This window comes from Hyaena hyaena, unplaced genomic scaffold (genome assembly GCF_003009895.1).
Source record: "Hyaena hyaena isolate Hyena2069 unplaced genomic scaffold, ASM300989v1 scaffold_973, whole genome shotgun sequence".
NCBI classification, from domain to species: domain Eukaryota; kingdom Metazoa; phylum Chordata; class Mammalia; order Carnivora; family Hyaenidae; genus Hyaena; species Hyaena hyaena.
The window spans coordinates 362,101-628,192 of NW_024081601.1; the positions used below are offsets into that span (position 1 = coordinate 362,101).

Genomic DNA, 266,092 nt, shown 5'->3' on the forward strand with positions numbered 1-266,092 from the left:
ATTTACTATGAAATGAAGTGGACCTCTGACAACACCCTGAAGTTTGAATTGTTTATTATTATTATTATATTTTCTTCTACATTAGGGCTAGCTCCTGTGTAACTGTGCCTGCAGGGAAAGAGATACTGCTCAAGCAGGTATTGTTATTATTTGGGGTTATAATATATCGCCTTTATGGGTTGTTTTGCATTTCTCTCCCAGATATAATAGCCATATAAGTTTGAAATATTTTTTAGAAGCTCCTATTTGCTATACATGGTAAAAGAAAGAATTTTACTTGCACTGGTCACTCTATTATATTTGTGGTCACATTTACCCAGCAACTTTATTGGAAGTTTGGCTTAGTTTACTGATATTTTCTCTTAATGATTTAGATGAGAATAATGGTGAGCATTAAATATGGCAGGAAGGATGGTTTGCCCTTACTGAGAGGAGTGTGAAATTCTGTTGCATTTCTGTCTGATGTTTCCTTACCTGCTATAGCATAGAAGAATGCATACCAGACTAAAAGTGCAACAGGCCTGAGAATCACGAGATGGTTCTGACCCCGGTTTTCCTACTACCTTGCCCATGAGCATAGTCATCTCACTTCTTCACATTTAAGACTGTCTAGAACATAAATTAAGGGATCAGCTGTTTCTAAAGCTTTTCTCAGAAATAAAAAAAAATATTGGGGCATCCTGGTAGCTCAGTTGGTTAAGCATCTGACTCTTGGTTTTGGCTCAGGTTATGATCTCACAGTTCATGAGTTTAGACTCGCATTGGGGTCTGTGCTGACAGTGTGAAACTTGCTTAGGATTCTCTCTCTCTTCCCCTCTCTCTCTGCCCCTCCCCTACTCATGCTGTGTCTCTCTCTCTCTGTCTCTCTCTCTCTCTCATATAAATAAACTTTAAAAAAAAAGTTTAAAAAATAAACTCTAAAAAAAGAAATAAAAATATTGCCTAGCAGTGTCAAACATTTAAATTGTGACAGATCCTTGCTTGGGAAAATGAATGTATGATTAAAAGGTTATCGGTTAAATAACTTTGACTATGATTTTCCATATCTCTGAAAGACAGAATCCTGTGTGAAAACATAAGTAAGATGAATCTGGCATAAATGTGTGAATCATAGCTCTGTCCATCAGAATCGTTTTTACATGAGATAGTTGAACTGAGTTGCCATCACCCAAAGTCAAGCCACCTGTCATTAGTTTGCTGATGGAGTGAAATATAGTGTACTAGGTGAAAATAAAGGGAATATAAACATTTGGAAAATAGATATTAAATATCACTGTAACTGGGCCACGGGGTGCCCAGATATTTACAGATGTTATTCATGTATTTCTGTGAGGATGTTGTTGGATCAGTTTAACATTTAAATTGATTGAGCAGAGAGGCACCTAGGTGGCTCAATAGCTAAGTGTCTTACTCTTGATTTTGGCTCAGGTCATGAGCCTATGGTCATCGAATTGAGCCCTGCATTGGACTGTGCACACACAGTGCAAAGCCTTCTTGGATTCTCTCTCTCCTTTCTCTCTGGCCTTCCTAGTTGCACACACTTTCTCAAAATAAATAAATAAACATTAACTTGATTGAGTATATTGCCCGCCCCTATGATGTAGGTGGGCTGCACCCAATCTATTATCTGAATAGAATAAAAAGATTGACCTCTCTCCAACTAAGAGAACATTCAGGCCTGACTGCCTTCAAAGTGGAACACCAGTTTTTTCCTGCCTTCAGACTCAAACTGAAACATTGTCTCTTTCAATGTCTTGAGTCAGCTCTTCAGTCTGGAATTACACAATGTGCTATATTGCTTCTCAGATCTTGTACTCAAGACTAGAATTCTGTCACTGGCTCTCCTAAGTGTCCAGTTTACTGATTCATTCTGCAGATGTTGGGACTTGACAGACATAATCATGTGAGTCAATTCCTTATAATAAATCTCTATTCTAATATATTCCATATTTTAGAATAATTATGCATATTATATATGCATATATGTATGTGTATATTGTATGTGTACGTATATTTAGATCCCATTGGTTCTGTTTCTCTGGAGAATCCTAATATAATGTTTGAAGATCATATACACAGATAAAAAAGAAGACCTTCATATATTTTCAAAACTCCTCTAGGGTCTTAAGCACAAAAAGGACAGTGAATTGGTACTATTGATTGTGGTTTTCCCTTGATTCCTCATGAGAAATTTTAGGCTTGCCCGATTTCTTCATAACCCAGAGATCGAATATCTAAGAAAGATAGCAAATTAGTCTTTTACACAGGCAATGTTGAGCCATTGTGTAGTCACTTTTCAGCTTAGCTATTGTGTTATGACAAAAGGACAATGCAGATTGATTATGCCATTATTCTTCATTGTGTGCCTTCAAGCTGAATGGCAATTTGGTACAACTCTGCAGCTTGTCTGTAGAGTTTAGTATCTGTTATGTGGTCTTACTGGGAAACACAACTGTGCATGTGAATGAAACTGAGTCAGAGGATGTGAGTGGGAATATGTTTGTCGCTTCACTTTTAGAAATCCTGGAAGGTATCCTAAATTTATTGACTCTTCTCTGCCTTTTTCTGAAAGATATGAATAAATCAAGATAGGGGATTAAGGGATAAGGAAAGAGTAGTCAGAAAAAAAGATATTTTGCTACCTCTACTACAAAAAAAAAGTTGTGGAGTCTTTTTTAAATTGTTGAATAAATAACACTGAACTATTCTTCATTGCTTCTATACAGGAGGCTGAAAGGGCTGCAGTGTGAAAGGGAACAGGTTGTAGTACAGTAATACCCTACATTCATTGCAAAGATCTTCTCAAATTACTATCAGTCGAACCCCTAACTTTTTTGAAGACGAAAAAGTCATATTTTATCATGTTAAATTGGTGGCTCTAGAGTATAATCTAATCAGCAAATCACATCAACTAGAGGTTGTAGGTTTTACATCAAGAATGAAATTCTGAATACCTGTAATGTTTTGCTGTCACAACATTGACACACAACAGTAGGGAATGAGCTCCTGACTTTAAATACAGAAGTAGTTAGTCTGGCATACTGATCTTTTACAAGGGGATCCTAAACCACTGATGAATTAGAGAAAAGAATTAACCCTTGTAAAACAGACAGACACATATTTATTAAAATTTCAGGACTGTTATGCACCAAGGACTAACCACAACTATAGCAGCAGCAGTACATGCAGTAGAATGAGAAAAGCAGTGGAAAGTCATGGGTCCTCAGCACAAACTCTAGTTCCCCTAGTGTGAAGCAGTCACATCTAGAATAGCTCCTGCACGTGGCCAAGAGAGTGGTAACAAAAAAAAAGTGGTAACAGCCCTTGGGCAGCTGGTGCACTTTGGAAAACATGCTGTGACACTGTCACCAGGAATTCAGTAAGTAAGGAATTCACTGGAAAATGTGGATGCACACAATTAAATGTAAAGGAGCAGATTCAGCCCGAGAGCAAGGTGCAAACCTGGAACTAATGACCATTTAGGTTAAAACACTGGACATAATGGCCAGTGTTACACAGGCCTCGTGGTATGGCTCATCAGCGGTGGCAGATGCTGGCACAGGATCCCATACACCCAGTCAGTAAAATCCCAATGCTTCTGAGACTGGGCTCTCAGTGCTCCTGAGCTCCTCTATTTTATTTCAGGACATCATGCATGGTCCCATTTTATAATCTGGATTTCTGAAACTCCTTTCCTGTCCAGCTTGTTAAAGAAGCAGTTAGGTATTTGCTAAAATCTTCTCAAAAATCAGTGAAAGTATGTTCACATGGTTGCAAGGTATCACCACACAAATTATTCATCACAAAAGGGAAAACTCAGATGTCATTCATGTAAATAATAGTGACACAATTTTACATAGTCTTACAAGCGCTAAGACAATCAGCACACTGAATTCTTATCATCATCTATGTGTCTTCTTACTAAAAGGTTTAAAATTGAATTTAAACATGAGAAAACAGTTAGACAAATACAGATTGCTAAATATCTTACAGTTGTTCTAAGTGATCGGACAAATCTAGAACGTAGGATATCCTACATTGTAATTGGCCAAGACTTTTCAAAAATATCTATGTCATGAAAGAAAATAAAAAGTGGAAGAATTCTTGCAGATTAAGCGAACATAAAGAGACATGAAAGTCAGGTAAAATGCATAAACTTACTGACCAGGATGGAAGAAAACAAAAGCTATAAAGGTATTTGGGGGGATGATTGGATATATTTGACTGTAGAAATTAGAAAATGATTTGAACAATGTTAAATTTATGGACTGTGAAACTAAGTAATATGAAAAGACCCAGAGGCAGTGCATGCAGAAGACCACCATGAGAGTGAAGACCTTAATGGCCACAGACTTTTCTCATGTGAGAGCACTCTGATCAGTCTCTGCTATTGTTAGAATAGTTTCTCTTGCCACCATGTAAAGGGATCATCTGGGTGCAGTTTTCTCCTCCAAAGAGAGAAGGACCAGATTCAGGCTATTTAGACCCTGCAGCTTACACAATTTTGAGAGCCCTTGTAAGCATAAGGATACAAAACTATGAACACAAACTTAGGTAAAATATTAAATATTTACTTAAGGGTCCTGAGTGTCTCGGTCAGTTAAGCATCTGACTCTTGATTTCGGTTCAGGTAATGATCTCAGGGTTCGTGAGTTCAAGCCCCGAGTCAGGCTCTGCACTGACAGTGTGGAGCCTGCTTGGAATTCTCTCTCTCCTTCGCTTTCCCCCTCCCTGCTCACTCTCTCTTTTAAAGCAAATAAATTTAAAAAAAATAATATTTATGTAGAATGAGAAACAAAATCTTTAAATTACAAACTAAAATAAAATATGCCCATTTTCTTAACTTTATTTCCTTGAAATGGAAGACGAAAGAAAATTTTTCATAAGTGCTGTAAGGAACAACACCTAAGAGAGGGAGGGCTGCAGGAAGAGAGGGAGACGGTCTAGAGTGTGGTTCAGCTCTAACAGAGGCCACAGCGGGCACCACCAGGAGCTCTGGAACTGGTGTGCTCTTTCAGCATTGAAAAATGCCCATTGCCCATGTCCAGCAAGGGGCAGAGAAGACAGGCCTTTGTACCCTACTGGTTTTGAATATTGGATGCCCCTTGGACAGGGCAGCTCCCTTCAGACACAGCAATTCTAGGAGATGCTGCATCTGTGAGGAATCAGCAACGACTAACCCCAGCAGCGGGAAATAGGAGAGCTTTCATTCCTAAAGAGGGATCTGGGGATTGTACCTCCATATAGTCTACAACCCAAAACAATGCAAAATTCAGAGCGGAAACCAAAAAAAAAAAAGAAAAAAAAATATATATATATAATTAATTGTCTAGATTTTGTAATACAATATCTTCCATTATTTTTAGGTTACACAATGTTTGATTTTTTTCTTTATTTGCCAACAATGTGTAATCCTTTTTTTTCCCCTTAGAAGAAGAAAATAAATTTGTCTTACTATTAGGACGGCTGTTCAACATTATAGCTTCACTACTTAAATATTTTTTTTATAATTTGGAAACTTATTTGAGAATTTGGAGACATCTATCAAGTTTCTTTCATATATAAACTTAAAGATTACAGATCTTCAGAAATCAAGATGTCTTGGACAATGACTAGGATTAAATGGTGTTTTTAATAATGATGCTTACTCATCAGTCAGTATTCAAATACTACTTTTAGTGAGGGTTATGAATTTTTTAAAATATTGATTTATTTTGAGAGAGAGAGACAGTGTGAGTGGGGAGGGGCAGAGAGAGAGAGAGAGAGAGAGAGAATCCCCAGCAGGCTCCATGCTGGCAGCACAAAACCTGACATGGGACAAAACTGTGAGATCACAGCTGAGTGGAAGCCAAGAGTCAGATGCTTAACTGACTGAGCCACCCAGGTGAACTGAGGGTTATGAATTTTATGTTGGGCCCTATACCTGCATTCAGAACACAAAGGAATAGGCACAGTCATGGTAGGAATATTCTGGAAATGATTTTGACACTGTGATAAGCAATAACTATAGATGGAAAGGACTGCAAAGCACAACTATAGCCATCTCACTAAACACAAATTAAATTTACCTTAATTCCATCTCCATAATGCCTGTGGTTACTCAGAGGTGGCCCATGCAGAGGGGTTGGTGCAAGTGATGGCTCCAAAGCTGAAACCTCATTAGTTTCAAGGTAAATTGGCTTCCACCCCAGGCTCATAACTTTCTGAGATCTCTGTCTCTTCATTATTCCTCCACCCCATGATGTCCGCCACTGCCCTCACAATCAGCCTACACAATAAACTACCAAAGTGCAACAAAACCTTGTCATTACAAATTTAGTAATGATAAATGAAATATGAGGATGTAATGCTTCCCAGATTCCTATGACCCTAGCTAAGGCATTACACAGATTCCATTAGGTACTTCCTTGGCCATTTGCCCAGCCCCTCTTATAAATCCAAGTTCCTTTCATGTGCCCTTTTCATTTAGGTCACAATTACACTTTCCCTCCAGGGCTATTGTTATTTCTCTGGATTCAGCTCTTATCTAAGAAAGCACAGCGTATTCTGCCTATCTCGTTTCTCTCTAAGTTCCTCTGGGATTTCCAGTGAAATTGTTTTCTCAGAGTCACCTGAACTCTCACTCCATACCATCTTCTTGCTACACTTGTGGCAGAATTCTCCAAACTACCTGTTCTACCTTTCAGGGTACACCGAATCTACTGCTGGACCCCCTTCAGTGTTACCTGCATACACACATGATCTTTCTCTTTAGTCAGTTTTCCTAAAAGTCCCAAACACTTTTAGAACTTAGGTCTCTAATATCCATTAAATACAAATTTAATAAAACTCAAGAATCAGTCACCAAGATTCCAAGGGGGAATCAAAAGTTGCTAAAAACAAAGAAATCTGACTGTATATGCTTTTAAGTTTTTGTTGATATCACTTTTAGAATTACAGTTAAAATCATAAATTAATAAATTTAATAAATTACATCTCTGATAGTAGAGAATAAAAAAATGACTTTATTCAAGATTCATCAAACTTGAATTCTATATCAGACACTTAATATAATGACAGTTTCAGTGGTGATGTTTACCAGGGTGCAGGTGTTTGATGCATTTCTTTTGCTCACTTATAGTAGGATCTTATATGACTTTTTTTAATGTTTATTTTTGAGAAAGAGAGACAGAGTGTGAGCAGCAGAAGAGTAGAGGCAGAGGGAGATACAGATTCTAAAGCAGGCTCCAGGCTCTGAGCTGTCAGCACAGAGCCTGACACGAGGCTCAAACCCATGAACCATGAGATCATGACCTTAGCTGAAGTCAGATGCTTAATCGACTGAGCCATCCATATGCCCCGGCAAGTTTTTAACATATCTTTCCTTTTGAGTCAACAAATATGGTTAGGACAATATATATATTATTATAATTTTATTGAAGTTTATTTATTTTGAGAGTTGGGGAGGTAGGGAGAGAGAGAGGGAGAGAAAGAATCTCAAGCAGGCTCTGCAGTGTCAGCACAGAGCCTGACATGGGGCTCAAACTCACGAACCTCAAGATCATGACCTGAGCCAAAATCAAGAGTTGGATCTTTAACCGACTGAGCCACCCAGGGGACCCTAGGGTGAGACTGTTAATGGACAAGGTTAATTGATTCATTTCTTCCTCTTATTGTATTCTCTTTGGTTGCTTATTTCTTACATAATTCCATTTCACAGCCTTCTCACATCCCTCAAATGTAAGCATCAGAAAACTGGATATAAGTTGTTTTCAATGAAGGGCCTTTAGACCTGAAATTTCTTTCCTGCTGTGACAAAGTGAGGTCTCCCATTTTGCCCAGCTTTCTTAAGGGTACATCCAATGACTATACTTTTTATTTGGCCACCAGATACAAGTATGCAACTGAAAGAATAAAGTTTTATAAAAATGTGTTTTATGCTATTTTAATCAGAATTGTAATTTTCTGGATTAATTTTAACCTTAAGACTGTTATGCTGGGTCAATTTTTGGGAGAGATGAAAATCTGAAAATCAAAAAAATGTATAATCTGGTCATCTTGCTATTTTGAATCCTTCCATCACGTATCAGCATCATTGGTATAAGATATTTCTTCAGCCCTGTGTTTTATTTTTTTTATTGGTGATAGGTACTTTATTTTATTATTAAAGTTTTAATTAATTTAAAATTAATTTAATTATAGTTAAAGTACAGTCTAAATTAGTTTCATGTGTACAATATAGTGATTTTCATCCCTGTACTTAAAGAAAAAGTTCTCAATCATATATTTGGAGGGGAGAGGTTGGTTTAGCAAGTTTAATACTATATTCATATAAAAGACTGTTAGAATTGTAGTTGCTGCAATGATAAGCCCTATAGCAAACTGAAAAGTCCTTCAAAAGTCAAGTAACTTAGGTACTAAGTTACTAAGTTAATCAATTAATAATTAATTAAAGTCAGGTGATTTCTGTTTCCTCTATTCTCTCTTTACCTTACCCCAGATCTCCATATGGTGACAACTAAGCTGCTGCATTTAAAATCCTTAGATAATCCCAGGGGCGCCTGGGTGGCTTAGTCAGTTAAGCGTCCGACTTTCGCTTAGGTCATGATCTTGCGGTTCGTGGGTTCGAGCCCCGAGTCGGGCTCTGTGCTGACAGCCAGCTCAGAGCCTGGAGCCTGTTTCAGAGTCTGTGACTCCCTCTCTCTCTGACCCTCCCCTGCTCGCGCTGTCTCTCTCTCTCTCCTAGAAATAAATAAAACATTAAAAAAAAAATCCTTAGATAATCCCAAGTGGCAGGAAAATTGCTATTAGGCTATGTTTACCCAGGGGGAGGAGAAGAGAGAGAAGAGGGAACTGCTAGACCCAGTGCCTCTCACTGACTAAGATTCATCAAGGGCAAGACATTCAGTGGACACCAGGGTTTACTCTGTCTCTTTCTCAGAATTCAGTCTACTGAGCCTTCTATCTCTTAGCTTCAGAGGGAAAGTAGAGTCTTCCTTTTGAGAGCTTTGCAGTTAAAAGGTTACTTTATGGAGAGGCTATTGAGTAGGAGATTTTAGTTTTAAAGGCAGAAAAAAGTGTGTCTTTGTTCATTAGTATCTTTAATATTGGATCACTTTTCCTTGTAACGAGTTTACATGATTTGGCTAATGGTAGGCTGGTAATTTGTGCCAACTGGCCTTCTTCCCCAGTAGAATACCTTTCTCTTTCCAGCAAAACATCCTAATAAGTAGTGTTTATAGATTTCTATAGTATAAATACTCCAACTGTGGCTGATTTAGAGCTATCATGTGATACTGCAAATGAGTTAGGAAGAGGTGGACACAGTCAGCTCTTCCCTGGCAATGTAAGTTATAGACAGGTTTAGCCCTTGAGGAGAAAGAATAGATGCCCTGTAGATCTTCCTACAGCTTAGACCAGAGGAATCTTTCTACTATGTAGTCTTGTGATGCTAATTGAGTCTTTTACTATAGACATCTTATTAGAAATTGACATCCTTACAAGCAAAGGAAATGAACATTCTAATAAGTTAAACCATGAGTTTCAGTTAAATCACTTCATGAATGTGTCTATTTAGTAGTCTTTTCAAATTCTCATTGTGGTTCTATAGAAAGAATGTATTGTTTATTTGAAAGCGGAGATCTGTTTGTTATGATTTGGGAAAAGTTTCACTGCCACGTGAGAAGATGCATTCCAAAAGAAGGTATTTCTTTTCTTCCTTCCCAATTTCTTCAACTGTTTCACTAAATGTATTAGTTAATTATAGTCACCTAGCTTAAAGCTTTATGTCATAGACCAAAAGAGATGGAAGAGATGATGAGGCAATGTTCAGTGAAATTTCAAAAATCCTACAACTATTATATCTCTATTTTGTTTTATTCATGACCACCATAATATATTGTTCTGCCTAGTAATTTCACAGAGGTGTTAAATGACTTCCCTCAAATCACACAATATTGTTAAAGATTAGGGATAGAACACAGATCTTTGGACTTCCATCTTAGGTTGCCTGTCCTTCTTAACACTTTCTTTTTAAAATATTGAAATAAAATTTTAAGTTTCTGTATATTTCAGTGCTTTATAAACTGAACTTCTCTAATTTACCTGGAGCCTTAAGTCACTACTGGATTTTGGGCCTATCTACTATGTCACTGCCTATTAGAAATTTTACACTAATTTTGGTGTGGCATTTAGCTAGATGATTATAAAGCACATCAAGGAATATGGTAGATGTAATTTGCTTTCATTAAGAAGAAAACCAAAAGCATTTTTTTCTTATTAAAATGAAAATAAATATTATAGTTATGTGTATATGGTCAATTCCTTTCTTTCCAGACTTTTAAGCACTATTGCTTTCATATTTAGCAATTTCTACTAATGATTAGGGTAGCAAAAATCAATAGATTAGCTGTATTTGATTTACCTTTATTTTTGCAAGTATCCTGATAGGCTTCATGGCTTGGGTGATTACAAACTTTAAAAATTACTCAATAGCTTCTAATGATGTCTTTAGTGCTATTATAATCAACACAATCATATCGTTGGTGACTTTAATTTTAGGGTTGCTATTTCACAATTTCTTAGATTACTTTACAAAAAATAGTTGTAAATTTCTAGCAGAGTGTTTTGAAAATAATATTAAAAATTTGAAAAACAAAAATCACTGCTAAAGTCATATCATAATTACAATATTTGATTCTCAAAACTATATTTATATATTTTCCAAAGATTTGAGTTTCTCTTTCTTCCTTTCTGTTTCTGTATCTCTTTCTTTCTCTCTCTCTCACTCTCTCAATCATGAAACAGATATCAGATTATAAAAGATGTTGAAATCTTAAGTTTTTTATGGCATTAAATAATATTTTAGTGATTATAAAGATTTGAGAGTATATTATAAATTCTTTTCCCTTTTCTAGTTTTTGTTTCTTCTTTCCAATTCTAAGACACGCTTCCTCAGGCATTATTTCCATGGCATATGTGTCCAAAGAATTTTCTTTTCTGAATTGTGACAATTAAAATATAGCTAAAGCAAAGACCATTTTAGCATGACATCTGGACATCATAGTACTTTTCAGAAGAGTGCTCTTTGATATGTAATGCTCATGTCCAGTAGAAAAGACTTTGAGTCTATTAATAGCAACACCTTATATATCATAGTACATTTACATTTTCCAGTGAGCTTCATATCCTGTATTAAGAAATTTAAGATAGAGAAAATAAATATTTTTGAGAATATTTTATAAGGACACTGAGTAAAAAAAGTTAAAACTGAACTATAGAAAACGACAAGGAATCCCAAAAATAACTAGGCAAAAAGGTACAAACTCTTAGCTAAATGCGTGAATACATTTTTAGAATTTTTAGGGTATTTAAAATATTTTTATTTCAATTTTTAATTTTTTAAATTTGAGTATAGTTGATACACAGTGTTACATTAGTTTCAGGTGTGCAATATAGTGATCCAGCTTTTTATACATTATGCTCTGTTCTCAACAAGTGTAGTTATCATCTGTCACCGTACAACTCTATTACAATATCATTGACTATATTTCCTGTGTTGTGCTTTTTACACCTGTGACTTATCATTGCATAACTGGGAGCCTAGATCTCCCATCCCTTTTAGTCATTTTGCCCATACTCTTACCCTGGCTCCCTTCTGGCAACCATTTGTACCCCATATTTACAGGTCTCATTCTGCTTTTTGTTTGTTAGTTTATTCATTTGTTTTGTTTGTGAGAGTCCACATGCAATGTGAAATCATATGATATTTGTCTTTCTTGGTCTGACTTACTTCACTTAGCATAATACCCTCCATGTCCATCCATGTTGTCACAATTGGCAGAATCCTTTTTTATGGTTGCATTCTATTTGTGTGTGTGTGTGTTTGTGTGCTCATGCGCGTGTGTGCATTTGTGTGTATGTGTGTGTGTGTGTGTACTATTTGTTACTTATCCATTCACCTATTGATGATACTTAAGTTGCTTTGTATCTTGGTTCTTGTAAATAATGCCATAATAAACATAGGGGCATATATATCTTTTTGATTTAGTATTTTTATTTTCTTTGGGTAAATACCCAGTAGTAGAATTATAGATCTATGATATTTCTATTTTTAATTTTGGAGGAAGCATCAATACTCTTTTCCACAGTGGCTATAATGTTTTACTAACAGCACCCAAGGATTCCTTTTCCTCCACATCATCACCATCATTTGTTATTTCTTGTCTTACTGATTTTAGCCATTCTGACAGGTATAAAGTGTCATGGTTTTGATTTGCATTTCCTTGATGGTTAGGAATGTTGAGCTTCTTTTCATGTGTCTGTTGGCCATCTGTATGTCTTCTTTGGAAAAAATGTCTATTCAGGTCCTGTGCCTATATTTTAAATAGGATTGTTTGGCTTTTTGGTGATGAGTTGTATAATTTCTTTATGTGTTTTGGATACTAACCCCTTATCAGATGTATCATTTTAAAATCTCTTCTTCAGGGCTTCAAAAAAGCCCTCTTCTTTTGTTGATAATTTTCCTCACTGTTTCTTTTTGTCTTGATGTAGCCCCAATAGTTTGTTTTTGCTTATGTTTCCTTTGCCTTAGATATATCTAGATATATCTAGGAAAATGTTATATGGACAATGTCAGAGAAATGATTGCCTAGACTCTTCTAGAATTTTTATGGCTTGCAGTCTTATATTTAGGTCTTCAATCTAGAAGTTGGTAGTGTTTCTATACAGTAATAATGAAGCAGCAGAGAGAATAAGACAACAATTCCATTTATAATTGCACTAGAAAGAAAAAAGAAAGTACCTCTGAATAAACTTAACTAAGGAGGCAAAAGACTTGTAGAAGACTCTGAAAACTATAAACTTTATGAAAGAAACTGAAGGTGACATAAAGAGATAGGAAGATATTTCATGTTCATGAACTGGAAGAATTAATATTGTTAAAATGTCCATACTACCCAAAGCAATCTACAGGTTTAATGATATTCCTATCAAAATATCAACAGTATTTTTCATAAAACTAGAAGAAACAATCCTAAAATGTGTATGAAGCTACAGAAAACAATTTGAATAGCCAAAGCAATCTTGAGAAAGAAAAACACAGTTGTAGGTATCAAAATTCCAGATTTTAGGGTATACTACAAAGCTAAGTAATCAAAACAATATGATATTGGGCACAAAAATAAACATATAGTTCAATGGAACAAAATAGAAATCCCAGAAACAAACCCATGCTTATATGGCCAAATAATCTATGACAAAGGAGGCAAAAATTCACAAAGGGCAAAATTTATTCTCTTCAATAAATTGTGTTGGGAAAGCTGGACAGACAACTATATGCAAAAGCCACATACAGCTGGACCACTTTCTCATACCATACACAAAAATAAACTCGAAACAACATTTAAAATGTTTAAATCACTATTCTATTGATTTCCTTAGATAAAATCTATATTTGTAAGATTGATTTTAAATTGTATTGAAGGAGTCATCTGTGAAAATACTGGAGTAAGACACTCTGAAAGTTGTCTCTTCTGTGAAAGTAATGTGGAAACTGGCAAAATTGTGAGAATCATTTTTGTTTTCAGAAATTTGGTTATTTACTGAAAGTTTATTTTTTGAACTCTATTCTGTTTCTTTGAACTTTCTTTCCTGAGCTGGTAGCCTACAGTTTAGTTATTGTAGTGCCAAGGGTACATTTTAGTTAACTAGATTGGCATATCTCACTTTTATTATTATTATTTTCCAAATGTTTTTGGATTTTTATCATCATGACTTCATATTTATTTTGGTCTTTCATACCCTTCTGGAATGGTTTATGACATTTTCATATAGTTTTTCATATTTCTTATTAAGTTTACTATTTTGTATATTCTGTTATGTAAAAGGAGATTCCTTCCTTTTATTAAATTGTACATTTGTTATTTGTAATATATGGAAAACTCTTATTTGCTTATTTACTTTATTGACCTATCACATGTAGATTATGTATCTTTTTTCTTGACTTTCTATTTAGGTAAACATATCACCTGACAATATTTATTTTTATTTTATCCTGTTTAAATTTCATAGTTTCCATTTCCTTTTCTTTTTTAAAAATTTTTTTAATGTTTTACTTATTTCTGAGAGAGCGAGAGGGTCTCGCTCAGCATGAGCAGGGAAGGGACAGAGAGAGAGGGAGATACAGAATCCGAAGCAGGCGCCAGGCTCTGAGCGAGCTGTCAGCACACAGCGGACGCAAGGCTCGAACCCACAAACTGAGATCATGACCTGAGCCAAGGTCGGACGCTTAACCGACTAGCCACCCAGGCGCCCCTTCATCTCCTTTTCTCATGTTACCATCCTAGATAATAAAATCCTAATAACTGTAGGAACTGAATAATTCTTATTTTATGCATTTGATGCTATTTACTCACAGGATGATAAAATGGAATAATTTTTTGCATATCACAGAAAACATCTGACACAGTCCTTTAAATTGAAATATGTAAGAATAGGGAATGGAAAAATAAGGCAACTTACTTAAATTTACATAGTTCATTAATGACATAACTTTTATTAGAATTCTCCCTTTGGCTTTCATTCCAGCTCTTTAGTCCTCTAGCCTGCTTTTCTTCACAGGACAAAATGCTGTTAGTCGAAATACTGTTATTTAGTTGACACTCTACTCAGGCCTGCCAGGAAATAGGTGAAGCCTCTCTTTCCACTACCAAACTGGATGCTCTTTAGGGTTAGAAGAAATAAATGAATAAATCAAGATGGCATACTCTTCTCTCTGACCTGGTAGTCAGTACATGTATTTATTCATTATGCATACAAGGCTATATACATAGTCTTTAGTTCAGATTTTCAGAAGCATGTAAAATTATTAGAGCAAGACTCTTTTTCTAGCAGATTTTAAATAAAAAGCTTAAATTAAAATTATTTTGATTTTCATTAGTATAGTTTTTGGGGGAGTCTGGGTTGGTCAATATGACATCACCTATACTTTCAAGGAAACAGGTTAATTGCTTGCAAGAATTCTTTTTTTGAAGATGTATCTTATATTTGAAATTCCAAAGACAATATTCTGCCTGCACCTGTGTGAATATTTTGTCAGAATTAATTTAGAATATGTAATTGTATGGATGTTGACTAATTATTGCAAAACCCACTGGAGCTACCAGAGAGTTAAATAAGTTTTTCTAGTACATAAGGATGGCTGCTCTGGTAGGTCAGGTTTCATTAAACTAATGATGTTAATCACATGAAGGATGTTAGGTAAATTTGAGTGATATTTCCACATTATGGACCATGATTCAAACATCATCCCACATCATCAAATCCACATTTCACTGTGGCAGAAAACATGAATTGCAAGCTACTCAGCAATTCTTTCAGTACAATTTTGCAACCTGATGGGACCCAGCAGTCAAGGTAGCTATGTGTTTATTTAACTGAGTGTCTTTATTGAAAGGGCTTATTCTCATGGTCATGATTCACTGGTGTAAACAAACTCTAATAAAGACAACTATAGTCTATTTGTTCCCCATATCAGAGACCATGTTAGTGTCTATTAGGGTGGAGTTGAGAAGCACAGACAGAAGAGTGATGAGTATCAGTCTTTTCTGTTTTTCTTCATGTATATCATTTTCTAATCAGTTAAGCCAGAATAATTGTGATGCTGCCTCACTGACTAAATTCCATGGCAATAGAGACATTTTTTACATATGCCATTCATGACTCTGTCACCATGACTCTTCCTATAGTCTGTCAGGTAAGAAGCAAGTGCTCATATTACACAACTTCCAAAAAAAGCCAGAAAACAGTATTGTCATGAGTGTTAGGCTGGGATATAGTCCCAAAACCATGTCTTTATAGAAAATTTTCCCTTTATATCTCTAAAAGAAATAGTGACAGAAGAAAAACCAGGCTATCAAGAATTTGTGCTTTCCCCAGATCAGTACATGATGCCTGACCTCTGTGTAGAACATATGGGATATAGAATGATTTGTTTTGCCTACCTAAACCATGTCAGCCTTTGTGATTTATACAAAAACATGTCTTTTTGGCACATTGCAAGACCCTTAAGAGAGGCTTGGAAACATGGACTCAAGAAGATTGTCACTGAGACTCACTTATATTCTTTCTAGATTCTAAATTTATGATTCTATAAAAGCTGTGTAAAGTTCCAAGAGTAAAAGAAGGCCAAAGAGAAACCAGACAAGAGTCGTTATTATAGAAAATATTTTAGTTCTCTGTATAAGCAATTAAAAATAATTTGCTTGTCCTTGTGATTGTTTCTCCAAGAGTTATATCATCCATAAATTTTGGCCTGCGTTCTTACCTATCCCATCACCCCTTCAGTGGAATTTAGTAACAGGAACTAGACCTTGAGAATGGAATACGTCAGTGGCTTGACTATGGCAGTAAAATTTAACAGTGACCAAATTCCCAAGAATAAGCCAGAGAGGCTGGCTACTTCAAGGCAGATAAATTACTAAGGAATTCCTACTCTTTCTTTGCTCAGTTCTTCATATATTTCTTTTTAGCAACATTCTTTTTAGCAACATTTCTTTTTAGCAACATTCATCCATAAAATGCTATAAAAAAAGTGTTATTTCCTCTGGAGGAGTAGGGAAAAATATTTCTTAGCCTTTTCCACTTTTCTTTTTTTTTTTTTTTTATGTTTTTATTTCTAGGAGAGAGAGAGAGAGACAGCATGAGCAGGGGAGGGTCAGAGAGAGAGGGAGTCACAGACTGAAACAGGCTCCAGGCTCTGAGCGGGCAGTCAGCACAGAGCCCAACGCGGGGCCCGAACCCACGAACCGCGAGATCATGACCTAAGCGAAAGTCGGACGCTTAACCGACTAAGCCACCCAGGCGCCCCAACCTTTTCCACTTTTCATGTGCATAACCACAAAGACATTTATGTAGCTTTCTACACATCCTAAACCTAGATGAACTGTTAAGAATAGAAAACCATGGGGTACCTGGGTGGCTTACTTGTTTAAGAGTCCAACTCTTGGTTTCAGTTCAGGTCACGATCTCACCGTTTTGTGAATTTGAGCCCTACATCATGCTATGTACTGGCAACATGGAGCCTGCTTAGAATTCTCACTCTCTCTCCCTTTCTTTCTGCCTCTCTCCCATTCTTGCTGTCTCTTTCTCTCTCAAAGAAATAAACTTAAAAAAAAAAAAAAAGAATAGAAGATCACTGTAAGACCACAGTGATAATCATGCTCTTTTAGGAGTGTTGTTTTTGATGAATAAGTTTTATTTGGTATCATTTTATCAATGTTTACTTCCCTTCTATCTGCCTATAAATATTTCTTCAATCATACTTCAAACTTCTATTGTGATTGTAATGGCCAACTACAACTAGGCTAATTTTTATTACAGTGCTATAAAATTAGGTGAAATTTTGCTGCCTATAGGAAATACAGTGAATTAGCGTAATGAAATGCACATCTGGATGTTAAAGCTCAATTAAAAAGTACCAATTTCTTAAAAATATACTTTATTCATATTTTCGCATTTTACCAAGTAAAATAAGGACAAAGGGTCATTTCTTTATCCCACCTCCTAAGGATACCACTAGAAGACATATCTTCAATTAACCTTCTCTATTAAGCACCTCACAGTTATACATTTCTTCCTCTTCTCACTTCTGTTCTTCTCAGGCACAGACTCATAGTATTTTGACCAGTCAACAATATGAGATTTACTAATTATTCACCTATTTAATTTTATAGCTAGGACGCTTTAAGGTTAAAGAAGGTTAATCTTAGTTTCCAGAAATTTAGATCTGTTTTTCTCATTGTTTTATTGTTTTTGCCCACACAGTCCCAGGCATATAGATGATCCTCAATTAATATTTGCGAAATGAATAAGGAAATGAATAAAGATATGTTAAGTAAAGACATTGGAAGAAGGCAAAATTTCCTGGCTTTTTTGCTCTAAATTTAAATAGGATCTGTGAGCCAGAGGTTGTTATTCATAAAAAGCATTGCTGCCAATATTCTGGATGTTAGAACTTCTGTCAGTGCTGTGTCTTTCTCAGCATTATTACCTGATAACCTTAATGATTTTCCCTGGGAAGACATCTTTTAGCACCATTGAATTGTACTATATAAAATGCAAAGATTGTCATTGATTAGAATAATTATTATCTATTAAAAGCATTAGGTCAGCTAGACCTGTAGAAAGAAACCCTGCTCTGCTTTTATTCACACCAGGTTAGTAATCATGGTACATTATTTGATATTAAATGGATTTTTTAGGTTTCTCCAAAATTATTGCCCATTGAATACTTATACAGGTACCTATTTAGCACACATCATATGTCAGAACAATTCTTGTCTGATATAAATTTAAGTATTATGGAACAGTTTTTATTACAACTGTACTAGTTGCAATAGAGTTTTCTCAAACTTATTGAGTAATGTTCATTTTCTCAGTTCAGTCGAAGACATGAGGACAAAAGCCAAAAGTATTCTTCAAAGTTCCAAACCTAAGATAAGACCATGAGAGAGTAATGGCGATAAAATGCAATCTTTGGGAAGGTTTATATCCATTGGACCATTTTGCATACACACATTTAACTGCCTTTTGGGTGTTTATTTAGGATGGTGACACAAATAGCACTCAACCTCTGAAAAGTTTGCTAATTCCAGGTCTCTAGTTACCCTATTAATTTGTCATTTTAACCTTAAAGACATTTAAGCTAATGTCTTTAGCTATTTTACAGAATTCACAAGACTACAGTATTGGAAGCTAAGAGGGAAGAAACCTCTCTACTGACTGTACAGAAAAGCTTATCTCTCACTAGCCCTGCATCTGTGGATCAGTAGGTCCTAGTCTACTTTCTATCAGTGCAGGATGTGAAATCTGAGAGACAAACTTCTGCTGTTTCAGAAGTTTATAGCAGTACTTTATATTGAAGTCTAAGAGAGACCATTTATGTTCATGTATGTTATGGATAGAAGGCTGCCACGAATGGCTTCCCTAGCATTACGCAATACACAACTTACACCATCCTACAAAGCAGTCATGCATCCAATCTACTCTGTCCTTTACTTCAAAGATATTTGTTTCTTATGAAGATAACAGTCATTCAAAAAGTATGGTCCTTTATGTTCTATGTTCACAATTATAGATAAAGTGAGCTCTGCATTTCTGTACTTAGATCAGCTAGCTCAGATACAAACTTTTTTTGTGCACAGCTTTTTGATGCAAGTGAGAAGCATCTCATTTCCATTTTCACCTTTCCCTAAGTCTCTTATTTATGGAAACTTAAAAATTAATTTATGGACTTTCAAAAAAAACTAGACCAAGACCTAAAATCTAGCTGGACAACTCTGTATGGTGACATGAGTGTTAATGACAGAAATTTCTTTATTTTTTCCTTAGTTTATTGTCAAGTTGGTTTACATGTAACACCCAGTGCTCATCCCAACAAGTGCCCTCCTCCATTCCCATCATTCCCCTTCCCTTCTCCCCCACCTCATCAGCCCTCAATTTGTTCTCAGCATTGAAGAGTCTCTCATGGTTTGCCTCCCTCCCTCTCCTGAACTATTTTCCCCCTTCTTCTCCTGCATCGTCCTCCGTTAACTTCCTCCTAAGCCACCTATGTGTGCAAACATATGGTATGTGTCCTTTCTGCCTGACTTGTTTCACTCAGCATAACACCATCTAGTTCTATCCATTTTGCTACAAATGGCCAGATTTCATTCTTTCTCATTGCCATGTAGTATTCTATTGTATAAATATGCAGCTTCTTGATCCATTCATCAGTTGATGGACACTTAGGTTCTTTCCATGTTTCGGCTATTGTTGAGAGTGCTGCTATGAACACTGGGGTACATGTGCCCCTATGCATCAGCACTCCTGTATCCCCTGGGTAAATTCCAGCAGTGCTACTGCTGGGTCATAGGGGAGTTCTATTGTTAATTTTTTGAGAAGCCTCCATACTGTTTTCCAGAGGGTTTGCACCAGCTTACATTCCCACCAACAGTGTATGAGGGTGCCCATTTATCCACATCCTCTCCAGTGTCTAGAGTCCTCTTATTTATTCATTTTAGCCACTCTGACTGGCGTGAGGTGGTATCTCAGTGTGATTTTGATTTGTATTTCCCTGAGCATCGTTTCATGTGTCTGTTGGCCATCTGGATGTCCTCTTTGGAGAAGTGTCTGTTCATGTCTTCTGCCCATTTCTTCACTGGATTATTTGCTTTTTGGGTGTGGAGTTTGATGAGTTCCTTATAGATATTGGATACTAGCCCTTTATCTGATATGCCATTTGCAACTATCTTTTCCCATTCCGTTGGTTGCTTATTAGTTTTATGGATTGTTTCCTTTGTTGTGCAGAAGCTTCATATCTTGATGAGGTCCCAGTAGTTCATTTTTGCTCTTGACTCCCTTGCCTTTGGGGATGTGTATGACAGAAATTTCAAGGAAGATAATTGCTTCACTTATTACACACTTTTAAAATTAGTTTGTAAATGTTTGTCTGCCACAAGACTGAAGTACTAAGTAGTTAGGAACTCTGTCTCTTTTGCTCACCATATCCCTAAAATTTCTCACAAAGAACTTGCTTAAAATGTATTTGAATAATTTTTTAAAAAATACTTTAAAGATACATAAGTTGTAAGTAAAACAATATTAATCCTTTAGCAGAACATGTAGTAAGTCATGACATCTAGAACCTGAAAACGTACTGACATCATTAAATTTAAAAAGATGAAAAGAAATTCACTTTTGTTGTGTACTTTCCTTTTGCATAGATCATGCAATTATTTTTACAACTATATTAAAGAGTCACTCTCTCTCTATGGGGCGCCTGGGTGGCTTAGTCGGTTAAGCGTCCGACTTTCGCTTAGGTCATGATCTCGCGGTTCGAGCCCCGCGTCGGGCTCTGTGCTGACTGCCAGCTCGGAGCCTGGAGCCTGTTTCAGTCTGTGACTCCCTCTCTCTCTGACCCTCCTCTGCTCACGCTGTCTCTCTCTCTCCTAGAAATAAAAAAAAAAAAAAAGAGTCACTCTCATTGGAGCATCATTAAAATCTCTGACTATTGTTTTGGGTTTGTCTCATTTTCCTTATAGTTCTATCATTTTTGATTCATGTATTTAAAAGTTCTTTTGTTAGTTGCATAATTATTTAGAATTATTTCATTCTCTTGATGGATGACTCCTTTATCATTATGACTTTTTTCATTCCTTGAGTTATCTTTTGCTCTAAAATCTACTTTTTTTTTGTAATATTAATGTAGCCACTTTAGCCTTCTTTTTATTTAGTGTTAGCATGTTATATCTTTTTCCACTCCTTTTAATCTATTTGCATCTTTAGATTTAAAGAATGTTTCTAATAGGCAGCATAGAATTAGCTCTTGTTTTTGTATACACATGGACAATCTCTAATGTTTAATTGAGTTAGGTCATTTATATTTAGTATGATAATTGATAAAAATTGGCTAAAGTTTATCATCTTTCAATCTGTTTTCTCTTGGTCCCATTTTTTCCATTTTTATGTTATTCCTATTTTTTGCCTTCATTTGCATTTTTTATGATTCCGTTTTATCCTTTTGTTGGCTATTTATTTTTATTACTATTATTTGTTAACTCCTTTTTAGTGGTTGCTTTAGGGTTCATAGTATACACATTTGTGATAGCCTGCCTTCATCTACATTTCATCTATACTTCATCTAATGAAATTATACCAATTTAACTACACTTAAAGAGATTTATAATAATAACCTTCACTTCTCCCATTCTCACCTTTGTGTATTTTTTGTCATAATTTTACAGTATAGTATAAAGTCCCTAATATACCATTATTATTATTATTATTATTATTTAGTAAATTATCCATTAAAGCTATTTAAATAATAGTAACAATTTCTCACATATTTACACTTCCTAGACCCCTTCATTCCTTGGGTTGATCCATATTTTTGACCTGGTATCATTTTCCTTCTGCTTAAGGACATTCCTTAATATTTATTTTGATGCAAGTTTTTAAGAATTAATTCTTTCTGCTCTCTCATGTCTAGCAAATGCCCTATTTGATTTTTGTTTTGAAAAGTAATTGCAAGGACACCTGGGTGGCTCAGTTGGGTAAGCATCCAATTCCTGGTTTCTGTTCAGTTCGTGATTTCACAGTTTTGTGGGTTCAAGCCACACATCAGGCTCTGTACTGGCAGCAGAACCTGCTTGGGATTGTCTCTCTCTCCCTCTCTCTGCCCCTCTCCTACTCATGCTGTCTCTGTCTCTCTTAAAATAAATAAATAAACTTTTTAAAAAAAAAGAAAAGTAATTGCAGTGAGTATAGAAATGTAGGTTAATAGGTTTGTTTGTCTTTTCCTTTAGTACTTTGAAGATGTTCTACTGTCTTCTGGTTTTTATTGCTTTTAAGAAGAAATTTGTTAATGTTCTTATATTTTTCTTCTCTTTGTAGTGTATCTTTTTTCCTGGGTTCTGTAAAGACTTTCCATTTATCTCTTTGAGAAATTTGATTACTATTTTACTTTTCTATTGTGACTCTAACAGATTACAACCAACTTAGTGATTAAGGAAACATGATTTTATTGTCTTACAGTTTTATAGGTCAGTATTCAGCACAGATCTCATTGGACTAAATCACAGAGTTGACAGATAGTATCCCTCTCTAGGAGAAAATCCATTTCTTGTTCATTCATGTTGTTGGCATAATTCAATAAGTGGAGGTGTAGACCAAGGTCCCCACTTTTCTGATGGCTATAAATTGAGGGCTGTTTTCAGCATCTAGAGGCCACCACATTCTTTGATTCATGGCCTTCTTTATTTTTGTATTTCTTTAAATATTCCTGAGCTTTGTTCTGGGACATCATTAAACAGCTGGTAATAATTTGGTTTTTTCAGGTTTTGCTTTAAAATTTGTTTAGGCCAGACCAAAAAATGTTTAATATGGTTTAATCATTCTAATATTGAGGCATAATATTTCTGGACATGCTACTCAATGCTCTATAAATTATGTGTGTTTATTCTGGCTAGTGGGAGTAGGCACTATTCCCAGCTCTATGTGAGCTCAGGCAGTATTACTTCTCATCCTTTTTGTGAATGTTTCCTCAATCTTAGGTAATTTTGTAATATGCATTTGTTAATAATACTCTGCTGAATATTCAAGGACAGCCTTCAGAAGGCAAATGGAGCTCTCTGTTTATATAGTGTTTTCCTGTCCAGTACTCCAACATGTGAATTCTAGCCACTCTGGTTTCCCCTAGACCTTCAGTTCTGCTTCCTTAACTGGGAGTGCACTGGGTTTCAGCTGGTACCCTCTCCCTGTGGTTTTTGCTCATAAACTCTAAGCACTAAGCTGGAAAATTATAAGATCTCTCTCATTTGTTTCCTCTGTCCATTGTATAGAACATCATTATTTCATACATTTTGTCCAGGTTTTTTATTGCTAAAGACAGAAGAATCAATCAGTGTTCACTTACTTCTCCTTTGTTACAGAAATCTTCATCAGAATCTGTTTAGAACTGCTGATAACAACTGAAAGGCTAAAGTATCATGTCCTTACTTTTTGACTTGAATAATTTATTTTCATTTTATTATTTTATTTTAAATCCTCTTGTCCCAGTCATTTTTTAAAAAGAGAGGAGAAACCCTGCTAAAGAAATAGAATATGTGCATGAGGAAAAAAAATCATACTTCAGTAGCAAAGAAGACACAAAATCTCAATCTGACACAATGCTGAGTGACTGTATCTATGGTGGATGTAGTTGGACATAGTACTAACAATAATAATCTGAGATAGCACAAAAAGTTTCAATTATAGTCAGTACCCTCTTTTTAGAAAATTGAAAATATGAGATAATGTAATGTGTTTTTTGAAGATTTTAAAATAAGAATGACTAAATAAAGGCTTATTTTACTGTTCTTATCATGATAGTATATGCTTCACTTACCTGAAGAGTTTTTCTGTGGACTGAGTCATTCTGTGTGATGCAGTGGCAGTAAAATTATGCCTGGTCTCTTCTGAGGCACCAGCAGCCTCTCCATTTGTATCTATGAAGCAGATATTCCCCTTTGGTCTTTCACTGACATACACAAGACAACTTTAGTGGCTTATATTTTACTCATCATTTTGGCATATTATTCTTTAATCAGGGCTTCTGACCACAGGACCCCAGGCGGGATGTGCAACATGTTCCTTCAGAAAATAAATAAGAAAACTTGCCTAAAAGGAATGTCATGCTGTGATCACTCATTCCTCAATCAGCACACACCAGAATCTCTTTTACAATGCCCAATAATTAGTATGGTTAAATTACTTTCTCAAGGCCATACATCAATTTAGGGGAATATTATAATTGCCTCTCAGATTGTCCAAGAACTCTAATAATAAAAAGTGACTGTGGAAGTAATTTGTAGTCCTCATTAAAAAAAGAGCTGTACAGAAACAAATTTAGAGGTACAGATGCAAACAAAGAATCTTATTTTCTTTTTCCAAAAATTCTAATTTGGCAGTGAAAAGTGTCAATCTTGTTTTCCAATCTTTTCCATCACTCCAGTGAAGAAGTATACTGTGAAGAACAAAAGTTCATGTAAAATGTTCTACCAGGCCAGTAAGAGGTGGACTTTTATTCTTTGAGGTTAAATTGAGATTAAAACAATTAGTCATCAGAATTGAACTTAAATGATACCAAAAATTGAGATATTAAGCAGAATTATCCTACCCATAGGAAACCGCTCTGACTGCAAATGGCATCATCTTTACTTTAGGTTCATTTTTTATCTTTAGTTCATTGCCATGTAATAAACCAGAAATGAACGTATGCTAATTAACTTCACTATTTGAAGCATACATGAAATATGCAAAGGTTGTCACTGCCATGTCACTTGTTCACCCATCTATTTTCAGTAGCTGGAATAAGTATACTTGTTTTATCATGTTCTTAGACATTGTTTATTCTTCATCAGAACCATATTATATGGTGAAATTATTTTAAGTAATTAGAGAAGATCATTTAACCCATGTGTGTCACAGAAAAAAAAAACACAAAACACAATAACCAACAGTTAACAAAGAACTATTCTCCTTATAGTAGAGGGGAGATGATTAATTAGAAAAGAGTATTAATGAAATCATCCAGCTAAGCCCCTGGTGAGAAGTTTTAAAGAAGGTGGATTCACAGCTTAAATATATTGTCCTGAACTGGAGCAATTATAAGCAATTAGATAGAAAAAGAAATAATTGAAATCTAAGATCAAACAATAGTCTTTTTATGATGCTGCAAAGTATACACCCAGAAATGTTAACTACAACAGTGATAATAGTATGAATCTGGCATTAAATTATACTAGTTGCTAATATTTCTCATCTCTTAAAAGATTTGTGGCAACACATATTGGGGCCATTTTTCTCTCTTTGAAATTGCCTTTATGCTTAGCCAGTGAATAAATGAGGCTGAAAATTAATTCACATAGCATTTTAACCAGTAGTCAGTAATTTCTGTTCTGCAAGCAAGAAACAGCCCAATGCACTTAGGAATGATTTCTCCAGAAGCCACTCTTGTAGCTGCCACCTGGAGGGAAGAAACCCATTTCATTGTCATACCTTTTCACCAGATGAAACTCATGTTTTTATTAAGATGCCAGTATCTAAGCTATGTTTTATTCAGCGTAGAGGTCATTTGTCTTTTATTTCTTGACCAAACTGCATGTGAACCTCTTCCAATATTTAAGGATCTTTTCACTTTATGGCTCTTGTTAGTGAGCAGACTTCTTTATGAAATAGAAAAGGTCAAATGCTTTCTTGGCCCTCTTACCAGCTCGGGCAGGAGACTGGTTTTACCCATCAAGTGCACCCAGCCCGAACGTTCAAGGCCTTCCATGAACTGTAGTGTTTGTAGTGGTAGTAATTGAAAGGTGAAAGGAGTAACCAGAGCAAACTTCAGGGTCTAGTGTGTCTCATTAGTAGAGATATACCTGGCATATCAGTTTTGTGGTATGATTTTTGTCATTGTTCTTTGTTCTCTCATCCCTCCTCAAACAAAATAAAACTCTCCAGTTCATTGTAACACTCTCTTTCCAAAAGAACCTTCTTGTATTCCACCAGATTAGTCTGGTGAAAAGAACCTGGCCTTTGCTGGCAGATACACAGGTTCTGACTTCATCCTGCTCAGCTCCCTAAATTATATTATTAGGCTCTAGTCAATCTGAGGCCAACTTTTCTGTTTGGAAAACTGGATTACTATGCATATCAGATGAATGAACATGTGTAAAACACCTAGCATATTTCAGGATAATTTACTGAGATATTAATTGCTATTTTGTTTTTTATTGCAGTTAAAGAATTAAAATAAACTGGCAATAATATTTTGTTCTCGGAAATTTCTCCCCTCTCAATTTCTGTGATGTTATCAAGGCCTCTGTGCTTTTTCATCTAAAAACAGTTCAGGCTAAGAGATTACCTAAAGTTATTTCCCAACTGCTTTAGAGACATAGGAAAAATCATTAGAGATAATATTGTCAATTATATATGGATTAGGTGTTATCCTAAGCATTTTTCATTTAGCAGATCATAATTTTTTACCTAAGTTATTAAATATATCTTATTTTTGTTCATTTAACAAATAAAGAAAATGATACTGAGATGCTGAGATTTATCCACAGTTACTCAGCAGTAATAGTCAAGGTTTTAACCCAGCAATTTGACGTGAGATTCCACATATCCACCATGTTGTATTGATTTCTGTATATTTTTTTTTTTTGGTACTAGAATGGCATTTATTTATTCAACATTCCACAAATATTTATTAGGCACCTTGCATGAGTCTTACACTGTCTTTGGACCTTGAAATACATCAGTGAGCTAAACAACAATGTTTTCTGCCCAGGAGAACTTACATTTTATTTTATTTTATTTTAATTTTTTTAATATTTTATTTATTTCTGAGAGAGAGAGAGAGAGACAGCATGAACAGGAGAGGGTCAGAGAGAGAGGGATACACAGAATCTGAAACAGGCTTCAGGCTCTGAGCTAGCTGTCAGCACAGAGCCCGACGTGGGGCTTGAACCCACAAACTGTAAGATCGTGACCTGAGCCAAAGTCTTTCAACCAACTTAGCCACCCAGGTGCCCCAGAACTTACATTTTAGTAGCTGGAGGCAGACAGTGAGTAATAAACAAACATACATAATAACTAAGCAAATTACATAATGTTTTAGAGGTTATTAGGTACTACACAAAAGTAGGTTAGTAGTGAGTACCATTAAGGATATGTATCACCTTGAAATAGTGTGTTCAAAAGAACTCACTAGAAGATGAGATCTGACCAAAGATTACCAGGAGAGAGAAAATTTGCCATACCTAAAGCAAAGGGCACAAGGTGATACACCTACAAAGAAGCCAATGTGGCTGGAAAAAAAATACAAGAGCAGGTGAGACGATCACAGAACTTAGTAAACACAGAGAGATAATGCATAGCTATACAGGTCAGCTTACACACTTTGGTATATTTCTGCAAGTGAAGCTAGGAGTCTTCAAAAATAGATGCAGAGGACCGACATAACGTTACATAATTTCACATTGTTGAGCAACTATTACTACCTTCCATCTCTGGAACTTTAGTCATCTTCCCAAACTGAAACTGTGTCCATTAAACAAGAACTGCGCATTCTCTTCTTCCTTCCAGCCCCTGACAATCACCATTCTACTTTCTGTCTCCATAAATTTGACTATTATATGTATGTCATGTAAGAGAAATCACACAATATTTGTGTTTTGTGACTGGTTAATTTCACTCAGCATAAGTTTTCAAGGTTCATCTGTATTGTAACATGTAATAGAATTTCCTTATTTTAAAGCTGAATAATAATGTTGCTTAACACTTTATTTTATTTTTGTTTTTTATTTTTAAAAAAATTTTAATAGTATATTGTCATGTTGGTTTCCATATAACACCCAGTGATCATCCCCACAAGTGCCCTCTTCCATGCTCATCACCCCTTTCCCCTCCCCCCCACCCCCATCAGTCCTCAGTTTGTTCTCAGCATTCAAGAGCCTCTCATGGTTTGCCTCTCTCACTCTCCCCCACTATTTTCCCCCCTTCTTCTCCCCCATGGTCTTCTGTTAAGTTCCTCCTAATCCTCCTATACGAGCAAACTATCCTAAAATTGTATAGAACCGCAAAAGACCCTGAATAACCAAAGTAATATTGAAGAAGAAAACGAAAATGGGAGGCATCACCATCCCAGACTTTAGCCTCTACTACAAAGCTATCATCATCAAGACAGTACGGTATTGGCACAAAAACAGACACATAGACCAATGGAATAGAATTGAGAACTCAGAATTGGACCCAAAAGTGTACAGCCAACTAATCTTTGACAAAGTAGAAAAGAGTATCCAATGGAAAAAAGACAGCCTCTTTAATAGATGGTACTGGGAGAACTAGACAGCAACATGCAGAAGAATGAAACTAGATCATTTTCTCACACCATACACAAAAATAAACTCAAAATGGATAAAGGACCTGAACGTGAGACAGGAAACCATCAAAACCCTAGAGGAGAAAGCAGGAAACAACCTCCTTGACCTCAACTGCAGCAATTTCTTACTCAGCACACACCCAAAGGCAAGGGAGTCAAGAGCAAAAATGAACTACTGGGACCTCATCAAGATATGAAGCTTCTGCACAACAAAGGAAACAATCCATAAAACTAATAGGCAACCAACGGAATGGGAAAAGATAGTTGCAAATGACATATCAGATAAAGGGGTATTATCCAATATCTATAAGGAACTCATCAAACTCCACACCCGAGAAACAAATAATCCAGTGAAGAAATGGGCAGAAGATATGAACAGACACTTTTCCAGAGAGGACATCCAGATGGCCAACAGACACATGAAATGATGCTCAGCGTCCCTCATCTTCAGGGAAATACAAATCAAAACCACACTGAGATACCACCTCATGCCAGTCAGAGTGGCTAAAATGAACAAATCAGGAGACTCTAGATGTTGATGAGGATGTGGAGAAACGGGCACCCTCCTACACTGTTGGTGGGAATGTAAACTGGTACAGCCCCTCTGGAAAACAGTGTGGAGGTTCCTCAAAAAATTAACAATAGACTGCTAGGAATTTACCTAAGGGATACAGGAGTGCTGATGATTTCTGTAGTTTTAAAAAATATGTCAACATTTGGGATGCTAAAAAAGTGGTCCTGAGAGGAAAGATTATACAATCTAAACCTACCTCCAGAAGCAATAAAAATCTCAAACAACCTAGTATTACCCCTAAAGCAGCTAGAAAAAGAAGAACAACACAACCTAACCATCAAAATGAAGGACATAATAAAGATTGTAGTAGAAATAAATAATATAGAAACAAACAAAAAACAAACAACATCAGCACAAACCAATAGAACAGACTGATGAAGCCTGAAGTTGGTTCTTTGAAAATATCTACAAAATGGATAAACTTCTAGCAAGACGAAGGAGGGAGGGAGGGAGGGAGGGAGGGAGGGAGGGAAGGAAGGAAGGAAGGAAGGAAGGAAGGAAGGAAGGAAGGAAGGACCCAAATAAAATCACAAATGAAAGAACACATAGCAAGCAACAGTATTGAAATTCAAAATGTTATAACAGAATATTATGAAAACCTATATACCAACAAATTGGACAATTTAGAAGAAATGGATAAATTCCTAGAAACATATAAACTACCAAAACTAAAGCAGGAATAAATAGAAAATTTGATCAGACCAATTACCAGCAATGAAATTGAATAGCTAATCATAAATTTCCCAGAAGACAAAAGCCCAGGACAAGATAGGGTCACAGGCAAATTCTACCAAACCTTTAAAGAAGAGTTAATACCTATTATTTTCAAATCGTTTAAAAAAAATAGAAGGAAAACTTCCAAACTCATTCTATGAGGGAAGTATCACCCTGATATCAAAACCACAGAAAGATGCCATGGGAGAAAGAAAGAAAGAGAGAGAGGGAGGGAGGGAGGAAGGAAAAGATACAAACCATTTCAATGGATACAGAAAAAGCATTTGACAAAGTATATTTATTTATGATAAACCCTCTGCAAAGTAGATCTAGAGGGAACATACCTCAACATAATAAAAGCCTTATATGAAAAACCCCCAACCAACATCATACTCAATGGTGAAAAACTGAAAGCTGTCCCCCTAAGGTTAGGACCAAGACAAGGATGTCCGTTGTCACCAATTTTATTCAACATAGTAGTGAAAGTTATAGCCACAGCAATTAGAAACATAAATAAATAAAAGACATCCAAATTTGTAATGAAGAAGTAAAACTTCCACTATTGGCAGATGACATGATACTCTATGTAGAAAACCCTGAAGAATCCACAAAAATACTTTCAAAACTGTTAAATTCGGGTAAGTCAGAGGATACAAAATCATTGTACACAAATCTGCTGCATTCCTATAATAAAGAAGCACAGGAAGTGAAATTAAGAAAACAATCCTATTTACAATTGCACCAAAAATAATAAAATTGCTAGGAATAAATTTAACCAAAGAGACTTGTAGTCTGAAAACTATAAAACACCGATGAAAGAAATTAAAGACAATGAAATGGAAAGACATTCCATGCCCATGGGTTGGAAGAACAAATATTGTTAAAATGTATGTAGTACCCAAAGCAACCTGTAGATATCATGCAATTCCTATCAAAATATCAACAGCTTTTGTCTCAGAACTAGAACAATCAATACTAAAATTTATATGGAACCACAAAAGACTATTGCTTTGAATAGCCAAGCCAATCTTGAAAAACAAAACTGGAGGTATCACAATTCCAGTGCTGTCAGCATGGAGTGGAGCCCAGCACAGTGCCCCATCTGGGGCTTGAACTCACAAACCATGGTATCATGACCTGAAACAAAACCAAGAGTTGGATGCTTAACCGACTAAGCCACTCAGGTACCTGAAGAAATAATGTTCTTATATCTTAGACTTCTGTAATGCCCAGGTGTTCTTACATTCAGGAAATAACAATGCCAAATTCTCAGCAATGAAGATTCATAGTAAAGTCTTTTGTTATGCCTTGAGACCTGTGCTCATTATACCTTAGCAGGATTTGTTTGGCTCCGTTATGAAATTGGATAAAAGAAGGAAGTTAGAGCACTTGTGTGGTAAATGGCTGCCCAGTTGTAGATGGCAACCTATATATCCATATAAGTTTTGAAATATATTTGCAATTGATGTAACATCTGTGTCCATAGCTAGGAAACCCATAATAGTAGCATGGAGAGCCCCACAATTAGACATGCAGCAAAACAAAAATGGAGAAAGGATGGTGCAAGCAAATGAGGAGCTACAAACAGTAGCCAGCCTGGTGATGGAAAGGATTTCCACATTACAGAGGACACATTTGTATTGTTTCACTCATTTAAGCATGGCTCAGCATGTGGCTGACTGCTGTGAAATCTGTAACTTAGTTTTCAGAATGTCCTTGAGTGTCGTATTATTTAGTTTATTCAGTAGTGGAAGTAATTATGTTGTAAAAGCATACGCTAAAATAGTTTATCAAGATGTTACTACATATGAACCAGAGTCAAAATTTTAAGGCAATTAAAATAAATGGTGGTTTCACTCTTATATTTAATATGTTCCTGGATGCCTGGATGGCTCAGTCAGTTGAGCATCTGACTCTTGATTTCAGCTCAGGTCAGGTCACAATCCCAGGGACGTGGGATCGAGCACCGTGTCAGACTTCATGGTGAGCGTGGAGCCTGCTTGAGATTCTCTCCCTCTCTGCCTCTATTCCTCTACCCACTCATACTCTCATATTCTCTCTTTCTCTTAAATAATAATAATAATAATAATAATAATAATATGTTCCTAATGTTTTCCTTTCAGTATATCTTACCTTTAAAAAAATATGGACATCTTGTGTAATAAACATTCATAATTAACTCTAGGACACAAATAATTCCAACAGACCCCCCCCATCTTTCTTTTTGTGCCACTAAGCACTTATACTCTTATATGAGTCATAAAATTTAGAGGTTGACTTAGATGTTACCTAAAAGGAAAGTAGAAAATATTAATTCAGTTAAAGTTAGTGTTTTGGATATTGATATTTTTAGAAAAGCTATTGTAAATTAACCTAAGTGTGTTCTGACATCATTATTAAGCCAAATTTAAAAGAAACATAATTGATGATAATAAAGTTTTGACATCATTCAACTCTCCCTATTGTCACTATTTAACTTGTGAGTGCTTGGGCTAACTATATAACTTCTCTTAGCCTTAGTTTCCTGGAAAAAAAATGGTGAAATTTTAACTACCTCACAGGAATTTTATAAGAATTAAGTGATGTGATTTACTGTAGAACATCACTTATCTGACTTTATTGTGACAGGTAGATTATTGGTTCGTTAAAAATGGGTTAAATTAGGAATGTATAGTATTCCAAATGCCCTGGAAATTGATCAATATGATTAACACAGCAAATGGAGAGCAATGTGTACTTCTTGTATTTATCTCCATGGAGGTCAGTCAAGAGAGCTTCTTCTATATAAGAAAACGCCTGACTCAGAGCCTAGAACTTAACATATATTTGTCCTCTCTTCTTTTCTCTCACTGGAAATTCAGTGGAATCATTTAGAAGTCCAAAGAGCAACTGTTTTCTTGTGATTGTTTCAAAGGAAATATTTTTCCTGACTTAAAAAATACATACTTATAATAATAAGTAGCAAATAGAATTTAGCTTTAAAAGGCAAACAAAACTTGGACCTGGGTGGGTCAGTCATTTAAGCCTCTGACTCTTGATTTTGGCTCAGAGCCTGCTTGGGATTCTCTCTCCTCCTCTCTCTTTGCCCCCCACCCCCATCCCACTCATACATGCATTCTCTCTCTCTCAAAATAAATTTAAAAAGTATAAAAAATAATAAAAAGAAAACAAAACTCATAGTTTGATAACATGTTCGACAGACCATATAGATCCATATCAGAAAAAAATAGACTCCTATCTCATATCTTTTTACCTCTAGGATATGGAATAACTTATTGATGAAACTATATAATTATAAAGAAAATTACATTTTAAGAAAAAATAACACATTTTATTTCATTAAAGTTGAAATTTATGTCCAGTAGTAGAAGACATTCTTCCACTGTAAATCAGAAAATCACTTTGGAGAATGCTTTGGCAAGATGTAGTAAAGTTCAGCATGTGTGTCTCCTATGACCCAGGAATTCCACATCACAACACACACCTTGGAGAAATTACTGAACAAGACACATCTTCAAGGATGTACTCTAAGTGGTAGACTGCAACACAATGTACAGTGGTAAAAAAATTTAGAAATATCTAACCAACAAATTTTAATGGGTATATTTCATGAAATGGAATATAATACACATCATATAATTAACAAATTATTGTTTGTCATATTGCTCTAGGTGATTTACAGACATTGGCACATTAATCCTTATCATAAGCCTGTGAAATAAAAGCTGTTAAATATTGCCATTTGTGAGAGGGAAATGAGATCCAATGAGGTTAAGTACCTTACCCAGGGTAGCACACACTAGTAAGTATTGACACTAGAATTCTAATCTAGTTTGGTGTAATAGTCTTTAATATTAAGCACTTTGCTTTTTGGCTTCTTCAATCTTGAATGAACTAAAGGCCCATGATTAAAGTCCATATATGTCAAAACCATAACGTTGAATGGGAAGTTCATGATGAGAATAATAAATTCAATTTGATACCAAGCATTGAATCATTAAAAGCTAGCAAAAATATTATGTATTGTTAATATGTATATATAAAGGTATTTAATTTATTTAAAATAATGCAAAAAATAAAATCAGGTTCAGAATAGGGATGACGTGTAGGTAAGAAAGAGAAAAGGGAATAAAATAAAGGAGGCTTTGTTTCCCTTCTCTTTCTTCCCCCCATTCTGTGTGTTCATCCGTTTTGTTCTTAAATTCCGCTGAATTCTACTTTGAAAACCAATATTGCACTGTATATTAACAAACTGAAATTTAAATTTAAAAAAAAAAATGAAGCATACTCCAGGGTTAAACAGTAGTTTACCTACAAAAGCAAAATAGATCCAAAACCAATATGTAGTAGCATATTCAATAGGGTAAAGCTGAGTTGTGGATACAAAGTTGTTTATTGTAGTATGTTTTAAATTATTTTAAGTATATAGTACTAATATACATGTATATATTTTTTTCTACCAGAGAACATTAATCTTTTTATCAGAATTTTCTGTTGTGTTTTTACAAATACACAAATCCACACTTTCTAGACACACACACATTGCACACACACACGCGTGCGCACATACATACAAACCAGTATGTAACTGACTTTAGAAAATTTAATGGTATGTTGTGCAGTTTGTTCCAAAGTCAAAAGTACAAGTGTGTAGCATGAGTTTAAGTATTTGCATTGAATGCTCTTATATACTACAATCACTTTTTGACAGGCAGTATGTTATTTCATATTTTTTCACTGTGATAGGCAATGTTCCAATGCATATGATTTCATAGGCATCAGAATGAGTTCAAAAAAATTTTTAACAAAAGGATAAGGTTCACAGATACATTTTGTTATTGAGTACAAGGGTTGAAACAAATGCTATGTTTTAATTTTTTTCCCAACTATGTTGGCAAAAGGTAAAAGGAACCAAATAACATCTAAATAAAACGTTTCTTACTTTTATAATATTATTGGTGTTGTGGAAAGGAGAAGAGTCAGGTCTTGTAAGATTGTTTAAAGTAGTTATTACACTGTTACTGCAATACACAGTGTTCTTACAGATGCAATTCCTTGGGGATATATGTATACACACATGCATTATATATATTTTTAATGTTTTATTTATTTTTGAGAGAGAGACAGAGTGAGGGGGTGGGGAGGGAGAGAGAGAGGGAGACACAGAATCACAAGCAGGCTCCTAGTTCTGACATGTCAGCACAGAGCCCAATGCAGGGCTTATACCCAGGAACTGTGAGATCATGGCCTGATCTGAAGTCAGACGCTTAACTGTTTGGGCCACCCAGGTTCTCCATACATTCTATATCTTTTTAAAATATCTCTAAAGAATTTAAAGCACATTCAGACTTTGGAATTAATTCTCACAACATAATCATTTGAGCTGGTTCCATGATGACCTGGGTCCTTATTGTCCCTCTCACTTATATGGCAGTGCAGGTTAGGTGTACTTTTGGAAATGGAAAGAAAATGTGCTTTCCTCTTTCTTGAAGGAAATCTTGATCCATATCTTTCTTGAAGAAGATGGTATTGGAGAAGGCCTCAGTAGGGATACTGCTTCTTTTAACCTATAATTCATCTGTGAACTACATGAACCAACTTAGACAAATCATCTCCAAATTTATTCCAATTAAATGTTTTAGTCTAGTCACTGAACTCACCTTTTTTTTTTTTTACCTTCTTTTGTTCACTTGCATTTCACATCAAAAATTGGCCAAGGAAACCAGTCAGTACAGGATTTTACCCCGTTGAGAATATCACTGTAAAATTATAAAAAGTGCCCATGTACACTGCTTAGAATCAGTGGTCTGTATTCTAATGAAAGCTCCTGAGGTCTTCACAGAATGGTTGTCCTCTTTACTCCTTTGCTACTCATTGTCTTTCAAACTTTTGAGCACTTACTGGGACCCACCAATCTTACTTAGTTGACCAAGTAACCAACTCTTTATGGATAAAGATTTCCTAGTTCTGCTCTCTTTCAGGGAAGGTAATTTTATATCTTTTCTCCCCCTTTCTACACTCTAGGTCTTCCTCCTGAAAGCTTTTTCTTATTTTAATCTGTTTTCTGATATTCCAATCCTATGTATTTTCTTATTTTGACATTTCCTTGGGAGTGCTGGCCTCACTTTTTTGTGGTTTTGCATATCTAGACATTCAGAGATGAAAACTATAAACATTAGATCACTCTCAGGGAGGAAAAGTGCACATGATAAAACTTGCAATTTTATATCTTTACACCTTTGCTGAAACACTTTACCTCTCAAGTCTGATTCTGCCTCTATTCCTGCCAAAACTAATTATGATTCACATTCTGTTTGAAATGCATTTTTCATTTGTGTGCTTTTTGAGATCTTTTCTTCTAGATTCAGAAGTGATCATCTCTCCTTACCTTAAGTGAGTTCATATTTATGGAGCACATATTATATGTGAATATTTTGTTAGATACATTACACACCATCTCATTTTTCTTTCATTAACATCCGAGTTAATGGATTTCAATCCTTTCAAATGCCTTCTTTTATAACAAATGTTTTATTACCTCTTCACCATTCTGAAATTTAATTCTCAGAAAAAGCAACATGCTTATGTACCTAATTTCAAAAAAAAAAGGATGTAATTTTATCTTGGTAAAAATAAATTTAAATAAATATATACAATGACATATATTTTAATATGTAGATGCTTAGGCATGACCACAATAGATGGCTTGGTTAAAGTGGTCAGATTCTTTCACCTTTTTAGAGAAATAAGGATCAGAAACCATTCTGTATATGAGCTAAAGGAAAACTAAAGAGATATTATTAGAAGGCAATACAAAAATAAGTGTTAAGATAAATATTCAGAGACAAGATATTAGTGTATGCTAAGAAACAAGATATAATCAAAGGGTAAACAAAACAAGACAAACTACAAACTGAAAGGATGATATAATCTCACAAAACTTCATAAAACTGTCCTTTAATTTTGGCATTTTTTGTCTGGTTTTTCTTTTTTACTTCATTTGGAAAACAAAAATCTTGACAGAAGAGGCAGAAAATTTAATTTATGTACAGCAGAACAGAAAACAGTATTCACATAACAATAGTTGAATTTTTCATACTATAGGCTGCTTTACACAGGGTATTAACGTGTGGGTCTCTATCTCTCTGTTTCTTTTTTAATGAAACAGACACAAATACAATCTGATGTAAGTGTATGATTTGGGCTGCTCAAATACTATATTGCCCTAGGGGTTGTTATTTTTGAAATGATGAACCATTCCTGGTAAACTTCAGGAAATAAAAGTACAGTCTTTCCTTGACTTGCATATTAAAATAGAAAATTCAATATAAAAACCAAATCTGGGCAAAGGTACTTGGTGTATATATGTAAACAAACATTTAGGCTGTTATAATTGTAAACAGAGTTTTACACTACATTTCCAGGCAAACATTTAAAAATATGTAGAGACGTAGAATCTGCTTCACACTGAAAAGACATGGACAGCACCCACCTCCTCTCAAATGCTAGCAGTGCCTAGCACTTGAGGCAATTGTTGTTAATATTTGCAATGTCCAGGCCTTGCTTACTAACTAGAATACAAATTTAGAGCTATGCTAGTTTTTAATTATCTTTGTATGCCCTAAAAGCCTCTAGCATAATATCTTGCATGGAATAGGGGATATAAAAATAATTTTCCAATTAACTGACTTAGACTGTAATTAATCTCTTCATTGGGTATCTTGATACATTGGAAAAGAGGGTTTAAGTAAGTCGAACAAATGCTTATGACATAACCCTATTTCAATTGTAGACCCCTAGTCCTATCCTAAATTGATAAACGATCAGATCATGTTAACTCTCTGCTAATAGTATAAAGTGTGAGACACCAAAGATATTTCAAAAAATTTACCTTCTCTCCAGATAGTGTGACAAAATGGAATGTTTCCAATATATTTGATCAATCCCAAGAAAGCAAAAAAGCATATATCTGCCAAACGTTCCAGCCAAGTAGGACCCTCCTTGATCTAGTGGTGTGTATATTTTTTGTTCGTAAACCTTTGGTAGCCCCCCTCCCATTTTGCTTCTGAATTAGAAATGCAGTTACACTAGTTCTTAGATGATTGTATTTTCTATAATTCAGGACCATTAATATTTTTAGAAAGCTCTATGCATTTGTTTTTTATTAGAAGCGACTCTATGAGCTATTTATTTTAATTTATTTTAATATGTATTTATTTTTGAGAGACAGAGAGACACAGGGCACAAGAAGGGGAGGAGCAGAGAGAGAGAGAGAGAGAGAGAGAGAGAGAGTCTGAAGCAGGCTCCAGGCTCTGAGCTGTCAGCACAGAGCCTGATGTGGGGCTCAAACCCTATGATCATGACCTGAGCAGAAGTCAGACATTCAACCAACTGAGTCACACAGGCACTCTTCTAAGAGCTATTTATGCTGGTGGTGGGACAACATGTAAGATTAGTAGAAATGGAATTAGTAGGGAATGAAGTCATGGCTGAAGAATGAGGAGGCAAGGGCTTCTCTTGTTTCTACAGATACACACAAGTGATTTTCAATCCACTAGACTGTGGTATTGCTGAGACATTGACAAAAACACTGCTACAGATTTTTTCCTGAGGTTCCTGTGGTAACTGTTGCTTAGTTTACTCTCCAATGTGGGCTGGAACATGTTAACGAGAGTCATGTTTTTTCTTTCCAGCATTTGACCAAATAAGTACCGCTTGACTCTGCCCTCTCTCCCTCTAAGTACACTAACATTATGTCACCAATCTGTAATTGTGGGCACGATGACTAGCATTTTCTTTTTACTCTTTTTCTCAAATTTAAGTTACCATCATGGACTCCACAAAGCATATCCTGTCGAGATGTTTAAGCATTTGCAGTAGTTTTCATTTGAAATGTGCAGGAGATTTATAGGTTTTCATTAATGTGAATGTTTCATCTGAGTGAAAACTGTGTTCAAACAAGTACTCCTTTGGATGTGATTTTCAGATCTTGTTCATACATGGTTGATTTCAGGGCAGAGTAAGGCAAAGATTATTTCTGCCTAAGTACATATATTTCATATAAGTGAAGGCGGGACTCTTGAAGCACTAACACATTTTCTAAAATCTAGACATACTACTTTTTTTGTTTTTGTGCAAGTAGTAATTGGTAGACTAAAAATGATGGAGAACTATTCAGTCATCTTTCTTCCTTCTGGCTTGGCACTCACTGTAGTAGCTAATGAGTGCAATGGTGAGAATTTATCTGTCATCTTGTGGCTACTGGGGCTACTTGGCATCAGTTCTCATAGATACCTAGTTGTTGTTGCAGTTCTGTCTCCAGGGCCAAATGGGATCTCAGCAGCTCATTTAGAGACAATATTAGTCCAGTGAAGTACTTTTATGGCATTTGGATCAGTTTGGCTTGACAGATTATAAATTCATTTTATTTCTGGATATGATATCAGTTACTAATGTTCCTGATGCTGAAGGTTAGAAGCCATGGTAATGAAGAAACCTAATGTATTTTTAGCTCTCATAAAAAAATCATATGTTCTGTTTGCAGCCAGTGTGAATTGGGACTCTTAAAGTTGCAAGTTCAAAAATATGTTCCCAACCTGTCTTAAGCACAGAGGAAACATACTGCTTTATATAACAAAAAAGTCCAAAGAATGAATTGGGTCTCATCTGAAGATTAAAACTGGGACTGTGGATGATATGAGGATCCAGAAACACTTCAGGAAGCCATTTTGTATTCTCAGGAGTCAGAAATTCCAAACTCCTCTTGTTTTCCAGTTCCATATAGTGAAACCATGGGATCTGTGGATAGAACTGGAAAAGACCCATGTGAGAAGCTCTCATTCTATTTACTGTCCCTTCAGAAGATCCCTAGGATCCAGGGTCTCCAGGGCCATCCCAAAGTTTAAGCCTTAGACAGGAGCTTCTCTGTGGCTTTGCCCCATTTGTGGAAATAGCATAAGCCTTGAGATAAGTCACTATAACTAAGAAGCAAGATACTCATAGGAAATAAATAAATAAATAAATAAATAAATAAATAAATATCACTAAGACTAACATAAGGAATATTCTTTTCATATAACTCTGGATCAATAAAAAGTTATATGGTTTTACAGATATTATTCTTGTAGGAATAGCTAACAGTAGGGCATGGCAACCATATATCATGGAACTGAGATATTATATGAATAATTTTTGTTTAATTCAGAAAGAACATGAAGGGTGCGGAATTCACTCCTGATGACTCTAGAATTCTTGCTGAAGGTGCACACAGAGGCAGCTATAGGCTATAAGAGAAGAGTCCCCAACAGCCAATTACCTATCATTTATGACCAATCTAACAACTAGGAGCTTAGCATCTAGACATATCATGAGAATGGTTTTGAAACTTGCCATGGTGTTTAAGAGAATCAGCTTAGGGAAATGTATTGTGGAGCAAAATTTTAGGCCTATTTCTTTTCTACATCAAAAATCCTACAGATTAATCTATCACACTAATTGATCAAGTACTGAAGATTACATAGGAATTAAATTTTACTCTAAGAATATAGACAACTAATAAAATTACTTTGGCAATAATAAGATATGAAAGGATATTTTAAATCCAATAATTTGAACCCAAGAGCTATTGATTATTTTTTCTTCATTAAAAATTCAAAAAAAAATCATATTTTTTTCTTCTGATGTAGGATTTTTATTTTGAACACTGTATTGTTTCATACTAAACAAGCTATCTGAGCTCAAGATGGACATTATTTTCAACTCTGTAGGAAGTCATAGTTGCCAAGCAAAGATTTCAAACTGGCAAGTCAATTAGGAGTACAGAAGCCCTGCTTTGAGGCAAATTTCCATGCTGACTCAGAGCAGCATGTCAGTGGCTCCTCTCTGCTGGCAAGGTATATGACCTTACCAAATTTACATTTTCTTTTCAGAAAAATAAAAGAGTACTGAAGAATTTTATAACTCACTTTCAGAATATAATTGTGGCCTTATCGGTCAAAATAGAACTAAAATTTAAAAGCTGGATTAAATTTTTAAATAATAATCACTTGGATGTTGCTTCACAATTATTTTCTACTAAGTGTGTTTTATATATTAGAAATAAAGAGTATTTCTTCACCTGGGTAAGCAGATTAAACATACTGTCTAATATGTTGGAAATAGTCATTTCAACTTTCTCTTATTTAACCAGAGAGAAAAATCAGTATGTGTTTAAGAGTCATGGATCTTCAGCCCACAGTTACCTCCAGCCTAGGGCTGTTGCTGTCTAGCTTGTATTAGCAATAGAAGAGTAGATTTTGGTAGGGGGACTGCATTTTTTACTCTTCAAAATTTTGGTAGGTAATTAAAGAATACATTTTTGGGAAAAAATTTATTATGGTACATCTCATGTTTTTAAAGTTTATTATTTTGAGATAGGGAGAGAGCTTGCACGCACATGAAAGAGAGCAGGGGAGGGACAGAGAGAGACAGAGAAACGTAGGAAGAGAGAATTCCTATGCTGTCACTGTAGAGCCCTACAAGGGGCTCAAACTCACAACCTGTGAGATCATGACCTGAGCCAAAATCTTAACCGACTGAGCTACTCAGACACCCCTATGGTATATCTCATTTTAAGCACTTGTTCCCAGACCTATCAAGTCAAATTTTAAGGTGTATTTATATATAACAGGAGTGTATTTTTTTTCAAAGAATGCTTATAGTAAATTATTTGGTTAGCAAAGAATCCTTTAGTAATATGTACTTCAGTTTGCTTCTATTGTTCATATTCATAAGGAAAAGAAAAATAATTAAAAACACCAATGTAAGGAGTATGTGTTTCTGAAAAAACATAAGAGCAACAATAGTAGAGATTTCAAAAAAAGAAGTCTAGTTGATCTCATAGATACTGGAACCAAAAACCTTCAGGAATGGCGATAGTGCAGATGTGGCTGCTCTTTATGCCTCTTTCACTGTGTGTTTGTTTTTCCTCTTGTATCTTCTTATCTCCTCTCATGAAGGCCCTTTCTAATCTGCATGAACTCTGCCTCATAGCTTCTTATTACTCACAACTTTTGTTTCCCATGAGACCTCAGAGCTCCAACTCTAGCTCATTTGTATCCTTCCATTCTCAATTCCAACAAACTGTGTACCTCAAGTCAAGACAGAATCTGATGATGCTTTTCAGCTTTTCATCTTCTGTAGCCTATGGGTTTGCTGCTTTAGGGCAAGAGGCCCACCCTAAGACCAATCAGCTGTACAAGGCATGTTATATATATATATATATATATATATAAATATATATAATAAAATAGTTTTATATATATATATATATATATATATATATATATAACAAAATGGATCTAATTAAGAACTATCCTTTCAGCATCTCCTGAGTGTGAAACAGATAACCTTAAAAGGGAACTCTGTGAGAGTCATTCTGAGATATTCAGAAGCTTGGCTTATCTGGTAAAATTTGTATCATTCTCTTAACTTTATTTGTTTCTATTTTTCATAAAATATGGATTTTTAGGTTTGCATATGTGTATGAGAGAGACACAGACATAGTTGACATTGTGGTTACTTCTGAAGCTTCTATTTCCCTTCAATCATCCTAAGGAAGCCAGTCATGTGATTTGAATGACTTTAACCTCATCTTCATTTCCAGTGGTAGACCTGTTCCAACCCATCAGCCTAACTACTTGTTAGTAGTAATTGGTAATCTGAGATTTGAGACCTAAGACATTTAGTATTTCAATTTTCTTGGGTAAGTAAATAACCTCATTGAACCAATCAAAATAAAGCCTGAGACCATTGTCTGATCTTCAGGAAGGTTGAGGTTCTTACTCTTCCTGCTTGGTATGATTGATGAAGATGTGGTGTCTGAAGCTTGATCAAAGAATAGGCCATCAGTTACCATGAGGTGAGTCAATTTTATGATGGAATGCATACCGCTTAAGTTTGAGCCTCTGAATTACAGCTCACAGCATATTTCTCTAAATGTTTCAGTTCTATGAGCTGATATATTTCCTTTAATATTTCACTAAATTATTTAAAGTGGAAGAAGATTACCAACTAATAGAGCCTAGTGTATTTTTCTTAGGTAAAATTTTATTGAATGAGAATCTTAGATTTTTAGTTAACTACTCTAAATAAAATAGTTTCATGTAGTTAATATCTAGTAAACTGTATTTCCTGGAAGAGTAAAGGTGAGTGAGAAGGGAACCCAGGAAAGTTGGGAAAACAGTAAGACAGGTGAGAAAATAAAGTCAGTTCACATGAGTTCTGTGCAGTCTGGGACAGAGTGTAACTGTCATAGAAGAGAGATTTTTTTTTTTACCCTGTGATATAATGGATTCTTTATTAGCTATTATAATTTGAGGGGATTTATTATGTGTTGCCTTTTTACTTTTAATTCCTTTTGAATCTGTTCTGCTTGTTCCAGCTTAACTATCATGAACCTGTGGAAAGTTTGTCGAAAAGCTGGCTTTTTAAATCCTCTTAGAGTGGAATGTTCTCTCCCTGTCACAGCTCAAAGTCAGAATTGCTAGAGAGGGTAGTGGTAGTGCAGTGAGGTCCCCAGACTTTGGGCTCCTAATCGGATCCTGAGTAGAACTGTAGGCTGATGTGATGTGAACTGTGAGAGAATGAGCTGGACTGAGACATGGGTATGAGCACTGAGCAAGGACAGGGAGCATACTTTGGGGAGATGACCAAAGCAGAGGCCAAGAAGATTATTATGTGGGTGGCTTACACCTCTGCATGACTGGAGCAACTCCAAGGCAGTAACTGCTTCCGTGCTTGCAAAACTGGAGAGGGGAGTGCCACTTAGGAAGAAACTCTTCATCCAGGAGCTGTAAGGTCAGGAAACACACTCTTGGAGAAGGTAGAGCTTTCTGGGAACCATACTATATATTAAAACTAGAGGAAACTTAGCAATATCACCCATTGTGTGTCTCTTGGAATAGTATTCCTTTGATATATTAATAGATGTGTAATGAAAGGAGAGTTTGGAGGGAATTTTCTGATTCCTGATTTCTAATTTCTGATTACTCAGAAAAGAATTTTCAAAACAATTTAAGACATTTATTTACTGCCAGGATACTCAGGGTCTCATTGATATGCTCTGTGAATCTACTGATTTAGTGTACACTCTTTCTATATTTCTTAGATCCCTCTCCTTTCTTCTTTCTTTCTTTCTTTCTTTCTTTCTTTCTTTCTTTCTTTCTTTCTTTCTTTCTTTCTTCTTTCTTTCTTTCTCAAAATCATTTCTTGGCTGTAGAGCTCATGGTATATATTTTAGAATATTATTTGAATTTAATACAGAATGTTACAGACAAGGAAACTGAGGCCTACACAGATAACTCAGCTCAATTGGCCTTCATCAAAGTGTGAATAAGTGGCTCTGTTAAAATTCTAATCTATACTCCCAAGCTCTATTTTCTGTCTGTTCTATGATAATTTCCCTCTTCTATAAGACCTTATATGCATTGTTTTTCATTTCTTTTAAGAAATATTCCCTCTCATTCATGTTGCCTGGTGAATTTTTAAATGTAATTGTAAACTGTTAATCATGCAGACATTCTTCAACTTTCTAAGTGATGGGCCCAAGTCAGTGGATGCTTGATCCCTTGAAAACCATGTCACTTTGTTTTTGTGTGTGTCACAGAAACCTCTAACACAGTGGTTATAAACGCTTTATAAGGATTTAAAAGGATAACATCTTCACTAAATACACTGAATATTATATAAACAGGAGTTTGTGAAGACATCTATTGTATAGGATTTCTCACTAAAATGGAAGTATCTATATTTATATATGTTAGCCATTGTTAGGAAGAAGTGTTAGTTGGGACTTGAAAATTGGTTTCTTACATAAGACTGATTCAACTTTCATATTTTTCTAAATATCATCTTGACTATAGAAAAAATATTGGAATTATGTGAGCAGACTGCCTTATATTGCATTTTTAGGAAAGAGTTGTGTAAAACATTCCATATATGTTGTATAGCTATATATCTTCTTATCTTTTGGAAACACTTAAAGTGAGCTCATGGTGCACTGGAAGATTAGAATCTCAGATTATATCTTAGTAAATATTGCAAAATCCATTTCAAATAGTTGAGTAGGTTTTCATAGTTCAGTGAAGTGTGAGGCAAAAATGATGGAATATATAGGAAAAGTTGTTTAGTCAGTCAGTAGGAGAATATAAGAACTTGTCATTTTTTCATCCAAAATTATAAACTGTAATTCAAAAAAACCAATTAAATGGAAACTAAGGAAAATGCCAAGCCTGATTTTTAGTAGGAGTATTTTTTATAATTGGTTGAATGTAGAATAACAGTGCCAAATTCTAATAAAATCTTGACATATTATAAAGTATTAAGACACACATAGAATCAAATTTGACTAGGTAAACTCTTGTATTGTATATGATAAGGGAAAACAAGTGATTCGAGTAAATGGTGGATAATGGTTGTGAATTATTAGATCACAGTAGACCAGAATCAGAGAAGTTGTTTCATTATAGGTTTATCTAAAACAATGTAATCTTTCTGTAGGACTGACAAAGGCAGTCTAATACCAGATTACCCTGTTTCATTGTAGAGACTAGACATCAACATTCAGCATGTTAACCTCAGCTCATAAGCAAAGGTTGTTGTAAACACAGTTTGGCCACTAGGACCATGAAAGATGGGACATGGTTTGAGGAAGAGGGAATCAAATATGGTCTCACCAAAGTAGAACAAGAAACCTTAATATTCTACTAGGTCTTGATAATCAAAGGGAAAGGTGAAGAGGTGAGGAGAAATCTGGAATTCACACCAAAGACTGTCTCATTGAGGTGACATAGTTTTACTTCTGAGAATCTTGGAGAAAGGTAACTGGATGGAGACTTGTCCATGGTGCTTCCTCTCCACTCTCTGTGAGCTGCAGGAAACTCTCCAGCCTCTCTCACTTGGAACCTTCAGCCATCCATTTTATAAGGCTTTGCTGCCAGCATTTAATACTTCCATATTCAAGGCTTTTAAAAGCATACTTAAAACAGTTTCCAATCAAGATCTGTAAAATGATCATTTTTATTTGGACTCAGAGAATTAAATGAGTACACTTTTCCCACTGCAGAATCATGCTCTGTTCTAAATACCTTAATGCCTTCCTTGTGTCATCCACTAGATGGACATACCCCTTAACCCATTATAGAAAAATTTCTGTAGAAAGAGAGCAAGGAATAATGATGGCCCCCTTATTAACAAACTCTCATCTGTAATATGCTGCATCAAAGGCAGGTTCACTGTGAAGTTACTGGTGCTCAAGTTTCAGGTCCCTACCTTAGATAAGCCCCTTCATAGATTCTGGAAGGAGCCTTTGCAAAGTGTTCACATGATCATATGCTTATGGAGTATTTGTAAAAGTAATATACTTTCTCTTAAACAGCCTCCATATAATCTTGAACTGTCCCTTACCGCTTCTCTGATATGCTAAGAAAACTTGACTTTTCGTAATGTATATATCTGATCTAATCTTAGTCATTGGGTAACAGTTTTGTTTTGTTGGTTCTGTTTTATTTTGAGTTTCTAAACTGCAGTATCTCAGTATCTTCTGTACCCTCTGATATTTGCATCTCCTTTTCTGATAACTTTTTTGCTCTTGTCTCTTTTGAGTATATATTCCATTTTCACTGTCCTGTTCCCAACTCCAACAATTCTACACTCCAAGATAGAAATCTTTTTTCTCCCTGGTATATTAGGTAGTATACTTGACCTTGTGGTGTGTTGTAAGGAAAAGAGAACAATAGACTCTGTGTGCTATCTCTTCTGTTTTGTTAGTTTCCATTTCATTGTTTTAGCTGGGCTAGAGCTAGAAAGCATATAAATTGGTGTGTGTGTGTGTGTGTGTGTGTGTGTTTAAACCCAGTCAGGGCCTGATTGTTCTTTTTTTGACTTTGTTTTTATGTTTCAAATTTTCATTTAATTTCTAGTTAGTTAAAACATAGTGTAATATTAGTTTAGTGATTTATCACACATTTAACAGTGCTCATCACAACAAGTGCCCTTCTTAATGGCTCACCATCCATCTAGCCTATCTCCTGCCCACGTCCTTCTAGCAACTCTCAGTTTGTTCTCTATAGTTAAGAGTCTGTTTTATGGTTTACCTCACTCTCTCCTTTTTTTCTTTCCTTTTTTTTTTTTTTTTTTTTAATGTTTTATTTATTTCTGAGAGAGAGAGACAGCGTGAGCAGGGGAGGGTCAGAGAGAGAGGGAATCACAGACTGAAACAGGCTCCAGGCTCCGAGCTGGCAGTCAGCACAGAGCCCGACGCGGGGCTCGAACCCACGAACCGCGAGATCATGACCCAAGCGAAAGTCGGACGCTTAACCGACTAAGCCACCCAGGCGCCCCACTTTTTTTTCTTTCCTATGTTCGTCTGTTTGGTTCTTAAATTCCACATATGAGTGAAATCATATGGTATATGGTATTTGTCTTTCTCTGACTGACTTACTTTGCTTAACATAATACACTCTAACTCCATCCACATCATTGCAAGTGGTGAGATTTCAATCTTTTTGATAGCTGGTAATATTCCATTGCATGGGCGCGTGCGCGTGCGCGCGTGCGCACACACACACACACACACACACACACACACACACATATACCAAATCTTCTTTATTCTTTCCTGAATTGATGGATATTTGGGCTCTTTCCATAATTTGGCTATTGTTGATAATGTTTCAGTAAACTTCAAGGTGCATGTGCCCCTTTAAATCAGTATTTTTGTATCCTTTGGCTACATACTTAGTAGTACAATTACTGGGTGGTAGTTCTTGTTTCACTTATTATCAGTGTTCCAGAGCTTGGTGTGTATAAGCAACATTATCTATATGATTCTTATATATATATATTTTTTTAACCTAGCTTCTGTAGGTTGACCCTTGTTACGTGATTACATAGTGAATCTTAACTTTCAACTTAGTTCTCACTTATTTGTCTCCTATAGGACATGCAAAAATTTCTAATTACATTCACCATAGCATGTGGGAGCAAAAGGGGGGCTGAATATTTTAATCAAGGCTCCTCCTCCAACTTTCTGCTGGACATTGGAACGCTGTAGCTGTCACTCTCCACAATACCAAATGAGATTGAGGCCCAGCCCTCTTGGCTTTTGACTTTTCTGTCACCATACCTAATACTGCTATTATAGGATTTTGCCATCCATGGGTATTTAGACTACATAAATGTTCCCAATTCTCTATACCTTCATGTATTCATGTCCATTGCAATGTAAATTTGCTGTTTGCCAAGAGGAGATAGAGTCTATTTCTCCACTCTGAATTTGGGCTGGTCCAGTGATTTACTTTGACCAATAGAATGTTGTGGCAGAAGTGATGCTGTGCAAATTCCCAAGCCTAGGCTTTAAGAGGTGTTTCATAGTTTAGTTCTATCTGTTTAGTCTTCTTCCTTCACCATGATAGCAAGTTTGAGATAAAATGCTGAATGATGAAAAGTCATGTGGAGCAAAAGTGATTTATAGCAGTCAAGATCACCCTGTATCAACAGCCACTAAAGACCTCCTTGCTAACTGCAGACACATATGCATGAGCAACTCAGATCAGCATAACTGCATATTCAACCCATAAAATCATAATAATAATTTGTAAGCGACCTAAGTTTTGGTATGGTTTGTTATTCAACAATAACAAACTGATAGGTCGTTTCCTGAATCATTTTCCTTATTCTCATGAAACTAAAATCTTTTATTAAATTTTATTTCCTCTACAGAATATCTTGAGTTTTCTATACCTGTAGATGGGTTTGATGTTAATATTTGGTGTGCTGATGCTGGAACTTTGTTTTTACTGAAAATTTGTAGCATTTGGAAGCCCATTTAATCCTTTTTACAAATTCTTCCTTTAAACATTTTTTTCTCTAAGATCTCAAAAACTACTCTTTGAAATTAAAGCAGAACAATGAATGATCCATTTGTGCCAGTTGAACCTGTCTTCTCTTTCAGGGAATTTATGGCATTCATAGATTGTGTGGTGAGCCACAGGCAATCTGATTTATAACACATGAAAGAATAATTGATAATCTTTGAGTATGATTATTTCTGTTACATATTTATTCAGGATTGTATTAAAATAAATTACTAACTCCAAGTATAGCCAATACTGAGTAAAATTTTTGCAAAGTTTGTAGTTTAATGGCCAATAATAACGTCATATGTACGAAGCTTTCTATATGTACAGATACTCTGGTCAACATAGCTCGTTTAGATACTTTAAAAAACTCTATAAAGATCAAGACACATATTATGATCTCAGCTTCTCTGGCTTCCAATATTTTATTCTTTGCGTTATGAGGAAAAATGAAGTAGAAGAGACAAAATGCACATATGTAGATATAAAATAAGGTAGAATGTGCTAAAGTATATAGAAAGGTAAATATAGTGCTGCTGTAATTTTAGGGAGAAAGACATTACTTTTGGCTGACAGATCAGAAGTGGCATTTGAACTGGGATTTACAGAAAAGGAGATTAGTTCAGGAATACAACAATGAATCAAAATCATAGACATCTATTCATGTAACATACTATACTGATAATAATGGATTTTTTAAATAAACGAGTTTTTAACAAAAAAATGAGCATTTCCTGGTAGTGCTATGGGTTGTAGGGTAATTCTATTTTTAAAGTTTTTGAGGAACCTCTACACTGTTTTCCAGAGTGGCTACACCAGTAAGTATTCCCACCAACAGTGTAAGAGGGTTTCCCTTTCTCCACATCCTCACCAACATCTGTTGTTTCCTGAGTTGTTAATTTTACCCACTCTGATCTGTGTGAAGTGGTTTCTCATTGTGGTTTTGATTTGTATTTCCTTAATGATGAGTGCTGTTGAGCATCATTTCAGGTGTCTGTTAGCCATCTGGATGCTCATTCAAGGGGCACATGTACCCCAGTGTTTATAGCAGTGCTATCAACAATTGCCAAATAATGGAAATACCCCCAATGTCCATCAACTGATGAATGGATAAAGAAGATTTGGTTTGGGGGTGCCTGGATGACTCAGTCAGTTAAGTGTCCACCTTCATCTCAGGTCATGATCACGCGGTTCATGGGTTCGAGCCTCACATGGGGCTCTGTGCTAACAGCTAGCTCAGAGCCTGGTGCCTGTCTTCAGATTCTGTATCTCTCTCTCTCTCTCTCTGACTGTCCCCTGCTCATGCTGTCTCTCCTCTCTCTCTCTCTCTCTCTCTCTCTCAGAAATAAATAAAACATTTAGAAGGAGAAGGAGAAGGAGATTTGATTTATATATACAATGGCATACTATTTGGTGATCAAAAAGAATGAAATTTTGCCATTTGCAACAACATGGATAGAACTGTAGAACATAATGCTAAGTGAAATAAGCCAGTCAGAAAAAGACAGATATCATATGTTGTCACTAGTATGTGGTATTTTAGAAACTTAACAGGAGATCATGGGGGAAGAAAAAGAAAAAAATAGTTGCAAACAGTGAGGGAGGCAAACCAATAAGAGACTTAAAAACAGAGAATAAACTGAGGGTTGATGGGAGTTGGGGGCATGGGAGAAATGGGAGATGGGCATCAAGGAGAGTTAGGATGAGCACTGGGTGTTGTATGTAAGTGATGAATCATGGGAATCTATTCCAGAAGCCAAGATTATACTGTATACACTGTATGTTAGCTAACTTCACAATAAATTATAAAAAGAAACAAAAAATAAAAAATATGAGCATTTCAAATAATATAGAAACGGCAATTGTTTAAATTCAGTATCAATTTAAAAATCTAATAGCAAATAAAATGCAAGATACTTTTCTTGATTAAATAATGAGTTCCTTTCAAACACGTATAGCCAACATCATACTTAAAGGTAAAATTTCAAAATCATTCCAGTTAAATCAGGAGCATGGCAAGGATGTCTTCTGGGGCTGGGACTAGGGAGAAGCCAGTAAAGACATGGTCGACATTTGCATTATTCTCTGAGTGAGTGGCCTCTTAAAATTCACACCCTAGGCTTCACACTACATATTCTAGGCAATAGAACTAAAGACATGTAATCAATGATGACTTGAATAAGGCACAGGCATAGAAAAGGAGAAAAAGCTGTTTTTGTTAACAAACTAAGTAATGTTCATTCCACAAATATCAAATATGTATCAGGCTGTGTTCTGAGAGGCACCATTATGAACCCCAGACCCATCATCTTTCATTTGCAAAACTGAAAATCATTGAAGATTTTTGGTATTATAGTCACACTTGCATAATTTGCATAGGAAAGCTCTTATATTTTTTTGATCTAAATAACAAAAACAAGCCATATTTCATGGTCTTAAAACTCCCAACTTTTATCATATCAGCACATTAGCCCTGTTCAAAACATCTTTTAGTTTGAGGGAAAGTCTCTGGTTAGGGGTAGGGTTACCACATGAATTAAGAACAGTTTTTCATCACTCACAGTAGTATCCAACTGTTTCCTCTCCTACCCTTCATCTCTGACCCTGTTTAATAAAACTCACTACATATATTCAGTGAGTGTCTCACAGGTGCCACAGTTGAGAGTATCACCTGTAAGTGTTCTGCTTTCTATGTCAAAGGGTCCAATGATTTTCCAAAGTAGGTGGTACCACTTGTCACCACCACCATTAATCTCTACTGTTATCCTGTAACAGGCACCAGACACCACTACTCTTGAGGTCCCCTTCATCAAGTAGGTATCTATCCCTACAACTGAGCATTGGGTCCTGTTGCTGTCTCCACATGTATGTCCCCTCAGTATGTCAAAATGACTCTATACACCTGAACATAAGTTGGAGGAGTCAATCTACTCTTCATTGTCTATATGTCTTGTATCCTCAATATCTTACTCAGCTTTTAGGGAAAATATTTTTCTAGACTTAGACTTCAACCATACTATTTCTGGGATTCAGTCCTGGCCCCATACCAGAGGGTAAATTTGAATGACAGGATATCAGGCTGTACTTTGAATTGCTCATCTCTCTCTCTTTTTTTTTTTTTTTTAATGTTTTATTTATTTCTAGGAGAGAGAGAGAGACAGCGTGAGCAGGGAAGAGTCAGAGAGAGGGAGTGACAGACTCTGAAACAGGCTCCAGGCTCTGAGCTGGCAGTCAGCACAGAGCCCGACACAGGGCTCAAACCCACGAGCCGCGAGATCATGACCTAAGCGTAAGTCAGACGCTTAACCGACTAAGCCACCCAGGCGCCCCTGCTCATCTCTCTTTTAGCTTAGGAAAGGCTTTCTCATTGTGTAGAATTATGTGTTGTCCCTCTAAGGTATATTATTTCCCTGAAGGGTTCTTTCTACCCCATGCAAAAAATACTTCTGGCCTGTCCTCTATCAGTCTGCCAGACGTGCCCAGTTACACCACAGCTGATCATAGCTTAGGCTCAATTGAGAAACTGTGTAAATTCTGATTTTACAGAAAATCCTTTTGTCAGTTATTCAGCTTGACAGTGAAGGTATGTAACAGTGAAAGTTAATAAAATACAGGATAAATTTGCAGACTCTTAAAAATGAATGAAGTACAAAAACGTTTTTGGCCTTTCTATTACTCAGTCATCTATCGTTAGAATGTAAATATCTAACAATATCAATTAGAAAGAGAAGGAAGAGCAGGAGGGGAAGAGGACAATGATTCATTAATTAAACTTCATAAAAAAAAAGAAACTACAGTGTCTGGAATATCAAATACTTTGTACCAGGGTTTCATTTCAAAAGCTTAGACTTAGCTAAAGAAATAGTATCAGAAAATTCCCCAAAGGAGAATCTTTTTGGGAAAATGCTCTTGGAAAGAGCATTCTGCAGCCTAAGTTTTAGGTTAACAGCATGAGTTTTGGGGGAAAGACTTGACATTGATGACTTCTTATTATTACTACTAACTCCGTCATAGGTAATTATTTAAATTCTTTCTCAGTTGACTTTTCTATAAAATAGGGGTTATAATTTCACAGAAGCTTTTTAATCAAGCTTTAGTAGGACAGTGTCTTTATGTGGTTAACATAGTCACTGACATTTAGCAATTAATTAATGCTCACTGTTTTTGGTTTTAAGGTTTTTCAGATCTTCGTAATATCCTTGGAACTTTCATTGAGTTTTACCATGTTGCCTCTAAAAGACAAGATGTATAATTGCTTAAAATCTTTAAGTACCACCCATTCTCCTTCTTCTGGTCCTGAAAGTTGTTGTGGGCATCCCAAAGTAATATGTAATATTTGCAAGCTTTCTTGAAGGATTCTTTAGACTATATATGCTCAAACATTCATTTCAAATATGTAAGATGAAGTGAACAAACTGATGCCTTAATCAATGAGAAGTATAAAGAAGACATAAATTTTAAAAGTGTAGCACAAATATCCCCTTATTTTGGATCTTTCAGCTCTGAGTATAATGCTAGTTTTAACACTTTCCAAGTCAGCCAAGAACATGGGAATTATAATTACATAATAAAATGAGAGTAGTATCAAATTTTTTCACTTTTTATGTGCCCAACAATCATACAAAGAGCAAGTGTCTCTCAAGACACTTGACATGGATGGCTTGACTTGGCAACCACAGGAGCATGAAGAATGTGCCTTGAAGAGCAATTGAAATCAACCTCTCTTCTCAGCACCCATCCCATGGAAAAATGGTCTCTGGAGCTTGGATTCCCTGGCTCAGAGATTGCTTCAGCTATATTCAAAATAAAGACTGAGATCATGCACATCAATTTCACTTAATTAGCTTTTTACATGACTTTCATTTCTGTTAAGTTAGCTAATTAACAACATGCTTCCAAATCAACTCTTACTTTTCTCTCTTGAGTTCACGGGCTTCTTCACTCTCATAGTCCCTAAAATCAGCTCTGTTAATCTCTTCTTCAGCAATGATTCAGGCTTGAGGGTAGTTCCCCATTGAGATACAGTAGCAGTAGTATTAATTTTGTTCTATACTTTTCTCTCTCCAGGAAAGGCTATTTAATTTGTGAGATCACTCTGAGGCAGTGTGTTTATGTTGTTGAGCAGATTTATGTAGTGTCTGTATTGAACAGCTGAGTATGCTAACTGCAAATTACTATACTTGCCACAGATAGAATTTTAAATAAAATTTTTCCAGTGCCTATTTAAGCAAATGAAGAGACCCCTCTCTATTACCAAATGGATGGTATCTTGTTTCCGTACTTTTTTCTTTAAAAAGAGGTGTGACTATATCTTCATTACAGACCTCCTGTCATTGTTGAATGCATTGTTAAATTAAATACATTTTGTTTGATCAGGATATTTGTATAAAATGATTGATAACATTAGAATACCTAACTCCTTCTAAACAAGCATATCGAATAACTTCTAAATGACTCCCATACTGTATCCGAGCTTGTAATCATTTGACTAAGCCAAATTGATCAATTCTTCATGGAAGGAAAGGTACATTTCTCTCTCAGTTAACCCATAAGTTTGATTTTTTTTTATATTTACATAGGAAATTTTAATTAGTTCAAACTTATTCTGGTATATTGTGTGAGGGAATTTGTATGTTAATTTTTATTTCCAAAAGTTGGCAAATTATGTAAGTCATCAGCTGACAAGTCTGCCTTTCCTAAAGTGATGGCATACTATCATTATACAAATTGATGTTTAGTTCTATATAAACTAGCATTAGAACTTGTGTCTCCTTTTGAGCATAAGTGAGAATTACTCAACTTACCCATTTTGGAGAAGAATGGAGAATGTAAACTTCAAATGTCTGGAACCAGTGTTCTTTTAACTTAGTTTTACTATATTCAGTTTGGAAGGGTTTAGTAAATGGTATTTTATCACAATGCAATAGGTTTGCCCTACACAGCATACAATGTCAAGTATGTAGCATTAGCATTGGTAAGTAAATGCCAAACATAGTCAGGATACCCACTACTTTAAGGTTACTGGAATAGGCACAATAAAATATTTATTGTGATTTATCCAAAACTTTGTGTATCTTATATTCATACAGTTTAAAAGTCCTTTCAAAGAATTACTTTAGCAAAAGACTGCAAATGATACCATATTGAATAACAATTAAATGCCCTTATTTTTGATAGATCCTCTATATATAGTTCATCAGAAAAAAAAATCGTTTAAAAAAAGAATCATCAAGTTGACAGTAGGAAATTTGTCAATTTGTGGCAAATTTATAATTCTATATATATTAACTCATTTAAAATATGCAGATTATTTTCTCATGGATGAAATTAAAGACTCTCAACAAGTGGTATATTAAATAACCTTAGTGGTGACAATTTTGTAGGGTAGTGATGGATGTTGGAAACAATTTTGGCCAAAGCTTTGGTTTATAGCAAACAATAGCCTTCACAACTTAGGGAAAAAAAAAAAAATGGTTGGATGCCAAGTCAGAGAGTATAATAAAAACTCAGTGTGCAAATATATGGAGTTTGCCAATTTGGTCTAAATAAGATTTTTATTATTTGAGATTCAGTAAGCATATGTCTCTAACCAGCAGAAAGAAAATGGTCTCAAATGTTTGTATTTTTAGCAGAGCAGAAATACTGGTAAAGACCAGCATTAAGCAATAACTCATGGTAGAATCCTTTCTGAATTATCTGGATGAAACAGTTTAGCAATGTTAAAACCTCTGATTCCAGAATCTCATAAGAGTTCCAAATCCCAGCTCTGCCACTTACTAAATATATCACAACTTAACATCTTGGAAAGTGGTGGCCTCATTTGTAAAATAGGGATAATGACATGTATTTCAAGGCATTATTAATGATTAAGTGAAGTTATCATTTCAAACAGTTTAGCTCAGCTCCAGCAAGAAAGGAAGCATTCAATAAATTCGTATCATCTCAGATGAATTGTAATCCCACTGAAGGCAGGAGTTGGGCCTTCTATTTCTTCTCTGTCCTTCTTAGGGTTTGGCCTTTCTCTGCAGACTTAGGAATTTTTTTCTGTACTGACAGATTTCCAATATGCTGTTGGAATGTGCCTTTACATAAAGTATTGACTACATTGCAAATGCAGATTTATCATTTAGAAAATTAGGTTTGTGCCTGTTTTTTCCCTACAGAATTAAACATGTTTGACTTATAGACAACCCAAGAAGGAGATTGAGAAGATTCTCTGTCTTCTCCATTTAAGGAAAGCCAACTGCCCAATGAAAAACAGAATTGGATTCCATGCAAGCTACTCAGAGGCTACTGATGCTTCCTTTTCTTGAGGATAATATCTATTCAAACCTGAAGGCTTTTAAGAGTATAAGCTGTTACCCAATTTCCTTTTTACTTTAGCAGGTTTGTAAGTCAACTAGCTGTAGAAAACACTGTGAAGACTTTACTCTCAAATGTTCTTATACCTCACATGGCCATTTAATAAAACACATCCTGCCCACAATTAAGAGAGCACTGGAACTTTTATTAAAAGCTGAATTCTAGAAGGTTATATATTATATTTTTGTAAGATGTTCATACATAGTGTTTATCTCCATGCTTATGGCAATTTTTGTTTTCTTCAAAGTAGGTCAAGTTGTACAGACAAGAGAAAGAGGGCTATATTTTTCTCCTTTTTTAATTATTTTTTATTATAGTTTATTGTCAAGTTGGTTTCCATATAACACCCAGTACTCATACCAAAAAGTGAAGAGGTCTATTTTACTATGTACCATCTTATTGGCAAGTAGTTAGGAATTTGATGACATTTCTAATCCTGATGAGCAATGTTATTGTTGTCATGCTTTCTAGAGAAGAAACTTAGAGCAGATTTATGACAGCTAAATCATTGGTGCCTCTTTTTAACTAATGATAAACTAGTGGTAACAGTAACATATAAAGATAATTAAAATTCTTCAAGTGAATTAAAACCCAGTTCTCCCAAGTACTTCTGTGTCACTTATGTCTACACGTATTATTGAAATAGCATATTTGTGTCGTTAAAGAACACAAACATAGTGTTCTTATAAGATTAATCATTTTAGAGATAAGACGTCTTATTAATACTATTTCAGTATTTCTCTGATTATAAGATTACTTCATGTTTGCTGTGACAACATAGAGAAATATTGAAAAGTATGGAGAAAATTAATATTACTCAGATGCCTACTCTTAGAGACAGCTACTGTTAAAATTGTTACAGTTACTTCCACTGGTGAGTCAGTAAGTCTGAGTGTATATATTTATTTTCTTCTCAAAATATGGCTACACTGTACCTACCATTTGGATTTTTCTCCAAATAATAATATTGTGCAACTTTTAAAGTATTTTATTTTCACCTGTTAAATGATTGATTGGTTTCTAAGACATTATGAAATCTTGTCAATAGGTTTATAGAGATTACAGAGAATTACTGCCTATGGATATGCAACAAATATTTTAACTTTCTGCTTTTCTTTGTTCACTTAGATTATTTTCATTGTATGTTCTCTTCCCTTGTTTATACTATCATGAACAGTGCAAAAGTCATTTTATTTGTATTCAGTCAGAGTATATTTCAGATTACTTCATTAGGACAAATTAGTTAAAGTGGAATCACTGGGTAACTCTGATGTAAATACTTCAAACATTTGATTATGTATTACCTAACTGGCTTTCAGAGAGACATGACTATACTCGAGTACTAAGGGTTACTCCTAAGGGTTACATCTGTAAGAGATATTTCACTCATTTCGTGACACTCCTTCATAAGATCTTAAAACAGCAAAAGCAATATTTGCCTTAATTTTCATATTTTATAGCTTCTAGTGAGGCTAAATATCTATACAATAGTATTGGCCATTTTCTGTCCTTAATTTAAAAAATATTTCTAATGGAATATGTATCTCTTATATACTAATGTGTGAGAACTTTTATATGCAAAAGATAATGACTTTAGTAATTAAACACAAATAATTTTTCCAGTTTTTTATCTTCATTTTAGGAATTTTTTAATATTCTTTTTTATCTTATTTATCAGTCATCTCTTCACTGTTATATTTTTAAAAATAGTCTCAGTTAGGATTATCTAACTCCAGTTTTGTAGAGATTTAATTCACCAGACCATATTGAGAATCAGTTATTGTTTTGAAGACTATTAGAACTAGGTTTAAATTCTGTTCTGCCATTTTGGTTTTGTTGAAAATTAGAAATAGCAAAACAGTAGATTTGTAGGTTTTTTAAATCTAATTTTAAATTAAATTGTGTATACAAAGCTCTTGGCTTGTGCCTCACACATTTAAACACTACATTACTGATGTCACTTATGGTGATGATAATTTATATAACCTCTTTAAACTCCTGTGCTCATGTAGGTGTTCTAGTTTTGTGGATTGTGAGTGGAATGTATGTGAGTAGGTCACTATTTTGTATTGTTTTTAAGTTTGTAATTAATTTGCATTATATCATTTCTTTAACATTGAAAAAATGCTATTTCTTTGTTCTATCAATATAATTAATAAATTAAAAATTATTTTTGTTTTTATTATTACATTTCAAAAAGACACTTTACATGCTTTCATGAATTCTTATTTAACATATTTTTAGATTATAATGTTTCCTATACGAATTTTAAAATCTTTACTTTTAATAGTAATAAGTTTGTATTTGTCCCTTTTAGGGCATTTTTTGTTCATGTTTTGTTATCAGAATTTAGGATAATTTTATGTAATAAATTGGTTTAAAAAAATCTTTATTATGTACATTATATTTAATTACATGTATTTATTATTATATCTTTGTTTTTCTAATTTGTAAAAAAACTAATTTCTGCATTTAAGTATATTATACCGTGTAAGATTTGCTCCATTTTTATTAAAAGATAAAAAATAGTGGCCCGTGTCTCTGAGATTCTCACATCAGATTATCTCAGTACTATCTGAGAAGCATTTTTCTAGGCAAACTACCCAAGAATTTGCATTTTTCCAAGTTTTCTGGTTTATTATTATGTATTCTAGCTCTTAGAACCTGAGCTTATGAGCCATCAAGCAGTTTCTCTTAGTGTTTTTTACCCAGTTTCCTGTGTTTACAGTATGCATGCTTACATATGTGTGTGTGTGTGGAAATTGTTGTTAGAAAATCCTTATATCTTCTCAGGATTTTTTTTACCTATTAGGGGAACAAAAACAATTACTAATTGAATCTTTTTTTTTCCCTGTTTTGACTTTTGGGAGCCCAAAGACAAGCCTAAGTATTAATCGCAGAAAGTTTTTATATACTGACTGCCTATGTGATCTCTTTTTGTCTGACCTTGACCCTGTGCTTTTTTCTTATATTGATTCTGTCTTCACATACATAGAATGCTACCACTTAACTTTAGCTTTTCATAATTTATTCTTAAAATAAAAGTATTCAAATATTAGCAAGGTCTATAAAGACAGATTTTTTTCCTGTTTTTTTCCCACTATATCCCCAATACTTTGAACAAAGCAGTGCCTTAGTAGGTAGTGGCACTCAGGATATATTTGTTGAATGAATACGTAAGACAACAAATCAGTGATTGTGAAATGAGACGGGAAGAATGCTATCTTAAAAATCAGTAACAACAAAAATTCATATTGCTTTGGCATTCAATACTGTGCAGTTACCTCTTCCTTTCTGTTTTTTATTTCTAGAACTCTTATAAATATGGCCTATTGTTTGTATCCATCTTTTTCTCTTGAAACCATCAAGAATGAGGCTATATTATTTAAATCAGCTTTAAATTATGTGTTTAAATAGTCCATTGAAATTATTTTTACTCAAATCGCAGTTGCTTTAAGACTAATAATTTCCTCCTTGAATATTATCTTCCTCATTGCTTACTTATATTTAAAATGATATGGGCTTATGTAAACATAACACACAGTGATATGTTTCAGTGAATATCAAGGATAAAATATGAGTGTAAAGAAGGGCTAATAGTATAATATATTGTTCTAACAAGCATAATTCAGAGCATAAACCAGTGAGCTATTAAAACTTTAAACTGGAAAAATAGGCATAAGCTAGGATGACCCAGGGCAAACTGAAATGTGAGGTCACTGTAGTCCAAAGCAGGCTAAATCACTGAGGTCTTGCTTTTGTAGAAAAGCTTTTGGCTGTGTCCCCAGATCCCTTAGGTATGAATTAATGGTCATCTGCAGAAAGAGGCATCAGTGGAAACATTTGTCAATCTGTTGTGATCACAGTGTTTCTAAAAAGCAAAATGGAGTATTTTTCTTCTTTTTGCCTAATTCACTCATATATGTCATTTAAGCTCAACATCTGAACTCAAGTCTTCCTGTTATAGGCACTTCTAAGAACTCCACAACACTGGATGGAGCTGAATTTTTGTGTTTATTATTTAATTAACTGTTCCTGTTATATGTACTGTGAAGACAGACACTGTCATTTTTTCTTTGTTTATCTGCTGACTGTTGTATCCTCTGCAGACACTCTAGTTCCTTATACAAATAGATATTAAAAAATGTTTAACAAATAAGGGAGTAAGCAAAACCCTTATGTTTTACCCATTCTCATTACATTTGCTCTGAGAAGCCTTCATTTTATGGCATTTAATATACTCTGTAATCCATCTTTCATTTTTTTCTCTGTCATAGTCCCTCAGAATAAATATACACAATATATTATAAGTATATATGTGTGTGTGTGTATATATATACATATATACACACACACACACACACATATATATATATATATACACTTAGCTATGTTTAATTATTGTATTATCATTATTTTAATCTATGTAGCTGTGGTAAATAGGTGTCTTGGAACAATTCTCAAAATCTGAACATCTCACTCTAGAATATATCATATTCTCCCAAGTTCATGAAATGAAAGTGATCAGCAGTGATGTCTTTTTTGCTTGATTCTTTTATTTTGTTTTGTTTGTGTTTCCATCAGGTTTTTATTTAAATTCTACTTAATTAGCAAAGAGTGTAATATTAGTTTCAGGACTAGAATTTAGTGATTTCTCATTTAAATAAAACACCCAGTGCTCATCACAATAAGTGCCCCCCAGCCCACTTTCCCTCTAGCAACCCTCAGTTGGTTCTCTATAGTTAAGAGTCTGATTGATGATTTGCCTTTCTCTCTTTTTTTCTCCTATGTTTTTAAGTTTTGTTTCTTAGATTCAACATAGGAGTTAAATCATATGGTGTTTGTCTTTCTCTGGCTGACTTATTTCACTTAGCATAATATGCTCTAGCTCCATCCATGTCAAATGGCAAGATGTTATTCTTTTTTAAAATTCTTTTAAGTTTATTTATTTATTTGGAGAGGAAGAGGGAGAGGGAGAATCCCAAGCAGGCTTTATGCTATCAGCACAGAGCCTAAGGTGGGCTCGAATTCAAAAACCATGAGATCATGACCTGAGCTAAAATCAAAAGTAAGACCCTTAACCAGTTGAGCCACCCAGGCACCCTGTAAGACTTCATTCTTTTTGATGGTGAGGTATTATGCCATTATCTATATCATCTATATCTATATCCATATACCCATCACATCTTCTTTATCTATTCATTAGTCAGTGAACATTTGGGCTCTTTCCATACTTTGGCTATTGTTGATAGTGCTGCTGTAAACATTGGCATGCATGTGCCTCTATGAGTCAGCACCCCTGTATCTTTTGGATAATGCCTAGTAGTGCATTTGCTGGATCCTAAGATGGTTCTATTTTAACTTTTTGAGTAACCTCCATACTGTTTTTCAGAGTTGCTGTGCCAGTTTGCATTCCTCCCAACATTGTAAGAGGGGTCCCCTTACTCTACATCCTTGCCAACACCTGTTGTTTCTTGTGTTGTTACTTTTAGCCATACTGACAGGTGTGAGTTGATATCTCATTGTAGTTTTGATATCTATTACCCTGATGATGAGTGATGTTGAGCATCTTTTCATGTATCTGTTAGCTATCTGAATGTCTTCTTTGGAAAATGTCTATTCATGTCTTCTGCTTATTTCTTCACTGGATTATTTGTTTTGGATATTGAGTTTAAGTAGTTCTTTATAGATTCTGGATACTAACCCTTTGTCAAATATGTCATTTGAAAATACTTTTCCCATCCTGAAGGTCACGTTTTAGTTGTGTAGCAATGATGTCTTTTAACTGCATCAATAATGTACAGACTTGGACATAAGAAATGAGCCAAGAAAGAGCCATCTTCTGACTAAGTTTTGACTTCTTACCACATTATAAGTAGAGTTTACAATAGGGATCATATCTCGTAAGCTCCAAAATAATTTAGACTCTAGTAATTTTTGGAGGTGCCTCGGTGGCTCAGTTGGTTAAGCGACTGATTCTGTATTTGGGCTCAGGTCATGATCTCATGGTTCGTGAAATGTAGTCCCACATCAGGCCCCATGCTGACAGTGTGAGGCCTGCTTAAGATTCTCTCTCTTCCTCTCTATCCTTACCCAGCTCATGTGCACATGCTGTCTCTATCTCTCAAAATAAATAAACATTTTTTAAAAAAATCTAGTAATTATTAGTTTGACACCTCATTGGTTCTAAGATGTTTATAATCAGGGGTTACTAGTTACTTAATATTTTTTCAACTTCAATTTATCAAAAATTCTCTTAAATGAAGGCAGTCATAATAAAGTTAACTTGTTTTAGGACAATACATTGAAAATTCAGTTGGATGTGTTAAAGAGCTAGGGCACTTGAGTTCAGTCAATTGAGCATCCAACTCTTGGTTTCTCAGGTCATGGTCTTGTGTTTCATAAGTTTGAGCTGCTCATTGGGTTCTGCACTGACAGTGCAGAGCCTACTTGGGATTCTCCACTCTATCCCTTTCTCACTGCCCCTCCTCCACTCACTATTTCTGTCTCTCTCAAAGTGAATAAACTTAAATAAAAGAAAATGATAAAGAACTGAGAAATTTTGAAGTACTGTTATTTGGCAATAGGTTTATATACGTACACATACAACCTGTTGTCCTTAAATATGTTTATTTTGCAAATTTTTTCTTTACAAACAGGTCTCTTAGTTGTTAATACAAATAATGCTTAATTCTACCTGTAAAAGCAATACTATAGGTCAGAGATTAATTCACAAAACTTGATTTTCTTTTAATTTTAACAGAGAAGTATCTGGTCTTCTGGCAGAGAATTCAATCTATTTTGTTGACGACTACAAGATTATCCCTTGGTGAGTCTGTTAATGGGATGTTTGAATTTATGTGTACCCGCTTTTTAAATTCTTTTAAAATACTCTTTTTTTTTTTTTTGAGAAAGACAGAGCTCAAGGGGGGGGCGGGGGGCAGAAAAAGAGGGAGACAGACTGAAGTAGGCTCCAGACTCCGAGCTGTCAGCACAGAGCCCTACAGGAGCTTGAATAGGAATTTGAACTTAGGAACCCTGAGATGGTGAACTGAGCCAAAGCCGGATGCTTAACTGACTGAGCCACTCAGATGCCCCTGAGCTTGTATGTACTCTTAACCCCCATTACCCTCTGGTATATGTTCTTAAATCTAAGTATTTTATATGTTGGCTATACATATTGGATTTTTAAAATTAGTTTTACTAGTTAAAAGAAAAAAACAACTAAGGAATCATATTTTATTGTTTGCTAATGCAACTTATTTTTTCAAGTTATATATACCCCATTATCTTAGCATTGACTTTTTTGATCTTCTGCAGTTTTCACTTCCATTTCTTCTCATAATACCATTTAGCCTTTCCCTGTTGGTTATGGTTCTTAATTTTTCTTTACCTACTATTTGCAATTTAACTGTATAAAGCAATTCTCCATGGGATTTTCCAAAAAATATTAAGAAAAAGTTTTAAACAGGGATGATATGTTCTCTTGTGAAGGATTGTGTTCTAGATTATTATTGTTATTATCATACACATTAATTTCATCTATATCTATCAAAGAAATGAAATGATTTTTAATAAAAGGTCTTATAGGAAGGTACAGAAAGTACTTTCTATGAAAGTACAGTAAGTCAGCATGGGGGAAAGAAATGAAAACTAGCAAGTTCCTAAACTTGAACTGAGGCCTTTAAGAAAAGGGCATGTAAATAAGATTTATTAGAGTCTTTATTGATTTATTAGAGTCTTGTTGTGGACCCAATTCCATGTTTGAATGTTTTGAGGCCTTCTATTACAACTTTTACTAGTCCTATTCACACTAATTGTACTGGTGGATATGATTATGAATCATATATATGAGAGCTAAGTAGAATAAAATACACAACTCCAGTACTATTTTTAAAACTTGTTAAACAACAACAATAATACATCTATTAATTCACATCAAACTGTTAGGCGATAATCCTTTTTTTAAAACATTTTAATTAATTTATTTAGAGAGAGAGAGAACTGGAGAGGGGCAAAGAAAGAGGTGGATAGAGGGAATGAAGTGGGCTCTGTACTGATAGCAGCTAGCCCAATGTGGGGCTTGATCTCCCGAACAGCAAGATCATGACCTGAGCTTGAAATCAGAGACTTAACCTACTGAGCCACCCAGGCATCCCAGGAGATAATTCTTTATGTGTCTCTTGCATTTCCTTTTCTTTTTTTTTTTTTAAAGCAAAGGATATAATTAGTTTTTGTTCTTGATTACCTTCTAAAAATTTTTGTGTATGAAAAAATACCTTGGAAGATAGATACTGTGTCTCTCTCCTGCACAATGAGCTAGCTTGTGTTTTGTCCAGTACAATAAAGATCATATTTCCATACAGGACAAAGATTGTGTTTTTTTGCAGTGGGTTAAAAAGTATTGGAGTTTTTTATGTTTGAGGACTTCCAGCTGTAACACAAATCCACTATATGTGGAGCATCTACCTGGGCCTCTCCATGTCACCTGATGAAACTTTATTGGAAAGAAAAAATAGCATGTGCTATGGATAATTAAGTTCTTTATCTCTGACCCAGGAGTTTCTTCTCTTACATCAGCACCCATAAAACAGGCAGGATAATTTGTTATCTTACAAGTCCATTAAACTTCCACAGTTTTTGACACACTCTGTAACATAAAATAGGTTCTACGATTACATACATTTTTAAATGAGCAAACTAAGGCACAGTGAGCATAAATAGCTAGCTCAAGTGTATACATGTAGCAAAGAGAATAGCTAGGATTCAAATCTAGATAGTTGGCTCCAGAACCCATGGTTTCCAACATGTCACTACACTGCTGGTCACATTAACTTCTAGTGTCTCGAGGGCTGCATGGTTCTAGATGACCCAACTACATATTTATTTAACAAAGAGTAGTGACAATGACATGAATTTTGATCTGAAGCTTCATTACACAGATGTCTTAAAATATTCTTCCCAGGGAATGACAAAGCTCAATTTTCAACTATGTTTTCTTAAATGTTTTTAAATCAGTTCTACTCTTGAGGCATCTTCTCAAACATCTTGCAAATAACAGACTGACAGTAACTATTCTGCAATGATGCAGTATCCAAAATTATCAGTTTTAAGGAGGATTTGAGGATTTAATGCCCTGCTGTGAATAATAACGCTTTTTTATCATTCCTTATTTTCATGGCTCCCCTTCTGTGAAACACTTCCCTCCATTCTCTGAAATTTCTCTTCCTGCTTTACCATGTTCTGCAGTGGACATTTATTAATTTTGCCTTCCCAAAATTGGTTATCCCTTCTTTGTATAACTGTCCATTACCTTGACTTCCTGGTCATGTAATTTGGATTAACCTTACTCTACCCTCGTCCTTCAGAGCGGGACATACATCATACACAATTGCCAGTGACACTCTCATATAGCCAGCCGTCTCCACAGTGACTGGTTCAGATGTACCAGTGTGAATGGAGCTTCATTAGTCAAAGTTAATGGGCATGAACTTTGAGGTTTTGCTTGAATTTCTGGCAAAAAAAAACCCTAACAAACTATGACTGAGTTTGCTATATTTTGAAAATAAGCCAGTATCTGTCAGTGGCCATTTTGGTGCTGAGGAAATTTCCTTCCTGAGAATTAAGCCAACACAGATCAAACAAGACCAAGAAACAGAGTAAAAATTTTCTGACAATAGTATTTGAACACCTGGATCCATGTAGGCTATTCTTTAACCTAGAAATATCCATGGACATTTAGTTTTCTTATGCATTAATGCTCTCTCCCTCTCCATACTTTTATTTTTCCCATTAAGCCACTTTGATTTGGAAGTTAACAATAATCTTCAGATTTTTGTGCAATCCTAGTTTTCTTATTTGTAAAATTATATATTTTTACTTGATTTCTAATTTCTCTCACTTTATTATTTTTTAAAATAGTTTTGCATATGTTTATTTTTGAGAGGGAAAGAGAGAGAGAGAACGACACTGCAAGCAGGGGAGGGGCAGAGAGGGAGAGATGGACAGAGGACCTGAAGCAGGCTCCATGCTGACAGCAGAGAGCCTGATATGGGGCTGGAACTAACAAACCATGATATCATGACCGGGGCTGAAGTCACATGCTTGACCGATTGAGCAACCCAGGCACCACTAATTTCTCTAACTTTAGAATTGTTGCAGTTCTGTGATATTTCTGAGTTTTTGATTTTTAAATACCTTTAAAGATCCTGTCCTCTTGAAGTAAGAAAACAGCAGAAAAAAAATTTATGTATAATTATTTAATATTCAAACTTATGTGGGTTAGAATAATTACAATATTTTACTAATAAACAAATGATATAAAATAATTATGCTGAATACTAAACTGATGGAAGAATAGTACCTTCTGAAATAGTGAATATAGTAAAATTCCATATTAATTCAGCATTTAACACTTTGCTTTAAATAATACAGTCTTCATCTTACTGTTTTGAAAACAATATATTAGGTAAATTTATTGTACATTCAGTTTTACATTAACAAATATGCTGTACAACATATCAATATATTGTTTATAGGCTTGTTTCTTTATTTCAATTCCACATGAAAGATTAATATTGTAGTACTTTTCTGTTTATCAGTTCATATATATATTCCCTACCCTCCACCCCCATGGTGATCAGATGTATTGATGCAGGTGATGTGCTTCTCATTTATCCTAAAAAATTATCTCTCACATTTAGATAGCATAACATCCCTGCATGCTTCACAGAGTAGCAAAGAGTTTCAAAAAGACTGTATATATTCTGTCTTTTGGCTTATATGACTATTCTGTAAGATCAGTGTGACAGACACTAAGACCAACATTTTGCATCCAAGATTAATGAATCAAATATTTCAAAGAAGTCTAAAATACACATCTTTAGTTGCTTAGTCCAACAACACAAATAGGTAAATAGTTTGAAGTTGGTAGATCAAATAGAAATATTCCTTAAACTAAAATCTAACGCATTTTGTGTATATTATAGTATCTCTAAGCCTAGGACAGGGTCAGAACTGTCATATTGTATGACATGGTAGGAAATAAAAATGCAGAAGACTCATTCATTTATTGAATCTTCAGATATAGGGAGCATATTGCAGCATGCCAGACACTGTCTGGGGATGAATTCTCAGTGGTAAATAAGTCTGACTCTGTTTTGAAAGATAATCTTCTTTTATATTTTTCTACTTTTATAATATCAGCTAGAAAAGGATCTATTCTCTTATTCAAGTATTCCTGGTATGTAAGACTAACTCAAAGGCCTAGTTTACTAGGAAATCAAAGGGACCCTATAGAGTCTTGGATGTGCACATTAATAAGTCCTAGGGTAAAAACTAAAAAGTAATGTGTAATATTGTTTGAGTACGAAATCATATCAGAAACAAACAAACATACTTACAAACACATAAAACAGCATTTTCAGCTCTGCCATCTGCCCCGATGAGCACACAGTTAATCTCTCAGATGACAGAATATTCACCCTTGCCTTTGAAGATTCAAGGCTGGTTTTTGAAAGTGTGGTAGGCATAGTCTGTTCATGCTTAATACATGAATAGGAACAGAATATACATAAGAATAGCAACATAGTTAACCAAAATATCAGTTTTATAGTACAAAGACTTCCTGCAACCTTAGGCACCCAACCTTCCAAATGGTGCCAGTTATGTTCCCCTTCCCTGCTGTGCTCTGAAAAGGAGAAGCACCATAGGGATCAAAATTAAAACACTTAATTACTTTATGCTTTACATGCAAACTATCTGTGGAAAACAGCAGGTCAATCCTTTTTCCTATCCACTCAACAGAAGGCTCTTTGGTCCCTGGACAACTCCACTAAATCATTTGTGTTTAAATACTTTTCCACCAGCTTGCATTCTCCCTACAAACATCTTTACCCTCTCTTGGAAAAGCCTGTACACTTGGTTACTATTTAACCACTTATCTATTGAAGTAAATGCCTGAGAATTAAAGCTCCCTAGAGCTGGCTGATGAGCTTTCACATGGAGTGAGTATTGTAATACATCTGGAAATAAAGGCTAAGGGGAAAAGGAGGCTAGAATGAGTTTCCAAAGGCACTTCTTGGGATTTGCAGAATTGCCATTCTATAATGAAGTGTTTTCAGTGGAATCAAATTTATATTTCATTAATAACATTAAAATCCTCAGGAAATCTTGATCATCTATTCCAATGTCATTAGCAGAGACTGACATTGGGATAGACATCCTAAAGGCTTAAAATAGACCATGATAACTGTAGAAGAATAACTGAGAAAATCATCCAAATATTTTTATACATTTTAAATTTGCATATTTCATTTCCTCCTTATTCTTTTATCTTTTTTGGTTTAAAGTTAGACAGCATACACTTTGTTTTCTGAGCATTTCAACACTTATTTTGTAAGTTCTCTTATACTTATTACAATGATTTGAGTTAGGAAGTAGCAGTTATCTCAGTTTAGCAAATAAGGAAGTTATCCTGGCCTTCAGTTGAGGTCAAACAATTAGTGCAGAACTGAAACTAGAATACAAAATTTTAAAAGCCCTAGACTAAGACTTTTCCATTAGAGTATGCGACTTCTTATCCATTTATTTATATAGCAATTATAAAAATATATATTAAGTGCAAATATGTAAAAGTGACTTCTCTTGCTGGGGTTGGGGAAAGACTCTTAGGTAATAATCTTAAAAGAGTGTTGCAGTAAGGAAATTTGTTCAGATTAGGAAAAAAAAATATAGTGTGTAAACTGAAACACATTAACTACATATCATAATCTCAAATTAAACACAGTATGTAGGTGGGAGAAGTCCAGGGTAGTTGAAAAGGCAAGACAAGAATGGAATGTTATGGAAATGTGGCAGACAGTGTGCTCCTTCAAAACTCCTGAACTTAACTTTCTTTTCCAAATTGTCTCTGATCGCTGTAATTTGTGGTGACAAGGGTCAGCAAAAAAGCATCAGAGATCACAGCACAAAGGTAAAATGATTCACCCTGCTTTTAAAATCTTAGTACAGAACTCTGAAATCTTCTAATTAAAGAACACGATAGACATCTGCTCGACCTTTACTTTGACATCTTTAAATTTAAAGCAATTCAACTCACTCCTACACTTGGGTTAATTTTTACTAGAAGAAATGATTTTGACAGTTTCAGAAAGTCAGGTTAATCTCATATAAGGAAAAAAGAGTAAAATTTTCTTCTTTTACTGATAGATGTATCCTCCAACATATGATTTCCTGAAAGTTCTAGGACTTGCCAGGATGTGCCAGAGAATAACGTAGACCCAGGGGTTCAGGGTTAGGCATGGAGTCAGAAGTATATGGGTAGCCCATCCCCACTAAACCATATCCATACTATGAATTGTCTATATGATCTTGAGGTAAGTATTTAAACTCTTTGAAATGCAGTTCCTTCTTCTATAAATTGAAATAATACTAGTACTTGAAATTTAGGGCTTTATGATGGTGGTGGGCAGAATGGTGGCCTCCCAAAAGACATGTTCTTATGCTAATCCCCACAATCTGTGAATGATACCTTATTTAGAACAAGGGTTTTATAAGATGTAATTTACCTAAGGATCTTGAGATGAGATCACCCTGGAATATCTGGGTAGACTCTAAATCTAATGACAAATATTCTTACGAAAGACATACAGATGAGACACACAATAGAGGGGCGGATTATGCGACAATGGAAAGACTGGAGGGATATAGTTACAAGACAAGGAACATTATAACCTGGAAGAGGCAAGTAGTAGATTCTGCCCTAGATCCTTTGGAAAGAATGAGATCCTGCTGACAGCCCGATGTTGAATTTCTGGCCTCCAGAACTGTGAGAAAATAAATTTCTATTTTTAGTCAACTAGTTTTTGGTAATTTGCTATAATAGCTACAGAGAACTAATACAACATTAAATGAGATAATTGCAAAGAATGTACTTAGCATATGACCTAAAACATAAAATGTTACTGGTAAATGGAAGTCATTATGCAAAGCCTGAGTAGTTTATAGAGCCTAGAACCATTGCTAAAGGATCTGTGTACTTGCAAGTTTTCCTCCTATTGAGTACTTTCTATATGTCAGGTATATATTATGTAGTTTCTCCATCTAGCTATAATAAAAAGTAGATACTAAGATTTCTTTTGACAGACAAGGAGATTGAGATTCCAGAAAAATGAAATGGCTTGCCCAAGTTTTTGTAAAAAGGAGGAGTATCTACATTGAAACTCGGACCTATCTATGGAAAAAATGTTTACTCTCTTTTTTTCCATGCTGCTTTTGTAAGAAACTCTGCAGAAGGAGTGGTGAGGGGATTTGAGAGAGATACTAAGCTAAGGCCATCAGTTGTGTGTAATAAGTCTGTCAATCTTACAAGTGGTGGTACAGTGGGGAAAAAAATCAAGGAATGAAGCAATGGAATAGATAATGGGATACATAAAAGTGAGAGAGTTAGAAAGAGACCATGTACCTCAGTCCTACAATGATAAAGGGATAAATTTTGCCAACAAACTGAATAGGCCTGGAAGTAAATTCCTCCCTAATCAAGCTTACTGATATGAAAGTAGCTTTCTGAGACCCTGAACAGGGGACTCAGTGTAGCTGTGCCTGGACTCCTGACATATAGCAATTGTGAAGGAATAAATGTGTGTTGTTTCAAGGCAGCAAATGTGTGGTAATTTATAACATAGCAATAGAAAACTGATACAGACCATTCTCAAAAATCAATTTTTGGGTTTAAATATTTGATTTGGGGGCACCTATGTGCCTCAAGTTGGTCTGACTTCGGCTCAGGTCATGATCTCACAGTTTGTGAGTTGAAGCCCTTCATCAGGCTCTGTGCTGACAGCTCAGAGCCTGGAGCCTGCTTCAGATTCTGTGTCTTCCTTTCTTTCTGCCCCTCCCACTCATGCTCTGTCTATATATATATATATATATATATATATAATTTATATGGAAAAAAGTCAGCACAATGTTACAAACTAGTCTAGACCTTGCAGGGTTTACTGATAGTGCTGGACAGTTAGGTTTTGCCACTTCTGTTCTTGGAAAATATTCATCCCCTGATTTATACCCCCACTATACATTTTCCACAAACTGAACGTATTATTAGCACCTTCCACTGTGAGCCATGAAATCTGATTGCCACCTTTATACACATGTATGCATACATACACAAACACATATAGGCACATACATGAACATGCCTGCCTATCTGGGCACACACAGAGAGATATACATGAACTCAACACATTTCATTATATCTGCACACACACAGCACATATGTACATACTGTTGTTGCAGCCTGATAACGTGTTTTGTCTATGTGAAAGCCAGGTTGGTCCTTATTTTTTTTTCCTTCTCTTTAGTACTTAAAACACACTTATGGCCAAATGTACTCCTGCAGTTGTATAGTAATGTACTTTTAACATTTTTATCACATAATAAAATACCATAGTGATGGTACTTTAATGTTCAACTGCTACATTATTAATAGGAGAGGTTTTGCCTTTCCAGAAGCATCCTGAAATTGTTGTGATACATAGCCATTATAGCCCAATAAATATGATGTGGGTCAGATTGGAAATGCAAAGAATTTGGTGAACTCTGAATATGTTAGGTGCACTTTGAACCATTTATTGCCACAATTGCAATGATGCTATTTCAAAACAAGCATCTTAGAGCTTGAAAGCAAATCTTTTTATCACCATAAATGGTTACCCTATCTTGCAGTAAAAATAACAGATTTATTGACAAAGGTTGTAACTTGTTAATTTCATATTTTAATTTTCCATACTCTAGTAGCTGAATACAGAATGACATAGTTTGAGTATAGGGTAATGATTAACAGTTTGGCATGTTAATGTGATCCAAATAGTCTTTTTTTTAATGGCTCAGATAGATTAATTTGTCAAGATTGGATCAAAATCTTTCTTTTCTCTGGATGAAATTAATTTTTTGATATATTTTTAATATAATGAGCTGAAGTATTGCTGAGTAAAGATGATAAATTAGTTTGGGTTTGCAAGTATATTTTAAACAAATAATTCATAATGAAATACAAATACATATATAACACAAATAAAAATAATGCAAATGGACTAATAGTACAAACACTTTCCTAATAAATACATAAAATAATGTTTGGAAATGTTATTAACAAAAGCCTAAGTGTGAAAGACTAAAAACAATCAGTTATTTATTATCAAATGATCATTTATTTCAAGAATTATAATAGTACATTTTGTCATTGGAAATAATGAAATGGGCAACTTATCTAGAAAATATGTATCAGTATAATTCAAAAACCTGAAAATATATGTATCTTTGATCCAATTATTCCATTTTTCACTTGTAATTATAATTTCCAGAAGACAATGCAGCAAGTTTACAAAATCTTAAAAACAGAAAAGAATGTGACAATTCTATCCAATCAATTTAAAATATATTCATCATGATATATTTTAAATGGGGCATAAATTCAACACATACTGTGCACTCATGACAAAGAGAGTAATATATAACTATATATATTTAAATATAAACACTCATGATGACATTTTGCCACGTGATTTTATGATCAGTTCTACATTGTCCATTTTTAAAATTTATCTTCATTTTTTAAGTATAAATATAATACATGTTCCTTGGAGAAAACTGAATATACAGCAACAAAGAGAAAAAAGTACAAAATAAAAAATAATTTTTTGTGTGTGTTTTAATTTTAAATGACTTTTACATTGAAAAAAAAAAGATTTTTTCCACTGTTTTGGAAATATTTCCTTTTAAATTCTGACCTTGGGTATGTTATATCAAAAATGACTCCTGGATGTTTTTAAATAGCATCCTGTAGAGCCTCTTTAGGTAGAAAACATTTTTGAAATCCTGCTTCTTGGCCTGCTCAGGTAAATATTTGACTAATGAATAAATATAGATATTTTTAGGTATGATTTAATGACTCTTTTTGAAACTTTTCAAAAGATTATAGCTTGGCTAGTGTTTCATGATAGATTAAGAGTAGAATTAAATTCTCCGGTTTCTGTATGTCTCCAGCTCCCTCATCCCATATTAAATTTGAGGTGAGTGATATTTTTTCTGAATTTTAGTTATTTCTGATCTCTGAACTATTGTTATTATTAGACTTCTAGGAAGAGACTTTGAGAATTCCATTCAAAATTGACCTTAACTGATTATTCTTCAACAAAAGAGGCAAGAATATTCAATGGGAAAAAGACAGTTTTTTCAGCAAATGGTGTTGGGAAAACTGGACAGCTACATGCAAAAGAATGAAAATGAACCACTTTCTTACACCGTACACAAAAATAAACTCAAAATGGATTAAGGACCTAAATTTGAGACCTGAAACCATACAAATCCTTGAGTAGAGCACAGGCAGTCATTTCTCTCACATGGGTTGTACCAACATTTTTCTTCACATGTCTCCTGAGGCAAGGCAAATAAAAGCAACAATAAACTATTGGGACTACATCAAAATAAAAATTTTTGCATGTCAAAGGAAACAGTTAACAAAACAAAAAGACAATCAACTGAATCTGAAAAGATAGTTGCAAATGACATATCCAATCAAAGGTTAGTATCCAAAATATATAAGGAACTTATCAAACTCAACACACAGAAAGCAAATAACCCAATTTAAAAATGGGCAGAAGACATAAACAAACATTTCTCTAAACATCTTCACTGCTGGTGTAAATGCAAACTGGTGTAGCCACTGTGGAAAACAGTATGGAGGCTCCTCAGAAAATTAAAAACAGAGCTACTCTATGACCCAGTAATCACATTCGTGATAGTTACCCAAAGAATATGAAAACACTAATTTGAAAAGATATATGTACTCCCATATTTATTATCAATAATAAATTATCTATAATATGCAAATTATGGAAGCAGCCCAAGTGTTAATCCATAGATGAACGGATAAAGAAATCTCTCTCTCTCTCTCTCTCTCTCTCACACACACACACACACACACACACACACACAATGGAATGTTATCCAGACATAAAAAGAATGAAATCTTGCAACAACATGGGCGGAGTATAATACTAAGTGAAATAAGTCAGCCAGAGAAAGACGAATACCATATGATTTCAATCATATGTGGAATTTAAGAAACAAAACAAATGAATAAAGAAAGAAAAGAGACAGACAAGCCAAAAAATTGACTCTTAACTATAGAAAACAAACTGATGGTTGCCAGAGGGGAAGATGATAGGGGGATGAGCAAAATAGGTAAAGAAGATTAAGAGTACATGGTGAGCACTGAATAACATATAGAATTGTTAAATCACAATATTGTACACCTGAAACTAATATAACACTGTATGTTAACTATATTGGATTTAAAATAAAATACTTAATAAAATTGACCTTGAGAGGTTATCGGGGTAAAATTCATTCCTCTTCCTCCCTTTCTCACTTCTGTCTACTTCTTCTCTTCTCTCTCCTCTCTTTCCTTCCCTCTGTCTCCGTTTCTTATGCATTCAACCAGTATGTATTTGACATATGCCATGTGCCAAACACTGTGCTAGTCATAAGGGATATAACTGTGAGCAACATAGCTTTGTATCTGTCCTCCAAAAATTTAGAATTAAGAAGTTGAAATACTTCAAACAAGTATTTATGATATGTGATACAATAAAGAAAGGACATAGATTTAGGGAAATGTCCAGCAGCAGCACCTAACACAGTTGTGGGCAAGGAGTTTTGCTTAGGGAAGAGTTTCTAGATGAAGTGGCAGCTGGTCTAAGACCTAACCCTTAAATATTAGGCAGGTAGTATTTCCACTGTACAAGAACAGAGACAGTTATTTATCTACTTCAGTAAATTATTTGATCCTTTTTGTGTTTCTGGTACCCACAAAAGTGCCTGGCATACACATGGTGTTTAATAAATATTTGATTAATTAATGCAAAGATGTATCACTAAATTAATAGTATGTTGATGAAATACAATTTGACACATGAATTTGTAATAATTAGAAAATAGCATGAATATTAGGAAATCTTAATACTTCTATATCTACACTGCTAATCCTAGATTCTCTGTTTTCTTTTTTTTTTATATTTCTCTTCTTTTTATTCATTTTTACTGTTTTGGACCTATTAGTCAACTCAAATCAGTATACATTTGATTTTAACCTTCTGCCAATATAACTCCTTAAAACTTCAATATTTATTCAAATTTTAATGACTTTTTTTGGTTATAATCTTATAAACAATATGAATTTATATCTTCTCAATTAATATTTTCCACTTACTTTTGCTTGCAGAGAAGTAAAAGTCAGCAAAAAGAGACAGAGAAACTGCCAAAAATGTTTAGAGTATTAAATAATTATCTTGGGTATTGTTTTTAAATACCTGATTATTAAGTTCTGCATGCATATGGAACACACACAAATTTATGCTGCTTTTAGTAGACACCATTTAATTAAAGAAGAATGGAAATAACTTAAACATTTATTCAAAATTAATTTGGTAATTTGAAGATATAATACAGATGAAGTCACTAGACTCATTACATTAGAAAACACCAATGCTAATTTAATATAAAACACCAAGTCAGTGGGACATCTCAAAATGTCATTCTAAGTTGGAATATAGTTAAGAAAATAAGCTTTAAGATCTCATTAGCAGCTGAACCCAACAAATCTCATACGTTTTTCAATGCTTAGGGTGGATATTGAAAATGTGTTTATTGTTTATTTTTCAAATTGATCTTGGGCATCTCATTTTCTTGTTACATGTTCTCAGTTATCTGAGAATTTAAATGCAGAAAAAGGAATGCCATAGTTGGAATTGGGTCATAATTTCATAAACATTATCATATACTGGCTTTGTAAACCAAGAAATTTTTAAGAGTCTCAGAGGCAAATATCAATAGTGTATATAAAAATTTGAAGAGGAAGAAATTTAATTTAGTTTGCCCCAAAAATCAAGCCTGATTTTTCAAGAGAAATAAGTCTATTTTTTGAAATACCAAATATGTAACACACACACATACAAAAAATGTATGAGGGATCATATTTTAGAAAATCAAAATATGTCCTAAATCATACCTTTCTTTTAACAAATTATTTGATCACAGTAGGACTTTTCCAGAACGGACTTGCCTTGAATTTATGAGGTTTACCAATTCTCATTTTTGTGCCATTGTAATTGAAATAGGATACTGAACTATGATAGCTCAACTTTGAGTACATAAGGTAATACCTTACCAAGAAATAGTGTATGAAATACAAGGTAAAAATACTCAGATAGATCAGTGTTCCTAATACTCCTTTCTCATTTGTATCATTTGGTAAAATTCACTGAACATGATAGCTTGAGTAACAGTGGAAAGGGGATGGAAAGATACATAGAGGCATATTACAATCTATTAAAAATATTTTTAACCTAAAATATGCACAACTTTATGTGTTCCACATATGAAAAAGGGTGTTTAGTGTAGAGAAAATAAATCAGAAAAGGAGGTAAAGAAAACAGTCATTGGGAAGTTATATTGGGGTAATACCTCAAGTCATTCACTATCAAAAATGTTTTCAGAGCTTCTCTCCAAATGGAGTCAGAAATGAGGTTCTATGTTCTAAGTGCATGGATATTTCCAATATAGTCATTGGGAGTCCTAGCACAGCCATCATAGAACAGTGGTTAGTTAAGTAATCCCATGGTTTAGAATCTGTGCACTGATGGGAGGAAAGAGGGACAGGAGGACGAAAGATTTAAAAATTCTCATTGATCTTATACCATGTAGTCCATTTATCCCTACATGGAAAATCCAAGGGAAATAGGGCTTTTCTTGTTTTACTTGTATGGTGGCATAGCAAACTGAGGCCATTTTTGTTTATAATTTTGTTTAATTGTAAAAAAGATTACAATGTATTATTTTGGTAATTTGTTATTTAAATTGTGGTGTATTTTATTCACTTAGTAATATTAAAAAGCTACTTTCTCAAGTGTTCAATAAAAAGCTTTTTTTCTCAAGAAAAAGTCTTTCTCAAGACTCTCGCAAAGAGTCTCTTTAGCAAATGGTCCTGGGAGGACTGGACAGCAACGTGAAGAAGAATGAAACTAGACCACCTTCTTAAACCATACACAAAAGTAAACTCAAAATGGATGAACGTCCTAAATGTGAGACAGGAAACCATCAAAACCCTAGAGGAGAAAGCAGCTAAGAACCTCTTTGACCTCAGATGCAGCAATTCCTTGCTCAACCCATCTCCAAAAGCAAGAGAATTAAAAGCAAAAATGAACTACTGGGACCTCAGCAAGATAAAAAGTTTCTCCACTGCAAAGGAAACAATCAACAGAACTAAAAGGCTGCCAATAGAATGGGAGAAGATATTTACAAATGGCATATTGGCTAAGGGAAGGGTTAGTATGCAAAATCTACAAAGAACTTACCAAACACAACAACTGAAAAACAAATAATCCAGTGAATAAATGGGCAAAATACATGAATAGACACTTTTCCAAAGAAGACATCCAGATGGCTAACAGACACATGAAAAGATGGTCAATATCACTCATCATCGGGGAAATACAAATCAAAACCACACTAAGATACCACCTTACATCAGTCAGAGTGGCTAAAATGAACAACTCAGGAAACAACAGAAACTTGGGAGAATGTGGAGAAATGGGAACCCTCTTGCACTGCTGGTGGGAATGCAAAGTGGTATAGATGTTCTGGAAAACAGTGGAGATTCCTCAAAAAATTATAAATAGAACTACCCCATGACCCAGAAGTAGCACTACAAGGAATTTATCCAAAGGATACAGGAGGCACATATACACCAATGTTTTTAGCAGCACTTTCAACAATAGCCAAATTATGGAAAGTGCCTAAATGTCTACCAACTGATGAATGGATAAAGAAGATGTGGTTTATATGTACAATGGAACACTACTTGGCAATGAGAAAGAATGAAATCCTGCCACTTGCAGCAATGTGGATGGAACTGGAAGATATTGTGCTAAGTGAAATATATCACTCAGAAAGACAGATATATGTTGTCTCTCAAATATGGATCTTGAGAAACTCAACATAAGACCATGGAGGAAGGGATGGGGGAAAAATAGTTACAAACAGAGAGGGAGGGAGGCAAACCATAAGAGTCTCTTAAATACAGAAAACAAACTGAAGGTGGATAGGGGCATGGGGGAGAGGGGATAATGGGTAATGGGCATTGAGGAGGGCACCTGTTGAGATAATAGGTAAGCAATGAACCATGGGAATCTATCCCCAAAACCAAGAGCACACTTTACACACTGTATGTTAGTCAATTTGACAATAAATTATATTTAAAAAGTAAAAATAAATAAAAAGCTACTTTCTCTACATGGGTTATAACCTTGAACTTGAAGATTGAGGAAGTTTGAACTACCACCATCTGAGTTGGCATAACTGGTCAAAACACTGGTTAAAGGTTAAAGACTGAAAAATAGAAAGTGAACTTTCATTTTCCGAACTCCTTCCAATCTCCAAGTTCTACACAATAGAATATATCCCTAAGGCATGATAGGAAAAGCAGCAACTTATTCTTTAGATATAAAGAGAAGAGTTGCTATTTGGAGATTTCAATGTAACTCCTATCATAATAATTTAATGCACTTACCCAAATTGAAGTAATTAGATTTCAAGATTTTAATTTGTCAGCCATAGCAATTTATAATTCTTAGTAGCAAGATTCCAGTCATTGATATCTATCAAAAGTATCATTTTGTTATCAGGGGAAGGGGCTGATGTTCTTGGAAACAGTAATTTTGCCATAATGGAGAGATCACATTACAAAGATAACCTTGAATTAAAGGTGATTCACCAAGAGGGTGGAACTAATGTCCTCATAAAAGGACATGATATGCAATTGCACTGGTCAACTTCTGTTGAACAATTGGTTAGCTTTATAGTTTTGGAAAAAGGGATAATTAGCAATTTCTTTTTGGTGAACCAAATTTGGTCCTGAATTCAGTACTTTACTTTGTAGTTGTAGGCTTGACCTAAGTGGATTAAGCATTTTATCTAATAAATATAAAAAGTAAGTCAGGTGTATCTTTGAATATGGTTAATGAACTAATCTTCTCATGAATTGTTAAAGATTAAATTTCACTGTAATTTAGTGTTTGATAGTTGTGAGCAATTATCAACTTCCCCCCATTTTTCTGACCCATGGTATATCCATCAGTGAATCATAGCCATTGTCTTATATTGAACTATGATTACGGTGACATGAAATTTATCTTCCAACCTAGAAGTTTGAAAGTAAATAGGTGCTCTTAATAATTATACTAGGATATCAGATATAAGCCCAGACCATCTTAGGCCCATAATTAGGCCCATCCTGACTATGACAGACCTGTTTTCCATGAAAATATTTTATGGTGGGGTAGGGATAATCAAAATTTTGATGTGACTGTGAGGTTAGTTTTACTTTGGTTTTCAAATGAAACTCAATATATGAAATAAATCACATCTTGAAAAAATGTGTGTGTGTGTGTTTTGATGTTTTATTTTTGAGAGAGAACATGCAAGTGGGGGAGGGACAGAGAGAGAGAGGGACAGAGGATTCCAAGTGGGCTCCATGCTAACAGCAGCGAGCCCCATATAGGGCTCAAACTCACAAACTTCAAGATCATGATCCCAGCTGAAGTCACAGTGAACCAACTGAGCCACCCAGGTACTCCAAAATGTTCCTAGGTTTTAATTTGTGAATGTCATATTTGTTAAGTATAAATCTTAATTCTTCAAGATCATTCCAGTTTTTTATTTAAAAACCTTACAAATTTAATTAGTGACTATATATTGAGATTTTAGATACAAATCTTTACATTTAATATCCAATAAAGAAAAAATTGCCAGCAAATGCCTCATTTGGAATATCAGTTGGTGATTTTGAGGGCATTAAAAATGAGTAGATATTGAATGTTATCATTTAACTGTATTAGTTAAATTGTGTAGAATATTTTTGGCATAGATTTATAATAAACTAAGATATAATTCTGCATTTATATAACAATTTATGTCAGATCACTTACAATTTTTAATGGAGTTATGCTTTAAAAGAAATAATATCTTGCTGTCTAGTCAGTTTTTCTCCAGAAAGATGATAAAGTTACTAAATTACAGAGATAAAGCTAAAACATTTAGACTGGTTAGAGAATGTTGAAATTTACTTTTAAATAATGATACAGCAATACGTGAGGGAATACAAATGCCAGTTTTACTATTTAGGAAACAACCTTAAATCTTGAAATTATACACTTTAGCTACTTCTCTATTATCATTGAACTTAAAACTCTGTGAGGATTCTCTTCTACTTTTACAGATGTCTTGATTTGACAGCATCCCTGAGGCATGCATCTTCTAAGGCAAGCTTGCACAGTACCTTTTCCATTCCCAATAGATTATAACACACTGCAGGATACATTAGGGATTCCCTCCTCAGGATTATAGTGCTTGATTCTATACTCAACATGTTTTGTGGAATGGATAATCCTTCGTGCCTTACCAGTTGCTCTGACCCTCTATAAAAATCTACCAGAAATGATTATTCACGGAGTTAATTTGACTTTGCAGACTTACCTAAGCAAAGGAGGAGGTTTGATGTTCTGTGTTATTATCCTCCTAAGCAAGATAAAATTTTCACTTACATTTCTATTCCTTATGGTGCCTTGTACATACAAACCCATTTATAAATATGATGTGGACTGGAATGTGACTATGTTTTAATGTCCTGCCTCTTGAACCAAATTTCAAATTCTGAGAGAAATCACTTGACTAGAACTGAGTGGAATTCTTCAGTAACTGTTGGCCATTTTATAATTATTTTTCTCATTTTTCAACTTAGATTCAAGCTCTTTTATGTAATTGTCCAATCAATTTTATTGCAGAAAGACTTGTAGATAGACATTCATAGGTAAAATCTAGATCTCCAAAATCAGCTTATCAAAATGCACGAATTAAAATTTCCCACTTGTCTTTTTTACAGACAAGATTCTGATAATAATCACAAAATATTGAATAGTTTATGGTTTAACATTATATTTGAAAATCTAAAAGAAGAGTACACTTGAAACTAATATTACACTGTACGTTAACTAACTTGAATTTAAATAAAAACCTAAAAATAAATAAATTTATAAAATGAAAAAATCTTAAGTCAGTTTCTCAAAAATAATAAGTATTGAATATCAAAGAAGCAGGGGGCATCTGGGTGGCTCAGTCATTTAAGTGTTCTTGTCTTGATATCGACCCTGGTCATGATCTCACAGTTCATAGGATCAAGCCCTATGTTAGGCTCTGCACTGACAGGGAGGAGTCTGCTTGGGATTCTCTCTCTCCTTCTCTGCCCTTCCCCCACTGTGCATGTTCTCTCTGTCTCTTTGTCTGTCTGTCTGTCTCTCTCTCTCTCTCTCTCCTCTCTCTCTCCTCTCCTCTCTCTGTCTCTGTCTCCACAGACGTGCGCGCGCGCGCGCGCACAAACACACACACACACACGAACCAAGAAAGTTACATATAATGAGAATGTATAGAACTGACCTGGATCACATTTGAAAAAAGCAGTAGTTCACATTAATTAAATGTGTACCAAGTGTATTGCCTTTACAAACTTATTTAATTTTACTAGGAATGTTGCAAAAAAGTGAAAGGTGTGTCCCAAAGTAATTCAACTGTTAGGTAACAGAGAAGAGGTTTAGGCATAGACCGTTTAGATTTGTGCCCCAGTCAGCAGCCTTGGACACAGGAACTGCCATGGAAAAACAGCTTCCTCCCCTACTGACTCTTCTGTGCCCCATTTTAAAGGTGAAGAAATTGAGGAACATAAAAGGTGAGACCAGGATTCTCATATCTATATAACTCCAAACTCTGTGTTTCGCACCATCTCATATTACATGATAAAAGCACACCTATTTTTTCTTATTGAAAATATCCAAGAGCAAATAATGTTTTAATTTTGACAGTGGAAAGAAAATACATATTTGGAAATTTGAAGGACATAAATTACCCAATGAAGCTAATGGTTTCTACAGATATTTGAAATTCTGAGGGGAACAGAGATATACAAAAGATTAGAACTCAGTAAGAAATACAAAATGTTAACACACACTTGTGTACATCCCTCTGCTGATGGCTTTTTGTTGTTATTGTATCAAAAGATCATGGTCAAATGTTTTGGCACAAATCTTCAGAGTAAAATGGTTCCTAACAGTCTTTATATTTAAAAAAAAATGACAAAGTGAACACATTATTAAGTTGAAGAAATTTATAATGAGAAAAATTTCAGAGGGGATTATTACAGTAATTAAAAAAAATAAACATTTATTTTTGAAAGAAAGAGACAGAACATAAGCTGAGGAGGAACAGATACAGAGGGAGACACAGAATCTGAAATAGGCTGCAGGCTCTGAGCTGTCAGCACAGAGCCCAACATAGGGCTCAACATAGGGCTTGAACATAGTTCTGTGAGATCATGAGCTGAGCCAAAGTCGAACACTTAACCAACTGAACCACCCAGGTCCCCTGATAATGGTAAAATTTAAAGTCAGCTACTCTATGTAAAACCTAGAGATCAGATTTCAAGTCTTCCAAATTTTCAGGCCATACTGTTTGGAGAAGACGGTCTCCCATAGTGTCATAGATGTTGCTTCTTACTTTTTTCTCCTTTTTATATTTGAGGTAGAATATGGAGGTAATAGTAACAATGGCTTACATGTGCAGTATTTTGATTTTGGTGGTGGTAGTTTGTTTTTGTTTTTAGTTTTTAGTTAAAACTTTATTTTTTAGGGAAATTTAAGGCTCATATCAAATTGAGAGGAAGATACAGAGGTTTCTTCTGCCCACTTTTTAAAATACACTGTGTAACTGCCTCATTTAATTTCATTTTGAAAGCAATCTTGTGTGATGTGGGTAGTCTAGGCCTCTCAGTGGAAACCATGGTTTACATAGATTGTTATGCACCTCACTTTGCCTAACTCTTAAATGGGTCCAGTATGTGCTTACTGCAGTAGTGTTTGGTAAATGCTTAACAACTGGTTCTCAGGTGAATAAAAAGGCACTAATGTGGCCCTGTTGCTTTCAATGCTGTAAGTATTCCTATCATGGCCGATTTCAGACTACCATTCTGATGTCATTGAACATGGAGTTGGGAGGAAAGCCTCCTATCATGGCCAATTTCAGACTACCACTCTGGTATCATTGAACATTGGAGGAGACTGAGCTGAGTGACATTTTTAACTAGTCCAGACATACCAGTATAGACCTATGTCCTACCTGACTCTTTTGAACTTTGAATCATCAGTGTCCATGGTCCCTTTTGACCTTCAAAAGACACCAGCTCCAAAGACACCTGCTTCCCTACTTGCTTTCTTCTTCCTCTCCATCTCCATCAACATATCTTGTGCTGAGTTCTGTGGCTGTCAGCATGACAGCATTGTACCTACTGCACACATTGGTATTAAAAATTTAAGGAACCTGCAGAAATACGCTTTACATTCTGAATACAAACACATAAAGACACACATTGAATAACTGAAACAAACACTTCATGAATCAGATTTTATTATACCATTTGCAATTACTTTTCATTTTTCTACTCTGTTCATTTCCATTTCATTCATTCCATTGTTTTTAAAACTTGCTCCTGGAGACTCATTAGTGGGTCAACATCTACATTTTGTGAAACCCTGATTTAATTAAAATGATTGACACCAAGTTGTGAATATTCTATAAGCTAATTTCCTCCTACATTACCCTACACACACACACACACACACACACACACACACGCACACATATGCACATGGACACGGCTATTTGCAGTTGCTTAAAGGAACCATTAGCCAAATGACTCATAAGTTGTGTAAAGTATGTTAAGGTTTTTCTGAGCAGGGATTCCTAAGACTGTTTGTACTGAAGGAATTGTTAGGTCACTTCTTTCTCTTGCCAGTGACCTAGACCTCCCTTTCTACAAGCAAATTTGCATCCTATGTACTCTTGTTAGGATGACACTTTTTTTTTCTAGCAGTACAGCTATGATATGCAAAACACTATCCTGATTTGTAGAGGCATCCAATACAATATTTCTAATATTGCATATGTTTTATATTAGCTATTTAGGTTTTTGGGATTTTTTTGTTTCTACACTCTTATCCAATAGAATTATGTACTTAGTTATAAACAAGGCAGTATATGGATTAATCAGTTTACCAACATTGTGTTATAATTTTAATTTTTATTTAAAACATACATTTTAATCTTTCTATATAGATTGCTGAGTATGCCCATAAAACAAAACGAAATCACCATAAATCCAGTTTGAAAATCCATCATACCATAGATTGTACCAAAGTGTTCTGTGATTCCATCAGACACCCCCTTTCTGGTATGTTATATCTTTCCCTAATGGAAGGCATTAGGGAGACATAACTGCTGATTCAGCCTGGGAAATAACTTGAGGAAACTGTTCATAGTCTGATGGAAATTTTAAATCACATTAGAGAAAATGGTTCTGATGTGGAACTAGGAAGCTCCTATACAAACCACACCTTAGCATAAGAGCTATGCGGCCTTTAGCATATTTGTGAAAATAGGTGCAGTTTCTTACTTGGTAAAGGCAGAATACTACTACTCTACCTATCCCAGGAAGGTATTTGGGAACCAGGGATTAGCTAATACATGTAAATGTCTTTGTAAACTTAAAGGCAGCCTGAAACAGAATAAATCCTCTATACATGAGGAACTATTAAATAATTTTTGTCATTTCTAACTTCACTTTGTTTGGAAGCCACAGCTAACATTTCCTTCCTCTGTAGTTCTATGATATGACATAGCCTGTGTGAACTTCTTGGTTAAGAAGGCACATTTGTTTGCAGCGGGCAGTGTGTGCATGTGTCTGTATTCTGAATGTGTCATTTACTACTTCTGGTAGCTCAAATGCAATGATAGCACAGGACTTTAACAGTTGGTGGAGACAGAAATTTCTTCAATAGTAATAACTTGAATATATAGGCAAAATTTTTAACATTATCATGACTTATTGCTAGAAGACGCTGAATAAATGCATTAGACACACATCAGCTCTCTTAATTACCATTTTAAAGCTTCACTAGTTCTTTTATCCTTTATGTTTAATAAGCTATTATAACTGTTTCATATTATCTTCAAATTAAACTTTTCTTCCATTAAAAAACGAAACCTTTAAAAATGATTGAAATATCTTAATGCATAGTTGAAAACTGTTTCAAAGTGAAAAAGTCACAGATAATTCTCTTTTGCTTTTCTTTTATATATATGTACGTAATAAACTAGAAGCAACTGTTTAACAAAACCTGGTTTTTACAAGGCAAAAACTTGAGATCTGCCACAAAGGGAGGGGAAAATGAAGTACTATAACTTCCTAGGGTTTCTGAGTAAAGGAGATCTGAGTTAATATATATAATGTCTAAAACACACAGTATTATCAGTTTCTAGGTCCCTTGAATACAAAATATTACTTTATTGTTTTATTATTTTATTTTCTGATACTTGGATGCATAGTGTTAAGTGAACTATGTTAACTCAGCTTATGGCACATTTTTGTCAATGATTCATGCAGTGTCTCCCTCTTGTTTTACTCATTTATTTCCACAGTCCGTTTCTATTTCAATTTATCTAATAATCATTATGCTAATACCACTAATATGTTTAATGTGTATTTGACATGTGTATGTTTTGGCAAATTTGTATCATTTTGTGTGCAAGTATTTTTTATCTAAGTGGTATTGCATTCTATATGACAATCTCTATCATCTTTCATCACTTTTATCATTATATACTATGCTTCAAGAACATTTATGTTTCTTTGTGTACTTCTAATCCATTGCTTCTACACTCAGTATTTCCTGCACAATATCTCATGGCACACATCAACTTTGTTTTCTTTACTACCTTCTAACGGAATGCCGTAAACTCTCTATTACTATGAATATTGCTACAATGAACATCAATATACATGTCTCTCTGATGACTTCTGTGAGAATATATTAGAATTATACGCCATGAAGTGGAATTCCTAGCTCTAAAGCATACATAATTTATTTTATTGGGAAATGACAGAATCTCTCCAGAATCAGTAGAACAATCTACATTCTCAGCAGCAGCAGATAGAAATTCATATAGCTCATATCGATGACAGTTCTTTATATTATCTAGCTTTTTAAATTTTGGGCCTTTAATAGATATAACATGATATCTCATTGCATTACATGTATAATTCTCTGTTTAATAATAATTATAAGCTCTTCCTTATGTTTTAGCTATTTTTTTAATTTCTTCATCTGCTTTTATTTATTATTACTTGTTCTTATTTATTTGTCAGTTTCAAGTCCTTTGTCAATTTTTTATGAGAGATGACTTGTTGATTTTTGAGGAATTCCAGTTTTTGTTTCTCTGCCATCTGTAAACTTTGAATATCTTTATTCTATTTTACACATACTAATTTTGTTCAGAATTCGTTTTGAACATGCAGTCTTAATTTTATATAATATAAATACATACGTGTTTTGCCTTGGGATTTGTGCTTTGAAATATTAAGAAACTCATGCTTTTCATTAAGACAATTTCCCACATTTCCTACTAATATTTGTATAGTATTATCTTTAGCATTTAGTATTTGATTCTTTTGAGATCCTCTTCTTGATGTGGTGAACTCTCTCTTGTCCCACTGCACTTTTGTCTGTTTCAGTCTGGTACAAGACCGTATTTATTATTGTGGCTTTGTAATTCATCTAATTATCTGGTTGATCAGTTTTATAGACGTTAAGGGATCATAAGGTCATTTGGTCCAAACTTCTATATGATGCCCAAGTCTCTTACAGCATCCCTAAAGGATCATCCTCAGCCTGTGTTTAAGCAACTCTGTTGATACTTTTCCAAGTAACCCGTCCTATTGTTGATGAGGTGTCTTTACACATGATCTTTATACTGTGTACTGTATACTATACACTGTATACTTTATACATTTAAATGAGATCTAATTGACTGTAATTCCTATGCTTTCACCATAGATAGTTCCTCTGGAGCAAAACAAAGGATTTATTTCACCTGAAACATAACAATTCTTTAGCTATCATTGTGATCTTCAAAGTCGTGTTTTTTCTCTCCAGGCTTAGTATCCTCAACTCGTTTATCTGTCCTCATGTGTTTTGATATTCAGATACATCTCAATTCTAGCTATCCTCCTCAGGGCACAATCCGTTTGGTCTTTGATTCTTTCAAAACACTGTATATGTAACTGGAAAATAATTTAGATGTGGTCTGGGAAACATACAGTATAGTGAAAATATTGTCTTCTTCATGTGGACACTAAAACTCTTCATGGGTGCTCCTTCTATGGCTAAGTTAATGTAACTCTTAAAAATGTAGCCCATGTTAAGGAACAAATAAAAAATACTCAGGTCTACTATTACCACTCTTAAGAATCTTAATCTCTTTAAACAGAGGAAAAATAAAGCGGTACTTTTAGTGCAATTAAATTTATAATTTTCCAAATATTCCTCCCATGAGGAAATTCTCTGAGACCTTTGACTTGGAATTTGTCAAGATACATATCGAGATTGGTCATTTCTGTTGTCACACTTCACAAAACTGCCATGAAATACAGTACATCTGCTATTTTAACTTATTTCACACGAGATCTAGTTTCCTTGGACAGCTCCAAGTTAAATTGGCCATAATAATGTCCTGACATGTCTCTTTCCTATTTTTAGGCAATATTTTCTCAAACATCATTCAGCTCTCAGCATGGAAATATCTAGGAAAATATTAGAAGGATGATTGCCCCCTCTAGGCAAGAAGGGAGAAAACCATAAGAACCAATGACAAGCTCCATGTGAGGAGAACCCAAAATTTGACAAATCCTGTCAACTGTATGACACACTACTGCAGGTCTGTCAGCTCACTTTCAGTGTGCTATTAAAGGATTAGGTGCATCACATCCTCATGCAAATTCCAACTGTTTTTCCTAAATCCAGGGAGAGGCCCAACAACATCATGGTGGGTGGTGTTCATTGAAGTTCATTGCAATGAATTCTCTTAGTTTTTTTCCTGTACATTCTTGCTTACACTGGTTGAAGAATAAATACTTTTGCTGCTTTGAGCTTCAACATATTTCCCTAAGCAATTTCTAGCCTATTTTGACAGACTATCTTTAGGTTGTGTTGGACACTCTAAGCAATTTGGCTGAATGCATTTAGAATCAGCTTAGAAATCTGCTGAGCTTTGTCTGATTGTATACTAGCATAATTTATCTCATGCTTCAAAATCCAAGTTGAAGGTCATTTCTTCGGTGACTTCTTCTGCAAGAATTAATGCTATGCCTTTTTATGCTCTCTTAAAAGACATTTGACAACATGACTATAAAATTCATTCATTTATTGAGAAAACATTTGAGTGACCATTACAAATCAAAATATGTGATGGTATTAAGGGTGCATAGTTGAACAAAATTAACCCCTTGTTTTAAAGAAACTTACAATCTAGTTATGGAGATAGACATTGAAACATACAGTTGCACAGCAGGAAAATGTATGATCATACCAATGAAATATAGCAAAACCTTGGTTTACAAATAATAATAATAATAAAATAAAAAATAAAAGCTAAACATATGATTGCAATGCAATGTGGTAACAGTAAGGATGAAGATATGTACAAGAGATGGGGTTTTTGTAGGTAAGGGATCATCACATTGTCTTGGATCTGAGTCAGTTCAGACTAGATGAAAGAGACATTTGACTTGGGTCTTGAGAGAGGAGTGTATTTGCAGTCCTCTTTGTTTGGTATGTGTTGGCTTCCTCTACCAAACTGCTGTACTCCTTGGGCTGGAAAACATAAATTCTGAATTACTACTGGTTGGCAAGGAAATGGATTTATAGCAAGTAGTCAAAAATATTGGATATAGATGTGTATTTTTTTTTAAGTTTATTTCTGAGAGAAAGAAAGAGAGAGTGCACGCAGGGGAAGGTCAAAGAGAGAGGGAGACACAGAATCCGAAACAGGCTCCAGACTCTGAGCTAGCTGTCAGCACAGAGCTTGATGTGGGCTCAAACCCATGGACCATGAGATCATGACCTGAGCCAAAGTCGGATGTCCAACCGACTGAGCCATCCAGGCACCCCTATAGATGTGTATTCTTGAGCCAGAGGCTATGTCTGCTCTAACCATAAATGCTGAATAACTTACCTTCAATAAAACATCCCTTTTAGTTAACCATTTAAATTAAAATGGCTAGGGGCTTCAGGGTGGCTCAGTTGGTTAAGTGTCTGACTCTTAGCTTCAGCTTAGTTCACAAAGTCAGTTTGTGGGTTCGAGCCCTGTGTCGGGCTTTGTACTGACAGTGTGGAGCCTGCTTGGAATTCTCTCCCCTGTCACTCTGCCCCTCACCACCTCGCTCTCTTTCTCTCTCAAAGTAAACAAACTTAAAAAATAAATTAATAACTAAAACAAATTTTAAAAAACCAACTAAACTATAAAAATGGGAAAGTAAGGAAAATGCTGAGGTGGAGGCACCTATTAATTAGTCCCAAGACCTATGATAAAGCCCTTTTCCTATTAGTCTTTCACTGTCCTTCCCAAATATGTGTCCTCTGGAAGACCTCAGACATGCAGAATTCATGTAAGTTTCCCATTAGGCTTTACTTTTCTGGGCAGCAAGAATTAAACATGCACACTTTTTTTTTCCTTCATCACAGTGAGCTCTTTATTTCTCCCAGAAGATTTGCCTTGTGTTCTATAACAGCTAATCCATCTTAGAGACTAATACCATTAATTTATTACTCACACACCATATCTGGGTTTAAAGTAGGCATCTACCACAATCTAATCAAAACAATGGTCTCACTATTTTCACGTATCATAGCTGTTCAGTGGGGGCAATATGGTAGAACAGGAAGGCTTCTTGATGCAACTTAAGTGTTTTGAAAGCTTGATGTGATATTTAATGATTCAAAAAAAAAAAACTTTATTTCTAGTGTTCATGGAAAAAGAAAGAGAATTATAGTGGTAAATGTGTCTCTAAGCTGAAAATAACCAGTTTTCTCCTTTCTGTTTCATCTTCATGTACCCTCCAATATAAGGAAGAATGCATTCCTCTAAGAGTCTTTTTCATTATTAATTTCCAAAAACAGTTACTTTCATACTGATTCCCCTATCACTGTAATTATTAATCTCAAAAATAACGGCCATATTTCAGATGCTATGCTGTCATTTTAGTCACCTCATTTACTAAATTCAAAACTCCAAAGGTGTGTGTATTCTCCCTGTATTGTGAATAAGGAAACTGAAGTTCATTGAGTTTGTCACATCACATAAGAAGCAGACTTGAAACCAAGTCTACCTAAGTGTGGAATCTTGGCTTATTTTATTAAGTCACCCTACATCATATATGTTTATAAGATGTGGTATAAATTGAATAGAATCCTTATCATCATGAACCAGATATAAGAAAAGAATAATTTTCATGCTATTTGGAGGCAGGAAGAAGAAACCCAATAGTTGAGGAGAACTTTAGACTATTGCCAGTCTTAGTGTCTGGCAAGTAAGCTTGCGAAGATGAAGACACTGTTTGTAAAGGCAGGTTGTAGCAATCAGAAACAATTTTAGATACGGTCTTCAGATGGACCTCGACAGAGGAAAGCAGTCCCTGAGATTGGAGAGAAGGTTAGGGAGACACAGATACAGAAATAAGTCAGAATGAGTTGGTTGGTAAGATACCCACTGAAGCCTGGCTCTTTTGACCATCTTAGGCATATTAGATGAGCCAAGCTGTTTTGCTTTTTAAGCATTGATAGATAACCAGTTAAGAATAATGAATAAAACATATTACAAAGATGATCTGAGTTAGATCTTCTTCTCTGGGGACCAGCATAGCATGGCAAACAGGGCCCTTCCTAGAGCTTTGGAATATATTTCTGGAAATTTCTAATTCTGCCAGTACTGGGACAAAGTAGGGGAGAGGGAAAAGGTTGAGGGTAAAAGTAGGCAGCAATGCTATTCTGATATTTGGGCAGGTACCCAGAGCCTGATCTGAAATATATGTGACCTCTGAACCTATTTCTTACCTGTAGGGTGCTTTCCAACCCTTTTCATCCTTATCAAGCCAGTGGGGTTCAACACATGCCTCAAAGAGTTCCAAAATTTGTGCATATGAGGTCATATTGCTCCTTAACCAGGCTGGGGTTCCAAGAGGGCCTCTGGGCAGCAGATCACTCTTCTTCTTTAGTACTTTTTTTTTTTTTTTTAACCAAATTACTTGAGATCAGAGCACCAGAATGGTACTAACACACTAATTGAGGGTGAGTCCCACTTACCTTACACCATGGATAAAGATACTTTACATGACTGATTGGACAAAAGACAGACATCTAAGTACCAATTCTCTGTCCAACATTCTACATCCTCATGATTAAATCCTTATATTTCCCATGGGTTATTAATTTTATAATACATTTTAAAGTCAAATTTCTAGTAAATTCCTAGATTCTGAAAAAAATATTTACCTGGCTGAAACACTGCTGAGCACCAAAATGAAATGCTGATGTGGTGAGTGCAGCTGCAGAACTCAGAAGGTGGAATCTGAGGACCATTTTTCTGGGCCAGCAACTGTTCTTAAACACTGTACCTGCGCAGGAGTGAAAGCTGGTGGTAAGTAAGATAAGCACTGCTCGGGTGTCTCAAAGTTTTGTTTTCCCCTTAAAGAGATGGTTTGTAACTGAAATTTGAACTGAATAACACTTTTGATTTTGCCCTGAAATATATATCAAGGTTACCATGACTACTTGTTTTTATGTATTCTTTTTATTTTATTTGTATCATTTAATACAGGTGTTTAGAGTGTGTGCTAACAAGATTTAGACTGCTTTGATTTTTTTTTTTCTCCTTGGGGGTGGAGGTGGGGAAGCCTTCAATTGAAGATTGAAACAAAAAAATCTGTGAAGGCAAGGATGATAAAGTGCTGGCAATAACCAGCATCAGAAACCTTAGAGGTGCTTCAACAAGGCTGCCGCTAGCCCAAAGTGATGATGATCTTTCCATGAGTTCTGTACTTTAGGTTTATTTGTGTGGCCATAATATGAAGGTCACAATGTGTTCTATAATACTCTCTCAAGGACATGGAGTTTTGAATCATTAATACAGATCCACCCAAATCACAGGCTCTTTCAGACTGAAAAGTATATACAGCCCGTTTCTGATAAGTAACATGTGCTATTTTATCATTAGTTATTTCTGTTAATCTCTTACTGTGCCTAAATTATAAATTAAACTTTATCATAGATATGTATGTATAGGAAAATTTCATGATATATATAGGCTTCAGTATATCCAGCTTCAGATACCCAGTGAGGATCTTGGAATATATCCTCTGTGGACAGTGGTAGGGGAGGCTAATTAGTACATTAAAAGGATTACATACCATGACCAAGTGGGATTTATTCCAGGGTTTCAAGAATGGTTCGATATTGCAATTGTGGTATAGCACATTCACAAAATGAAGGATAAAATCATATGATCATCTCAATAGATGCAGAAAAAAGCATTTGACAAAATTCAGCATCCATTTGTGATAAAAACCTTCAACAGAATGTAAAGGGAACAGAACTCAATATTATAAAGACCATATATACACCAGACACACGACTGCCGTCATACTCAATGATGAAAAACAGGAAGTCTCTCCTCTAAAATGAGGACCAGATAAGGATGCCCACTCTCACCACTATTATTCAACATACTATTTGAAATCCCAGCCAGTGAAATTAGGCAAGAAAAAGGAATAAAAGGTATCCAAATTGGAAGGGGAGAAGTAAAACTGTTACTATATGCAAATGACATGGTATTATATATAGAAAACCCTAAAGACTTCATCCAAAATCTGTTAGAATTAATGAATGAGTTGCAAAGTTATAGGATACAAAATAAATACACAAACATCTGTTTCATTTCTCTATACTAATAATGAACCATTTGAGAAATAAAGAAAATAATCCCATTTACAATTGAATCAAAAAAGAATAAAATATCTAGAATAAATTTAGGTAAGGAAGTGAGAGACCTTGAACACTGCTAGATTAGTCAAAGAAATTGGAAAAGACACAAGTACATATTTCATGCTCGCAGATTGAAAGAATATTGTCAAAATATCCAAAATACCCAAAGCAATCTACAGATTCAATGGACTCTCTATCAAAATTACAATGGCATTTTTACATAAATAGAACAAACAATCCTAAAATGCATATGGAATCAGAAAGGATCCTGTGTAGCCAAAGCAATCTTGAGAAAGAAGAACTAAACTGAAAGCATCACACTACCTGATTTAAAACTATAAAACAAAGCTCTAATAATTGAAATATGGTATTGGTATAAAAGCAGCCACATAGGTCAATGCAACAGAATGTAGAGACCAGAAATAAATCCTTGCGTATATAGTCAATTAAATTATGACAGACAGGCCAAGAATATACAGTGGGGAAAGGACGTCTCTTTAATAAATGATGTTGGAAAAAACGGACGGCCACAAGCAAAGAAATGAAAACGGACCACTGTCTTAGACCATACACAAAAATTAACCCAGAATGGGTTAAAGACTTGAATATGAAGCCTGAAACCATAACATTTCTCCAATAGAACATAAGTTCCCTGGGGTGCCTGGGTGGCTCAGTCAGTTAAACGACCAACTTCGGCCCAGGTCATGATCTCACGGTTCATGGGTTCAAGCCCCACGACAGCTAGCTCAGAGCCTGGAGTCTGTCTTCAGATTCTGTGTCTCCCTTTCTCTGAGCCCCTCCCTTGCTCATGCTGTATCTGTCACAAATAAATAAGACATATTTAAAAAAAAAAAAAAAAAGAACATAAGTTCCTTAACATAGGTGTTAATCATGGGGTTTTTAAAATATGAAAGCAAAAACAACAAAAGAAAAAATAAATAATAGAACTACATCATACTAAAAAGCTCCTGCACAGCAAAGGAATTACCAACAAAATTAAAAGGCAACATAACAAATGGAAGAAAATATTTTAAAAAGTCATATATTTGCTAAAGAGTTAATACCCAAAATATATAAAGAACTCATATAACTCAATAGAATAAAAAATGATTAAAAATTGAGCAGAGGCACCTGGATGGCTCAGTTGGTTAAGAATCTGACTCTTGATTTTTGCTCAGTTTATGATCTCATGGTTCGTGGTATCGGGCCCCATGTCGGGCTCTGCACGGACAACATGGACCCTGCTTGGGATTCTCTTTCCCCCTCTCTCTCTGATGCTTTCTCTCTCTCTCTCCTCAAAATAAATACGTAAATATTTAAAAAAATAAAAATAAAACATAAAAAATGGGCAGAAGGTCTAAATAGACATTTTTCCAAGGAGGACATAAAGATGGCATGCAAAGATATTCAAATATCGTTAACTATCTGTGAAATACTAATCAAAATACAATGAGATATTACTTCATCGCTGTTAACATGATTGTTATAAAAAAAGAAGAGGAATAACAAGTGTTGACAAGGATATGGAGAAAAAAAAACCTTCATGCACTGTTGTTGGGAATGCAAATTGGTGCAGCCAAACAGTATGGAGTTTCCTCAAAAGATTAAAAATAGAACTACAATGTAATCCAGCAATTCCAATTCTGTATACTCAATCAAAGGATACTAAAACAAAATTAGAAAAGACATATACACCCCCTGTTCATTGCAACATTATTTACAATATCTAAAATATGGAGACAACTTAAGTATCTAGTGATAAATGAAAACCAAATGGATAAAGAAATACATATATATGCCTATAATAATATAATATGTAATAATACATATATAATATATGATAATCCATATAATACGTAATTACACATCATATACTATGTAGACATGTATATAATAATATGCAATGAAAGATTACTCAGCCATAAAAAAAGAATAATATCTTGCCATTTGCAACAATATGATGGAACTTGAGGGCATTATGCTAAGTGAAATAAGTCAAAGAAAGAGAAATACCATATGATTCCTCTCTTGTATGTAGGATCTAAAGTAAACAAAACAAAACAAAAATCAAGCTTAGGATCAGAGAACAAATTGTTGGCTGCCAAAGAGAGGGGGGATGGAGACTGATTTTTATTTTTATTTTTACTTGAAATTGTTTAAATAATAATAATAACAATAAAGAATAATATTAATTCTATGTTGATTTATATGGCTCCCTGAAAATATTAATTTTTAATTAGTTAATTAATTAGGCTTCATACCCAGTGTGAAACCTAATGTGAAGTCTAAATTCACAACTTGGAAATAAAGACCTGAGCTGAGATAAAAAGTAGGATGCTTACCGCCTGAGCCAGCGACTCACATCCTGAAAATATATTTTAATACATACCAATGTATGTAAATATATATATATCAAGTTGAAATATTAATGATAGTAAGCATTTACATCTATTACTCACTCTTAATGATCTTAACCAAAAAGGTATTTTTTTCTAATGGATCAGAAGTTATCATTGTCATCTAGCAACATGATCAAAAAATGATTTTAAAGCTCAAGTAAACAAAATTGTAGACCAGAAAGAATAAGACATGGATTGGCCTGTGGCAAAGGGGTGAAAGCTCCATAATTTTTAAGGTAAAGTAGTTAATCCATTTAATGATCACTTCAGAGACTTTCTTTTGAGACCAACTTCTTTATCTTTAACCTGACCTTCTCCCTGAGTGTTTGTGTCTAAATTGTTTATTGATACCTTGCACGATAAAGGTCACAATTAGTAAATATGCCCTAGTTCATATATTACATCATGCAGGTCTTATGTTTCTGACCAAATCCCAAAGGAATAAATGTTAGTCACAGAGTTCAGCATTAGGAAAATAATTGAATTTGTCTGGTTCTGCAGTATAAAATGATTTGAAGGACAAAGAGGACTAATAGTCTGAAAGGCCAAGTCAGAAAGAAAGAAAGGAGTGTTTTGAGAATATTTGTTATTTTCCCCCAGAGAAAGCCATACTTCTGTAGACTGTTATGTGAAATACTTAGGCAAAGATCTTACGCCAAACAGAGGATAATCTTCATATTTTTATCTTAATTTTCTGGACAGTTTAGAAAATTTTATTTCAACAAGAGTGGGAAAGAACAAGGGAAAATGGAATGGCTGTGTTAAAAAAATGCCCCGCGTCGGGCTCTGTGCTGACTGCCAGCTCAGAGCCTGGAACCTGTTTCAGTCTGTGACTCCCTCTCTCTCTGACCCTCCCTTGCTCACGCTGTCTCTAAATAAAACATTAAAAAAAAAAAATGGGCTGAACGCGCTACTTCTTCATTTTTATTTTGCAAGTAGTGTAACATTAACTTGGGAATGTGTGGCTTTATGGAAAAATAGTTATGGCTACAAACTTATGAGGTTAAAATCAAAGAACCATTTGATTTTTCAGGATATCACAAACTTGAGCCATTTTTTACCAGCTTCCAAAATGCTGGTAGCATCTACTATGCTCCAAACCCAATTCTAGGCATCTTAGATGTGCTCCCTTAATCTGTCCTATACCCTAATGATGGAGGTACAGTTATAACCCTCTTTTTTTTTTTTTTTTTTTGAGTAGAACCTGAGATCCAGAGTCTAAATAGCTTGGCCAAGACAGCTAGTTGTAGGCATAGGATTTGAATCCAGGATTTGAATCTCAGGCAAGGTGACTTCCTTACCGGTTTCTCACCTCCAAGTCTGGAACTTAACATTTTGCCTTTGCTGCATCTAGAATACCTGAGAAACACTTCCCTTCTAAAAACTCTACAATTAATATTGCAAGAGCCAGAATCAGTCTTAGAAGTACCTCTAAAGCGAGGAACGAAATCTACACTTTTTTTTTTTTTTTTTTAACCAATGGAGAAACAAGGCCCACACCTCTCACACTAAGATATGTGTCAGAGAAGGAGCTAGGACCCAGGACCTAACCTATGATTCAATGTTTCAGTACTCCCAGTGTTCTCTACTCTAGATCAACTGATATTTCTTGACTGTTGACTGTTTTCCAGGCACTGTGCCAGTATTATTTGCTTCATCTCATCACGTTTCCTCTCAAAATATCATGCATCTTTTCAAACTTGCTGCACTTTGTTGCCTTATTGGAAATCTTCCCTTCATCAAAGAATAGGAGCCACATTTTAGACCTATCTTTTTTTAGAGCAGTCATTAGAGTGGGTGGATTGTAAATGTAGGTAGACTAAGTCATTGGAAGGAGTCAGATGAGGCAGATTGACACACACATCTTTTGTCTTCCCTTCCTTTGAGGAACTTACAGTAAATTAGCTGCGATTCAACTTGATCCTCCCTGTTTCAGTCCATTTTCTTGCCTTTTTCATACTACACCTTCATTTTCTCCCACATGATAAAATTTATCCAGAGTGACTTTTCCATGCTTTAAACATGTCTCAAAATACTCTTAATAATATAACTATCAGGGCTCCCCAATTGTCCCAATTTGTTTGTGATGAGTGCTTGTAATTTATTGAGTTTTCCATATTCCTAAATAGAAAGGAAATGCTCTAAAAATTACTGTAATTGCTTTATATATTCTATAGATTTGTTATAAAATTGAAAAGCCTAGATAGACTCATAGGTCTTCTTTGGTAGAAAAATATCTATTTATATTATTGACTTTTCCTGGATTTATTTATACCTTGAGGAATAATAGTTTGAAGTCTAGGGCTGAAATGCATTTATTATTATTAACTGAAGAGCTGAATAAATGCACTTTGACCTTAAAATATAAATAATAACAGCCATGTGAAGAAAGCATATTGTCATTGGTAGTGGAAAATTATATTGACGTAGGTATTAAAAGATAATATATATTTTTTCACAAGATTTTATTAAAGATCAACCTTTTTTGAAATCAATCCTGAAAGCACCCTTTAGACTTTCTTTGTTATTCTCTTTGTTACCTTTACAAGGTTCTTTCAGAAAGTACCAATTTTATTTTAAAGTTTTAATCAATATTTCACACAGTGAAATCTTTTTCTCTGACACAATGAGTTATCAAAGCATTTTTTTCTTCCCGAGGCAGCAGCTTTGAGCTGTAACTGACAATAGATCTTGTGGATACTGTCTGTGTCAAGATTAGATCAGACACCATGGGGATTCCTTTTCATGTTTGTAACTCTTAAATCAGCATAAGCAATGCACAAATTCTTCCATTCTAAAGGTGAGTTTTCCTCAGTGGAATGACTATTGCTGATAGGATTTGATTTTCATTACTTCAAAAACAAAATAAAACTGTATAGCTGGAAATTGTACCTAAATATGCACTTATCTGACTCTCATTTTCTTTGAAAGTAGTTGCCTCTAAAAACTACAGTAACGTTTTCTCCTTAGTATATTGTTTACAGTTTAAATGATAAATGGAATTAAATCTTTCAAGTAAAGTATTAGTCCTTTTTCAATACAAAGTCCTTTTGTACATTAAAAAAAGAAACATAAGATGAATTACCATCTATTCCTGAATATACATATATCTGATTTCTAGTTATATTTATAGTTTCTAGTTATATTTGTGCCAGTAGAAGGATTGTTCTCCATTAAGACTCTGAGAAGTGTTATGGTATACTGATTGGGTGGGGTCTGACATTAGATTCTGGGGGCTTGAATCCTGCCTCTGCCACTTATTAGCTGTGTAATATTGGACAAGTTATTTAAATTCTCTGAGTCTCATTTTCCTTACTTATAACAGTGCCTGAGTCACTGGCCAGGTAGAAGAATTCAGTGATATAATCTACCTAAGAACTTAACCCTGTTCATGATACATAACGAATGCTTCATACATACTAGTGTTATACTTATCTATGTAGTAAGTCTGATGCGTGCAGAGACAAAATATTCCTCTAAAAATGGATGATACTTATTTACGAAAGGAAGAATTTATTTTCACTACATATTCCCAGCCAATGTATATCTTTGAGTGTTTTATTACCTTTCTTTTTACAATGAAGTCTAAGAGGTAAAATAATGTCATTTTTTGAGAGTAGAAAGTAATCGGGGTGTAACTAATATGGCCTTCTGGGGGTAACATTTTAAGCATAGATTTTCTTAAGTAGTCAATATTCTTTTAATATTAGATAGCTTCAGATTTTTATGATTTCAATGTTCTGTGACCAGCCAACCAGAAGGATTCTTAAATAAAAATCCCAAAGCTGGTCAGTTCCAAGAAAAACATACAGTTGGAATATGAGGGAAATTTGCTTCCAATTCAGCTAAAACAGCATTAGGCTCTGTTAAGGGATATAATGGCTGTCTTGATTATTGATGGCTATGAAGATGCTTCCTTGCTTTAGAAGAATTGGGCAAGTAGAAGATGAAGTCATTTTCTAATGCTTGGCCCACTGCCCTGCATTCTCTTTATTATGACCGCTCAGACCATGGGCACAGAGTAGCAAGAAAGGAAGTGAGATGCTGACATGAAAAATGGGGTTAATGAACCACGAAGATGAATAATACAAACAAAACCATTTCAGTAAAGTAGAGTTTGCATCCTTTGCTCCATAAACAATGAGTATACACTTTAGAAATTAGCCAGCTTTTAAAATTTTAATTAATTTGAAATGTTAAGTGGATTTAGGTATCTACTTCCATGTTGAAGGCTGCAGGGAAGTTAATCATCAACAGAGCTTCTGGGAAAGAGAATTTTTCTGCATCCAGGAAGTTCTCACACATGGGAAATTTTCACATATGATTGTGGAGTCTGAAACACTCCTTTACATAATCTTATAACTAAGACATTCTATGCCATACTTTTCTGCACAATTATTCAGAAAATATTCAGGAGGACTACTGATATCCTAACTACATGAATGATAGAAATATAGTTTTTTCACTACATAGTATATGTGGGGAATTAAATGCTTATGGAGGACTGAAAGAATGTTTCAAGTAAGACTTCTTTCTTCCCCCTTGGCTAGAATTATTTTCAGAATTTCTGTTCTATGGAAATTATGTCCAAATCACACTTTCATTTTCTGAATGAACATATTTCTTTAAGGATGTGCAAGTGTGTTAGAGTAACACTCTGTCCGGCCAAAGCTCCTAAAATGATGGCTTATTCCTGGTATGCATTACCGCTCCCCTCATTGCCTCCCACCCCAAGCCCCGACCAAGTGAAAAACAGCTACCTCTCCAGGTAGGTTATTCGAGATCATCTCCTCTCAAAGAGATTTCCTGTTTGATCCTAAACAAATTATCTAAAAACAAGCTTCCAAGCCAGTGGTAATCAGAAATTAATTAAGATAAAAACAAAAAAGCCAGCTCTCTACCATCTTACACTCTTTTCTGTCAATCCGGAGAGTGTGTTTATGTGTTTCTAATGTATACAGCCTAAGGTGAGTGAGGTGATCTCCTTTCATGAGGACCACATGCAAGTTTATGCCACATGGGTAGATGCCCACAAAGGTTAATTGCCCTCACTCTGTGATGCTAAAATGTAACTGCCATTCTCCATCTGCAAATTCTCTGTCTCCCTGTGGTGCTTGTTCTCAGAGAAATGTTACTAAAGCTTGGAGGTAACTGCTTGCAATAGAGCTGTCCTGGAATAAACTGAGAAGTATTTTATCCTCCTCACTGGAAAGCATATCACATTTATTTAGCCTAGGAATAACTATATTTCAACCACAGTCCATCAGCTCCTAAAAATGAAAAAAAGAAAAAAAACCTACCTATGGATGTAGCTCATGTTATGAATCACGTTAGTAAAAATTAAGAATTTCTGTCTTTGGTCCAAAAGGCTATTTTAAAACTGTTCATAATAAATTACTATGAGAGACTATAAATGTATAAACTTATTGAATATTCTTTTTGAGAGAGTATTATAGTTTTATCTTTGAAAAAAGGAGACCTTCAGAAATAAGACAGTATCTGATAAAGAGAAATTCTCTGTGGATGTTTTTTTTGGGGGGTTTCTGTCCTAAAATATATACACTAAAGCACATGAGCAACTTCTCTGTGTATACATACAGTGTTATTTCTGTTGGCTGTCAGGTGTGATAAATTGCTATAGTTTTGCAAAGTCATGCTTTGTGCCTTTATAAAGTAAATCATGTTTCAAAAAACTAGTGACTCTTTTTTTTACAAATGTTGAAATTATGTGGAGACGTTATATTAAAGGAATTTTGTATATCAAACAAGATTTAATGAACATATTAGAAGCTTCTGGTTTATAGTGTGTGTATCTTCATATCTTTCCTTTCTCAATATTTTGTAAGATATGTGCACCCCTGAGTGTTTATGCTAATTCCTTAATAATAAAATTTGTTAAAAGCTATAAAAACTGCTAATATCTATGTAAACAGTGAGCCCAAGTAGCTTTTAGTTGGTATGGAGATTGGGACTTTTTAGGCTCTTCTCTGTGAAAACGATGGTTGCATGGGGCACCTGGGTGCCTCAGTAGGTTAAGTGACTGATTCTTGATTTTTGGCTCAGATCATGACCTCACAGTTCATGAATTCGAGCCCCGCATCAGACTCTGTGCTGACAGTGTGAAGCCTCTTTTCTCTGCTCCTCCCCTGTTCTCTCTCTCTCTCTCTCTGTTTGTCTTTCTCTCCCCCCACCTCAAAAAATAAACTTAATTTTTTTTATTTGAAAACTATGATTTCAGTGCATTGGGTTCCTACTTCCCTGGACAGCTGTTTTGGGGGGAACAGATTGCTTTGTGCTTGTCCACTTTCCGATTTTCAATGGCATTTATAAACATATGCTATTTTGCCATTTTGTTCTCTCTGAGAGTACTGGATTATGACTCTCTTGTTCATCACTTTATACCCTAGAGACTCACATAGTTCCTGGCACACAGGAGGTGCTCAGAGCCTATAAAAATAAGTGAGAAAAAATGAATGAGTAAATGAAAAAAAAGAATGAGTATCATCCCATCAGCTGATCCCTGAGACACTGATGTGTCCATCACTGTGTGAAGTGGTCACCAAATTGAATTTCTTGCTGGCCTTGCAGCTGTTACCTCTCCCATACATCAATTCCTTGACTGCCATCAAGATGGAATCTTTCTGATCATGAGTATGCTCTCATCTTCTCAGCTGACACAATTTTGTACTCCCGTTAGCATGACATACCTTTTTTCAGCCTTCCTGTTTCCAAAAACTCTTCTGTGATTTCTGAAATATGCATTCTATGATTAACAAACACTCATATAATCACAGTCATTGCCTGATGGAAGAAAGTTAGCTTAGGGCTGCCTGGGTGGCTCAGTTGGCTAAGCATTTGCCTCTTAATTTCAGCTCAGGTCATAATCTCACAATTCATGGGTTCAAGTCTCATGTCAGGCTCTGTGCTGTGACCTGTGAGTGCAGAATCTGCTTGGGATCCTCTCTCCCCATCTTGCTGTCCCTCCCCTGTTCACATATGTGCTCTCTCTCTCTCTCAAAATAAATAAATAAACTTAAAAAAACTTATCTTCACTTGTTTCCTTTAACTGACAATGGGTCTCCCCTTAAACCTTTATTTTTCTTTTCAGATGGAGGACTGCAGCATCACACACCCCACTTTCTTCAGTGTTGATACAAGGATTGACATTCTCCTCATTTTCTACTTTAAGGTAAGAATTCCTCCATTCTCATAGAAAAACCTTGCTTCTGTGGCTGTGAGGACATATTGTAAAAGATTATGTAAAAGATTATTAATGGTAGAAATCTCAACACGATTAGGATTTTTTCCCCACTCTGTAATTTAGTTCATTGTTTGAATTTTTAATAATATGCATGCATTATTTTTACCAGCATATTGAGATGGAATGACATAGATGATCTCGTATAAGTTTAAGGTGCGTATGTTGAATCAATACACATATATTGCAAAATGATTACATTGTAGTGTTAGCTAACAACTTCGTGATGTCTTGAAATTACCATTTCTTTTTCTTTTTTTGTGTGGTAAGAACGCATAAGATGTACTCTTTAATTCAATTTCCAGTATATAATATGGTGTTATTAACTATAACCATTATACAGTTTATTAGATCTTCAGGCCTTATTCATCTTATAGCTGGAAATTCAGACTTGAATTCAACCATTATCTCTTTATTTCCCTAACCACCAGCCCCTAGTAACCACTACTCTATGTTTCCATGAGTGCAACTTTCTTAGATTCTACATACAAGTGAAATCATACAGCATTTACCTCTTTTTGTCTGATTTATTTCACTTAGCATAATGCCCTCATTTCATACACATTGTTACAAATGATAGGACTTTCTTCTTTCTCATGGCTGAGTAAAATCCACTGTATATATACATACCACATCTTTTATATACATTTGTTTTTTTGTGGACACTTAAGTTGTTTCTATATCTTGGCTGTTGTGAATAATGTTGCAGTGAACATGAAAACGCAGGTCCCTCTTAGAGACCCTGTATTCATTTCATTCAGATATATACCCAGAAGTGGGATTACTAGATGCTAGATCACTTGGTAGTTCTATTTTTAATTTCTTGAGGAACCTCCATTATATTTTCCATAGTGAATGAGCCAATTTACATTCCCACCAACAGTAGACAAGGGTCACCTTTTATCTAAATCCTCACAGCATTTATTGCTTCTCTTTTTTCTAATAGCCATTTTAACAGGTCTGAAGTGATATCTCGTTGTGGTTTTGATTTGCATTTCTCTGATGATTATGATATCGAGCACCTTTACGTATATTTATCAGCCATTTATATCTCTTCTTTGGAATAGTGTCCATTCTGTTGCTCTGCTCATTATTTATTAGATTGTTTGGTTTCTTTACTTTTCTCTTTTTTTTTCTGCTGAAGTGTATAAGTTCTTTATACATTTTAGATATTAGCCCCTTATCAGATATATGATTTGCAAATATTTTCCCATTCCATAAGTTGCCTCTTAATTCTGTTGATGATCCTTTATTATTCAGAAACTTTTAGTTTGATGTAGTGTCACATGTTAATTTTTGCTTTTGTTGCTTGTGTTTTAGTACCAAATCCAGAAAAATTGCTGCCAAGAACAATGTCAGGGAGTTTTTTCCTTATGGTTTCTTCCAGGAGTTTTATGGTTTCAGATTTTATGTTTAAGTCTTTAATCTATTTTGAGTTAATTTTAATGAGTGTTGAAGATAGGGGTTAAGTTTCATTCTCTTTCATGTTGTTATCCAGTTTTCCCACCACCATTTATTACAGGGACTGTTCTTTCTCCATTGAGTATTTTTGGCTTCTTATCAAATATTAGTTGGCCATAGTTGACCAGGTTTATTTCTGTGCTCTATATTCTGTTCCATTGGTCTGTTTGTCTGTTTTTATGCCAGTATCATACAGTTTCAATTACTACAGTTTTGGAGTATAGTTTGAAGTCAGAGAATATGATGCCTCCAGCTTAGTTGTTTTTTTCTCTGAATTGCTCTCCTGTGACTTTCTCATGGCTGGACAGTCTTCCCCCTGAGGTGTAGACACTGCAGTGGAGACCAGTGACAAGGTATGTCTGGGGGTGTGCAGGTACACAGCTGGGAGTCGGTAGCTACAGGTTAGTGTTGTGGTATAGGCCAGTGACAGAAGACAAAGTCTGATCTGAGCCCACAAGTAGCTGAGGACTACCTGTTCTCCTGTGGCTGCATGTAAGTGCTCAGCCCAAAGGAACTTTGTCAAGGGGGTAGGGGGAGTCAACCACAGGGTTCTAAGTTGACTTCATGCACTATTGCAGCCACAGAGGTCTAAGCTAGCTGCTGCTGTGTTTTCTGGGCTCCAGAGGGAACAAATAAAAGGAAGTAGGGAGGGACTCAGGATACTGGTGTCAGCAAATGTAAATATCTGTGGAGCAAAAGCTGATGAAATCATCAGGGTGTCTTCGGCAACTATTCTGGCCTTCAGTTCCTTCTTCAGTGGCAAAAGCTTCCTGGTTTGTCCATGGAACAGGTCACTGTGAACCTCACTCACTCCCACTGCCTGGCTGCTATTGGTAGCCCCTGTGTTTCTTTCTTGTTTCTAGCTATCCTTATAAGTCTCAGCTTTGCTGGTCTGGATGGAGTGAAACCAAGCTGGGACCTTTGTGTGGTGCCCCAAAAGGCTGGAGAAGATGATAGCACATCCATTCTTTCTTTCTCTCACAAGAGGAACTCATTCTATCTGGAAGTGCCCTCTTGGCACTGAGCAATGCCAGCTTGGAGGGTGAGATGCTGCTGCAAGATGAAGATGTTTGTTCAACTGTGTTTCTAAAATTTCATAAGTGGGCTCCAGAACTCTCTCAGAGCTGATTTTGTTCACAGATAGCTGTCTAATTGTTGACTTTGTTGGAAGATGGAGGCTGGGGTCTCCTATGTCTACCATTTTGGGACTATCATTCTCAAAAAAGCTCTTTTTAAATAAAAGAGCTTCCAATTCATGTTTAGCTTATGCTATTACATTGTACCATTTTCTGCATATTTACTACCTTGCCTTGCCACTGGCAACCACAATTCTTGAAGACTCTAGAACCTGGATCACCATGTTCCTTTCTACTTCCACTTTTAACACTATGGTATAATACTTCAGAAGCCATATGGCAGATGAAATCAATATTCCAACTTTACAATCCCTTAATCTCATCCCCAGTGATATTCATCTCCTTTTTACCCCAGTTACATGTTTTCTAGAGTCAAAGATTCTATCACTCAACTTCACCTCTCCAATTATAAATTCAGCTGTTATGCAACTTTCTACATCTTCTTTCTTTCTATCTTTCTCACTCAGGATTTATTGTTAGACCTGATATTTGATACCATCAAAGCATCCATCTCCTTTATCTTTCTCCTCTGTTGGATGAACAATTTCTACGGCACAAAATGTGGAGCCAGATTATCTGGCATAGGGTTCCAGGTCTTCTGATGGCCTTCTATTATCATAATTAGTATTATATTTCTATGGTTATATTCAACCTGTATTATCCAACGTTTTCAGTTATTTATTCTATTTTCACCATCATACCACCTCGAAAACCTTAATCTGGGAATGGTCCCAACTAAGCTATTTAAAGCTGCTAAAGAAATTGCACTAGATTAGTAGTAGATGAATGTCAGTATAAATTATTATCTCTACATTACCTAGGATCTAGTATTGCTGAGAAACCCTTCTTTCCCTGACATTGCCTTCAACAATTGTTTCAAAACTCTTCTCCTTTACATAAACTATAATCCTACAATATCTTAACATCAGTAACATCTCCATCTATTTGAATTTATGTATTTAAGTGCTAGTGCTTATAAGTTTATATATATTTAGGCACCTATTTGTGTGTGGGTTTCTATGTGTATAGTTCACTTTGTATACTTGTAAGCTTTTTTCTGTGTGTGTGTGTTGCTAGGATATTACCTTAAACTTTAGAGAGAAATAGAAGCTATCAATTTATTGCCATCAAGCTTATAAACCTGGCAATATCCATTAGTTTTTCTCTTTTCATTTTGTCACACTAGGACAGTTTATCCTACTGCTAAGATGAATCCCTCCATTTGAGCACAAAATCTTATTACTTTCTCTCCCTCAGGAAACCTATCTTACCAGAAAATTCCTAAGGAATTCTAAGTTTTTTAGGCAATTAACAGGTATTGTATAATAAAACATGTTCTTTGATCAAATTGGTTTTGGAAAATATTGGAAATCATAAAATCAAATAGATTTGCCACAAAATTCATAGATGCTCTATTAAAATGCCATCACATAAAATGAATGTTCCAACGGGGACATTATGTAGCATTACCCAGATGTAGCATATGAATCAAGGAATAATATCACAAGAATATTACTACCCCACCCTTTTTCTTTAGTTTCACCATTTCTATTGCCAGTTGATATGTCTTAGTTTTCTAATCCAAAAGAACAAATAATGAGCCAAATTTTCTTCTCTCTCAGCAATTCTATCTCTTTCAGCTTAGAGTCAAATTCCACAAAAGAGGTGGAACTCTCACTGTTACCAAACCTTCCTGAATTTGCCTTTATCTCCACTGCTCAGGTCCCCATCGACACTACCATATCATGGTTAGGAACTTCTGATGTTGTTGAACACTCCTAACTGTTTAAGATATTCCTTTCTCTAGAATTTTATTTTGCCTGTGTTTCACTCCTCAGTAACCTTTGGCAATTCTTCATTCAGTTTTTACACTTGTATGACAATGTTCCTTGAGGTTTTATTGCAAGTGATCTTCTCTCTTCCAATTAGATGCTTTCTATTTGGATCACTAATCATTTCCCAAGGCTTCATGAAACAATGTATGTATTGATTTCTTAATTTGTATCTTTAACACAGATCCTTCTTCTGAGCTCTAGATCCATATATACAGCTACCAATTGAACACTCCCACTTGAATGACTCTTAGACAATTAGTGTTCAATAACTTCAAAATTTAAATCACTGTCTCTTGCTTCAAGTCAGTTTTCTTCTAGTTTTCCTATGAAAAACATACTAGGGCTCAAGTCAGCCACTAAGGGTATTGATTTTTCCACCTCCCTTCTCTCTTTACCGTCTTTAATCAATTTCAAATTCCTGTCAAATCTACCTCTAATTTATTTTTCAAATCCATTATGACCTTTCAATTCCTACTATGAACCCCCAGTTCAAACCATTGTCACCATCAAGTAAATTTCTTAATGCCCTAAACTTGGCTCATCCTTCCTAGTTTGGCTTTCTTTTATTTATTCTTAACTTTGCTATTCTGATTAAACTCCTTAAATGACTTCCCATTGTTATTGCAAAATAATGGCCAAAGATCCTGGAAATTCATCTTCTATTCTTTATCATTAAAATGTATACAGTCCATTAGACATCAAAAACTCTCTGAATAGAGAAAATTTCAAAGAAACGAATTATTTTCATCCTAAAGAACAAAAAATCTAGGGCATATTTAGGTTCTGTTCCATGTTTTAAAATTAAGTAGGTATGGTTTAGCCAAGATGCAGTTCTAGGGGCAAAGATGATACTATAGTAATATTATCCTGTAAAACAGTGGGAGATATATGAGTTCTAGTTATTGTGGAGAATAATCTTATAAGGGGGAGGGGACTGCTTTCCTCTTTCCCTTGCCTTGCATAAGTGAATAGTTTTCATAGGTATTACCGTTTTTCTAAGGGTTCATTGAAGACCAATGGCAAAAATAGAATCTCTGAACTGTCTGACTACCCATTTGCCTGTAATGACAGCCATGGATACAGTCTGGACCAAATAGAGAAAAACATATGGGATTTAATTTGTTGAAAACATAGCCAGTTATTTATTGAGCAAGTGGTAGCTTGAACCGTTGGTCATTATATATTAGCAATGATTATTGATTAATGTATTCAGTTTCAGCTGATGACAATTTTTAAACCTTCCAATGACTAAGTGGTAGTCATTTAGAAGTATGCTTAATATTACGGGATTTGTCAGGGTTACAATGTTTCTCTATGGATAGACTCATTAGTTTTAAGTGAAGATTTTAAATCTCTGGATGAAGTCCTAGTGTAGGCAAGATTCATTTCCAGCATCCTTGGTTTCATTGCTTAACTTGCAAAATTATTATCCTTTTTAAAAAAAATAAGTTTATTTATTATGAGAGAGATAGAGCATGAGTGGAGTCAGGGCAGAAAGAGAGAAGGGAGAGAGAGAGAGAATTCCAAGCCGACTCCACACTATCAGTGCAGAGACTGATGCAGGGCTTGAACTCACAGGCCATGAGATCATGACCTGAGCCAAAACCAAGAGTTAGATGCTTAACCACCGGAGCCACTCAGATGACCCTATTATCCTTTCTTTTTTTGTTTGTTTACTTTTTATTTTCTCCTCAGAAAGAGATCCAAAAGTAGAAGGGAAAACTATACTTTAACTTCTAGCTCAACCTCACCTATTCTGTCATGTTTCCCTGATAACCTCCCCAAAACAGGCAATCACACCTCCTGCTTTACCACCATACCTTATAGCTATCCTGTCTTTGTTCTACTTTTCTTTAATGACAGGGCTGAGATTATTGACTTATCTTACTTCTTCATTACAGTATGATTTTCTTGAGGAGATATTTTCTTCTTATTTGTATTTGCAGAATCTAGCACAGAAAATGATCAGAATAGACACCAAATTATGCTCTTGTATTAAATAATTATGCAGAAGTGGTACCGTCTCTAACATTAAACTGTCACTTATGTGTTAATGTTTTCTTAGATCATTGGCCATTGTCTTTTTGAAGGTTGAATAGGTTTACCAAATTAGTTGAGCTGTGGCTTTTATTTCTAGTTTCAAAAATAATCCATAGTGTTCATTCATTCTAATTCCATATATAACTAAAGAACACCGATGCATAGCAAGCACTGTACTAGGTACAGGGGATCCGGTGGTGAACATGACTCATAGAAGTCTTTCTCCCATACAACTTACCTCTTGGTGTAGAATAAATAATAAACAAGCAAATTTAAAAATATATAATATTAGCTAATGATATGGTCGGAAGAAAAACAAAGGAAGTCAATGTAATAGAAAAAGAGTACAATTTTCCATTAAGATGATCATGAAAAGGGTTCTTTGATGGGGTAGAGAACAACTTTAATGAAGTTATTCAGAAATAGGTGAACACATAAGAAAAATAGATATGTGATCCAACTTTTAACGGATTAGGAGAAATGCCCTTGTTACAACTTTTATTTTGTAGTTTCTTAGCACATTAGTGGATAAGCATACAACACATAACCCCTTCCCACCAACAAACACAAATGCGTATAATAGATGTTAAATTATGTCCTTTAATATAAAAATGTAGGCTTTTACAAAAGTAGGTCTATGAGTAAGTGTAATTATTTATATAGCCTTGCAACAGTCTCTGCTTTGCATCATTTAACTACAGAAAAGACGATGCCCTCATTGGCAAAACATTACATTTCAAGAATCCTCTCTCCTAGAATCACTAACAAAAACCCTGTGTGATTTCCTATGATCAGTTATAATTCTCATTAAAAAACATATCTCTGTGTTCTAAAATGGCAGGGTATGTTTGAATGTTTGATTCACAACAAAGGCACATACTAATTCACAGGTAATAATTCTAAGCTACTTTTTTTAGTTATTGTATTCAAACAGCATGAGTGTCCTTGGACAAAATAACAGAGACCAGCAAACCAGATAAGAAACTCTGATACATAGAGATAAATAATAGACATTGTTTGAATTTTCCTTAATATAGACTATGATTTGACTTTAGAGAGCCTCATTAATACACTATTTTTGCAGACATGTTAGAAAGGTGGTTTCCTGTAAATCACTGGAAAAATAAAAAATGAATTCTGTTAACTATAGCTTCCATCCATGTATTATATCACCTATATGCCTAGGGAAGCAAGAACTGATTAGGGTTCCTCTAAACGGGTCGTTAGTTAAGCAAAAGGCTTGTGACTAGTAAAATCATTTACTATTTTTTCAGTAGAATGTTTTCTTAATGCATGAAACAGCGTAGACGACAAAATGAGAGCAATTTTGACTTTCATTTTATAAAAAGAGGAGGGAAAAGAAGACTTTAAGAGCTGTCATTAAAAAAAAAATTTAAGCCCACAGTTATTCAGAAATAGTCCCTACCTTAATTATTAAATACAAAGAGAAATCCATTAGCTAACAAAGAGATGGGATAAATCCAAACTGATTACTTCACAAACACAATTTACCTTAAATCCCGAAAGAACACAGGCAATTTTGTTAGATGAACTACCTTTTCTCTCAGGATTATTTTTTTAATTGCTTGTGGTTTGACAGATAAATAGGGTCAAAAAAGACAAAAACTGATGGATTTGTTTATCATACCTTCTCAAAACCATTAAAACAATAATAAATATTTAAAATAGAAACTGAATCATCTTAGTTATGTTAAAGTTCACTTCATGCCTCTTGTGGGAAAGTGTTTACTAGGTTCCCAGGACATATTTATTTAATCTTTTAAACTTTTATGTAGAAATACTTTTAGCATAGTTGCAGTCAATTCAGTTCAAGCCAGAGCAATAAGCTTTTCTTAAATACCTACTCTTTAGAAAGCACGGTGCTAGATGAAATGTGGGATATGAAGATACTAAGGCTTGACAGCTGGCCTTGAAGGGATCACAATGTAGTGTGGGAGAAAGAAGTTTAAAGCAATTAACCATAAAGTAAGACATAATGTATTAAGTGCTGTGATATAGATACTACGTGACAGGAGAGTAGAGTGAAAGGAAGAATTAATTCTGGCTAGAGATGGAAAAGGATTCCTGCAAGGGGTTTTGTGTTAATGCTTTTTGAAAAATTCAGATTTTTGGCAAGTGAAGGAAACATTAAGACATAACAGAATTAGTTAATGGGTGTGAAGAAGCCTGAACACAGACTGTTCTGGAAGTCAGAACAGTAGGAGAGAGGATGCACAGAGGTAGAGGCAGAAATCAGGGTTTGAAGTTAGTTCATGTAGGACTTTGGATGCAAGCCTGAGGAGTTTGGACTCTGACTTCTAAACAATTGAAAGCCACAAAGCTTTCTTAGCCAGCTAATGCCACAATCAGACCTGTGTTTGGAAAGGTAAGTTTGGTAGTAAAGAAAATAATAGATTGCAGAGGCAAGAAATCCAAGTTAAAGACATCATATAATAAAGGGATACCATAGTAAGAGAAAGTGTATAGAACCACAGCTGTGGCAAAAAAAAAAAAAAAAAAAAAGTAAGGAAAAGAATAAATTGTGGGAAAGAATCAATGGGATGTGATCTGGTGGGATATAGGAGATGAGAGAGAAATGAGGGTTCGAAATGACTTTGGACAATGGAAGGATGATGATGAACTTAAGCAAAATGTAGACTTAATAGGTTTAGGAAATTCAAGGTAAAAAAATGTGTTTTGGGGAGACGCCGTGGTGGCTCAGTCAGTTAGGCATCTGACTCTTGATTTCAGCTCAGGTCATGATCTCACCATTGTGAGATAGAGCTTTGCATTGGGCTCTGCACTGGGTGTGGAGATTGCTTAAGATTCTCTCTCTCTCTCTCTCAAAAAAATAGTCTTAGAAAAATAATTTTTTAAATACAGCAAACATTTAATTTTTTTTCTCAAAGCCAAAATGCTCATGATATAAGAGATCATAAAAATCATCTAATCCAGTGATTCTTGACTATGACTGAACCTTAGAATCAGATGGGAAGCAGCGTTTTAAAAATCCTGATGTCTATACCTCACTGCAAGAGGTTTGGATTTAAGCAATCTGACCAACCATTATTTTATTATTTTCTTAAGTCCCCCAAGTGATTTGAATATATAGCCAGGTTTACAACCTCAAAAGTAAACTGTCTCCTTCAATTTAAATATTACCCTGATATTCAAGGAGATTTCAATCCTTTTAATTTTTTTGGCAGGTTATTCTAGTTTTTCCTCTCCTCTTATCTGACAACTTTACCCATTCCTTTTATACATGTGTCCAATGAGTCCTATCAATAATATAGTAGGTATTGTTTAAGAAATTGGGAATATAAAAATGACTAGAACGTAACTGCTGCTTATATTAAGTGTCTTTGCAGTGATCATATTTCATAGCTTTTCCCATCACATCTTTATGCTTAACTCTTAAGTCATGCCCCTGGTTCAGATCTCTCCTCATTCTTAGTGCTGCATTTCCAATTTGCTTTCTAGATGTCCCATGCCAGGTGCCCAGCTGTCACCACAATGTTTCTAGGCTAAAACTTACTTTCCCTCCAAATCATCACTACTAGTCCTATAAATACAAAATGAGTATCTAGTACTCCTTTTGTTCATGAAAACCATGCATGCACTCATTCAAATTTAACTTCCAGAAAATTCTTCCCTGACACCTGATTTGTGGGAATCTCACACAGGCTACCCATGTTTCCATGTAGAACACAGGATGGTTAGCAGTTAACATTTCCTAAGGTTTTTCACAGGAAGCAAGATGCTCAATTCAAGACTATTTTAATCATTTTTATCTTCTTTATTTCTCATTCTACCCCACATGCATAGACACTGAACCTGACAGGATTTTTCTCTGGTTTGGAGGGTAAGGTATCCTCCTCTTTCCTAATGTGGTATCTCTCCCTTAAAGGTACAATTTCTAGTATGATTTTTTTCCTCAAATACTAACATCACTAAACTTCAGTTTGGGGGTACACAAAGGCCAGAGACTGGCAATTTCTTTTTTTGTCAAATCACATCCTATGATGATGAACAACACACTGCTTTGTTTGGAAGATTAGGTGGAAACAACAGCAAAGAAAAAATTCTGCTAACAAGACTGCACTCTTCCTAGCTGTGTTTTAACTTCCTGTGATTTACTTTCTCATTAATAAAACAAGGATAGTTGTACCTAGCTGTGATACTTACTAAGAATATTAAATAAGAAAAATGAATAAACAGCACTTATTAACTATTATCATTGTTACTTTTTCTAAAGGTCAAAGACTTCACCTTTACTATCAAGTTAACTGATGGCTGTTTGTCACAAAAAGAATCTGGCAGAAAATATGAATGTTTAGGAAGAAATATCAGTTATGAGTAGAGTTACCACAGGGATCATCGTCATAATGCAATTCCTGTGATATTAGTTAATAGTACTCCTTGGGGTGACAGGGGCACGGGTGACTCTGGGCAGCTAGATGTCATGAAGCAATACTGCAGGATTTGTCATATGTCTTGATTAATTGCTGTTTTTGAAGCAGAAGTAAGAGCTTCACAAAACTGTGAACACCAGACTTCCAAATAAGCTTTCATCCAGCCCAGCTCCATGCCAGCCAAGGTACTCAAAACTGGCAGTACTTAACTTGCCTTCTAAAGTCATCAAAGAGCTTAACAGACCAGCAGATCATAACAATAAACAGCTACCCATGCATGAAATAAGAAATCAGAATTTTCTACTTGTATGCATGCTTAAGCTTAAGAGGAGTGCCAGTCAATGAACTTAAAAAGGTGGGAGAGGGGGTGCTGAAGCAACTGCAAGATGGTATTTAGAATCTCCATCAAGACCTAGGGAAATATGCCTGGAGCTTTACATAGTAGAGAGAAGCTATGGCTCTTAGAGACTCTGAGAAATGAGTTTCCTGTAATAAAGCAGGGCAGTTAACCTAAAACAGGTTCTGGCTGCTAAGTGGGGTAGAAATGCCTTTGTATGGTCAGAAAGAGACTTCCCTGGTGTGCTCCTACGGGGATATTTCACACAAATTTCACTTGAATGGTTCAACAGCTCCCCTTGGCAGAAGGGGTTCTAAAGGCCTCACTTCTGTCTGTGGAGCACAGAGCTGGGTTGAGACAGCCTGGGGGATTGATGGGAGTGGCTTCGGAAGAGAGGCACACCCCCTTACCTGTGGAGAGCCGGGTGTGGCTCTACCCTTCTCCAGATTCTGCACTGAGCTCACAGTTCAATTATTTACAGGAAGTGAAAAAAATGAAATGATGGGTTTTAACCCCTGATTAAAGAGAAGATAATGTTTTGTTAGAAAAGTCAGCTGCAGAGATTGGGTCTGAACGTGGCTGCAGCTACTGCTACAAGGTTTTGATTTGGCTAATCACAGAGGTCTTCCTTGAATATTAACTAAGGATTCCAAGCAGAACAAATTCATTCCTGATGAAGTCTTGCAGCTGACAACGTGGAATAATTTGAATCACAGACCTGTAAAATTTGATCAGGATGGAATTAAATGACTCTCCTGAAGCGATCTGGCAAATCTCTTCTCACCAAGGCACTGCACTGCAAGTGGGTAGGCAAAGAAGGGCCATTTCCATCTGCCATCTCACTCAGTGTCTTGCTGCCAAGACGGATTCTGAGGGTCATACCATGGAGAATATGCTTGTTTCCCTCAGTCAAACTTAAAAATACGATATAGCATTTATGCCTTCTCTTTATTGCCATGTATGGCTCCATCATTTGCAAGTATCCAGATCTTTTCAGGATCCATTTATGCTAAGACCACCTCTTAGGGGTTATGATACACTTACCTGTATTGCCATCTTTATGGAATACCATTCCTTCTTATTTCTCTTACACTTTACAACTCATACAATTTAAAAAGTGCAAAACACACAGAGAGAAAATCGGAGACGAGTATAAAAAACCCCAGCCTCAAACTTGAACTGCACTGACCCCATGGTAGAATTTAAAAAACTATATTTATTTATTTTGAGAGAGAGTGAGTGAGAGAAAGCAGGGGAGGGTCAGAGAGATAGAGAGAGAGAATCGCAAGCAGGCTCTGCACTCTTAGCACAGAGCCCAAAATGGGGCTCAGTCCCATAAACCATGACATTGTGACCTAAACTGAAATAAAATGTTGGACCTTTAACCAAACGAGCCACCCAGGTGCCCCAAGATGGACTTTGTTGTTTTTTTTCTAAGTAACCTTGACAAAATATGCACTTCTATTCTTATGGCTTACTACACAGACAATAATCTTAGCTTGACCTTCTGAGATCAGGGTGATGGGTAGGGAATGGAGCCAAACAGAGGACAGAAGCTCTTCCAGTTCCAGTCTAATGGCTGTAAATTCTACCCTAGAAAAGAAGCAATTTATAATATGGTGAAAAAAGAGTTTCTTTTGTGTTTGCAAGAATATGTTAGAAATCAATAGTAGAACATTTTATTATAAAAATGTGGAACACATGAAAAGTGTTTTCTAATGTTATAGTCTGCTACTTTGTCTCTTAGACAAAAGACATGATAAGGGAAGTTTCTGAGAATCATATAGAGGGCACAGCTAATCAAATTTTAGGGAATGTACATGGTAGTGAGGTGAGGGGTCAAGACGGGAGTTGTTTGCAAAAGAAAGTAAGATGGAAAAGAGGAGTATCCAAGAAAGAAAATATAACAAAAAATTACTGTCAGAGAAATTAGGCAAATAGAAGATTTAATAGAGCTGTAAGGTAAAGCTGATCCAAAAATTACTGCTTTTATACAACAAACATAGTATTATATTTTTTTATTAATCCTAAAATTTGCAATGTGCTTTTTATCAAAGTGAGTACTACTACAAGAGCCAGGAGTCAAATGCTTAGCTTCTCATAGCAATGAACTTAAGTTCTGAGCTGAACTCATTTCGCATAAGTGCTTTAGTAGAATCACTTCCATGTGTTTTCTGAAGCATGCAGAGTAGCAATGTGGGCTATGGTAGAAGCCAAAGACTGATAAAGCATGAAGATTTGATACAGTAGTCCCCCCTTATTTATGGAGTTTATGTTCCAAGACCCCCGTGGATGCCTAATAGTACTGAACCTTATATATACTATGTTATTTCTTACATATACATACCTATGATGATGTTTAACTTATAAATTAGGCACAGTAATATATTTACAGCAATAACTAATAATAGAGCAATTATAACAATATACTGTAATAAAAGTTAAATGCACATGTTCTCTCACACAAAATATTGTACTGTACTCACCCTTCTTCTTGTGATGATTGCAGACTGTAAGTGACGAAGTGAGATAAAGTGAGGTGAATGATGTAGTTACTATGATGTAAGGTTAGGCTACTGTTGACCCTCTGGTGATGTGCTTTCACAGTGTGGTTAACCTAGTGTTAAAGAGACTAAGGAAGAGAAACCATAGAGAAGAGGAGACTACTGTATTTACTTACAAATACATATGAGGATGGACTTAATGTTTGAATCATTCTCTAAATTCAAAGAGAATTCTTTATTTATGTTTATTTATTTACTTTGAGAAAGAGAGAGGGAGAGAGCGAGACAGCGAGTGCATACATGAGCAGGGTAGAGACAAAGAGGAGGAAGAGAGAATCTCAAACACACTCCACACTGTCAGAGCAGAGCCCAGCAAGGTCATGACCTGAGCCAATATCAAAAGAGTCAAATGTCAGATTCTCAACTGACTGAGCCACCCAGGTACCCTAAACTTCAAAGAGAATTCTTTCTGGGGGTTCCTGGGTAGCTTAGTAGGTTAAGTATGGGATCAAGACCCGCATCCAGATCTGCGCTGACACGGTGGACCCTGCTTGGGATTTTCTCTCTCTCTCTCTCTCTGTCTCTCTCTGTCTCTCTCTCTCTCTCCCCCTATCCCACTCATGCTCTCTCTCTGTCAAAATAAATAAATAAACTTAAAAAAAGAGAGAGAATTCTTTTTAAGCTAAGCTTTGTTCTAAAACACTGCAAAAAAAGAGCCATTTATGAAAAGTCCAGAGCTAATATCATCCTCACTGGGGAAAAACTGAGAGCTTTCCCCCTGAGACCAGGAACACAAGTTTATCCACTCTCACCACTGTTCTTTAATATAGTGTTGGAAGTCCTAGCATCAGCAATCAGACAACAAAATGAAATAAAAGGCCTCAAAATGGTCAAAGAGGAAGTCAAACCTTCACTTTTTGCAGATGACATAATACTCTGCATGGAAAATCCTACAGACTCCACCAAAAGTCTGCTAGGCTAATCCATGAATTCAGCAATGTCACAGGGTACAAAATCAATGTAAAGAAATCTCTTGCATTTTTATACACCAGTAATGAAGCAACAGAAAGAGAAATCAAGAAACTGATCCCATTTTCAATTGCACGAAAAACCATGAAATACCTAGGAATAAATTTAACCAAAGATGTAAAAGATCTGTATGCTGTAAACTATAGAAAGCTATGAAGGAAATTGAAGAAGACACAAAGAAATGAAAAAACATTCCATGCCCATGGATTAGAAGAATAAATATTGTTAAAATGTCAATACAACACAAAGCAATCTACACATTCAATGAAATCCCAATCAAAATTGCACAGTATTCTTCTCAAAGCTAGAACAAATAATCCTAACATTTGTATGGAACCACAAAAGACCCCAAATAGCCAAAGTATTTGAAGTATTGAAAAAGAAAACCAAAGCAGGAGACATCACAATCCTAGACTTTAGCCTCTACTACAAAGCTGTAATCATCAAGACAGTATGGTATTGGCAAAAAAACAGACACATAGACCAGTGAAATAGAATAGAGAACACTGAATTGGACCCACAAATGTATGGCCAACTAATCTTTGACAAAGCAGGAAAAAGTATCCAATGGAAAAAAGACAGTTTCTTTTAAAAATGGTGCTGGGAAAACTGGACAGCAACATACAGAAGATTGAAACTAGACCACCTTCTTACACCAGACACAAAAATAAACTCAAAATGGATGAAAGTCCTGAATGTGAGACAGAAAACCATCAAAACCATAGAGGAGAAAGCGGGCAATAACCTCTTTAATCTCAGCCACATCAATTTCTTAATACATCCTCAAAGGCAAGGGAATTAAAAGCAAAAATGAACTATTGGGACCTCATCAAGATAAAAAGTGTCCGCATTGCAAAGGAAAGAATCAAATCTAAAAGGCAACTGACAGAATGGAAAAAGATATTTGCAAATGACATATTGGATAAGGGGCTATTATCCAAAATGTATAAAGAACTCACCAAACTCCACACACAAAAAAACAAATAATCCAGGGAAGAAATGGGCAGAAGACATGAATAGACACTTTATGTTGGACATCCAGATGGTCAACAGACACATGAAATGATGCTCAACATCACTTATCATCAAGGAAATATACATCAAACTCATACTGAGATACCACCTCACACTGGTCAAAGTGGTTAAAATGAACAAATCAGGAGACTATAGATGCTGGTGAGGTTGTGAAGAAACGAGAACCCTCTTACACTATTGGTGGGAATGCAAACTGGTGTGGTTTCTCTGGAAAACTGTGTGGAAGTTCCTCAAAAAATTAAAAATAGAACTACCCTATGACCTAGCAATAGCACTTTTAGGAATTTAGCCAAGGGATACAGGAGTGCTGATTCATAGGGACACATGAAACCCAATGTTTATAGCAGCACTTTCAACAATAACCAAATTATGGAAAGAGCCAATGTCCACCAACTGACAAATGGATAAAGAAGATGTGGTTTATATAGATACAATGGAATACTACTTGGCAATAAGAAAGAATGAAATCCTGCCCTTTGCAGCAATGTGAATGGAACTGAAGCGTATTACACTAAGTGAAATAAGTCAGTCAGAGAAAGACAGATAGCATATGTTTTCACTCATATGTGTATCTTGAGAATCTTAACAGAAGACCATGGGGGAAAGGAAGGGGAGAAAAAGTTACAAACAGAGAGAGAGGGAGGCAAACCATAAGACTCTTACATACAGAGAACAAACTGAGGGTTGGTGGGGGGTGGGGGAGAGGGGAAAGTGGGTGATGGGCATTGAAGAGGGCACTTACTGGGATTAGAACTGGGTGATGTATGGAAGCCAATTTGATAATAAATTATATTTTAAAAATAAATAAATAAAACACTGCAAAAATTCCCAGTGTAGAAAGAAGTCTACATTCATTTTTTTTTAAGGCAACAACTCATTTAGAGACAAGCATAGGAATGAGGAAATTAGGTTGACTCATATGACATATTTTCACATTCACAACTTTGTTACTTTTTTTGTAGATATAGTGGCCTGGGTAATAAACTACCAGGCTTTTTCATACCACAACTCTACCTTATGGCTTAAATAATTTTAAAAAATTCTACTTGAATATAATTTTATAAATATATATATGTATATATGTTTACATATATGTATATATACACATGTATACACACATATAAACATGTAAACACATGTATACTTATTGCATATATAAAAACATGCATATATATCTTTTATATACACATATTTATATATATACATATACATACAGATGTTTATACATGGCTGTGAAATATAATACTCATATAGGGGTTGCTGAATGAGGATGTGTTTGTTCTGAGTCACACCGTACCTGAATACAAAAAAGAACTTTGTCTCTAAATCCTATGTCAGCATTGATTTAAGGGAGAGAAGAAGGCTTTTAATAAGTTTGGAAACAATTTTTTTACAGATCATTATACTTAACAAATCATAGTTTTTCTTTACTATAATTTATTTAAAAATAAATTGTGGAAAAATGCTCTGAAAATGAAAATGCTCTTTGAGACAAATTAGAAAGTGCTATTCAAGTAAAATGATAGGCCTATTTTGTCTCTGATTTACTGGAATGAATATGACAAGTCACTTGATGTTCCTTTAGCTTTAGAATATTCAGCTAGAAATGGAGATTCTAGTCTTGATGTAATTCAGAGAATTGTTAACATCTATTACTAACATCATATAACTATATAACATATTTTCATGTGTACATCATAAAGGCAATAATAAAAAATTGTTTTTCTGATATTCTCATGTTGAATCCAGAAATAAAGATATACTAATTTTTAGAAAGATTATGGATCCTTCAGAAAACAGTCAGTGAATATTTTGAGAAAAATCTATAGATTTTATAAATCCCTGGCAAATTGACTGTAACCTCCATCATACCTTCAATCATGATAAAATTGCCAATTTCATGGGGCATATCTCTTCTGCTTGGTTTCTCTTATAACTGTTCACAGGCCCTTTCTTAAAACTTTCTTCCTTCAATTCCTGTGAAGTTGTACTTAGTGTTTTCTCCCACTGACTCATGCCTTCTTATTTCCTGTTTCAGCTCCTCTTCCCTTCTGCCACATAAATGAGGCATTTTGCCAAGTTTCCATTCTTTTGCTATGCTTTCTCCATCATGCTTTTCATATACTCTTATGGTTTCAAATATTATGACCATGTGAAAAAAAATTAACCCATTTTTTTATGTTTTAGTTCCTATCTCAGCTTGCCATCCATAAACTCCATATATGCCTCCTATGTAACATTTCTGGTATCCAGCACTTTCTAATCATGCAGGGCTTGGGAAATATCCCTTTTTTGGTCCATTTGCTTCCATATTCTTCTCTTGAATACTAATCACCTCTCTAATTAAAACCTTTAGCTCCAGATCAATACATCCAAATATACTTAACAGATTCTCAATAGCTCCATGTTAATGTCAAAAAGCTCTATCAGTTCAACATCTCATGCACAGATCTCTTGATTTACCACTCTCCCAATCTGATCCTTTTCTCGTTTTCTTTGCCTCAATGAATTTGATTACTCTCCATCTTGTTTCACAAGCCAGAAACATGGCAGTTATCCTTAATTCACCCCCATGTGTAAGATAGATCCTCAATGTTGATTTATTCAAAGCTGCAATTGTCTTTCTCCATATTACACAGAGCACCTACTTCTTCCACATAAGCACTTTTCTTCTCTATTCTGTCTTCTTCACTACAGCTATAATCAAGAGTCATTTAAAAAAAGGTTTTTTTCTTCATTTCTCTGAAATTGTACCCATTCTTAAAATCTCAGCTTACAGCTCAAGTTTTCTTCAAACCCTTTTATAATCCCTACTAGCCCTCAAATTTTATTTTAGTTTTTAAAGTAGCAGTGTGATGGCAAGTTATGGGCTTTGATTATACCCATCTCACAAATATGAAATCTAAAACTCAAAAAAAGAAATGATGTACCCAAAGTCACTGAATTAGATGGTAACAGAACAAGGCTTAGAAATCAGATTATGTGACTTAAAATTCATTCTTATCTGCAATACCACTTCCTTCAATCTTCAGACTTTTCTTTAACATGCTAGTGTTACTAATATGACATTATCTTGTATTTCCATTCTTTCATATTCCTATCTGGTGTAGAAACTTGTTGAAATTGGAATGGTTGCTTGATTCATTAATTTAAAAATGTTTTTGTCAATTATATACTTGGTAAAACATGAAGACCTAGGAATACAGTGCTGACATACCAGAATTAGCAAATAACTGTCTCCAGCATAAAATATTCTGTTTCAGCAGATATTAGTAATTATTAACAAACTATAAATATACTCTATTTTTATTTTAACTCCATTAATAATCTTCATTAGGCATAAGACTTTATGAGTCTAGCTATTGGAATCTTGAAAATGTAACATAGCTGTTCAAGATATTTAGGTTTTAGAATATATAAACATTTTCTTTCAAAGGAATATCCTTGTAAAATTACCCAAAAGTGAGCCAGTTTTTATACACCCTTTAAATATTTTTTAAACGTTTATTTATATATTTTGAGAGAGCAAGTTTGCATGAGCAAGGGAAGGGCAGAGAGTGGGAGAAAGAGAGAATCCCAAGCAGGCTTCATGCTGCCAGTGCAGAGCCCAACCCGGGGCTCAGAATTCATGAACTGAGATCATGACCTAGGCCGATATCAGAGACTTAGGGGTATCTGAGTAGCCCAGTGAGTTGAGTCACCGATTTAGGCTTAGATTGTGAACGCATGGGCTTGTGAGTTGGAGTCCCACATTGGGCTCACTGCTGTCAGTACAGATCCTGCTTCAGATTCTCTGTCCTCCCCTCTCTCGGTCCCTCCCCTGCTCATTCTCTCTCTCTCTCTCTCTCTCTCTGTCTCTCTCTCTCTCTTTCTCTCTCTTCCTCTCTCTCTCTCCAAAATAAATAAACATTAAAATTAAAAAAGAATCAGAGGCTTAACCTACTGAACCACCCAGGCACTCTTACCCTTTAAATATTATATAAAGTACAAATAGATGATGTGTTTAGCACTATAGGAATTCACAGGCTGAGTTTGGAAGTGATTACATAAATAAGTGTTTATATTTGTGAGGTAATAAGCTTAGATTTCCTGAGATTAATAGAAAGTAGTGGACTCATTGGCTTAAATGTTCACTAAAAACGACAATTTTTTAACTTGAGGAAATTTGAAGGTATGCTATTGCCTCCTAAATATTCTAAATGACCTAAGCTCCTCCTCCTGAACCCATTACCCATGGACAACTGAGACAGAGCAATCTAGTGTCAATCTAGTTTTCAATTTAGGTACTAAGCCCAAGTAGGGTGTATATATTAGTTCATATATATAGATATAGATATAGATAGACATATATAGATATAGATGATATAGATATATAGATATAGATATAGATATAGATATAGATATAGATATAGATATAGATATAGATATAGATCTGGAACTGTGAATCTGTCTAGAAAGCATATGCTTGATGGCCAAACAATCCATGCTTCAAGAGCAGATATTATGTTATATTTAACAAGTAGTCAGTATGTCGAAAACAGTTGGTATGTTTATGCTGTCTGTCATTATTGGTCAACCTGTCCAAAGTGATCTACATGTCTGGGCTATGTATATGCATCATTAATATATCTAAATTGGTCCGTGTATTTGGGAGATATGTTTGCCTGAAATTGTCAGTAATTCTGGCTTGACCAGGTGTTATTGATGCATTTATATTTCTTTTATGCCTTAGTTTATTATTTTGGGGAAAAAGCAACTCAAAGTAGGCCAGTTCTTGATTGAAAGTGAGTGTCAGGATGGAGGTTAGGGGGAGTGGACTCCCTGGTGTCTATAGGGAATTTGGTTCTAGCCTTATAAACAATGTCCCTCAGACATGGCCAGTACTGCTGAGAAATTGCTAAACTCTCATGACAAAAGTAATCTGTACTGTTATAACCAGTCTCAACCCAGGACATCTAAAAGTTGGAATGGGAAGCGAGGGCCAACTCAGACATCAGGACCCAGTTAGCAGGGTTCCTGCTTCATCTTTATCTATGATTTTTGCTGACTCTCACACTCCTACAGTCCTTTGTCTCTCTGAGTGACTTTGGCTTTGCAGCCTCAACTAATGTCCTTTCCTGTAAGCTATTTTGTAAGAAGGCTTATCTGAGTAACCACAGCTAACTCATGAGCCAGTGTGACCACAGAAGTCAAATTTCCTAACTTTGAGGTCCAGCTTCACTCATCACTAATGTAGCCTGAGATTCCTCATCAGCAAAATGAGATGATATTAACACTAAAGACAAATAATGACTAAATAAAGGTGTTTATGTACAGCCCCTTGGAAATATACCTAGCACAGGGCAAGCTTTCAGGAAATGGAAGAAATTATGTTCTCTTATCTTAAAAATAATGTAGGAATTATTTTAAAATTTTATATGGCTATGGTTTTCATAGGGAAAAAAAGTGGGTTTTCTGTTAATTGTCTGTCATTAGCTCAAAAAAAAAAAACACCTAAAACCCTACAGGCTTATATTAATTGTAGGAGATGGAAAGTGAGAGTGAATTTTAAAAGGCCAGCATTACCTTGATTCCAAACAGACAAAGACCACACTTGAAAGAAAAACTATGGGGTGTCTTCATGGCTCAGTTGGTTAAGCGTCTGACTTCAGCTCAGATCATGATCTCACGGTCTGTGAGTTCAAGCCCTGCATCAGGCTCTGTGCTGACAACTCAGAGCTTGAAGCCTGCTTCGGATTCTGTGTCTCCTTCTCTCTCTGCCCCTCCACTGCTCATGTTCTGTCTGTCTGTCTCTCTCTCTGATATAAATAAACATTAAAAAAAAAATGAGAACTATAGGCCAATATCCCTTAAAAACATAGAGCAAAAATTCTCAACAATATTCTAGCAAATTGAATCCAACAGTACATTAAAAGAGTTATTCAGCATGATCAAATGGGATTTATTCCTGGACTGCAGGAGTGGTTCAATATTCACAAATCAATCAAGGTGATACATCACATTAATAAAAGAAAGGATAAGAACCATATGATCCCCTCAGTAGACTTAGAAAAAGTATTGGAAAAAAAATACAACATCCTTTTTTGGTAAAAACTCTCAACAAAGTAGGGAAAGAGGGAATGTACCTCAAAGTCATCAAGGTCATATACACAGCTAATAGTATCCTCAATGGGAAAAACTCAGAGCTTTTCCTCTATGGTCAGGAACAAGGCAAGTGCTGTCCTCTCTCACCATTATTATTTAACAAAGTACTGGAAGTCCTAGTTTCAGCAATCAGATGACAAAAAGAAATACAAAGCATCTAAAATGGCAAGGAAGAAGTCAAAGTTTCATTATTCAAAAATGACATGATGCTCTATATAGAAAACCCTAAAGCCTTGGGGCACCTGGGTGGCTTAGTCTGTTAAGCGTCCGACTTTCGCTTAGGTCATGATCTCGCAGTTCGTGGGTTCGAGCCCCGCGTCGGGCTCTGTGCTGACTGCCAGCTCAGAGCCTGGAGCCTGTTTCAGTCTGTGACTCCCTCTCTCTCTGACCCTCCCCTGCTTACGCTCTCTCTCTCTCTCTCTCTCCTAGAAATAAATAAAACATAAAAAAAAAAGAAAACCCTAAAGCCTTAACCAAAAAAGTTCTAGAATTCAATAAAGTCATAGGATATAAAATAAATATACAGAAATCTGTTGTATTTCTATACACCAATAATGAAACAACAGAAAGAGAAATCAAAGAATCAATTCCATTTACAATTGTACCCAAAACAGTAAGATATCGAGGAATAAATCTAACCAAAGCAAAGAGGTAAAAGACCTGTATTCTGAAAACTATAGAACATTTATGAAATCAGTTGAAAATTACACAAACAAGTGGAAAAACATTCCATGCTTATGGATTGGAAGCACAAATATTATTAAATGCTTTACTACCCAAAGCAATCTACAGATTTAAAGCCATCCTTATCAAAATACTATTGGCATTCTTCACGGAGCTATAACAAACACTCCTAAAATTTGGATGCAACCACAAAAGACTGTGCTCAACCAAAGAAATCTTGAAAAAGAAAAACAAAGCTGAAGGTATTACAATTCCAAACTTCAAGCTGTATTACAAAGCAATAGTCATCAAGACAATATAGTACTGGCACAAAAATAGACATATAGATCAGTAGAACAGAATAGAAAACCCAGAAATGGACACACACGATATGATCAATTAATAATATTCAATAAAACAAGACAGAATATTCAATGGAGTAAAGACAGTCTTTTCAACAAATGGTGTTGGGAAAACTGAACAGCAACATGCAGAAGAATGAAACTGGCCCACTTCCTTATACCCTACACAAAAATAAATTCAAAACAGATGAGAGGCCTAAATGTGAGACAGGAAACTATCAAAATCCTTGAGGAAGACACAGGCAGCAACCTCTTTGACCTCAACATTAGCAACTTCTTATTAGACATATCTCTGGAAGCAAGGGAAAGACAAGCAAAAATGTTCTGTACAGTAAACGAAACAATAGACAAAACTAAAAGGCTATAGAATAGGAGCAGATATTTGCAAATTACATGTCTGATAAAGGGTTAGTATCTAAAATCTATAAATAACTTATCAAACACAACACCCATAAGACAAATAAGCCAGTTGAGAAATGGACACAAGACATGAATAGATACTTTTCCAAAGAAGACATTCAGACATCTGCAAAGATGCGGACATAGAGTCACCCTCTGGAACTGTTGTTGGGAATGCAAACTGGTGTGGCCACTCTGTAAAACTATGGAGTTTCCTTAAAGAGTTAAAAAAATGGAACTACACTACAATCCAGCAATTTCACTACTAGGTATTTACCCATAGAATACAAAATTATTGCCTCAAAGGGGCACATGTACCATAATGTTTATAGCAGTACTATCAACAATAAGCAAATTATGGAAAGAGCCCAAATGTCCAGCAATTGAATGGATAAAGAAATTGTGGGGTGTGTATACACATACACACACACACACACACACACACACACACACACACACTGGTATATTAGTCATCAAAAGAATGAAATCTTGCAATGGCATGGTTGGAACTAGAGTGTATTATGCTAAATGAAATAAGTCAGACAGAGAAAGATAGATACCATATGATTTTACTCGTATGTGGAATTTAAGGAACAAAACAAATGAATACAGGGGAGGGGGAACAAAGAGCAGGAAACAAACCTTAAGGAACTCTTCCCTATAGAGAACAAACAGGGTTGGTGGAGGAGAGGTGGGGGAGGGATGAGCTAAATGGGTGATGGGTATTAAGAAGGGCGCTTGTGTTGAACACTGGCTATTGTGTGTAAGTGATGAATCAGTAAATTCTATTCCTGAAAGCAATATTACACTATCTTTTAATTAAGCAGAATTTAAATAAAAATTTCAAAAAAATAAACTGAGTTTTAAGTGATGAACAAGACTGTGTCAAATTAAGGGGATGGGAGTTGGCATGCAGAAAGAGAATAAATAGTATGTGGAAGTAAGAGTGAACTTTTGGCTCTAGGAAAAAATCTTAGAGATCGGTGCATGGATATCTGAGTGAGATGGGGAAGGTACATGAGGCAAAAAATGGAAGGCTTTGAAAGGGAGGTTAAGGAGTATTGAATTTGTCAGAAGGTTGATGGCTTTACAAATGGGTAGATATAATTGGCTTTGTCTTTGAATCAGCTTCTGTGTACAAATGGAGTAGTAGAGGCAGGGAAACCAGCACAAAGAACCTTTTAGTAGTATTGTAGTATCTCAGACTATTATATCGGCAAATAAATTGGAGAGAAATCTCTGTATTCAAGAGATATTTAGCATTATAACTAATGACATTTGGTTATTTGTAGAAATAGATGACTACATTTTGGCTTTAGTAACTGGGTGGATGATGATACCACTTGTTAAGGTGGGAAACTCAGAAGATAAAATAGGTAGAAACAGGCGGAAATGTTTACCTTAAGTATGTTAACCTCCCCAATAAATTGGTTGCCTACCTGAATCTGGAAGCAGGAGACAAGTCTGGGCTGAAAACTCACCTGAAAGGTGCTAGTAAAGGGACCACAGTTGCCATGGAAGTGGAGTGGGTAACGGCAAGAGAAAAACAGGACTGTGGCCTCAGTCACTGCATCCTGCATGTGCCTGATATTTAGCAAGTCTGAAATTGATTAAGATTTGGAAACAAAAAATGAATATAATCCTCTCATCTCAATGGTCTTCTCCATGGAGAGGTGGATTTCTGCAAATTGCATTTTTTTAAGTTTATATTTAAATTCCAGTCAGTTAACACAGTGTAGTATTAGTTTCAGGTATACAATACAGTGATTCACTCCTTCCATACATCACACTGTGCTCATCACAAGTGTACACCCCACTCCTCCAATAACCATCAGTGTGTGCTCTATAGTTAAAAGTCTGTTTCGGGGCGCCTGGGTGGCTTGGTCGGTTGAGCGTCCGACTTTCGCTTGGGTCATGATCTCGCGGTTCGTGGGTTCGAGCCCCGCGTCGGGCTCTGTGCCGACTGCCAGCTCAGAGCCTGGAGCCTGTTTCAGTCTGTGACTCCCTCTCTCTCTGACCCTCCCTGCNGGGCTCTGTGCCGACTGCCAGCTCAGAGCCTGGAGCCTGTTTCAGTCTGTGACTCCCTCTCTCTCTGACCCTCCCTGCTCACGCTGTCTCTCTCTTTCTCTCTCTCTCTCTCTCTCTCTCTCCCCCTCTCTCCTAGAAATAAATAAAACATTAAAAAAAATTTAAAAAAAAATTAAAAGTCTGTTTCTTGGCTTACCTCCCTCTTTTTTCCCTTGTTTGTTTATTTTGTTTCTTATATTACACATATAAGTGAAATTATATGTATTTATCTTTCTCTGACTTATTTTGCTTAGCATAATACTCTCTAGCTGTATTCATGTTGCAAGATTTCATTCTTTTTAATGGTTGAGTAATATTCCATATATATATTTGGATAAAAACCTAGTAGTGCAATTGCTGGATTGTAGGGTAGTCCTATTTTTAACTTTCTGAGGAATGTTTATACTGTTTTCCAGAATGGTTACACCGGTTTCTATTGCCAGCAATAGGGCAAGAAAGTTTCCCTTTCTCCCCATCCTCACTAACACCTGTTATTTCCTGTGTGCCATTCTGAAAGGTATGAGATGTTATCTCATAGTAGTTTTGATTTGTATTTCCCTGATGATGAGTAATACTGAGCCTCTTTTTTGTGTGTCTCTTGACCATCTGTATATCTCCTTTGGAAAAGATGTGTATTTGTGTCTTCTGCTCATTTTTTAACTGAATTATTCATTTTAGGATGTTGAGTTTGGTAAGTTTTTACTGATTTTTGATACTAACCCTTTATCAGAGATGTCATTTGCAAATATCTTCTCTGATTCTGTAGGCTGCTTTTAGTTGTGTTGATTTTTTTTTCCTTTTGTATACAGAAACTTTTTATCTTAATGAAGTTTCTCTTCTTAAAAATAATAAGCATATAATAGACTTACTATTTAAAGCTTATTAAGAACATACTGAATAAATGAGTACTGAGAAAATGTCTTTTGCTTTTTGAGTATTGAAGTACTGGTACAAGAGGAGTGGAAAGGAAAAATTAGTTCAAAATTCATGGAAAACAGGGAACATTAAATTATGTGAAATCAACATGACAACGTTAGTAGGCCCCTTAGGCCTGAAACAAAATGTTAATCATTGCCTTTGAGGATATGCATATTGAAGACATATTGATACCATTACCATGACAACAAAGATTTATTTAATTGGCATCTAGTGTTTCATTGCATATTTATTTTAATCCTTGTTCATGTTTTAATGTTTATTTTTCAGAGAGAGAGAGAGAGAGAGACAGCATTGTGAGCAGGGGAGGGGCAGAGAGAGAGAGGGAGACACAGAATCCAAACCAGGCTCCAGGCTCTGAGCTGTCATCACAGAGCCCAATGTGGGGCTGAACTCATGTACCATGATCATGACCAGAGCAGAAGTCAGAAGCTTAACTGACTGAGCCATCCAGGCTCCATGAGAAATAAATTATTTTTAAAATACTGTCAGTTTTTATAGGTGATCCCAGGAGATGGGTGGCCCAGTGATTATCCCATCAGAACCACACCCTTCCCATGTGATTATATCCTATCTGACCTGACTATACAGCAGAAAGACCTCCTGCAAGAACTAGTCTATCCCCAAAGCATCACTGAATAGTGTGCTCAGAGATACTTCCCCATTGAGGGTGGGTTCTCCTTACTGAATCACCTATTCAGGATCTCTTGGATCCTCAGGGACACTTAAGTATAGCTTTGAAATGGTAGGTGACATTCTGCCGCTTATTGTGTTTTCACACAATGCTGCTCTTGATCATGTTGTCACTTCACATGAAGAGACCCAAATGGAGTATAAGTTGACTTTTGCTATCTTCTCAGAAATGAACAAAAAAGCTCTCTGGGAGAGTCAGGTCTTGAATTTTCTAACTTGATTGAGCAATATTTCACCTGGCTGCAACCTACAACATGCTTGCTACACACTTTCCAGTTGCCTTTAGACTTGCTAAATGCATTTATAGACGGAGACAAGCAGTTGGAAAAATGTGGTAGATAAAATAAAGTCTTTTTCACACTGCCCCTTTTATTATTGTGTTATAAAAACCCAGGCTCAAAATAGATTGAGGTAGATTTATCTTTTAATGAAAATCGCCGGGAGGTTGGAAGTCAAATATTCTTATCTTTTTCTCACGTCTCTGGAGCAGGACTCGTTTGCAGTGCTGACCTCACAGTATAGTCCTAGAGGGAACTACAATGATATTGTGGACTGACTTCCTTCAGAAGGGACTTTTAAAAGAGATAATGAAGCTAGCATGCCTCCTTTTTGACTCCATTGTCCAGGCTTGTGCATGTCAGCTTTGCCGAGAGCAAAGGGCATACAAGTTCAGGAGCAATTGTGTCCAGTAGAAAGGAGGAAGCTCTCAGGACATTGTCACACAGCTGGCCTCAGCTGCCCTGGAAGCCTTTGCTGTACTTACAGGCTTCAATGCCCACCTGAACCTCAGGTCGGAGGCTGGGTGCGTCCATCCTACTGGGTCTTTTCACACATTCCCGCTGTGGGGAGTCTCACAAGGCAGCTGCCAGGGTAACTGCCCCAGACCCTTCACTGCTCCACAATGCACCTGATGGTTTCTGCTGCCCTTGCAGCTTTCTGACTCATGAATGGGGCTCTCAGAACTCTGTCTCGCTGAGTGATTTTACCAGTTGGTTGGGTTTTTTTTGTTTGCTTGTTTTTTTCTTTTGTTTTGTTTTTGTCATAGTTTTTCAATTTACATAAGCCAGTGAGGAAATAATTCTGTTTCTTTGTCTGTTCACTTTCTGTTCGCATGAATTTCAAAGTTACTAACAGAGAAGAGAGATTGGGTGTTGGTGTTGGGAGAAATGAAAGCAGAGGCAATAAGAAAAAGTAGACAAGGGAATGGCATTTTAAGGAGACTATTATCAGTCAGCATTTCAACAAATATCTGTAAAAAAATCACTCTGGGGGAATATAGTAATGAGAATTTAATGTCAAAATGATTGTAATTTTATGCCTAAATACACTCAACATGACAAAGAATTCTCTTAATCTTAATTAGAAATAGGTGGGGGTATTTTAATTTTTTCCACAAACTGCATAGCTCCTGGAACTAATTGCCTTCCAAGAGCAATAGATAATAGAAAAACACGATTGCATTGTATGTTCTGGAGAACATAAATACCATCCCACTGATTTCTTAACTCCCTGAACCAGAGCAGCATCTCAGTCTAGCTGGTAGTAATTAAAATTCCATATATCTATCTATCTAAATGAAAGGTTTTACATTTTATGTAATTACTGTACAATCACCTTACTATGAATGAATTCCATGTGCAAATGGCAAAGCGAGCTTGAAGAACTGATATGGTTAAGTACTTTCAAATCTATTACTCCTGAATAAAAGTTGCAGGGAAATTGTGTGCTGCTTAACATTTTAAGGATTTTGGTAAATTGGTAAAATATATATATATATATATATATATATATATATATATATATATATAAAATCTTGTATATAGATATGCTTAATCTGACAGAATCCATCAGATAGGGAGATGGAATCCAAAGCAGGCTCAAGGCTCTGAACTGTCAGCACAGAGCCTGATGTGGGGCTTGAACCCATGAACTGCAAGACCATGACCAGAGCAGAAGTCAGACACTTAACCAAGTGAGCCACCCAGGAACCCTGTGTCTTCCTTTTTTAATGAGCCACAGAACTCTTTGGCATCCAGCCAGGGGAAAAAACTGTTTAAAGAAGCTTGAGTAAATTTAAACTCTTCTCCTCTCATCTGAAATTGGCAGACCCTCCCTCAAAACATACTGGAGCCTCCCTGAAACTAAGCATTCTGTGAAGACAGGTTTCTTGGGGTAAAAAATGAAAAAGAAAAGTTTCATTTCTTCCTCTAACTTTAGTTTTCCCTAAGACACACTCTAACTTAAATTCAGTTGTGCCGTGAAAATTATGTTCATAATTGGATCTGGTTGAATAAATTTACTTTAACCATATTAATTGAAAATAGATGAAGATCTTTTCCTAAGTGCACCTTAAAATCTAGAATAACAAAATTAACATTAGAAAAGAAACATAACCCAAACCATCCATGTGGGCACAAGTTTTTACACATGTGTAAATTCATGTGAAATATGGCACACTGTCTCCCAATCTGAGAGGCATATCCGTGTTCTTTCCTTTAGTAGAAGTCCTACTTAAAAAAATAAAATTAGAAGACTCCTATGTCTTAGATACACTTAGAGGTGCATATCTGATATAATGAATGAAGAGAAAATAGGTATTGCTAAGGTAAACAAAATTTATTTTGTCTTATTTGCATGGCAAAGTTGTGTAACCAAAATGAGAAAGTCTGTATCTACTACTCTTTGTTATTGTTTTGTTTGATAAGGTGACCTATGATAAACCAAAATGACTAGTAGTACCATGAGATTGTTGAAAATCTTTGACAGAGAGGAGACACTTTACAACCTTATATTAAAAGAGTGAACAAGTGAATGAATAAAAACTTGGATTTATCATTATCATTATGGCATGAAAAACTTAGGAAAATGTGAAGGGTAAGCTCAGTATTTTATAATTTTCAGCTTTACATATTTTTAAAAAATGAACACTGAATGCTATACTGAATTCCTATATATAAAATTATGAATTTTAGTCATAAATAATGGGTTTGTTGAATTAGACATAAGATATTTTCCAACTTCAGTCTCTCTTTTGGCCATCAAAATTATGGACCTGAGTGTAATGGTAACTCTACATCTTCACATATTTTAAAAATGTTTCTTCCCCAGGGCACCTGGGTGGCTCAGTCCATTAAGCATATGATTTCAGCTCAGGTTATGATCTCATGGCTCTTGTGAGTTTAAGCCCCACATCAGGCTCTTTGCTGTCAACACAGAGCCCGCTTTAGATCCTCTGTCCCCACCCCCATCCCTCTCCTGCTCACATGAGAATGTTCTCTCTCTCATTCTCTATCTCTGTCTCTCAAAAATAAATAAACAGTAAAAAAAATGATTCTTACCCTCAAAAACTATTGTTTGAGCACTTGCTATATGCCAGACAGTTTTAAATGCTGAGAAGAGAAAAATGAATAATAGAAGCAAGACCTTCTGCCTTCCCAAAGCTAATATTCTAGAAAGGGAAGTAGAGAATAAATCAAAAGTAAGTAACATATAGATATCAGATAGTGTTGAATGTTGAGGATAAACAATAAAGCAAGAATGGGAAATAGGTATAAATGTAATATAATAATTATTCATTTTTAAAAATAATATAATTTAAAAATTCCCACTGAGAATGTGATATTTGGGAAAAGAATAGAAAATGAAGAGAAAGTGAGCCACGGAAGTATCCACGTGTTGAGGGGAAACTATGGAGAAGTTTCAGTAGTTCAAAGGCTCTGAGGCAGGAACATACATGATATGTCAGAAGAGTAGCAGGAAGCCAGTGTTGCTCTGGAGTGAAGGAGGCAATAGTGGTATGTGAGTGGTACAATGATGTAGATCACATAGGGCCACTGGTAGTACTGACTTTATGTCTAAATGAGATGGGAAGGGATGGGAATGTTCGCTACTTAGATACATACAGTTTATGGGGCGCCTGGGTGGCTCATTCGGTTAAGCGTCCTACTTGGGCTCAGGTCATGATCTCACGGTTCTTGGGTTCAAGCCCTGCGTCGGGCTCTGTGCTGGCAGCTAGCTCAGAGCCTGGAGCCTGCCTCGGATTCTGTGTCTCCCTCTCTCTCTGACCCTCCCCTGCTCACACTGTGTCTCTCTCTCTCTCAGAAATAATTAAAACATTAAAAAAAATTTTTTAAATATAAAAAAAGATACATACAATTTATTTCAGCATCAAGATTTATTTGAATGTTAGTCTTCCAGAGCAGGAATTCAAAGCAAGGTTAATCCCCATGACTTCTACATTCTCTCTGAATCAGGAAGGAGGATCTTACTGTATTTTGTTATGTAACTGTCCTTAATGTCAAACCTCTAAGACTATGAATATTTGATACAGGGCAATGAAATTAAAGCAACAAAGATCAGACCTAAATTACACTCAGAAGGCCAAGATATAGTTCTCATACTCCCGATCATCCTGAAAACCCCAAAACAGGCTCCTCAGTGAAGTCACCTGATCACAAAGGCAGAGTAAAGACGAGAGTGGGAACCAATGTCTGTTAGTCCAAACTCTCTTCTCAGAGCCAGTTAGGGTTCAAAACCTCGTGTCTGACTGTTCAGAAAAGCCTGGAGGCCGAGGGTGGGGAGCACTAGGTTGGCAGCAATAGCTCAGGACAAGAAAACCAGCACTTCCTGCCCCCCGAGCCCTGAAAGTCTAGATTTTAGAGCAAGGCATTGCTAAGGGCCCCTGTGTCTTAGCACATCTAAAAGTCAATATGGGCAGATGGTTTTGTGCCTAAAAAAGAGTCCACAACACCTCCCCTTGAGAAGAAAAGGCATTCTGTGTAATTTGTGGGTGGTTTCTATTTTTTTTACTCATAATTGCAAATAAAGGAGTTTAGATTTTTTTTAATTCAAATCAGTTAATATACAGTGTAGTCTTGGCTTCAGGAGTAGAATCTAGTGATGCATCTCTCACATATGACACCCAGTGCTCAGCCTAAAAAGTACCCTTCTTAATGCCCATCATCCATTAAACCCATCCCCCCTCCTCCCTCCACCAACCCCCAGTTTGTTCTCTGTATTTAAGAGTCTCCTATGGTTTGCCTCCCTCTGTGTTCCCTTCCCTTCCCCTATGTTCATCTGTTGTGTTTCTTAAATTCCACATATGAGTGAAATCATATGATATCTTCCTTTCTCTGACTGACTTATTTTGCTTAGCATAATACCCTTGAGTTCTATCAATGAATGACTAAAGAAGATGTGGTCCATGTATATGATGGAGTTCTAGTTGGTGATGAAAAGGAAGGAGTTTAGATTTAAATACATGGTGAAACATCTTTTATCCTTTCACACAGAAAGGACAGGTGTTTGTGGCCTGAAGTTTTTGACCAGTGCTAGATTACTCAATAGGAAGACAGCCAGCTTGATAGGGACACAGTTTTTATTTTTTTAAGAATTTGATAATTGATTTTAAAAATGTATAAACCCATCTTAAGGACTTACTTTACTTTGTAACAATTATTTTACTACATACTAGTGTTTCTATTTTTGATTATATATGGAAGCACACTTTACATTTTAAGGGTTAAGCTCTCTAAAAAATGTACTTTTTGCCTGGTGAGAACTAACAGGTTTCTCTCTAAAGCTGTAAAGATTTTCATTGTGGACAATGTGGTGATATTAATATATAATGCCTATCAACAAGGTATTTGGAGATCCTCCTGGAGATCAAATTTTGCATTGTAGCAATTTGTGGAATAAGAACAAGCTAATGCAGCATGAAGGAAACAGTTAAGCAACTTCTCTTGAGAATACAAATGAGACAGAAAGGATCTGGTCAACACTAATTGATAGGTAATAACTAACTCATTTGCACATCACTAGTACACTTATCATTTATTAAACGACAAATGCTACATTGAGAAGATAATATCAAACTCCGAGAATTTTTGTCATTAATTACCATCTTTTTGTAAAATCAAATACATCCTCAACTGTAAGACTCTGTTACTTTAGGTGAAATTAAAACAAAATAAATCTTCCAATTAATCTATAAACACTACAAATGCTAAGTCGCACTCTGACTTTAGACTTGTTAGGATTTAAAAATATGGGTGCCTTGGAATCAATTAAGTACAGTAGTTAAATAATTTGCCCAACTAAAAGTATCATTGACCTACTATGTGTTGGATACTATGAGAGGCACTCTAGTCATAACAGAAGTGGTAGAGTACAATCTATGTCCCCAAGCTGTCAACAGTTTGCAAAAGTAGGTAGAAAATTAAATAAGTAACAGTAATAAAGTTTGGACAGTGCTTTAATATGGGGAATATGAACTGATGTTTGGGCTGGGACGCAAATGATAGATTCTAGCTAGCTAATATGTAGTGGGTCAGGAAGGGTGTCCTAGCTAGGAGGAGTAGACCAGTGGAAATAGAAAAAGGGTGGTGCTAAAAAGTTTTAGTATGGCTAGAACGCACTATTTGGGTCATAAAACTTAAGTGTCAAGAAATGGGATTAAAGAAATAAAAAGATACAAGTTGCTGAAGGGTTGGTAAGCCAAGAGTGATAGAAAACTACACTGAGATATGTAATAGCTATCATTTAATACAGTCAGGGTGCTAGTCACCCTGAGTGCATCTTCTCCTTGAAATACCCTGTTTCCTTTGGAATGAAGTGGAATTAAATGTTTATTGTAAGGAAAATGTTTACCTGGAGAATCAACCTGTAATTAAGAGAACTTTGTGACCTGAGACATACAGGTGTGCCCATAGAGTGCATTTGACACATGCAGGGAAGCTTTGACTCTGCATCTGGGAAGCTGGATGTTGTCTGAAAATTATTCTTTCATCTGAATGTAACAACAGACAAGATTTTAAAATTTGCATTCACAAAACAGAATACTAAATAGTGGTGAAAATGAATTAAATAGTGCTATATGCATCAACATCAATTTAGGCCATAAATATCATACTAAGAGAAAAATCAAATGGCAAAATGATATATAAAAGTATGATTCTACTTTTATTAAGTTTAAACCATACATAATAAACTATACATTATTTAATGATATAAACATGTAAATGTACAATGTAAAAATCAAGGTTTCTATATTCTATTTTGCTATGAACATGTGTTGGTATATGTGTTAAGGTTTGTTATGAGAAAATGGGTTTTTATAATATTTCTCATATCAAGTACCTTCAGCATATAGTATATCACAAGGCCTTCTCCTGTTTAATTAATTTTTATCAGTCATCACATCTTAGCATATCTAAGTGTCAGAATCTATTAGGGTATTACTCTCTCTAGTTAAAATTTCAAAATCAGAGATTTCAGAGCAAATAAGTGAGAGAGCCAGGACTAGACCAGGACTTTTTTATCTGTAGCCCTGAGCTTCTTCCTGTGTAGACATTACTGATTATTGACTATGAAAGTTCCCCCCACCCCAAACTGTTAAAGAAGAACTCTTGAGCCGTGCTACCCAAGTCAGTAGTCATTAGCCTTCTGTTGCTAACACTTTGGAAGCCACAAGTTCAGTATTTGGGGAGGTGTCAGTCTATGTGTCCACGAAATTTCTTCCCCAAACATGGTCTTAATTTTGATAAAACAAGCTTCCTTGAGCAGTGCCTGGATGGCTCAGTTGGTTGGGCATCTGACTTTGGCTCAAGTCATGATCTTGTGGTTAGTGAGTTTGAGCCCCACGTTGGGCTCTGTGTTGACAGCTTAGAGCCTGGACCCTGCTTCAGATTCTGTGTCTCCCTCAGCCTCTACCCCTCCCTCACTTGTGCTCTGCCTCTCTCTCTCAAAAATAAATAAAAACATTTAAAAATTGAAAAAAGAAAAACCCCAAGCTTCCATGTTTGAGAGTTTTGGTTTTTTTGGAGCTGGGCTCTTCACCTAATAAGTTTTGGATCTAGTCCTCAAGCTTTCTCTTTTTTCACTCCTCAGAGGAAGAAGAATACATCTGTGTGAACCCTCAGGGAGTCCCTTTTTTATCTTTTCAGTTGCCTGTTAATTAGCAGTAGCTATTTACTGTATTTTTCTGTAGTATCAGTTATGATGCTTAACAATAGTCATTCAATCCTATTTTTCTTAAAATTGTTATTTCCCCTATACTTATTATATGGTACCAGTATACTATTTTGAATCACTGAATGATCCAGGATAGGACCTAGGTCAGTCTAGGGTGCATAAGTTATACAAATAAGTGACACAGAATTCCATATCAATTATTTTTATTGAACCATTGTTTATCTCTCAGCTCACACCTGTGGTTTCCTAGAGGGTTCCCTAGAGCCACGTGACAGAGAGGGAAAATTCAGGTCTAATTCTCTTCAGTGGATTCTGACAGTGTATATCTGCTGTACTTCAGCCCAATCAAAGTGTGGTACTACAGGACAGTGGTAAGAGGAAACCCTTCCAGTGAACGGAGTTGGGAGTAGTATGCTTGTCATTCACTCTGTATCAAAGTGACACATGATTTAACTAGTTGAATCGGAACCAAGAAAGACAAAGATTGAAACATATGAAAAAGAAAGTCTGGAGTATTACATTCAAATAGATTTTTTTTAATTTTAAAAAATTTTTTATTTATTTCTGAGAGAGAGAGACAGCATGAGCAGGGGAGTGTCAGAGACAGAGGGAGACACAGAATCTGAAGCAGGCTCCAGGCTCTGAGCTAGCTGTCAGCACAGAGCCCAATGTGGAGCTCGAATCCATGAACCATGAGATCATGACCTGAGCCAAAGTCAGACGCTCAACCGACTGAGCCACCCAGGTGCCCCATATTCAAATAGATTTAGATTATTGTGTATCTAACAATAATGTTTGACAGAGACAAAAAACCTCTATCATGGAAGAGAATGTCAAACACTAGGTGGACAAAATGGCCCATCCCACTAAACATCAGCTCATTTCTCAGCCAGTTCAGTGTTTATACAATGGACCCAAAAACAAGATGTCTCTGTTGGCTGAGATGGAACTATGCATGGGCCCAACAGTGTGGGTTCATTCTTACTAAGGCTGATTAACTATCAACACTGCTGAATGTACAACCTACCAATGGTAGCAACCAGTGTGGGTCCTCAATACGTATGCACTCAAGTTGACAATTTGAAGGCATATTGAAATGATACATGGTGAAATTATTGGACCTTTTCAGATCAGATCCTTCAAGAGGAGACAACAATTTAAACTAACCAGAATTAACATAATTCTGAGTATGGATTTGCTTTCCTACATTCAGTACTTCACCAACCTTATCACCTGGGTCTTAAAAAAATCCCTAATTCATTAGAATGGGATCATCAAAATTTCCTTACACTAACAGGACAATTTTATGACAAACAAGGTGAGGTAATGCATGAATTTCCATTACCACTGACTCTACTTGCTTTACTTCACATGGTATCACCATAAAGTGTTAACTAAATGTGGTAATAGAATGACCTCTTAACTGATCAGTAAAATGACAGCTCAAAGCCAAGACACCATGCAGTTTTGGTATGCTGTCTTGTAAGGTGTGTAATATCCATTAAACTAATGGCCAATATACAGTGTTGTGTCCCTAAGATCTAGACTGCCAGTCTCGTGATCAAGTCATAAAAGTACCATTGGCTCCTTTTCCTATTACTCTTGTCAATCTATTTTAGAAATTTTTATTTCCGGTATTCACAATTCAGATTCCATTAGATGAGAAGTCTTGATTTCTAATGTGGGAATGTTTCTTCTAGTGGACACAATAAAGATCCCACTGAACTTGAAGCTAAGATTACTACCTCACTGAGTTGGGCTGCTCATGCCAATGAGTTATCATGCTGGCAGGGGTAATTGACCCTAAACATGACAAAGAGATAGAGTTGATGCTATACAATGGCGAAGGAGGAGAGAATGTCTGGGATGCAGAAGATTCACTGGGAATCTCTTGGTGCTTCAGTCCTCAGAAATAAACCTGAGTGGAAAACTGAAGAAATCAAAGTACCCCATGGATAAGTCAACTAAGTGCTCAGACTCCTTGAAGATTTGGGTCCCCTCTTGGACAAGAAACCCATGTTAGGTAAGTGAGGGAACTCTAAGAAAGGAGATGATGAATACCAATTATGACTTGGGATGATTTACAGATGATAGGACTATAGCCAAACTAATCCTCTTCTGTAAAGCTTACAGCCATCTGGCAATTTGGAGAGTTGATAATGGATTGGAATTAATGGAGGTTACCAGCCTAGGCAAGTGCACACTAGAAGGACTATATTAAATACCTCGTGCACTACCCCATTTCTTCCCTGCCTCACGTCTCATGCTAGTCATTGGTTTAGCAAACAATACTGTGCAGACTGTGCCTAATATCAAGCATGCATTGCTTCTTGCATACTGCTTTGGTGTTTTTCTGGCCTGTGCCTTGGGACATCTGTGGGAGCTAGCTGAGAATTCTCATGTGCTACCCAGAAGTTCAGGAAGTTTATAACTCATAGAGAAACTCTCAATGGAGGATAGGGTCTGATGTGTAGTTTCTTCTTCTTTACATCCCTTGAATCTTGAGATCCTTATAAATTTCCCCAGTCCAGGTGGGACTGAGCACTCAGTCTCCACAGAAACAGTCAATTTGAAAACGTATATATAGTTCTCGTCTCTCCTGTTATACTTCCCCTATATCTTAGTCCATTCAGTCCACCACAACAAAATATAATAGACTAGGTGGTGGATGAATAATAAACAGTTACTTCTCATAGTTCTGGAGGGTGAGATGTCCAAGAATAAAGTACTGCCAGATTTGGTGTCTACTGAGGGCCTGCTTCCTGGTTCGAAGACAGCCATCTTCTTGCCATGTCATCACATGATGTAGAAGGTCAAGGAACATTCTGAGACTCTTCTTCTATAAGGACACTTGTTCCATTCATGATGGCTCCACCCTCATGACATAATTACTTCCCAAAGTCCCTACCTCCAAATACCATCACATTGAGGATTAAGTTTCAACACATAGATTTTGGAGGGACACAAGTATTCAGTCTATGGCACTCTCTTTCCTCACTTCCACTCCCTGGGTACATGTGCCCAGTACACTATTTGCATTAACATCACTCTGAGCTGTGTTTTAAAGGGAATCTATATTATGAATATGACATGAATATGTATATCTTTTCTTTAAATATATTCCTTAAATTTGTTATCCTCACATAATCCATACATGTACCAGTTTTCAAAGCATCACAATAGGTAAGATATCTAGAGGTGTGAGGATAAAAGAAGAGGGAAAAGGGGTGCCTGGGTGGGTCAGCTGGCTATGCAACAGAGTCCTAATTTCCACTCAGGTCATGGTTTCACAGTTGGTGCATTTAAGCCCTACCCTCCACCCCCACATTGGACTCTGTGCTGACAGTGTGGAGTCTGTTTGGGATTCTCTATCTCTCTGTCTCAAAAATAGATAGATAGATAGATACATAGATAGATAGATAGATAAGAAAACAAAAAGGAAAAAGGAGACAGAAGAGAGTTCTGCCACCCCCACCGCAGCCTGTACTGCAAGCACGGCCCTACACCGTTGTCTCCTTCCCTGTTCAAGTGTGCTACAAGGCCATGCCCATGCTGCTGGCTGGTCAGGACCAGAGCTAGGAGGAAGAAATGGTGACCAAGGAAGCCTGGCTGCAGGACTCACTCAAGGCCTCTAGTCTTGGCTTTGGGCAGCTTCCCAAGTTCCAGGATAGAGACCTTATCCTGAACCAATCCAATGCCATCTGAAACACCTGGCCTGTTCCCTTGGGCTCTATGGGAAAGACCAGCAGGAGATGACTCTGGTGGATATGGTAAAAGACAATGTGGAGGATCTTTGGTGCAAATACCTTGTCTTTATCTATACCAACTACAAGGCAGGCAAGGAGAAGATGTAAAGGCATGACCAGAGCACCTAAAGCTTTTTGAGATCCTGCTGTCCCAGAACAATGGGAGCCAGGCCTTTATTGTGGGCACCCACATCTCCTTTGCAGACCTCAACCTGCTGAACTTGCTGCTGATTCTCCAGGTCCTGGCCCCAGCTGCCTGGACTCCTTTCTCCTGCTCTTGGTCTCTGTGGGGTACTTCCATGCCTGTCCCAAGCTCAGGCCTTCCCCTTCTCTTGGCATACAAAGCTACCCATCAACTGCAACAGGAGGAAGGGAGACCATGTGGCACCCTCTGTAAGGGGTGGGGGCTACATGCCTTCCTTTCTCCAGGACCAATAAAATTTTCAAGCAAGGGGGGAAAAAAAGAAGACTGAAGAAAAATCCTCAGAAACACATTTTAGATAAGGACATAAAAACAGAAGCAAATAGAGGAAAGTGAGGGTATGGTTACTAAATGAAGGTAATATAAGAAGGCTCACATGTTATATTTTGGAAAGTTTGGCCAGGTGGATTTTCAAATTCTGGGACCGTCCCAAAATCAAACTTAAAAGTTATGATAATTTGGAAACATGTATCAAAATGATAGAAATAAATCATTGTTATAAATCATTACTTGGAGATAAGTGCAAGACTTTTTTTTTTAATGGTGCATTCCATCTAATTGGAAACAAAGTAAATATTAACAGAGATATTTGGAAGTGGAGAATCTTATTCAATGGATAATTTCACTAGGTCTACAGTTACTTGGCCTTAGTACTAGGTGTTTGGTTTAGGGAGGACTTCAGTTTTATTTACACTTGTAATTCAAAAATAATTCTGGTTAGGAGTGGGGGTGAAAATCATATAATGTCCATAAGCAGGAATTGGATTCCATTTTATAGGATAATAGTTTCTCAGACCCCACTGTTCCGATTACTACTACTACTAATAATAATAATAATGAAAAATGCAGCTGGTTTCTGTTCTTTAGTTCTTTGTTAGCGGAGTATTGTTTGTCTGTTGTTTTACCACCTGACTATAAACCATGCCCTGTGTAGCCTGTGTCCTCTGCCTGGCCTCCTTTATTCTTCCTGAACTCTCTGGGAACTGGAGAAATAGAATATTTGTTACCAAAGGATCGGATTAGTTGTTTGTCTTATATGTCTCTTCCAAGGAAACCTCATGTTTAGTAGAGTGTCTAATAAGTACTATTACTTCATAAATTTTGAATAAGTGTAACCATTATAAGATGAAGTATTTTTAGATTTTATATACCATCAAGATTTGCAAATACATACATATTAAATGAGTTTATAAACTCACATAAGAAAAACATGCCGTCAGTGTCTACAAAATTAAATAATAAAATTGCCACATAAATGGATGCCTAGGATATTGATAAAAAGTAGAATTAAGAACTATACATGCAACCAATTATAACAACCCTCAAAAGTGAATTACAGTGATGGGTATAGAAAAGCTGAGAATACTTATTTTTCTTGTACCTAAGCCTATGTTTTACCTAGAGCTCAGCAAATAAGGACTTAGAGTAAAATAAAGGCCTATATATATATGTATATTATATTAAAATATATATATAACATATATATATTTTAAATTTGACTTCTTGACAGAACCTTCAGAAACATTTCTATTTATGTGCACATGGTAAATACCAAACAGGTGAGCTTGTATCTACCATTATTATTCTGTATCTGAGAGACAAATGATCTATTTGAACACAATGACCTTATGATCAATCATGGAGATCAACTAACATGGAACCCACAGTGAAACAACTCCAGCGTCCGATTTTTCTGGGAAAACATCTGCTACCAACTGAGTATGTTTACATTTCAGCAGCACTGACAGATGTGCTCATAGACAGCCCATCTGTGTGGTGTTGGGAGGCTAGAGGTAAGGAAGCTGGGCTGGACAGACAGCAGAGAGCTTACTATAATACACTGAGTTGCTCTAGAAAGTGCAAATTATCACCTCATAGCATTTTTTTCTTCTTGTGCTATTCATGCCTTAAAGCTAACTAACTTGTTTGCATTGCCCAGAATGAGCGAGAAACTTAGGTTTGGGACTGCTATGTATATATACATATATATCAGAATAAACAAATAAATTTTATAAAATAAATACATCAGTTTAAAATATTTTTATTCTTGAAAATATTATTAATATTTGGGTCTATGAGAAAAATAACACTGAATAAATTTATTCTTTTTTTTTTATGTTTTATTTATTTCTAGGAGAGAGAGAGAGAGAGACAGCGTGAGCAGGGGAGGGTCAGAGAGAGAGGGAGTCACAGACTGAAACAGGCTCCAGGCTCTGAGCTGGCAGTCAGCACAGAGCCCGACGCGGGGCTTGAACCCACGAACCGCGAGACCATGACCGAAGCGAAAGTCGGACACTTAACCGACTAAGCCACCCAGGCGCCCCGAACACTGAATAAATTAAGTACCAGTCATTCTGCCTGCTCTTACATGTTTTCTTCTCTGTGCTGTTTGTTATATTCTGAAGTATTATCCAAAGTGTGTTGCATAGAATATAATTTCACATTTAATAGAAGTTATATGTAAAATTACCTATGTATTTTTAAATAGAAATTTCTTTCTTTATTGTAAGGTATCTCAGATCCTTTACTATAGTGATATATTCTCTGAATCTCCAAGGGAGAGGTACACAAAATTCTCATCCAAAGAGCATATTTTTGTGGGACATGTCCTGGACTAGTATTCTCCTGTGTTTACTTGAGAATTTCTACTTTGGTAATTGGGTCAGAAATCAGCAATCTGGAAGCAAAAAAGTAAAAAAAAAAAAAAAAAGACATTTACATTGGCATTCAATTATTTAACATAATTTGTTTATTGAAGTTCCAGAAACTAAGTAACTAAGTAACTGAGATGTATCTTAAGAATGGATCAAACACTGGGGTTCCTGGGTGGCTCAGTGGTTAAGTATTGACTCTAGATTTTGGCTCAGTTAATGATCTCATGGTTTGTGATATCCAGCTCCAGGTCTGGCTCTTTGCTGACAGCATGGAGCCTCTTTGGGATTCTCTCTCTCTCCTCTCTTTCTGTCCCTCCTTCCCTCCCTCCACCCCCCCCCCAAATAAATAAATAAAAGAATGGATCAAAAATAATTTCATGCATACATCTAATATTGCTTTTTCTTTCATGGTCTTGTGCAATATTGAAACTAGTATATAGGGGAAATCATTAAGCTCCTCCCTTAATTTGGAGATAAGGTAACTAACTCCTATTCTCATAAAGAGGACACCAGTAGAAATGTTTTTAACATATGTAAAACACATGAAATTTGCCATCTGCAGAACTTCAACCCTAAGATATTTATGTAGTTGCTAATAGAGATGAAAGAAACACCCAAACTCAGTCAAATGTCTGTACAGGATTCTCATAATTAAATTTTTTAACATTTATTTATTTTCAAGAGAGAGACAGGCAGAGAGAGAGGGAGACACATAATCCGAAGCAGGCTCCAGGCTCTGAGCTGTCAGCACAAAGCCTGATGGGGGGCTTGAACTCACAAACTGAGATCATGACCTGAGCTGAAGTTGGATGCTTACCCAACTCAGCCATCCAGGCACCTCTAGGAATCTCATAATTAGAGTTTTATATAGCTGTCATGTAGTAGATTTTGTGATACATAAAGTCAGATTCTAACATAAAAGCAATCAAGCTTGCATGAAAAAAAAAATGCAGGACGAGTTTGGAGCAAGAATTGTCAGTGTGTATCCAGCACCATCTAAGAGTGAGCTACTGACCTGGAAGGCACAGAGCTTCTTGTCCTTCGGGATGATTGCTCTATCTGGAGACAGGGATAGTTGATCAGATAGTCCCAAAGTCTAAATTATATACCCCTCTTATATACTTATTTATACTTTTGATTTGTGTTTATTAAATAAAAAGAGGCAGCATCAAAATGTGATGGTTAAGAGTGTGGACACTGAAGTCAGAGCACTTGGATTCAAATCCTTGTTCTTTCACTTCTAAGCTGTGTGACCCTCAGTAAATCACATAACCTCTCAATCTCATCTGCAAAACTAAGATATTGCCATATACATCTCATAGATTCATGATCAGGTCTGATTTTATCTCGAGAATCAGTAAGGATTTCCCATTGTATGTGGATCCTTGAAAATAAAAAGTAATCATGTAAATACAAATAAGATCTATATTCATTACCCATTGTTAATGGTTCCCTTGGTCTCTAGCATATGCTTTAAAGGTGCAGAATGATATAAAAGTGACCTCTTTAGGAGCTTCTGGGTGGCCTAGTCAGTTAAGCATCCAACTCTTGGTTTCAGTTCAGGTCATGGTCTCACAGTTCATGAGTTTGACCCTGCATCAAGTTCCATGCTGCTTGGATCCTGCTTTTGATTCTCTCTGCCCCTCCCCCACTCTCTCTCTCTCTCTCTCTCTCTCTCTCTCTCTCAAAATAACTTAAAAAAATTTTTTAAAAAGTGACCTCATGAAAATAGACATTAATTAGTTTCTGGAGAAAATAGTGCAGTCTGAAAACATAGATTTGGCAGTTAGAGAAAGCCATGGAAGAAGATTTAAATATGCAGTTTGTCAGAATCAGCTCCTAGAAGGTGAACTGCAAACAGAAGAAAGTGGACATAATAGCAGTTGAAATCACAAGTCAAAGGCAGCCACAAGAATGTGCAGTATGTAAGGAGCCATTGGCCTGTCCAGCCATGAAACTGGAAAGATCAGGTAACAGCAGCCAGTGGGAATATAATACAAATGTAACTTGTGTAACACTCCATTCTTTCAACCAGACAGAATGTAAACACCAAAAATTGATAAGGATCTCCTGCTCTTCATGGGCCTTTAGACATTGTTCATATTCCTTTGCACATGCTTTAAAAATGAATGGTATGTCAAATTGCCATTGGCTAGGTTGAAGACAAAAGCACTAGCTAAAGTTCGTTAAAAACTGTCCCCTTGGGGCACCTAGGTGGCTTAGTAAATTGAGTGTCCAACTCTTAATTTTGGCTCCGGTCACGATCCCAGGGTTATGGGATTGCACGCACATGTCAGCCTTGACACTGGGCTCTCTCTCTCTCTCTAACTCTCTCTCTCTTTTGTTCTCTTTGCCCCTCTCTCTCACTCATGCACCTTCTCTCTATATAAAAATAATAAAAATAAAAGCAAAACACCCAAAAAACCCTGTCTGCTTTTAATGACAAATAAAGTGGAACCGAGGGCTTGGATGTAAGAGATAAGAGAAAAATTGGAAAAAAAGGGGGGAGATTTAATTTATTTTACAGTTTTACAAATGATAAACAATAACACCCAATTGCTATACATAAACAATAGGAAACAGTGTTGAACAAAATGAACTTGACAGAATAAATCTCATCTTTCAATTCCACAAATGATATAAGAAATACTCAGTAGCAATTATCCTGTGCAGCAGTGCTATCTCTGTAAACTCTTTTTTTTTTTTCCTGCTATATACATTTGAAACACTTGTGCTTTTTGCCTACACAAAGAAACAGTATTTATTAAAAGGTGCTACTTAAATGGGAGATGCAGGGGGCCTGGAGCCACAATCTGAAAACTGTAAGTCAAATACGTTGCCAGCTTGAAAACTTTTTTTAAGTTTAAATTTTTCTTTTTTTTTCTTTTTTTTAAGATTTGACCATACTAGACCCTTAATGAAACTCTAAATATGAACAATAGAATTTAGTTATAAAGTAGACCCCTCTTCAGGTTAGTAACTGAAGTCTCAAAAGAACTTCTTTATTCTAAAGTGGTCTTATCTCCAGAGTGCTTAACAGTATAGCCTCTGAAGATGTTAGCATAACACAAATCTAGTGCATGTATATTACAGACTCTGTGTGTATAACACAGACACACATATATAACATCGTATATATGCATCACACATGTCTATTTGTACTATATAGATATATCTATAGCACGTATATAATAAAATATCTATTTCTAGGTGGGCTTTATTTGGATTTTCGTTTGTCAGATATGCACAATAACCCTCTTTCACTCAACTTTTAAAACATTGGTATATTGATAAAGTCTAATGAGGAAACTTTCAAACTTGTAGAGGTAACAACTAACTATACATAACTCTTCCTACACCTCTTCCACAATTATAGATAGCCCCAACAATAAGCACATGAAAACAATTCCTATGAACCAAATACCACATTGTATGCATTATGACTAACTGGCTCAATTAGAAATAAATTACTTTGTTCACCCTTTTTCCTGTGGAGAAGTTTAATAACTACTTGGTATGTACACTACCCATAGCATATTTAAATAAATTGCTTACGTAAGCATATATGTAGAAATTCCCATTAGCGATTGATATACATTTCATATGATATACAATACATAAAGACATTTGAATGCCCAGCACCTTCTTTCAGACACAGAAACTTCCACAGTAATTTCATCAGTCCTGTGGGCGGAATCACTAGATTTGCCCAGAAAATCTGTTACTGATTAATTTTTTTTTAATTCCAGCAACTTAATATTAAGTATAGAACAGGCTGGGTAATAATTATGAAAATGTTTCCATGGCCTATTCATGTCAATAACACAGTAACAACCATGTTCTCTAAAGGACAAGAATATTTCACAATCAGCTGCCTGAGCATTGCCAGGTACAGGGGTAAATTGTGAAAAAGAAAAAAAAATTAAAGTTGTAAATATATGATAGTCTCAAAAAATAAAAACTCAGATGTTTCAAGTTGTATTTATAATTTGATTTTACCATGATCCCTTTTGGCCTTTATTGGTTAAGCAGAATTCTTATTATTCTTGCTATTAGTGATCTCCTTGCCTTATCCCTATAAGAAGGCCACAGTAGATTGTGGAGGTGGTAGGGTGGATGTAAAGGTATACAATAAGAGTGAAATGGTCTTATACAGTTTGTTTTCTTTGAACACTAAACACCTTTAATTGAATTCATTCTTGAGTATTGAAAGTTCCCTGAGATGAACAAAAGTAGTCTCAGTCGTTACTGAAGCCCTTTTTATATGCTGAACATTTTCAGAACTGGGCAATTTATTTAGAGAACACAAAGTATAGGGTAACAAAGCAATGCAAAGCTAAAAAGGCACTACTCAATGCATCTATGAGATAAACATTAATTCACAAAACGATGAGTGGCTGGATGCTTTTTGCTGTGGCCTTAAAATTGTTGAAATACGTTTGTTGATAATGCAGTAAAAATGGCAAGGTTCCTTGCTGCTGCTTTATAAGACATACTTTTAATGAGTTCTGAGATGGACTGTACCTTCCAGAATTTACTTGACTTCAAATTTTCTATTGAATTCAAATTAAAGGCTATTCAAACAACTTAACCACAAATAGTAAAACTTAAGATTCTATAGATCATCTACTTTGGATTTGTTATATAAATCAGACTTCTCAACTTTACATTCAAAACATGTGCCTAATTCTTTTAAGATTTCCATTAGGTAATAAGAGGTTAATGATAAAAGTGCATCATGTTCATAGCATTTTTAGCTATGCATCTCTATGCATTCTATTTTGTTTTCTTAGAGACACATGAATTCTAAAAAATAGGATTCTGAAACCTAAGGTTCTCTTATATTTTTAAAAATAATACCACTTATTAATATATTAAGAACTGTACTACTGTGGACATCCTTTTCCATGATTATATATATATATATATATATAATCTCCATGTTTATTCTTTTTTCTGGCTGTCTTCCCTAAGAAACAAAACATACATGTTCCCCACACTAGTTCTTCTTTCCTCAGACTGCCTTCCCTAAGAAACAAGAAGTCGTCTAAGGGTTTCAATCCAAGAGTAGAAGTGGGAACATAGCACTTCTGCTTTCTAAACAATTTACCGTCAGAATTACCTACCGGTGCAGTAGAAGTTAACAGAAAACTGGCCCGTTGGTCAATTCTATCACATGTTAAAACTTTTTGAATCATTTGATTAATAATTTCATGTGCTTCTTTGAAAACACATTAATGTGGTACTGTGAATAAATTTAACCACAGAAGAAATATTGGTCAATTTAATTCACTTGAAGTGCAAAATGCTGACACAATTTCATTATTAAACCTCTTAAAAGTAATCATCCTTGTTATGGGAAACAACATTCTATTAATCATGTTATTTCTGCACTAAGAAAACTTAACAGTAATATAAAGAGAATGCCAGTCTTTCCATTTGAATAATAAGGGGAATATCAAAGAACTGGAACTCATTTCAGCCCTCAGTGTGACATTTATCCTAAAGGGCAAAATGCTTCCAGAAAATTATTATGAAATGTAAAAGCTCTGGAAGTCTTACTTCAAATAAAAATAGTTTAAGTTTGAAGAATTCAACATATTTAAAGACAACTTCCGTATCAGTAGCATCATAATATATTAATATATTATTTTCAGGAAAGGAGAATGTTTTGTTGTGTAGAAACATCAGTACAATCTTTGGTACCAAAAGTACTTTTTTTCTGCTAATTTTACCATCTCGGATGACATTGAACATCTTCCCTTTAGAATGGCTCAAGATTACTGAGTGGTACAGTTGAGCTGGTACCTTCTACACCACTGGGAAAAAATCTGGAGGTTTAGAGTTGTGCAAAATGAAACTTTTTACAAAGTCATTGTGTGATTGCTCTTTAAAAATATAAGAACTTTAAAAATGATTCCTTGAAGGTTATTTATCTCATTCATCTTTATCTCACAAAGGATTTCTAAGCACCCAATACCCAAACCAAAAGAGATTCCAGAAGACAAAAACAAAAACAAAAACAAAAACATAAAATTCATGATCAGACTCAAGAGTCCTGACTGAAGGCATTTACTTGAGTTGTTTAATCTTACGGATTTCACTGCTCCAATTATTTCCATCTTGATTTCTGCTGACAAGGATGGTTTAATCCCCAGGGCTGAGTTGTCTTCCTGGGTTACTCTTCTAATGTGCTTGGCGTTGCCGTGGCAGCCCAACAGTGATGAACATATTTGCCTCATTAACTAGCGACAAGTGCATTGTTGGATCTTGTAAACACTACTGATTATACATTCAAACTGTGTTCTTAGTGGAAGTGGCACTTACTAGGACCCTTGAAGTCAAAATATGTGTTTTTTAGAGCACTTTGCAGGTATTTCATCAGCTGGTAGCAGATTTCTCATAAATGTCCTTTGTCACCTTTCACATAATTGGTGGATTCTGAAACAGTCTTGTTCTGGATCCTATTTTCAAATCTTAGGGAGCATCTTCAGAAAAGAAGTGCATATTCAGTTTGTATGTTTTCAAATGTGCTTTATTGCCTTACACACTTTCCTGTTGTTAGTTTCAGGGCTCCTCTATTATGTAGCACATTCAATGTTTTGAATTCTAATGGCATTCTGTGAGGACTTGCATTGGAAAAGTACCTATATTTTAAGTCATCGTAGTAATGATATTTGACGGCTTTGCCATTCAAATCCTTAGGGAATGGCCAGAATCCATACAGGTGAATTTCATCACAGAATCTTGTGGCAAGTGTATACATGAGGAGACCTGTGCTGGGTCTTTTGATGGGAACTTTGTTTGTCAGCCAGTAACTGGAAAAGAAAACACACACAGAAGAGAAGGAATTAGAGGAACATGCAACATACCCTACAGCAAAGTATACTATGTGGAATTAAAGTAAATTAAATTTGAAAAGTATCCTTATGAATAAAATTCAAAAGATTCCTGAAGAAATGTCTCTTAAGCATTTAGAAAATTAAATCTTTTTATTTCAGTTTCCTTTATACTTTATTTCCTTATTTGTGAGGTCATACAAATAGCTGGGGGTCTATAAAGTATGTAAATATTACTGTAGAATGTCATATTCAAAATGAATTAGCAGAAGATATATAATATACAGGATAGACTCTTCTCAGAAAGTGTTAAATATGACTATAAAAGACACAGTAATTGGGCAGAGATTAAATAATTTTCCTAAAAAAAAAGAATTTGAAACTTTGCCCCTAGGTTTTTCAAAATCTCCGACATTTCAGTTAAAAATCCAAACAAATGCTCTGCTTGCATTATACCGACTTATTCCATTTCAATTGTCCAAATCCCATTGTACTAAACTAATTAAAAATATTGCCTCAACCCACAGAACATAAAACAACATATGAACATAAACAGTTCACCAATTATTCAATTTAACACTTTGTTAAATAGGTAAAATAAATTTAATGCTGATAAGTATTTTATACTGTTCATTTTCAAAGGCGATAAAATACTCCAAAATGTACAGATCCATCCATCACTGTTGCCAAACTTTGTTCAGCTAAAAGCATGCAAACTCACAGGTTAATCACACCCCCAGTGAAGAAGGGGGTTTCCAGTACTTCTTGATATATTTGTTATGTGGAAACAGCTAAAAGAGGAAGGGTATAGATTTTCTTTAACTTTCGAGGTTGTCTGATTATATATAAATTGGAATTAATATTTTTTAAAAATTTTTTGATTTTACTATTGTCTCTTACTTGGGGAAATATATACCCTGCCATCCAAATGTAAGGGAAAGACTGTATTAAATTCTGGTCATTGCTGTTATTTAAGTACTTGCCTTGGATTTACACAATATTCTTTCCTTTGTCTTTTTTTTTTTTTTTTTTTTTACTAATTTATGAAGCTTTCCAGGGGACATCAAATACATCTAGACTATTAAACGATTATCAAGAAATATTGAACTTTGAAACCTTCCTACAAACATCTAAAACAGAGAAAAGATACTTATCCAATATCATTTCTCTTTTTTTCCCTTCTTTTCTCCCTCTCCTTTGAACCAGGATTTACCTTTCACATCTTTAATTTTCTAGTTGGGTGAAGGCCACATGCTGAATGTTTTGAGCCTATGAAATACACTATAGTGCTTTTGTCACGAAAAGTGTTTTTAAGAAAGTCTATTCTTAGTAAAGAATAGTTGTAAGGAGTCTTCAGAGAATATATATAAGAATTTTCTCATAACACAAAGGTAGCTAATGAACAAAAACCATAGCGCATGCATTGTTGACATCATGAAGATACTGATTCTGTGTGAGGAGCTTAGTTAAACTACGGTTGGAAGATTTTGAAGAGACTGATATGGCCCAAAGCTGTGTCTCAGCTTTAAAACATCAGATGTTCTAACACAGAATGATAATTATTGGAAAATTTTGTGAATGTGATCTGTGTGTGATTATAAATGTCAGTTGATGCAGTTGGTTAGTTTTAAAAAATGCATTTATTTATAAATTTTTAAACCCGGTGAAGCAAGTTCAAACTCAGTTAAAAATGATTATTTCCGTTGGGGAATGTCAATGATTAAGAATAGTCTGGCAATATGAAGGTTGTGCTGAATTACCTTACTTCTAAAGTGGGGGAAAAAAACTATCAAGAAATAGTATAATGTCATATTATTTATATGGGATTCCAAGGTCACGTTATATGTGACTTTAAGAACATATTATAAATGCTTTCCATTTTCTAATTCTGGAAAGATTTCCTGGATATTCACTCAACTCTGATCAGTCATAGACAAAATACCAAAGCAACTTTTACATGTAATACAAATAAGCAATTACAGTATTAGGAAAAAAAATGCCAACATCAAAATTATTGGCTTAAGTGTTTTAAAATAGTATTAGAGATACATAGTCACTCAACATTTTTTGATCCAGGGCACCTCATGTGATACCACAGCCTAAAATCAGTGAAGTCATCTCCTTACCCTCAAATGCCTGACATCTAAAGGCTAGCATGCAAAAGAGCACAATGGAGACATCAGCACGTCCAGAAGAACAAGAGAACTTGTACTTTTGGGGACAGTTCCCAAGTATGTGATATGACCTCAGTGAGGTTTTTTTGGAGGAAATAAATGTGTGAATTTTGGAATAGGAAAGTATACGTAGGGTATTAATTAATACTAATAAAAATTGTTTTGAAAAATAAACTCAGGGGCGCCTGGGTAGCTCAGCCTGTTAAGCATCTGACTTCAGCTCAGGTCATGATCTTCTTACAGTTCACGGGTTTGAGCCCTGGGTCGGGCTCTGTGTTGACTGCCAGCTCAGAGCCTGGAGCCTGTTTCAGATTCTGTGTCTCCCTCTCTCTCTGACTCTCCCCTACTCTCTCTCTCTCAGAAATAAATAAAACATTAAAAAATTAAAAAAAAAAAAAAAAAGAAAACTAAACTCAGATCACAAAGCATCCTATTTGAAAATAATGGGTAGAGAGGCTCTAGAAACTTGTTATTTTAACCCATGCAGTTCAAACACTGGTGTAAATAAATTTGCTTTAGAAATTCTAAAGCTTTCTGATGTTTGGCTTGAAACAATTTGAATAATTTCAAAGAAAATTTACTACCCTTTTTCAGAACATTTTTGGAAAAAGAGGACAAAATAAATGTCATTTATCAAACAGACCTTACTAAATGGTATCAATATGTAACAGATAAATTGAAACAAAACCTTAAAGCAGGTTGAGAACTACGGCCACAGTTAACAACATTCTGTGAAGTTAAAAAAAAAACAAAAACAAAAACAAACAGGAGCCAATCCAAATATAGTCAGTAAGAATTTCCTATCCACTTACTATAAATCTAATGCTGGGCCTGGCATTGTATAGACCAATATAAATTACCAATATTCAGTATTTGTCCAGGAGCATATTCCATATGTGAAAAGGACAAAAATGGATATTCTTTTTAAACTCTATTAGCAAAATCAGTTAGATAATATCTGGCAACATTACCACCCAAAATCCAAAGAACAATTTTAAAATCCATATCGTGCAGTATCAACTTATGTACAAACTGACATTTAAAAACCACAATTTCTTGTAAACAGTTAATCAAAAAAAGAATGTTAACTTAATTTTTTAATCCTAATTACGAAGAAATTGAACTGAAATGAGTGCATTTATAAAATAATGAACTATCTGTATTCTAATTCAGGATAAGCTGTTCTAATTTTTATCTCAAATTCCTTTCTGTTGTAGTTTCAAATTTAGCAATATTTTCAATTTAGCAAATAATCTAGTTTCCATGTATGTATTTCTTTTTATAGAAATTGATATTTTTCATCACAAAATCAATGCAGCTTCTCTGTAGAAAATTTGAAAAAAAAAGAAATTAATGAGGAAGAAAAATATTACTTTTAACCACATGCAGATAAATTACTGTTATAATGTGCTGCATCCTCTTGTTTCTCTGGCTGTTTTGGATCTTAATAGATAGTAAAATCATTCATAGACATACATAGAATATTGTCTCACCAGCTAGGCTAAGTTTTATTTCAGAGACTATTAATTCCCTCTCTCCTTTCCTCCTTCCCTTCCTTTATGCTTCAGTGTTCTCATACTCTTGTTTTGTTGTACGAAATAAACTCACCCTGGATTTTATGTGTAAACTGAACATTTCTAAGTTTTCATTTTTTTTAAGTTTATTTATTTTTTAGTTTGAGAGAAAGGAAGAGCAAGTTGGGGGAGGGGCAGAGAGAGAGGGTGAGAGAGGGAATCCCAAGCTGACAGCGCAGAGCCCAATGTGGGTCTCGATCCCATGAACCATGAAATCATGACTTGAGCCGAAACTTAGTCAGACACTTAATGGACTGAGCCACTCAGGCACCTGAGCATCTCTAACCTTTTAGAGATGCAGTAGCCTCCATGTGTCTCACTACTTCCCAACATGGAAGTTCTGCTCTGCTAAGCCAGGTGTCTTTCCTGCTCTTCCTCCAACATATCAGTCCTATTTCTTATTTCAAACAAACTTAACAGTTGTAATGTCTCTACCCACCAAATCCATGTCACAAGAGGTGTGTGTGAATCTGTGATTTCACGCCTGAGTCCTTGGGCAAGCTATTGTTTCTCTTCCTTGGACTTTGATTAATAATATTTAACCTGTAAGGTTGTCGTGATACTGTAAAAGAGATAGTAAGTGTGGAAGTCATAGCAGAAAGCTTGACATATAGTAAGTAATATCAGTTGAATTTTAACATACTCCACAAAAACCTACTCTTCATTCCTACTCCCACTTCTCTCTTGGTGCCTTCTGTAACTACATATTGCCTATGGTCATCACATTTAACCTCAATGGGCATGTTTCCTTAGTTGAAAAACAAAAACATTTCATTGTATGGTTTTGGAGTTTCCTTTATCTATAAGATTCCATTGCTGTTTCAGATCTCCCTCCATGAAACTGCATGTTGCCTGAAACTGTGTGAAATACTCTTGGTTCTGCTGTGCTACCTGCTCCTCGTTCTGTTCTCTCTTCTTTTTTTCGGGTTTGAATATATTTAAAAGCAAAGAAAGTGCTTAATAAAGAGGTTTTGACATTAAATCAGCAATAGGTTAGATTTTTATCTCATAATAAAACTGGATAATAATCACCTGATAAGCCAAAACATATTATTTCAAGCAACCAACATTTTCTAAATAAAAGAAAAAAAGCCTTATCTTCAACAGCATTCCACATGTGATACACTTATAACAGTTCACACTCAACATTTTGGCAAACGAGAAATATTAATTTGCATTTATGTTTAAACAAAGAAGTCTAGAAGATTAGAATAGGTATTTTTTCCTCTGAAGATATTATTCTTTCAAAAATCAAACATGAAAATGTCTATATAAATAAAAATGGAATATAAGAAGTATATATATGCATAAAAATATAGATAATATATTCTATATTATAAAATATATATTAAGATATTCTAGAATATAAAGTATGGAATCCCATTGTGCCAGTTTTAATATTATATGCAAAGGTTCCATTCATGAGCCCAGTGATTCATTTATTTGGAATGTGATATTGACGTAAATAGCATAAGGTACTTGTTTACACTACTTCTCCTCACATATTTATCTTTCCACAACTGAGCTTTCTGCTTGTTCCCCAGAAAGATCCTGTTAAGGGCAAATAATACAGCTTCTGGGTCTGAAATGTCTACAGAAAATTGAGATATTATTTAAAAATTAGTTTTCCATAATTCATCTTTGCAGAAGATGTCAGCATCTCCCCAATTCTACACTCCATGCCTCCAAACTAATTTTTTTAATAATACCTCAGGATTAATCATATGAGTTTTTGAATACTCTGTCCTCCATACTTGTTAACATGTTGGTTCATTCCTAGAAAAAGCACATGTGTATAGGCTGGATAATATAACACTTAAAGCAATCATCCCGGGCATACTGAAATAGGGTATCTCTGCTGTTTTCTTTTCAACTGTTTGAATTATCCTTCCACATATTCTCAGTCTGCAATATGCTCCATCATGTGAATTTACTTTTTAAAGTGCAGAAAACTTAATTTTGTTTTAAAGCTGTTTTAGTTTAGTTCATAATACCTCTTAAGATTATGAAATAGCTCATCTTTCTATAAAAGTAGGGTGGATGATCATTTCTTAAAAGAAAAAGAAAAGAAAATGTAAAAACCCCACAAACAACAACAATAACAACCACAAAAACTTCCAGCACTGTACTAACAGAGAATAATTCAGTTCACCATAATCAATCCATATATTATTCCATTGAAGGAAAAAGTAATAGATGCTTAAATCTACCTTGATGTGAAGAATATTTCAAGTTCTTAGGCAAGCTAGGAGTAAACCCAGGAATATAGGCATAAGCAATGTCATAAAGGATAGCAATGGTAACACTAATTGACTGGAAGTGTATAAAGAACAAGGGACCAGTTTAAGAGCTCTACCTATGTTGTTTTTCTCCTTTAATCCTCATCACAAACCCATGAATGGGTATTATTTCACAAATGGGGACACCAAGGCTTCACAGGTTAAATAATGAGTTTAAGGTCATGAAGACTGTAGGTCAGAGACCAGGCTTTAAACTCACACCTACCTGGCTATGGCAATTTCAATTTAAACTAAAAATGAATGGGATTCTTTAGTTTCTCAAGACAATTCAGCTTGGAACAGTAATTCCCCAGAACATTTCAATGTAGGGTTCATATGGGAAAAAATAAAGTTCTGTATGGTGTTTTGGTGATTTACAGTCTGGTGTCAATGGTGATGTGTTTTACACGTGGAGCTTTTTTGGCTTTTTTGTTTCTTTCAAAGGCAAATAAGAGCTGACCAGTATATAAGACCCACTTTTCCCATGAATACTCTCAAAAGTGTCCCAAGTCAGAAGACGATTTTGTAGTTTCAATACATAACTTTCTTAACCACGATGCAAATGTCAAAGGCGTGACATTGTATCAAAGGGTAGGGATTTCCATACAGATATGAATAAGCTTTTTAAAGTATTTTGAAGTTTTATTAAAATGCAGGAATTTGTTACCTCAAGGGGTCAGTTTATCAGTATTTTTTCTAGGTGTCCTTTGCATGCAGAGCTCTACATTACTATACTGACCTTTGTAAACCTGACTCATCAGAGGCACAGTTTTCATCACATGGAGAAAGGAATAGGGATACTAATTTAGGCCCAATAATCTCTATATTCTATTTGATAGCTATTTATGTTATTTGATGTCCACCACAAGAATCAGGCTTTGACGTTAATTCTGAATTTCAGTCTTCTTTTTATCTGGTCAGATACATAGCCTGGTTGAGCACACACACTGTTACAAAACTCAAGATCTACTCTTACTACATTGGTTTTGCCAAGTGACTTATATTTTATTAGTGAACATATAACTCTGATTACTGTGATAATAGTAATTCTATTTTATACTCACAGTTTTAAAGTACTTTCACATCCTGCTCATAAAATCTTATTATATATGCTGCAGTATATATTATCATTTCTATTGCACAGAAGCTGCAGTGAAAAGCTCAGGAAGTAAATAATTTGTCTGATTTTGCTCAGCCAATATGCTATACATGGTGTCTTAGTAATTGTTTAACAGCAGGCACTAACCAGGGGAGAAAGAGTTGCTAATCTGTAGCCCTTGCCCATTTCTGTGGTGTAAATACTCCCATCACAGTTGATCTCAAGCTACTGACCTGACATCAGTGAACACTGAGTTGGGAAGAGATGGCACAGTCCACTCTTGCCAGCCAGTACCAGCCAGCTCCAGTACACCACTGGCTGGAGAACACATAGAAAATATTCTCTTTGACCTGTAACCCCATTAGGTCTGCACAAAAAAAAATTCAAAATTAAAGAAGCTTACTTTAGGAAATTTTCCAGGTAATTGTATTTTAACCTCATTAGTAAAGAGAGAAAATGAGGGTATGATTTGCATTTTTCTTTAAAGTTTACTTACTATTTTGAGAGAGAGAGAAGGAGAGAGTGAGCATGAGTGGGGGGCGGGGGCAGAGAGAGAGGGAGAGAGAATCTCAAGCAGGCTCTGCACTGTCAGCATGGACCCTGATGAGGGTCTCAAACTCACAAACCATGAGATCATGGCCTGAGCCAAAATCAAGAATCACACTGCTTAACCAACTGAGCCACCCAGGTGCCTCTAATTTGCATCTTACAAGATAATAGAGAAATTTAACATTATTATATGATGAAAACAGAAAGAGATAAGTGAGTGTTCTATTTTATCTCCTAAATATGATATTTAGCACAGTCCTGGATATACAGCAGATACTTAATGAGTGCATATTTAATTTATTCTTCCTGGTGTTTTAGAGATTTGTAGTGTTAATAAAATGGAACATACTCATGGTTTCGCAATCTCTGAGTGACAATATTTTATAGTAGGGAAAGCACTGGAAAAGTTGGAGTGTTGCTTTTGCTCTACCTTTAACTACATGATCTTGGGCAAATAACTTAAACTTATTCAGCTTCAGTTTAGTCAACAATAAAATGAGATTTTTAATATGGTTCCTACTACATCTAAAACTCTCATTTTTAAAAGGTCATAAGTATTCTGAATTTAGATTGAGAATCCATTTGTAGCTGGAGTCTATGTTTTGCTTGTAGTGACTAACTACTCCTACTTTTAAAATGTATATAATGATATCACATGCGGTGTATCTCTTCAATAATGTTATAGAGCCATTGGATAAAATTACCCTGTTAAAAAATTTAATATCAGTTCTAGTGCCCTACATTACTCATCTCTAGAGGCCGAAATTTTTTTCTCTACACAAAAATTCATAATAAATTGGTTTTTGATTATTTAAAAATTATGAAATTATCCATCACAATTTCAGAGATAAAGCAAATGGGAGAGGATAATGTCCAGGAAAATGGAATCTTGCTGAAATGTGAGAAAAATTAAAAAGAAACAGAGGAGATCCTTTAACTTTATTTACCATGAAAGAAATGTGAATGGAATTTAAATGGATCACTTGAAAACTATATCACATGCTGATCAGATTTTGGTGAAGGAGAATTTAAAAAATAATTATCATAATCAGATTATTTCTATATTAAATATATATAAGATGGGGGTTCCTGGCTGCCTCAGTTGGTGGAGCATGAAATTCTTGATCTCAGGGTTGTGAGTTTGAGCCCCCCAATGGGTGTAGAGAATACTTAAAAATAAAATCTTAAAAAAAGATATTAAAGATGATATATTTTGGAATTTCTCAAAGATCATACTTAAAAATTTGAACTGGTACATGGGGGCTGTGCCAGAAACAAACAAACAAACAAAAAAGAAGTAGATGTAAAGCCACAGGTTTTAATGACCTTTTTGAAACCCAGCTGAAGTCTGAAAGGCAACTGAAATTTATAATCTGAACTTGCAGAATGAGGAAGTAGAAATGTCCAAAAGATGAAATGCTGGAAACAGAAAGGGGATGGTCTTTTGAAACATGGTGAAGCAGTTAAATAAGGTTAATGCTAAAGAAGCTTGTGTATGATTCCCCTTATGAGATCACATTCCTTTTTGCAAAGCAAAAATTATGGAAATGTTCTATTTTTCCTATTCAGATTAAAAGAAAAAATGAAATCATTTATCATAGGACATGGAGTCCTAGAAGAAAGAAAAAATAATTAAAAGCAAGTGGGGGTAGGCAATCCTAAAGCTTAGCAAAAATGGGCTAGATACTGAAAGATGAAAATGATAGTATTTTATCCATGCAGATTTTTCTATACATAAACATCATTCCAAGAAGGCACTTAGGGATTGTATTTCCATATTCCCCAAATAACATAAAGACAAGTTTCTAATAAAAATCCCTTTTACTATGATAAAATGTAAACAACTTTTCTAATGGTCTGATGACCTTATTTTAGCTTGATCTGGACAATTTACAAATGGGTATGCCCAGTTTTCATCAATAAGTTAGGATACATTAAGCTTCCAAATAGGAATTGTGCTAAAATCTATTTCAAGAGCGGTCAAGACCAACAAACGTGATCTATAATCCATTCAATAATGTAAAATGCTTGCTAGCAAAGTATACAAACTAAACATCAGGCAAAGATCAGACTTCTCAAAGCCCAGTGAAGGAACAGAATGAGGATAGCCATAAGCAAGTTCAAAGAAGTTCTTTAAAGCTTTCCCAGCAAGTATCAAAATAATCACATTTGGGGAGGTTAGTCAAACGTAGATCATTATTCTCTGTATTTATTCCTGCCATAAAGTGTGCAATAGTGAAGGGACTGCCCATTTAGACAATTCCTTTACTGAGTGATAAACTTATCATTCAGTAAACAGCTTCCTATGAGCATATAAATTGATAAAGGGGCTTCCAGCAGAAGGAAAAGCCCCATGAAGGAATAGTGCCAAGGCAACGCCACTGATACAGCAGGCTTTGGGATCTGTGTTATAATCCAGAGCTGCCTGTCACTAGAAATACTACTGCTGTAGTTCTGCTCTGCCAGATTAGTTAGAGGAAATTTTATATTTATTCCTGAAACTTTGAAGGGCTATAAGGTGGTACATAATATTTTCATTAAGTCAAAATATTAATAAATACTTGAGTATTTTTTCCTCCAGATGTCAATCTCTTTTTTGATGAAATTCCAATCTGATGTAATCAATGCTAATTTTCCTCCTTTTACTCTCTTTCAGCCTCACTGAATGCCAATCCCTTTGATATATTTTTAGGTAGAATAATTTAATTTATAAATCACATTTACAAAATAGTTGCTAAATGGAAGTCCATTAGTAAAAACAAAAACAAAGAAAACCATGATCTTGCACTTCTGAGGAAATAAAACAATCAAATACACCTGTAAAGACAGCTACATTATGGAATATGCTATTCATTGCAATGGAAAATTATAAAAGTGAAAACAGTACTACAAAATCAGGCTACTGTGTAACAAACTGAAACCTTGACTGAGATGTGCCTCTATGATGATGTTTGTCATGATATTCAATTAAATGCAGTGTTGAGTGAATAAAGTTGCACCCCTTCATCATACCTTATGAACAGAACTCAAAATAGATTATAGACCTCAATCTAAGAGTTAAAACTCTAAACCTCTTAGAAGGAAGTACAGGAATAAAGTACCACAACCTTAGGCAGAGCTTTTTTTCAGATAGCAACCAAAGAATACTTAAATTGGATTTCTTCAAAGTTAAAAATTTTTGTGTTCCAACAGATACCATTAAAAATGAAAAACTCATGCAAGAGAATATTTGTGAATCACATATCTGATAAGGGACTTGCATCAAAATTCATAAACTCCTATGAGTCAATAATAAAAACACAACTAGCAAACAAACAAAAACCTCAACTTTAAAACGAGCAAAGGCATAGATATTTTCCAAAGCTATACAAATGACCAATATGGATGGTCAACACCATTAGCTACCAGGGAAATGTGATTCAAAACCACAATGAGATAGTTTTTCAGACCAACTAGGATGGTTATAATAAAAAAGACAAATAATGGTAAGTATTGTCAAAGATATGGAATTGGACACTCATACATTGTTGGTGCCTGTGCATGAGAATAAAGTGGTATAGACCCTTTGGAAAAGTCTGCAAGATCACCCAAATGGTTAAACATGGAGTTACCATATATGTAGCAACTGCACTCTTAGCTAGAAGCTTCTCCTCTCAATTAAAATCACTTAGGCTTCTCTGAGCTCTCTTTTCAAGTAGGCCTCTACTTTGGCCTTCTGTGTTCATCCTTAATGAGTCTAGTTTTTAGTAAGAATCCTATTGCGTTAGTTTAGTGAGAATCTCTCCATCCTTTATATCTGATTATCTGTGTTTCCGTGTCCTGATCTGTAAATTTGAGGCCAAACATCTTATCTTATAGAATATTGGAGAAATTGGACAATCTCATACAAATAACAGTTCACTGGAAATTATGAATTTTATGTATAAGGGCAATTTAATATATCATGTTGATGCAATCATATAAAGAAAGTCAGACACAGTACCTATGCACATACCTATAGAATATTCACTCAACTAGTGAATTTGAGTTTAGTTTCGTTCTTGTTTTTGTTTTAAGAACTTGATGGATTATTACCTGCATTATACACAAGGGCCAAATCATCTAGCAAAACAAAACAAAACAAAGGAATAAACAAAAAAGCCCAGTAGCTACTTCTTTTAAACTTGATAAATTTTAAAAACCAGGGATAAATGATCATAAGGTTTCCATCTAGAATGTGGACTATGCAGTTTAACTGAATATAGCAATCATGAAATTCACATAAGTTTAGAGGGAGTGCCTAAGAAAACCATTTATTTTATGTGATTTGTTTTCTTTTAGTTACACTGATATAATAGAAATTCAGGAATGAGAGTCACAAAACTTTTTTCCTGACTCTTTGAATGAGAATATAAGTTGATAGAGATAATTAGCTCAGACTTCATAACAATAAACTTATCAAGAGGGTGAAACATAACTTTCTTTAAAATGGAAATGTAATTGAAATGGCTTTTTGTTTTTGTTGGTGTTGTTCAAGAGGAATATTTCCATAATAAAGAATCTGAAATCACTTGTCTGATGATTGATTCTACTTGGGAAAAAAAAAATCTGAAGACAGGCAATCTGTGGGAGTTGGTTTACAAAGCATGTGTACAGTATTCTTGACCATCTGTTTCTCTTTGTGTTAGTACACTCATGTAATGTTGTTTTTGAATGCTGACTCCAATTTCACTTAAAAACCTCCTTGACACACAAAACATGAAAGAATAGAGAAAGCAAAAGATAAAATCTGAGAATATATAGGTTCAGAAAAGGAGTATGCACTACTGGAGAATAAAATACATTTAAATTTTGGAATAAAAGGATTAAGTTTAAAACCTTAAGAAAGTCACACTGGGGCACCTTGGTGGCTCAGTGATTATGTGTTTCACTCTTGATTGAAGCTCAGGTCATGATCTCACGGTTCCTCAGATGGAGCCCTGCTTTGCAGACTGTGCTTGGGATTCTTTCTCTCCCTCCCTCTCTACCTCTCCCCCCCTCCCCCACCCCACCACATGCTCTCATTCTCCCTCTGTCTCTTAAAATAAACAAACTGAAAAAAAAAGTTCACACCCAATCTCTACTGGTGTTGCTTAACTAATAAAATACCTCTAAAGTGTCTCAGTTGCTATCTTCACGTTCATAATTTCAAATAAAGAGGGTAAATGAAATGCTACACCAAAAAGCTGCAAATCATTAAAATTTGTGGGACTCTGTTAGAGCTGTCAGGAGGGTCCTTCATTTTGTACTTGCTTGAAAACAAGCCCTTCATGTTTGTCTTATCAATTGTGTATAAAAGCAAACTCAGGAATTGAGGGACAAAGCTATATATCCAAGGAACATTAAATTATATAATCTAAGAGGGAAAAAAAGGAGCTAACATAGGCCATCCTATAGAGTTTCTTAATTAAATAAGAAAATATACCTAATGAGTTCCTGGAAATGACTGCCTACATGTGACACCTGATAAGATCCTTAACTAGCTTATTAAAGCCAGTGATTATTTCACTGCAAAAGGGGAAACAGGTGGATTTCTGGAGCAGTGTGGATGTAGAAGAGCTATGATAAATGTTACAATTGTTTTGATTGGGTTTAAGTCATACCATTTATTTTGAATTTCCAAATATAATTAAAGAAGAACATGAGATTTCATGGTTTTCAAAAGGGGCAAGGTTTAAAGCAGCTTTGAGAGGGGTGCCTGGGTGGCTGAGTCGGTTAAGCGTCCTACTTTGGCCAGGTCATGATCTCATGGTTTGTGAGTTTGAGCCCCACATCAGGCTCTGTGCTGACAGTTCAGAGCCTGGAGCCTACTTCAGATTCTGTGTCTCCCTCTCTCTCTGTCCCTCCCCCACTCACACTCTCTCACTTTCTCTCTCCCTCAAAAAATGAGTAAACATTAAAAATTTTTTTAAAAAGCTTTGAGAATGGTCTATGAATTCTCCCTAAAATATTTTATAATATTAACATTAAACTTTCTAAGTTGGTAATGTTGAAATGTAGTGATAAGCATAGAAATAAGAAGAACATCAATTGCTGCCTTTCATAATTCACATTTTGGTTACTATATTCTGTCTGTAGCATATGGAGTTTCCAAATTCTGAAGGGTTTAAGAATGTAGTTATCTAATCCAGACCAATTACCAATTAGTTTGATCTCATAAACTTTAAAGAAAGCCAAAAACATTCACTAGGATTGTTCTTCCCACAGCAAGAATTACCAGGTCAGAAATAGGCTCTGGAAGTGCACAGCAGTGACTGAACTCTAGGCATTAAGTGGTCTTTTAGGCCTGACAACTGGTTATGGCAAGGAAAATAATTTACAAATGGAATATCAGTATATAAATAAATGTGCATCCTATAGGTACAGAATTAAAATTTACCTGTCTTAGGTAGATTTTTATCATCTTTTTTTTTTTTAAATAAAAGAGTATTTAATTAATTTATAACTTGTAGAGTGTTTATCCTAAAACTGAATTGCCAGTAAGGCTCATTTTAAGTTGAGTATATTAAGATCAAAAATGTAATCTGTATAATTTATATAAAATGTAATTTGTCAGAGTAAACAAATCCTTGCCAGAAGTTTAGCTTATTCCATTTTCTTTTAACATTTAATCAGCATGTTCTCCATTTCCCAAACTAGTCTCTGAAGAGTTTTCTGACCAGAGAGAAACACAGGGAACCTAATACATATACTAGTTAAATACCATCTCTTCAAAAGTTGATGGAAATTGGGTTGGTTTGGAATGACCTGAAACTACTTTTTATATGTGGTCCTCTAGACTAAAGGGACTGAAACTACACTACAACACTAAGTGATGGTCTTCCAGTTTTTATTGTTACACATTTTGGCCAGTTTCCTTGTTCCCAGTCTTTTGTCCATACGTAAGAGCTGACTACATCTTCCACTGTGGGAAAACACTACTTTTCAGAAAGGAGTTCTATCTATATAAGTTTCAATTTCCATTTGACTCATCAAAACAAAGCTGGTTCAGAAAGGGGAAAAATTACAAATTGCTTACATCTGTTCAACCTAAAACATTATTCATAATCTTCCAGGGATGATGTCTCAACCATCTGGGGGATATGATAGGTGTTTGGGGGAAAAAAATATGTCACAGTGCACTGGAGAAATGAAATGTGTGAAAGCCTCAAGGTTACCTCACAGTTCAGTGATGACTTTCAGGTACTTTGCAACAGACAAGTTCTGAATTTGTATACATACAAACTAGAAACATTAATCTCCTCAATTCTACAGAGTAAGCATGAACATATTTGTTAAATAAATTAATGAATTGTTGGGATCAAGAGTTTCTGAGATAAACAAGTGAAACAAATTATTATAGGTTATGATTAGGAAATGGATATTTTGTTCTAATTAAAAAAGTGAATCTCTGAGCACCTGACTTGCTCAGTTGGAGAGCCTGTGACCTTCGTCTTGGGGTCGTGAGTTTGAGCCCCACATTGGGTGTGGAGATTACTTAAAATAGATAAACTTTAAAAAAGTGAAACTCTAGATATTATATACTAAGTATGGCTATATAATACATAGTTATATGTTTAATATTATATGTACAATTATATATAACATGCAATATGTAGAAGTACACATGATAGTAAGCACATACAATGTATATCTCTAATTTGCTATGCCAATGTATATATACATAAACAAATCATAGATATGTTACAATTACCTAAATATCAGAATACATAGTTGACAATATTACCTTAAAATAAAATATCATTTGAGATGGCAAGACTTTTATGACTATACTGTTAGCTGAATTAAATTATTTCTCACATCTCCTTTTGCTATTAGAAGGAAGTCCGTTGGTTGAAAATGCAGATCTGTACAATCCCTAATAAAACTCCAGGGTGAGGCATTTTTGTTATGTAACTTATTTCAGCCAGTTTTATCAAGAACATGCCAAATCCAATCAATCATTAATTTGTTACTTGACCCTGTTTACTACTTTTCAGAAACTTTTAATATGAAATTATAAGAAAAGATATTTGTTCTAAAATTGATTTACTGCCACCAATTTGGACACACCTGAGGGCCCATATATGTTAATTCCTTATTTGTAAAGTGCTTATATCATCACTAATCTTACTGAGCTTCTCTTGACATTAACGGAATAAGTGAAAGTTTTTAAATTTTATTATAAACTTTGGTGTTAATGTTATAAATTTATAAAAATGTAGAATAGGATAAGTTCAGTATCAAGTAATAAATATGAAATACTTCTTTTAAATCTGGGTTATATAGAAATGTCTCTTTTTCAAACATTTCACTGAAATATTTTGAGGAACCTAGAGCAATTTTTATCTTTATTTAGGAAAGAGAAGGACAACAATGCCTAATTTAAATGTGTTATGACTTCCAAATGTTCCCTGCCTGTCTCAAATACAGACCAAAAGAAATACTGAACCAATTTGCCTCTAGAAAATGCTTAGCAATCAAAGATGAGAAGAGGTGCTGGGGTCACTTCCACTCATCTGCTTTTTAAGTGTAGAGGATCCTGCTGAAAAAGTCATATCCAAATATGACCAGAGCTGTGCATTTGTATGCATTCCACCTTGGAAACAGTTGGAATGCTTTTCTCTGAAGACATGTATTTCAGTGACAGCTGCATTGCCACAATATGCTGAAGTGGCTCATCTTGACAGGTCATATCCTGGATTTCACATTCTGAATGGCAGCTGGCATGCCAGAGAGTTTTCTCACAGTGGGTGGGCTCTGTAATCAGTGACAAGCTGCACGAGAGGCTACAAGCCACTCTAGGGAGTCCAGGATGTACCTTTGTCATTCATGGTTCCCTAAATAGCAGTGACATTCCTGGTAGCAATCTATGCGACCCTATGAGGACCTGTGAAGTGTCTTTTAAGATCACAGATTCTCTGTGTCCCATTGCAGTGCTCTTCCCTGATGCCAGGGGCATCATCAGTATCACACGCAGTGTTATACACACCAGTTAAGTGCTTCAAGTCTCAAACAGAATCTCTATCTACATCCATTTATCTATGTATATACAGATATATAAACCAAAGTAAAAAATCAGACCCCTTAACTTACAGTTCTGAGACATCTTGCCAGGCAGAGCAAAGCTGGGACTGTAACAACAAAACATGAGTCCCCTCCCATTCACTGGAGAGTGAATTACTTGTCCTGGATGAGCACTTGCTTCTTCCGGAGGTGAGTTTTCACTTTGTGAGTTCATTACCAACTGGGGCCTGCATAAACCAACCACTGTGCAAAACCCTAATGAGCTGATGGGTGATAAATTGATAGGTCCTGACGTGAGGAATATTTCCCTCGGCTTTTCAAAGTCTCTTGTTTGTGCCAGGGCAGCACATTTCAGGGCATTCACCCAGAGCACCTGAGACAGCAATCCTCTGCTATTCCTTCTGCAAGCTTGAAGCTCCACTTTTTACTTCCTGAGATCTCAAAAAGCAATATCTTTTTGAAAACCTCTCTGAAAGTGGCTTATAATAGAATAAAAAAAAAAAACTTTTGTGTTACATGGAATATATAGGTTGAGTTTAAGATTTCTAAGCACATTTTTGTAAAAAGATTTCTCTCGAGCCAAAAGCCTAGATTGTGCTGTAGACTTTTTCACTTGCAAAACTCCAGAGATATCTAAGGCCATGTTTCAGAATTAAATCTGCAGTTTGCTGGTGGAAAATCTAGGTGGAAAGCTCTAGAATTCTAATACAGGAGGATTATCAGTTTGCATGGGTTGTGGGAGATCCTTAGCCCACAGCTGTTGATTCAAGCCAAAAGAGAGCAAGGCCTTCAGTTAATAATGCCCTCTGATTGTACAAGGAGGAGTCTGCTTTTTCAAGACCCAGATTCCTGGGAAATGTTCTTCGCAATCTTGAGACTGGTAAGAATTTTCATTTGTTTAATCGTTACAGTCAGGAAAAGAACAAGGCTCTGCCAAGTGGTCCTGATGCAGAAATATTTGAGCCCAAACACAGTGCCATGATCCTCTGGTGGATGGTGTGGGAATGGAGATGTATAATACAAGACTATTACCAAGTCACAGATCTTTCCCCATGAAATGTGACTACCCTGCACACGGAAGTATCAGTGAACCCAGGCCAAAGCCCTACCATGCTCCATCTTCTCAGGATAATTACCAAAAGGATCGCGGTGAACGAAAGAACCCGGTGAGCTCCTGAGATCTTTGGGAATCAAGGACACTTTCCTAGCACTGTCTTCCTCTTCAAAGCAATTATTAGACCTGATGCCCTCTCATTTGTTTTTGTTTTTGTCTTTTTCCTTTCATGGATTAGAAATTTAATTTCATCTTTTTTTCAAACATGAACACGTGTGTATCTTTTATATCTACTTTCCCTGACTCCTTCCAACTATTGCCCAGATGCTTTGATAAATCTTTTTATTTACTCATTTTTTTTTCTTTGCCTTAATTTTATTTTAGGGTAATAAAGAAAAGGTTGGAAACAAAGGCTATTGACCATGATAGATCTCTAACAGGGAGCAGAAAGTCATAAATTAAATAGAAAGTGGACATAATAAATTACTTGTGTCCCTAATCTTTAAGATACTTGGACAGATCCTTCAGAATTATCACAATATTTCTATTTATCAACATTCTCTTCCCTAGATAAAAGTGATTTTTCTAAAGTGCAACTAAACAAAACAAAGAGATATAAAGTTGTCTATTTATTATTTATGTTGTACTACTAAGAGTGCAATAGTGATTTTTGTGATCTTTGGCCATGAATGTGCAACAATAAAGATAAGGGGCTTATATGCCTCAGTCTAAGAATTTAGCTCTTTAAAAAAATTAGTAAAATTTTGTATAAGGATTGTTCCAAAGGAAAAACAAGTGAAAGGCAACAGAATTTAACCAGATGTATCACTGTGCAGTAGTTATGGGCACCTTGGAGCTAGGTGGGGCTCAGGGCCCAATGCCATCACTTACTGGGTGAGCTTGTAAAAGATATTTAACTATATTGTGTCTTGCTTTATTATCAGTAAAATGGGATAATATTTACTTTATAGGACTGCTATGGAGATTAAATAAGTTAACATTTGTAAAGTACTACAAATAATGCCTGACACATAGCACTATACTATTTATTACTGAATAAAACAGACAACAAAAGAGTATTAGCTTATTATCACTTGCTCAGCGAAGTCTTCCCTATTTTTCACCCATTTTTCCTTTGTACCACTTTCTCAATCCAATACAAATAATTTGTCTAGTCAAGGTTTCCCCTGCTACTGTTACAGTGCAAGCCCTGTGCCAATTAGGGCAGAGTTTACCAGTGTACCTCTACCAACTAACACTAGGTCTGACACATAGAAATTGATCAATATATGTTTACTACAAAAATCCCCAATTGATAAAATCTACAAAAGCAAGAGGAAATAAGAAACCATGTTTTTGTAGCTCAGTCCATTTCTAAGTTGGAAACTGCATACACAGCAAATATCTATATAGACCAAAGATTTTATTTTTCTTAATTTAGAATATACTTTCAAACTCTCAGGAGACCTATTTTATGTTTTGCAGTATCTCTGGATGATAATATGTGGTAATAATGTTTGTGAGTTTAGGCAAGTAGTCAAGGACACTTCATTCAGAATAAAATGGCAAATCAATGTGTTAGACAGTTATCCTTTTGAGTGGTTGCATTATCTTTGTCTCTGTGTGTGTGCTTGTGTTTGTATAGACATGTAAAAAGCATATGTGTGCAAATACAACCAAAATTAATTTCAAAAAAGGTACAAATGATTTCTACAGAGGATTAAGTATATAGTCATATCTATTTATACTGTCATACTTGCATATGACTTCAAATCTAAATATTTTTGATTGTTTTACTTAGGTTGTGACTTTATTATGTTAGGTTAACTCTAAGTTCAGTGTTTTAATAACAAATTGCTAAAATATAATATAATCAGCACATAAGTTCTTAAAATTTAGACCCATAGTTTCTTAAAATTAATCCTACTGCGAATACAGATAGGACTTACTTTAGGTTTCCGTTGACAATAATATGAGTTGAAACTGAAGTTGCTGGTTTTTACTAGTATCATTATTTACATTATATAATTATATGTGTTTATGTGAATTAATTTTGCAAAGATTTCCCTCTTTTCTTCGTTTAGTGCTCCAGCAACCACTTAGTTTTGATGGCCTACTACTCCCCAGGTACTTGGCTGGGGAACAAGTGCAGAGCAGGACAGACACAGCTTACCATTCTGGAGAAAGTGACAGCCTCTCCCTGTCACTGAACACCCTGTGAGTGTTTATAAGTGAAGTAAGGGGGTGTATATTATGCCTTGGTGGTGTCAGATCAGGAAGAGTTCCAAAATGTGACTATAGAAATACTAGGTTTACGTTTTGTGAAATAAAGCACTTCCAAATTCTACAACTTCCTACCTGGAGTTTTGAACAAGTTCTTACTTTCTGACCTTCAATTGTTCTCATCTTAAAAAGAGACTTAGAAAATCTACTTTTTATGAAGATTAAATGAGAAGATAAATGCTCAGTCAATGGAGTTATTGTTACTGTTATTCCATTCCCCCCATGCAGAGATACCCGGATCTACAGTGTATCTACTCATCTCCCTCCAGCTTCATCACATTTGCCTTTCCTTCATTTTCCACTATTTCTGTTCTACTCCCAAAGCTTTTATCACAGTGGGACTCTCGTTCTTAGCTAGCTACAATGCTCCTAGATGAGTTAGGGCTAGTCTAATTCTAACCTTCCGGGGGGGGGGGGGGCACCAAACAAATTATTTTATTTTATTTTAAGTGTTATGAGAGAGAGAGAGAGAGAAAGAGAGAGAGCGCACAAGCAAGTGGGGAAGGGACACAGAGAGAAGGAGACAAAGGATCCAAAGCAGGCTCTGCGCTGGCAGCAGAGAGCCTTGATGCAGGGCTCATACTCAGGAAACGTGAGGTCATGATCTGAGTGGAAACCAAGAGTCAGACATTTGACCCATGTAGCCACGTAGGTGCCCCACAAATCATTTTATTTTTAAAATTCTTCACATCTGACTCTTGATTTAACTTTTCTACACTTTTTCTTTTCCTTTTGGAGTGGGAATGATGGATGACATAGAAATTGAGACATGAGAGGAATCTAGATATGTAAGTGAAAAATATTTGAGTCTCTCAGAATCTAGAACCATGCTTTGTTTAGAATAATGATTCTGGGGGGCACCTGGGTGGTTGAGTTGGTTGAGCATCAGCTCGGCTCAGGTCATGATCTTGCAGTTCATGGGTTCAAGCCTAGCATCGAGCTCTGTGTTGACAGCTCAGAGCCTGGAGCCTGCTTCAGATTCTGTGTCTCCCTCTCTCTCTGCCCCTCCTCCACTCAATGTTTTGTCTCTCTCTCAAAACTAAATGAACATTAGACAATTTTTTAAATAAATAGAGAATTTTAATTCTGGCAAAATCTTAGAATTTGTCTATGAGTTCTAAACGGAAGCTATTTTCATTTAAACACTGTCTAAGTAGATGCTGAATATAAATAACAAAGACTTCACATTTGGATAAATTGAATGTGTTGTATCCATTTGTACTTAAAATAAAAGCTTTGATATGAATCAGTCCATGCTTTAGGTTTTACCTTTTCTTCTTTTCTTTTCTTTTTTAACTTAACTCTACAGGGACTAGTTTTTCTTTTTGGGGCTCTGTTGGGACACCACAGTTTTTGCAATTATACCTAAAATGCAGTACTGTATATCTGGGACATATGCCTGAGGGAAGCCTTCCCAATTCTTAAAAAAATATTGAGGATATTTCAGCATCACAGATGTTTCCTTATTGAAGATATTTCAGTACCACAGATGTTTCCTTTTCAAACATGCTTTGGACCACAGCAACTGTAATAATAAGAAAGATTTGCTGTTCTCATCAGTGAGATGAAGGGAATTGTTCTTATTTTCAAAGTGTGACTGTCTTTCAGTTAATATAGGTTAGTGCACTAACATGTATTGCAGCATTCTAAAAATTCAGTATACCTTTGGTTAACTCCCACATCTTTCTACTTCTTTCTCTTCTTGATTTTATTAGTCTACTTTAGATCATCATTAATTTTCACACAGTTTAACAAAGTAGCATCTACAATATGCTTATATATTCCAGTTACCCAATACAACACTAATTTTAAGAAAGTCTGCTGTGATCTTTCACTTCTTGCTGAGAAATTTCTTATTGTCCACTTTCAAAAGAATAAAGCTCCTTGTTACATCATTCAAGACTTGCTGGAATCTTACACAGTCAAACTCTTTAGATAATTCTCTCACTGTTTTCACTCAGTTCTCTAGTTTTCCACTCTAGTGATTTTGTTCATCTTCTCCTCCATTTGTCAAGCAAGTTTCAACTACCCTGCTATCTACCCACCTTGTATCAAGGAAATCTAATCCATTATTCAGGGCCCCAAATGCCTTCTTTAATGAATTATCTAATGATTTACCCTGATGAAAGTAATTCTTCCCTTTATAGCGCATCATCGTATTCATTCATTCTATATCTAATTAGGTGCTGCTACTATGCTATGAGGTGAATAAGGTATATTCTCTGTTCTCATATCATTCAGATATCCACCTGGTTTTATTTGTCTTAGGTTTTACATACTCTTATTGGTTAACATAGAACTTTGAGGCAAAAGTGAAAACCCATGGAGGACAGAGATTAATAAACTAATTGATCTTTATGTCCCTGGGTCATAGCAGAGAACTTTGCATGTAGAGAAAGACAATAAATTTTTGTCAAAGTGAAGTGAATTCATAGTCTGTCATAAAATTCTGATTCATGATAAATGAGAGTCTACTTGGTGATTTATATTATCTCAGCTATTGTAAGTTGGTCTCTAAAATAATTTTATTGGTTTTATTGGGCTCCAAAATGAATACTTACTTCTCTTTTTCCTCCCCTTCCTGTATGTTCATCTCTCTTGTTTCTTAAATTCCACATATGAGTGGAATCACATGGTATCACAAGAGGCTCTTCACGATAGAGAACAAACTCAGGGTTGAGGGAGAAAGGTGGGTGAGAGATGGGCTAGGTGGGCGATGGGCACTAAGGAGGGCACTTGTGATGAGCACTGGGTGTTGTATGTAAGTGATGAATCATTGAAATTTTACTCCTAAAATCAATATTGCACTGTATACTAACATTTAAACAAATGCATCAAAAAAAGAAAAATGATACAAAAAAATAAATACCTAGTATAATAAATTAAAATTTTTCTTTAATGTATGTCCATTGTAAAATGAAAAGTACAAATTATGGAATTAAGTCTCTTGGCTTTGATTCTGGCTTAGCTCTTTACCGGTTGTGTAGACTTCAGCAAGTTACTTAACTAGTTACTTCCTCAGTTTCCTCATGTGAAGAATGAAAATAAAAAAGGAACTAGCCCTCTGAGTTGTCTGCCTAGTGCGAAAGTCACTTGTAATAATAATTGGCACATAGTGCTACGTGAGTGTCAGCTAATATTATATAACAAAATGATTGCAAAAAGGCCTGTGTTTATATGTGTCATTTTGTCTGCCTGAGACACCTCCTCCTTATTCCAGGCATGAGCTGTAAAACATCAATTTCCCCAGCAGGTCTTTTTCTTTTAATCAATCTCCCATTCCCACTTCTAGAAGTGTCCCCTCTGTGCCCTGGCCAAACACACACACGTAATATAGCACCTGTTATACCATACTGCACTTTTCTGGTACTGATACAATCATCCAAGTGAAGGTGAGAATTGTGTCTATTTAACCATATTTGCACCCTGAACCTTGCAAAGCCCTGGAACGTAGCATATGTTCAGTAAAAATTGAATGAATAAATAAAAGAATTATAGAAAATTGAAGTTTAGGAAATCATCTTAACCATGTAAGTACTAACATAATAATAATGCAGATGCCTGTAAAACACAGTCTAAATATTTAAATGTATATAATGTATATGTGCATATTATGCTATTTGGTCTATTTTTAATAAAATTAGAAGAATCAAAAAATGGAAAAATAATGAAAGGAAATAGAACATGAAATCCCATAGTGACAAAAGGAACAACTGTTAATTTGTGGGGCATGGAAAAAAGGCTAGAACAGCTTAGGACCTAGCACTTTTTAAAACTTTACTTGGATATTAAATACAGCAAATTCATGCTTATCTGTCTCATATAAAAAAAGTTTGTATTTGTGACATGCCTGTAATTTGGTATCCAATGGGGACATAGTTGCTGGAATTAATTATTATGTGACTTATTTTAAGTTGATGGCTTTGAATTTGTGAATGCTTAGAGAATATTTTTTTCTGCCTTTTTAATTTAATTTAATTTTATATTTTGTTCTCATTCTCAAGTTGTCATGATGATGAAATTGATGCATCCTCTTTGGATTAATTTATTTTCCAAAGCCATAAAACAAGAGAGAAATGGGAAGAAGTCTTCCAATTTGTATCCTTGCATTTATAGCTGTAGCACTTTTTCATCCTAGACATGACACTAATTTGATCTTTTCAATTTGTACACAAAATTCTTAATCCAAATTCTAAACCAACCCATAGGTTCAGATGTTTTAGCAAGCGGTCATTTTACTAACTCAACCAAGTAACATTTCTCTGTCATGTGATATAATTAGAAATATATTTAGTCTTTGTCTCCAGTCCCTGGCTCAGATCTCCTAAAACCCTTGGGATTTCCTGTGTGATGGGAGTGTCTTTTGTTATTCATTAAGAGTCCCTTTCACTTACACCTGAGTTTATGCTAATGAGGTGACTTAATGTGGGGTAACTGAGGCTGGGGATTAAAGACAATTATTAGAGGGTGGGGAGTATCAGCCCCACTCTTGACCTCCAGAAAGGGAGGAAGACTAGAGATTGGGTTATAAAAACTCTTTTTTTAATGTTTTTTAAATTTATTTCTGAGAGAGAGAGAGAGAGAGAGAGAGAGCAGGGAAGGATCAGAGAGAGAGGGAGAAACAAAATCTGAAACAAGCTCCAGGCTCTGAGCTAGATGTTAGCAAAGAGCCTGATGCAGGGCTTGAACCCATGAACCATGAGATCATGGCCTGAGCTGAAGTTGGTCACTTAACCGACTGCGCCATCCAGGTGCCCCTAAAAACTTTTGAACAAGCTTCCTGGCTCATAAACACACCAAGGTGCTAGAGGCTCCTGGCCATGCCCTTTCCTTACTCTCCCACCTCAGTTGCCCTTGCCATATGCATCCCTTCCATTTGGCATTTCCTAAGTTATATCCCTTATGATAAAATGGTAATAGTAAGTAAAGCACTTTTCTAAGTTGTGGGAGTTCTAGTAAATTATCAAACCTGAGAAAGCAGTTGTGGGAACCATTGATTTATAGCCAGTCTGCTGGAAAATGCAGGTGGTTGGAATCCTGGGATTGTGTCTAGAGTGGAGGTTGGGCATATGGGCCTGAGCCCTTTAATTTATGGGATCTAAAGCTAAATCCATGTAGATTGTGTGAAAATCAAATTGAATTCTTGGACAACCAGTTGGTATCCAAAGAATTGGAAAATTGGTTGTTGGTATTAGAAAACACTCCAGTGATTACCATATAGGGAACATATAGTTGTTTGCAGTAATGTTAGATCTTCTGACAGACAAGCATGGTTTGCTATTTTGAAAGTTTCTGCTGGTTTTTTTTTTTCAAATATAACCAAATTATGTGGGAAAATATGTAGAGAAAGGTATTGATTTTCTTAGATCCCTTTTTTCCCAGTCCCAACAAATGTGGCCACCTGAAATTGGAACATATACAGTGTTACAGAAAGTAAACACTGGACAATTCACTTTATGTAGAACTGGCATTACTAGTAGTTTAAATATGTTTCATATTCATTCATGCCAAATTTCCCATCAGAAGCTATACTTGTCACTCTTGTGAAAAGTTTAAAATTAAGTTTAAAACAGAAAATGTTGTTATGGATACTATGCTTGCCAATTAGTATTTCAGAAATAATATAGTGAAAGACAATAGAAATTTACCAACAACTGATACAGAGCTGATATATCTGCCAAGTTTGGAATGCAGATATTTCCCCTTTTCGGGATGCATTAGACATATCCATCCATTCTTATTACTCACCAGAGTGGAATGATAAACATCAGTTTACTTCAAATTGAGAGAAAGATAAACTTGAGCAGCTGGAGTAGAGTACTTTCTGATATCAGGGTAAGACATAAGATGTAATTACTCAGTCTGCTATAGGGTTTTTCTAGCCAAAGCTTTTCATTTAATGTATTTTATTAGGAGAAATCACTATTCATTTAAATAAACCAACAGAAAAGTGGGGAATGAGGAGTGTCTAGAGAGAGAGGAATACCTGGAGAAAGAAATGAGCTTTTCTTAATCGCCCAAAGGGTAATTTATTGAACCTATTTTTCAGTGATGCATTAATTAGTGCTAAGCCTTATGTAGCACTTACAATGTGCTGGGCACTGTTCTATATCCTTTACACATAATCCATGTGATCTTCTCATCACCTCTATGAGGTATTTACTCTTAATAACCCCATTTTACAGTTTAGAAACCTGACACATTATGAGAATAATGAACCGGCCCAAAGCCACAGTGTTGTAAGTTGTGGAACTGGGAATTAAACTATCTCCCTCCAGAGAATGTGCCCAAAAACTTAGGTTGCACTGAATCTCAGTAATGCTATTAATTTTGTCATGCCATTTTTAGTTGGCATTACATTAATTTCAAATCTTAAAATTAAATTAGTAAAAAGTAAAATGTGACTGAAGTTCCAATACTCCATTTTATAACTTTTTTGGGCTATTATGCTGAGATTAGTTATTAATTGTGTTACATTAACTAATTTAAAAACAAACAGAGAAATAGAAACACTTGTAAAATGTAGTAAAGAAGGTTACCATGATTTTCTCAGTTCAATCTATGGTACTCCGTATTAAATGTCACCTGGAATTAAACAACTTCCAATTTTCCATGGTAAACGTTAAATCCGTGTTGACTTCCATTTGCTAAATCAAAGTTATCATTCCAGATATTTGAGGGGGACAAATGTTTTTTTAGAAATAAAAAGTAACTTAGTCAATCAACTTGAACTACACATAATAAGAAAAAAATGCCAGAAAAGTATTTTATCATCTCCAGATTCTATTTTTACCTTGATTTGGTAGAAATAACACTGATGCTTAGGAAAGAATAAAATCCATCAGAGAAAACTGCTCTGTGCTAACATTTAAATGAAACACTTTGGAGATTTACCTTCCAATTCCAGGTAAAAATACTCCCATGCCAGTTATTATCAGTATTGACTTTACTCATAGGCACTCTAAAGAAGTCTAGGGAATTTTCTCATTAGTGCTAAAACACACACAGACACAGACACATACAGACACACACACAGACACAGACACACACACACACACACACACACACACACACCATAAAGCTGAAGGAAATAAGAAACTATTCTTATTATTAGCTCTACTTTCTACTTGCAAAATCTGAGTCATCATAAGTCTCAGAGGCGCTTCAGAAAGTTAGTGTTGAATTGGTTTACAAAGCAAGAAACCAAAAAAGACAAATGACAGATGATAGATAAGTAGATAGGTAAATAGCTAGATTTCTAGCTAGCTGGCTAGATAGAATCCTGTAGCTTTATTTTCCATACCACACTTTCTCTTTAAATGTTGGGAAAGCACATTAAATAATCAGCCAGTACATATCTTACCTATGCACCCATTTCTACTCCTAAATTCTGTCACGTAGATAATTTTAGAATATGAGAACATAGGCTATTTTACTTTTCTCTGATGTTATTTTAAAAAATTAAATGTTTATTTGTTTTTGAGAGAGAGAGAGAGCACGAATGGGGGAGGAACAGACAGAGAGGGAGATATGGAATTCAAAGCAGGCTCCGGGCTCTGAGCTGTCAGTACAGAGCCTGATGAGATCATGACCTAAGCCAATGTTGAACACTCAACCAACTGAGCCACTCAGGTACCCCTCTGATGTTATTTTTTTCATACACTCACCCCAAACTCAAAATCTTAACCCTCTCCAAACTATTGAGTAAAAGAGATAATTTATGTTATGAGAGAAAAACTAATAAATAATAAAGGATAAAATTCAACAACTGTTCCAAGTGACTGTCCCAGTGCAACACACACACACACACACACATACACACACTTCCATTTTACCAGTCTTTTTTTAGACAATAAATTAAATAAGTAGGGTTCCCAAGTCCTGTGAGCATCAGCAACCTTTCACTAGTATTTGAATGTTTATCTCCAAATCTTATCTTTCTTCCTTTTTCCTAAATCAAATGTTACATTTTCCTCTTTCCTTATTGCTTCTTTAAACCAGAAAATAAAAATAATGGAAACAAATGACACAGATTCACTATCTGTAACATTTAATAATTCTGTGGCTCTGGGAAAGTCACCTTCTTGCATATTTCAGATGTAAGGGTTATAGTAGAACCATCTTCAACTATTGGAAAGAATTTAAGAGATTTTAGATGAAACATCCACTGTTTTATCTTGCCAAAACAGCTCTACTAAATTAGTTTTTTTGAGAAAATCATTCTCTTCAATTATAGGATTAAAACTGGGGAGAATATGATGAACAATGGCTGATCTTATGCATTGTAAAAGGTTCTAATTCTTTACTAATGAGATACTTTATTTTGGAATGAGGAAGAAACAATACTTCAGTTTCTTAAAACATGGCTGAAATAGATACCTGAGAGTTACAATAACATGTCAGAAGTGAAATGAAAATTTTTTCTAAAAATATGAACTGCTACTTTGCACACACATGCCTCTTTTTCTGTTTAGAAGTGAATCTTAATTGGGTTACCTGGGTGGCTCAGTGTTCGACTCTTGATTTCAGCTCAGGTAATGATCTCGCAGTTTATGAGTTCCAGCCCCACATTGGGCTCAGTGCTGATAGCAAGAAGCCTTCTTGAAATTCTCTCACTCTTCTCTCTTGGCCCCTTCCTGGCTCTCTCTCTCACACACAAGAGATCTATCTCTCTCTCAAAATAACTAAATAAATATTTAAAAAAAGAAACAAATCTTACTCTGAATTAATATTAATTCAATTACTTCAATAAAATATTGCATTAGTGTTCTGGAATTAGATATAAAGTTAGATGTACATTAACTGGAAGAGACACATACATTTGTACATATATACAAATGTATATATCTATATTTGTTATAATATTTTAATCATGTATTATCAAGTATCAAAACTTTTCTGTTTACGGTATAAAATTTTTAACAAAAAACATTTTTCTTCATGTATGTTTATTTATTACTGAAGCAAGTGACTTAATATAATTTTACTTTCTCAGATAATTTATTATCATTTTTCCTAATATCATTTGGACTTTTGGTGAGGTAGTTAGGAAGTCAAAATTTTCCAATTATGTAAGTAAACATGTTTCTTTTTTAAGTTTATTTATTTATTTTTGAGAGAGGGAGCAAGAGAGCACGCACAAGTGGGGGAGGGGCAGAGAGAGAGAGAGAGAGAGAGAGAGAGAGAATCCCTAGCAGGCTCCAGGCTGCCCAATGCAGGGCTTGAAATCATGAATAGTGAGATCATGATCTGAACCAAAATCAGGAGTCAGACATTTAACCAACGGAGCTACGCAGGTGCCCCATAAGTAAATATGTTTCTTATCTGTAAGGTCAATAGCAATCTACCGAGTTTCTTATAAAAAGGAAACTTTTCACTCCTGAAAAAAAAGTTTTAACCATTTATAATAGAGAAATTAGAATATAAGAATTTCGCTGTATCACAACGATTATTAATGAGATTAGGAGTTCTTACATTTTAGAAAAAATGATGAATGTGTAGGTCAATAATAATAGACGTTGAGTAAATATTAATTTCTGACAAATATCATAAAATCTGAAAGCTATTCAAAGCACTTAGCCAGGCCAAACTCAATTCCAAGGCAAAGAATTTGAGTAATTTTTCTGTAGTCAATAACATTTAGAGACTTCACTTTAGGGATTATTATATAAAATATCCATTATGCCTGCTTATTTTGATTAGTAAATGAAAGTTATTGATTTTACTTTTATATATATCACTGTTGTCAGTACATTTGAATTAGCCAATCTAAACTGCAATATCAGATATAACAAAAAGAAAATATTCTAATAAATGAGACAGACATTTCTGATAGAGTTGACAGTGTGATAGAAATATTTTGTTAATAGCCTGTATATTAATGGCTTGAATTTCTCTATAATATACACCAGAATCTTCTTGAATTAAATACTTAATCTGGTGGGCTGGAGCTGGCTCGTACTGATTCACCAGGGCCATTGTTAAATCTTCTTGAATTTTATAATTGGTTGACATCTCATCATTAGCTTGAAATTGGACATGGTGGGAGTATTTACACTATACTCCAGTTTTGTTTGTTTTCCCAGAGAGCTGATTCTTAAAAAGTTATTAGCAGACACAATGCTTGAAAAGAATCTGCATCAGTGAAATACTGTGTAATTTTCTACAACTATTTCACAGTCAATTTCTTTTTTTTAATTAAAATTCTTTTTTAAATTTTTTAACGCTTTATTTATTTCAGAGAGAAAGTGAGAGAGACAGCGTGAGCAGGGGAGGGTTAGAGAGAGAGGGAGACACAGAATCCAAAGCAGGCTCCAGGCTCTGAGCTAGCTGCCAGCACACAGCCCAACACAGGGCTTGAACCTACGAATGTAGAGATCATGACCTGAGCCCAAGTCGGGTGCTTAACCTACTGAGCCACCTAGGCACCCCATCACAGTCAATTTCTTAAACTAGTGACTAGAGCATAACATTTGGTATAAAAAAAGACGTACATGTGAGACCAGTTGCTTAGAGTCTTAGGATGTCACTTAACCTGCCCAAATATGCTTTAATGTCATTATTTTTAAACTTATTTTAACATTTATTCATTTTTTGAGAGACAGACACAGTATGAGCAGGGGAAAGACAGAGCGAGAGGGAGACACAGAATCTAAAGCTGGTTCCAGGCTCTGAGCTATCAGCACAGAGCCCAACACGGGGCTCAAGCCCACATACTGTTGAGATCATGACAGGAGCCGAAGTCAGAAGCTTAAACGACTGAGCCACCCCGGTGCCCCTTTAATGTCATTACTTTTAATGAGATCTTTGATTAGATGACATGCAAAGTCTTCTCCAGTTCTAAGACTGTCTGAATCAATTACCATGTATATTTATATCTCATTCTCTTCCCAAAAGGTAGAGTAAGGAAACTAATGGTTGAGAGATGATTAAAGCAGAAAACTATGATGAGTACATCAGGCTGATTGTCAGAATGGAAGAGACAAATGGTTATGTAGATTGTGAAGACCCGGACAACAATGCCTAGATTACAGAAGACAGAACACTCAGTTGTGGCTAATAGTTATCGTAAAGCTATAAAGGTCCGATATTGCCTGATCTTCCTACTTTTTAAAGAAGCAAGAAAAAAAAAATGAAACTTTTATTTGAAAGCTCATGGTTATAAAATTTTGGCAACAAATTTCATTTTTAAGTATGTGTGTTGTTAAATAGGTCAGGAGACTAAAATCGATTGTTAGTCATCAATTTGCTACCCCTATTCTCTAATCAGAAAAGGGAACAGAAATAGCAATTGGGTGTTTCTATAAGAGAAGTGAAAGAAATCAGGGAATTTAATAATGGCCAATGTAATATTACACATACTGCTAACAATTAAGTAAGTGCCAAATAAACACTATAAACAATATATTTTAAAAATCTGTTTTGTCCAGAAACAATATCTAAATTATACTTTTCTCATTCCAGTCCAAACATTAGTAACTGAGGGAGTGAGTAACAGGGAGCACCAGAGTAAAAGAATCTGTTAAACATTGAATTAAAAGTCAAAGTATTACAAGTCACTTGGTTATGTATCTGTAAGAAGGGAATTTGTTTAGTCCAAATTTAAAATAAACACTTAATATGAAGACTTGAGTCCAGAGACTCCAGTGTAAGTCATCAACATTGTAGTTACTTAGAACGTATTCTCTGTCACTTTTCTCAGGTATATCCTTACACGTATTTGCTTTGTACAGAATAACACATATGTGCAATAGAAAGAATAATCACCAGGTAATTTCAGCAAATTGTGAAGCAGCAACATTCTAATTCTGACATTGTGCTCTCTGCACTAAACTCTCCAGAAAAACTAAGCCATGTTGACAAAGCTTTCTCTAAAAACAGATTATTTATTCCTCTAAACTTTCATCAACTTAGAATGTTCGAGAATTGATACTCAGTTTTGATACAAATTCACTTGTTCTCTAGCCAAATACATATTTTAAGGTTCTTTAATGGGTTTCAAATTTCATTTAAAATAAAATAATTCAAATTTAGATGGCATGAGCTCCACAAATAATATGGCATACCATCAATCAATTTTCTAGAAGAGATCTTGATTTTGCTCTGCAGATGTCAGCTGAAAGCCTGAGTAGATAAATGAACTTAAATATAATGAAATGTTCAGAACTCAGCTATAGGAATCGTGTTATCTCTTTTTGAGTTGGGAAAAAAATAGAATTCTATTTTAGAATTACTTAAAAACTTATGTCTAAAGTTTGGGATATAAATCCTTAGCTAGATAGGCAGTTTATTTAAGTGTTTCCTCTTCTTGTTTGTGAAAAATAATCTTTTTATCTCTGGCCAGAAACACAAGCCAGAAACAGCTCAAGATATGTGGTAAGTTATATAAACAGGAATGCATTCACTTTCTGAACACCATTTTGGCAAAGAGTACAAGGCTATATAAATTAATAGGTATTATTACATTGAAAACCAATACATCCAAAAGGAATTATAAAATGGCACAAAAACTATTAGAATATTATAAAGCTCTAGTATTATAGATTATATGGAGATAATGGTGGAAAGTGAGCTGCTCCTGAAATCAGTGACTCTGGCTTGGCTACTGAGTATCTTATTAGATGGGACTCTGGGCCTCAATACCTTGCTCTGTAAAAGGAAAGGTTTAGCTAGTTCATATCAAAGGGTCACTAAATTAATACATATTAATTAGCTCTGGATAATATATTTATATACATTTTTTCTCCAAGTTTTTATTTAAATTCCAGCTAGTTAATATATGGTGCAGTATTAGTTTCAGGTGTACAATGTAGTGATTCAACACTTCCATACAACACCTGGTACTCATCACAAGTGCCTTTCTTAATATCCATCATCTATTTCCCCCATCCCCCACCCACCTCCCTGTCCACTGACTGATGAATGGATAAAGATGTGGTATATGTGTGGTATATATATGGAATGGATATGGAATGGAATATATTTATACACTTGTAAGACAATCATATCATTTAAATATTTTCACTGCACCTAAAATCTGTTTTAAATATTCCTGATCCTTTACTTATATATTTTGTTATGGTTTTATAAGTGAAACACACAAAAAAATTGTCTAATGTATGAAATAAGAATTTTCAATACTATTCTGTTGCGTTTAGGTTTTTCTAAGCAGTTATGAATTTCTTCACACCTTTTTCAACATTTTCAAATATTTTCTACTTATTTTAGGGAGGACCAGAGTGCTATCTTTAAAGAAATCCAAAGCTGCTTCTTTAAGGAAGATACAACACTTTGATGAACATATATAAAGATATGGCAAATTTAGAGTTTCTTTAAAGGTAAAGACAGGGGATTTTCAAAGACACTACAAACATGTTTCAATGTGTTACTGTAATGGAATAAAGCACAAGTTATGAAAATGTTCTGTAATATCATCATCAGATCAGCTTGGTTAGAAAGTCCCCAGTCAAACCTAAGTGTTAAAAGGTCCAGAACATTGAGGAGGAATGCCAAATTCCCCAAGTAGTTCGTGTCATCATGAGTCACAATGCTTGGGCAATGCAGTTATTTCCTAACACTCTAACTGCTAGAGAGGAAACCTCATGCTTCCATCATCTCCTAGCCAGTCAGAGCAGTATCCTGTCGAGTAGTTTTATTGTCTTTGGTTCTCTTTGCTGAGGGTCAGCCTCATTGGCTCTTGTAGCAGTTTTGTCCTTGGCTTCTTAAGGACATTAGAAAACCAGACTCCTAAGTTTTCCAATTATATAGATCCAAAAAAATTAAAACAAAATGAAAGTTTGTCCAGTGTGTCACCTTTGTCTTTCGTAATTGCTTCTTCCTGTTTATTCTTGTAAATCCCGCCCTCTACCTAATCTGTTTGCAGTCACAGTATGCCTCCTCATTGTCATATTCAGTATCTCAGACACAGTGAGAAGTCCAAGACCTTTGCACACCAAGTTAAATGAGGAAAATGGAAAAAGGGAAAACCCACCATATATCATGGTGGAGAAAGAAGAGAGATTCATAAATCTATTTGAATGTAATTTTATTCTGTCACTTTGAATTTTTTCTAAACAGGTTGCTCATTTTAGTAATTATATAACTGTTTCCTTTTATCATCTTCCATCCTTTTCTAGAATACATTGTAGCATGGAGAAGCACTGTTTGAATCCTGAAGGTTTTGTAAATGATGACTCTAAAATATTTTTTATCAAGCTGTAGGTATAGGTATTATTATGTTTAGGTCCTTCAAAAGAGGACTATTTTGAAGGAGATAACTCTGATACAACTTGTAGGTAGGCAGTACTGTTATTATTGACTTATACTCTCAGTTGACCTTTAATCCTGCTTGGAAACTCTTCTGTACATCTCTACTCAGTGATCCTAGTCACATATCCCACTGGGGGTATTCCAAGCATTTGCCAAATTCCATTTCCGAATTACCTTGTCCTTTCCTTACATAAAACCCTCGACTATGAAAGTGGGGCTTCTCCCCCTTCAGGAAGCGCATGCTTAGTTATATTCTTTGCAGCCCCAGACACAGCCCAGCCCTGGCCCTATAAATGTTCCTGCAAATGTGCAGAAACACATCTATTCATTTTTTCCAAATGTGAAATTATGTGACTTAAAGTATTTTGCTGTTTCAATACAAACTTTTTAATGCAAAATTCTAAATCTGATCTTTTATTCTGTCAAATAAGACTACCATCCTTTGTGAATTACTACAATATTTGTATGAAACATATTCTGCGTTAATTATTTTCGATAAAATAATCAGCTTACTAGTTTTGAAACTGACAGCAATTTTGTTGTAGGCATCTGGTCTAGGGAAAAAAGAAACAGAAAATATTTGCCAGCTGAATAAACTACAAAATATGTTTAGCAGCACTGATTCTTCCTAGTAGTGACTTTTATAAATGGGAACCTACAGATGGATTGACTATCACACATATGGATTATACAAAGTATCAAGTTCTTTTATTTTATTCTTTTACATGATGACTAACAAGAAGCAAAAACAAAGAGTTTGGGGAAGGTGGCCACATCCTACCCCAACAGTGCTTCTTTAATTTTTATTATTTTAAAATAATTACTGTCAAACATTTATAAGACTGTGCAATTTTCTCAAGCAGTACTGAAAAACATGTATTTTAATGTAAGGTCAGCATGTCACATTGTGAAAATTTTATATGTGACTATAAAATAATTTCTGGAGGAAGTTTATGGAGTTCTACTGAGAGGAGTAAGACCAATGGAATAAAATGCAAAATAGTAAGTAGCTGCAGGTAATAATTTTACTTTGAGTAAGATCCACAGAGAAAAGGGAAAGCAAAAAAAGGAGTTACAATTAAACCAAATTGTCAAAAATATTAACTGTGGAATATAGAATCCCTTGCATTTTAGATTATGTAAAGAATATCTAGATGTCACATGATTGTTTTAGCTATCAAATTTCATTCAAGTTTTTAACTGGCACAAATATCATTGGATATCTGAACTCAGTTACTTGGTGCTACAGCTTAAGAAAATGCAAAGTATGGGCCCCTGGGTGACTCAGTTGGTTAAGCGTCCGACTTCGGTTCAGGTCATGATCTCACAGTTCAGGGTTCAAGTCCTGCGTTCGACTCTGTGCTGACAGCTAGCTCAGAGCCTGGAGTCTGCTTTGGATTCTCTCTCTCTCTCTCTCTCTCTCTCTGCATCTCCCCTGCTCATTCTCTCTCTCTCTCTCTCTCAAAGTAAATTCAAATAAAAATAACTGAGGAAATATTTTAGGATTTTACTTTCACTTAGGCCCCTGGAGTGATAGTACCAGCATAATACCATTTGGAGGAAATGATTGTGACAATGAACACTGAAAACAAGTGAAAGAATTTACAACTTATATAATGTGATTTCACTGGTTCTCAAAATAAGCTATTGAACAATATTTCCCACAGATCTCAGCAAATGTATTGAGTTTAAATACAGTCTTCAGAAAACCATATTGAACCACAAGCCCTATCTTGGAGGGAGAGCACACTCACTCACTAATGCATAAAAAGGAACATCATTCAGCGTGTTACTGGGAGTCAGAAAATAGCCCTGGCTGTTTGGTCTGCACATTGGTGAGGGCAAGCTGGCAGAGTTACCAGACTTACCACTGCAGTGTGGTTTACCCACCTACAACTGAATATTGGTTTTCACTAGAGTTCCATAATTTTCTCTCCTTCTCTTGTCTCTCTGAATATTTTCCTTGACTTATTTCATCTACGGATTATGAAAATGTAAATGTTTACATTTGGAACGTCAATCCCAGATGTAGAAAAGAGAGTTTCTAGCCTATGCCTGGCTAACATGCTTTCCAATTCTTGGTGTTTATATAAACCCATAGCTAAAAGGAATTATTAAAAGGACTTTAAAAAATATTTTAAAATAAAGCCGATTCGGGTACAATATGCTTACTCAGACACCCAGATTTTTAAATGACTTGGGGGAGGAAAAATGGGAGAGATGACCGTTTCCTTGATCTCTTGACAAAAGTGCCTTTGAAATATGCAGTAGGTGATATCGGTAACTTTTTTCCTACATGAAAATTCTACTGCTCAATCCCCAACTCTTTTTTCCTTTTATTTTTTTTTAACATTTATTCTTTTTTGAGAGACAGAGAGAGACAGAGTGTGAGTGGGGGAGGGGCAGATATAGAGGGAGATAAAGAATCTGAAGCATCAAGTCTTTTGCCTTTTCTCTTCTCATATATTACCAGCATCTTGGTACTGGCTGGCATTTGAAATATCTAGGCCATAATTTGGAAGTTGTGCCTGAGACTGTGATAATCTAATTAATTTAGGAACTAGGGTTAGCTGACTATGATCAATCATATGCAAACACCTAATCTAAAGTAGGTAGAAGGAGTTCAAGCTAAAACACATCTAAATTATTCTAAGGAAATAAGAAATTATAAATATTTTAAAGATTTAAGGAATAGTTGATTCAATAACCTTCCTTGGCAAACTCAGTATCTAGTCATGCTCACTTTTAAACATTATTATATATTTGCTTTTTATCTTAAATTCGCAATTATTTTAGTGTATATAAGAAATCTTGGAATGGAATAAAGTCCCAGTCACCTGGACTTAAATTAGAATAGTTTTATGCAGATTAATTCAATACAGAGTTTGCATACTGATGAGTGTTCCTCTTTTTTTATTGAAAGGTCAGAGAAACAAGGGAATTTCTAAGGTAATTTATATAGTTTCTACCACTCATTACAGGATTGGGTCTTGAAAGTAGAAAGGGAATAAATAACCAAAAACATGTAATGAATATTATTTATGAAATCAATTTATGATTTTCTCCTGTAGCTCTTAAATATAGCAGTATTAATATTTGTCCTGAATACCAAATTTCAGTCTTGGAATTTAAAAAAAATGATGAAAATCGATTTCTTTCCCTGCCTAAAGAATTTAAAATTGCTTTTTTTCCCTCCAGAAAACACAATAAATCAATCTGTTAAAAAATCACATATTTATATACACATATGTGTATACATAAATACAGATTTTAAAAGATAATATTTAAGGTCATAATCAAGAGATAGCACTAAGTTACTAAGTGACTAAATCATGGAACTAAGGCAACTTTCTTAGGTTTTCAGGATGAATTTATAGATGTTCACTCTGGATGTTCCCAAGTGTCTCACTTCATTATTATGGTTCATTTACTTTTTAATCAGAACTTAGTCTTACAGTTTTATTCTAACAATAACTTAGGCAGGTACAATTTAGTAAGCACTGATTTACAATTATATGGGTATTGGGCACAAGTTGGTTCTCCATATATACCAGTTGATTAATTAATACATTGCTGGGAAAACAAGCTATGTCTGTGGAGATTCAAGCCTTCTTATTGGCAGGGTTTCTGTCTGTGTCAACATAAGCTGACTGGTAAATATGATTTCCAGTGGTACCCAGATTAATAAAATAAGTTGTTTTCTCCATCCAGTTTGCTGCCCTGATTCTTTGATTGCTCTAAAGAACTAACCCTGATTCAAACCTCAAAGTCTTTCTTTGGTACAACTTTGCCCATTTTCATGATTCCATCTTCTGCCTCTCTGTACTTATGCCCCAACCCCTACTATAATGAATATAGGCTTTCATCCTTTCTCTTAGTTATATGAAAAGATAAATAAATCTTTGCACTTCTGAAATTTACAACATAGAGAACAAAGGGGAACAATAATAATACATTCTGATTAGTGTTCTATTAGAGACACACATCCTTTGTAAAGAGAATACAGAGAAAAGACACTCACATTAATCTCTGAAAAAGGGATAAAAGTGAGGAATTTGTTCCCAACTGCAACTCACCTTTAAACTGAAACATGAAAAAACAATGGAAATGATCCAGGAGGAGAAAAGAAAAAATTGCATACCAAGGTGGGGAGGAAATCAGGATATGTCATTGTCACTGAGTGCCATGAAGGCTTCTCCACTCCTCAAAAGCCATTTTAGATACTTTGCAAAGCCTTTTAGTCTCAATGAGAGAGAAATATGTTGGCCAAGGGCAGCCTAGAAGCTCTAATTCCCACAGGCTCCTTTGTGACCCATACACCTGTGAATCATTTCTCAGATGTAAGCCATTTATATTTTCACATTCCACAATGAAACATAAATGACATGAGCTGCTAGGAAATAATACTGTAACACAAGGATAACTGGATTATGATTTCAGGAAACACTGCAGTTCCAGAAGGGTAAACATCCGCATCCCCAGCAAAAAAAGAAACATCCCATCATAGAAATATCATGAGGTTTAAAATACCCAGTATACAGTGTTTAGCTACTCACAAACATTAAAGATGCATGCTTTTTTAAATAAATATTACAGCTGTGTTGCTCATTGGTCAAAATAGAAACCATTTGAAAATGTTTTTGGCTTAAGACTGAATTTAAAACAAGTAAGCCATTTTCAGAAAACATTTGGAGTGAATGTCACGATCTTCAAAGTTGTTTCTTAAAATTACTTTTCCTTGTGTGACTTTGAGTTGGTTCAATATTCCAAAACAATCCATTTGAATAACAGTGATGAACTCATATTTCCTACCAATGGTCTATTTCAGTCCCTATTTTTACTGGGAACTCCACTGGGAGCCTGGTCTGATTCAAATTCTGCAAACTCATGCCTTCTACATGAATTTAGCCTACAGAAGATCACCCTAATTTTAAGTAGCCTTTTATCTTTGCATTCATTTAAAATTGAAAGATTTTCATGTCTGAAAAATGAGTGCAGTAACTAAAATCTGAGAAATGGTATTTTTGTGTCAGCCTTAAAACTGGAAAAATATTGATGCTAAAAGATGTGTGAAGATACAACCTATTATTTGTTAAGAACCACATTAAAAAATTATACATTCTATATGTTTACTAACTTGAACTCAAATAAAATCTTGAGAGAAAAAATTTTAAAAATAAATAAAAATTTTAAAAATCATACATTGTTATGTATACAGTGGAATATTATGCAGACATTGAAAGGTTGGTATTGTGTCATTTGCAACATGGGTAAACCTAGAGAGTAGTAGGCTAAGTGAAACAAGTCAGACCAAGAAAGACAAATGCCATATGATTCAGTCATATGCAGAATCTAAGTACAACAAATTAATAAATAAACATACAGAAAATAGAATCAGACTTATAAATAGAACAAACTAATGGCTACCAGAGAGGAAGGAGGTGGGTAGATAGACAAAATGGGTGAAGAGGAGTAGAAAATACAAACTTCCCATTATGGAATGAATAAGTCATGGGAAGAAAAGGAACAGCATAGGGAATACAGTCAATACTATTCTTTTTTTTTTAATGTTTATTTATTTATTTATTTTTTAAATGTTTTATTTATTTCTAGGAGAGAGAGAGAGAGACAGCATGAGCAGGGGAGGGTCAGAGAGAGAGGGAGTCACAGACTGAAACAGGCTCCAGGCTCCGAGCTGGCAGCCAGCACAGAGCCCAACGCGGGGCTCGAAACTACGAACCGCGAGATCATGACCCAAGCGAAAGTCGGACGCTTAACTGACTAAGCCACCCGGGCGCCCCAACGTTTATTTATTTTTGAGAGAGCATGACTGGGGGAGGGGCAGAGAGAGTGGGGCAGACAGAGGATCCCAAGTGGGCTCTGTGCAGCAAACTGGATACAGGGCTCAAACTCACAAAGCATGAGATTATGACCTGAGCCAAAGTCCGATGCTCAGCTGACTGGGACACCCAGATGCCCCTAATCAATCAATGATATTCTAATAGTGTTATATGGTGACAGGTGGTAGCTACACTTGTGATGAGCATAGTATAATGCATAGAGAAGTGGAATCAGAATGTTGTGCACAGAAACTAATATAACATTGTTTATCAAATGTATTCAAATAAAAAATTAAGGCAAAAAAATTATATGTTGTAACAAAGCAGCTAACATGTGCTTCTTTTCTTTTAATAGATATACTCGACTAATGAAAAATTTAGAACATTAGCTACACAGATAAAAGGTGAGCTAGAGATGTCACTTGATTTGATTTCTGCAAGCCTTGTTATTCCTTCCTACATTTAAGTACACAAGCTAGAAATTATGACCTTGATCATAAAGTGTGAATGAAGTACTCACACTGCTAGTTTATAGGTTGCTTACCAAAAGAAAACATCAATCATCCAACTAAACCCCGGGAAACTTAAGAGGGTATATAAAGTGATATCCTATTGTTAAACACCATTTTATTTAATGACATAATGGAGAAATAAGTATATTGCTCATGAAATATGCAAATTAATTAGTATATTATATTCTGAATAAAAGGAAATAATTCAAAAGTTAGTCATTTCCAGTAATAGTGTAAAAGAATACATATGCTCCCAACACAAGATGAAATTACTAAGAATAAATTAAAGAGCATAACAAATACCAACAAAATAAATATAAAGTGGGAAATTTTTGCCATATATTAAGCATGACAAAATCAATTTTTGAAAATCCTAAGTGATGACAGGTTGAATATGAATGTATCATCATTTTAAAGAAAGTATGTTATTGGTACTGTTTGACATGCAAAAGGTCCAGCAAACAACTTGCATGGGGTACTATTACTATGTCATATGCTATATAATTACTTATAATAATGTATTATATTATATATCACATACTGTGTTATGTGTGTATAAAAGATTAATAGTATATTGAATATTGTTATATGTTGGGTGTATACATAGCAGTAAATATTACTTTTATTTTCCTTATATACAATATATAAACACTACTCCAGAAATCATTTTACATAATTTCCATTTATAGAATGAGCTATGCTTTTTAAATAAGTTAATAATTTTAGAAATTTAAAGAAAGAACAAATTCAATAGCCTAAATGTCTCCCTAACAAACATATATTCCTATATCTTCTATATTTATATATCTATACATATTTGTGTGTATATGTGTGTGTACCTGTTTGTGTGTGTATATATATATATTTTACCAGCAACAAGAAACATTTAATTGGGGGTGGGTTAGTTTAATTATGGTCTTGAAAAATATAAAGAATAATTAAATTACAAGAGAAATTACTTTGAAGCATGAATATCATAGTAAGCTGCCTCAATTATCATGATGATTAAGTTAAACAAAGCTTTTTATTTAGGTTAATGGATGACATTTCTGAGGATGTTTCTAAGTATTAAGTACAAATGTGTACTGTGATGTTTTGAATAGTTACTTAAAGCAAGGACAGTTAAAGCACAGGACCAGTGAAATTAAGCACTGAAAAGAATCTAAATGGTTATTTATCTCAATACCCACATCTTAAAACAGACAAATCTGAGCCTGAGGGATGTAAATAGTCTTGTCCACGGACAGAATGGGAGTTTTATTTTGACCTTCCTTGTATATTAAACTCCTAAATAATTCTTGAAAATCTCTATACCAGTGTTTTCAGTTTGGATCAATGTAGAAACAAGTTTTAAAGAGAAAAGGAATATTTTTTTCAGAACCTGTAAAATACATCTGTTAACTCCAATTTGAGAAACTCTGTTATAGGTCATAGGATATACCAAGCATTTCAATGAAAATTCTTAATTCCAAGCAAATTTAATGCAGTCATATAGTCACTTTTATTCACACTTGTACATTTCTTTTCTAGTTGTTAAATTATCCTTTAAATAAGAAACATTTGGAAGATTTGTTAAATATAAGGGTAGCATATATATTCTCCACTAAAAGATAAAAAACGGAAATCATAGGTAGAACTCATAAAAATGTTTAAAAATCTACATGAACTCAATTTATCTTTCTCTTAAAAATCATTTTGGGGGCGCCTGGGTGGCTCAGTCGGTTAAGCGTCTGACTTCGTCTCAGGTCATGATCTCACATTTCGTGGGTTCGAGCCTTGTGTTGGGCTCTGTGCTGACATCTAGCTCAGAGCCTGGAGGCTGTTTCAGATTCTGTCTCCCTCTCTCTCTGACCCTCCCCTGCTCATTCTCTCTCTCTCTCTCAAAAAAAAAAAATTAAAAAACATAATTTTGGTGAAGACGTTGTTTACCAATTTTTAGATAACTTTACAATTACCAACTATGACAGTAACACATAGAACATTATGAACTTTTATTAATCTCAATAGTCACAAATCCTTAATCAAAGTGTTTATCTTGATTAATAGAAAGTATCTTTATCAACTTAGAGTATAGTCTCTATTTTATGAATATTAATATTAAAACAAATAATTAAGGTATAATGACAAAATAGGATAAATGTATTATTTTTGTTATAGTAGGATTGAAACAATAAGCTAATGGATGATATAAATTTATAAACTGATTTAGACTTAAATATTTAATTTTTGGCTTAAATACTTTAATGCTTCATAATAATTGTCAGGGGCAAAGGATTCAAGTATAAATTTTGAATGTATTTTCCAAAATGATTGTAAGCAAATCTAAAGGTTTTTATGTTTATTTATATTTGAGAGAGACAGAGACAGAGCATGAGCCTGAGCAAGGAGGGGCAGAGAGAGATGGGCACAAAATCTGAAGCAGGTTTCAGGCTCTAAGCTGTTAGCACAGAGCCCAATGCAAGGCTTGAACTCAGGAGCCATGAGATCATGACCTGAGCCAAAGTTGGACATAACCAACTGAGCCACCCAGGTGAAAAAAAAAATCAAAGTTTAAATCAATTATGCTCTTAAATATAAATATCTAAATAGATGTAAGAGAATTATAATTAAGATATCAGAGAATAGAGATGAGAACCAAAAGAACAAACTCACTAAAGTAAAAACTTCAAAAGAGGCAGAAGACTATACACCATTCTAAGCAAGAACTAGAAATTTATATATAACATTTTATGCATATAAAACATAATTTTAAAATACACTTATCTATCTAATCTCTTTCCTTGGAGAATTCTTAAGAAATTATCAGGGGTGCCTGGGTCACTCAGTCAATTAAGCATCGACTTTTGATTTTAGCTCAGGTCATGATCTCATAGTTTGTGAGTTTGAGCCTCACATTGGGCTCAGTACTGACAGTGTGGAACCTGATCGGGATTCTCTATCTCTTCCTCTCTCTCTGTCCTTTTCTCTCTCTCAAAAATAAATAAATAAACTGAAAATAAGAAAATGAACTATCTATAGCACTTGGTAGTAGAACCGAGAATTTACTTTTTTCATGCTAATTTATTTTCACCATCTTAAAAAATGAGAAAACAAAGTACAACCATCCCATTGAATAAAACAGCACTTGGCTATTATGCATCAAATTATGGTAATTATAAAAAAATAGGACTTTTTTGACTAACACTAAGTATTTTATAAAATATATTTTGATATGTCTCATTTAATAATTTAAAATTGTATCTTAGGGGCACCTGGGTGGCACCTTGGTTAAGCATCAGACTTCAGCTCAGGTAATGATCTCATGGTTCATGGGTTTGAGCCCTGCATCAGGCTCTGTGCTGACAGCTAGTTCAGAGCCTGGAACCTGTCTTCGGATTCTGTGTCTCCCTCTCTCTCTGACCCTCCCCTGCTCATGCTATCTCTATTTCTCTCTCAGAAATAAATAAAACATTTAAAAAAATTAAAATTTTATCTTAAACTATTCCATGGGTTAAATGTGTGTTTCAGGATATTGTGTGTTGCACGTTGATAATTTTATTATAAATGTAATAGAATTTTGAATTTTTTATATCTTGTAGTCACATTTTTAAAGTTTCAACAAATCATTTTAAAGTTTCAAAATCCCCTCTTGATTCTTAAAGTCTTACCAAAATTATTTCTCTTTCACAAGGAAAACTATAAAATAATAATAAAAATATGTAGTCATGTGTAGCTTTTGAAGAAATACCAGAGAAAAACTTGCAACCCGACATCAGTTTAATGCATTCACGGTTCTTTTAAATTTGTAAATATATCTTTTCTTTGTCCCCATTAGATGACCCTTTCATTATTTTGTAAGATTGTTTTAAAATTAGAATCTAACTATCTCTTTTCCTTACATTTTATTTAATATGGCTTGGGAAGAATGACCATTCATTAAAACATAATCTAAGAATCTCTTAGAGTTTTTGATTGAGGTTATATTTTTGGAGCTTTATTTAAAAAAAAAAAAAAGCCCTACAATTGAATAGATGTTTGAAGTTGGTAAGCCGTCATAATTTTGAGTGAGAAGAAAGTTTAAATAATGAAGGTTGACAGTATGAAAACTATCTAAATGATTCTCATTGTGTTCAGGAACTTTTTGCTTTCCAAATCACTTAAAAGCCCCTCTCATTTTAACATAGTGATTATGTGCACACTAAACTGCATGTACTAGGTGCTCTAAACATTTTATTAGAGACAACACACTCCAGGAATCAACAGAGGCTATGAAATTCTCTAAATTATTGTCCTGAACTTTATTAACCACAGTGCTTCAGAGAGATGTAAAACAGATACTTAAAGAACAGATCTTTGGGGAGTTTGCTCTTGCTTTCATATCATGTCAGTCTGTTTCATCGGTATTCACACTTCCTTAATTTTCTTTCAGAGTTCCAGTAGCTTTGCGGAATACAAACATTATGTTGCAATGCTACATTGCATGCATTAATGCATTCATTTCATTAATTCCATGAGTGAAATAACCTTTCACATACACCACATTTACAAATTTCCAATGGATTGGAAAGGTGAAAAGCAACTCTAGAGCTACTTCTTTATATCCTGGGTCACAGTTTAGAATTCAACCATTTGACTTGCGAAGGGGGAGTATGTAGATGGATGAGCAGTAAAGTAGCAAGGTATGTTTTTCATGGAGAAGTCAAAACAATTCTTGTTAAAAAACATCTAAAGCATAGTAATCTAAAGAAAGTATACCATTAACTTCACCAGTTGTCAGAACTTTGGCCTTGTTGCTCTTTGGAATAAAATGCTTAGGTGAAATAGTTTATAATGGTTATGGAAGGAATGTGGATAAGACAAAACATGAAGAGTATTGATTAACTAGTTATTAAAAGGATCTGCACTCTCTCTATTTTTTTAAAGTTTATTTTTGACAGAGAGAAAGAGACAGAGCATGAGGCAGGGAGGGGCAGAGGTAGAGGGAGACCCACACAGAATCCAAAGCAGGCTCCAGGCACTGAGCTATCAGCACAGAGCCCAATACTGGGCTTGAACTCATAAACCATGAGATTATGACCTGAGCTGAAGTTAAACACTTAACCACTGAGCCACCCCAGCATCCCCCTGCATTGTCTATATTTTAAAAAAATCTATCAAAAGGGGCATGGGGGTGGCTCAGTCAGTTAAGCCTCTGACTCTTAGTTTTGGCTCAGGTCATGATCTCATGGTTAGTGAGTTCAAGTCCCACACTGCCAGAGCAGAGCTTGCTTGGGATTCTCTCTCTCTCCCTTTCTTTCTGCCTCTCCCCTGCAGATCCTCTCAATCTCTCCCAAAATAAATAAATAAATTTTAAAAATCTGTAAAAAGCCTACACAAATCCACAGTGTTAATCATGTATAATTCTACTGTAATTTATTGAAAATGTTCCATTTCAACCATACCTCTTATTTTGTGCTTTGCCATTGAGATTGAATGAAGAAATATACAACAGAATTTAGGGAACAAAAGTACTAATTGCAAGTTTATATGGAGAGGCAAAGACCAGAATAGTCCATGCAATACTGATGGAGAAGAAGAAAGTCAGAGGACTGACACTACCTGACTTCAAGACTGACCATAAAGCTAGCAAAATCAGGACATCACAATGTTGGTGAAGAAAAGACAGTCAACAGAACAGATAAAGAGCCCAGAACTAGATCCACACAAATATAGCCAAATAATGTTTCAGAAATAGGCAAAGATAATATAACAGAACAAAGATAGTCCTTTTTTTTTTTGAGATTCTCCTAGCACCATCTTGCACTGGAAGTTGCTGGGTGCAGGCTGTGCATGCAACCAAACTTCACTCCTGCCTTCTGATATGTACCCCCACAGGCTCCCCAAAGATATTCTTTTCAACAGATGGTGCCAGAATAACTAGACAATCACATACAAAGAAAATAATCTAGGCACAGACCTTATACCCATCACAGAAATTAACTCAAAATGGATGATAGATCTAAATGTGAAATGCAAATCTATACAATTCTTAGAAGATAATATAGAAGAAATCTAGATAACCTTCGGTTTGGCAATGAAGTTTTAAATATATCACCAAAGGCATGATCCATGAAAGAAATAATTGATAAACTGGTCTTCATTACAAAATAAAAACTTGCGGATGCCTGGGTGGCTCAGTAAGTTAAGCTTCTGACTTTGGCTCAGGTCATGATCTCACAGTTTGTGGGTTCAAGCCTGGCTTTGGGCTCTGTGCTGACAGCTCAGAGCCTGGAGCCTGCTTCAGATTCTGTTTTTCCTTCTCTTTCTGCCCCTTCCCCATTCATGCTCTGTTTCTGTCTCAATAATAAACATTAAAAAAATAAAATAAAAATAAAAATAAAAACTTATGCTCTGCAAAAGATGCTGTCAAAAGAATGAAAAGACAAGCCACAGATTGGGAGAAAGTATTTGCAAAAGACATACTTGGAAAAGGAGCATTATCCAAAATATACAAAAACCTCTTAAGCTCAGCAATAAGAAAACCAACAACCTGACTAAAAAATGGGCCTAACACTTCAACACACCTCTCACTGAAAAAGAAACAAATACACTTATTAAAAGATGCTCCACATCATTATGTCATCAGAGAAATGCAAACTAAAACAACAATGAAATATCACTACGTTAACTATTAGAATGGCCCAAATCCAGAACACTGAAAGCACAGTAGTGGATATGTGGAGTAACAGAAACTCTCATTCACTATTGCTGACAATATAAAATGGTACAACTTTTGGCAATTTCTCACAAAGTTCAAAATACTCCTAACATAGGATCCAGTAATCATACTCCTTGGTATTTACCCAAATGAGTTAAAAATTATGTCCACCCCCAAACCTGCAGACAGATGTGTACAAAAGCTTTATTCATGAATGTCAAAACTTAGAAGCAATAAGTGAATGAATAAACTGGTACATCAAGACAATGCAAGATTATTAGCACTAAAGAAAATGATCTGTCAAGCCATGAAAGACATGGAGGAGTTTTAAATGCTTATCGCTAAGTGTAAAAGGCCAATGTGAAAAGGCTTACTATTTGATTCCTACTATATGACATTCAAAAAAAGGCAAAACTATAGACACAGCAAAAACAAACAAAAAACAAACAAAAAACGTTCTTATCACCAGTTAGTGGGGAGGAATGGATGAATAGACTGAACACAGAAGACTTTTAGGTGAGTAAAACTACTCCTTATGATACTATAATGGTGGATACATGTTATTATACATCTGTCAAAACCCACAGAATGTACAAACTAAGAGTGAACTACAGGGTAAACTATGGACTTTGGCGGGTAATATTGTGTCAATGTAGGTTCATCAACTGTAACCAATGTACAGTCCTGGTATGAGATGTTCACAGTGGGGCTATGCATGTGTGGGGGCAGGGAGTATATGGAAAGTCTCTGTACCACCCTCTCAATTTTGCTGTGAACCTTAAACTGTTCAAAACATAGTCTATTAAACTAATGCTAATTCAGAGTAATATTAAATTTTATCAGTTTCCTATAATCAAAGAGTACTTCAAAAAATTTGTTTTAGAATCTTAATAAGCTATCACTGGAGTATGTATGAATATCTGTATGTGTGGGTCAGGGTATATATGTCTCCGTGTGTGTACAAGATAAGACAATAAGACCAAGTGCTATCTTTAAATTTTCTCACACTCAAATGATACTCAACATTAACATATCAAAAAATAAGATGTGTTCTTAGCACAATGCTTTATAAAGTTACCCCGTTAAAAATATATTTTTTTCCTTCAGAGTCAAACTAATGGCCAGGAATCTTTGTAATTAAAAAAATACCTCTCCTCCAAATTAATATATTTTATCTTACTTTGTTGACGTTTCATGAAAGAATGACTGTTGAATAACCATAATTTAGTTATAAGAATGCAATTTAATTGTGTGCAGAATAACACAATCTAAGAAACTGTCTTGAGCCTTAAACAAGGAAATGGTAAATCCTGGAAGGAAAGTATTGCAATAACAAAAAAAATGAAAACACCTTAGCCCAGCCCCAATTACAGTATATGAAGCAAACTATTTTTAATTTTGGGCTTGGAAACTTGTTTTTTCTTTTAGAACTTCTATCTGTTGTATTTAATTGGTCCCTTGAACTTGCCCTTCCTTTCTTTCCATGGCCATTAATTCTGCCCTATATTTTTATCATCTTGAGTAAATTAATCCAAAAGTTTAATTGGCCTTAATACTTCTAGCACCTCTTCTTGCCAATTCAGAGTCTGCTGTTATGAGACTTACTCTCCTAAACTCACCCATACAACCATGCTTTAAAATAAAATAGATTCTCTTACCAATCAGATCACAAGTTATTTTTCCTACCTTGTATTCCAATGCTCCACAATGGACTCCATTATCCACAAGTTTACCTTGTTCTTATCTTGTCTTGGCTCACACTAATAATGCAATAACATTTCCTTCTATTTGGCTTTCTCTGTCACCGTCTCTCTCTCTCTCTCTCTCTCTGTCTCTGTCCTGTTTCTCTGTCTCTTTCTCTTTTTATCCCTGATAAATAGCTATTCTGTTTTTCATGTCTGGTTGAAATGTTAGACTTTTAAGTGTTCTTTGCTAACACGAGAAACAAATTCTACACTCCTAACAATATACCCTCTTATTATTCGTTTATGTCCTAGCCACTTATATATATATGTCTGTTTCCACCAGAAAGCCTATACATTCCTTTAAAGAAGTGATTAGACTTCTTCACTTTTCTATCCCCAATATCTGGCATTCAGTAGATATTCTATAAATACACATTACAGGTTATTTTGTGTTATGTATTTTACACATTTATATGTGTATGACTGAACTTGGCCTTTTGGCCACTTGCCACTTTTATATAAAAGTCTATTTCTTGGTTCTACATCTGATTGTATTAATAAAAGGGAAAAGTTAACTTAATTCATAAAAATGGAGTCTATGGCTTTTGGGGGAAGCATTGGGGCATGTTATGTCAGCCAGCCTTCTCTATCTCTAGTAAACCTCTTAACTACAGGAGGGACTTAATTGCTCTTTAAATGTATCTAACATTTATGCTTCCACAATATTGCCCAGTAGCCATTTAGCACTTCTGTCAGTAGTTTTCTTACCTCAAATTCATCAACTTTACAATGAATTCTTACTACTCTTTAACACGGCAAAACATAAAAGTCAGTAGTTTGCTCATGAGCAGACATAAATAAATGCCAAGTTCAAACATTTGCTTTTTTAAGAAAGAGAATGAGCTAAGATAACACAGTACATAAACAAAACGCAAGTTGCTGAATAGAGTACCCATTATTAAAAATGTAGAAACAGATATCCATTGGGAGATTTTCCTGAAGCTCCCTCCTGTCTAGGGAAAAACGTTTAGTTATGTGTTCCATTGTGCCAAGGACAGACTGGTCCTTTCCAGACACTTACCCTCTGACAGCATGAATAAGTCTCAATGATGGATAGGCAGTTCGCACTTTCAGTTTGTTCTTAAGGATTAATGCATTAACCCACTCCACGTGCTTCTCTCCTCCTTTGACCATGAAAGCAGGGATCCAAAGGACACTGTCATTCAGCATGGAAAGTCTATGCACAAATTTTTCTCTGTCACTCTCATTTCGAAAGCCTCCAAATGCTCTTTGTACAACTGATGGATTCATGGTAATAAAATCTGATTTAGTTCCCACATCTGCAGCAAACTCCACCACAGGGGCTAGATTACACCTGAAGAGGAAAAATTAATGGACAAATGAAAACTAAATATGAAACATTCACTCCTAAAACCGTGTGCATAAAAAGGAAGAATGGGGAACAAGCATTTATTTTTCCTACCAGTCTGGAAAAATAAGATAATCTGCCTGGTAAAATTATGTTTTAAGCAAGTTACCACATATTCAGGAATATTGTCTTCAATAAGGATGTGCTCTCCTGGTATAGGGCTCAAATTGTCTAAGGATACTTTTTGCTGCTATTTTCATAAAACCACTTGGCATAAATTTCTAATCATTGAATTTATTATGGTAAATTCACAAAAGCTCCGTTTCCATGCAGTCGGCAACCTAAAACCACATGCTCTTCTCTAAGTGAAACACACATTAGACTTGATATTCCAATCTGCACCACTTGTTAAACTTAAGTCATTTAAACAACTTTATAGACATAATTAACTGAAGGTGGCTCTTCTGTATCCTGAGATTCAGCAAAAGTACAATTCCTTATAGCATTTTTCACAACCGTATTCTTAACTGCCCTCTACAGCCCTAAATGGGAAAGAAATGTAAGAAAAGTGAAATTATCACATTTTATATGTCTTTTTGAGATATTAAATAATTCAGAAAAGCCCTTACTATCAAATATCTTTCTGTTCCCTTTGAGCACATCATCAAAATGCCCATTTTTCCCTGCTATCAGGCCACATATGCTTTGTGGTGGAGGAATAGAATTTGAAGTCCTGTTCTCTCCACTGAAGTTCCAGGGTCTCACAAAGTGCCTACACCTGATTTCATTCTTATACTGCAAGAAAGCTTTGAAAATCACCTTGGATTTTGTCTTCAATCAATTTGTTACTTCTTTCATCCTTATTACATAGATCTTTGGATACTTGACTTAAAATAGTTGAAAAATATTTTTAATTTTCTAAAAAAAACATTATAGGTGAAAAATTAGATATTTAACCAGCAATAGTTTGCTAATTAAAAAAAATCATTTGAATATATTCAATCTACCCCTTCAAGAAAACACACACAGTACATACACACAATTTCTCCTTTTTTCTTTCCTTATATCAGCCTTTAAAGAAAAGGGGAAATAAACTGATTTCCTCTTTCTGTATTTTTGCAGGTTATACGGCATTATGAAAATTTCTCACATTTCTCTTCCTTGTGTTGTCACTTTAATTTAGTTCTTGAACAAGTCAAATTTAATTAAAGGGTGAAGCATGTGTTCCACTATTAAAAATACTGGCTTGTATATCTTTCCTTTCTTAATTAATATATCTTATTACTTACTAGATCTCTGGCAAAATTTAGCTACCATAATGAACATCTTACACAATTCATCAAAGTCTATGTTACTTAGAATGAGTCCTCAGAGAAAACAAAAGATAATGCATCATATTGTTTAGAAAATAATTTTTCAAGTTATATATATATTTAATTATACTCGCTACATTGTATGATAGAGTAGTTAGTTATTTGTCTTTAGCCATGATCCATGCACTATATGAGATTAGATATTATTCATCCCTATCACAGAAAGAATAGTTTGAATGCCATCATAATATTATGAAGGACATTATGAAAGGAAGAGCTATATGTGAACAGAAGCCAAAATGGACATCTTCCTTTGGAACTCATGGTACATTGAGGACATGATCATTTTTCAAGTCCTAAACTGCACTCCATGTCAACTTTAAAAATAATCTAAAATTCTAACTAAGTTGATTGTAAGATGAATTTGGATATATAGGGAACATGCATTCTGAACATCAGTATTACAGATACTTCTCCTTCCTCAGGTAAAAATAGACAACGCTTGTTAATATTACAGTTAACATAATATATCTTTCTACCAAATTCCTCAACAATTCTTTTCAGAGGATTTCTACTGTAGAAAAACAACATCTCTACTTCATTTTGTCTACAATTGTTAAAATTACCAGAGCCAGCCCAGTTAAAAAAAACAAAGACAACATTCTACTGTATTATTTTTTCAGAGGAAAAACATCACTTAATTACTTTATGTTTTCAATATGTTTTCTTATCACATATTTAAAAATGCCCCTACTGCAGCACCTGAGTGGCTCAGTTGGTTAAGCGTATATTTTCATCCCTCACAAAGGTATGCTTAGGTCATAAAAACTTTACAATAAAGTTCATGTGAATCAATTACTCTTTGATCTCATGCTCTTGATTTTGGCTCAAGTCACGATCTCAGAGTTCATGGCATCAAAGCCGCACACTTGGTTCTGTGCTGGCAGTGCAGAGCCTGCTTGGAAATCTCTCTTCCTCTCTGTCCAACCCTACCCTGCTCGTGTTCTCTCTTTCTCTCTCTCTCTCTCTATCTCTCTCTAAATAAATACATAAATATGAAAAAAAAATTTAAATGTCCTTACTCCCATGTTGGCAACACATTTTAGGATTTTAGAACTGACTTTTAGAATTGACTCAGCATGTTTCTTATAACTGTTTAGCCATGTGACTTTTAATAACTAATGAGAGATTCATCAGTAATGTTGGGTATTGAAAAACAGGTACTTTCCACTAGGAAGCAAAAGTAAACTTAGAGAATAAGAATATTTATGGGGAATAAGGTTGATCTAGGAGACCAACCAATGTATACGATGCAAAGAATGCTAACTGATTGTACTGCTAACTAAAAGAGCATGAGATCAAAGAGTAATTGATTCACATGAACTTTATTGTAAAGTTTTTATGATCTAAGCATACTGCAACCAGGCTTTGTGAGGAATGAAAACACAGGTACTGAAAATAGCACCAACAGAAGAATACATCATAAAATATAATCTATACTAGCTCTAGGAGTCCTTGGAGTGATTATGTCTAATTTTTCACTGGAAGGAAAGATTAACATTGTGTCCACATGTGGTCAATAAATTAAGTACTTTGTGGTTGAGTCAGATATTTAGTCATATAATTAGCTGAATGCCACATAATCGGGGCAAGCATTAAGAAACCCAAAATAACCAACCAGCTGTGTTGCACTCCGGCAATTCAGTAGGCTTGTTGTGAACTTCACAGTGTTACTAGTAGCAATACTGCTGACTGAGCAAGATTATGAATAGGTATGCAATCAAACATTCTTCATCTTTCTTTTTTCTAAAATCTTCTGAGTGATTATTATACTCAAAAGTACCCAGAATGTGTAGAATTTATGAATTAACACATTATTTTGCATGCTATTCTTAATCTCACACAACTGATCAGTGACCAGTTTTTAAATGATGGATTTCTGTGAGTCAAAACTACTGAGTATGTAAGAATATTTAATACACTCAAATTCCATTTCTTTAGCCAAATTAATTTTTTTTGCCATCTGAATATTTTTGACATATCAAAAACATGAAAACATGTATTCAGAATTATGTATGTTGGCCAAACTCCCTGTATACTCTAAGTTACCCAGTTGTAAATTTGTCTTTCTTTACCATCATTAAAAATATGCAGGAATGTACCATAGGCTTCTGAAATTTCTTCTTGACTTCACACCAGATGTGATTGCTTCTCAACATTCCTTTTATACAGAATTGAAAGTACTGGCATTTCTTTCAAGGCTATATAAAATGTTTTAAATTAATTTTAATTCATTTATTTTCTTAAGGAAAGAACTCTGTTTCATCTGTAACACCTCAGGATCACAGAATTCCCTAGGAAAATGTCTTTTAATTTGTCAATATTCTCTGCATGTCCTTTAAGTAATAGCTTAATATTCTAAGCAACTAGAAGTTCCCCCTTTCAACAGCTCAGTACATATGTCTTGAGAGTTCATTGTTCAATACTATACTATTCAGATTACACAGAACTCTTTTTCCAGCTATTTTACTATTTGTGCTATTTTAGAATGATATAATCTGGCCAAACGATAATCTTGACATTATTGTTAGTAATATCGATAAGATAATGCTCATTCATTTAGCCATGTGTTTATTCTTCCCATGATTTGTGTTATACACTTAGGCTAGCTATAGAACTAGTCATCCAAAATACTAAGGTAAAACAGTGTGCACTGTGATAGAGGAGGTTGTTAATCATTTCTTTGAATGAATAACATAGATTAAATGAGAAGAAAACAATAATGAATCTTTTTTCTTCTTTGATTATAGACCACACTCTATATTCTTTTTTACCATTTAATGTTCAAACAAGTTCTAAACACATGATTAACATCTTTTTTTCTCTCTCTCTTGGCCAATCCACTGTGTTTCTCTATATCAACACTGAAATCTCTCAACCCAAACCATCATTACCAAGGGAACCACATTCGTCAACAGACTATGCAATGGGAGATAGCCTCTTCTCTTTTCTGCCCCCGGAGGAAGTTTATGGTTCATATCTGCTCCCATCCTGCTTGAGTTTAAGAGCCAAGAGAACAAAGAATATCTGATACCTGTTTCTTTCTTTTTATTTTTTTCAGGTTTTGTGGTTAACCTCTCCAATGGCTAGAGGAAGCTAAAACATGCAACCTATCAGTCAGTCTTCCTGACTTTTTTTTTTTTTTTAATGTTTTATTTATTTCTAGGAGAGAGAGAGAGAGACAGCATGAACAGGGGAGGGTCAGAGAGAGAGGGAGTCACAGACTGAAACAGGCTCCAGGCTCTGAGCTGGCAGTCAGCACAGAGCCCGACGCGGGGCCCGAACCCACGAACCGCGAGATCATGACCTAAGCGAAAGTCGGACGCTTAACCGACTAAGCCACCCAGGCGCCCCAGTCTTCCTGACTTTCTTGAGTGACTGTAGTAGGCCCTGAAAAGACCTGAAGCCAATAATTTTTGCATATTTTGAGGGAAGGAATAGTATTAGCTCCACTTCAGAAATGAGAAACTAAGGTCAAAGTGGTTAATAAACATGTCCAAGGACATAGTGCATATAAAAGAAAAGCACAATTATTTTAGAATGATTCAGGACAGGGGTTTTAATTGACACTATTTACACATGTGATTTCTATCAGAATTAGAGTAAATGTCAATATGTTCATCCTTCACCCTAACCTTCCTATAGAAGAAAGAGGGCATACTCCCAGGACTTAAGCATATTATACTATACAAGTCCATTCAGCCATATGTTCCCCCAAATCTTGAGAAGTTATTAAACAAAGAATTTTAAGTATCTAAACCATAAAAATAATATTTAGATCTCAGATCTCTTGAAGGAAAGGATTTTCAGAATGTTGATAAAAAATTAAGTATCAAATTGATGTGACTTTTTGAAATATGAAGCATAGGATTAACAGTTAATTTATATGTTGCATAACATTATGTAGTAAACAAAGTGCAAAAATATAGAAATGAAACATCATGTTGAAGATTTGCATTTCAGTGTGATGGATGGACACAGAAATACACAATCATGCAAACACATATCACATTTTATGCTTGCTGATCAGATAACAATTAATGAAATCCTCAACTTGACAGAAATAAAAACAAATGACACTTATGTCATGAAAATAACTAAGTGACAAACCAGAGAAGGAAATTTTTTCACAAATCCAGATTTGTTTATATTACTGGTAAGAGTGGGAAAAACAGTGCCATATTGTTTCCAGGGAAATCACAGAATTAAAAAAAAATCAAACTCAAAAATACAAAAATGAGGGACGCCTGGGTGGCTCAATTGGTTAATTGCCTGACTTCAGTTCAGATCATTATCTCATAGTTCATGGGTTGGAGCCCTGCATCAGCCTCTGTGCTGACAGCTCAGGCCCTGGAGCTGCTTTAGATTCTGTGTCTCTCTTTCTGCCCCTCCCCAGCTCACACTCTATCTCTTTCTCTCTCTCAAAAATAAATAACATTTTTTAAAAAAAGAAAAAAATTGAATACTGAGAATTATGTTAAGCTATGTCATTCCCACACTTCTGTCAAACCACAATGGAGCCATGAGCAAAGTTGCTTCAACTGCATAGATATGATTTAATAACTTAGTTTTTTGGGGGTGAGGGTTGAGGAAGGAAGGCTAATGAATGGATATGTTGTGCTTAAATCAAATAATATACTAAATATTCATCTAATATGTATTCAATTTTGGCTTAAATTTTAAGTATAAAAAGTATTCAGCTTAGTTTCTGCCCTCAGTCATCTTTTTTTTTTTTTTTAATGTTGATTTATTTTTGAGAGAGACAGAGAGAAAGAGAGACAGAGTGTGAGGAGCAGGAGAGGGGCAGTGAGAGAGGGAGACACAGAATCTGAAGCAGGCTCTAGGCTCTGAGCTGTCAGCATAGCCCAAAGAGGGGCTCCAACTCAGGAGCCTTGAGATCATGACCTGAGCCACAATTAGACAATTACCCCACTGAGGCACCTAAGCACTCCCCCTTAGCCATCTTTTTAAGAGTAGCTATGTGGGTATTGGTGTCCACATCCCAAACTGTATGGCTTCGGGCAAGTTATTTTAACTGTCTGAAATCCAACTTTTTCTATAAATGATGCTATTAACACTGATTGAAATGCTATTGAGAAGACTGAAACAAAATATCTGAATTTCCTCTCAGAACTGCTTGCTTAGAGTTGGTAAATATTAGCTTGGTAATTTTTTTATATACCCTTTCCATTTGCAACCTATTGTGAGAGAGAAAAAGAATGCATGCTGGCAAGTTAAAGAGCATGTAGATAGAATAAAACTTATTGAACAACAGTGTGAGGGAAAAATTTATTTATAGCACATTTAATAAACCATTTGGCTGGAATTGAGACACCCTTCTCCTCCACCCCATAAAAAAACTAATTAGGACTTAAATCGTTGATTCAATGGCTGATTAAAAATGACTTGAATATTAGACAAAACAAGTCTAACTTCATAGGCAATATGAAAACTATTCAAGCTCATAGACATGGCCAAATGTACCTAAGAACGAAAATAGGACACATAAATACAGGAAAAAGTAAAATAAAGTTCTACAATTAGGACTTTGACACAATTCTTATATAAGGTAGTGAACGTCTTTTATTAAAACAGGAAGAAGAAATAGCTAAGGTGTATTTAGCATTCATTATGTGCTGGAAATTGTTCTATTTGCCTTCTTTTCCTGTTTTTCTCATGGTATTCTCATAAGACAGTACTATCATTATGCTTCTCTATTGATTAAGTAACTGAGCCATGGTAAGTTGTATATATTTACAAAGCTTGTAAAGAGTAAGGCAGATTCAAGCTCTGAAACATTGTGCACCAATTAATTCCTATGAATGAAAAGGAAGATCTAGACACATTTAGATATCTTCATCACAAGTTCAGTTGCACTTGGATGTGATGGAGTTGTATCTTCGATCATCTCAGTAATTTCACTGATCTACATATCTGGTCTGAAGTTCTGGTTGGCTAAAGGAAGTGAAGAAGTTCCTCACTCTCCTATAAACACTCTTCACCAAAGGTGGAGTCTTGGATGCGAGAGGATAACTATCCCGGCATATGGAGATTACTCCTTGGCAGGGATATATAAACAGCTGTGTTTTTCTGCAAAACAAGCAAAGCAAGCAAACATGAAAAGGAATGTGAAGGGGAATAAAATAAGGAGATCATGGAAGAAAGGTGAGGGAACTAAAAGTAGAGGGCACCTGGGTAGCTCAGTGAGTTAGGCATCCAACTTCAGCCCAGGTCACGGTCTCAGTTTGTGGGTTCTAACCTCACATGGAGCTCTGTGCTGACTGTGCAGAGCCTGCTTGGGATTCTCTCTCTCCTTCTCTCTGTCTGCTCCTTCCTTGCTCATGCTCTCTCTCTCTTTATCTCTCTCTCTCAAAATAAGTAAATAAGCTTAAAGAAAGTAGATATATATAGACTAAGGAAGAAAAGGGAGGGAGGAAGGAAGGAAAAAAGAAAGGAAGAAGGGAAGGAAGGAAAGAAGGCAGCAGACTGGTGGTGACATACATTTGTCTATTTATTTATTTATTTAATTTTTTTTAAAGTTTATTTATTTTGAGGGAGTGACAGAGAGAGACGGAGAATGAGAATCCAAAGCAGGCTCTCTGCTATGAGCAGAGAGCCTGACACGGGGCTCAAACCCGCAAACCCATGAGATTATGATCTGAGCCGAAATCAAGAGTCAGACACCCCGGCAGTTCCATTTAAAAGCACAAGACTGAAATTCAAGTTGAGACTCTATGGCAACATTAGTGGACTACATTCTCATCTCTAAAATAATGAAATTGTCTTAGGTGAGAGTGAGTTTAATGAATGAGTCTATTCATGAGTGAGTAGAATGAGTCTACTCACTGAGTTTAATTTTGAAACAAATACACTGAAGTGTTTAGGTGTTCATTCTCTTTCTCTTCTGGAGACATCTTTCTCATAAAAAGCGTTCTCATTATGAAAAAGTAATATGAATAAGTATTGTTGAAAGGACAAATCTCCTGGATTTTAAAATAATGGGAGGATACTGAAATGATCTTAAGACAATATAGAGAATACAGGAAGGCTATTAATAACGTTAACAAACGAATGTAACATAAAATACACATATCTCCTCTTATATAAAGCACTGGATTAAAAATAAGGCCTAAAAGTATAGACTTACTTTGAAATTTCAGTTTACAAAGATAATTTTGACTCAGTCGGCCTCTTCCTAGACTCTCGTGATGAAATCTAACATATGAATAGACAACAGTCTGGGAAATCGGGAAGGGTGATGACAGTTAGAGCTTTTCACTCTGATTCTACATTTTTAATCAACCTCAAACTTAACATTTTTCATTCTTTTTCTTGGAGCCTGCTTAATTTTCAGTAGTATGAATACTTACAAGTCATCACCTATTTTTCAAGCAAAGATTTTAAAATATGGAAGAGGGATAAAAGGAACAGTAGGAGAGGTAAGGCATTGGAAGGGCAATGACTTACAAATATATTTTTCTCAGTTAAAAATAAACTCTCACAGCCTCTGGTTGTCAATGCACAGTTATGTGCAATAAACAATTTAGAAGGAAATAATTTTAACTGCTGTCCACTATCTGGGGCTTGACAATATATTTATAAAAGTTCATAAACCTCCTGAGCATTGTTAAAACCTTGTCATTATACTACACACATTTTAAAGGAACTTAAATGTGATTTATTAATGCCAGCCTTTATCACAATTAATTTGCATGTGATTGTTTTCTTTTTCACAAAAGTAATTATGTATTATATATAAGGTAGCAAGGTTAATATTTATTTGAATTACTGTAAATGTTATTTCTTGGAATGAATGCTAAACATACCCTCAAAATGCTTCCTTGGTAATTAAAAAACGTCATTTTTATTTTTCTGAAGAGGGTGTAAAGAGAAAATTCTGGGTGTTGTTGAGAAATTCCCTGTTCATTGTCTTGGGTAAAAATTCACAATTGGGATATTTAAGACATGGGGTGGGAAACCAAGTAAGAATTCTTAGAATATATTTTCAGGTGCTCTTGTCATAATCAGGGAACTGGGGCATTCCATTGACCAGTGGTTGCTAAGCAGCTACTACTTTTTTACAGAGGGAAGAACTGACTCAGCATGAAATTTATGTCCTTAAAAATTATGTTATGCATTAAAAAGAAGGAAACAGGCTTCATGAGATATTATGGTTGATATTTTAATCACCCAAGCAAGAAAACCAAGGCAGAAAAACCATAACTTTTTCTTTTTGCAATTCATGGTGTTAATAAACAAGGCACACTATGGTCATTACAGTGCCTGTGGGAAACACTTCCAAGTGTTCTGACTTTTAGTGATTATACGATGGAACTTGTCACAGCAACAGAGCTTTGACATTTAATTTTCTTGTTTAAGAAAGTAAGAAAAATACTTTGATTTGTTATTGTAAGTTATGAATATGTTGTTTCATTTTTTTTAAAGTACACCAAAGGTTGAAAAATGATTTCTAACTTAGTATATATGATTTATTCCACACTAGGCCCTGGAAAGACAGTTGGTAGAATGTTCAGAGGATTTAGGCATTCTAGTACCAATCACGTATTCAGGAAAGTTATCATATTGTGAGTGAATAAAAATGAATGTTTTATTTTCTGATATAAAAAAGTAGGCCAAGGCAACTTCACATTCATTAAATCATATTTATTCTAAGTGGAACTTCCTCATACTCTGTTTTAGTAGAAAGTCATGTTTTGACTTGGCAGAAAGGCCTTGATCTCCATGTTTCTTTTATCCTCCATATCTGATTCAGAAAGTTCCTCTCAGAATCTCTCTCAAATAGGGGCACCTGGGTGGTTCAGTCAGTTAACCGTCCAACTTTAGCTCAGGTCATGACCTTGTAGTTTGGGAGTTTGAGCCCTGTGTCAGGCTCTGCGCTGACAGCCTGCTTTGGATTCTGTGTCTTCCTTTCTCTCTGCCCCAATCCCGCTCATGCTCTGTCTCTCTGTCTCTCTCAAAAATAAACATTATAAAAGGAAAATCTCTCCTGAATATATTCTCTATTCTCTACTCCTATCGATATTTTCTCAGTTTAGGCACTGCTATGTTTCTTTGAACTATTGTTGCAATAATTTGTTAATTATTTTTCACACTACTAGCTAGACCCATTGGTGGATCATGAATTATATTTGGGGGTCACTGATCGGCAATTTTTAAAGAATGTGAAAGAAGAGAATGATAATATTAGAAAATGACAGTGTTTCTTGCACGTAATTTTATGAAAATTTGTTGAAGATTTATGTGTGCGTGTGTGTGTGTGGCATATGTAGCAATAGCCATGAAAGCAGTAGTAGGAGTATATCATAATTTAAGTTGTATTTCTTACTATGCATCTTTATTAAACAGAATTGAAAAACATTGCTCTAACCAGTTCTTTAACACAAAGACTTCATTTTTATCATTTTGTTTCAAGGATGTTATCATCTTATTGAAATGCACACTTGATCACATTTTTATCCTAACCCAAAATTCTTCACTGATATCAGTCTAGGGCTTTCACACATTGTCCTTATCCTTACATTTCAGAATTTTCTTTCTACAAGCCCATTGCCTGTCTTAGATCTGAGTGGCTTCAGATCTTCCATGTAGTCTATGTCTTTTCTCTCTGTGTCTCTTTATTTATGATGAAGTCTCTGCCTGAAATAACCTCCCTCTCCAATACACTCTAGCCTCTAATGCAAAAAAGTCATATTTGTTCTTAAGAGTCAAAGGTTAATATCAATTGCAATGCTTTACATGATTTCTTTGGCAGGACTAGTCACTTCCACTCTACTGTTCTAAATTATTTACAAATACCTTTATTCTACCACATAATAAAAGCTATCATATTTAGTTGCAAGTATAGTGTTGATATCTTTAATGAAATTAGTAGAGCTAACCATAATAATGAGAGTTACTCTGTGTATCTTGTGTATGTGAACTGAGAACCTGTGTACAGGTATTTGATCTCTCAGTCATCTAAGAACACTGCTGATGCTCTAAACCAGGTCCCAAAAACATACAGAACTGGGTCAGAGGTTAACGTAACTTTGGAAAATGGGCAATATGGCTTGAATATTTCCTCATTTAAAGGGGACAGGCTCTTCTGGGCTTCTGATGGTACGTGTGAAAAAAAACAAATCTACTACCTGCATTGGGCCCTCATGCTGATACCTGTACAATTACTTCAATTTTTTATGTTTAACCTATTAGTTCTGTTAAACATTTTGAAGATGTCCCATTAGACATTTGATATAATGTGTGTTTTGAGAGGTGAGCTAAGGAAAACAAAAGATGTAGTACTAATAAATATGTGTTAAGCTGACAACTCCGTTTTAACTGAAACTCTTAAAATGTTTAACTGTCAGAAGTTATGCTGACTAAAATAGACCATCCTTTTAAGTTGGAATTATTTAAACTAAAACAAGAAATGTGATCTGTTCCACCGATGTATCTAGTTTAGGTAACTAGTGTTTTCTGCAAGCAGAGACATTCCTTCAAAACAAGTTAGAAAGACAGGAGTTCTAAAGACTAATAAAATTTTTTCACTGCGCCTGGGTGGCTCAGCCGGTTGAGCTCAGGTCAACTTCGGCTCAGGTCATGATCTCACGGTTAGTGGGTTCGAGCCCCATATCGGGCTCTGTGCTGACAGCCCAGAGCCTGGAGCCTGCTTCGGATTCTGTGTCTCCCTCTCTCTCTCTCTGCCCCTCCCCTCCCCCTCTCGTGCTCTGTTTCTCTCTGTTTCAATAATAACATTTAAAAATTAAAAAAAAAAATTTCACTCCGATTTTTTAAAACACCCATTAAGTCCGCATTTACCCATAAGAAGAGTTAGTACATAGGGATGGTAAGTGGAAACAAGAAACCACCAGTGTTTAGCATTCTTCCAATTGTTAGAACCCTTCCCCCAATATTTCATTAAAATATAACAAGTTTCAGTTGGTGGTTTGTAAAAATGAAACTCCCTGTTCTCCCTTAACCAGATAGTGTTCTGTTGTTTGTTTGTTTTTATTGAACACCACATAAAATGTTGAGATAAGCTTAAAAGTCTCTTATGCATTAAAATTGCTCAAGACTTAGAATTTCCTCATCAGGTAACTAAAGAATAGATCAGAAATATTGTAAATACAAAAGGCACCAAATTAGGTATTCCGAATATTAATAGTTTTAAGATACATCTAGGAAATCATGCTTGGGGAATTTGAAAAGTTAAAGTGAAGGGCAAGGCAGGTATACATACATGTTAAAACACTAAGGGTGATTATTAGTGATCTTGAACATTGGGACTAAAAACCACGAAAAGCACATTCAAATGATACTTTGACAACATGATGTGAACAAAGAATAAGGACAATAATGACCATAAAGATACAATATTCTTGGAAAGGGAATTATTTTTCCTGTTCCAAACAGAACTATCTTAAAACTTAGTTTCATTTATTTTTATAATGAATTCCTTCTGTCTCACTGGCAGCAATACTTTGTCCCAGCTCTATTATTACAGTTACTGTACTACTTTTTTAATTCTCCATGTCTATCTCCTCCATTGGACTGAAAACTCCAAACAGATTAGAACATATAATTTGTTTTTATTTCCCTAATATCTACTGCAGTCCCTCAGTATTTGCAATTTAGTGGCTGTTTGATAACTTTTTTGTTGAATGAAACAATACTTGTTGAAATTATGTGACAATAAATTCATAGAACTACTGCCTTTACTTTTAAACTTTAAATACATGCTTTTATTTTTTGAAATAATGGCATTTAAGAGCCATATATGTATGCCAAAGATGATTCCATTACTCAAAAAATTATGCAACTCTAATTATGAACTTCTTTCCTCAACAAGTTATAGATCACAGTAGAAAAATCACTCTCAGTTATTTATAAGATCACCATACTTTTGACTCAAAACCGTTTTGTTCAGTCTGATCATCTGCATAATTCATTAAATATAATAAGAACTACCAGTTACAAACTTTTGTCGGCTACTATACATATCTAAGTTATTCAAATTTTAAAGAACATTTACATAATTGAGTTATCTATAATCATGTTTTATAAATGAGGGGGGAGAAAGCTTCAGTTTACATAGCTTTCAGATCTAGAATTTAAACCCAACTTTGAATCTACAACACTATAAATTCAACAGATGGTAGCTACACTCGTGAGCATGGCATAATGTATTAACTTGTTGAATCACTATGTTGAACACCTGAAATTAATCTAACATTATGTGTCTACTATACCTCAAATAAATAAATAAATAAGTTGGCTCAAAATGAAACTGAGGTAAATAAAGTAAACAACAACAAAACTACAAATCTAAAATTTATTGCACAATATCAAAGTTTCAAATGATTTTGATTATCCAAAACACATATTCTGTCTCTCTCTCTCTCTCTCTCTCTCACACACACACACAGACACACAGACACACACACACACACACACACACGCACACACTATCACTATCACTATTACTACCAAAAACAGAAGTTAAGCTAATTTAAACATAAAACACTTTGAAGTTTCCCTTTAAAAGATAATCACTGTTAACATTTGGTACCATACTGACTGCTAATATTCTAAAAAAATATTTCCAGTAATGGCATAAGTCAAACAATATACTGAAAATACTGCATTTTGTAGTTCCAAGAATTTTGGTGGATGCCAGTAAAATGATATAGGAAGTGGAAGGTCTTATCTCTTAGAAAAATGTCAGGGTCCTTTCCCCAAAACTACTAAATGATGTTGATGTTTCTCTCCCTTTCGATGATACTTGTATTTACTGGTTCTTCTTTAATTATTTTCTGTGTATCATTACTTCTCAAGGCCCTGACCTTATCACATTTACAAAAATATGTATGAATCATTAAAAATTAGTCTTGTTTTTCTTTGGCTAAGAAGTGATATTCTTCTCTTAATTTTGAATCTAACACTTGATTACATACATAAGGAAGAAAGGCAACATTCCTGGACCAAAGGAAACAAAAGCCAGATGACAGGATGCAGTATTAAGTGGAAAATATTATTTCCACAAATTGACTGGTGAAAAGCAAATTTATTCATAAAATATGGCAACCAGAAGGAAAAAAAATTGAAACAACAGTACAAGTTGACAAAAGCTATTCCAAAGGTGTCTATTGAATCATAAGAAAATAAAGTCATAGAGTTTCAGAGCCACAGAGAAATTTATGAGACCATCTAGTTCAACTGACTCATTTGGTATATTGGAAACCTAAAACCCAAAGTGATTTACATTACTTGTTCAAAGTCACACAGCTATATTTAGTGCCAATGCCAGCAGGAGGATCCAGGTCTCTGAACTCTTGAATGAGTATTATTTCAATTATCCTTCATGGGAGAAAATGTAATGCTTAGCAACAATGACCATTTAACTGCAAATATTTACATCTTCTGTGTACTTAGGTCACAGACATAATTTTCACACCATGAATATACTACAAATATATTAATCCTAAACCATCAGAAGGAAGAAAGATTTAATTTGTTGAATAAATAATTTGTACTTGAATTTATACTAGTAAGTTTCACACATGATCTCATTTTATTTCTATACTCACAAAAAAATAGAAGATAAAGATGGGAATTCTGATTTCTACCTAGAATATGAGTTGTTTGTTTAAAATTTAAAGAAATCACAAAGATAATTAGTTTTATAAAAGCTATAAAATTTCAGGACCCAAAATATGAATAAGATATTAAGTAAAAATATGGTAGAAAATATATGGAGTAAATAGTGCATATTCAATGGAACTATCCCAAAAATATAAAATATAAAGTGGTTATTTTAATCAAAATGAATATTTTTAAAGTTTATTTATTTTTGAGAGAGAGACAGAAACAGAGTATGAGTGGGGTGGGGCAGAGAGAGAGGGAGGCAGAGAATCCGAAGCAGGCTCCACGCTCTGAGCTGTCAGCACAGAGCCCAATGTGAGGCTTGAACTCATGAACTGCGAGATCATGACTCAAGCCAAAGTTCGACATTCAACTGACTTAAGTCATCCAGGTGACCCTGATAAAAAAAAAGTTTTTAAATCTTTCCAAAGCCTTGGACCTGGCTCATTACCAGAAGCTTAGCTGTTTGTAGTTAACACATTTGAATTAAAGACAAATATATTCTCTGTGAACGTGGTGGAGAGAGAATTAAGGCCATTTTCATGAACATGAGAAAAGCACAAATGTTTTTCTCTCCCACAAAAGAGTCTATTTTGCTGTAAGAGCTAGCATTCAGAGAAAGGTCAAGAGGATGATTTAAAGTTTGCCATGAATTACCCACTAGTGGAGAATCAAGAATTGATTAGGGTATAAAAATGCATTGTATCAGTCAAGGGGAATCAATTCCTCCATCTTTTTCTTTTTATGAAACATACTATCTCTTCTTTTAGGAAGCTAGATCATCATAAAGTAAAACATTTTTATCTTATTGTTTCAGTTTCCTGAAGAAATATATATCTTCACTACAATTATTTCTCATATTATATACTCAGATTTTACAGATGCTCCTAAGAAGTGTTCCTATTTGTGTCTTTGCCTTTCATATTTATGTTATTTAGTGTCAACTATATATATATTTGATAAATTTGGGGAAAATATATCTTCTTGTATATATCAGACAATAAGAATTTACATTTCCAGTCAGTGTCCATGACTATTAGGAAATGCATTGACAAATTTAATTTTCAACTACAACATTTAAATTAAGCAAGATGTGCTTTAGTATCATTCATCATTATTTTTACATTTTATACATTTATTTACTATATTTCCCAACTGACACTATAAAAACCCTTTGAAATAATAGACCTATATTAATATTATCACTAGACAGTGGAAAAATTAGATATTTGTCCAATATTATGCTCCTATTATCAGGAACCCAGCTTTTTGACATCTAGCACATTTCACCATATTTCCCTTCATATTTCTGTATTTTCTTTTTAACTGTAAGGGTTTAAATGACCTTTGCTTATATATGACTCCTCTTAACATACTAATTTTGAAATTCTATGTTGTATAAACTCTAAGAAAACAATACATGAGCACAAACAGTATTTTTCTTAAGTCCTACATCAATTATTTTGTTCAATAAATATATAGTATATACTTCAGTATATCAGTTTTGGTGCTAGATCCTGAAGATACAGGCTCAATAAACTAGATATATTGGGAGTTTCAGCTTACCTAGAGCTTAGTGTCTACATACACTGAGATGTCCAATACATCTCAAACCTTAGAGCACATAAGAACCACCTGAGTACTGTGATCAAATGCACATCTGACTCAACAGGTCTGCTGCAAGTTCTGAGATTCTGTATTTCTAACAAGCTTCCAGGTGATGACAACAATGGTAGTTCAGAAGTACAATTTGAGTAGCAAGGATTTACTTATGTAAATATATATGTATAAATATACATAGGTAGGTAGACAGATAATTTTAATTAACCTCTCATGCTGATTTTATATTTTAAGTAAAAAAATGAACCAAGAGAAAATTAGGAGAGACTTGCTCAAGCATGTTAGGAACTAAGGATGATGATTAACAAAGCAGAAACTGAGCAAATAGAAGATAGTGGTCTAGGCTGGAGGGAAGATGGGGCTATTATAAAATGGAGAAAAAAGAGGTGCAAAGAAAGGAATAAATGAATAAAATTAAATTTGAAATTCCAACTAGCCTGAACAGAAAAAAAGCTGTTTAATAGCTCTCAGTTAACCATTTCTGAATCAGTCAACTTCATACTTGCTATTCCTAGTATCCCTGTTTAAGCACAGTGAAGAGCAGTATGTGATGGTCAAAAATATCAGTTGCAACTGTTAACTTACTCCTTTCTCAGAATCTTCCACATGATATCAAAGGCAGTACAGAGTGGGGCCATATTTAATTTTATCAGACTGGACAGTCTCTCTTCTATGAAAACCCAGTACAGATGGGTTGCCTGACATTTCCTCCAATCCCCAGATATCATGGAAAAGGGAAAGAATACACCATCACCATCACTTTCCCACACCAAGGTGAGGTGAGAAGAATAGGGTAGTTGGAGTGACAATTTGTTCTCCGCTATCTCTCAGTATCAATATTAATAAGAATTATCTGAAGTTTTTGTTATCAACAGAAATTCACTATTGCTAAGCTAATGAAATTCTTGAGTAAAGACAAATATTAGAATGTATTGTTTTGTAAAGTCACATGGAAGTAAAATCTGTGAAGAACTTAAAAAAATTACTGAAGGAAAATTTAAAAATACTTTAAATATTGTTTTCCAAAATCCAAAGCAATTTTCATCACTAGTTTTATACTCTAATGTAAAATATACACTGTTATAATAATTTTACAACTACACAAAGTTTTAAAAAAGATTTCTTTTTTTTTTTTTTAAAGAGAGACACAGTATGAGCTAGGGAGGGGCAGAGACAGGGGGGACACAGAATCTGAAGCAGGCTCCCGCCTCCGAGCTGTCAGCACCAGAGCCCGACACGGGGCTCGAACTCAACAGACCATGAGATCATGAGCCAAGCTGAAGTCAGACGCTTAACTGACTGAGCACCCAGGCGCCGCCCCCCCCCCAAAAGATTGAAAAGATACTTTAAACAGATTGCATAAAAGTAGCTTTCTAAACCTGTTTCCCTTTGCCTATGATGATATATAAATGATATATAGTATCTTCTAAACTCTAAATTCTTGAAATTTTGCAGGATACTTTTAGATATGTATGTGTGGGATGAACAGGGCAGAGATTTTGTAGAGGCAATTCTATCACTCTGTGGGCTCTGTGAGTAGGTAAATTGTAATGCTTTAGGTAAAGATAGTTTATACAAAGATATCATATTCTAAATTAAAAAAAACTAAAGCATAGAAAGCATACAACTTCATTCAATAGCATCTACAATGAGTTTGGCTTGTAATCTTGAACTCTATTACTGGGCAATGGTTTTCCTGTGCAGTGTTGATTCTCTGTTCAATGTTTAGCATATGTCAGGCCACCCAAACACAAAATATAAAAATTAAAATCAATAGGACAATTTTCTTTGATGCTTACCAGTTTTTTTAAACTTAATGATGAAGCTTCTAGTGATAACCATTATTCTTCTTCATGTGGTATTAAAGAGCTATCAAAATTAAATTTGGCTTAGGGAAAGCACTATTAGGATTATCCCATAGATTGTATGTAAAGTCTAAAAGTGAGTCCAAACACCTTACAAAATAACTATAGTAGAAGTCACGATACGCTTTAGACTGAGTTGAATTTTGTTCCATATCTTGTGAAAGAGACTGAGTCTATTGAGGACTTGGCTATTTCTATAAGTTGTGTAGCTGTTCGGTATGTTCTGTTTAGTGTATGTTGGGCTGTGACACAGTTCATGGCACTATACTAATGCCTTGTAATGCTCTCTGATATCTTCTTATAATGTGTTGTGTGTGGTATCTGGAGGTTAGTTACCTATCTAGAGTTCTTATGGAATATTTAATTTTTTTTCCAAAGACTTCACATAAAATTCTGAGTTTGAACAGTCTCATTCAGTATAGCAAGCATACCTTACTTCTCTCTTTCAAATATTTTGTATCATTCTGCTTAACCTGAACTAATGGAGCTGGCCACATACAAATATTTTAAATTTACCATGTTTGTTTAGAGGTAACTCATTTCAGTTATTATTCAAGACCCCGCACAGAAGAAATGCATGAAGTATGGATAATCATTTCTACAACTATGCTCCACTCATGACTGGCCTGAGTGACCTGGTTGGCCACAACAGGTTTGCTGTATGAATAAACTAATGTAGTAAGTTACTGATACTTTTGGGAAAATAACTTAATGTTTACCTTTTAACACAGTTTCATTTTACATGACAATTAGAATCATATTAAACAAATGTGTTTCAATGGGTTAGAATTGTAGTTAATGTGGGGGACCTGGATGGGAGAAGAATTTTAGAAAATCATTTGTGGAAGCCTTTAAATTGAGTGGTTCTACAAATACTGGTAGAAGGAAGTATTTCACAATTTTAAAATCACATATATTTTTCCTTCTTTTGTCTACATAGATCTTTAAAAATGATGCTAGCAGTGTAACAGTAGCCAACTGAATTTTTGCAATGTCTTTTTATTAATAAAACAAAGTTATTATTAGGCCTAAAATTGAACTTCTCTTCAGTTTAAAATGCCATAGATATAGATTTTATTTGAAGAGGAGTTATCCCAGACAGGAAAAGAGAATATTGTAGAGAAAATGATATATCCTGTATAAAGAATGTTCTTTGGTATAGTTCTGGGCTGTGCCAACTCTATGGAAGCAGAGGCACTTAAAAGAAAGTCATAGTTTCCTCTGTTTCAAGGTAACAAATTCAGAGTATTTAAAGTGCTTATATCTAAAGAAGTAGGTCTAAAGAATAATATTATAATAATATTTCCTCTCCTGCCATTTGTTTTTTGTTTTTTTAATGTTTATTTATTTATTTATTTCTAGGAGAGAGAGAGACAGCATGAGCAGGGGAGGGTCAGAGAGAGAGCGAGACACAGAATTTGAAACAGGCTCCAGGCTCTGAGCTGGCTGTCAGCACAGAGCCCGACGCGGGGCTCGAACCCACGAACCGCGAGATCATGACCTAAGTGAAAGTCGGACGCTTAACCGACTAAGCCACCCAGGCGCCCCTCCTCTCCTGCCATTTGTGACAACATGGACTGAACTTGAGGGTATTATGCTAAGTGAAATGAGTCAGAGAAACACAAATACGGAATATCATTTATATGTGGAATCTGTTATTTCAATACATTTTCCTGTTATTTAAGTACACATACATATGAGACATAGATTTTACCAATAAATTCCATATTTAGTCAGTCATTAGGGAATCCAAACTAGGCTTTAATTGATTTTCTATTTATTTACTTATTATTTATTTATTTTTAATTTTTTTTTTGTTTTTTACTTTAAGCATCACATAGACCATGTCTTTTACTTTGTGTAATAGCCCACTGAAATCATCATTTAATTTAATTGATTAAGTGATGATAAAAACTGCCACTAAGGGAGTATTTCTTTTTTTAAGGAAATATATTTTTTTAAGAGAAGAAAGGCATGACAATGTGTGTGTGTCTTTGTATTTATGTAGAGCTACCATTATATGGGCAAACATACAAATGAGCACTTTTCACAGGCTAATTTTAAAATACTTATGTGGGATTGTGATGCCTCCCGTTTTGGTTTTCTCCTTCAATATTACTTTGTCTATTTGGGAAGAGCCTAAATGTCCATCAACTGACAAATGGATAAAGAAGATGTGATTTATATATACAATGGAATACTACTTGGCAATGAGATTGCAGCAATGTAGATGGAACTCGAGGGTAGTGTGCTAAGTAAAAAAGTCAGTCAGAGAAAGACAGATACCATATGTTTTCACTCATGTGTGGATCTTGAGAAACTTAACAGAATACCATGGGGGAAGAGGAGGGGAAAAAAGTACAGAGAGGAAGGGAGGCAAACCATAAGAGACTCTTAAATACTGAAAACAAACTGAGGGTTGATGGGGGTGGGGGAGAAGGGAAAGTGGGTGATGGGCATGGAGGAGGGCACTTGTTGGGATGAGCACTGGGTGTTGTAGGGAAACCAATTTGATAATAAATTATATTAAAAATAAACAAAGTTTTCTCTTTTAAAAATTAAATAAAATACTTATGTGAGGTATTATAAAAATTTTTTTTATGTTTTATTTATTTCTAGGAGAGAGAGAGAGAGAGAGAGACAGTGTGAGTAGGGGAGGGTCAGAGAGAGAGGGAGACACAGACTCTGAAACAGGCTCCAGGCTCTGAGCTGGCAGTCAGCACAGAGCCAGACGCGGGGCTCGAACCCACGAACCGCGAGATCATGACCTAAGCGAAAGTCGGACGCTTAACCAACTAAGCCACTCAGGTGCCCCTTATGTGGGGTATTATAAATAACATTCTCTGGGGTACCTGGGTGGCTCAGTTGGTTGAGCATCTGTCTTTGGGTGAGGTAATGATCTCATGGTTGGCTGGGTTCATGCTTCCCATTGGGCTCTGTGCTGATAGCTAAGAGCCAGGAGCCTCCTTCAGATTCTGTATCTCCCTCTCTTTGCCCCTCCATCATTGGTTTTCTATCTCTGCCTCTCAAAAATGAATGCACATAAAATTAATAATAATAAAATAACAAAAAAATTCTCCAAAATAATACTTCACAAGTCAATAATGCCACGTGTATGCACCATCCCTCCTCCTCCAATAGGACAACTACTTGGAAAAAGAGATTCCTATTGCCATAAAATAATACACTGATAGATCATTAAACAAAAAAACATTTTATTTCTTTAAAGTCCTTTTAAAAAAACTAAAAGTGAAGCCAAAAATTTAATTAATGTCAAATGAAGATTTTATCTAAAAATAATCTTTGGTTTATAAAGTTTGAGGTGAAGTTGAACGTCATGCTTGGATATACTTGATCCTTGAGGGGTCATTGAACTAATCACTGTCCTCTGCAAGCAGACCAGGCATAAATTATCTCTCTCTTAACAAACTTACTAACAGGAAAAGTGGGAAACAAATAAATAACCTGGGAACACAGGCTATGCATGCAATCAAACAACCAACACAATCAGTAGATATGCAGATACATGTGCAACAGGTATCTAGGAAGGTGAGAATCTTGAAAGATTCTAAAGTTTGTTACCAAAATTTGTAACAACTCAACCAGCCTGATATGGATGGAAAACTCTTTCAAGGAATGACTCTCCAATTAAGTTTTAAGGCAAAAGTCCTTTGTGGTATTCTAGGGTAGAAGAAACACATGTACAGTAACAAAAGGACACACTACTCAGAGAGGGTAAAGGTATTTGGCACATAGATGATGTGGCAGTACTCCATGAGAAAGGCAAGAGCTTTGGGAAAGATTGAAGTTTGGTTTAATGATATATCATTCAAAATTATTGTGTCCATGAGACTCAAAGGAACAAATTCTCCAAATAGCTATTATACAACCAAGATTGTTTTCCTGCAGAGATTAATTTTTTCTAATCATGAGTGGATTTTTGTTAACGTTTTTCCTTATAAAACTAGAAACTTAATCCAGGGGTACATTTCCCTAGTATATACTATAATATAGAACATCCCAACTTCTATTTTTGTAAACTAGTAAAAAAATTAGGGGGAAAGAAAACAAAAATAATTATGGTGATAATTTTCATGCCTTCATTAAGATCATTATCCTCATGTTTTATACTTCTTGGTAACTCCATAACACAGTTATAAACTTATAGGGTTGGTAATTATTTTGCTCTTGATAAATAAGTTTTACAAATAATCATAGTGGGGCACCTGGTCAACTCAGTGGGTTTCTGACTTATCAATTCGACTCAGGTCATGATCTCAGTGTCCTGAGATCGAGCCTCACATTGGGCTCCATTAGCACTCTCTCTCTTCCTCTCCTCCCGCCTCTCTCTCTCTCTCTCAAAAATAAACAGATAAATAAAAATAAATAAAAAGTAAAATAGTCATAGCTTAGAAAAGTATAAATAACCTCATGAAGTTCTATTTCTAAAATCACTCCACCATTTACAAATGCTCAAAACCAGAAAGTGACTTGCAACAAGTAGATAATAAAGTTCTGGAGATACAATGCACAGCATTGTGTTTATAGTGAACAATACTATATCATAAATTTCAAAGTTGCTAGAATACTCAATCTTAATTGTTTTCACTATAAGAAAGAAATGGTAATTATGTGAAGTGACAGAGGTGTTACGAAAACAGTCTTAATTTCAATCAAAGGTGAGGCTGAACCTAATAAATTATATAGACCCCAATGCTAAAGCTTAGAGGGATGTAAGAACAAGGACGTCAGTCACAGGTGATCCTGTATTCCTCCAGTATTAACCCAACTTGAAAGTTCTCCTCTTTATATTGCAACAATTTCCACTTATGCTATAAATCTTTACTTCTTTATTATTCCTGTCCTCTGATATTTATTCTCTTTAGAAATTCTAGAAGCCTTACTTTTCTTCTTCCCACCCATACTTTACACCAGCTTCAACGGTTAGAGCTCATTACCTCCACTTCCAATGTCATTCCTTATTAATTTTTTTACCTGCTCTTTGGATACAATTTTGTTTGTATATCTACATGTCGACAGTGTTTTTTCCCCCTCAGCCCAATCAATCTCTGATCCTGCATCCAATTGAGAAAAAGTAAGATAATAAAGTAAAATGTTTGTAGTTCTATTAATGGTTATGAAGTGTATTCATCTGATAGTATTCTATTATAATTTTTCATGGCTATTATTTTATGAAAAAAATGATTGCCAACTTATGATTAATACTCATATAATTATATTTATTTTTAAGGCTATATTTCAAAGAAGTTCTTTCAAAATCTATACTTTCACAGGCTGAATTACAGCATAACTTTAGGTTGTCAACATGGCAAATTGGTACACTTTTCTACCTATGAAAGTATAGATATTGAACTATTTCATATTTCAACATACATACTTCATTTATTCAGCAAATTTTTCTAAAGAAAACAAACCAAAAAATATGTTCAGACCCATGAACTGGAAATTAAAAACTAGTACCTATGATGTCATCACAATCCCATTTCTCTTGCTGTTTCTTTCAGCTAAAGTTAATCAAACACATGACTCATCAAACATCTGCTGACCATCAATGAAAAACAGGAATGGTTAATTATGTTTAATTTATTTAGTTAGTATAACTAAAGTATACTAACATACACAAATGCCACATATAAAGAGTAATGAAGGAAATTTGATGCAAGATATCAAATGTAAACTTCCTTATGTATTTTTTGAAAGTTTGCTTTATTGACTTGTTATGTTCTTAGAATCTGCTAAATAATTGTCTTTAAAAGAGTAAAATTACTTACATCTATTACATCGTTACATACATGTTCATAATCTTTATGAATAAGTAAATTAATATAGTTTATTGTATATAAATATAGTGAGTAAGTGGATTGAGTTAATCCATTCACTAATATAAAATTAACTAATTAACTAATAACTAACTGTTTTATATTAGTGAATTAATATTAAATTAATTGATATAAAGAAAAACTATTAATACAAGTCACTTTATTGTATTAAATCTAATAAAATTGTCATTAGTACAAAAAAGCTGGTGTGATTCTTACACAATAAGATCACCTTCTCTTTCAATGATACAATAATTTTAGCTTTATTTTCCAGGGTAAATGTAAATTTGGAAACTACATGGAAAAACATACCATACATAAATTTTTGTTTGATCTTTCAATAATCCTTAATATCAATACTAGACTTAAACACTCTGTCAGTTTTCTATTTCTTAGCAAAACATCTTTGAATTATAATCATTAGGAACAGAAGAAACTCACCTTATTACAAAATTGTGACTGTCAATCTCTTTTCCACATTCACTATCAAGCAGAATGCCAGAATTTCCAACAACTGCACAAGTCTTAAATCTGCGATTTTTCATTGGAGACACTTCAGGTAGGAGGCTATGAAGATCCTGAGAAATATTTAGTGTCCGGCGCCTGTCTAGTACGTAGTGTATGACATCACCAGGCTTAAAACTGCTTTTAACCACTGAGACATCTCGTTCTGCATCTAGGAAACGAAGAATGTTCTTCCTGTATATGAAATACAAACAAAATTTTCCATTAATGACAACATAGCTGAAAACTGGTGATATCATGTACAAAGTATCATGTAATAAAATGTAAATTGGTAAATTGCTAATCTTAAATTGTCAGGTGGTAATTAAAGCAACCAATTAAGTTAATTCTATTGAAATTGCATTTGTCCTTAAAAAATCATTTGCACATACATTCTCAATGATTTGGCAAATAAATATAGTATACACTAATAGTATATATTTATACACTTATAGTATACATTTATAGAGTGTAAAAGGGTCTCCCTCTATCAAAAGATATAGAAAAAATAGTTTATTCTGCTGCAGTCACTCTGGACAACAGTAGGGATTTTCCTCAAAAAGTTAAAAATACAACTACCCTATCACCCAACAATTGCACTACCAGGTTTTACCCAAATGATATGAAAATACTAATTTGATGGGGCACATGTACCCTGATGTTTATAGCAGCATTATCAACAATAGCCAAATTATGGAAAGAGCCCAAACGTCCATTGATTGATGAATGGATAAGAACATGTGGCACATAGATGCAATGGAATATTACTCAGCCATCAAAAAGAATGAAATCTTGCCATTTGCAACAATGTGGATAGAAGTAGAGTTTATTATGCTAAGCGAAGCAAATCAGTCAGAGAAAGACAAATATCCTATGATTTCACTCATATGTGGAATTTAAGAAACAAAACTGGGGGGTGTGGAAACAAAAAAAAAAAAAGAGAGAGAGAGAGGGAGGCAAACCATAAGAGAGTCCTAACCAGAGAGAACAAATTGAGGGTTGCTGAAATGAGTGTAGGTAGGGAATTGGCTAAATGGGTGATGGGTATTAAGGAGGCCACTTGTTGGGATGAGTGTTGGATGTTACATGTAAGTGATGAATTACTAAATTCTACTCCTGAAACCAATTTTACTATATGTTAACTAGAATTTAAATAAAAACTTAAAGAAGGACAAAAAGAAAATTAGTTTATTAAATAAAATGAAAATGCCATGACTTGACTTTTCATAACTAGAGATTCTGCTTGCTTTAATTAATTTTCTATAATCATTTTGTTTTCTTTAGTGTTCTCTAGTTAAGGTAAATAGAAATAACATAATGGTTTGGACTTATGCCTTACTTAACTCTATCAAAAGGATTAAACTTCCCAATAGACATATACATTAATCCAAATCATGTGTATATTATAATTATTTGTAGAAGGGTTGAAACTATATTTTATGAAAGCTTTCTCAAAGCTCAAGAATCCAGGAAGGAAGATGGGTACATTAAAGGAAAAAATGGATAGGTAGAATACTTCACTATGCATGGCAGAGATAGCTAATTGTTCCTAAGTGATATTCCTTGCCATCTTGCTTTTAGTATTTGAATCCTCTAAGATTTTCTCGGGCATATGAATCCTCTGCTAGAACATTTCCAAGTTTACAAACCCAAGTGCAGCTGGGTTTGGTCATGTGAATTAGTTTTCTTACATGGGATATGTGTGGATCATGTGCATAGCTATACAAGAGAGAAATAAACTACCTACTTATCTAATCCACTGTATTTTAAGGTTTCTCTCTCTCTTTTATTTTTTATGGAAGCTTAGCCTACCTATCCCATATTAAATAAAGAAAGTGGTAACAGATTCAAAGGTGCTATATAAACAAATATGTATATGCTAAGTTAAATGATGAAAAAATAAAGATATAGCTGGCTTGAAACCTGGTGACCTTTGCATGATATGGCAAAGCAACTGATTAAACTGTTGTCTGCGGTAACTTGGGAGTTATATCTTATATCTAATAAGCCTATTGCTCTTGGAAAAAATGGTTAAAAAGTGTTTGCATGCTGTTTTATGTTGGTTGCTCCTTTTAACAAGGCACTAAGAGACAAAGTGAGCCAAGTTGCAAGCTGAGATGGAAAGGAATATCTCTGGTAATGACCTGTATGTAAACTGTGTGAGTTTGGTAATTGGGCCCTCCAAGATGTTTCAAATACCCCAGTTAGCAAGAGATATAACTATAAATCAGAGCCATCCTAGGATCAAGAGTCATTGCCTTCCCACCAAAATTTATAGATTCTGACATGGGAGGAAATTTGAGGGAAATGATGATTACACCAGCATAATTAGAGGAGAGTCAGAGGCTGAACTGTTCAGAAGAAATCTTTGGGTGTGATTATTTGTACCAGGATTTAGCTACAAGGAAATGGCCCAGGAGTCTAGTAAGTTTTTGAGGGAATTATATATCCAAGGAAATGATGAGCCTGCCTACAGAAGTCTGTGAGAACTTAATCTTCAAGCTACCAAATATATACCAGCCTGAAGCAATCTGAGAAAGCCCTCTCCAAGATTGGAAGTTGGATATCATTTACTGAAGTGCTGTTATTATAAGCTTTTATTCATTCTCAGAGTGCTAAAAACAATGCCATTATTATAACATTTAAGATATGACAGATATGTTTTTCTTTAGTGCTGTTATGGCTTAAGCCCTATTACATTCATAAGTTTTATCACTTATCACAACGTAACCTCTTCCCATTACTCTACCAAAAGGGCAATTCTCTGTATCACACTTATAAGCCAGAAGCATGAATAGCAAGGAGAGAAGAAAAATAACTAACTCACATCTTATGTTTTGTTTTATTTTGGTCTGCTTTAAATAGGTGCCAGTTTAATGTGTAGACTTATCAGAAAACGAGTTGACTGAAAACTTTGGACGGTTTGATACAGAAGGGATATATTCATTAATTCTCTAGAAAAGAAAATATATTTGAATTTTTTATCCAATCAGAATATCAGGTTCATAAGTGGAATTTGTACAGGAAAACTTGTATAAATGCCTTACAAATGAAATTTAATAATTAATAAAAATACTATCAGGCACCATTACAAATGAAATTTAATAATTAATAAAAATACTATCAGGCACCATAACAGTTCATTTCAACAAAGTACAGATTATGTATGAAGATAATTGGTAGTGAAATCAGCAACTATAGGGTATATAAATTGCAGAAAATTAAGAAGTCTTTCATTATGTTAAGAATATATAATTCTTCACAAAAGTTAACTAGCAGCAAGAACAGCAATTCATAGAAACTTTTGTACATACTTATTAACTGATATTCATTTGTTTTGGGAAATTTTTTAGTAATGCCTGACACCTGTATTTCAAAAAAAAATTTCTCATTTCCTGTGAAAATGACAAGGCTGGCTCTAAAATAAAAACTGCACGGATGTGGTCAAATCACCAAACTAGATGGTATTATAATTTTCCTTTGAACATAATTTAAAGGGGTTGTTGTAGGTATTTGAAGATGTAACTCACAAGTGGTGAAATATTGTAGGTGTGAAGTGAATAGACCAGAGAAACAGATTTGAAAGAAGATCTTTAACTTGGAAATCCAAAAGGCAAAATCCCTTTACTCAAGAAAAAGTTACCACTCACATCCTTGTCAACTGATGGGGACTTTCTAATTAACAGCATCTTGCTGTGTTACAGAGACTTAGCAGAAAAATACTTTAAACATAGCTCTTTTACATTCCTCAGTATAATAGAACATCTTTAATTTGTTCACTCTTAGGGAAAGAAAACTGATATTAAAAAATGAATAATGAGAATTCATAGAAATTTCAAAAGATACCACATTGTCCTAACACTTGAAATACATGACATAATTATTAAATGCAGATAATACTATGTATTCTTCTGATGCTGCTTTATAGGCTAAATGATTGTTTGTTCTGTTAGTATAGTATTTGCCTTTATTTTATTTTTTAATGTTTACTTATTTTCTTTTTCTTAATGTTTGTTTATTTATTTATTTATTTAGAGAGAGGGAGAAGGAGGGAACGAGAAACAGAGGGAGAGGGAGACAGAGGATCTGAAGCAGGCTTTGCGCTGTCAGCACAGGGCCCAATTTGGGGGCTGGAACCCATGAACTGGGAGATCTGACCAGAGCCAAAGTCCGACGCTTAACCGACTAAGCTACCCAGGTGCCCCATATTTACTTATTTATTTTGAAAGAGAGAGAATGTGCACGTGAGGCACAGGGAGGGGTGGAGAGAATCCCAAGCAGGCTCAGTGTTAACAGCATGGAGCCCACTGTGGGGTCTAATCGTGAGATCTTGAACTGACCCAAAATCAGGAGTTGGAGGTGAATGACTGAGCCACCCAGGCATCCCTATTTGCTTTCTTAAACTGAAAAAAGGAGGAAAGGAAACCTTGAATGTCTTCAGTATGTTCTTTTTCTTATATTGAACTAAACTTTTCATTTCTATTTTAGGGCTTATATCTATGTATGGAACTTTATCTGAGCTCAGACTCTTGGTATAGGATGCATGAAAGACTGAAAATAATTACATGAGTGAATAATATTGTGACTTCAATGCTTAATAACTTTTTTTGCAAACAGTAAGGACGGGTTATGTTTTTTTTCTTCCTAGCAAGCTATAGGCATTTTTTTAGATTATAGATGTAATGAACTATAAAAAGTTCTGTGGATTTGCTAAGTCTAGTTGTTATTCAGAGTGTCAATGTATGAAGAAAAAACTAATACCTAAGTATAATTAGTTAAATGTCATTGGAAGCATGAAAAACTCTTCTGCTGAACCGAAAAAACACTTTATCACCAAGAACATACATGCTTTTGCCCAGATAATCGACATGCATGAAAACAGCAGATTCAACAAAATGATTTCAAAATGAGACAAAGTATTCCTAATACTTTTTCCTAATATGTGATCAAGTTATTACCAGATACTTAAAGCAAGGAGTCCTGTTTTCTGTGAGTGACTGAAAAGAGTAACAACAGAAGATTCCTTACAGTTCTTCAACTGTCATTTTGTGGCCATAATGTAACTTTTGAAGCAAAAACCTAAATTCAGTAACTGTTTCGATGATAAAGATAACTGAAGGAATCTGAAAATATGTTTCACTTTCAGTGAGACTAAAAATCTTAGTCATAAAGATTATTTTTCGTTAGGCAATGCTGGTTTAAACTGAAAGCCTGGTGGAGACTGTTAAACTGACAGGAATAGATTCTATACAGAAACTTTTCAACTGAATTTTCAACTAGAACTTCCCTTTCAACAGCACACGTCACTTGAAATAGCAGCTGCAGAGTTGCAGAGAATTAATTTACTAAACATTGTTTTCACTTGTGAAATGTTAAATATAGCTAACCTATCACCAGGTGCCACTCTTTCTTCTCCGTAGGTTTCTTGTCAACAACAAGCATACGTGCTGTGGCAACTAAAAGTTACTCTAAATGACATGGTTGACTCCATCCGAGTCTGGTTAAGACAAATCTTACAGCTGGAACACATCACAAGTTGCGAAGCAAATTAGGTTATATTGGGAATCAGTTTTTGTAAACTTTTGACTTTAGACAAAAATCACTGAATCAATTGTTACTAATGTGAATTATTAAAAAAATTTAAAAGGTTTCAAGAAATGCCAAGTGTTTCATTATGCCTACAAAAATGTAGAGAGAGAACACACAAATTTTTGTCTCAAAGATTATTTTCACAAGGCAATGTTCTTCAAAGCACTGAAAGAACATAACTAGCTTATTAGGACTTCTGAGCTTAGGGTCCCAATTGATAAAGATATTCTAGCACCAAAGAAAAATCCTCCACAGCAAGGCAAAATTGTCTCAAAATGCTGGAAGAAAAGCATGTTTTAGTTTAATTTACATCTCAGCTGGCCATTTGATTATTTGGCCCAGTATTTAGTAATATTGGATGAATAATATATTTTATTATTTTGGAGCAAAAGAACCCTCCACTATGTGTATTCCAAAAAGGCAACATTATAGTATTAAAATAGGGTCCTCCAAAAATTTGTTTCATAAGAGATCTGGTACTAGTTAGAACTAGCTTTGAGGCTTGGCTCCGTAACTAACAAACTGTGTGACCCAAGATGTGCTCCTCTTACTTTTTGAATAAAGCAAGTAGAAGAATTTTATGTGGACTTTGTTCTAAAGTAAATGAATGCATGTAACAGCAAATTCTTTTTGATAGGTAAGCATATATAAATTTGCCATTATGTTTAAGTTAACCTACAAGCATGATCTTTTTAAAAACCTTGATGTGTGATGATACTAAGAGTGGAAAATATTCTGTTGGACTAATTATGATGTTTTTAATATTTCTTGATGAGTAGCTGACCTTGTACCTCTCTAATATAGACACATTTGGTATTGTAATTCTTTAGGTTTCTATTCAACCTACGATAAGTGAGGGGAAAAAAAAGAAATAACCCAAAGATGGAAAAAAAGCTGAAGTCACCAGCGTAGGATACGATCAAATAATCTCTCAGTACCAATTTTATTGATTTACTCAGAAACATCTGATGTATCTTAAATGATGATTTCTTAGCTTACAGTAATAAAGAACAAACTACTACCGATGAAATCAAGTTCTTAACCAAGGACTTAACCAAACCAATTGTTTGATGAACATATATCAATCAATTCTTGATGTGCTTATGAAAGTAGCAGAGTATATATATGGCTGGAAAAATTTGTAATAAGGGAAAAAATCATGTCTACTAATGTAGGGAAAAACAATTTATCTTTAGTGACTGCTTCATATGTTAATGCAAATAGATAAATAATTTATTAGGAATGTCACAAGAGCATTATAAATGTAATGAGATTTTTAGAATGAGAAAGATTTGTAAGCATGGTTTAATCATGTAAGATCAAAAATGATTAGTTGTAATATCCTAATCAAAACTTCAAAGTAGAATTTTAAAAGCACTTGTAAAATATGTCCATACCCACTCACAGACACCAAGTAATAGGGTTCTTCATAAATGTTATAGATGTGGGGAAGAAATAAAGAAATTTAATAATCCAAAATAGCTTATGGTTAGTTTTCTGTACGACTTAAGGAAAACAAAAACTAAGCTAAGAATCAGACATTTTCATATTCTGAATTTTTTATTACAAGTGTCAAATTGATTAATACTCACTAGTTACTACTACTATAGGCAATTATAATTTTTATGAACTGTTTGCATGTTGTACAATAATGGTTGTATAAGTTATTTCCTTGTATGGAAGTGACGATTTTATTATTATTCAATATTTGCTCAATGTTTTATTGTTTACTTCTTTGTTAAGGAGAATCATATGAAAAGAATACTAACATTTCATATATATTATCTGTTATAACTGAAAACAGATTAGTCACCTTCAAAGATATGAACACAATCTTCATTAATTTGTAAAATTATAAAAGTGAATTGCATGACTCAATTTATATTTAATACCTTTAGTTTGAATATCTTAAAAATAGCAAACTGTATCTGTATCCTCATCGGTATCTACAGTATTCATTTTTGTATAGATACTAGAAAGATGTGGCCATATTTATTAATTAAACTGCTGATTCCTTATTGAATTTACTTATTAGACTTTACCTTATCCAACATGTTATTTAGCATTCTTAAATACATTAAACTATTACAATTTCTTATTTACTTTACTCTCTGACATTACTTTTCTTTACCTGATCTGTATAGCCTCACTCATTTGGCCCCCTTCTTGCCCAATCTTTCAGTTTGAGAGTTCCTTTTGAGACACCTTATAGATTAAATATTTCCTTTTTAAATCACTCATATTTCTTTCTACCTCCAAGAAATATGAATCCTTATTCTATTCTGGACTAAAACACACCTCTATTTATGACCCCATGTAGTCCCACATTCTGTAGCATTTTCCTCATACAATGATCTATTTTAGATTTTTAATTTAAATATCTGTATAGGGGTGTGAGATAGTGAGGAAGGTGCTAGATATGTATCAAGAAAGAAGGGAACCTTGGGTGTAAAATTGTTAAACTGGAGAGATCATGGCTACAATTGGCAGCAGATAGATAACTAGTTCTCAGGAGAAATACAGGACCAGAGTTCTCATTTTTTTTTTCTTTTCTCAAGAGTATATGAAAATCTATACTTTTATAAGGAATCTCCTAATTTTAATATTGATTTTAAGGGTTTTTATTTATACAGTTGAAATAATCTTGCTTGCTGACCATATTCTACCCAGAAGACACCAACTTATAAACTGTTGTCAGATTCTACTCATCTCCTAAGTCTTGTACTCTGTCCACAATGTATAAAACTTCCCCTGAACTAAAAGCAACCACACATGCACCATTTGATATTACCATGGTTTGATTCCTGTTTCCCTTTCCAGACACTTCCAAAGCTTCAAACAAAGTAGTCTAATGATTCCTGCATTTCCCTGGCATCCATCTTTAAAAAAAAATTCCAGACAATCTTTCAAGTATATTTCAACAGGTAGTATCTTCGCTAGAGTTCATTTTATGAATTGCTATGTATACTCTAAAGATGAGTGCAGTAGACTCTTTCAAGTTGTTCATAATCTACATTATATGTTGGTATGATCCAAAAAGCGAGTAGATAGAAACCCAACAAAGAGATCAATGGCTTATCCTCTTAACCACTAGCCTATTTTTACAAAATCTGTGCAGGAATATCCAATCATTGAATAATTAACATTTTGCCAATATGAAAATGCAATGATTTTATCAGGTAAAGGATATTTCTTTGAAACTTTAAAAAGTTTGATTTACTGAAATGCTCTGATTTAAACATACCAACTAATATAGCCATGTAGTTGTAGAGAAACACGATCTGCTTGCTTCCTCCATGCCTAGAAAGGTCTGGCCCTAAACTTCTTATTAGTTGTAAGATTATACTAGAAAAAAAACAAGATATAATAGATATATCCAGGCATTGAGATTGATTTCAAGAGATTGTTTCAGGTAAAATGCCAAAATCTTATAAAGAATAAACCAGTACTCTAGAAAACATACTTTGTGACTTTTACCAATTTAGGATATAATCATTGAGACTTTTATTATAGGAGCTCACATAGAAATATTTATTCACAGGGTCAATCAAATTTATTTGTAACAGCAAAACAGGAATGGAATAGGCTCTCCTTTTATCCAGTGTGCAAAAAACACAAGATAGGTACAAAAACTTATAAGAAAGTTAAAGATAACTCTCAAAATATATGTCCACCCTGAGTAATAGAATAAAAAAAGAAAAGTCTATTAAATATTAATATTCTGTTGAATATTTTATTCCATTAGAAAAAGATAGTATATTCAAAACTCACACATTCATCCTTAAATTTCTGACTGCATAATGACTTTAGATTTATGGCTTAATATCCTTCATTGATCAACATTAAGTAGAGCTGGTTCACTCTCTTATTAAAGTATTCATACTTAAACTATAAATCAAGCATTCAATATAAGTTTGCCAAGCCCAATGTGTTCAAGAATAGATGTGAAATTTATTATGGCTTATTTAAGAAACTTACCTTATTTCCAGCACCAAAGAGGAATTGATTTTCCAACCTTCTACAGAGTGCTGGAAGATTGAAGAGCCAGCCTTTCGAATGATTTTATCAGAGCTATTGACAAGTGATCGACTCAAACACAGTTCTCCATCTCTGAAACAAAACAAAAATACCAGCTCGGTGAAAGTAAGAAACATTTTATCTAAGGAGCATAATACATAATTTGATTTAGATTACTGGTAACAAATTGTTGATACAATTTGTTGATACTTCTACATGTTAGAAGTATGAGATTGATGAATGGTATTATAAGAATTAAGAGAATATGACTTTATCAGGATAATCATTTACACTTATTCTTTTTGAAATAAAAACATTTTGCCTATAAAGGCTTTTGTGGTATTTAAAGAAAAAAAAAGTTCTCTTCAAACCCTGTCTTCCCTCCCTGTTGTGTTTAGACAAAAGAAACAGGAAGTTCGGCCAATTCTCCTGCATCTGTATAATTGTGACTCTCAAGATTGTAATTTTATTTTTACAGAGGCATATAGACTGGAAAGAGACTTTTTTTTTTTTTTTTTTTTTTTTTGAGCAAGAAGACCTTGGAATATAAAGTGATCTGGGCATGTTGGTGATTCTTTCACTTGCTAACCTATATGTCCTTGGACAATATTCTCTTTCTAGGCTGCAGTGGCCTTGCTTTATCTTGAAAATTGCAATAATGTTATCTAATATGCAATGACTTTGTGAGAATTCAGTGGGAGTCTGTATGTGAAAGTAATTTATAAAGCATTATTGAAGTGCTAATTTCTAAAATTACATTGAGTCTCAAATCATCTCAACAATGAGACACTTTTCTGATAATTGTTGGTGGTAGGAAGACAGGGATTATAATAAGGAGAAAGAAAACTTATTCGGTAGCCATTTTCACTAGTATTTTCTATTACATTAGACACAAAAAAAAATCAACTGTGCTACCCCTTTCAGTCAATATTGTCAGGCAAGTACATAATGTGGCATGGTGGGTGCTGGTGGTAGTGATAATAGTGACAGATATCTGTGATAGTATTTGTGTCATTAAGACAGTTAAAGTGGAATCACTTTATTGTTCAGAAGATTATTTTCTTGGTACTTCAGAGCTGTGAACTGAGACTCAGAGAAACCAAATGCTACCTGTTTATCATATAGCCCTTTCAATATCTGCATTCATTTCTTTCCATGTTACCTTTTACTTTTTTTTAAATCTCAAAAATATAGTTAAGAAGTTAGACGACTATTTACTCAGTCAAAAAGTCTAAATCTGCATTTATTATGTAGGCAATCCTCTCCTACTATCAATGGAAACATTGCCTGTGTAACAGCTGTTAGATGAATTGTGTAATTAGAGGCTTATAGTTTGGTATTTTGGTTTGCATTCTTTTTTAAACATGTAGTTCCAATCTGAAGTAACTCAAAGCATCACATGCAACTACTCCCTGTGAAATTTAGAACTCTATAAAAATCAATATTTTAAATTATCCTGCTGATGAAAATGATGCACTTACATGCTTATTCATGGCTAAGAATCATCATTTTATAGAGGTCATCTAAGATACTAGGAAACGGGCGTCTGGTTGGCTTAGCCGGGTAAGCGTCTGACTCCTGGTTTCAGCTCAGGTCACGATCTGCCAGTTCATGGGATCAAGCCCCACGCTGGGCTCTGTGTTTATGGTGTGGAGCCTTCTTGGGATTCTCTTTCTCTGCCCCACTACTCTCTGTCTCTCTCAAAATAAATAAATATACTTAAAAATTTTTTTTAAAAAAGATACTAGGAAACATAGGGTGCAATTTACTACTCAATGGCCCAGGAGTCAATTTTTATGTTACATGTTTAATGATAATAACTATATATGAATAAGAAAATGGATATATACAGAAGTTAACCTTCACACTTTAGGAAATATACCTTCAAGAATATGGGCACAAACTTTAGGAAGTATACTTTCAAGAATATGGGCACGAACTCTCACCATTTCTAAGGGTAGGTATTTTTTCCTTCACCTCATTAACTGGCTTCTTAATATGATATTTTTCTAACCAGAGATAGCTATAATTATAACAAATATTTTTGCCACCAATAAGCCTTCATAGAAGAAGTAAAAAATATATATGGGTTGACATTTTAAAATATCTGTGGAAGACTGATTGTTTCATTGACATGTAGCTAAAGGTGCATTTTGCATGGCAAAATAATTGATGTGATGTACTTAGTTGTACAGAAGCTTTTCAGAACAGGTAGGATTTTTAAAAAACTAATTTAAAAGTTTAAACCTGTTTTACTAATGAAATACAACCACATTACTGTATTCTTTGAATAGTTTTCATTGAACTGGTGATAAGCAAAAATTGAGCTTTATTCCTGGAAAGAACTTTAAATGAAAATAGCTACAACTAGTACCACTTCTTCAAGTTGATGGAATTTCTGTGTACGAAGGCTAGGCTTAGTGCAATCTGAGGCTGGGGAGCAAATTTCTTTGTACAAAGTTAAATGGGTCCCAAAGGATGTTTCACTTGTGACCTTGGTAGTATTCTGTCTTAAAAAAAGGCTTTTCCTTCAATGCAGGGCATGAAGGATGTGGCCACCCCCTACTAGCTTTTCATTCCAGATCAAACATGATTATTAAACAGCTCACTGAAAATATCTCTTGCATAGGGCCATGGACAGGAAGATTCAATGTATACTTCTAAAGAGAAAATCACAGAACACATCAAGGAAGTAATGCAGCATAAAGCAACAGACAGTATAAAGTATTTTTGCTTATACTGAGCTAAGAAAAGCCTACTTACATGATCATCTATGTGACAGTAGTAACAAAAACTGATCATTAATTATGTTACCAGTTTTTACAAATATTTTTCTCTTCAAAATATGAGTTGCCAGGCATCACTACAATTTATTCTATTAACTGCAGTATATGACAAATGTGATTAATTTTTTGTTTCTTGAGATTAGGTCCCAAAAGCCCTTCATTCTACCCTACTGAAAAGTCCTCATAACTTGGCTTTGGAGTAAATGTGCTCCCTGAGGAAATATTAATTTCCTCCTTAATATAAAATTATAAAATTCATTCAAGAGAAACAAACTTGCACAAAATCAAGCCTGAATACAAAGAGCAGGCAATTTTGTGTTTTCATTCCCTACGGGTCAAACAACTAAAAATAAAGATGAGATGTACTACCTTACCCTACTGCTTAAGGTTTTTGTAGAATTCCAAATAAAACAGGTAAAGTGTAGATTCTGGGTTTCCTAATTTATGAGTGTATTGTGCCCTAGAACCAACTGGAACCAACTTTGCTGACAATGGAAATATTCTATGAATGCTTAACTGCACTGTCAATGTTATCATGTTTCAGAATTACTATGGATGGGAGATCATTTAGTGAGACAATCTAAAGTACACAGTCCAAAAGGAAATCTCTAGATGATAAGAAAATTAAGTTAGTCTCATTTGTGGTCAGCCAGGAGCACAGTATGTGGCAATTTTAAAAAGTCACAAGCAAAACAAATATTTGTATTATATTGAAATTTATGCCACATTTTCAAATACATCTTATTAAATGAGCACACCCACATATTTTTATCTGTAGGATCCTTAAGTTAACACATTTCCAATTATACCTCCAAATCAAGGAAAGGCAGTGAAATCGTCGGCCAATTGTGAAGCAAGTGCCATTTTTCCCATTAAAAAGAAAGGTCAGTCAAGAATAAACCACTTTAGGTGCGCCTGGGTGGCTCAGTCGGTTAAGCGTCCGACTTGGGCTCAGGTCATGATCTCACAGCTCCTTGATTTGAGCCCCGCATCGGGCTCTGTGCTGACAGCCAGCTCAGAGCCTGGAGCCTGTTTCAAAGTCTGTATCTCCCTCTCTCTCTGACCCTCCCCTGTTCACGCGCGCTCTCTCTTCAGAAATAAATAATTTAAAACGTTAAAAAAAATTTAAGAATAAACCACTTCATAGCCCCATGCCTTTGGAGTTAAACTTGAATAACTAGTCATCATACCAAGCAATTAATATGTTTGCATGAAAGGTTAAATTTCCAATAATTACTTGATCTATTCTCAAGTACTTTCTTATAAAAACAGTGCTTCTAGTATTCCTCTGGAGATATGAGCACTTGGATGGTAGACAAGAAAGTTGTGCTGGTGTTCTCTTTCCTTCTGCATGGATGGACTGTTCAATGCTATAGGTAAGAACAATGCTGCGCTGACCCCAGATGGAACCTCCAGTTAAGAGAGAGGTATGTGTAATAAGGAAACGGCCTGCCTATTGCAAAAGGTAGCAGGGAAATTAAATATTAGGGTGATGGGTTTTTTTTAATGTTTTGGTAGAGAAGAGGGGTTCCCTAAGGTACAACGACTAAGGAAGGCCCTTAATTGAACATACTGCCCACCCTCAGGTCACGCAGTGTCTCCCCAAGGTTAGAGACTGCCTGTTAACCTCACTTTCGAGCATCAGTCCGGGTTCTGGGGCCAAATCTCCATTCCAGTTTGCTCCTCTCAAAACTAGCTCCTATAAGTGGCTTGGGTTAGAAATAGAGTCACAGAGATTATTAGGTACATTTGGTGAGTCAACTCATCCACTAGAAGCACTGTTTCGAAGTCAAAACGAAATGATGAGCTAGTGTCACAAGCTTTTCCACCGAAAATTCATCTTGAGGGAGAAGGGCGAGAGCGCTCAGCGGGACTGGCTGCCCCCGCCTTCCCCCGGCAGCACCCACTCCAGGGCGTCGGGGCGGAGCGGGCGCCGGCCGCGGCCCGGGCGCTGCAGGGCACGCGTGCAAACGCGGCGCGGGCGGCCGCCTCTCAGCCCTGCCCCCGCACCGCCGTAAGTGCGGGGTTTAATTAAGGAGGAGAAGCCCAGCTGCCGACTGAGCCGTAAAAGTGATTTTTTTTTTTTTTTTTTTAAATTTAGAGAGGGGACCTGATTGTTGCATTGAAGGCTCTCTCCGGTCTCCCCACGCATTCCGGCGCCCTCTCCGCCAGCTCTCGCGGAGGAGGGGGAGCCAGTGCGTACCTCGCTTCCTGTTTGATTAACTCACGCGCTCGCCTCACGCTTTCTCGGTGCCGCGGGGCAGCGACCGCAGCTCCGCCCCAAGAAGGGGGCCGGCGAAGCCAGGCGTGCCGGCCCCAACGCCGCGCCCCGACCTGCGCCCCCTGCCCCTCGTCTGCGCCCTGCGCGGTGCCCACCGGCCGGCGGCGCCCACTAAAGGGCCCAGGAGGAATGCTGCCCGGGAAATGTGGAGTGTCCCAGGTCGGTCGTTCCCCTCGGAGGGACTCGGGGTGCGCTCCCCCGTTCCGGCGGCGGCTTAGGGGGCCCCGGAGAGGGCGCCAGGGCAGCCCGGGGCGCCCCTTCTCACCTCACGCGTCTTCCCAGTCCTGCTCGTCAGCGAGCGGAGGGCCCGGACCCTCCGAGTCCTGGCGAGGCTGGGCGGCTTTGTCTGGGCTCCACGCGTGTGTTTGGAGCCCACCAGCCCGGGAGGGAACAAAGAGCCTCGACCCCCACCCCCCACCCCCAGCCTCCGCCCCGCCGCCTCTCCCCCGCGCGCCGCTTTATCACCTTCCCCAAGACCCCTTTGTCTGCCTGGGAAGCGCAGGTCGGCCTGAGATGCCCACGTCCCCGCCCAAAGTCCTGCTTTCCTGACAATTGAGCTAGGCGGCGTTTTCAACCCACCCACTCCATGTGTAAACGACCTCATAGAGTTCGGCTTTGCTTTTCCTCCCCAGAATATACCTTTTATAGATTTGTGAGACATCAACAACCATCCAGCCCATCAGCTTTTTCCTTCCCTTCTAGTCCCTTTCGACTGAACTTCTGCTCTCTTAGTTTACTATCAAACAGAAAATTCTTTCTGTAAGTATAAGCCTGCGTCTTGCTCACTTAAATACTCACTACTTAGGGAGGAGCAAGAATATTAAATGGGGTGCATGAAGTTTGTGTATGTGCGCGCGTGCACGTTTTAGCCGTCCTTACGCGCACACACACACACGCAAAGACTCTATCTTCGTTTTAATAAACGTCAGGGAACATAAGAATCAGGCTGGCATCTCTGCCAGCGTGGAGTTTCCGAGAGCGGACGCCTCCGGATAAGGGAGGATTTCCGAAGCAGGACTTTGAATAGAGTTGACAACCAGGTTCACATCCTCAGAAAACGCTTCCAAGATATGTAAGCAACACAAAGTTGCAGCCACCTCCTGGGTAAACTTCAAAGAAACAGAAGCCATGGGAAAGGAGGAAGGAAGTGTGATATTTAGAGAACTTACTGGAGTGGGGGAAGCTTCTGAACCCATTTAGACAAACTAAAGAAATAGCAGAAACACCGTCTGTGCGAATCTACAGTACCCAGTTGCTAAAACTGTAACCGTGACGCCCATGCGTTTTACCCACAGAAGAGCAAATAGGGAAGAATTATTGGTTGTACTGGAGTTTCTAACTCAAACAATACACAGACCTACCCAACACCAAAGAAGAGTAAAGAAACAGTGGAGACACATTTCCTGCTTTCTGAGCTTTAACTTCAGTCTTTGAGGAAGCCAGCTCTCTAGTATCTCCTTAGAGTGATGGGCAGAGAGAGAAGGAAGGACAACCACATGGGAAATAAAGACACCTCTCCTGAGTTCTGCCCAGACATGAAAATGACAAGGGCACACGTTCTTTGTTGACACTTCTGCAGTGACTTCTCCTTGGGCGTGCGAACCCTGGCGCGAACACAACTGTCACCACCACCACACAGGGCAAGTTGAACTCACACTGAGAACACGCCTACGAGAAGCACACACACCTCAACAACAGCCTTTGTTATTTCATTCATGAGGCTAAACGCACAAAAGCTCATATCAACACACATACTCTCCCAACCCTCACTCTACCGTCTGTATTCACATTTCATTTATGGCTTGACTTTTTTTTTTCTTTTTTTTCTTTCTTCCTTTTCCTTTTTTTTTTTTTTTTTACTTTTTGTGTTCTATCCTGAAATGAAGCTTTGCATTTACCCGATGAGTTGCGTCTCCTGGTGCTCCTCAGTTCTTGCTATTTCTTTTGTCTTATAAAAGATCAGGAGCAGACTTATTGTGCAGATCGTCCACCTCTTCCTAATGGAGCGCATCTTGGGTGCCTGGGAAAGTCCTGGTTGCCCCAGCTCCCTCACCTTCTCTTGGTATAAAGGCTCCGTTTTGGGGAGATACAGTCGCGGGGGGAAATCTGTAAAATTCGAGGAGAGTGTGGAGCCGGGATCTCGGGGGCAGGTCGCCAGGGTCCTCCGCGGCCGAGCTCCCGCAGGTCCAGGAGCGCTGCCCGGCGCTCTCCCTCCTGGTTCGCGCCAGCCCTGCCCCGGCCGCTCCGCGCCGCCTCCCTGGGGCTCAGGTTTCTTCTCAGACGAGACACCTTGTGCATTGGAGGTGGCGGCCGCTTCTGCAGCTGGGCTCGGGGGCGTCGCTGGCCCTTCCCTTTTGCTAGCAGGGAAATGATGAGCAAAACCAGCCAATCACCAGACCGAGGGGGCGGAGGCTGCGGTTGCCTCGCGTTGCAGTCGGCTGCTTGGAGAGGAACGTCGCCGGCGCTGCCTGCACAGTGCCAGGAGAGGAAGCTCACAAGCTCACAGCCGTGTACACACACACACACACACACACACACACGCACGCGCGCGCGCGCGCGCACGCAGGCCAGCAACAGCAGTCGCACAACCCGGGAAGAACATAGCGCGCCAGAATGAAGTCAGGTCGCCCTCCTGGGAAACCTACGTATCAGCTCTTTGGACAAGCGCGGAGATAGTCTGTCCTTATCAGCGTGGAGAGGACACCTCAGCCGAGGACATATTAGAGACGCATCTTGCTTGAGGGATGCTTCGTATAAATGCAGGGCAGGGGGAGTGGGTTGCGAGGGGGTAGCTTCTTCCAAACGCCTTTGCTAAACATACACACGCGGACGCGCATACACACGCCCTCCAAACAAGAGTGAATCAAGGAAGGAGGAGGAGGACGTTTTGTATTCGGTGCACAGCTCGATCTGGAAAGTACCCATACACACACGAACCAATTAGCCGATCGCCCACTCAGGGAGGGTGACCACCCCAATTTAGAATCTTGCAGGAAACAAGAGATGACAGAGGTGTCATTAGGCGCTTTATGGATATTTATGTGACGCTTTTTCATTGCCATTTGGAAACTCCTCACGCAGGAGTCAAGGAAACTCCAATCCGCCTTAAACTTCACTGCGGAGAAACAGAATTTTGAGAAAAGCAGCCACCAAGGACATCCTTTAAATGCAAGTACACCCAGACATAGGAGAAAGAAGGGGAAAAGGTAGGAAGACAGGAAGAAAGGAAAGAAGGAAGGGCACGCTCTTCCTCAAAAATCTCAGTGATGTGTGTTTTACCTCTAATTTTCACCCTCTCCTCCCTTCTACTGTTTTCCTTACTCCCGTTGTGTTGTTTCGCAGGGGTACTTTGGAGTCCTGCTTAACCATGAGTCTGAGTACTTCCTTCTCTGTTCCTCGGTCTCGCCCTCACCAGGAGAGAAGCTTGCTGTTCTAGTTGTGCACACTCCTTGGCTTGGTTCTACCTCAGGGCTAGTGGGGTGGGTGGGGAGGCACCCCTAGTGTGAGATCTTGCCTGGAAGCCGGGATTTACCCCATCTGTAAGAGAAGGTTCCAGGTTCTCTGCTTTCTCCCCTCCCTGCCCCCCAGCAGCCTCTCTCAATCGAATCACTTGTTCCTTAGTGTTGTGCAGTGGTTCCAACTGTCGTCCGCTCTTGGGCCCTGGGGCTTGTACCTCCCCAAGCCCGGAAATGGTGAGGCCCACCAGCAGTCCTGGGGGTGGGGGAGGGGGAGAGCTGAGCATGAAGGGGAGTTCTGACTTACTATTCCCCCAGCAGCTTAAAATAACAACTGTAACAACCAGCACCTTTGCTTAAAATCCTGAGGTCCCTGCCAATGTTTTCCATTCTTCGCCCAAGGTTTAAGAAGTTAAGAGCTTCTCAGTTCTCAAGCCTCGTATTCACAGCAGAGTGAGCTAGAGGGTTGGGTCTAAAATGCTCAAAAGAGCAAGTAATTATGAGCCTTTATTGACACTACAAGTGGCCCGCTGGGAGCCTTTGGGGTTTATTGATGTCTAGGCAAATCCCACCAGCATCTCTATCACACTGACTTCTCAACTAGCAGAAACTGCAAGAATAAAACAGCTTCTTAGTTAAGTTAAAAGGGAACTGGGGCAGAGAGGGGGGTGGGCAATGCATGGTTAGGAATCTTTAGGTTTTAATTAATTAAATTCTTTAGGTTAACATTTGGTTTGTAAACAGTAAGCACGTATGTTTTGGACTCAAAATATTCACCAATGGGAATGGAGTAATATACATTACTTAATTAAATTCACCCAACATATTTTTGATCAATTAATATGGTCCATGCAGTCGGTGAGCACATGGGGACACAGATGAATAAAATATAGCCTCTAAGAAGGAGGGAGTTCACTCAGAGGAGGTCAGATTGTAAAATAATTAAGTTGGCATGTGACACCATGGACTAATAGCAGCATTTTAAGTAAGTATCTCCTATCAGGTTAAGCTGCAGGAGAGCAGCCAGATGGATGGAGTGTTTATGTTGTTGGGAGCAAGGAAAGTGAGCTTCCTGGAAGAGGGCACACATAACCGGGGGTTTGCAAGGCTGTGGGGCAAGCCAGGCAGAGGGAGGGGACAACATTACAAACAGAGGCAAGATGAGGTGCACATCAGAGAGGAATAAAACGCCGGTACTTTGGGGAATTTTGAAGTAGTTCAGTACTGTTAGAACACAGAGTGGGAAAGGAGAATAGTGACATAAGTTTTTAGTGTGATCCTAGTATTCTATAGCTTCACAATGTCAAACTGTCTTCTCTCATGGGGAAGTTGCAACAAAAAAATCTTCAAGAGAAAAGTGGGTTTAATTTATGTATTAAGCTTCAAGTTAAATTAGGGGAAACTGTTAATTTGGCGCAAACAAAACAAAATAAACTCACCACCAACAAAACAAAACCACACAAAGAACTAGTTAAAAAAAAAAAGGGACTCTTCAGTTGTATAAATGCTGCTGTTTCTGTATTCATTAAGCATAACACCTTTTATATTGAGGTGAGCACTTCTGAAGACTGATAATGGTTTTGGTGAGACTCAAGAGATTCCTCTTTCCCATAGTTGAACAATTTTGAGTTTAGAGTGTAATTTTAGTGTCATTTGTTTAATATGATAGATTCATGAAATATGCATCCATAACAATTTGCCAAGTTAAAAAAAACACATAGGCCAACACTTAGGCCAAACTGAGGATAGTCTGATTCTTCTCAATATGCATTTAGCTACAAGAACCATAAACACAAATATTGAGTAAGAAGTCTTATCCACGTAAGAGTCTTTTGGACTCAGCTTCTTCCAATAGAATGCCCCTTTAGATGATCCTCAGAAATTAAAGATGTTTCTAAATATCCATTCTGTCTTTGGACTGTAAGTTCTTCAATAAAGAGAACACATTTGTCTTTATTCAGCACAATTATGCAATTACACAGCACCTGATGAATAAATAATACAAGTAATGGCAGCTGGTTTTAAAATGCTACTTTATCCTTTAACTTAATGTAAATCATATTTTAATTGCTGGCTGTTCCCTCTACTTCAGCTAGATAGACATGGGTAGACACTTGCAGTATCATAGTATAATGGCCTATGGCATTTTTTAAATCAGCTATTTTTAGAGTAGTTTTAGGGTTACAGCAATATTGAGCAGAAAGTACACAAATGTCTCATATCCCCTCACCTCCAAATATACACAGCCTCCCCCACTATCAACATCCCACACCAGAGCAGGACATTAGTTCATCAGTGAAACTACATGGACATATCATTGCCATCCACATTCCATAGGTTACATTAGAGTTCACTCTTGATATTGTACATTCTATGGGCTTTTACAGATGTATAATGACCTGGATCCACCATTATAGTATTATATAGTTTTCCTGCCCTAAAGTTCCTCTGTGCCCCAGCTATTCAAGCCTGCTCCCCCAACCCAAGGCAACCACAGATTTTTACGGTGTCCATAGTTTTGCCTTTTCTAGAAGTCATATTGTGGGAATTATACAGAATGGAGTCCTTTCATATTGGTTTCATTCACTTAATAATATTCTTTAAGGATTCCTCCATATTTTTTTCATGGTTTGAAAGAGTTTTTTTTTTTTTTTTTTTTTTAACTAAATTCCATTGTCTGCATATATCATAGTTTATATGCCTGCTGAAGGACATCTTGGTTACTTCCAAGTTTGGGCACTAATGTATAAAGTTGCTGTACACATCCATGTGCAGCTTGGGTAAATAGCAAGGAGTACAGTTGATGGTAAGATAGATGGTAAAACTATGTTTTGCTTTATAAGAAACTAGTTACTGATGAATTCTCTTCCAAGAGACTGTACTATTTTCTATCCCACCAGCAAGGAATGAGACTTTGTGTTGCTCAACATCTTCATCAGCATTTAGTATTTTCAGTTTATTTTTGGATTTGGGGCATCCTAATAGGTGTGTAGTGGTATCTCATTGTTATTTTAATTTGTATTTTCCTGATGAGGTATGGCGTGGAACATCTTTTCATATATCCACTTGCCATCTGTATATCTTCTTTGGTGAGATGTCTGTTCATATATTTTGTCCATTTTAAAATTGGTTTATTCTTCCTGCTGAATTTAAGAGTTCTTTGTATATTTTGGATAAATGTCCTTTATCATGTATTTTTCTTGCAAATATTTTCTTCCACATGATAGCTTGTCTTCTCATTAGCTCAATTTTGTCTTTCATAGAGAAGAAATTTTATTTTTTTAAATTTTTTTAAAATGTTTTATTTATTTCTAGGAAAGAGAGAGAGAGAGAGAGACAGCGTGAGCAGGGGAGGGTCAGAGAGAGAGGGAATCACAGACTGAAACAGGCTCCAGGCTCTGAGCTGGCAGTCAGCACAGAGCCCGACGTGGGGCTCAAACCCACGAACCTCGAGATCATGACCTAAGCGAAAGTCGGACGCTTAACCAACCAAGCCACCCAGGAGCCCCGAGAAGAAATTTTAAATTTTTATTAAGTCCAGTTTATTGATTATTTCCTCCATTAATCTAAAAAGTCATCATCAAACTCAAGGTCATCTAGATTTTATCATGTTTTATCCTGTGGGAGTTTTATAAGTTTACCATTTCATTTTAGGTTTTTTTTACTATTAACTTCTGAGTTCATTTTTGTGAAGAGTATAGAGTATATATGTCTAGTTTTTTCTTTTTTTTTTTTTTTTGTATGTGGATGTCTAGTTGTTTCAGCACCCTTTGCTGAAAAGATAATCCTTTCTGCATTGTGATACCTTTGTCAAAGTTCAGTTGACTATACTTGCATGTGTCTATTTCTGAGCACTTTATCTGTTCCACTTTATCTGTTCCACTGATCTATTAGTCTGTTCTTTCACCAATATCACATTGTCTTGATTATTGTAGCTATATATTAAGTCTTGAAGTCTCATAATGTCAATCCTCTGTCTTTGTTGTCCTGTAATACGGTGAGTCTTTTCTCCAAATAAATTTTAGAATCACTTTGTCAATATCCTCAAACTAACTTCCTAGAATTTTGATTGGAATTGCATTGAATCTGGAGAGCAAGTTGGGAAGATTTGACATCTTGACAATATTGAGTCTTCCTTCTGTGAACATGGATTATCTCTTCATTTATTTAGTTCTTCCTTGGTTCATTTCTTTTTTCACTCTTTGATTCAGAATTCGACATACTTCTGCACATAGATCTTGTACATATCTAGTTAGATTTATACCTATTTTGATTTTCTGAATGTTAATGTGAATGTTTTTTTTTCATCGCAAATTCCAATTATTTCTTGCCACTAGTACCTATAACATTTTAATAATAGTAATATTGGTGCATTAGTCAATAATCTCCAGTGAAACAGAACCAATAACGTATGTCTATACAGAGAGAAAGAGATTATTTTAAGGACTTGATCATGTGATGATGGAGGCTGCCAATTGTCAAATCTACAGAGTAAGCTGGTAGTCTTGAGTCTTGGGAAGAAGAAAGAGTTGATGCTGCGGCTAAAGTTTGAGGACATCTGAAGGCAGACATCCCTTTTGCTTGGGGAAGCTCAGCCTGTTTTTTTCTTAAAGCCTTCAGCTTATTGAATGAAGACCACCCATTTTATGGAGGATAATCTGCTTTACTTATACTGATTTAAAACACTTTCATTCATGGTAACATGAAAGATCTAGACTAGTTTTTGACCAAAAAACTAGTACCACGGGTACATGGGTACCATGGCCTAATCAGCTTGGTACATAAAATCATCACAGATGGGGCGGTTGAAGTTCTTGTTAATGACCTTAAAATATACTGTTAATAATTCACATAGAGCCTTTTACCTATAAATCAGTGATCGGGAAAAGCAAGAAGCATACTAATGAGAAAATTCAGCTTTTCACCACTAGATAACTCAATCTCTTTTATTTGGGGGGGGAGGATCTAGTTTTAAAAAATTTTTATTCTAAAATTATTTTGCCTATGTAAATCTCCATAAAAGCTTCATAGATTTTTTTTCTATATCCGCCTTCTGTTACTTTTGTTTTCATCTTTAATAACCAAATATAATAAGCTTACAACAGAAGGGTGACCTTGACTTTAAATGCAAGATACAATTATGAATCTAATATAATTTCTAGAACAGGATAAATCCCATCATAACCATTCTCAATTCTTCCCCATTATCTAACCCATGGTATTTATATTATCCTTTGCATTTAGTAATTGATCTCTAAATGTGTATGTCCTTAGAAGATACAATTCTTAAGTACTGTTATTCAAATATTCTTTAATTTGTAATATTCATTTGGAATATTCTATAAGACATCTTTTAGCTGCTACTAGTCAAATATACCCCAATTTGGAATGGATATATCACTTGCTCACAAACTACATTTTAAGAGTTTATAGACTCTTGGTGCGTCTGGGTGGCTTAGTCGGTTAAGCGTCCGACTTTCGCTTAGGTCATGATCTCGCGGTTTGTGGATTCGAGCCCTGCGTCGGGCTCTGTGCTGACTGCCAGCTCAGAGCCTGGAGCCTGTTTTGGAGTCTGTGTCTCCCTCTCTCTCTGACCCTCCCCTGCTCACGCTGTCTCTCTCTCTCTCTCCTAGAAATAAATAAAAATATTTAAAAAAAAAAAGTTTATAGACTCTTAACTCCTTTAGTTATATAATCCTAAATTTTGCTACATTTTTGTACTGCACAGAGCCACGGAATGTTACAATAAACAGATACTATCCTATACGTTTTGGGAAATCCTTGTCGATTTACGCTATAACCTAGCAATAATGTGTTCTTTCAGTGGTGATGGGAGGAACGGAATGGTAAGAAAAGAGTAACTATCAGGCTAAATACTACCCAAACTGCTTTCCTGTTGAATAGTGATCACTTACTAGATAATTTGCTATTTTGCTATTTAGAGAGTTTGTTGTTTAGGGTTGTAATTTCTTTAATTTTTGTGAACTTTCTAATCTCTTGTATTTGATTTAGATAGAATTTCTTTCTCCTCTCTTACTACCTTTCTTTTCTCATATTTCCCAATACAATTACCCACTTAGTTTCTTCTTTAATGTATCTCACCTTCCTTTTATATACTTTTCAATTCACCATAATAAAAGCGAAAGAGAAAAAGCAGTATAAATTGTTCAAGATTAAAACATTATGTGTATGTGTGTGTGTGTATATATACACCTGTATATATACACACACATATACAATATATGTACACACACCCACAATATATATATACAAATACATACATATCTCTGTAATTGCTTTCATAGTTATAATAGTATACGGTATTTCTGGAAAATATTGTTTCAATGTACATAATTATATGGAATAATCCTATGTAAATTGAATTTTGTGACGCAGTCATTTTAAATGATTCCTTAATGTTTATTATTTGAAGATTCTAGCAAAAATTACTATTGAGGTCATTGTTAACTGGTAAACTGGTAAGCAATACTAACTGGTAAAGCCCACAGAGGACTTCTGTTTTCTTGCAAAATGGATTAAAATTAAATACACACAGGGGTACCTGGGGGGCTCAGTTGGTTAAGTGTCTGACTCTTGGTCTTGGCTCAGATCATCATCTCACAGTTTGTGGGTTTGAGCCCTGTGTTAGGGCTCTATGCTGTCAGTGTAGGGCCTGCTTGGGATTCTCTCTGTCTCTCTTTCTCTGGCCCTTCCTTGCTTGTACTCTCTCGCTCTCTCTCAAAACAAATTTAAAAACTTAAAAAATTTTAAAAATAAAATACACACAAAAACATACACACACAGTGAGTTACCAATATTTTAAGTTTATTTTCAAAAACACCATAAGACTTGTTAATACCAGACTCACCTACTTGGGTGGTAACAATTAAGTAGAGTCAGGTAGTTTCATCTGTCCCTGTAATGTTTTGTTTATTACAGAATTTTTTATTCATTTATTTTATCTACTTAGTCCCTACATGTATTTGAACTTGTAATACTTCAAGTAGATCATTATGTTAAAGGATACACATTTCATGATTTACCTGTTTAATGGAATGAAATTTTGATAATTTTGGCTTTTGTAAAGTAAATAGTTGAACAAATAACTAAATAAAGCCCTTATGAACTAAAATTTCATTGCCAACTCTAGGGATGCCTGCCTACTCTGTCAGCAGGAGAAAGTTGTTCTGGGAGAATGAATCAATAGATACTTATTGCAGGGAGCCTGTGAGAATAAAGAAATAATGAGTCTAATTCACATCTGACCTCTACCTCATAATATAAATAATTAATTTGTCTTCAGTATTACCACAATCCTCTTTCTCAACATTCCACCGGAAAACTTTGTACATACCAATGGATAATATTGGTATTGTGTCTAAATACGTGTCCACAAATATACAACTTATGCAAATTGTCATAGCATATCTTGGTACAATTGTGTTCTTATCATTAGAAAAACAAAGAAATACATTTTAAAATTCTACTGGGAAGTTCCAAAATATCTGAGAATTTTACACCTCTTCTGTGACCTAAATATAAAACTACCTTTGATCACATATGTTAGATGGAAATATGAAGAAGAAAGTAGATTTGGCATTATTTACCTATAATTTTTTTGACAGAGAAGTGAACTTCTAGTAGACTCCCAGGGGTGAATAGATTATTATAACATCTCTTTCTTTCTTTCTTTTTTTTAAATAACATTTCTGGTGTGTAGAATTCCTTTGGGGACTAACCTAGAACCCATGAAGATTTTGAATTTGTGTCCTTGGTCTTACAGACACCTGTTATATGTCTGTTGAGGTGAGCAGAGGTGTTTGGGAAGTTGATGATTCTTATCCATGGATGCTGAAATCACTCTGTAGATGCAGCTACCAATAGGAAGTATCAAAACTAGCCTTATATCATGGGTTCTCCGATGACAAATGGTAGAACACATGTAAGAACATACTTCAAATGTGTAAATTCAACTACTCAATCTCGCGGTACACTTATTCCCAAACTATAGGTAAAAGGTTAAAGAGGGAATCAGAAGCCCACAGGAGACTTTGAAAGCCATGTATTACTATTATCCTCTTACTTTACAGATTTAAAGAAACAGTTAATGTGTTACCAAGTCATTTGTGTATGGTATTGATTTGTAGAGGAAAAAACTTTTCTTCCTTTCCAAGTTCTTTGACCGGTCTAATAATTAAACACCTATAATAGATTAACAGGAGAAAAACAAATTTAATTTTATATATATAGGAGCTCATAAAAATATGAGACTCAAAGAAATGACCAAAGCTGGTAGCTTTTATACCTTTTAGGTAATGAAAAAATAAATTTGTGATGAATTGACAACACAAAACAATTTTGAGTTTGGGATACTAAATTAGTGAGGAAATAACAAGATTTGTTTATACAGCCTGCTAGGCTCTGATGTTCCTAACTCTGATGATGAAGTAGCCTTCTAACTCCTGATACAGGGTAGGGTATCTCTCATTTCTTGCTTTCAGCCGAACAAAGGAGGTTAGAGTGTTTTTCTTGCACTTGCTGTTTCTTAAGTAACTTCAATTTAAAATAATCAATATGCCAAAGTTGTATATTTTGGGGTGGGATATTTTGCTCCCTCTCATACTCATTTACTCATTAGTCAAAAAATATTCCTTGAAGTACATATTGTTCACTAGACATTATACTTGGCACTGAAGATACAGCAGAATACAGAACAGACAAGCTCCTCCTCTTTTTGAGTAGTTAAATTTCTACATGTAGAAACATGATAAAAAGAAAGAAAAAGAAAAAAGTTGAGGTAATTACATATTGTGATTAGTGCTGTGAAGGTTCAACAAGACGATGTAAGAGGGTAATAAAGGAGCTGTTCTTTGAATATAAGATGATCAGAGAAGGGCTCTCTGAGGAGGTGACATTTGAAGTGAGACTTGTAGAATAAGTGGGAGCTATGATCTGGGTAAGAGCATTATAGTCTGAGAGAATAGCAAGTACAAAGGCCAAGAAGTAGTGAAGGGCTAGGCAGAAATGCCAGAAAATAAAGAATACAATGGAAGCCATTATATCATGCATAATAAATTAAGCAAACTGGAAGACACTGTATAATAAGTTATTTGTTGAAAGCAAATTTTTGAATTATTTATACCAAAGCCTGGGAAAGCAGTCTTTTTTAGAGCATGTAATATTACTTTTAGGTAGTGCTACTTATCTATTTAAGGCTTGACCTCATGAATTTAAACAGTGACTTGTCAGTGTGGTTATATGGCTATTTTCAGCTGAGTTGAATTTTACAGGCTTTAGACAACAGAAATATATACTTGAATTCAACCAGAGTTAAGGTTTGGCAAACAAGTATGGCAGAAGGAGAGAAAATAAGACTTGTAATTACTGAACTTAAAAACTAATAAAAATAATGATGAACTAAGATGATAATCTAATATAGAAAAAAGGGAAGAGAAAATATAAGAGGGCAGATGCCTTAAGATAAATTCTACAACCCAACGGGATGAAATTTCAACACAATGAAGTAAATTTAAGAGGCTGCCAGAGAAAGTAAGCTGGAAGGGTGATACATAGTACTGAGTGTGAGATACTTACAATTTGGATGGGGGGAAAATAAGTTAATGATGGTGCAAGATGCAAAATTTTTCTGGAAATGGGAGACTAATGGGAGATTGAATGGAAGTGAAACCAAATTTTGCCAGAGATGAGAAAAACAAGAAGTGCAGAAAGAGTAGGATTTTAGATATATTGACTGTATGAATATTTGAAGTCACTCAGAATGATAGGAGTTAAGAGTGGATTACACAAGTAGAGCAGGCCATTCATTACTGGGAGTGAATAAGTGGTCTGTAGATGACAACAGGAAGCAGATGAAGATAACACTGATGACATAAATGGAGAGATTATATATAAAAAGGGTAACCAAAAGGGATAGTTTTCCTTTACTGGCAATTATTTACCTGACATGTCAACGAAAAATAGCCTTCTCTTATGAGTGCTTGCTGGAGGAGTGATCTCTCCTCAAAGGCTCAAAAGTGATCATTAAGTGATGAGAAGACTAACTTCGTACTTAATCTTAAATTGTTATAACCAAAAGGCAAAGAAATAATTTTTAATAACTCTAGATCACAGATACTTTCTTATTTAAGGTTTTTTCTTATTTTATATCAACGTGAATTTCAAATAACTTTAATCTTATTTTTATTTTTGTTTGAACTGTATATTTTCCACTCTTACTTGATACAACCTCTAAAATGGGTTCAAATTAGCAATTCATGTTTGCTGTTAAAGTATTTCATGTTGATTATCTCCTAATCCACTACATGAACTTTACTAGTTGGCTTTACTGATAACAAGTGACCTTCCCCAAATCACAGTGTTTTACTATAACACACTTTTATTTATTTTTCATAATAGATGTCACTGGCTGTAGGTCAACTTCTGTGGCTCTGCCACATGTCCTCTCATTCCAGATTCCAGCCTCAGATGCACCTTATTTGGGATATCCAAAAGAGAGGAACTCCTGATGCCACTTAAGTTTCTGTATGTTATGTTCCCTCACATTCCTTTGGCTAAAGCTTGTACTGTAGGCAACGCCCCAAATCAATGACATAGTACTGTAGCATGTCCTTCAGGAGGTCTCTGTATGCCCCATGTTCATGCCCTTAGTAGGAGAAAAAAAAAAAAAAAGCAAAAATTTAACAGCAAAAATAAAACCTACCACTGGAAGGTAGCACTGAGATCTTACACAAGATAAAATGTTATAATAGATAGATAGAGCATTAGGGAAATAATCCTTAGGAGATAGATCTGCTCTGGGCAGATAGAAGTGTTATCTGCCATGGATAGAAATCCAAATGCTGACCATCTGCAGAGTCCAAAGGGAGAGGAAATTTTAAGAAAGAAAAAAATGTCAAGTTTTTTTTTCTGTAAAAATCATAGGGAAAAAAAAACAAGTGAAGCAATGGGGATAGTACTGTTAGAAAAGGAAGGTTAACTAGTCCATATTCCTAAAACCCTGACATAATAGCAATTCTATGGTAAAATTTTCATGATCCAATGTCTGGCTACCAAATTTTCTGACTCAAATATTTGATGTTGTTTCATGTGTCAAAGGGCAGGATCATATAATTAAAAGCTAATAGATTATTTTATTCATCTCAGCCTAGGGATGGTTTTGCCAGTGAACTAAATGTATTTGAAGCCTGATGGCCAAAGCTCGCTTTCCATAGAACTGTGCTAGGGTGGGAGCTGCCAAACTTATATCTCAGGTTTCTTTTCTGCACTATTTCTGGTTTAATCTTTACTCTTTCTGATTGTCATGTTTATTCTTTAGCATTCTTAATCCATAGTCAGGTTACATTTATGTATTCATGGCTATGTAGCTATCTAGTCTGCTTCATATAACACCATGTCTCTATTTTTTAATTTTAAAATTTCTCTAAGAAAGCAATCATTACTACACTCTGTTCTAAAAATTTAGAGGGTGTACTTCACTGTAATTCCAGAAAATAAACATGACATATACATACTCCTGAATTTTAATCTTGGAGAAAATTTCCCTTTAATTATATCATCTCAATAAATTAATAATGTTTACATTTGAAAGGCAGTTGTCAAAACTCTGGAATATCAAGCCAACAACCCAAAATATCTGATCAGAGGAGAAAGAAGTAAACAAAGGAATAATTAGATGAATAGAGGTGTTCACAAAAATGTAACTGAGTTTAGTCACTCTCATTGTCTAACATGGACTGTAGGGAGAGTTGTTTTAATTTTATTGATATAACTTACATTCATTCAAATGTACTCTTCTAAAGGGGCAATTTGAGGAGTATGGTAAAATCCATACTGGATTATGGATTAAGTTATAACTGGCACTCCAGTCAGAGCATAGATCATTCCCATCAGCCCAGAAATCCCCTCTGTACCTGTCTACTTTCTCCATCTACCATATGCAATGATTCTTTATTATTTATCTCACTGTAGAATAGTTTATATTGTTCTTAAGCTCCATAGGAATGGTTTTATGTAGTACCTTTTCTTCCATAATGTTTTTTGAGCGTTTTCAATGTTTTGTTTATTGATAATTTGCATTATCATCGACCCCTTTTCTTCTTTTGCTTTCAACTTATCTCTACCTTCTTGTTTAAGGAGAATTTGTTGATAGCCTATAAGTAAGCTTTTATTTTTTTAATCAAATTTTACATTTTTTTATTTTAATGGAGATTTAGTCTAATTTTTTTAAAGTCTGTTTAATTTTAATCAATGTTTAATACTCTTCGGTTTAGATATACTAATTTGATATAACTTTTCTACTTGATCCATTCTTGTTCTCCTTTTCTTTCTTTCCTGTCTTTCCCACCCTCTTTTAGATTATTCCAAAAGTTTTACTATTTTATTTTATTTATGTATTTAGACCTATTTCTATTTATTACTTTTATAGAATGATTGCTATGCATGTTAGAGTGTTTATTTTTGTGAAGTATAGCCGGCTTGCAATATTATACTAGTTTCAGGTATAACAGTGATTTAACAATTCTATACATTAGTTAGTGCTTACTCTGGTAAGTATAGTCACATTGTTACAATATTATAGGGTATATTTCTTATGTTGTAATTTTTATCTCTATGCAGGGGATTAAGAGTTAGAAATGTTCATTCATAAAACGTATTATGACACTTCATTAAAATGTAAGAAAATTACAAGTATCTACTAGTATTTATTATGCCTGTGCTTTTGTCATATAGTGTCTCTTTGAATGTATCATAAACCACACAATACACTGTTATTTTTTTTTACTTCAATTAGTAGACTTTTAAAAATGTTAAGATAGCACAAACTGAAAATATCCTTAATTCCTTTAATATCCTCTATAATTCCAGTCTGCTGGCAACATGTCCTTTTCACCCAACTTTTGGAAGGATACTTTTGCTTGATATAGAACACCTATGGGATAAAGTGTTTCAGCACTTTACAGATCTTGTTTCATTGTATTTATTTCCTTCTCTCTCTCTCTCTCTCAATGGGAAGGAAGACAGGGATGACTCCTATATTTGCTCCTACATAAGTGTCTGTCTTTTAATCTTTCTCCGTCATTTTGTTTCTTGTCTTTAATTTCCAGTTGTTTGATTATTATATGTAGGAGTTGTTTAACAAGCTTTCTGGATCATAGTTTGACATTTCTCACATAGTTTAGCAAAGTTTGGGCCTTCTTTAGTTGAACTCTTTTTCTGACCCATTTTCTTTTTTCCTCTCCTCTGAAACACTAATGACATGTATCATACCAGTTGCTATTTTAACACTGGCCACTGTGCCTGCTTTATATTTTTCTCCCAACTTTTTTTACTCTTTATTCTTTAGGTTTGATCATCTCTATTGGACTGTGTTCAAATTCACTAACATTTCTTCATACTATATGTAATCTCCCACTAAGCTTGCTCATTATATTTTTCATTTCAGATATTTGTTTGTATATTGTGTTTCCATTTGGGTCACTTTTATAGATTTTTTTTTACCAGTTCTGAGGGTCCCCATCTGCTCCTTCATCATGCCCAATTTTCCTTGTAACATCTTTGTCATATTTGTTTGAGCCATTTTAAAGTCTTTTTGATAATTTCTGTATCTGGTTTTTACTGGGCTATGTTTCTCTGCACTCTTTTTGCTTACCTGTGGGGTTACATGTTTCACGAGACTCTCATTTCTTTTTGTTGTAGAGCAGTTACTGGGGATAGATAATTCATTATAGGAAGTCTTGGATGTGTTATAACTCCAAAATCTCCTGTCCTCACATGACCTCTGGTATCTCCATTAGCTTTTATCCTACAGAAGTTAGTTACTCTCTGTTAGGTCTTCTTGAGACCCTCCTGAATACATGTGCAGTCCTTCCTCAAGCTGTAATGTGTGGGAAACTCCTGTGGAATTCTGAGGCTGCTGTTTTGCATATTTCTACCTCTGTTATTACTTGTCCTTAAAATTCCAGCCAATTTGCAGGTCTAGAACACAACTATCTTCTCTGAAGTTCAGCAAACTCCATTTTGTTTAGCTTTTAAATTCCTGTATTTCAGTCCAGAACATGGAATACATTCAGAACTTAATGAAAACATGAGACTCGTCCTAAGCATTTCCCATCTCTTAGGGGTCACACAGTGTTAGTTCATGTCATCTAAGAAGCGGAAGCCAAGGCAGGATTAGACTTGCAAAAGATATACTGGAGGAAGGCATTATCAGAGATATCAAGAAGCAGCCAGAGGAGACAGAGAGAACCATCAAATTCAATGTTATGGCTATGAAGGAAGAAGGAAAGGAAAATGACTGAATAGAAAATGAAATCTCAGCCTTTAGTACAATTTTGAGGGTTTCAGTCAAGTGTGGGGAGAATCCTTGAAACAAAATTGCCCATTAGAGGGCATGAATATATCTGCCCTAATTATTCATTAGTCAGGAGTAGCCCGTAGGAAGTGTGGCCTTGGCAGGAATGGGGTTGTAAATTCACAGTGTAGTACCTGAGTCTTCTTTCATTTATGCTTTCTGCAGCAGGATGTGTCAACAGTACATTTTCATGGCTACTTGCCACTACCTTTCCCCACCTACTCCCTGCTCCAGATTCATTTCTCTACAGATGTGGGAGAAGCACTTCTTTGATTTTCATGGGCCTCTCTTTCTGAGAGGAATCTTAGAAGGCAGTAATTAAAAAACTGTAGCCCCTGTCACTGCAGATGGTCACAGGGCTATATCTTATACTCACCATCTCTCTCTCCTCCCTCTAACCTTCAGCTATCACCTTTGAAGTTCTTGGTGGCTTACTTACTGGTTTGACCCAAATCTTCATTCATTAGTGTTCTGACTCTGTGGTAATCATAATCTTCCCAGGACAAGGTCACTGCATGTGTCTCTTCACACTTACATTAGAGGGATGGAGTTATAGGAAGTATCCAAGTTTGTCACATGAATTCCACATTTAATCCTCCTGCCCCAACATGTATACCATCACACCTGCAAAGGTGTTCTCACCCAATGGAACATCTTTCCAGGTCACCACTGGTGAAATTACTAGGAGTTGGGCCACAAACTTGCACTAGTTTCCTACTTTCCTTTCTTTTTTATTTTTTTAATGTTTATTTTTGAGAGACAGGGACAGACCATGATCAGGGGAGGGGTAGAGAGAGAGAGAGAAGGAGACACAGAATCTGAATCAGGCTCCAGGCTCTGAGCTGTCAGCACAGAGCCCGACATGGGACTCAAACCCACAAACTGTGAGATCATAACTTGAGCCAAAGTCAGACGCTTAATTGACTGAGCCACCCAGGTGCCCCTCCTACCTTCCTTTCAAAATTGCATCTTCTTTGCCTACTAGGTAGTGAGTAAGCCAGTTCCAAATCTTGGATTAATCCTGGTACCATTTGTATTAGTTCACATTACCTGAAAGTTAACCATAACTGACTGGGAGTACCCATGACAGCCACTCCAGTTTTGTCACTCATGACAATTGTACCCAATTTGCTTCTGATGGCTAGATGCTGCCTTTGACCTCTATATTTTCTAGATTCTATCATCCGTTTTACCTGTGAACACAGTTCTGTAATGGCATTTATTATTATAAATACTATGAGCTCTACAAGCATCTATAAATGCTATGAGCTACCAGTGGCAGCTGTCTTCTACCATTGAGTGTCTCAAGGATGATGGTGTTTATTTTACTAGTGCATTACTATTGTTTTTATTATTGGGGTTTATTCCAGCTTTCCCCTTAGAATGCAGTTAGCTGGTAGGTTGTCTAGCCTTACATAGTATATCCAGTAGATTGGCCACTTTTGTGAAGTTTTTAAATTCTTTTTCTTTCATGTCTGCATGGCATTTTTGGCTTTTCTACTTTACTTATTATTGGCTATCATTTTCTCTAAGCTTCCAAGAATCATCTTGACAGTGTATTCATACTGTTTTCAGAGGTCTTTGTCAAGGTCACAAATCCTTTATAATGGGATAGTTCTTCCATATCAATTAAACTAACAACTCCTTATCTAATCTCATGTTCTGCCTTTTTTTTTTTTTTTTTTAATTTAGGACCCTCAGGACGCAGTCCCAATCATTTTTCTCCCAGCTCCTTCAAGTGTATATTGACTAGGTCCTGCAGAACCCACTAGAAGTTTATACGGAAGTGACCTCAGGTTCCCTTGGGAGGTATAGTCCCTTATCTCCCTTAGCATGCCTCACACTTTCCCAGTTTAGAGGCTAAATGTGGAGCTACAGCCAGGTGCTGAGGGGTGTTCCTGATGTCCTATGAGGGAGTGATCACTGCATCATTTTCAAGCAGTGAAGGCATACCAGCCCTTATTAGAAATGCCAGAGGATTCAAGAGATCTGGAGCTAATGTTTATGAGTTCAGCAAACCAAATGCCCCCAACTCAAGCCTAAAGGGTCTCACTCTTTTCAACCAGAAATTTATCACTGGCACATCCTTTGTTGGAAAAACTGACAGTTCAACCTTCTCTAGAAGGCTCTCTGCTACTATTATAATTAATTCCTGGGCCAAAGCCTCAGTTTTTATCCTGCCTTCAGTTGCATGAGATAAGAGTATCTTTATAAGCTGCCAAAGAGACTTTCTGAATTTCATACTTAACCTTCAATTGGTGATTAATCACCCACAGCCTTTTATTGGTCTTCTCTGATGCATCAAAGTCACTCAGTAGGAGACATCTGATGTAATTTCCTTCTAATACTTCCCTCAGCTACTCAAAAAGCCTGGGATACTGTGTTTGTGATTACATTCATTTGCACCAGCATACCAAACCAGTTCACCACAGGTGTTTTAATAAATGCTCTGGTATAATTGAAGAGCTCAACCTACTGCCAGTTATGAAGCCCTCCTTGCTAGCCTGTTGTCATAAATTCAGCTTTATGGTCCCATATTAAATCTATATACTTAGACTATGACTGACACTAATTGTCTTAAGTCAGGATTTATGGAAGACAGACTCAGACTCATATTTGCATGTGGGAAGTGTTTTGGTCTGTTTGGGCTTCAATATCAGCATTTTGTATGAGTAAAAGCACTAGAACTGGAAAAGGAGAGAAACAGAACTTCAAAGCAGTTATAAGGATGAATTTATATGGTTTCATGGGAAGTGGTGGAGTTAGGATGGCCCTTAGGAATTGTCTTGCCTTTAGATGAAGGAGCCATGACTTTATACTCCTGTGTTGACAATGGGTAATTTTCTACTTTGGGATGGGATATGACCTGAGTATAGATGCTTTCTTCAGCTAAAGAGAATTTCTAGAGAGAGTCTGCTACTGGCATTTTCAAATGTGGGAGAATGGGTGTCTCAATCTGTTTTTTTAAAGCTATATGCTTTTATTTTTTGATTATTTAATGCTTATTTTTTATTTTTTAAAAGTTATTTTTTTAAATTTACATCCAAGTTATTTAGCATATAGTGCAACAGTGATTTCAGGAGTAGGTTCCTTAATGCCTCTTACCCATTTAGCCCATTCCCCCTCCCACAACTCCTCTAGCAATCCTGTTTGTTCTCCATATTTAAGAGTCTCTTATATTTTGTCCCCCCCTCCCCGTTTTTATATTATTTTTGCTTCCCTTCCCTTATGTTCATCTGTTTGGTATCTTAAAGTCCTCATTCCTCATATGAGTGAAGTTATATGATATTTGTCTTTCTCTGACTGACAAATTTCACTTAGCATAATACCCTCTAGTTCCATCCATGTAGTTGCAAATGGCAATATTTCATTCCTTTTGATTGATGAGTAATTTTCCATTGTGTGTGTCTGTGTGTGTATGTGTGTGTATATATATATGCATCTTCTTTATTCTTTCATCTATTGATGTCCATTGATGTCCATTTGGATTCTTTCCATACTTTGGCTATTATCAGTAGTGCTGCTGTAAACATTGGGGTACGTGTGCCTCTTCTAAATAGCATACCTGTATCCCTTTGTGCAATTGCTGGGTCATAGTGTAGTTCTATTTTTAATTTTTTGAAGAATCCCTATACTATTTTCCAGAGTGGCTGCACCAGTTTGCATTCCCAACAGCAGTAGAAAAGAGATCCTCTTTCTCCACATCTTCGACAACATCTGTTGTTGCCTGTGCTGTTAATGTTAGTCATTCTAACAGGTATGGGGTGGTATCTCATTATGGTTTTGATTTGTATTTCCCTGATGATGAGTTTTGAGAATTTTTTCATGTGTAAGTTGGCCATCTGGATAGTTTCTTTGGAGAAGTGCCTGTTCATGTCTTTTGACCATTTCTTCCCTGTATTATTTGTTTTTTGGATGTTGAGTTTGATAAGTTCTTTACAGATTTTGTATACTAACCCTTTATTTGATATATCTTTTGCAAATATCTTCTCCCATTCTGTCAGTTGCCTTTTAGTTTTGCTCCTTGTTTCCTTCACCGTGCAGAAGCTTTTTATTTTGGTGAGGTTCCATCAAATTTTCACTTGTTTCCCTTGCCTCCAGAGATGTGTTGAGTAAGAAGTTGCTGTGGCCAAGGTCAAGGAAGTTTTCCTTGCTTTTTCCTAGAGGATTTTGATGGCTTTCTTGCTTATGTTTAGGCCTTTCATCCATTTTAAGTTTACTTTTGTGTTTGGTGTAAGAAAGTGGTCCAGGTTTATTTTTCTGTGTGTCACTGTCCAGTTTTCCCAGCTCCACTTGCTGAAGAGACTGCCTTTATTCCATTGGTTATTCTTTCCTGCTTTGTCAAAGATTAGTTGGCCAAATGTTTGTGGGTCCATTACAGGGTTCTCTATTCTGTGCCATTGATCTGAGTGTCCATTTTTATGCCTGTACCATATTGTCTTGATGAATTCAACTTTGTCATACATCTTGAAGTCCAGGAGTGTGATTCCTCCAGCTTTGTTTTTCTTTTTCAAGATTGCTTTGGCTATTCAGGGTCTTTTCTGATTCCATACAAATTTTAGGATTGTTTGTTCTAGCTCTGAAGAATGCTGGTATTATTTTGACTGAGGTGCATTGAATATGTAAATTGTTGTGGGTAGTGTTGACATTTTAACAATATTTGTTCTTCCTATCCAGAAGCATGGAATACTTTTCCATTTTTTTGTGTCTTCTTCAATTTCTTTTATAAGCTTTCCATAGTTTTCAGTGTATAGATTTTTCACCTCTTTAGTTAGGTTTATTCCTAGGTATTTTATGGTTTGTGGTGCTATTATAAATGGGATTGATTCCTTGATTTTTCTTCCTGTTGCTTTATTCTTGGTATGTAGGAATGCAACAGATTTTTGTGCATTGATCTTATATCCTGTGACTTTGCTGAATTCATGGATCAGTTCTAGCAGTTTTTTGGTGGAATCTTTTGGCTTTTTCATGTAGAATATCAAGTCATCTGTGAAGAGTGTTTGACTTCCTCCTGGCTGATTTGGATGCCTTTTATTTCTTTGTGTTGTCAGATTGCTGAGGCTAAGACTTCCAATACTATGTTGAATAACAGTAGCAAGACTGGATATCCCTCTTGTGTTCCTGACCTTAGGGGGAAGCTCTCAGTTTTTCCCCAGTGAGAATATTAGCTGTTGGTCTTTCTCATATGGCTTTTATGATCTTGATGTGTGATCCTTCTACCCCTGCTTTCTTGAGGGTTTTGTCAAGAAAGGATACTGTATTTACAAAATCATAAAAAATATAGTAGAAAAAAATTAAAGAAAAATATTTTTAACAAACATTGAAAATAAAACACTTTTTCTCTTTCTGTATTCAAGAATAAGAAAAGAAAAAGAAAACAATGAATAAAAGGAGCAGTGAACAGAATGAAGTGTGATTGAAATTCCATCTGGTTTCCTGTAGAAGTCAAGCTATGAAGCACTTATAGTCCCTAAACTAAGCACTGCAGTAAGGTGGAGAGATGTGTTTGTCAAGAGCGCTGTGAGCCAGTTGGGTGGGGTTTTGTGTAATGGCTCCATTGTCCGCTAGATGGTGCTGCTTACCTTACTTGGGTGGATTGCTGAGGGGCGTGTACACTTGCATGCGCATGCACTGGGTAGTGAAAATGGCGTCACCCAGCTTCCCAGTTTCTAGTATTGAAACTCTATGCTCTCTACAACTGGTAATCAAGCACCCCTCTTTTGTGTCAGGCTTCTGTCCACTCCCCAGTCCTACACTATCTGTGACCAAGCCATCAGGCTACCAGCTGGCACCTCCCTTCTCAGTTTTACCTCAGATGGGGCTGTTCCCCAACCCCTCACTTCTGAGTGACTGTGGCTTTGACTAGCTCAGACCTTCTGGGGGAAGGTCTCACTGAACAATGGCCGGTTGCCCGCCTGCCCCCATAATTGTTCTCAGGACCGTGCTGCTGCCGATGCCCAGAAACTGCCAGCCAGCCCCAGAAAAAGTTCACAGGATCATATAGCGGCAAAATTTCAGGGATTATGGTAAATGACAATATACATTTGGTGCCAGACTGCCCCCTTAACGTCCTTGTTTCAGCACCAGTGAATGTGGTTGCTCTCCAGGGTCCACTGGGACCTTTGCCTGTGGGGTGGCTGCACAGCAACTACCAAATGTCCTCCCAGCAGGGGTACCACCTCTCCCACTGTGGCCTGAGGACCCCTTGGACTTTGCCCTTTGCTCCTGGGGATTTGCCCTTACCACCATAGCAAGCCAGGTATCATGCTGTGGAGTTTCAGACTCTGTGCTCCCGCTGTTTATAGAGTCTTAATGGAATTTAAACCCTCTCCTTTCTCCTTTTTTTGTTCAGTCCCTTGGATACTCTTTCTTTCTCTGTAGCTTCTTTTTGGTCGTTGTTGGGGGTTGGTGGGGGGGGGGGATGCTTTCCTGTACTCTCCCTCTGTCTCCATCCTCTCTCTGCAAGCAAAAACAGCTCCCTGCCCTCTGCAGCTTCTCTCTCCCCCAGATCACCTGTCTGTGCCACGTACATGTTGAGTTCTGTGGTTCAGGTTGTGCAGATTATTGTCTTAACACTCAAATCAGTTTTCTAGGTGTGCAGGATGGTTTAGTGTTGATCTGGCTGTATTTCAGGGATAAGAGACACAAAGAAAACTTCCATATTTTCTGCCATTCTTGGCCCCTCCCCTACATGTCTCAGTCCTAGGGAGAAGTCTGAGTAGCAAATCATATTATATGCTACAGAAAGTGATTGAGAAGGATATTGTGTTGGTTAGTCACTCCTTCTTGATTTTACATTTATAATAATTTTAGGGCCTTTCTCCTTACTGTTTTTACTACAATCCTGGGAGTACTGAGTAAGTTTGTTTAAGTTTCATTAGTTTTTTTCCGTACTGTCATTAATATTCACGTAGGTGACACTATTTAAAGTTACATGTGTTTTTGAGAGAGGGCAAGATGGCGGAGAAGTAAGGAGCTCCGTACTTGCACTCGCGCCCATACATCACACAGAAAAGATCTGAAGACATTGGAAACCTTACAAAACCTGAGAGATTGGGAGAAAAAAGACGCAGAATCCACTGAGAGAGCCTTCTAACGTGAGTGCGAACCGGGGAAGATAAAATCGGGCCGGGATCGGAGACTCCAGGGTGGGAGGCGATCCCCCTCTACCCTCTACGGGGAGTGAGAGGGGAAAAGGAGAGAGTCCGAAACAGAAAAACCTCCGCACGGGGG

General features: G+C 35.4%; 1 protein-coding gene, 1 long non-coding RNA gene and 1 pseudogene across 2 annotated transcripts; 2 read left to right on the forward strand and 1 right to left on the reverse strand.

Annotated features, from left to right (window-relative positions):
- The first annotated feature begins 62,744 nt into the window (after positions 1 to 62,744).
- On the forward strand, positions 62,745 to 139,707 carry LOC120223216. Its single transcript, XR_005526237.1, has 3 exons — positions 62,745 to 62,804; positions 102,517 to 102,597; positions 139,594 to 139,707. It is a non-coding gene; the product is annotated as an uncharacterized LOC120223216 (long non-coding RNA).
- Positions 139,708 to 140,400: 693 nt separating this feature from the next.
- On the forward strand, positions 140,401 to 141,833 carry LOC120223214 (annotated as a pseudogene).
- Positions 141,834 to 146,782: 4,949 nt separating this feature from the next.
- ST8SIA4 (ST8 alpha-N-acetyl-neuraminide alpha-2,8-sialyltransferase 4) lies at positions 146,783 to 243,359 on the reverse strand. Its single transcript, XM_039221244.1, is given in 7 exon segments — positions 146,783 to 151,110; positions 201,230 to 201,523; positions 226,298 to 226,555; positions 235,928 to 236,059; positions 242,932 to 243,122; positions 243,124 to 243,210; positions 243,212 to 243,359. Coding segments are annotated over 7 exon segments (1,365 nt in total). The 5' UTR covers positions 243,332 to 243,359; the 3' UTR covers positions 146,783 to 150,827.
- Positions 243,360 to 266,092: the final 22,733 nt, after the last annotated feature.